Source organism: Lygodium microphyllum, chromosome 6 (genome assembly GCF_053477565.2).
Source record: "Lygodium microphyllum isolate KBCC chromosome 6, Lygodium_microphyllum_v1.1.10, whole genome shotgun sequence".
Lineage (NCBI taxonomy): Eukaryota > Viridiplantae > Streptophyta > Polypodiopsida > Schizaeales > Lygodiaceae > Lygodium > Lygodium microphyllum.
The window spans coordinates 114,653,501-114,941,858 of record NC_141140.1 but is presented as its reverse complement, the minus strand read 5'-3'; positions in this window follow the sequence as shown (position 1 = coordinate 114,941,858).

The following is a 288,358-nucleotide window of genomic DNA, read 5'->3' as shown; positions in this document are numbered from 1 at the left end:
GCATGATTAAATTAAAACCGATATAAAACCAAGAAGGAAAAACCTGGTTTTGGGGTCAGATATCCACATGGATACCGGGAGATGACCCTCCCGCAGCTACTCCTTGGACTTTCTTAGGCGGCATCGCAGTTGTAATCCTTCGAACGTGAAGGCAGCTTTTACCCTCCCTTTCGGATTTCCACGGTCTCACTTTCGAGGCAAGGAGCCGTTTAAAGGATTGACCACGAGAAGTGTAATAAGACCTTTAAGGTCTTAGCTTCTTCGGAGAGCGAAAGGTTTATAAAGCCTCAGAAGGCCCTATATGGTATATACACAGCAAAAAGGTTATGGATGAGTGTGGCTTCACAACCATATGAACCTTGGGAGAACTTTGGGCTTGGGGTAAAAGTTATAGGAAGGGGGATTTTTAGAGGGGTTTTAGGACACGGAGTAGTAAAGGCTTTAGGGATTAAAACCGGGATGAAAGGGAAAGGTGAAGGGTGAAGGCTTATAGTACTGGGGAGGGAAAAGAGTATGTAAGGAAAAGGGGACACGGGGGGGGGGGGGGGTGGGGGGGTAAGGGCTTAGGGGGGGAGTGTTTAAAAAAAAGGAATATGAGGGGGGGTGCAACACGGTTTCAAAGAAACACAAGAAGGGACTTTACAAATTTAGGCACGGGAAAGGGATTTATGGGTTATGAGGCCAAGTGTTGTGGGGGTTTAACGGCCCCTCGGAAAGGGGTTAAGGCCTTAAGACCGGGGCGGGGTAAAAGGATTTCCAAGGGGGTAAAAACCGGGAGGGGGTGAAAGGGTAAAAGTATAGGAAGGGGGGCTTGAGGGTTTTAAAAACCGGGGGGGGGGATGAAAGAGAAGAAGGGATATGAGGGGGTGAAAGGGGGCTTAATTAGCCCCCCCCCTTAGGAAGCTTCTTCAAGGAAGCTTCCATATCCCATGTGGTAGGAGGGGGGGTAACCAACCATCTGACGGCGGCAGTAACTTGGAGATGGCGACGACGGGGGGGTGTAGTCTGCAGGCGGCGGCGGCTCGGCTCTATCCTTCTCTCCACACGACGTCAGGCGGCAGCATTTGAAGGCAGGGCGGCAGCATTATTTCCTTTCGTCCTTCCTCCGTCTCCCCTAGTACCTGCGGCCCTCCCTCTTTTATATAGGGGAGGGGAGGGAATCCTCCCCTCCTCGACATGTCGCTGGGCATGCTCGTGGAGCCGAGCAAGCTCCAGCGAGGAGCTTGCTGGCTCCTCTATCCCCCCCTCCAGCACGATGCGCCGCCGCGCGAGAAGGAGAAAAATCAAAATATATATTTGATATATATTACATCCTCTCCCCCTTAGAGAAATCGAGATGTCCTCATCTCGAGATAAACTGGGGAAATTGATGGTTGAGAGTGCCTTCATCTACCCAAGTGGCATCCTCTTCGGGATAATCTTTCCACTGGATGAGGCATTCTCTCAAGGTTCTGGATCTTAACTGTCTCTCCCTAACATCTAAGATCCTATCCGGCCTTAGTTCAAGGAGTCCTTGACTAGGCATTACAATTTGTTGGTCATCAAGTACATGGTTAGGGTTGGGTACATATTTTTTCAATAGGCTGATATGGAATACATTGTGAACCTTTAGGTTCTCAGGGAGTTGCAATCTATAAGCATTGGGTCCTAGGCATTTGAGGATTTTGTACGGCCTACAATACCTTGGACTTAGCTTCTTGCAATCTCCTAGGGTTAGAGAACTCTTTTACGCGAATGAAGACCATGTCTCCTTCTTCGAAGACTCTTTCTTGACGTTTCAAATCCGCGTATGCCTTCTGTCTATCCTTGGCCGCTTGGATGTCCTGTCTTATTGACTTTATTTGGTCATCCATCTCTTCCAACATCTGCCTTGACGCTTCAACCCTTAGGGTTGGATCAGAAAAGTTTAGGGGACTTCGACAGTCATGACTATATAAGGCTTGGAAAGGGGTCATTTGAATGCTTTGCTGGTAAGAAGCATTGTAGGCAAATTCTACTAAAGGCAAGTATTGAATCCACTTCTTTGGTTCTCGAGAGCAGTATGCCCTAAGCATATCCTCGATAACTTGATTTACTTGCTCTGTTTGGCCATCTGTTTGGGGATGGTAGGCGGTGCTAAAACAGAGATGAGTCCCAATAGCTTCAAAGATAGCTCTCCAGAAGTGTGATGTGAAGAGAGAATCTCGATCACTAATGATTCTTCTGGGTAAACCATGTAGCTTGAATATCTCCTTGATAAAAAATCTTGCAATGTCGGAGGCTTTATAGTTTGTCTTTACTGGAATAAGGTGTGCAACCTTGGTAAGCATGTCAACCACAACCATGATGGAGTTGTATCCTCCCTGGACTTGGGGTAAGCCTACAACAAAATCCATACTGATGAATTCCCATTTCATTTGGGGGATGTCAAGCGGTTGCAGTTTCCCTAGCATCATGAGATGTTCGGCTTTGATATGTTGGCAAGACAAACACTTAGTGACATATTTGAGAACGTCACCTTTGAGCCTCTCCTAATGGTAGCTCTTCCTAACTGCATTAAGAGTCTTAGCATAGCCAGGATGTCCTGCGAAAGGAGAATCATGAGCTTCCCACATTATCTTCTACTTAAGTGACTGGCTTGCTAGTATACATAGCCTTGTTCTGTAGTAGACAAGTCCATTATCAATGGAAAATTCCTGATACTTAGCTTGCAACTTTTGATTCTGCTCCTTGGTAGAGGTTCCCTTTAGCATTGTTTGGTAAGCCAAATCACGGCATGCTTCCTCTCTAGCTAACTCAAGTATAGGGTTGTTTGGCATAGATACTTTTGTAGCTAGAGACCTAGCTGTTGATGGATTCTGCAAGATCAGGGAATTTAGGAATGCCTTGCGACTAAGTGCATCGGCAACTACATTCTCTTTCCCTGGTCGATACTTGATTTTAAAGTCATATTCCTCCAATACTTCAATCCACCGACGTTGCCTCATGTTGAGATCGTTCTGGGTAAAGATCCATTTGAGACTCTTATGATCGGTTACTAGAGTAAACTTGTTACCCAACAGGTAGTGTCTCCAAAGCTTTAGAGCATGGATGACAGCTAGTAATTCCAGATCATGCGTAGCATAATTCTTTTCATGGCTCTTTAATTTCCTTGAAGAGTATGCTACTGGATGACCTTCCTGCATAAGTACACACCCCAAGGCAAGAATGCTAGCATCAGTTACTACCTCGAACTCCTTATTGAGTTCTGGAAGTTTTAAAATAGGTGCTGATACCAAACTTTGCTTCAATCTGTCGAAGCTATTTTGTTCGGGAGTTGACCATGCAATAGAAGTCTGCTTCTTCAGTAAATCCGTCAGAGGTGCTGCAATCAAAGCATAGTTTTTGATGAAGACCCTATACCATCCTGTCAATCCAAGAAAGCTACGTATCTCTTTGACGGATAGTGGTATTGGCCATTCAAGCACATCTCTGACCTTGGCTGGGTCTAGTGATATTCCTTCTGATGATACTATGAATCCCAAATATTCAATCTGACGCTTGAAGAATGCACACTTTTTCATTTTTGCATACAGCTTATGTGATCTTATTGTCTCAAGGACAATCTGCAGTTGAGGTTCATGATCTTCTTCTTGTTTAGAATAGACTAAAGTGTCATCGAAGAAGACAAGCACGAAACCATCAAGATATGGCCTAAAGATATCCTGCATTAATCTATTGAAGGTGGTAGGTGCATTCGTAAGCCCGAATGACATAACCAGGAACTCAAAGTGCCCATATCTTGTATTGAAGGCCATTTTTGAGATATCTTCTTCCTTGATCCTTATCTGATAGTAACCTGACCTGAGATCAATCTTGGAAAAGATCTTTGCACCTTGAAGACGATCAAGAAGCTCATCTATTGTAGGAATAGGATACTTGTTCTTGACTATTGATTGATTCAACCCTCGGTAATCAATACATAGTCAAAGTGTCCCATCTTTCTTTTTCTGGAATAGTACTGGAGCTCCCCACGGTGAATTGCTAGGCCGGATATAGCCCTGATCTAAGAGTTGCTTGAGTTGTTCCTTTAACTCAATTGCTTCTGGTATGGACATTCTATAAGGTCTCTTGGCAATTGGCGCAGCTCCAGGTACTAACCTAATCTCATGATCTACTTCTCTTTGAGGCGGAAGTTCGGTCAACTCTTCAGGGAATACGTCCGCGTATTCCTTTAGCCAAGAAGGTCCTTCATGAGACTCTTGCTTTTGATCTAACTTGTTGAGTTTGATCAAGTAAACAGGTAATCCTTTTTTGACTCCTTTTATGATCCGAGATACTTTGGCCAACTGGATTCTTGGCACTCCTGCCTCACCTTGAGTTGTGACAAATTCCCTTTCAGAGTTTCGAAAGGAAACTTCACCCTTTCCACAGTGAACGTGGGTGTCGTTGGGCTTAAGCCAATCCATTCCGAGTAGACACTCATGGATACCTAAATTCATGACTCTGAATTTAACTGAAGTCATCTTTCCTCCCAGAAAGAATTTCACCTTAGCAGTTTACCTGGTACAAGTTACCTCACGACCATTTGCCAATTCTACAAGCAGGGTAGGTGCTTCTACTGTGGCTATTCCTAATCTTTTTGCACATGCTGGTGAGATAAAGGAATGTGTACTGCCACAATCAATCAAGGTTTTGAAACCTTTACCTTGATAGTCCGACGGTGTCTGAATCACCGAGAACTGGCGATTCGGCCATAATCCTGTATAGATTTGCTCTTCCTCTCCATGTTGTTGAACTTTTGCTTCAACTGTATCTTCCTGGCACTTGTGATTGTGCCATAATACTTGACCAAAATGTCCCATGCATTCTTAGGAGAGCTGCAGTTCATTATCTGCATTACCATGGCATCCATCTGAATATCCAAATCAGCCATAATCTTGAGTAGCCATGAAATCTCACATGCTGCCAATGCAACACCCCTGTACTCTGCCTCAGTACTGGACAATGCAACCGTCGGTTGCTTCTTGATGCTCTAGCTGATCATGCCACTTCCAAAGCCAAAAGCATAACCACTCGTAGATCTGGGATCATATGAGCATCCTGCCCAATCCGCATCTGTTTATCCAACCAGTTTCAAGGGCTTATCTTTCATATAGAACAGTCCATGATCTACAATGGACTTAACATATCTCATAATCCGCCTAACAGCATCCAAATGTGGCTTCCTGGGCTTCTGCATAAACTGACTTATGAGCCCAACTGCATAACTCAAATCTAGCCTAGTGATGATCAAGTAGATTAGACTTCCAACCATCTGCCTATACATAGTCACATCCTAAATTTCAGCTCCAGTGCTAATGTCCAACTTGACATTCTGATCAAGGGGTGTATCCAATAGTTTGCATTCAGCCATGCCATACTTTTTCAGCATTTCCATGGCATAATGTTTCTGCATCAGCCATAAACCATTTTCAGCCTTGATTACCTCAATACCCAAAAAATACTTCAATTCACCTAGATCTTTCATGTTGAATTCAGATTTCAGCATCTTCATTACATGCTGTATGCCCAAGTCATCATTACCAGTGATTATCAAATCATCAACATATATGACTAGCACTACCAAGCCACTGTCAGTCTTCTTTGTAAATAGGCTATGATCAGCCCTACTAACAGTAAATCCCAACCTCTGCAAGTAGTTACTGATCCTAGCATGGCAAGCTCTTGGAGCCTGCTTCAACCCGTACAGTGCCTTTTTCAGCTTGCATACATGATGCTGAAAATCAAGGTGAAGATACCCTTCTGGCTGAACCATATAGACATCCTCTGCTAAGTCACCATTAAGAAATGCATTCTTAACGTCCATCTGTTGTAATTTCCAGCCTCTAGTAGTAGTCAAAGCAATCACAGTGCGTATAGTTGCCATCTTGGCAACAGGGCTGAATGTTTCCTCATAATCAAGTCCATACTATTGGGCATACCCCTTAGCAACCAACCTGGCTTTATACCTTTCCACACTGCCATCCGACTTGCATTTGATTTTGTAGACCCATTTGCAGCCAATGGTCTTTTTTCCTTCAGACAGTGGCACAAGATCCCATGTCTTATTTTCAGCCAAGGCATTCATTTCTTCATCCATGGATGCACACCAGTTCTCATCTTCCACTGCTTCAGCATATGTACCTGGTTCTTTGATCTCCATCATTTTTGTCATGTAAGCATAATGCTTTGCAGTGTAGCCACTATATGTCAACCTGTCAATAGGGTATCTGACCCTTTGTGAGCGTCTAAGCTGTGGTGCACTGCTCGATTCCCCCTCTCTCATGAGGCAGAATGTACCTGCTCTGCCTTGCGCCAGGTGTATAGACAGTCGGAATACCAAGTTCACTATCTAAAGTGTCAACAGACTCATATCCAGAAGTCATTCTACCAGGTGTCATCATCCCAGATACATCCTCAATAACTTTCTCTTTTCCTTTGCTGTCCACGACATCATATCTTATCCTCACTGACATACTGGTGTCACTGGACGGTGAGCTCCTCAATCTCCCTGTCCATGGGGATACTGTCTGACTAGTAGGTCCTGTCATAGCAGTGCTCTGCTGCATATCAATTGTAGATACATGAGTAGAAGTCATATCTGATGGCACTGTAGCCAGTGATACATACCAAGAACCCATCTCATAAAAAATAACATCCCTGCTCACCAAGGCCTCCCTGATAGAGGGATCATAGCATTTGTATGCCTTCTTCTCCTGCAAATATCCAATGTAAACACACTTATGCGCTTTTAGATCTAGCTTCTTTCTTCTTTCATCTGGAATATGCACATAAGCAAGACAGCCAAATACTTTCATGTGACTTACATCCGGCTTATAGCCATACAACTTCTCAAATGGTGTCATCTCATGAATACCTGCAATGGGAGTCTGATTCAAGATATACATGGTTGTCATAATAGCCTCAGCCCAATAATAGAGCGGCATCTTCTTCTCATTCATCATGGCACGAGTAGCTTCCATCAAGACCCTGTTCTTTCTTTCAGCTACCCCATTCTGTTGAGGAGTGTAGCTACAGGTAAGCTGCCTACGTATGCCATTTTTAGCCAGAAAGTTGTCAAACTCATTTGATACATACTCCCCACCGCTATCTAATCTCAAGCAAGAGATATAGCACTCAAATTCCTTTTCAACCTGCTTTTTAAATTGCTGAAAAATAGCAAACACCTCATCCTTTGTCTTTAGAATGTAAACCCAAGTATACCAACTGTAATCATCAATGAATGTCACATAATTCGGAGCACTTGTTCGGAATAAGTTAAATTCCAAGAAACACCTATACCTTAAATAGTTGCCCACATTCACTGAATGTAGGGAAAGTGAAATGTAATCGTAAAATGAGCTAGGGTTTGTCCCTAAGAACCTTACAATATGAAACTTGGAAACCCTAGGTCTAAAGACGTCAGCCTATTAACCTGAAGCAGATTGTTCGTAACTCCATAGACTCATAGTTCGATGCAGCACTTGCGCAACAAGTGCGGAGTCATATGATCTTGTGATTGGATCACAAGGGGATGGCCAAGTTCTCGCAATGAAGTTGGCATGTCCTTACGCAAGTTATCTTGCAAGAGGATGAATAATCATCCTAATTTAGTGTTCTTTCTTGAGTAAAGAAGATTGATTGGAAACTAAAGACCAGCCGATAAACTGAAGTACCCAATGAACTTAAGGTTTGACCAAGTTGGGTTAATAGGGTACGCCCTAACCCAGGATATAGGGGATCTTGCAAGGTTGCAAGTCATCTTGGATCGAGTGCTGGATGCATTCGAAAGGAAGGATTCATTCCTTAGCAGTTTGCCAACAAAAACGATCAATGGAAATGTTTGTGCTTGCTACAGATTTTAGAGCACTGTTTGGCTTTGTTTGATCAATGAATTAAAAGATAAATGGATATCTATACTTTAGGTTGAAGGCCTGAAGGGAGAGGCAGCTTGAGTTACCCCTGACTGCCTGCCTGACCCTAACCAAGGGGGTTGTTAACCGCGCCGGGCATGTGGACCGAACCCGCCGCGAGAGGTCTCTCCGTTGAGTGCTACTTGGAGCAGGAGGACGCTTGGGTGCCAAGGGGCTCTGGCCATAAATCCCTTGCCTTTCGGGCCCTGCACAAGAGGCTAACGTGACTCGGGATTGGATCTCGAGGCCTGCATACTAGTCTATGTGCGGAAACTTGGATTAGTGATCCTTGTGGATTGCTGGATAGCCTTCGGGCGGATTGTGGATAAGGCTACGGGCTGGACTCTTTGTATTTCAAAGATAAATATGATAACCTCTTAATAAGGAACTTATTTGATCTTGTTTTTCTATGTCAAGTGATAAGATTACATGAAGGAACCAGTGCCTAACGGATTAATTAAAGAAGCTGGTTGTTACATGTCCAACTAATGTATTAGGTAATTAAATAACTAAAATAACCTGAGGAAAGTGCGGAGAATGGGCCATAGGTCCGTCCTACGGATGGGTGGTCTTGATTGGCCGGGAACTTTTCTCAAATCACGATGGACAACAGGAAGATCGTCAAAGAACACGAACAACAAAAGCGTTGACCTAGAGTTATGATTGAACGTGATTTACGTTGTTTTAGGGGAACGGAATGGGACTATGCCTTATGGCAGAGAGGTTGAGCTTTGCATCCCTCTCGTTTCCCATTCTCCTTGAACCAAGTGCAGCGTGATTCTGCTTCGGACCTGACGTTTCTGCGTAAAGTAGTTCGCTTGGGTCTGACGCTAGTTGCTGTTAGGAAATGACCAATCAGGAAAACCCTAATTCAGGTCGATCCTAAGTGGGAACAGCCGGAATACTTCCCTACGTGGCAGACGCGGAAAGCCCTAGATTGCAAACCCCGTATAACATTCCATGGGAGTGCCGGGTGGAGCTTTCTAGACATCCTTTTCGATGGACTGCTAAGACGTGTCCTAGTGGACACGTTACAGTTGGTATCAGAGCGAACCAACAACGGAATTGTTTTATGAAATCTTAATAAGAAGAAGTAAAGCAAATGTTGATGTTCAGAACATTTCCTTACCTTCAATGTTGTCTTGCAGAATTACGAAGCGTGGAACAAGTTCTTAGTATTTCGAATCATGTTTATGGCTGCAATGCATTCTCCGCATTATCGACAAAGGGTTGGGATGATGAACATCCTAGAGCAGATCTATAGTCCATCACATTTTTACATGGAACGAAAATGGACAGGTGCTTCAGGAATCTACTATATAGCCGCCCACCGGTTTGCTTATCTATAAACCAACCTAAAGAGGATCAAGTGGTTGGAAGACGTGAAAGTCATGAAGCTGTTCATTTTTGTGGAAGCTCACGTAAACTCAACTTTACATATTCGAGGTCGGAGGGTTGAGATGAACTCATATGTATATGAGGAAGTAACCCGTGTAATCCCCGCTGACAGGATTAAAGTGTTGGGCCGCCATGAGAAGTATGGATTCCAACAGAAAGGATATCCTAAACTTCCAATGACCTATCGATTTCTAAAGATCCATGACCTGAAACCATATTATTATACAGTTCCTATAGATAAATGTAATACAATGTTGTTCTCCCCAAACTAAATGTAACAGTTGGCTTATCATCGCAAGAAATGTTGTATTCGAAAGGGCTATGGCCATATAAATACAAATAAAGACTTCTTTCTATCAATGTCTGATTGTGCATAAGAGTTGATAAAAAGTTAAGTAGCTACATTGTTTACGTGATAGCTGAATTAAAGACGTAATATAAATCAATAATGATTATCGCATAATAACGTTAAGAAACCTTTATCCAGGCACAACCCCAGGTACAGGTTTCTATTTCGCCTCCTACATCAAGTACTGTTGTAATCTAGGAGAAGAAGTTCATTCTCAAGCAGATTAAGCCACCCGAGTTTGACGGGAGAGGCAGATTCGTCCAAGCTGATGCTGAAATTTGAATTGAATCCATGGAGGATTACTTCGAAGCAGCCGGTACTACACCCGCCAATCAGGCTATGCTCGCCAAGCTAAAGCTCATTAGCGAAGCCAGGCTTTGGTGGAAGCAATGGTGCAGGGATCAAGGGATCGCGGAGGGATCCGTTACTTGGGAGAAGCTGAAGAAAGCCGTGCAGGGAAGTTACTTGCCACCTGCATATCGCACGCAGAAAATGAATGAGTTCTACAAGCTAAAACAACTGGGGCTCACTCTTGACGCATACTATTCCAAATTTCTCTCACTTCTTAAGTATGCGCCACAGATGGACATGACACAGCAGGTGTCCAAATTCTGTGCTGGTTTAAATCCACCAGTAAATACCCATCTCGAATCTATGCGTCCATCAGATCTTCAAGACGCACTCATTCGAGCTGCACCTATAATTCAGGAGGTGCAAGCTAGACCAAGGGGTAACAAAACCTGGTCTTATAATGACCCGAACAGAGGTGCATTCAGACCTCAGATAAAGAGAGTTCAAGGTCATAATCAGGGACAAAGAAAGAAAGCAAGGACTAACAACATCAACAACTTTGTTCCTACTCAAAGTAATGGCCGTAACCTCCAATGTTTCCACTGCAACGATCCCGGCCATTTCAAGAGGCAATGTCCCAAGCTTGGTGGAGGACATCACCAAGCACCTTTCCAAGGAATGGGCCGTGGTCAAGGAGTCGCTACCCGAGGCAGAGGAAGAACTGCCTGCATTGCCAATAGGCAAATGTGCAAAGAAGAAGAAGAAGAAGAAGATCCGACCATGGAAGCAGAATTTGAAAGGGTGAGAGTCCATGCCGCCCTACACAAGAAAGGCCCGAATTGCCAGTTCTCGATGATTCAGACACCGTCGCGAACTATCAAGGTAAAAGTTTCAAGACCTTGATTGATTGTGGCAGTACACATTCCTTTATCTCACCAACTTGTGTAAAAAGATTAGGAATAGCCACAGTAGAAGCACCTACCCTGCTTGTGGAATTGGGAAATGGTCGTGAGGTTACTTGTACCAGGCAAACTGCTAAGGTGGAATTCTTTCTGGAAGGAAAGAAGACTTCGGTCAAATTCAGAGTCATGAATTTAGGTATCCATGAGTGTCTACTTGGAATGGATTGGCTTAAGCCTAACGATGCCCACATTCATTGTGGGAAGGGTCAAGTTTCCTTTCGAAACTCTGAAAGGGAATTAGTCACAACCCAAGGTGAGGCTGGAGTGCCAATAATCCAATTGGCCAAAGTATCTCGGATCATAAAAGGAGTCAGAAAAGGATTATCTGTCTACTTAATTAAGCTCAACAAGTTAGATCAGAAGCAAGAGTCTAATGAAGGACCTTCTTGGCTAAAGGAATACGCAGACGTATTCCCTGAAGAGTTGACTGAACTTCCGCCTCAAAGAGAAGTGGATCATGAGATTAGGTTAGTACGAGGAGCTGCGCCAATTGCAAAGAGACCTTATAGAATGTCCATACCAGAAGCAATTGAGCTGAAGGAACAACTCAAGCAACTACTAGATCAGGGCTACATCCGGCCTAGCAGTTCACCGTGGGGAGCTCCAGTACTATTCTAGAAAAAGAAAGATGGGACACTTCGACTATGTATTGATTATCGAGGATTGAATCAATCAACGGTCAAGAACAAGTACCCTATTCCTAGAATAGATGAGCTTCTTGATCATCTTCAGGGTGCAAAGATCTTCTCCAAGATTGATCTCAGGTCAGGTTACTATCAGATAAGGATCAAGGAAGAAGATATCCCCAAGACGGCCTTCAATACAAGATATGGGCACTTTGAGTTCCTAGTTATGTCATTCGGGCTTACGAATGCACCTGCCACCTTCAACAGGTTAATGCAGGATATCTTTAGGCCATATCTTGATGATTTCATGCTTGTCTTCTTTGACGACACTTTAGTCTATTCCAAATAAGAAGAAGATCATGAACCCCAACTTTGGATTGTCCTTGAGACAATGAGATCGCATAAGCTGTATACTAAGATGAAGAAGTGTGCATTCTTCAAATGCCAGATAGAATATCTGGGATTCATAGTATTAGCGGAAGGAATCTCAGTGGACCCAGCCAAGGTCAAAGATGTGCTTGAATGGCCAATACCAACATTTGTCAAAGAGATACGCAACTTTCTTGGATTAACAGGATGGTATAGGGTCTTCATAAAAAACTATGCTTTGATTGCAGCACCTCTGACGGATTTACTAAAAAAGCAAACAGCCATTGCATGGTCAACTCCCGAACAAAATAGCTTCGATAGATTGAAGCAAAGTTTTGCCGATGCGCCTAGTCGCAAGGCATTCCTTAATTCCCTAATCTTGCAAAATCCATCAAAAGCCAGATCTCTAGCTACAAAAGTATCTATGCCAAACAACCCTATACTTGACCTAGCTAGAGAGGATGCATGCCATGATCCGGCCTACCAAACAATGCTAAGAGAGATCTCTATCAAGGATCAGAATCAAAAGTTGCAGGCTAAGTATCATGAATTTTCTATCAATAGTGGGCTTGTCTACTATAGAACTGTAACATGTCCACAAGCATCATCCAGGACACGTCTTAGCAGTCCATCGGGAAGAATGTCTAGAAAGCTCCACCCGACACTCCCATGGAATGTTATGGGATTTGCAATCTAGGGCTTCCCGCGTCTGCCACGTAGCGAAAGTATTCTGGCCATTCCCACTTAGGATCGATCGGAATTAGGGTTTTTCTGATTGGTCATTACCTAACAACAACTAGCGTTGGACCCAAGCGAACTACTTTACGCAGAAACGCCAAGTCTGAAGCGGATTCACGCTGCACTTGGTTCAAGGAGAATGGGAAACGAGAGGGATGCAAAGCTCAACCTCTCTGCCATAAGGCATAGTCCCATTCCGTTCCCCTAAAACAGCGTAAATCGGTTAAGACATAACTCTAGGTCAACGCTTTTGTTGTTCGTGTCCTTTGACGATCATCCCGCTATTCTTCAAGATTTGAGAAAAGTTCCCGGCTGACCGGGACCACCCAACCGTAGGATGGACCCATGGCCCATCCTCCGCACTTTCCTCGATTTGTTTTAGTTATGTAATTATCTAACACATTAATTTGACATGTAACAATCAGCTTCTTTAATTAAACCGTTAAGCATTGGTTCCTTCATGTAATCTTATCACGTGACATAGAAAAACAATATCAAACAAGTTCTTTATTAACATATCATCATATTTATCTTTGAAATACAAGGAGTTCTGCCCATAGTCTTGTCCATAATCCGCCCGAAGGCTATCCAGTAATCCACAGGGATCACTAATCCAAGCTTCTGCCCGTAGACTAGTATGCGGGCCTCGAGATCCAATCCCGAGTCACGTTAGCCTCTTGTGCAGGACCCAGAAGGCGAGGGATTTACGGCCAGAGCCCCCCTGGCACCCAAGCGTCCTCCTGCTCCGAGTACATCTCAACGGAGAGACCTCTCACGGTGGGTTCGGTCCACGTTCCCGGTGCGGTCAACAACCCCCTTGGTTAGGGTCAGGCAGGCATTCGGGGGTAACTGAAGCTGCCTCTCCTTTCAGGCCTTCAACCTGAAGTATAGATATTCATTTAATTTTGAAATTCATAAATCAAACAGTGCTCTAAAATCTCTAGCAAGCACAAACATTTCCATTAATCGACATGATTTTTTTCCAGGTTGCTAAAGTATCATATATTACCATGCAGAAACACGATGCCTGAGTCTCGTGATGATGCATGCATGGCTGGTATTACGAAAGCTTGGCATGGACTATAATAGCATCCATGCATGTGTCAACGATTGTGTGCTATTTCTAGGAGACTATGGGACTATGGAGACATCTCCAAAGTGTGGCACTCACAAGTATTGACAAGACTTGTAAGGAAAAACCATGCCTCAAAAATTTCTTAAATACTTTTCAATTTTACCGCATATACGTCACATGTTTCGTATGTCGGGCATGGGGAGCTTGACAATGTGGCATGCACAGAATAGATCCACAGATGGAGTCCAATGAATATCAATAGATTCACATGCATGGAGCCACATTGACTCCACCTTTCCAAGCTTTGTATGAGAGCCAAGGAATCTTTATCTCAGTCTTGCTATGGATGGCATGAATCTCAGGGAAGTTACTATATATATATCCTCTACATCACGTGAGTTCAAGGCCTATTTATAAATATCCTTATCTATGAAATTTTCCTAAATAAAACATAACCCTTTTCTATTCAATCTATAAATAAGCCTCTATATTATACCCTTATGTATACTAAAAATTATAAAAATTGTATTTTAAAAAATACATTATTTTGAGCTTATGTGATGCATACATATATTCATGAGTAACTTACCCAATGCGTGAATCCATTTGGTCTCTGCTCAACTTCTTGCAATGTGTGGCCTATAGTCCTTGTTAACTAAAACATCTTGCCATGGCTTTCTACTATGAAGAAAGGACCCCTGATCCTTAGCTTGCTCATTCTTGAGCACTAAAAAGTCAAGAATATGGATGTCTATGAGGGGGTTGTTGTGGAAGACATGAGCAAGCGTGATGGTCGATGGTCCGCCAATATATGAGCCATTCTCATGTGAACCATGCATGAATTTTTGGGATTCGGGGAGTGCTCAGGTAAGTAGGCTTCTGTTATTGTTAGTGATATCTAACATAGCTCGTTCAAGTTTGTGTTGACTAAATAGGGGTGTTGAGACATGCTTGGTTACCTTAGTTATCATGCATATCCATTGCGGGGGTCACAATTAGACTCCCAAAGGTCACGAACCATAAAGAAGATGGTGTATCAAGGACATGCTGCTTTCTTGCTGGTGGAGGGTCATGAATTGAGGGAAGGTTTTCTTGGATGATCTTCAACACGAATGAACGCCTAAAGCTAGTACGAGTTGAAAATGGTCCACATAGAGTCACATCCGAATGGAATGCGACGGTTCTGTGTTTTCTACAAGTTTTCATATTCAACCCACTTACAGATCAACCATTTGTTGGATCCCATGCATATTTTCAAGAATGTGAGTAGTTTATTATGGGACCATATCAGAAAAGATAGACACTGTAGGGGCACGAATGGATTTGAAGAAGGTAGGCAAGATGGAGACACTTTGGCCATAGTTGAGCACTGACGATCGCTTGCAACTACCTCGCACTCCTTGGGTCTTGTCCACTAAAGAAGAGCGCATTGTGAAGAAAATTGTCAAGTCTATCAGCACCCAATGGGTATGATACTGTCCCTCATATCCACTTTCTCTAAGGAAAACTAACTATCAGGGCTAGAATCCCATGATTGGCATAAGATATGTCAAGTTTGTATTGGCCTCGATTGCAAGTAGCCTGTGTATTTTGCTATTTAGTTTCTTGTTAGTGTTCATAATGCTTCTTCATTTGTGGCAGTTTGTACTACCAATCATGATCACAGGATGTCTCACTCGAGAGATACGTGAGGCAATTTATAAGTTGTCAAATTTAGTGCAATGGATCTCACAGTAGGAGATCAAGATATCCTCTATTGAATCTACAAGGTGGGGAGAGGTGGAGACGGCCGGTCGTCTCTTTGAGAAGTAGAGATTGTAGGATCTCCGTCCATACGTGATGGATGTTCTTCCTAGAGCACTTCATAAAAAAAGTAAAGGCCTTTTTTCAATAGCGAGCTTGATCATAAGATAGCATGACTGAAGGTTGGCTAGTGTTGGAGGCATTAGTGCATATTTCATAATGGCTACCAATGGTGGATTCAGAAAACAATATGCTATGGTCACTAAAGGATAATGATAGACTGATCGAAGATGTGGTGGTTGGAAATGGGATAGAAAAAAGGATGGATGCTACAATGGAGAAGAAAGTGAATCGTTTTTTTATGTTGCATCATGCATCCATGGAAAAGTGGCTCGCTAGGTATGAGCAAGCTAGGAAAGATCGAAAAGAAGCACGATTAAAATTTTGACGCAATACATGTCATCGACCAATTTGATATCTTAAGGACATGGAGGAGATGTCGTGGTTTATGCCTATGCGATGGTTACATGGAGCTTTGATCATAGCTTCTTGCGAAGGGGTAGAGGTCTCTACTGAGGAGTTGAAATCCTTGAGGGGATGTAGTTTGAAGGTGACTGTGTATTTTATAATCTATCGTATTTAGATTTTATATGCGACAAATAATCTAATCATTTCAATGTACAGTATAAAATCTACAATGTGGCATAGTTGCGCGGGTGATGTTTTTGCATTGAGCACATCGACAAAATGCACTCCACAACAAATTGTGGTGTCATGGAAAAGTTTGAGCAAGAGAGTCGATGGCGAGCCACGGATCCAAACATCGTTATAGATGAGATGGTATATTTTGGAAACTTGCAAAGTGTTATCTTGATAGATTACTGTGTTGAGAAATGACAAATGATGTATGCTCCAAGAAGAGATCTCCTAAATCCCATATGCATAGTGAGGAGAATGGAACAACCCAACTACCATAAAGCATTGTACTTGACTATCACTTTCAATGTGAGTAATGCAATATCATGATGCTTTGTACTTTCATTTAGTGTCATTGTTATTGTTAGTCTCTTACACAAGATTGTGTTTATGAGTCCAACCTTCCATCTTGGAACCTAATTCACTTGTGTAACAGTTGGTCTATTCATTGTCCATGCACTATGAATGTCACTATGAATCTAGTCTTCATCTTCCAACCTCCATAGCTACCATGCTCTAGATCCATGATCTTTAATAGTGTATTAGAGCTCAGTTCAGCATGAATCAACTCTCATCTCACTCCTCTCAACTCTGCTTAACCTCAGGTCAACTCAATTTGAATGCATGACTTCAGTCCTTACTTGAATCTCACACTCATTGTTCAGCAACCATAGCTAGACTAGACCTCCAGCACTTGGATCCTTCATAACTCTCTCCATATGCCATATCTCAACTCGATTTCTTCTAGATACTTTCTCTACAGTTCAAGACACTTTATCCCATCACAAAATTTGAGCCGGATTGATGCACGGAGCAGCCAACATTGCATGGTTTTGTCATCGTTGTAATTCTACACCAGATTCGTGTCATACGGCCTAATCTACCTCTGCGCACCATGATTCACCTTGCGCATATAGGGATTTTCAAGGCCTATACATAAGATATCTCCCACATAAATATTATAGCAAATGTTTCACTGTAGCTTGTGCTATAAGCAAAAAATCAGATTTGCAAGAAACCCTAAAACAAAGACTCCATAGCCTTGAACTTCAAACTCAAAAATCTCTTCAATTTATCATCCTTCTCAATCAATTGGAGTTCTTGTCATTTAGATTTGATGAATTCTAGTAGATGAAACTTCAAGAAGAAGATTTGAAGCAACTCACCTGAATTCAAGCAGTCCACCTGAAGATCAAGAAGACCACTTGAAATCAGGAAACATCAAGCCTGAAATCAAGCTAGTATCTCTTGATACTAACCTAGTGTTTCTTGGCACCTTTGTTTCTTGACACATCCAAGAACAATTCATTTGCTAGTTTTACTTCAATTCTTGCAATGAAAAACATGAATATTTTTAATATGGAATGCCCAAGTGATTAAATCTCTTATAAGCTTCAATCTCATTATAAAAGAATTGAAAGTGCCTAAGTACACTCGTGGTAAGGCCTCCAAAATTTTTGAAATTGAGCAAATAGTCAAGTTCAATGGAGAAGGATATCATACCTGGAAGGAGAAGACCATGTACCACCTTATGCAAAAGGACTTGTGGGACCTGTTTGAGGATGATACAGCTAGCAAGAAGGAAGATGATGAGAATGGGTTTGTTGAAAAAGACCAACTCAAGACAAAGGAGTGAAAAAAGATGAACAACAAGGCTCTAGGCCTCATTGCCTGGGGACTAAATGATGATGTGCTACATCATATCTCTGGCATTAGAGATGCTAGAACTAATTGGGAGGAACTTGACATGATGTTTGGTACCCAAGCAAAGAATTCAAAGGTAAAATTACTCATGCAGTGTTATAAACGCGATATAAAAGGCGGTGCTTCCATGACCATACACATTAACAAGTTCAAGAGCCTAAAAACCCACCTTGCAACTCTTCAGAATAATATTGATAAAGATGAAGCAATAGTCGTATTGCTTGCAAGTGTAAATAAGGATCCATATGAGAATCTTGTATCCACCCTAAGTAATGTTTCAAGTCTCTCACTTAAAGATATTGAGCACTCTCTTCTTGATGAAGAGAATAAACAGAAGAACGAGAGTGCAAAAGATGGTGTCCCATCATTTAGGGAAAATCTCTTATACAACAAAGGAGCTGCTAGATCCAAAGGAAGAGGCCAAGGATTCAACTCCGACAAAGATAAAATGACATGTCATTATTATGGTAAGATTGGCCATGTAGCCAATGAATTCTTCCACCATAAAAGAGCACAACAAATGCAGAATGGTAACCACCAGAATCAGTTCATGAATAAAAGAGAAGAAGAAGAACAAGATGCTTTCGCCATCAACAACAAATCTGACATATTGTTTTGAAGAAACTATCTTTCCCATAGTGCATTTTTTTTTCCTTAGTGGATTTTCTTTGTGAAACAAAACCCTTACCAAAGATGTAAAGTTTCAAGCTTTAACTTGACTAGGCTGCCTATGAGGTAGTCTCTTGGGCCATGTTATCATGTAAGGGGGGAAAAAGCCAGCAAGTGTAGGAACTCATCATTTGAGGGGGGGTGTTGAGAATGAAAAATTATGTATTCTCCAGGAAGAGATCTCCTAAATCCCATATGCACAGTGAGGAGAATGAAATAACCCAACTACTATAAAGGATTGTACTTGACTATCCCATTCAGTGTAAGTAATGTAATATCATGATGCTTTGTACTTTCAGTTAGTGTCATTGTTATTGTCAATCTCTTACAGAAGATTGTGTTTGTTAACCCTCAAACAAACAAGGTGAAAAACCCAAAAAATCAAAAGCATAAGACAAAGCCAAGGAAAAAGTGGAATGGAAAACGAAGGCACGCCAAGAAAAATTGGAAAACACAAGAAGTGTGAAAAATTCCTAAATCTAAGAGAGGTGCCCAAGAAAAAGCACAAGTCAATACTTTTGTAGAAGAGTGCAAGGCGCACCGTGATTTATTTTAAAAAGCGTTGGGCCTTGACCTATGTGCAAGTGGTAAATGTAGATGGGCGGTAGGAGGGAAACTAGGAAGATAGGAGGACAATGAAAAAAGAGCCTAGGCTATGGCCCGCCATGTGAAAAGGGGATGACTGCCCGAATGAAATTTAGGGCTTTGTGTATAAAGTTTAAAAAGTGAATGGGAGCTCATTCTTTGGTGTGTGGCAAAGTATACTCTTTTTCTTCTCTCCTCCTTTTCTCTTTGGTTGCTTATGATTTCTTGAGGGAGGGAGTGTGAGAGTGTGAGGGAGTGAGTGTGTGAGGATGAGGGATCAAGGAGGTGAAGCTCTCCACCATCCTCTCTCTTCTCTTCTTCTCTCTTCTCTTCTCTTGTTTTGCATATGGCTATGGAGGATGGAGCTTGGAGGCTTGAGGATGCTTGAGTGTGGAGCTATCAGAGTGTTTGAGAGGGGAAGGAACTCAATGGGGCATCAAGGTAAGCTCACTACGCTCATAGAGAGGGATAGCGCATGGGCTATGTGAGAGGTAGCCATTAGTGCTCGCTTGAAATGCTTGAACAATAAGCGGTCTGTGGGTCTTGGTGGTAGAGCTTGCGCTCTCCACCACATTTTGGTTCTGTTGGGTGGCTGAGACCAACGAATTCAAGCTTGAGCGCTTGTGCTCAAATCGAGCATCGAAGTAAGGGTTTCATCCCGGAACCAAAGCTTGAGGTAGATAGGAGGTTTTGGGTCTTTAATCCTTACTACAAGTAAGTATTTTTTATCTTTGATGGTTAGTTTAGTAGGAGAAATTATTTCATTATCTTGCTTTCAATTCTTTTTTCATTTAGAGTAGGTTAAGGTTAAGAAATCAATTGGAAAAGGGTAGGGTTTGCTGCTGTAAAATAGGCCAAACATAGCACAAATCTGTGGAAAATGGGAGGAAGGAACTAAAGGGGGTTGAGACCAACAAGCAAGGGGACAAGAGTGGCAAGAGCTTAGTAGGGGAAGGGGTTTAACAATTGGGAGACAAAGGGGAGGCTCATTTGGAACCCTGATTGCTTGAGAGGAGTGAGAGAGAGCTTCATCGTGTGGACTCGATTCAATCTCATCGCCGACAAGTTTATTGGCCACTATAGGTATTCCCACACCTTCTGCTACATGTGTAGTTAGGATCTGGAGGTGCTTGAGCAATACAAAAGCTTTGATCATTCGGCATGACGAATTTTGTGTTCACTCGGCGAAAATCGCATCGCTTTCAGCCTATCCAAGTGATGGCCATTCTGGAAGGGCCAAGTCCCAGAATCTGCCCTCAGCCCACCCTTTACTTGGCCCTTGGTCGTTTGGAACACTTGACTCGGACCAACTGACCACTTGGCCCACTTAACTCGGCCCCCTCGGCCGTTTGGCCCACCTAACTCGAACAATCATCGCTCGACTCGGCCCACCAACCCCACTCAGACAAGCTCACATTCGGCCCGGCCCAGTTCACCATTTCGACCAATTTTGCACTTGACCCACCCGACTCGACTCTCAGACAGCTACACTCGGACTATCCAAGTTCGACACTCGAACCAATTGCATGTGGCCCTCGGCCATTTGGACGGGCCAAATCGAGCACTCGGCCCTTGCAGCTTGGACCTATTGGGCCAAGTTTGATTTTTTAGAATTTTTGAACATTGGACTAGACTACTTAAGCACCAACTGTCTTGACATGTGAAGGCCATACAGACACTAGAGAAGCCCTTCTGGCATGAGGAACAAGGGGATTAGCGAGACAAGCATAGAGGCTACACTAACCTGCCATCTAGTGATTTTACCCGATAGCAGCATCGAGTGGAGTCTTAGAGCACTGTCAAGTCATGACAAGGTAGAGAGAGCAGCAGAGAACCCTATAAATAGACAGGGACATCCAAAAACCAAGCATACAATCCTATCAAGCTAAACCCACGACAAGAGTGATAGAGTCGTTTAAGCACTGGTCTTCTCACTCACTCTGAATTTGAGCCCTCAAAGCATGAGGGAGAAAAGCTAAAAGCCTAATTTCACACAATGCACAGAAAAAAAACACACACACGCACACACACACACAGAGTGAGGGTAAGTTGAGGACTGGTTGTAATTAATAAGGAACTCACCAAATGTAAGAACTTGAAGGAATCCACCAATAAGAGAAGACCCAAGGATATAGAAGGGAGATGGAATGCCCAAAAGTAGGACCAAGCAAAGGACGCATCCAAAATCCCAAATGCAACAAGGACAGACAATATCGCAAAAGTGGACATGCCTAGCCTTATCACCTTGATCGACAACTTGGCAGAACAAGAAGTCCTAGATATGGAAGGGGGTAGCTCAGGCCGTAGAAGCAAGGAGGAACTTAGCCTAAGAGACTTCCCTGAGGTTGTTCAACATTTAGTGAACCAACACGACGCTCAAACCCAACTAGAACGCCACGGTAGGCCAGTAGAGAACATCATAGCAGACCTAGAGGAAGAGAGAAAACTAGCCCGTAGACTCTGCTAGGCCTGGTTGCGTACAACTAGGATTAGCAAACTAGGAACTTACACTAGAGCTTAGAAATGCGAGAGATCTAGAGAGTAATAGTCCTAACAGGCAGAAATCAGCCAGAGAGTGAGAGAGCACTAGAAGGAGATCTCACACCGAGCGAGCTCCTAACCAAGCGACTACTAGATAACATGATTGCATAACAAAGAGTTGTAGCATTGGCAACATCGATAGCAGTTCAAAACTTGGCTACGAACGGTCTTTCGAATCGCGTATGATATTTAGTGTAATGGCCCTGCAAGTCGGGGGGGGACTGCGCCTCCCCCCCCCAGAGCCCCGCAGAAGGGGCTCTGCCCCCTCTGCACCTCCCCCAAGTAGATTGGAGAGAAAACGTGCACTGCGATAGGTCCTCCAAACTAGATCCTGGTGTAGTAATGGCTTTGCACAAGCATAGAATCTCACTTGCAAAACAACAACCAAAAGCCCATACTCAAACAAAGACAAAGAGAGACCCTAGAACCTCAATGGGAAATTTTCATGAAAAATTAATGATAATAATACCATCAAACTCGGGTGGCTAAAGCTATTTAAAAAGAAAATTCTTTTCTTGAAGATAATGCTAGTGGTAGGTGTGATACCATGACATACATTATAAAGAACTAGTTTCATGCAAGTTATTGAGATTTCATGTAAATCCTTCCACATTTAACACAAGACTTAAATAAACATTGACTCTTTATACAAATGAAAAATAAATAAATCTTTTATTCAAATGACCAATAGCCAAATAGGCATTGCATCATGATAGGGATCCTTTTACAAAAGTTCTTCCATAAAAGTTGGATATATTAATAGTTTTGTAGTTTGGAGGCTTGACAAAAATATTAGGGTTTGGTACTTAGAAGGAAGGTTTGGATATCCTTCTTTGCAGTAGTTGTGGCAATGAGAGCATGCTAGAATAACAACTCATTTAGCTCGAGATAAGGTGAACCACTTGTGTATAGATATAACAATTTTGTTGAATCCACTACTCACCTTTCTAGAGAGTAGAGTTTCATCTAGATTCTTCAAGAATAAATAGTTTGATAACTTTGAGGTTTCCCAACCACTAGATTTTCTTTAGGTTTATTTGAATATAAGCAAGGTGATTGATGTTAATGAAACAATATATGCAGTCATGTGCCCAATGTCTTTCACAATATAGTGGATATTGTTAATAGATTTGATCTAAGAAAAATATGAACCGATCCCTTTAATCAAAATCCTAAGAATGCATGGCTAAAGTGAACATAGCTTGAAATACTAGGAATTGCTACCAAGCTTCATCACTCTAGAAAAAATCCATTATTCATCAGTGGCAAAAATGTTTCATAAGGGAGTCATCAACATATAAACCATAACCTAAGTCTATAGCTACAATTTCTCTTGTAGTCTGATACCATGTATAACATGCTTAGCTAGATAGAATGATTTTGGTAGTCCACTAGGGAATATATCTAGACATCTTCATTCACAACTCTAAGGTAATATGTGAACTTCATGGCCTAAGATTCTTGCGTCTACCCTCACAAGGGAAGCTTTACCTCATCCCCAAAAGGATCAACTTGAAAATGTGGACTTGAAAGACTTATGGGGCCTCTTAATAAAAGTTCTAGTGTCGATTTCAAGTTGCTACTTATATAATACACTCCAAACCCAAGTGGAATATTGCACTTGGTTCAAAGAGAGAGAAACAGGAGAAAGTTGGCCTCATCAACCTCCCTACTTGTAGGATAAAGTCCCACTGAGTCTCCTAAAATGACACTAAGTTGGGTTCTTGGATGATACTCTAGATAGTCAAACCACCCTTCTATAGGATGAACCTGTAAGGGGTTCATCCACTTGCTTCCCTCAAAGGAGTAAGGTAGGGAGAAGAGGGGTGTTAAGGGTTGAAAATACGTTGAATTTTAATTTTTTTTCTAATGCATGGCATACAGGACATGTGGGTTTTAAAATTAAAAGGATCCATTAGTATGAGCATGCTCAGTGTTGGCACTATGCAACGAAGCAACTATGCTTAGATTAAAGGTATGAAAAACAATGTTTTTACACCTTCACAATGCTGATTGTTGATGAAAGAAATATTTAAGAACCATGAATCATACACAATTGCATTGCATGCTATTGAGATGGCAAGCTTAATATGTGCGAACGTTGATAATGGATTGCCTGGCTAGAAGGGTCCACACGTCTACACTTAGCATGTCGGTGATCATTATGATTCTCACATGACCACTAACTTATCACTTATTGTATTTATTTTGTTACACCTACCTACAACAGGCATAGATATAGCACCAATTGACTAGTATGTCCCCAAGGTGTAGGAGAGCCATAGTGGAGCCGCAACAATCAGTCAAGGGGCACTCCCTTCGTCTGTGCTTATGTGGTGTATTACACCAATATGTGTAGGGACTCCCTCTAAGGAGTGCAAGAAGGGTTATCCGTTGGATTACAATCCATACAAATGCAAAGATCTACATTAGAGATCAGGGTAGTGTACCATTTAGTAGACACTCCTGGCTGCAAGGCCAAGGGGTAGTTTGGGTGCATAGTAGAGGCTCGTAGTAGGGGCCCAACTAGTGCCATAGAGGTGTTGGGGCTAGTTTTTGGTGCATCGATCGAACACCGTATGCGCGCGTAGTGAGCGTCAGAAGGTCCCCAAGAACAAAAGAACTCTATTTTTGCACAAAAAACAAGGAAGAAAGCTTGCACGACATGAAGCAAGAGACTAATTGGGTACAATTTCCCCCCATGCCTTGTGTGAGTGCTTCACAAAGCATGTATTTTATATATTATTGATCTTCAAGCTAAAAAAATAGCCCAATTTAGAATTAGCACGCTTTAGCTTTTGTGTTTGCGTTTGTGCCTCTAAAGAATTAAAGCTACTGGGCGCCCAAGGAGTCAGGCGGAACCCAAATACAATGTCCAATACAAATATTTAAATTGTGCACCCATGCGCATACAAAAGTAATAAATAAATATCAAGCACTTTAATAAATAAGTGCGTCAAAATATAGGCGCCATGCCTAAGATACGCGCCCATCAAAAATTGATGATAATTTGAATACACGCTATCCTCCAATGCTTCCCAATGCCACCGCTGCTTGCTCTACACATCAACTGAAGCATTCACAATTGTTAGAAAAATAATACAATTAAACCGACAAAAGTGAATACCTAGCAGTCTTCAGCTACAAAATAAATAAATTGGTTAGAACTCAATCCCAACCTTAATTTATTACGAGTGCGCACTCTAAACTCATAAACATTTATTAATTTAAATATGTATTTTGCAGAATCACCTGCTATGGAATCACCCACTTACACATGAAATTAACAAGACGCCCGAAAAGGATAGGCGTCCCCATCGAATTTTCGCACAAAGAATCCACCTTGTGTATGAGCCCCGGTAATAAAATTTTACGGAATCCATCGCAAAAAACCTCACAGAATCCACCGTGGAATATGCCTCCTGGCATCAGTTTTAGGTCCCAACATTGCTCCTTATTGAAAGAGACTTTTACACCATTTGACCCCACATGGTGTGTACTACCAAAACGAGACCATAGGTCAAATGTATGATTTTAGGGATATAATTTCACATCCTATTATTCTTGTTGCTTTGTCCTTAATTTTTGCTAAACAAAAGTAAGGTTCACATATCTTAGTGAAGGGATGATGTGAGCTTACTTACTTTAATAGGTAGGTGTGATCATGGGGTTGCACTCATAGCTATGACCACATTCTCCACTCCAAGTAAGAATCTTTCCAAATCTACTGCACTCATATTGTACTTGGGTGTTATTGTTATTGATGTAAAATTTCTCGCACGATCTTGCTTCCTTTCTTCAACTAGTTGTAGGTGTTACAATTGCTTTACGTACAAGATTCCAATTAATCCCATGATTTTTTGAAGCATGTGTTGATGTAAATCAATGAATTTTTTCACTTAAATCCTTACTAGATTTTTATAAGCTTACTTCTAAACAAGTTTGGGAATTTTGTTTATAACAGGGAAATAGGGGTTGGCAAAATAATCAAATAGTACTTGATAGTGCTATCAATAGGGATTTAGGAGCTACTTTGGGACTTCTTGAAGAAGTATTTAAAGAAAATATTACCTCTATAAATTGAGCTAAATAAGAACCAAAATCATGCCAATTTTGGGGCAATGCACTTCTCTATACTCTAGGTAGGTGGGGGTTATAGTAGCTTAATGGGGTCCTAGTTTTGAGTTAGGAATGCACTACTAAGGTTAATTTAGGGCTTTTAGGGAAGTGTAAGTTGACTACAACAACATGCATGATCTCTCCACAACTAATATGGAACCATGGGAGTTTTTTAGTCATATATGGAGGTTGTTAGACTTGCCCTGGATATTGTAAATCAATTTGGAAGTCATTTTAAAGTTTCAACATGGTCAACATTTACGAAAATATTTTATTCGGTGAGTTCATGTATGGGCACCTTATAAATTATTTTCAAGCAATTTAAATATACTATGAATCCCTAGTCAAGTAGGATAAAACTAATGTAATGGAGTAGTAATTTAAATATACTATGAATCCCTAGTCAAGTAGGATAAAACTAATGTGATTGAGTAGCATATAGGAGGTAAATTAACTTATAAATTCAATTTAACTTGTCAAGGTGGATTTTTAATAACTTAGGCTCATTAAATGAAGTAGGCTCTGAATGGGTACACTACATTTTCATAATGTTTTAAGGTGAGCACCAACTAAAAAGGAGAAAATTGTGTTACAATCTTTACTATAGTCCAATATGCCCATAGTGCATTACATAATTCCAAATCTTACACCCTGTTTTCCAGAGTCATCTTGGTCAGCATGGACATTTACTCTAAAAAGGAGAAAATTGTGTTACAATCTTTACTATAGTCCAATATGCCCATAGTGCATTACATAATTCCAAATCTTACACCCTGTTTTCCAGAGTCATCTTGGTCAGCATGGACATTTACTCCCCATTAAATCTTTTGTTTAAACCATTGCATTGTGGGTAATTGGAGCACTCCACCAATGTTTGATCTTGAGCTTGTCACATTAAAAAACCACTAAATCTCCCTTGAATTAGTCCCATGTCTAATTATATATCCAAAGGTACATTGAAATTGCAACATATATCTTTGTATATGAAATTTCCTACATCTTTCTTTGTAATTATAGTGGTAGCCCTTGTCTTTGCCCACCTATAAAGATAGTTTGCTACTCTAAATATATATACATTTTTCCTTTCTTTGAGGAGTAATGGACCAATAGCATCAATGCCCCATTTCTCAAAGACCCCATAAGCCTAAATGGAATCTGTCAACTCATGCTTAAGAATTGTCTATCCCAACTTTTGGCATGATAAAAAAGCCATGTACCAATATAGTAAATTGGTCTCATATGGTGTGTTCCCTTACCCTTTTCAAGAAGCATAACCCCAATAGCATGTGATCTTATTGAATCATTGCTTTGTCTCTACTTGGGGATATTTTTTAGTGAGCTTGCTTGTGCAAGACTATTGAGGCTTGAATTACACACTTTAGAACCTAAGTACTTATGATTATGTATGGTCTATGTAAAGTATTCCTTTTCTTCTAGCAGAAAGGTGTCACTCATCATGATTTATATCTTTTGGGTTCTCAATGTAATAGAGTATTCAAGATACCATCTTCTTTTGGCATATGGATTTTGTGACCTAAAATTATGTGCCAATTTCTTGAAGGTTTGTTTTTGTTATTTGTTGCTTTCTAATTTAAGAAGTGTGTCCTCAAATATAGATTTTTATGTGTCTTCAAGTATGAATCTATTTTGCTCTTCCTGATTAAAGATGTTTCATAAGCTAGGCCATTACACTTTGGCAATCTTGCCTTATTCATGTTGCGACACGCTGTCGTGCCGCTACGTGCATATCGTGTGAAAAACTCTAGAGTGCAACTTCCTTATAGATCTAGAGAGCCAATGCCACTTTAGGCATTAGTGTTAGTGTCCATGGTTCAAAAATATTAGATTTTTGGACAAGTTTTAGCCAATTTTTGATATTTTAGATATTATCTCTTGTAAAAATCTATAAAACTATAGACAAATTCTAGATTAGGATAACATGTAAAAGAAAGCATGTAGCTTTCAACTATTTTGAAAGGATTTTATGTAAAAAGAAAGATTAGCGAAATTGTGCAATGCGCGATTGCTATTTTCAGGCAGTGAATATCACTTTGAACTGGGAGATAAAGAGGGAGTGATCTGGTAGAATTATGGCCAGGTGTGTTGGTATTTTACCCCCCTTTTGGAGCTAATGGAAACATCAGATTGGTGATCTAAGCAGCATAGAGGAAGGTATTATTTTATACATGTTTTTGTCTACAAGAGTTTTATCTTCTCATAATGCAGAAATAAACTGACAGGCTTCATCGCTGTTAGTATTCTTCTATGTTTTCCATTTCCTTCTATGAGTATTCTTCTACGTCTTCTATTTCTTCGAACCCCTTCTCTTCTACCTAATCCTCTCCTTGAATCTCCCTTCACCCTGCTGTCTGTTACCCCCGTGGTAGACTTTCGACACCAAACGCACCAACACCATGTTAGAGGAAGTTTATGCTATCATCAGAAGTGACTTCTGAAAGATATTTGGACTAATATCTTTAGCCATATTCAGAGAATTAGCTACATCATTGTTCTTTTTAATTAATTTCTTACTCTACATAAGACATCTTGTCAAAATATGCAAGTATTATGTGCCCCTATGGCAAGGCAGTGTTTGTAGATCATTCATAGATGCTTTGGTTGAATTAAGAGGAGCTTTTTCTCTTATTTCTTGGCTGTCGTAACTTAACCTTATTAAGAACTCAATTTGAAGCTCTCTTGAAGCAAGTATCTTTACCCTTTTAGCCTTGTAATTGACTCATAAGCTTTTGTCCCTAACAGTCTACATTTAATGCAATCATGCAAAGTTGATTCATGCTATGGCATCATGTATGGATGATGGGATGTAGACTTGTTTATAATACATGACAGCATATTGTACTTGATTTTATAATTTGTGATCGCTCTTATAGTCAAGAAAACAAGCTTGATTTGAGTTAGAACTTATGATATAATACTCCTGTGATCTTTGCTAAGAACATGTAGTTGGAAGCTCTATTAACATCTTCAAGAACTTGGATTGAAACGTTCAACGAAGTACCTCTTGAATCTTTAAACACTCAATGTAATCTACTTATCTCTTGAAGACACATCTCTATCTATCTTGTCCAATTTTCTTGCCAAACCCCTATGGTGACCTTCAACCCTACGCGTTGCGACATTGGTGAGCCCGACATGAAGGTCAGTGTAAGAGAACTCCAAGATGGGGGATTCTACAACAGTTGGTGTGCATACTGCAACAGACTTAGCAACAACAAATCCAAATGTTACAACAACAACAACAAAGGAAAGACGAAGAGAAAATTGATTCCACAGCTGTCAAGGCCCTAGAGGAAGTTGGGCGGGAATTAAAACAATGTAATGGTCAAAATATCTTTGTTTCCATTTGCTTGTGTGTTGAGACATTTCTCTTGTTTGATGTACCGCAACATGCATGGAGTCGCTATTTTGCCAGACTAGCCAAGCATGGTCTTCAAGAAAGAATCCATAGTCTTTTTTAGCGAGATGTGGATTGGGCTGCATTCAAAAAAGCCCTACGCGAAGAATTATTCCTAGAAGACTCTGGGCCTAATGACGAAGAAAAGTTTCATTGATTGGGTTGAGAAACCCATAGCTGCAACAGCTTTATACCATGAGTTTGAAAGTAAATTTGGACAATTGATGCTGAAGACCAACAAAGTATGGAAGGTCAGAAGATTGAATTATTCCTGAAGGCTGCAGATCCCATTCTGCAAGAGAAGCTTGCTAATCACCTAGAAGATGCTACCTTCGAATTAGGAGTCAGGGCTGCATGGAGAGATGTTACTGATGTAGTTAAGATGATTGCTCAAAGAGAGTGGATGTGACTAAAATTGGGCTCTACTTCAACTTCAACAACTCCATTGATGGACCTTGTTCCACCTTCAAAATCCCCTATTCCTTTGACTAATCAACCAACTCTTTCTTCTTTTGTTTCTTCTAAAAATGATGTCATGGATGAACTCATTAAAAGCATGTGTGACCTTCATCTGAATCTTAAAAAAATTAGTTCTAAGGTGGAGAAGCTAGATGCCAAAGTTGAAGAATGAGGATGATTATCAACTCAAAGACCCATGAGACAAGGCTATAAGAGGCGTTGTATTTGGTGTGACAGCCAACAACATGACAAGACAGAGTGTTCCACCTTTTGTGAGGCTGAAGCGCAAAAGCTCGTCTTCTGGAAAGACAAAAAAATTCATGCAACTGAAACTTGTCTTTCACCGGGGAGCCAAATTTTGGCAATGGTAGAATGAATAAAAGATTGGAAGATTTAGTTGTAAAGAATGCCTATGCAACAATTGATGCAGCTACCTATGGGCTGCAAATTGAGCCAACTAAATCAAATTTGAAAGCATGTAAAGCTAATGTGCAATCTAAAGTATGGATGCAAACATTAGATCAAATGGAATGTGGCAAAGTAGCCAAAGATGATCTGACTAACACTAGTCAGTGTATTCAAGGAATAACTGGTTGGAAAGAACCGGTAGATTCTTTTTCTACCTTTCCACATTTGATTGATGTCAATCATAAAGAAGTCTTGATTGAAGAAAAGAGAAGAAGAGAAGATGAATCAGGGCCTTCCTCTTCTGGCCCTCCGAAATGGGTAACTAGAAGAACGCTTGAATAACCAAAGCTTGCTGAAAATATAACCCCAGATCAAGAGATGGAAGATATGCCACAAACAAAGAAGACCAAAGGAAAGAAGAAAGGCAAGTAGCCATGCTACAAATTGCAGTTTGACATAGAATCTGCAACCAATCTCAAATGAGTTCTAGAAGAATGAATTCTAGGAAGTAAAATTGAGTTCACCTTAGGTGAAATTCTTGAAATTGCCAAATATGAATTTTATGATGTAATTATTAATGTAATCAAAAGAAAAAGACAATATGTTGGTGATGATACTGAAGAAACAGTGCATGCTTTTTTGTAAGCTCTTCGAGTCTTTGTGCAGGATGATGAAGAGAAGCTGACTACACAAGGAATTCAGCTTGAAGTAGTTAAAGAGTTAATTGCAACAATTGAAGCTAAAAATAGAGAAAGCATGGATGCAAAAATTAAAGAAGTGAAGGCTGAAAATGTAATGGTTGGCTAGTCCAAACCTGTTGCGTAGCCCACCTCTTAAAAAGAAGGCTATCTACATCACATGCATGATGAGGAAGAAGCTCGATTCATTCCAAGCAGTCACTACTCCCATACACATTGGGCAAGAGCAACAACGGAGACAGTCATCAAAATTGGAGAAAAAGAAACACCATGGATTGCACTCTTAGACCATGGTTCTGATATAAACGTCATGGCAAGGAGTCTTTATGAAAGCGGCGGATGGCCCATAGATGTTGATCCAAGTTGGCGAATGAGAGCTGCAAACAACTTTTTTGGAGAGTTATATACTGCATGTCTTAATGTGCAGGTAACTATTGGAGACATAAAAGAAAATTTTCACTTTTTTGTTCAAGACTCTTGTAGTTACCCTATCATTCTTTGGCAACCTTACATTTCTGAAGCCCGCTCGGAAACAAAAGCTCTTGATAATGGTTATTCCTACGCTCAAATCCAAAGCAAGGATAATGAATGAGTTGTCCAATTTCTTACTTTGTGTGTTAACCATCATCAAAATAGAGATCGACTGTGTGATTATCATGTGCCTCCTAATACCCAAGAATTTAAGGGTTTGTGGGATGCACTGCTGTAAAAGGAGGCTATGGCAGTGCATCATGTAAAAATATTCAACCTCATTATGCTATAGAAACTGTGTCTCTAGCAAATCTGTATGTATGTATAGCCAATAGTATGGCCTGTTATAAGTCTCTTCTAGCCATGACTAAAGTTGAAAGAAAATATTTATGTCATGTAAAAAGGGTGTTGAAAACTTATGACATGATGGTTGAAAATGAAGATATTTTGACGGATATTTTTTTTGGACTGATTACTACTGACACATTGGCTAAAATATATTAGGCTATTCATGTAGAAAATCATGCTAAAAATCAGTCCATAGAAGTATGTACGTTGGATCTTTATCAAACAATTCAAGAATTTGTTGAGGAGGAAGGCATTGGTTTACTCAACAAGGCTGAAGCGCAAGTGGAGACAAAATACAAGATGATGGATAAGAAAGTCAAGCCTATGGCAATCCGCCCATTGCCTCTTGAAAGTGAAAGGCTAAGTGATAGGGTAGCAAATTAGCCAAGTCTTCGTGATCCTTCCAACATTGGTCACAAGTTCACATCTGAAACTATAAAAGAGATCAAAATAGGTGAAAATTCTTTCCTTTCGTCGGCTAAAAAACTCTCTTTTATGCAAATGGTAATGAAACATGGAAAAGCTTTTCTATTTTAGCCAAGTGAAATAGGTTGTGTGGATCCAAATATTGTGGCTCCTATGGTTGTTTTTACTGTCCAAGGGAACATTTTCCCAAATTATTGGAACTTCTAAATGAGAAGATCAGAATGAAGATTTTAGAACCTTCTTCAACACCTTACTCAAATTAATAGTTTATTGTGCCAAAGAAAAATGGATCCTTATGATTCATTCAAGATCTATAGCATGTTAATCGTGTCACAATCCGAAATGTTGGTTCAGGTGACGGGTTTGCTGAAGCTTTTGCAAGTAGAGAAATTTTTTCTATGGGTGACCTATATTCAGGATATGACCAATGTCAGCTTTCATTAGAAAGCCGAGACATTACCACAATGAAGACACCTCTTGGATTGGTCTGCATGTGCACTCTACCACAAGGTGCAACAAACTCCATAGCCCATATGATGAATGCCATGCACAAAGTCTTAAGGGATTTTATTCCAAAACTTACTCTTCCATTTCTTGATGATGTACCTATCAAGGGATGTGAAGTCAATGAAAAGAATGAGGAGCTTGACGAAGATGGCTATAGGACATTTGTAGTTAACCATATTCATGATTGTGACAGGATTTTGACAAGGCTAGAAGAGGTACATCTTACCCTTTCTGGAGCTAAGTCGATTTTTGGAGTAGAAGAAGTCCTAGTGGTTGGACATCTCTGTGGCCCCTACGCACGTAAACCTTCACCAAATCAAGATAGATGCCATCAACAGAATGCAAGAAAAATGCACAAATATTTCAGAGGTGAGAAGATTTCTTGGCACAGGTGTATTCTATCTCATATAGATACCACATTTTGCTCATGTAGCCAAAATATCTATCAATTATTAAGAAAAGGCCAAAGATTCTCTAAGAGCATACTCTCATTGTAGGAAAACTAAAGAAGTTGTTAATTTTAGCCCCCACTCTCAGAAGGGCTGATTATTCAAATGGTCAATCCATCATCCTTACTATGGATACAAGTCCCATTGGGATAGAATGGGTTGTTGGCGAAGAAGACCTTGAAGGTAATAGATATGCAATTCGTTTTGGAGCAAAGGTTCTCAATGAACATCAAAGAAGGTATGCACAAGTAAAACAAGAATTGTGGGGAGTTGAAACAGCATTAAAGTGTGATCGTGAATATTTTATAGGTGCTTTCGTGGTGGTAGAAACTGATTGTCTTCCACTCTTGGGCATGATTGCCAACTGCTCTACACCCGACATTGCTATGCTAAGATGGATTGCATATATGAAATCTCTCAACCTTGAATTAAAGCACATTGCAGGAAAGGCAAATCCAGTTATTGACATGCTGTCACGTGCAAGATATGACAATGAATAAGAGGTGATGGAAGAAGATGAAACTGAAGAATCTATACTTGCTAAATTTCATTCCATGGCTACTGAAAGTAGCTTTTCAGTTGATGCAAATACAAACCAAAGCTGAATCTTGTAGGTGAAGCTGATCTTTTTAATGGTATAGCATTAAGTACAGTAAGAAAAGGAAAAGGTATTACTGTAAATCAGCATACATCAACAAAGATCAAAGTTTTATCTATGGAAGAAGGGTGGTCAACTAGAAGCTAGCATTGCTCAAGTTCTAGTTCATTTCCTTGAAGAAGATTATGAAGAAGATTCGGCCAATATTTGAGCACAATGAAGAAGAAAGAGACTTGGACTAATAAAGAGTTCAAACATATTAAGAGGAAAGATTATGGCTGGGCATCTATGGAAGCACGCAAAGAAGAAGAAAGGAGCGCATGTCCAAGTTTTAGGTAATAAAATGTTGCAACTACATGTAATGAGGGAATTTCATGAAAGCTTGTGTGCTAGCCATAGAGGTATATGGGGAACCTTTATTAAAGTCAAAGAAAAATACTGGTGGTAGAAAATGTATCAAAATATAGAGCATTTTGTTGAAACCTATTATGTGTGTCAGATGTATTCTATGGTCAAGCATCGAGATGGGTTACAACTGACTTATTCCTTATCTATACATTATAGATGGGTTATTGATCTTGCAATCATGCCTACAAGGATATGGAATATGCGGTATTTAGTGCTTGCGAGAGCAGATCTAACCAATCAAGTTGAAGGTAAAGCTTTAACAACCAAGACCACTCAAGCTGTTTGTCACATTTTGCTTGAAGAAGTATTTTGCAGATATGGCTGTGTTGGCAAGGTAATCACAGATAGAGGAGAATTGGATGCAGAGGAGGCATGCAACTTCTTTGCTCAATTGGATATCAAGTTGGCTTTGACATCAGCCTACAATCTTGAAGGCAATGGAAACAGTGAGAGATGACATCAACCTATTCTCAAAGCTCTAGCAAAGTCTTGTAGAGGAAAGATCAAAGAATGGCCTAAAATGCTACCTTTTGCATTATGGGTTGACTAGACTACTCACACTACAGTGACTGGCTATATGCAAATTGAACTTATGCATGGACAACAACCAATTATGTCAATTGAAGAATCTATTCTCACATGGATTTTTCTACCTTGGGAGGAAGGCATCAGTAGAGAAGAGCTACTGACTTTGTGTATATGGTAGCTAGAAAGAAGGCCTGAAGATGTTCAAGTAGCTATTAAGAAGCTAAAAATAGCAAGAATAAAAAACAAAAGAAGATTTGATAGGCAACATTGACTTCAGCCAAGAGCTATCCAAGAAAATGACTGGGTGCTTGTTTATGACAGCAGCCTAGATAATCAATACAGTGCTTTTAGGAAGATAGTAAAGCATTGGTTTTGGCCCGTATGTGGTAAAGGTTGTTCATGACAATGCCACATATTCGTTGGCTGAATTGGATGGGATAATCATGAAGATACCCGTAGTAGCTAGAAAAAGAATCAATGCCACATATTCGTTGGCTGAATTGGATGGGACAATCATGAAGATACCCGTAGTAGCTAGAAAAAGAATCAAGCTCTTCAAACAAAGAGAAAGCTCAACATATGAGATAGAAGACTTGGATATAATTCAAAAGCATGAAGACATAGAGGAAGAAGAAGAGGCAGAAGATAAAGACATTGACATGGTAGAAGATACTTCTTCTGACACTCCAGATCCGTAAGACTTTGGCACATGCTAGAGGATATGCAGGTTAGAAGGGGGTGGATGTTGTGCCGCTATGGACACATCATATGAAAAACTCTAGAGTGTGGCTTCCTTATAGATCTAGAGAGCCAATGCCACTTTAGGCATTAGTGTTAGTGTCCATGGTTCAAAAAATTTAGATTTTTGGACAAGTTTTAGCTAATTTTTAATATTTTAGATATTATCTCTTGTAAAAATCCATAAAACTGTAAACAACTTCTAGATTAGGATAACATGTAAAAGAAAGCATGTAGGTTTCAACTATTTTGAGAGGAATTTATGTAAAAAGAAAGATTAACGAAATCGTGCACGATCCCTGTTTTCAAGCAGTGAACAGTACTTTGAAGTGGGAGATGAAGAGGGAGTGATCTGGCAGAATTCTAACTAGGTGTGCTGGTATTTTACCCCCCTTTTGGAGCCAATGGAAGCATGAGATTGGCGATTTGAGAAGCATAGAGGAAGGTATTATTTTATACACTTTTTTATCTACAAGATTTTTTATCTTCTCATAATGCAAAAATATACTGATACGCTTCATCTCTGTTAGTATTCTTCTACATTTTATATTTCTTTCTATGAGTATTATTCTACATCCTCTATTTCTTCCAACCCCTTCTCTTCCATCCACTTCTCTCCCTGAATCTCCCTTCACCCTGCTGTCTCTTACCCCTGTGGTAGACTTTCGACACCAAACACACCAACATCATGTTAAGGGAAGTTTATTCTATCATCAAAGGTGACTTTTGGAAGATATTTGGACTGATATCTTCAACCATATTTAGAGAATTAGCTACATCATTGTTCTTTTTAATTCATTTCTTACTCTACAAAAGACATCTTGTAAAAATATGCAAGTATTATGTTCCCCTATGGCAAGGCAATGTTTGTAGATCATTCATAGATGTTTTGGTTGAATTAAGAGGAGTTTTTTCTCTTATTTCTTGGCTATGGTAACTTAACCTTATCAGGAATTCAATTTGAAGCTCTCTTAAAGCAAGTCTCTTTGCCCTATAAGCCTTGTAATTGACTCATAAGCTTTTGTACCTAACAGTCTACATTGAATGTAATCATGCAAAGTTGATTCATGCTATGGCATCATGTATGAATGATGGGATGCAGAGTTGTTTATGATACATTACAACATATTGTATTTGATTTTATAATTTGTGATTGCTCTTACAGCCAAGAAAACAAGCTTGATTTGAGTTAGACCTTATGAGATAATACTCTTGTGATCTTTGCTAAGAACATGCAGCTGGAAGCTCTATTAACATATTCAAGAACTTGGCTTGAAACGTTCAATCCTTCTCTTATCTCTACCATCTCGGGAGTGTAAGCTCTTGAACCCCCCATACATTCTTCTCTCTCAAACCCCTATGATTGACCGTGAAGTACCTCTTGAACCTTTAAACACTCATTGTAATCTATTTATCTCTTGAAGACACATCTCTATCTATCTTGTCCAGTTTTCTTGACAAGCCCCTGTGGTGACCTTCAACCCTATGCACTGTGACAACGCTCATGATTTAGGCATCAAGCCTAGAAGGAAGGAATTTGTTTGAATAGCTTGTGGAGGTGTAGGAAAATAATGGAAATTATGATGTCTAACATACCTTGGATGGGTAGCATTTATGTAAGTGTGACACCCTTAGTAGAAGGATCAAATTTCTTACAAGAGCCCATCGAGTATGGGAATTGAGAGAATATTTAAGAAGGGAGGCCATCTTGTGTTTAAAGTAGAATATAGCTTAATGAAGAAGTGCAAGATCAAGAAGAACTACTGATAACACTCAAAAGAAGCATAAAAACAAGGCACAAAAGAATCCAAGCATGCATCATATGTTAATGTTTTGTCAAGAGAATAATACTAAATTTTTACAAAATCACTAAAATAATATCCCACATAAAGGGGAGGGGGGCCACATCTATTAAAGTCAATGGTATGCTTTCAAGTGTTACGTGCATGCATTTTTAAAGGGTAGGAATACTCAAAATTAAAGGTCAAAGGTCTTATAACATCAGATGTATCAAAGTTTCAAAGAAATAATAAAATACGAAGGGGTGTGCTTTTTGGGGAAGAGGTGTGGTGGAGTGAACGAGTGGTTATGTGCCTCTTTCCCTTCCCTCTCTCTTCTCCAATCACATATTCTCCCTTTTAACATCAGATGTATCAAAGTTTCAAAGAAATAATAAAATACGAAGGGGTGTGCCTTTTGGGGAAGAGGTGGGGTGGAGTGCACGAGTGGTTATGTGCCTCTTTCCCTTCCCTCTCTCTTCTCCAATCACATATTTTCCCTTATAACATCAGATGTATCAAAGTTTCAAAGAAATAATAAAATACGAAGGGGTGTGCTTTTTGGGGAAGAGGTGGGGTGGAGTGCACGAGTGGTTATGTGCCTCTTTCCCTTCCCTCTCTCTTCTCCAATCACATATTCTCCCTTTTTGGTAGTGCCAAAAATTTGTTTTCTCTCCTCTCTCCTTTGTCTTTTGTGCAGAAATTCCTCTTTTCCCTTTTGTTCTTGCATAATTCTTGAAGCTATGGATGAAGATGATAAATTGATTCATTATTTTAAAAAATATTTATGATTTCTTTTCAGTTTTTGAGATTAATGGCAGATCCATACACATAGATTTTGTGTGCTTTGTCCCTGGTTTTGTGGTTGATTATGTTCGTGGGAGAGTTGCTGTCATTTTGGTGCGTAGCTAGGGACTCGGGGGGGTTGGTCAACAATATGTACCTCTAACACGTGAGTTCAAAATAAGGGTATTTAATATCCCTAGAATCTACATATTTACAAATACAAAAGGGTGAAAATTAAGGCCTAAAAGTTAACCTACAAAAGGGGTTTTTATATTAATAAAATTTCAGAAGTTCCTATTGCAACTTGGGCATGTGGGTATCATTGTTTACTTGGAACAAGGGAGTTTTTGCATACTGTTAAAGGTTCAATTCCCAAAGATGGCATCCTATAATTTTAAAAGCATGTGAGAGTTTTAGTTTATTAGCATTGCTTGTTAGGGTATATGCTTATACAATGGTGCGGTGGCAAGGTCGTTCAAGCCCCAAAAAAAATTACCCGGGGTTAATTGGAGTTAAGTAACCCATTTTTTTGAGTTAAAATTTGTGGATTTGGTAGTTGAAAATATGCTACTTTTTTAATAGCACCTTCCCACGATCCCTTTGTGCAACTCACACTAGGCAATTATGGCAAACGTCAGGCTCTTTGTGTGAGTTTTATAACTTTTGCATATTTGCAAAAGGTATGAAACATCACTGATCGTTTCAAACTTTAACAGCTGATAGCCAGTTAAGGAGCCATGGTAGTGTGTAACGGCTGCAACAAAATCAGATATGACCTTCAACACCCCGTCAATTGATTGCATGAGAAAGTGAAGTTGAAAATCATAACATTCATTATCCTGTTCTGAGAAGGGGCCGTTAAAAGGTGCTCTTAGAGCCTCTTCCCACCCAATTTTAGTGGGGGTTTTGAGGTCCCACTATTACCACTATTCAAGTGTCCCACCATAGTGATAGTGGGGGCCCTAAAAAATAGCGTCACCAAAAATTTTCCAATGATGGAAAAAGAAGGTGCAAACATAATGGAGCTATTCACGTAGGGTTTTTTTTGGGGGGGGTTTCAAATGGTTTTTAGATAAAATCGAAAACCACTCCAAGCCACATGGGGAGGGTTTTCAAGATCGGGCATTCCCCCCAGAAACACTCCCACATGGGTGACCCTCCCAAAACCCTTTCCAAGTTTTGACTTGACCACGTGTAAAGGGTATCCAATGCCAAGAATAGGGTTTGGCACTCTTATGGTCTTCCTCCCTGGCTCCCACCATCGACCACCATCTTCATTTCTGAGTGCCTACACTGGTGAGGCTTGGCACACCGCCTTCTTCATCACGTTCACGAGGCTTTCTACCCCCTTCCCTTTATTGCCTCCTTTGCTTGCATGCTCCGGTCTTCCTTGTACCAATCAAGAAGGATCGTTGTTGTGTACCGATCAAGAAGGATCGTTGTTGTGTAGCCTCCCTCACTTCTCTATCACATAGTTTGCTGCTCGCATTCGAAGAACACCTGCTACTGTGCCGCCATTCTAAAACCTTCAGCTTTTGAGTGATCTGAGAGACATCAAGCTTTCTGGGTAACGTGAGCGAGGAGATAAGATGTGCAAGTTCCACATGTATTTACTCTACTCATTTGTTTGTTCTGAGTTCACACCTTTCTGTTCGCTTTGAGAGAGAGAGAGAGAGAGAGAGAGAGAGAGAGAGAGAGAGAGAGAGAGAGTAGGCACCATTTGCTACCAAGCAGGTAGGTCTGAGGTTAGGTTCAAAGATTTGAGACTTTAGAAGGAAAATGCTTGTGTGCAAGGCCATCAAGATTGAGGAGGTGAGAGACAATGGCAACTTTGTGGAGTAGGTGGTGAACCTTAAGAAGCAAGTCTTCAACATCATGCTTCATCCTATGAGTTGAGCTATTCTGACAGGTATGCTTTCTTCTAATTTCTCTACACTGTTTGATCCTAATAGAGGTCAATTTAATTTTTAAATTGGGTGTGCTTATGGCTGTGAGAAATTCTTGTAGAAGGAAAAAGCTGCATGGTAAGCTATTTCCTTGAGGATTAGGTTTGTTCAAACAACAGTAAGAAACACAATTTTTCCATTGTGAAATTTGTATTGAGTAGCAGTAGAGTAGCACCATCATCAGTTTCCCTCTCATGTCTCTGTGGATCAACAGCAAGAGAACCATCATTAGTAAGCATGTCTTCAATTATATCTTCTTAGAAAAATTTGTAATTCCAAATGCACACACACACACACACACACACACACACACATCTGTCTCTCTCTATTATGAATTTAGCATTTCACCCCGCCCAATTATGCAAGAACTTCATTTACAGGATGCATTGCTAAAATAGGGATCAATGATGAGCCCAACCAATGTCCTAGTTCAAGAGCATTATCAATGTCTATTTATTACTAGATTCTTGTTTGCATGTTGCTATATAAACTTGTCTGTGATGCTTAAGGCATGGTATTTGGAAGCTAAAATTGGACAACTTGAAATGAAGGTAATTGAGTTGAGTGTCTAGCAGGAGCCGCAATTTCCTTGATTTTGGACAAGGTTCTCAATGCTATTGTCACACAAATCTTTTTGAAAAAAAAGAGGAGTAATCCATTGAATTCTGTATGTTCAACCAATTAAACTTGTAAGAAAAGCATAGAATTAGATAGCAAATAGGCTCAATAAAAATATTATCATCATATGGATGAGTTGTTTATCTACTTTCAGTGCCTCGAATCCATCACCCTGAAGTACTGTAAAATACCGAACACTACACGCATGAACCCCTTTTTTTAAAGTAGTAGGGATAATTCCTTTTAATAAAATAAAGGCAAAATTTTTTATTCCCTCCTTCCCCCAGCTGACTGTCGAGTTGGGGGAGAGGGAGGGAAGCATAGGACACTAAGCTCCTTGCTGGAGCTTGAAGCAAGGGGGATCATGCAGCTCGACGCGTGGGGGAGGGAGAATCTTATCCCCTCCCCTATAAATATTTGAGGGGCGCGGTCTGGAAGGAACAGGCATAGATCGGGGAAGACGAGGAAGTGCTACCGCCTATCATAAAGAAGGAGGAGGGGCTGCCATTATTAGTGTTGCTGCTGTTGTTGCAAGAGGGGAGAGGAGGCGCCGAGTATCGCCAGGCCATCATCGATCTCCGCTGCCACAGTCAGCGCCCACTTCGTCAGCACGCCATCAAATTTCATTTGTATTTTCCCCCCTCCATCATGGCGTTGAAGCCTCAGAAGCTTCCAAGGGGCCTCATAAGCCCCCTTTTCCCCCTTAGCCCTTCCTTTGGGACTACCCCCCAAAACCCCCCCCCCCCCCCTCGTGTTTAAATTTCCTTAAGCCCCCTTTCCCATGGCTTAGGACTACCCCCACAAACTCCCTTCTAAGGGGCCTCATAAGCCCCTTTTTCCCCCCTTAGCCCCTTCCCATGTCTTTTTTAGAACTACCCCCCTCCCCCATGTTTTAAACCTTCCTTAGCCCCCTTCCCTTGTGGCATATTGAAACCCCCTTAAAATTCCTCTTTAAGGCTTCCTTAGGGTTTTTCCCCCCCTCAAAAAGCTTGACCTTAAGGGTCCTTTGCCTCCCCCCGATTATAAATCCCGCCTAAGGGACCCCTTAGCCCTTTTCTTTCCCATGCAAAATACCCTTGGAGCTTTGTTTTTTTTCCCCCACTCGTAAAAGAAAAGAGAGTGATTGAGGGTCTTTTGACACCTCCCTTTCCCACTCAAAAGCCCTCGTAAGGGATTCCACACCTTTTTCCCCGTTCGTGCGAGTCTTTACAAAGGCCATTAAGCCTTCCCCATGGCTTGATGGGTCTTAGTCATGAAAGATTCTGAAACACCCCTTTCGAATTCCGTACTCCAAGGAGGAAGCCTTCTAAAACTGCTTTCGACGGACGGTGCAAGTTATTGCAAAAGGGAGCCATGGTGGAATTTCAAAAAGGAGTTGTAAAGCTGCTTCCACGTCCGAAAGACTACAATTGCGATGCCTCCTAAGAAAGTCCAAGGTGCAGCCGCCCGCGGGACGATCGTCTCCCAGCATCCATGCGGAAATCTCACCCCAAGCCCAGGTTTTCCTTCCTAATTTTTATTTGATATTGTTGTAATTCAATCATGCAAGGTTAATTGTTATAAAGAGGATATATTTTTGTCCTAAATGCTAACGACGAAGGAACTTAGTCATTAATACTTTCAATAAAACATGCAAAATAAAGGAAGCATAAATGCATTTCTAGCAAATAGCTTTATGCATTGAAATGAATTAAAATTAGATTAATGTCCATAAAAATAGTATACTTCATTTAAAGCCTAGATGTATGAACTGCATATCGCACTATTAACCCATATCCTCTTCGCAATGAATCATCATGGAAAGTGCAAAGCATGAAATGATTCTTACGATGCATGACTCTAGGAAATTATCGTTTGTCAAATTATCAAGTAAAAGGTTGCTTGTTTAGCATGAATCTTTGTTCACAAAGCTATAGGAAGATTAGTTGGAATTTAACTTACCCTATGCCTGACCTCAAATCCATAAGTTAGGGTTGAAAAATCAATTTACACATAAACAACGAGTCATGTGAAAAATGATCACGTAATTATCTTCTAGAGTTAAACAAATTGGCATAAACCTAAAACACCTAAGCCGCGGAGTACTCGTTGGAATGAGTTAAATTCCAAGAAACACCTATACCTTAAATACTTGCCCACATTCACTGAATGTAGGGACAGTGAAATGTAATTGGAAAGTGAACTAGGGTTTGTCCCTAAGAATCTTACGAGATGGAACTTGGAACTCTAGGACTGACGACGTCAGCGTAACGTAATCAGGAACAGATTGTTTCGTGACTCCGTTCAATGAGTAGAATAAGTCTCATAGTTCAATGCGACATTTGCACAGCAAGTGTGGAGTCATATGATCTTGTGATTGGATCACAAGGGAATGGCCAAATTCTTGCAACGAGGTTGGCAAGTCCTTACGCAAGTTATCTTGCAAGAGGATGAATAATCATCCTAACTTAGTATCTTTCGTGAGTAAAGAAGATTGATTGGAAACTAAAGACTAGTCAATAAACTGAAATAATCGATGAACTTAAGGTTTGACCAAGTCAGGTTAATAGGTACGCCCTAACCCAGGATATAGGGGATCTTGCCAAGTTGCAACTCATCCCGGATCGAGTGCTGGACGCATTCGAAAGGAAGGATTCATTCCTTAGCAGTTTTCCAACAGAAACGATCAATGGAAATGTTTGTGCTTGCTACAGATTTTAGAGCACTGTTTGGCTTTGTTTGATCAATGAATTAAAAGATAAATGGATATCTATACTTCAGATTGAAGGCCTAAAGGGAGAGGCAGCTTCAGTTACCCCCGACTGCCTGCCTAACCCTAACCAAGGGGGTTGTTAACCATGCCAGGCAAGTGGACCGAACCCGCCGCAAGAGGTCTCTCCATTGAGCACTACTTGGAGCAGGAGGACGCTTGGGTACCAGAGGGGGATCTGGCCATAAATCCCTCACCTTCCGAGCCCTATACAAGAGGCTAACATGACTCGAGATTGGATCTCGAGGCCCGCATACTAGTGTACGGGCGGAAACTTGGATTAGTGATCCTTGTGGATTGCTGGATAGCATTTGAGCAGATTGTGGATAAGCCTACGGGCTGGACTCTTTGCATTTCAAAGATAAATATGATAACCTGTTAATAAGGAACTTGTCTGATATTGTTTTTCTATGTCAAGTGATAAGATTACGTGAAAGAACCAGTGCCTAACGGGTTAATGAAAGAAGCTAATTGTTACATGTCCAACTAATGTGTTAGGTAATTAAATAACTAAAACAACCTAAGGAAAGTGCGGAGGATGGGCCATAGGTCCGTCCTACGGATGGGTGCCGGGAACTTTTCTCAAATTCACGATGGACAGCAAGAAGATCGTCAAAGAACACGAACAACAAAAGCGTTGACCTAGAGTTATGATTGAACCCGATTTACGCTGTTTTAGGGGAACGGAATGGGACTATGCCCTATGGCAGAGAGGTTGAGCTTTGCATCCCTCTCGTTTCCCATTCTCCTTGAACAAAGTGCAGTGTGAATCCGCTTCGGGCCTAGCGTTTCTGCGTAAAGTAGTTCGCTTGGGTCCGACGCTAGTTGCCGTTAGGAAATGACCAATAAGAAAAACCCTAATTTTGGTCGATCCTAAGTGGAAACGGTCGGAATACTTCCTCTACGTGGTAGACGCGGAAAGCCCTAGACCGCAAACCCCGTAACATTCTATGGGAGTGTCGGGCAGAGCTTTCTAGACCTCCTTTCCAATGGACTGCTAAGACGTGTCCTGAAGATACAAATGGACACATTACAGTTGGTATCAGAGCCAACCAACAACGGAATTGTTTTTATGAAATATTAATAAGAAGAAGTAAAGAAAATGTTGATGTTCCAAACATTTCCTTACCTTCAATGCTGTCTTGTAGAATTACGAAGCGTGGAACAAGTTCTTAGTATTTCGAATCATGTTTGTGACTGCAATGCATTCTCTGCATTATCGACAAAGGGTTGAGATGATGAACATCCTGGAGCAAATCTATAATCCATCACCCTTGTACATGGAACAAAGATGGACAGGTGCCTTAGGAATCTACTACATAGCCGCCCACCGGTTTGCTTATCTACAAACCAACCTAAAGAGGATCAAGTGGTTGGAAGATCTGAAAGTAGTGAAGCTGTTCATTTTTGTGGAAGCTCACGTAAACTCAAATTTACATATTTGAGGTCGAAAGGTTGAAATGAACTCATATCTATATGAGGAAGTAACCCGTGTACTTCCGCCGATAGGATTAAAGTGTTAGGGCGCCATGAAAAGAATGGGTTCCAAAGGAAAGGATACCCTGAACTTCCAATGATTTACCGATTTCCTGAAGATCCATGACCCGAAACCATACTATTATACAGTTCCTATAGATAAATGTAATACAACGTTGTTCTCCCCAAACTAAATGTAACAGTTGGCTTATCGTCGCAAGAAATGTTGTATTCTGAAAGGGCTATGCCCATATAAATACAAATAAGACTTCTTTTTATCAATGTCTGATTGTGCATGAGAATTGATAAAAAGTTAAGTAGCTACATTGCTTATGTGATAGCAGAATTGAAGATGTAATATAAATCAATAATGATTATTGTATAATAACATTAAGAAACCTTTATCCAGGCACAACCCCAGGTATAAGTTCCTAGTTCGCCTCCTACATCAAGTACTGCTGTAATCCAAGAGAAGAAGTTTCTTCTCAAGCAGATCAAGCTGCCCGAGTTTGACAGGAGAGGCAGGTCCATCCAAGCTGACGCTAAAATTTGGATTGAATCCATGGAGGATTACTTCGAAGCAGCCGATACTGCACCCGCCAATCAGGCTATGCTCGCCAAGCTGAAGCTCACCGGCGAAGCCACGCTTTGGTGGAAGCAATGGTGCAGGGATCAAGGGATTGCAGAGGGATCCGTTACCTGGGAGAAGCTGAAGAAAGCCGTGCAGGGAAGATACTTACCACCTGCATATCGCACGCAGAAAATGAATGAGTTCTATGAGCTAAAATAGCTGGGACTCACTCTTGATGCATACTATTCTAAATTTGTCTCACTTTTAAAGTATGCGCCGCAGATGGACATGGCACAGCAGGTGTCCAAATTTTGTGCTGGTTTAAATCCACCTGTAAATACCCATCTCGAATCTATGCGTCCATCAGATCTTCAGGACGCACTCATTCGAGCGGCGCCCATAATTTAGAAAGTGCTGTCTAGACCAAGGGGTAACAAAGCTTGGTCTTATAATGACCCGAACAGAGGAGCATTCAAACATCAAATGAAGGGAGTTCAAGGTCATAATTAGGGACAAAGAAAGAAAGCAAAGACTAACAATGTCAACAACTTTGTTCCTACTCAAAGCAATGGCCCAAACCTCCGTTGTTTCCACTACAACGAACCCGGTCACTTCAAGAGGCAATGTCCCAAGCTTGGTGGAGGACATCGCCAAGCACATTTCCAAGGAATGGGCCATGGTCAAGGAGTCGCTACCCAGGGCAGAGGAAGAACTGCCTGCGTTGCCAATAGGCAATTGTGCGAAGAAGAAGAGGAAGAAGATCCGACCATGGAAGCAGAGTTCAAAAGGCCGACAATCCATGCCGCTCTACACAAGAAAGGGCCAAATTGCCAGTTCTCGATGATTCAAACACCGTCGGACTATCAAGGTAAAAGTTTCAAGACCTTGATTGATTATGGCAGTACACATTCCTTTATCTCACCAGCATGTGCAAAAAGATTAGGAATAGCCACAGTAGAAGCACCTACCTTGCTTGTGGATTTGGCAAATGGTCGTGAGGTTACTTGTACCAGGCAAACTGCTAAGGTGGAATTCTTTCTGGGAGGAAAGAAGACTTTGGTCAAATTCAGAGTCATGAATTTAGATATCCATGAGTGTCTACTCGGAATGGATTGGCTTAAGCCTAATGACGCCCACATTCATTGTGGAAAGGGTCAAGTTTCCTTTTGAAACTCTGAAAGCGAATTAGTCACAACTCAAGGTGAGGCTGGAGTGCCAAGAATCCAATTGACCAAAGTATCTCGGATCATAAAAGGAGTCAAAAAAGGATTACCTGTCTACTTGATCAAACTCAACAAGTTAGATCAGAAGCAAGAGTGTAAGGAAGGACCTTCTTGGCTAAAGGAATACGCGGACGTATTCCCTGAAGAGTTGACAGAACTCCCGCCTCAAAGAGAGGTGGATCATGAGATTAAATTAGTACTAGGAGCTACGCCAATTGCAAAGAGACCTTATAGAATGTCCATACCAGAAGTAATTGAGCTGAAGAAACAACTCAAGCAACTACTAGATCAAGGCTACATCCGGCCTAGCAGTTCACCATGGGGAGCTCCAATACTGTTCCAGAAAAAGAAAGATGGAACACTTCGACTATGTATTGATTACTGAGGGTTGAATCAATCAACAGTCAAGAACAAGTACCCTATTCCTAGAATAGATGAGCTTCTTGATCTTCTTAAAGGTGCAAAGATCTTCTCCAAGATTGATCTCCGGTTGGATTACTATCAGATAAGGATCAAGGAAGAAGATATCCCAAAGACAGCCTTCAATACAAGATATGGGCACTTTGAGTTCCTAGTTATGTCATTCGGACTTATGAATGCACCCACCACCTTCAACAGGTTAATGCAGGATATCTTTAGGCCATATCTTGATGATTTTGTGCTTGTCTTCTTCGACGACACTTTAGTCTATTCTAAACAGGAAGAAGATCATGAACCCCAACTTCGGATTGTCCTTGAGACAATGAGGGCTCATAAGCTGTATGCTAAGATGAAGAAGTGTGCATTCTTCAAACGTCAAATTGAATATCTGGGATTCATAGTATCAGTAGAAGGAATCTCACTGGACCCAGCCAAGGTCAGAGACGTGCTAGAATGGCCAATACCAACATCTATCAAAGAGATACGTAGCTTTCTTGGATTCACAGGATGGTGTAGGGTCTTCATAAAAAACTATGCTTTGATTGCAGCACCTCTGACAGACTTACTGAAGAAGCAAACTTCCATTTCATGGTCTACTCCCGAACAAAATAGCTTCGATAAATTGAAGCAAAGTTTGGTATCAACACCTATCTTAAGACTTCCCAACCTTAATAAAGAGTTTGAGGTAGTAACTGATGCTAACATACTTGCCTTGGGATATGTGCTCATGCAGGAAGGTCATCCAGTAGCATACTCTTCAAGGAAATTAAAGAGTTGTAAGAAGAATTATGCTACACATGATCTGGAATTGCTAGTTGTCATCCATGCTCTAAAGCTTTGGAGACACTACCTGTTGGGTAACAAGTTTACTCTAGTAACTGACCATAAGAGTCTCAAATGGATCTTTACCTAGAATGAGCCCAACATGAGGCAACGTCGGTGGATTGAAGTGTTGGAGGAGTATGACTTTGAAATCAAGTACCGATCAGGAAAAGAGAATGTAGTTGCCGATGCACTCAGTCGCAAGGCATTCCTTAATTCTCTAATCTTGCAGAATCCATCAACAACTAGATCTCTAGCTACTAAAGTATCTATGCCAAACAATCCAATACTTGAGTTAGCTAGAGAGGAAGCGTGCCATGATCCAGCTTATCAAAATATGATAAGGGAAATCTCTACCAAAGATCAAGATCAAAAGCTGCATGCTAAGTATTATGAACTTTCAATCAATAGTGGACTTGTCTACTATAGAACAAGGCTATTGTACCAGCAAGTCAGTCACTTAAGCAGAAGATATTATGGGAAGCTCATGATTCCCCTTTCTCAGGACATCCTGGCTATGCCAAGACTCTTAATGCAGTTAGGAAGAGCTACCATTGGGAGAGGCTTAAAGGTGACGTTCTCAAATATGTCACCAAGTGTTTGTCTTGTCAACTATCAAAGCCGAACATGTCAAGATGCCAGGGAAACTGCAACCACTTGACATTCCCCAAATGAAATGGGAATTCATCAGTATGGATTTTGTTGCAGGCCTACCCCAAGTTCAGGGAGGATACAACTCCATCATGGTTGTGGTTGACATACTTACTAAGGTCGCACACCTTATTCCAGTAAAGACAAACTATAAAGCCTCAGACATTGCAAGATTATTTATCAAGGAGATATTCAAGATACATGGGTTACCCAGAAGAATCATTAGTGATCGTGATTCTCTCTTCACGTCACACTTTTGGAGAGCTATCTTTGAAGCTATTGGGACTCAACTCTGTTTTAGCACCGCTTATCATCCCCAAACAGATGGTCAAATAGAGTGGGTAAATCAAGTCATCAAGGACATGCTAAGGGCATTTTTTTGTCGGGAGATGAAGAGGTGGATTCAATACTTACCTTTGGTTGAATTTTCCTACAATGCTTCTTACCAACAAAGAATTCAGATGACCCCCTTCCAAGCATTGTATGGTCATGACTGTCGAAGTCCCCTAAACTTCTCAGATCCAACCTTAAGGGTTGAAGCTTCAAGGTAGATGTTGGAAGAGATGGATGACCAAATAAAGTCAATAAGACAGGATATCCAAGCTACCAAGGATAGACAGAAGGCATACGCGGATTTGAAATGTCAAGATAGAGTCTTCGAAGAAGGAGACATGGTCTTCATTCGCGTACGCCCTAAGAAGAGTCCCCTATCCTTAGAAGATTGCAAGAAGCTAAGTCCAAGGTATTGTGGACTATACAAAATCCTCAAATGCCTAGAACCTAATGCTTATAAACTGCAACTCCCTGAGAACCTAAAGGTTTATAATGTATTCCATATCAGCCTATTGAAAAAGTATGTACCTAATCCTAACCATGTACTTGATGACCAACAAATTGTAATGCCTAGACAAGGAGTCCTTGAACTAAGGCCTGACAGGATCTTGGATGTTAGGGAGAGACAACTGAGATCCAGAACCTTGAGAGAATGCCTCATCCAGTGGAAAGATTATCTCGAAGAGGATGCCACTTGGATAGATGAAGGCACTCTCAACCATCAATATCCCCAGTTTATCTTGAGATGAGGACATCTCGATTCCTCTAAGAGGGAGAGAATGTAAAATACCGAACACTACATGCGTGAACCCCTTTTTTTAAAAGTAGTAGGGATAATTTCTTTTAATAAAATAAAGGCAAATTTTTTTTATTCCCTCCTTCCCCCAGCCGACTGTCGAGCTGGGGGAGAGGGAGGGAAGCATAGGACACTAAGCTCCTTGCTGGATCTTGAAGCAAGGGGGATCATGTAGCTCGACTTGTGGGGGAGGGAGAATCTTATCCCCTCCCCTATAAATATTTGAGGGGCGCGGTCTGGAAGGAACAGGCAAAGATTAGGGAAGAAGAGGAAGTGCTACCGCCTATCACAAAGAAGGAGGAGGGGCTGCCATTATCAGTGTTGCCACGGCTGTTGCAAGAGGGGAGAGGAGGCACCGAGTATCGCCAGGCCATCATCGACCTCTGCCGTCATAGTCTGTGCCCACTTCGTCAGCACGCCGTCAAATTTCGTCTGTCTTTTCCCCCCTCCCACGTGGCGTTGAAGCCTCAGAAGCTTCCTAGGGGGAAGCTTCCAAGGGGCTTCAAAAGCCCCCTTTTCCCCCTTAGCCCTTCCTTTGGGACTACCCCCTCCCCCCCTGGCGGTGTTTAAATTCCCTTAAGCCCCCTTTCCCGTGGCTTAGGACTACCCCCACAAACTCCCTTCTAAGGGGCCTCATAAGCCCCTTTTTCCCCCCTTAGCCCCTTCCCATGTCTTTTTTAGAACTACCCCCCTCCCCCGTGTTTTAAACCTTCCTTAGCCCCCTTTCCCTTGTGGCATATTGAAACCCCCTTAAAATTCCTCTTTAAGGCTTCCTTAGGGTTTTTTTTTTTCCCTCTCAAAAAGCTTGACCTTAAGGGTCCTTTTCCTCCCCCCAATGATAAATCCCCCCTAAGGGCCCCCTTAGCCCTTTTCTTTCCCATGCAAAATACCCTTGGAGCTTTGTTTTTTTTTCCCGACTCGTAAAAGAAAAGAGAGTGATTGAGGGTCTTTTGACACCTCCCTTTCCCACTCAAAAGCCCTCGTAAGGGATTCCACACCTTTTTCCCCGTTCATGTGAGTCTTTACAAAGGCCATTAAGCCTTCCCCATGGCTTAATGGGTCTTAGTCATGAAAGATTCTGAAACACCCCTTTCGAATTCCCTATTGCAGGGAGGAAGCCTTCTAAAACTGCTTCCAACGGACGGTGCAAGTTATTGCAAAAGGGAGCCACGGTGGAATTTCAAAAAGGAGTTGTAAAGCTGCTTCCACGTCCGAAAGACTACAATTGGGATACCTCCTAAGAAAGTCCAAGGTCACGGGAGGGTCGTCTCCCAGCATCCATGCGGATATCTCACCCCAAGCCCAGGTTTTCCTTCCTAATTTTTATTTGATATTGTTGTAATTCAATCATGCAAGGTTAATTGTTAGAAAAAGGATATATTTTTGTCCTAAATGCTCACGACGAAGGAACTTAGTCATTAATATTTTCAATAAAACATGCAAAATAAAGGAAGCATAAATGCATTTCTAGCAAATAGCTTTATGGATTGAAATGAATTAAAAATTAGATGAACGTCCATAAAAATAGTATAATTCGTTTAAAACCTAGATGCATAAACTGCATATCGCACTATTAACCCATATCCTCTTCGCAATGAATCATCATGGAAAGTGCAAAGCATGAAATGATTCTTACGATGCATGACTCTAGGAAATTATCGTTTGTCAAATTATCAAGTAAAAGGTTGCTTGTTTAGCATGAATTTTTGTTTGCAAAGCTATAGGAAGATTAGTTGGAATTTAACCTAACCTATGCCTGACCTCAAATCGATAAGTTAGGGTTGAAAAATCAATTTACACATAGACAACGAGTCATGTGAAAAATGATCACGTAATTATCTTCTAGAGTTAAACAAATTGGCATAAACCTAAAACACCTAAGCCGCGGAGTACTCGTTGGAATGAGTTAAATTCCAAGAAACACCTATACCTTAAATACTTGCCCACATTCACTGAACGTAGGGACAATGAAATGTAATTGGAAAGTGAACTAGGGTTTGTCCCATAAGTCTCATAGTTCGATGCGACACTTATGCAGCAAGTGTGGAGTCATATGATCTTGTGATTGGATCACAAAGGAATGGCCAAATTCTCGCAACGAGGTTGGCAAGTCCTTACACAAGTTATCTTGCAAGAGGATGAATAATCATCCTAACTTAGTATCTTTCCTGAGTAAAGAAGATTGTTTGGAAACTAAAGACCAGTCGATAAACTAAAATTACCGATGAACTTAAGGTTTGACCAAGTCGGGTTAATAGGTACGCCCTAACCCAGGATATAGGGGATCTTGCCAAGTTGCAAGTCATCCCGGATCGAGTGCTAGACACATTCAAAAGGAAGGATTCATTCCTTAGTAGTTTGCCAACAAAAACGATCAATGGAAATGTTTGTGCTTGCTACAGATTTTAGAGCACTGTTTGGCTTTGTTTGATCAATGAATTAAAAGATAAATGGATATCTATACTTCAGGTTGAAGGCCTGAAGGGAGAGGCAGCTTCAGTTACCCCCGATTGCCTGCCTGACCCTAACCAAGGGGGTCGTTAACCGCGCCGGGCAAGTGGACCGAACCCGTCGTGAGAGGTCTCTTCGTTGAGTGCTACTTGGAGCAGGAGGACGCTTGGGTGCCAGAGGGGGATCTGGCCATAAATCCCTCACCTTTCGGGCCCTGCACAAGAGGCTAATGAGACTCGAGATTGGATCTCGAGGCCCGCATACTAGTCTACGGGCGAAAACTTGGATTAGTGATCCTTGTGGATTGCTGGATAGCCTTTGGGAAGATTGTGGATAAGTCTACAGGTTGGACTCTTTGTATTTCAAAGATAAATATGATAACCTGTTAATAAGGAACTTGTCTGATATTGTTTTTCTATGTCAAGTGATAAGATTACGTGAAAGAACCAATGCCTAACGGGTTAATTAAAGAAGCTGATTGTTACATGTCCAACTAATGTGTTAGGTAATTAAATAACTAAAACAACCTAAGGAAAGTGCGGAGGATGGGCCATAGGTCCGTCCTATGCATGGGTAGTCCCGGTTGGCTGGGAACTTTTCTCAAATTCATGATGGACAACAAGAAGATCGTCAAAGAACACGAACAACAAAAGCGTTGACCTAGAGTTATGATTGAACCCGATTTACACTGTTTTAGGGGAACGGAATGGGACTATGCCTTATGGCAGAGAGGTTGAGCTTTGCATCCCTCTTGTTTCCCATTCTCCTTGAACCAAGTGCAACGTGAATCCGCTTCAGGCCTGGCGTTTCTGCGTAAAGTAGTTCGCTTGGGTCCAACGCTAGTTGCCATTAGGAAATGACCAATAAGGAAAACCCTAATTTTGGTCGATCCTAAGTGGGAACGGCAGGAATACTTTCGCTACGTGGCAGATGTGGAAAGCCCTAGACCACAAACCCTGTAACATTCCATAGGAGTGAAGGGCGGAGCTTTCTAGACATCCTTTCCGATGGACTGCTAAGACGTGTCCTGAAGATACAAGTGGACAAGTTACAAGTACATAAGGTTTGCAACATGCTTTGTAATAAATCAAGTATCCATTGAAGACTTTGGGTGGTGGGTGGTGCCAAGCATGTTGGTTGCTACTGCAATGCGACAAGACATGACCTATTTGTTCACTGCTATTGTGTTGCATACAATGTGCGGTTGTGAACTCCAAGCCAAGTGGTTGTCGCTACTATTGGTGGTGCATTTTGGGCTATAGATCATTGCAAAGCATTTACAAATAGATTGGCTATTGGAAACTCAAAGAGAGTGGACTGTTTTAGAGAGAGAGAGAGAGAGAGCAAGAGAGAGAGAGAGAGAGAGAGAGAGAGAGAGAGAGAGAGAGAGAGAGAGAGAGAGAGCCCTAAACTAGGGTGACATGCTAATGGAGGTCATTGATGCCTAAAATTTGCACGAAAGTGTTGATATGACACTTGTTAAAAAGTCCAAAGTTGTTGTCAAATTGTAATAACATCACATTGTAACCCGCCTTCATTTATCATTGGGCTTAAATACGTCTACAGACCGCTTCTCAAACTAAACAGTTAGTTTGTTGGAAATCTCATACAATCATGGAATGTTACTGTAATTTTTCATTCGTTCTCTAAGTTATTGTTGTAATATGCTGCACGTAGGTAGGTGTGAATTTATATATACACATTTGTGTGATGTACACTGTTGTGTTATATGTAGTCAACATTGAATAGCATCACGACGAGAATTTCCATGCACTACCCTTGCGTTGACAGGTATAGTAGCTTGTCCAAGAATCGACTAACAAAAAAATCTGGTAAGTCTCTTTCTCTTTCTCTCTCTCTCTCTTTGTGTCTCTCACATATTTATGGATATTTTGTTTCTATGCAAGTAGATTGTACGAGTTTATTTTATGGTTTTTTTTGCATAGGAGTCTTGGCACCATGACATCCTTTTTTAGGATTCAAGTGGTCGATGATGAGAGCAAGTAGGAAATAGGCCTTGTTAGAGTCAAAAGAGACATAGGCCAACCCACATTCTCTCATGTTCGAGAATAGATTGAAGGGGATGAGATTCTCTTGGAGCCTTTTGGGTTTCTTGATGAAGAAGGGTATGCATTGACTAAGAGACAAGAGGGACGATGGACAATCAATCATCAGCTCCTAGTTCGCATCAAATGAAGCTTATGCAATGTAGAGGAATCTCTACCTCCCCCTCCAAATAAAATACATTGCTCTCAATCGGTTGATGATGCAAATTGTGAGGCTGAACCAAATATGACTACAAAGCTGAGTAGTAACTATTGAGTCCAGATATTCTTGAAGTTTGGCAACAAGAATGTGAGAGAGTTAGATCAAAGCTCAAAGAAATGGCAATACCGAGGGATGATAGGTTTGAGCTGCATTCCAAAGAATTTGATGGGGCTCCTCGTGTGCAAATTTGGTGTCATGAATGTAATGAGCTTTATGGTAAAGGCTCAATAGAAGGAAAGATAACAGCTTACAATTGCTTCTCTAACTTCATGAGGTTCCACGTCTTGGAGAGTAAGAAGCATGAGCTCAAGTATATGGTTGCTTGAGGATTGAAAAAATAAAATATGCTTAAAGGAGTACCTCAGCTGGCAAAGGATGACAAGACACAAATAGAAGAAGCAATAGAGAAGTTGCATTCTTATAGGGCATCAAATGAAGGTACTATACCTTTCTTTCCTCTCCTATCTCTTTTTAAAAGTTTTATTATCTTTTTGAATTGATTCTTACTCAACCCTTTCATGTTAAAATTTTTGTAGATTGGGATTTTGAGTTGATTGAAGCTACATTACACGGTTTTAAAGACAAAAATCGCGTGAATGTGAGATGCAAGATTGATGATGCATGGATGCGATTATGTCCCTCAAGGTCAAATCTCTACACAATCCTCAACGAGCACACAAAGTCAAATTCTCACATAAAGTCACTCATGAAGAGAAAGGAAGGTTCAAAGGCAATACTCACAGGCTTGCGAGGACATCCTCAAAAAGATACAGAGCACAATCCAAAGCAAAGACCTCTCACAAACTTCTTAGTCTCAACGAAACCAGGAGATACAAGTATGAGTGCTTTCAGCCCCACTTCTAGTCATGATATAGAGACTAGCAATTGGCTAGTAAATTTGAACTTGCTTTGTTGGGGTCTCTAGAGCCATGAAGTTAAGGTAAACAACAAGGATATTAAGATAAATCCCTTCTTAGATGATCAATGTGATGGAAATAATTGGTTTGCTAAGCCACACACCAAGGTAACCTTACAAGATGGAGGCATAAACTTTCATGTGAATGGATGCTTTCGTCACATTAACTAACTACACATTTCATAGGATGGGCATCCATTTGAAGGATTCACATGCCACCACTGCAAAGGGATAGTTAAGTCATCTGACTTTAGAATGAGATTTTATAGAGATGCAAAGGTTAAGACCAAAAGAGGATACAGGGGGACTGGGTGTGGAAGAAGACTAGATTATCTCACAAAGAATGAGCTTAGAATGGCATCAGTTTCTGCTAAAAAGCAAGTAAGGGAACTTAGCATGCTGCTATGGTGGAAAAAATCTCAAGTTGCCATTCTTTCTGTGAGAGTCCGAACTTTAAGAGAACCCAACATAGAGTCTCTTAATCATAAGGATGTAAAAAGGTTCTGCAACAACATAATTGAAGCCCATAGGTTGGGCAAGTTTTGTGGTAAAGGTGCCTTGTGGGACTTTCTACAAGACATTTCCACAAACATGATTAGGTCAAGTGTGGGACGAAGATATAGTGAAAGCACAAAGGAGATATTTGAAGTTGCGAGGATGTGAGGGGGACCAAGGCTACTTGATTTCCTAAGTTCTGACCTTAATGAGCCCTCTTTATCAACAACAAAGAGAGGGCAAAGACATGCCACTCAATTTGTACAAGGCATACATCGGTGCATTTTTTATGCAAGTGCTTAAATCTATCAAGAGGAGAAAGAGAAGCATGGCATCATGTCGAAGGTTCATTTCATTTTAGTGGAAGACAAAACTACCATAAAGAAGCGGGTCAGGTAACAATATCATGGTCTTTCCAATAAAAATGGATTCATACCTTGTTTGAATTAAGAAAGTATTGTAAAAGAGTTTGTGCTTTTCCCACTGATGCTTGCAGGTGGCACCCAAAGGATGATACGCTTGTGGGGTTTGATGGATATAAATTAGACGATCATGAGTGCTTGACAGCGTGCATGATCAAAGTGGGAGAAGGACAAGAAGGGTATGAGAAGATTGTTGGTGCATTTCAAAAATGTGTTATTGGTGGGCATGCAAGAGTTTTCCTTGCAAACCCTTTGCATGATGCTCTCCCTCGCTTGGTCCTAGTTCTTCATTGTACTTGCAATTAGTTTGATGAAAGATTTTTTTGCAAGCAATAGGCAGTCATTTTAAGCTTGTGGGATGAGAAGCTAGGGCCCACAATTGGCCCAATCATTGGACATGCATCCGACAGTGATAGTTAGCGACGAAAGTTGATGCTTTCAGATTATGTAGAATAGTTTGGCAGTCGATTTAGACTCAAGTGGGATGGATGGCCACTCTCAGCAAAACTTTCAAAAAATGAAGTTTATGGGCTTCATGACCAAGACTTTGTGCACAATGGGAAAAAGCTAGTCAATGTTCTTGACAAGTCTAAGTGTTAGTTGGCTATTGATGATGTTTGGATCACCTTAAATCATGTTCTCATCATGTATGATGCTTTCTCTGTTGACAAGCATATGCTAAGAGAGGGAGACATTAGGCGAGATGATTGTCAAAACTGGGTAGGAGCTCAAAGAATATGTAGTAGGCAAGTGCAATGGTGTTTGGGAGAACTAGGAAATAATGGAGTACGCAGAATAGAGCAGGGTATATTCAGAATGCAAGTGTATCTTGAAATAGCTGGAGACTACATTGACATCTTTTTGTCTCCACACTTGAGCTTGGTGGATCGAGTCTATCTTGTAGGAAAATTCTCTTTCTTTTTTCAAATTTGGAGGTTGTGGATTATGCACCATACCACTTATACGCTGAGTGTAAACTTCATAAGCAAGGAGGCATTTTTGGATGTGCAGCTCTCATGCCATTTTGTTTCCTTGTTAATCAAGTATTTTAGAGACTTCTTTCCAAGTCTCAAATGCCCTTTACATCTTACAGGATCAGATGCAATTGAAATCTTCTTTAGCAAGATTGGGAGCATGGTGGGTCAAGAACGCTCATATGACATGATGGATATGTTGCATACTACTAGGAGTTTGAATAGGCTTGCCTACTTGGAGTGTAAAGAGAATGGTCCTTTGTTTGCAAGAGCGCACAAGAAGCAAGAGCATGTTTGGAGGGAGTTGAATCTCAAAGACAACATGCCGAAAGTTAATCTAGGAGACTATGATTGCGTATCAAGTGATGATAAAATTATTGATGCTTTGAAGAAGGGACTGAAAAGTGCTCATGAAATGTGTGAACGATTACATGTAAAACCGAAGGGCAAGAATGAAATGAAATGGTGGCTTGAGCATTGGTCAATTAGCTTTACAGATGCATATGCACAAGAATCTGACTCAGAAGAAGAAGATCAACCAGCTAGTCAGGAGTCAATAAATAGTGAGGATAGCGACAATGATGCATGCTTAAGTGAGATTAGACATGTAGTGGATTCTCTACTAGACGAACAAGAAGCTGTGAACCCAGTTGTTTCTACTGAGGGTAAATCTTTCTTCAAGTCTACATTAGTGAGTCAGCTCAATGGAAATCCCACACTCTCAAAAGATAAAGTTAGTAGGGTTCGCCAAGGAGTATACTATAACAAGGAAGAGAAGCCTTTTGCTATGTCAAATGAGAATCTATTTGGGATAGGATGAGATTGTGTTGTATACTTTCAAGAGGACACAACAAGGAAGAGCACAAGAAAATGCAAACTAAGCTCTTTGCAAAGTAAGAAAAGGACACACATTGTATGGTATCTTGGAAGAGTGCAAAAGATGAGGAGAAAGGTTAGAGGGGGCTATGTGGAGTATAGGAGAGGGTTCAACCTTTTAGATAGGCCTTCAAGAGTGGAAGTCCAACTTGAATGGTACCAAAATACAAAAGGCTCACGATGCTTTACATATGACCTTACGGATCTTGCAATAATAGACATTGATAGTATCATTGCCTTGGCAAATCTGACCTACGATTGCAATACAAACAAGTACAAACTAGATGAGAATGATTGGAATGTTTTCAATGACTTTGTGAAGGGGCATTAAAAACATTTGGTAGGTTTTTCTTCTTTGTATTTTTATTAATCTTTTATTACGCTTTATTTCTTCTTTTTTCTCATACAAGAAGCACAACTTTGTGGTTTTGCTTGGAATAGAGTTGGCATGATGGAGTTCTTTGTTTTATCACTTTTGTAGGACCTTGAATCAAACAAGTTTTTGGATACACATTTTTGAGATGGGATTTATACTTGATGTGATAGTGCAAATCTCACAACATTACTACATCTTTGCATGCGAAAAATAAAGCATCGAGTACTATACCTTTGGGGTTATTGTAACAAAGTTTTGCACCAAGGTGGAGAAGGATTTTAAATTAGTACTTCACGTATGTTTTAGTGTGCATTATCGTAAGCTTTTGAATGCAAGCGAGAAAGTGGGTTCTAACTCTATTCTTTGTCATGTGTTGCAGCAAGGTTTCCATGAACATCTGGACATGTTGTATATTCTTGTGTTGTTTTGGCAGATTTTGGACTCATTCTTGTGTTACTTGACGGAAGACCCATTTTCCATGCTAGCTTTCTTTTGTTGTTAAATGCAGGTTATGCCACATAATTTTAATATCAAGAACATCTTCAGGTAATTTCTCCAGTCACTTGTACACGTGTATGTTGTCAATATTAGTGGCTTATAGAAATAGATGCAGTGTAGCAAAATTCTAAACTGCATTGTACTTATTTTCAGATGGGATTTAGACTTGATGTGATAGTTCATGCTCTCACATGATTACTATATCTTAGCGTGCTGCAAATAAAGCATCGAGTATTATACCTCCAGAGTTATTACAACAAGGTTTTGCACCAAGGTGGATAAAGTGGGTTTAAATTAGTACTTCAGGTATGTTTTAGTGTGCTTTATCGTAAGGTTTTGAATGCAAGCAAGAAAATGGGTTCTAACTCTATTCTTTGTCATGTATTGTAGCAAGGTTTTACAATAATATCTGGCCATGTTGTATATTCTTGTCTTGTTTTGGTAGGTTTTTGGACTCGTTCTTGTGTTATCAGGAACATCGCCAACTAAGTACAATAGGCGTCTTGTACATGTGTATGTTGTCAATGTCAATGGCTCAAAGAAATAGATGGGATATTGTTGTCAATGTCAGTGGCTCATAGAAATAGAAATGATGGCATCCTTTGTTTTGTTGCTTTTGCAACACCTTGAATCAAACAGGTATTCGGATACACATTTTTGAGATGGGGAGGGGCCCTTCTAGATTTGGTACAATTTCAGCAGAGCCACGAATCTATCAACGTGGTGGAAGGTAGTACAATGGAGATTCTTATATTTTAGTTTTATAGCCAAAGTGTGCTTGGTCTTAGGTGCTTGGGCAATGCCCATAATTCCCATGGGTTTCTCTTCACACATTGTGGTGCTTGGGCAATTGTCATTGCTGAGATTTATTAGCTTTATTGAGATAGGCTATCAGAGTAACTTGGGCTCTTGTGTATCCAGGAACCTCATAATGATCTTTGTAAGAAGGCTCTAGAGATGTGAGGAAAGGTATTTGGCATGGATATATCAATATAGTGTTATGGTTTATCTAGACTTGAGAGGTAATAAAGTACATGTGTAACGTGTCCCCTAGAATCATCCCGGACACGTCTTAGCAGTCCATCGGAAAGGATGTCTAGAAAGCTCCGCCCGGCACTCCCATGGAATGTTACGGGACTTGCGATCTAGGTCTTTCCGCGTCTGCCACGTAGCGGAAGTATCCTGGCCGTTCCCACTTAGGATCGACCTGAATTTGGGTTTTCCTGATTGGTCATTAGCTAGCAGCAACTAGCGTCAGACCCGAGCGAACTACTTTACGCAGAAACGCCAGGTCCGAAGCGGAATCACGCTGCACTTGGTTCAAGGAGAATGGGAACGAGAGGGATGCAAAACTCAACCTCTCTGCCATAAGGCATAGTCCCATTCCGTTCCCCCAAAACAGCGTAAATTAGGTAAAACATAATTCTCGGTCATTGCTTTCGATGAACCTCCCGCTGCTCTTCGAGATTTTTGAGAAAAGTTCCCGGCTAACCGGGACCACCCATCCGTAGGACGGACCCATGGTCCATCCTCCGCACTTTCCTCGGTTTGTTTTAGTTATGTAATTACCTAACACATTAATTTGACATATAACAAACAGCTTCTTTGATTACCCCTGTTAAACACTGGTTCGTTCACGTAATCTTATCACGTGACATAGAAAAACAATGTCAAACAACTTCTTTATTATCATTTTATCCTTTTATCTTTGAAATACAAGGAGTTCCGCCCGTAGGCTTGTTCATAATCTGCCCGAAGGCTATCCAGTAATCCACCAGGGATCACTATTCCAAGCTTCTGCCCGTAGACTAGTATGCGGGCCTCGAGATCCAATCCCGAGTCACGTTAGCCTCTTGTGCAGGACCCGGAAGGCGAGGGATTTACGGCCAGAGCCCCCCTGGCACCCAAGCGTCCTCCTGCTCCAAGTAGAGCTCAACGGAAAGACCTCTCGTGGCGGGTTCGGTCCACGTTCCCGGCGCGGTCAACAACCCCCTTGGTTAGGGTCAGGCAGGCAGTCGGGGGTAACTGAAGCTGCCTCTCCCTTCAGGCCTTCAACCTGAAGCATTTATATATCTTTTCATCCTTTAGTTCCTTGAGCAAACAATGCAAACATTGCTTTCTAAACTGTTACAAGCACAATCAATTCCAGTGGTTGTTTATTTGGCCATCTGTTAAAAAGTGAATCTTTCTCTCCGAATGCATCCAGCATTCGATCTGGGATCAAATTGCGACTTGGCAAGATCCCCAAGGGTTTGTTTGTTCCCCCTTTTATCCTTGGGTTAGGGCCATATCCTGTTAACCCAACTTAACCAATACCTTAGGTAATAGTAAATCCTGGCGACCATGTCGCTTCAATTTATTGATTGGTCATTTGCTTCCAGGCAAATACCTAACTCTCCTTTTACTTGGCAATTATTCCCCAAGAAAGGTGATGTAACAGGATGATTATTCATCCTCTTGTAAGTTAAATTTGCGCAATAACTTGCCAACCTCATTTCAAGAAATGACAAAACTCTCTTGTGGACAAGTCACAAGTCTATGCGATGTTGCAACTTTTTGCACATGTGTTGCATCTATTTCACGGGATCATTTCACCCATTGAATGGTGTTTTCTGGTCACGGAATTACCTCCAGCCGAGTAGCAGGGTTTAGGGTGTCTTCTTACCCAACCCATTCCTAATTATATTGGGCCACGGTCTTAGGAATTTCCAACTCAGTCGGAGTTTCATCATTTGAACGAGTGATCCTTAGGATAGAAACCTTAGATCGTTTTATGCATGAGCATCCAATTGACTCAACATTTCGTGAATGTGGGTATGATCTTTGGGTTTGAGGGTTTTGACTTGGCAACAAGTGTAAAACTAGGTCGAATCCTTATCGCGCTAAACCCTAGTTAGCACTTGGGATAATTATCATATCGACTGAACCATGCCTATATGAATCCCTTGTGGGTTAGGTGATTTAGACAACTCAATATACTTGTCTTGCGACAAGGATGAACCTTTCCTAGAGATAATAAACTAGATCTAAAGGAGGAAAAATAGTTACAACTACACCAATACATGTAAACATGCGATTCATTGCTTCTACGCGTCACATGGTTCACAATAACCCTATCTTTCCTTGGTAAGTAAAAATGCCTGATAATCTGGACACTAACTTTCCTAGGTCCTACTAGGACTTACATCAAATAATCATGCCTACAACCTTGTTGTCTACACTTTAGAATCTTATGCTTTGACAAACCATGCAACCTTTCCTAAATGCGGCTCCTGATGAATGACATTTCTGCATGACGACTATGCAATACGCAACTTTCTCCTAGCCCAATGTAGTCAATGAAGCTCATACAAAACTAAAACTAGTGTTAACTTATTCCATTTTACATGCCACTTGCAAGTCCCTAGGTCATTTTCGTGCTCTTCTATTTCTTTTCGAATAACATCCTATGGGTGTTAACTTTTCCTCATGAATCGTTACAAGGAAGATTTATCTAAAAATGTGACATGCCATTAATCTTTCCATGCCTAGTAAAAAGGTGTACCTCAATAGTTTCAACCTTGTAATGAGGTAACAGTTGTCCTAGGCTCGTCACTTTTGAGTGCACAAAAGGAAACTTACTAATAAGGTCCTACAAATGCATAGACACCTTATGCTCTTTTCATTCATTCCATTGAACGTACCAATGACCAATTTTCATATCTTGAGCTAATTCTAGTAAATGTTCAAATAGCCAATTCATTTTCCAATTGCTTTTAACTTGACTAGGTGAATTTGAACATGCATGGGTGCTTCCTAATCCATGAAGTTATCGTGATTAATTCAATACTTTTGTGTGGAATCCAAATAGATAAAACCTGGACTTGTGGACTCCGGGAAATATCCACGTAACTACTAGGAGAAGATCCTTCCGCAGGCGCGTCTTGTGACTTTTTAGGGTCCCATCGTGAATTCGATCTTCGGTTAGCCTTCATGGATTTCGAACTTCTTGCCTTGGCTTGCAGTCTTATGATCTTGGCCCGTCTCCCTCTTACGCGAAAATCCCCCTTTGAAGTACAGATCCTTGAAGAAGTACCGGCTTGCAAGATTTGACTTACGGAAAGCCTGAGGGTTTGGAGCTTGGACCTTTTTTTTGTGGGAGAGGAGGGAATTCGCAAAAAGGGCTCCTGTGAATGGCCTTGGGGCAATGGAGACTTTGAGAGTTCTTCCTCTTCTTCTCTAAAAATCCCAAGGCTAGGGATGGGGTTGTGGGTGATTAGTGGGAAGAGCTTTATACTTATTTTCTTCAAATCCCGGGGGTAAAGATCTTGTGGACAGGGGGTTTAAGGAAATCCTCCTATTCTCTACAAGACCCCGGGGAAAGAAATAGGGATGGCTTATGGGGGGTTTAGTGGGAAGGGTTTAGAGAACCCCTCTTCTTCTTTACAAAGAACCGGACCTAGGCCTTGTGGGAGATTTGGTGGGAAGGCTCGTAGGCTTCCCCTTCTTCTCTTCAAAGTCCGGGCTAGGGGCTTGTGGGTGTTGCAAAGGAAAAGGGGTTTAAAAGGAACCCATGGGGTAATATGGACTTGTGTGGGGAAATCCATGGGAAAAGGCCTTAAAAATCGGGGCTAACATGGACTTGCGGTGGTTCCAATAGGAAGGGGGGCTTGAGAGGCCTTAGAAGCTTCAAGAAGCTTCTTGAAGCTTCTGGAAGAAACGTGGTACACCCACGTGGAGGAAGAAGACGACTTCTTCTGGCGGTGTGTTGGCGAGCAGCGGCGTCTCCCTCTCCTCCACGGCGCAGCTCCTTCTCCCTCCACGCCGGACTCCGCAGCTCTCCCCTCTTCCACGGCCGCCTTCCTTCACGCCGCCCTCCCCTTCACGGCAGTCTCTTCCTCAAACTCACCCTCCTTTGTTTTCCCCCCCCCCTCCACAAAGGGGGTTCTTATACTCCAAGGGGGGGAGAGGGGACCTCCCCACGTGGCCCGTTGCATGGCTCTCTCTCCCCACCTCCTCATGCTGCCCTTACTAGCCCATCCCTTTCCCCCAGCCACACATCGGCTGGGGAAGATAAATTGAAAAATTTTGCAATAATTCCACCCTTATCCCCTTAACCTCCTCCCAAGAGGGAGTTTTCCCGCGGCTATGCAGGTTTGAATCCCCGGCCTTATTTTCCTAAGGTGGAGTGTCTCCATTTCTCGCGTGTGGTTATAGATTAGCTGCTGGCACTGGTGATAATCTTTGCACGAGTTTACGATGAGAGCGGGAGGTCGGTTTAGTAATATTCTCAAATGGGAATATTACATTCTCTCCCCCTTGGAGGAATCGAGATGTCCTCATCTCGAGATGAACTGGGGATATTGTTGGTTGAGAGTGCTTTCGTCCATCCAAGTGGCATCCTCCTTGGGATAATCTTTCCACTGGACGAGGCATTCTCTCAAGGTTCTGGATCTCAGTTGTCTCTCCCCAACATCTAAGATCCTGTTAGGCCGTAGCTCAAGGACTCCTTGGCTAGGCATTACAACTTGTTGGTCATCAAGTACATGGCTAGGATTAGGTACATACTTGTTCAATAGGCTGATATGGAATACATTATGAACCTTTAGGTTCTCAGGGAGTTTCAGTCTATAAGCATTGGGTCCTAGGTATTTGAGGATCTTGTATGGTCCACAATACCTTGGACTTAGCTTCTTGCAATCCCCTAAGGATAGGGAACTCTTCTTTGGGCATACGTGAATGAAGACCATGTCTCCTTCCTCAAATATTCTATCTTGACACTTCAAATCCGTGTATGCCTTCTGTCTATCCTTCGCAGCTTTGATGTCCCGAGAAAGTGAAATCATGAGCTTCGCACAATCTCTCCTGTTTAAGTAACTGGCTTGCCGGTATACATGCTCTCATTCTATAGTAGACATGTCCATTATTGACAGAGAATTCATGACCTTTGGCCTATAGCTTTTTGTTCCTGGTCCTTGATAGAGATTTCCCTTAGCATCCTTTGATAGGCTAGATCATGGCATGCTTCCTCTCTAGCTAGTTCGAAAATAGGATTGCTTGGCATAGATACCTTTGTAGCCAGAGATCTAGCTATTGATGGATTTTTAGAGAATTAAGGAATGCCTTGTGACTGAGTGCATTAGCAACTACATGCTCCTTTCCAGTTCGGTACTTGATCTTAAGGTCATACTCCTCCAGCACTTCAATCAACTGACATTGCCTCATGTTGAGCTTGTTCTAGGTAAAGTTCCACTTGAGACTTTTCTTTTTTTTTAAAATGATCAGTCATTAGTGTAAACTTGTTACCCCGCAGGTAGTGTCTCCGAAGCTTGACAACTAAAAGTTCAAGATCATGGGTAGCATAATTCTTTTCATGGCTCTTCAGTTTCTTGAAGATTAGGCTATAGGATGACTTTTCTACATAAGCATGCTAGTATCAGTTACTACCTCTACTCCTTACTGTGGTCTAGAAGTTTTAGGATCGGTACTAATACCAAACTTTGCTTCAACCTATCAAAGCTAGTTTGTTCGGTAGTTGACCATGCAATGGACGTTTGCTTCTTCAATAATTCTGTCAAAGGTGCTGCAATCAAAGCATAGTTTTTTGATGAAGACCCCATACAATCTTGTCAATCCAAGAAAGCTGAGTATTTCTTTGACAGTTGTTGGTATTTGGCCATCCTAGAACATTTCTAACTTAGGCTGGCTCCACTGAGATTCCTTCTACCGATATGATGAATCCCGGATAACCAATTTGATGTTTGGGGAATGCACATTTCGTCATCTTAGCATACAGCTTGTATGACCTCCTTGTCTCAAGGAAAATCCGAAGTTGGGGTTCATGATCTCCTTCCTGTTTGGAATAGTCTAGAGTGTCATCAAAGAAGACGAGCACAAAGTTTATCAAGATATGGTCTAAGATATCCTTCATTAACCTATTAAATGTGGCAGGCACATTCGTAAGCCCTAATCCAGTAGTTGCTTGAGTTGTTCCTTCAACTCAATTGCTTCCGATGTAGACATTCTATAGGGTCTCTTCGCAATTGGCGCAGCCCCTATTACTAGCTTGATCTCATGATCTACTTCTCTTTGAAGTGGACGTTTTGTTAACTCTTCAGAAACTACGTCCACGTATTCCTTCAGCCAAGTGGCCAAATCACTTTACTTCTTTATCAATATTCATAGTCAAGACAATCGGAAGAAAAAGTTTTATTCCACTCATATCAACATAGCCCTTTCGAGGTACAATTATTTCTTGGGGCGATGGAACAAGTTAATACATTAATTCGAAGAGAATAAGATATTATTGCATTCAGCTACAGGAACTGAGTAGTAGTACGGATTGGGGTCATCGATTTTCAGGAATCGATAGTTCATTGGAAGATTAGGGTATCTTTTCCTTTGATATCCATTCTTCTCATGACGTCCCAAAACCTTGATTCGGTCGGCAAGGATTCTTTGAATCACTTCCCCGTACACATACTTATTCTGGTTAACCCTTCGACCTCCGACCTGTAGGGTCGCGTTTGCATGAGCCTCAACAAAGACGAACAGCTTTACGATCTTCAAATCCTCCATCCACTTGATTCTCTTCAAGTTAATTTGAAGGTACGCAGGTTGATAGGCAGTTATGTAATAGATCCCTGTAACACCCATCCATCTCCATTCCACGTACACAGGCGGTGGATTGTAAATGCGGTCTAGGATGTTCATCATCTCAACCCTTTGTCGATAATCCGTGGAATGCATCGCGGTCATAAACATGACTCGGAACACTAAGAACTTGTTCCATGCTTCATAATTCTGCAAGACAGCATTGACGATGAGGAAATGTTTGGACAACAACAATTTCTTTACCTCATTTTATTGAGATCTCACGAAAACAATTCCGTTGTTAGTCGGCTCTGATACCAACTGTAACGTGTCCCCTAGAATCATCCCGGACACGTCTTAGCAGTCCATCGGAAAGGATGTCTAGAAAGCTCCGCCCGGCACTCCCATGGAATGTTACGGGACTTGCGATCTAGGTCTTTCCGCGTCTGCCACGTAGCGGAAGTATCCTGGCCGTTCCCACTTAGGATCGACCTGAATTTGGGTTTTCCTGATTGGTCATTAGCTAGCAGCAACTAGCGTCAGACCCGAGCGAACTACTTTACGCAGAAACGCCAGGTCCGAAGCGGAATCACGCTGCACTTGGTTCAAGGAGAATGGGAACGAGAGGGATGCAAAACTCAACCTCTCTGCCATAAGGCATAGTCCCATTCCGTTCCCCCAAAACAGCGTAAATTAGGTAAAACATAATTCTCGGTCATTGCTTTCGATGAACCTCCCGCTGCTCTTCGAGATTTTTGAGAAAAGTTCCCGGCTAACCGGGACCACCCATCCGTAGGACGGACCCATGGTCCATCCTCTGCACTTTCCTCGGTTTGTTTTAGTTATGTAATTACCTAACACATTAATTTGACATATAACAAACAGCTTCTTTGATTACCCCTGTTAAACACTGGTTCCTTCACGTAATCTTATCACGTGACATAGAAAAACAATGTCAAACAACTTCTTTATTATCATTTTATCCTTTTATCTTTGAAATACAAGGAGTTCCGCCCGTAGGCTTGTTCATAATCCGCCCGAAGGGTATCCAGTAATCCACCAGGGATCACTATTCCAAGCTTCTGCCCGTAGACTAGTATGCGGGCCTCGAGATCCAATCCCGAGTCACGTTAGCCTCTTATGCAGGACCCGGAAGGCGAGGGATTTACGGCCAGAGCCCCCCCTGGCACCCAAGCGTCCTCCTGCTCCAAGTAGAGCTCAACGGAAAGACCTCTCGCGGCGGGTTCGGTCCACGTTCCCGGCGCGGTCAACAACCCCCTTGGTTAGGGTCAGGCAGGCAGTCGGGGGTAACTGAAGCTGCCTCTCCCTTCAGGCCTTCAACCTGAAGCATTTATATATCTTTTCATCCTTTAGTTCCTTGAGCAAACAATGCAAACAGTGCTTTCTAAACTGTTACAAGCACAATCAATTCCAGTGGTTGTTTATTTGGCCATCTGTTAAAAAGTGAATCTTTCTCTCCGAATGCATCCAGCATTCGATCTGGGATCAAATTACGACTTGGCAAGATCCCCAAGGGTTTGTTTGTTCCCCCTTTTATCCTTGGGTTAGGGCCATACCCTGTTAACCCAACTTAACCAATACCTTAGGTAATAGTAAATCCTGGCGACCATGTCGCTTCAATTTATTGATTGGTCATTTGCTTCCAGGCAAATACCTAACTCTCCTTTTGCTTGGCAATTATTCCCCAAGAAAGGTGATGTAACAGGATGATTATTCATCCTCTTGTAAGTTAAATTTGCGCAATAACTTGCCAACCTCATTTCAAGAAATGACAAAACTCTCTTGTGGACAAGTCACAAGTCTATGCGATGTTGCAACTTTTTGCACATGTGTTGCATCTATTTCACGGGATCATTTCACCCATTGAATGGCGTTTTCTGGTCACGGAATTACCTCCAGCCGAGTAGTAGGGTTTAGGGTGTCTTCTTACCCAACCCATTCCTAATTATATTGGGCCACGGTCTTAGGAATTTCCAACTCAGTCGGAGTTTCATCATTTGAACGAGTGATCCTTAGGATAGAAACCTTAGATCGTTTTATGCATGAGCATCCAATTGACTCAACATTTCGTGAATGTGGGTATGATCTTTGGGTTTGAGGGTTTTGACTTGGCAACAAGTGTAAAACTAGGTCGAATCCTTATCGCGCTAAACCCTAGTTAGCACTTGGGATAATTATCATATCGACTGAACCATGCCTATATGAATCCCTTGTGGGTTAGGTGATTTAGACAACTCAATATACTTGTCTTGCGACAAGGATGAACCTTTCCTAGAGATAATAAACTAGATCTAAAGGAGGAAAAATAGTTACAACTACACCAATACATGTAAACATGCGATTCATTGCTTCTACGCGTCACATGGTTCACAATAACCCTATCTTTCCTTGGTAAGTAAAAATGCCTGATAATCTGGACACTAACTTTCCTAGGTCCTACTAGGACTTACATCAAATAATCATGCCTACAACCTTGTTGTCTACACTTTAGAATCTTATGCTTTGACAAACCATGCAACCTTTCCTAAATGCGGCTCCTGATGAATGACATTTCTGCATGACGACTATGCAATACGCAACTTTCTCCTAGCCCAATGTAGTCAATGAAGCTCATACAAAACTAAAACTAGTGTTAACTTATTCCATTTTACATGCCACTTGCAAGTCCCTAGGTCATTTTCGTGCTCTTCTATTTCTTTTCGAATAACATCCTATGGGTGTTAACTTTTCCTCATGAATCGTTACAAGGAAGATTTATCTAAAAATGTGACATGCCATTAATCTTTCCATGCCTAGTAAAAAGGTGTACCTCAATAGTTTCAACCTTGTAATGAGGTAACAGTTGTCCTAGGCTCGTCACTTTTGAGTGTACAAAAGGAAACTTACTAATAAGGTCCTACAAATGCATAGACACCTTATGCTCTTTTCATTCATTCCATTGAACGTACCAATGACCAATTTTCATATCTTGAGCTAATTCTAGTAAATGTTCAAATAGCCAATTCATTTTCCAATTGCTTTTAACTTGACTAGGTGAATTTGAACATGCATGGGTGCTTCCTAATCCATGAAGTTATCGTGATTAATTCAATACTTTTGTGTGGAATCCAAATAGATAAAACCTGGACTTGTGGACTCCGGGAAATATCCACGTAACTACTAGGAGAAGATCCTTCCGCAGGCGCGTCTTGTGACTTTTTAGGGTCCCATCGTGAATTCGATCTTCGGTTAGCCTTCATGGATTTCGAACTTCTTGCCTTGGCTTGCAGTCTTATGATCTTGGCCCGTCTCCCTCTTACGCGAAAATCCCCCTTTGAAGTACAGATCCTTGAAGAAGTACCGGCTTGCAAGATTTGACTTACGGAAAGCCTGAGGGTTTGGAGCTTGGACCTTTTTTTTGTGGGAGAGGAGGGAATTCGCAAAAAGGGCTCCTGTGAATGGCCTTGGGGCAATGGAGACTTTGAGAGTTCTTCCTCTTCTTCTCTAAAAATCCCAAGGCTAGGGATGGGGTTGTGGGTGATTAGTGGGAAGAGCTTTATACTTATTTTCTTCAAATCCTGGGGGTAAAGATCTTGTGGACAGGGGGTTTAAGGAAATCCACCTATTCTCTACAAGACCCCGGGGAAAGAAATAGGGATGGCTTATGGGGGGTTTAGTGGGAAGGGTTTAGAGAACCCCTCTTCTTCTTTACAAAGAACCGGACCTAGGCCTTGTGGGAGATTTGGTGGGAAGGCTCGTAGGCTTCCCCTTCTTCTCTTCAAAGTCCGGGCTAGGGGCTTGTGGGTGTTGCAAAGGAAAAGGGGTTTAAAAGGAACCCATGGGGTAATATGGACTTGTGTGGGGAAATCCATGGGAAAAGGCCTTAAAAATCGGGGCTAACATGGACTTGCGGTGGTTCCAATAGGAAGGGGGGCTTGAGAGGCCTTAGAAGCTTCAAGAAGCTTCTTGAAGCTTCTGGAAGAAACGTGGTACACCCACGTGGAGGAAGAAGACGACTTCTTCTGGCGGCGTGTTGGCGAGCAGCGGTGTCTCCCTCTCCTCCACGGCGCAGCTCCTTCTCCCTCCACGCCGGACTCCGCAGCTCTCCCCTCTTCCACGGCCGCCTTCCTTCACGCCGCCCTCCCCTTCACGGAAGTCTCTTCCTCAAACTCACCCTCCTTTGTTTTCCCCCCCCCCTCCACAAAGGGGGTTCTTATACTCCAAGGGGGGGAGAGGGGACCTCCCCACGTGGCCCGTTGCATGGCTCTCTCCCCCCACCTCCTCATGCTGCCCTTACTAGCCCATCCCTTTCCCCCAGCCACACATCGGCTGGGGAAGATAAATTCAAAAATTTTGCAATAATTCCACCCTTATCCCCTTAACCTCCTCCCAAGAGGGAGTTTTCCCGCGGCTATGCAGGTTTGAATCCCCGGCCTTATTTTCCTAAGGTGGAGTGTCTCCATTTCTCGCGTGTGGTTATAGATTAGCTGCTGGCACTGGTGATAATCTTTGCACGAGTTTACGATGAGAGCGGGAGGTCGGTTTAGTAATATTCTCAAATGGGAATATTACAACATGACAGTTTGTATGCTCTTGAGAGAGGTACTTGAGATAGTTGGCATGCTCGTGAGACAATAATAAAGTACATGATAGTAATAAAGTACATGGATTTCTCTTAACAAAGTCTAAGAAGGCCAAAAAGGCCTCCAACTGCTTTTAGCAAGCTTTAGATGATGTATTGTCAGCCTAATTGTCATTGTTGAGATTTATTAGCTTTATTGAGATAGGCTGTCACAATAACTTGGGTTCTTGTGTATCTAGGAACCTCGTAATGATCTTTACAAGAAGGCTCTAGAGATGTCAGGACAAGTATTTGGCATGGATATCCAAATACTTTATTAGAGACAATAATAAAGTACATGACAGCTGGTATGCTCTTGAGAGAGGTACTTGGTGATGGAAAACTTTTAGCTTATTCTCTGATCATGCTTGATGGGACACATGAAAGGACGTTACATACTAATGTGTTGTTTGGGCTATTAAAAGGGTTGGTTAGGACTTGCATCTAATTTTTCTTGTGTGATGCATGCTCTCAAGGGACTACGAAGGAAAAGAATAGTCTCAATTTGTTGTGATGTAATATTTTCTACTATCAATACTATATATTCAAGGGTCTAGCTTCACCTTTTTGTTTCCATGATAAATACTTAACCTTTCTGTTTCCTTGATAAATAGGATGCAAGCTCGGGAGGGACTTCTCAAATGCAAGGCATTGAATCTTTCACCAGATGAAATGCAGAAACTTTTACCAATAGTTGACACAAGCTCATCAGATTCAGGTTTTCATGAATTTGAACTTGAATTTTTACTTATGGACTCTATTTAGATGTAGAGCAATGGTGGAATACTGTTTCTTGGAAAGAGTTTTGTATGTGTAGATTGATCTTTGATGATGAATGTTGTAGGTGCCTTTGATGGTGTACTAGAATTGCTGGTATGTAGTGGTCGAAGCCTCCCTGAAGCTGTAATGATGATGATTCTGGAGGCATGGCAAAATGACCCAAACATGGAGCCTTATTGAAAGGCTTTGTACGAGTACTTCTCTACATTGATGGAGCCATGGGATGGGCCAGCTCTTATAGCTTGTATGGAATAGCTGAGTTTATCTAATTGTATGCTATGTTAAAGGTTTTGAGATGCCTCTAATGTTCTTTTGCATGGTACAGTTACAGATGTTTGGTATCTTGGTGATTTTCCATGAAAAATCGCTCTTTGATACCTCCTAACCACTTTGCTACTTCAAAAACGGCTTCAAATTCTTCAAGGAGGACACAAAGTCGACTCCTTAAATGTATCTCTCACTGCTCATCATTTCACAATTTTTGATATGTCTCTTCTTGTTAGGGCCCAATTTTACATCAAGTTTAAATCGTGCACCTTGGACCACTGCCATTCAAGCTCATCTAAGAGATCTTGGAGTGGCTTGAGATTCATTGCTAGATTGCCAGCCAACTTATCATTGGTCAAATATCCTAGGATCTCCAAGAGCTCTCATCTATTGTTCGATCGGCCTAGCAGAATGTCATAGTCCACTCCCTTCATGACTATAAATTCAACAGTGAATTGGACTCCTGCGATCTTCACTGGCCAATTTTTTAACATGCCGAATGGTTTCATCCTCATTTTATTAGCCCACGTGACGTTGAACCTAGCAGTCTTGACCGGCAGGTTACCCCAAGTTTGGAGTAGTGCATGTCTTAGCACGTTAACTCCCACTCCCATATCTATGATTCCCTTCATTGTGACATCTCCAAGAGCTAAGAGTGGCAGGATTGTATGCATCTCTCTGCCTTTCCAAAAGGCATTGACATGTAAGGACTAAAGCACTGAGTGCAGCATCAAGCTTGACAGCACGTCGGGGAGAGAGAGAGGGAGTGAAGTGTTAGTTTAGGGGGGGCAACCCCCCAGGTGGGAGGGGTGGCGGCCATGCCACCCTCCTCCCCTCCTATAAAAGGAGCTTCCACCCCCTCCCTCGGCTACAGATAGCGCCCCCCCTCCCTTCTTCGTCACCTTCCCCCTCCGTTGCAGCAACAAGGACCCCCTCCAGCTCCTCACGGCGGCCAGCAGCGCCCCCCTGGGGCTTGTGACAGAAACTCTTCCCCCCCGGGCTTCCATCTGAGTAACCTCCCCCCCTCCTTGATTGCCAGTCGGTTGCGCCCCTAGAGAGAGAGAGAGTAGGAGAAGAAGAGAAAAGAAGAAGAAGAAGAAGAAGAGAGAGAGAGAGAAGAAGAGAAGGAGAGGGAGAGAGAGTAGGAGAAGAAGAAGAGAAGAAGAAGAAGAAGAGGAAGAGAGAGAGTAGGAGAAGAAGAGAAGAAAAGAAGAAGAAGAGGGAGAGAGAGAGAAGGAGAGAGAGAGAGAGTTGGTGAGAGGTGAAGGTTCAAGGAGCCACACTCAAGCCAACCCCTCATCAGCAAAGGACCACTTCCCATGACCTTTCCCTCCCGAACCGGTCATCTTGAAGGCCGTTAAGGCTCGGACTATCCAAACTCTGAGTAGAAATGTCTCCCAAGAAGAAAATCGCGAGAAGCGTAAGTGCCAATTGGTACCGGTAATGCGGGAGAGGCGAGTGGAGCAACCAACGCAACCAATTCCCCTACAATCACGAATCAAACCCAGGTTCTTTTTGAATATCCTAGGATTTATAATAGATGTTGATTAAGCATCTTTTGTATTATTTTTGGAAGAAGAAATAAAGGGGCACATAAATGCATGGAAGAAAAACAAGCCTTAGGACTTTTTGGTTACTCTAAGTACTAGGTTGCATGCATGAAATGGTAGAGTATGGAGTCGCATATATGCATGGAATGATAGCTTTTACACACATAAAATGAAAAGGTTTTCACATTATTTCACATAAAATAATAGCCTTTAAACCAGTTTAGTGCATGAATAGTCATTTGGAATTCATGCTTCGCAATCGTGAGTAAAAGAAACACATGAAATGTAAGTTTCCATTCGCAAGATGCATTTGCACCGAATGGATAGAAACCTAGACTTTCATATACGCAAGTCACATGTGATTCAGGGCATTAGGAATAAGTATTCATTGACATGTATGAAGAGAGTTTAAGGTCGTTTAGGATGTACAAATATACTAAATGCACCATGTGCAAGATAGGTAAGGATGATTGGAAAACTCTGCATAGTACCACACTAAGGGAGATGGAAGGGACGCATGCATCTAGACTGTATCCTGCGAAGTGTGTTAAATGAGCTTGGTTAGAACTGAAAGAACAAAAGATCCTTGGTTGGGTTGCGAATAAGGCATGTCCGTTGCCTTGTTTGACCAGTTAATGCTTTGGGTTAGGGTTAAGATACCAAAAGGTAAAACCCAAGGGAAAGAGCAAGTCAAAATAAGTTAACTTACCAAGAACATTTGCTTGCATAATCTTGTTTGAGATTATTGGGATCTTGGCAAGTTGCGAACGGCATCTGGGAAAAAGACCTAGGATCGGATGCTGGGAGCATCAGGATAAAAGGAGTCACACCTTAGCAGTTGGTCATACAAACGACCTCCGAAATGTTTGTGATTGTACACTTAGGTACATTATTTGATCTCCTTTTCTCAAGGAACTAATTCAAGGGAAAAAACTTAATGCTTCAGGTTAAATGCCTGGAGGGAGAGGCAAGAACAGTTACCTCTGACTGTCTACATGGCCCTATCCAAGGGGGTTGTTAGCCGCACCGGGTATATGGACCTAACCCACCGCGAGAGGTCTCTCCGTGGGTGTTGCTTGGAGCGGGAGGATGCTTGGGTGCCAGGGGAGGCTCTGGCCGTAAATTCCTTGCCTCCGAATCCCGCACAAGAGGCCGATGTGACTCGAGATGGGATCTTGAGGCTCGTGTACTAGTCAACGGGCGGAACTTGGAGCAGTAATCCTGTAGATTGCTGGGATAGCCTTCGGGCATGATATTGGATGTACTCTAGGATTATGATAAATAAAGAACAGATATTGGAGAAAAAGGAACTTGCTTGACATTATTTTTGTGTTAGTGCCTAAGTTACGTGAAGGAACTAGTGGTTAAGTTGATTAATTAAGGAAGCTGCTTTTTCATGTTAGAACGTAATGTGGTAGGTAATTAGATGAGTAAAGAAAATTGAGGAAAGTGCGGTGGACGTGACTTAGGTCCGTCCTACAGAAGGGTGGTCCTGGTTAGCTCGGAACTTTTCTCAAAAGATGAGATAATGAGACTATGAAGACCTAGCATCAGTAGGGTTAGAGTCCTTGATTCATACCATTTTAGGGGACCAAAATGGGACTATGCCCTACAGGCAGAGAGGTCGAGCGATGCATCCCTCTCATTTCCCATTCTCTTGAACCAAGTGCGGTATGAGTCACGCAAAGTGGAGCGGCTGTCGACCGATGCTAGAAGGTTGTTAGGAAGACTTGAGTGCTAGGAACTTACACTTCAGGTCGATCCAAGTGGGAATGGACGGTTAAGTTCCGTTGCGAGGTAGACTCGAGAGACCCTAGTTGGCAAACCCCGTGTCATTCCTTGGGAGTGCCAGGCGGCGTCTTCTAGATTGATCTCTCGATGGGCTGCTAAAATGTGCCCCGCAATTTGAGGGGTGGCACGTTACAAGGCCACATGGCGTACCACCCCCCCAGGCCACCTCTCTAGTCCATAAGCCAAATCAGGCTCCTCGCCGCCATGCAAAGAAGGTTAGGCCAATTTGGCTACCCAGATGGAGCGCAAGGAGAGGGGCCTCGTGTCACGCTCCCCCCAATAATACCACCCCTCTCTCCCTATTAAATCCCCCTCTCCCATGAAAAAAGAATATACTACTTCCTTTCCACTCCCCCTTGCTGCCGAGAGAGAGAGAGAGAGAGAGAGAGAGAGAGAGAGAGAGAGAGAGAGAGAGAGAGAGAGAGAGAGAGAGAGAGAGAGAGAAGAGTAGAGTAGTTTCTTATCATCCATGGAAGGCCAAATTATGACCCATGGGACCTTTCCAAATATACAATGATTCTCCTCCCCCATGGTAGGAAAGGGTTAGCTACAGTGAAAGAACAATCTTTGCAGTGTGGTTCTCCCAAAAGTGTAACATGCGAGTGATGAGAGCCCCTAGGTTTGATATAGGAGTAGTGGTCAAAAAATGGTGAAGTGGCCCTTGTAAAGGGATATCAAAGTCATCCCGTATGTGTGCATATGTTGGCATGTCATAATCATGTGCTCCTCTGATTCTACAGTCTACAGTCCACACAACTTGCATCACCTCATCTCTCTTGCCTGTCCTCTCCATGCACCTGTCTTGATCAATAAAGTGTGTGATCTAGTTTGAAGTCATGTAATAGTCCATCTAAATACCACCGAGAGCGGGCTGGCTATGTTTGGCTGCATATGTGCCTCTGCCTACATGTAGGATTCCCAACATGACGAATAGATATGCATACTGTAATAAGCAAGGTTTTCATTTTCTCCCTTGCTTTGATGTTTTTCTTGATATTCTCGTAAGAGGTTTGATTGAAATGTGTCCATGCATATATCTTTGGATGCCACATCTAGATATCTATCCACTCCCTACCCTTTAAACCATTTTCACATATGCACCCATCCTGTTGAAAGCACTTTACTTTTCCACATTTCCTATAAAGAGAGAGAGTGTGTGTGATAGAGACTGAGAGAGAGAGAGAGAGAGAGAGAGAGAGAGAGAGAGAGAGAGAGAACCCTCCAGAAGGTTCTCCTTCTCTTTCCCTCCTTACAGTGTGTCCACATGCACCTTCTTTCTTTCCCCTTTTCCCACGAGATTATCCTCCACCTACAAGCTTAATTCTCTCCCCAATTCGCCCTCGCTAATTGAGTAAAAGGTGCTAAAGTCTTGTGTGAGTTGTGTTTAGAAGTAAAGAAGGCCAAGAATGGCCCCCAAGCAGAGAATCTCATGCGCGGATGTCAATCCTACAACGAAAGCCTCGAGGGAGGGCATCATTGCCAATCCAACTATGGTACTGGTCGTAACTAATGTATTTCCAAATTGATAGATGTTTGCTTTAATTCCCACATGAGATGCATGAGACCCAAACTATACCAGGTGAGAATGTTTTATTCAAAAATATAAACTTCATCTCGATTATTCGAAGAATTGATTTTTCAAATGCATGTATCAGGAGAAGTTAGTTGCATTTAGATGCCATGCAATGAACTCATAAACAACATATAAGGCTTCAAGCCTTGCCGTCTTCCTATCCTCGCAATAGTACATGTGTTTCCACCATACCAAAGGTGTGTTGTAGCTTTCACGCTTGATGGATGGCATGGTAAGTGATTTAGCCTAAGGAAACTCATTTTCAAAGCTCTAGACCTTTGCCCAAGCTCTTGCTAATAATAGGAGCTGATAACTCATATTTAACTGATTGGGATCTTGATGATGTGCATAATTAGTGTAAACAACGATCATAAGGATTAAAACTAAGAAGCCTTGAGATCTGTCTGATAGCTATTATGTTTATCAATCCTATAATTCAGGGTTGGGCTAGATGCAAACAACAACTCAAGGCCTCAAAGGCAAGCAAGAGAGCTCAAGGAATAGAAAACCTTAAGCCAAAGGAAAGACTGATACTATTATACTTGTTGAAAAGAATGTTGGGTTTTTTATCAATGTAAGAGATCAATAGGACTTAGATTTTTGCACAACCGTATGAGCCCTTAACCTATGCCTTAGCGGAGGGAAGGAAGTGTTAAGAAACATTTTGCATAGTATCACTCTTAGATCCCAAGGGGAGAGTGAATATACGATGGAATTGTTATCGCATCTATTCTTGCATTTGTGTGGAAAAATACAATTGGTTTTGTTGGATTGATCAAACAATATCCTAAATGCTTTTACAGTCAACTAATTATTTGCTTGTTGTCTGGATGATTATTCCAAGTGCTTATGATTGATGGTAAATTCTTGGCAAGGGTCTGTGATGACAAGTTGCCATGGGGATAAAGGAATGTTTTCTTGGAAGATGATATTAGGCTAATTGTCTTGATTGTACTTGATTCTTAAGTGGATTAATTAAGGAAAGGATATTTTGTGTAGGTGGATCATCTCCAAGGTCACACCATGCGAGAGGGTACTACTCGATTCACAGGCCAAAGGTGGAGTAGTGATTGAAAAGGCCAACCATGGAAATGGTATCTCACTCCTAGGCCGCTTGTGGGTCAGGTGGAGCTGTGGACACCCTTTTCCTAGTCTGGAAGAATGGAATTGAAGAGTGTCATGAGCCCAACATCTGTGGCTGAGAGCGGAATTTAGGTGACGGGAAGTGCTTAAAAATAGCTAAAAATTATGAATATCAAGGGAAAAATATTCACAGTCAAAGGCGGCGGCTCGATCTAGGACGATTTTAAGCGCCAAAGTGCTTTAAAGGCGCCCGAGCGACACTTGTTGATTTTTCATAATTTTTCAGACAGTCGTGCGGGTTGACACGAGCTACTGGCCAATGCGGGATGCTAAGCCGGACGCCCAGGATTTTTCAGAGCTCGATTCGGAGTCCGGACGGGGAAATGGCCAAGAAACCGGTCAAGATACGAAGGGGTGGACAAAATTTGGCCAAAATGGGCAAGTGACCCTTGGGAGCCCAAATTTAAATGTAGCATGAAACTTTTCATGCAATTGAAGATGAAGGAATCGTGGAGAGGAGCACGCAGACAGGCGCCGATTTTTTCGCCCCAATGTTGATCATGCCATCTCCAGCCTCAATGCAACCCCCCCCAATGATCATTGCCACTCATTCCCCTCTGGATGCAGACTCTATCGCCACCCTTCGCCCGTCGAATGATGCCCTCTTTGGAGAAATCTGATTTCAGTCTTTCTCTCTCCTCCCTCTCTCTCTTCTAAAGGCAAGTTCATGTGGGGAGAAGAAGGAAGAAGAAAGAATGGTGGAGGCTTGTCCGGCATGGATCGGATTGCTCCACGGGCTGGAAATGGTGATTGGTGATTGTGCTGGACATGAAGTGCTGCTGGTTTCCAAATCTACAGCCATGGACATGAAACCCGAAACACGCAAATAAGCGGTAATTTAAAATTTTCAAATGAAATTTGAGCTTTTATGGCTTTTGTTTGATGAAATGCTGTTCATGTGGGATAAAAATTGTTCATGTTACTGTTTTCTATGAGTTCTTGCTGGTCATAATCAAAAAATCAGAAAAAATATGCATTTCGTGGTTCAAAATAATATGCTAAAACACGTAAAACATGAAAAAACAAGGGAAAATGAGGGTTTTTGGCATAAAAAGGGGGAGGTAAATAGGAACATCAACTAAACTTTCATTTTTCTGCAAGAAGGAACTAAGGGCCACAGCCCATAACCTGTTCTTAATTTTCAGCAATTAAATAATGCATAAAAATAAGGAAAAATACAAGAAAATGGTGGAAAAACCCTAAAAAATAGGGGAAAAATACATTTTGGGTTCCGAAAAATAAGGATAAATAAGAGCAATATTTGTGAATGTTTGTGGGGACTGAAGCATGAGGATTTGCCTCAGTTCAACCCCACCTTCTTGTTCTAGTGTGTCTTTTTCTGTTTTTTCCACATAAAATGATGGTGAAATACCCTATAAATCTATCCAATGATGCAATATTTAAACGGGGAAGGGTAGAGTAGTTGAAATATGTCTAAATGCCATGTGAGATGATGGGAAAGTTGCTGATTTCTATGCATAGAATTTAGGACGGATGATAATTAAAATTAAGAGCTTAGTAGCACGAGGATCACCTCGGTGCTAGGCCCATGCAACGAAGCACGAACGGTAGTTGGAAACCATTAAAAGAATGATTTGCACTTGTGCACGATACTGTTTTGCTAAATGTTTGAGCACTAGGCATCCACCAAATGCATAGAGCATGAAAAGAATTTAAGAGTATCGGTGATCAGCTCCTGGACATGCATTGCAATTGTTTTTGGAACACGACCTACGATGAGAGGCAGTGAGATACCCATGCTGTAGGCTAGTCGTGGGATCCTAAAGGGGAAATTAAGTAAGGACAATCAGCCTATGCTTCTCGCGGCAATTCGAATATGGGTTTAGTATTGGGAAACAATGTGGCAATGACCAATGACAGTAGTGGTCAAGGGATAGCGATGGCTAATCCTAATGGGAGAGGGAACATGATGCAGAATGTCCCTTTATTACCAGCTCCCCCTAGCATGTCGAAGCCTACGGGCAGTCAAATGGCTCCAAGTAGTGGAGGCCAGGCGGTCAATTCTAACACCATGCCTGTAGCTCAACAGCCTGTGCCTAATCGAATTGTTAGGCCGATTGAATGACATGGTAATGACCAAGGCTATGAGTCGAGTTCTTCCAATGTTCTTGGCGAGGTTAAGGACATGATGAAGCATTATACCGACATGATTACGGAGCAGTATCGACAAATAGCTGTTGATGTCAACTTCCTTAAAAAACAACAAAATTTGATAGGAAGTAGATACCCGGAGGAGGGTGCACCGTCGAGGTTTAGTTGCAAGTGGTGTGGTGGGCAGCACTATCCAAGAAATTGCCCAAATGTTAAGTGTGACATTTGTGGAAAATCCGGCCATTTAGCAGCTACTTGCTGGAGTAAGATCAGTTCCCTCCAGCGAGGAAGTAGGCAACCAGGGCCTGTTAATCATCGTGCCCAAGGAAATGATTCCCAGCGAGAGGACGGGCCTAAACAAATACTTCAACGACCAAAGACTACAGTGGAGGAGCTACCTAGTGGTAGTGGGGTTAGTTTGATTGAGGATGTACGCGTTAATGATGCTGAAACCTATAATCTGCGAGCTGTTCTTACAAGAGGTCAAAAGGGTAGAGGAGCCGACAGGGATAAGCCTGTCGACGGAAACCCTAAACAAGGCGACAAAGGAACGCAAGTTTTGGATCCTGCCATGGAAGGGGGACCTTTGAAGCCCGTGGAAAGTAAAGCCGATAAGGAACCACCAAAGAAGAAGGTGAAAGTTAAGAAAGAGGCAATAAAGCCGGTTCAGCGACCTAAAGAGCAGATGGTTTGGCGTGAAAAGCGAGCTCTATCGAACTATCATGAATTCGATTTGGCAAGCTCTCTTTGCGAAGTCAAGCCGGATGTGAATCTTTTACAGCTTATTAAGCTTTCCCCAGGAGTACGTAAGGAATTTAGAAAGATCCTACGTACCGGGTATATTGTAGAACCTTTGGGTATTGCGCGAGTTGGTGATGACTGGTTTAAGCATGCTGAGAAGCATTGCCCAAGGGTTGCAGCCTATGTCGATGGGATATTAGTAGATTATGCCATTGTCGACACGGGATCATCTGTTAACATTATGAGTTCTGAACTGATGGAAAGGTTGGGTCTTGCGATTCAGAAAGATACCTCCACAATTCTCAGAATGGCAGATGACAGTTTGAGACAGCCGGAAGGCTGCATTACTAAGGTCCATGTCACTGTTGCAAATGTAGAATGCATGTTGGACTTTAGGGTGATTCGTTTTGCAGGGCGGCCAAGTTACCAAGTATTACTTGGACGACCTTGGATCTTGCAAGCGGACTGCCAAGTAGATATACCTGCCGGTCGACTGATATTCGGCAGAGGTGCCCAGCGTGTGGTGGTTGATGCTTATCCTGAGTCCCCGCAGAGTGAGAGAGCTCCTCTATCTTCTACAGAATTGGAGACATTAGAAGATTTATCTGGCAGTGAGACATCATCGAGTGATGAGTCCAAAGAGGGATCCACCACGGAGGACATCTATCAGATCACTTTGAATGAGCCAATAGAGGGCCAAGAGCGTATAAGAGATGCAGATGTCATCGAGCTAGACCTTGGTACGCTTGGTGATTCGCGGCCAATCAAATTAGGTTCTATGCTCAGCACAGCAGAAAGGGAGGACTATGTGGCCTTGATCCAGGAATTCCGTGATATTTTTGCCTGGAGTTATGATGAGTTGAGAGGCATTCCTCCTAGCCTTGCTGTTCATACAATTCCGTTGAAAGAGGGCAGTCGTCCTGTACGGCAGAAAGTAAAGCGTATGCCTTTCGGATTGAGGGACGGCCTGTTTGAAGAGTTACAGAAGCTTCGAAAAGCGGGTTTGATTTTTCCTGTGCAACACACGGAATGGTGTTCGCCAGTTGTGATTAGAAAGAAGAAGAATAACCAGATCCGTTTATGTGTAGACTTTAGGGAGCTGAATAAGCACACAGTTAAGGACTATTACCCGTTGCCATTTATTGACCAGATTTTGGATCAATTAGCGGGTAGGGAGATATATTCGTTTATGGATTGCTTTGCAGGATATAACCAAATGGCAATTGCAGAAGAGGATAAGTTGAAAACAACTTTCATTACTGTATTTGGTACTTTTGCGTACCATGTGATGGCCTTTGGTTTATGCAATGCGCCTGGTTCGTGGCAACGAACAGCAGATAAGACATTCGGTGACATATCCCCTGAAGAGTTGAAGGTGTTTATTGATGACTTAGGGGCTGCCACCGTGAGAGAAAGGCAGTTGATCATTTTAAGAAAATGCTTTGAGCGCTGTAGACAATTTTGCATCGCCCTAAACCCACGGAAGTGTGTTTTTGGAGTACCTTATGGGCTATTGCTGGGTCATGTGGTCAGTTCGGTAGGAATTGCGACAGACCCCAAGAAGGTCAAAGTTATAGTTGCCATGGGTCCACCATGCACTCCGAAAGAGGTTCATAGCTTTCTGTCTTCGGTTGGTTACTACCGTAGATTCATCAACGCCTTAGCAGAAAGAACGTTGCCACTTACAAATTTATTGTCCTTTAGCTGTTCGTTTGTATGGGGTGACCCTTGTAAGGTAGCATTCGAGGATGTGAAACAAGAGCTAGCAAGAGCGCCCGTTTTAAAAGCACCTAAAAGAGGTGAGGTGTTTTATGTATTTTCGGCAGGCACCATGTATAGTATCAGCTGCTGTTTAGCCCAAATTTGGGAAGAGAAGTGGTACCACCCGATTGCTTTTGCCAGCCGGAAGCTGGGGGTATCCGAAATCAATTATACTTACATAGAGAAATTATGCCTAGCGATGGTCTTTGGGACCAAGAAGTTCAGGCATTATATTCTCTATGAGAAAGTCGTGCTTTATACGAAGGCGGAGGGACTTCGACTATTGATGAATAAGTTACAGCCGCCTGATCGTTTAGCGAAGTGGTTAATCACTTTGCAGGAATTTGATTATGAAATCAAGAGTAAGCCACCAAGGTTGCAAGGCATCGTGGAATGTCTTGTGGACTTTGGGGAGCCGGAAAGAATCTGTGGCTGAAGGTAGTGATATGGAGTGGTTATTTAAAATAGATACGACATCTATTCCCTCCTGGTATGCTGCAATAACGCATTATTTATCAACGGGAGAGGCGGGATCCGAATTATCTAAGGCTGAGAAAAGAAAAATTAAGCAGCAAGCGTTAAAGTTTGCATTGATCGCAGGTACATTATATCGGCAAGGGGTTGATGACATCTATCGCCGGTGTGTGATGCCTGACGAGGTGCCATTCATTTTGGAAGAGTGCCATGATTCTGCTTGCGGTGGCCATTTTGCTGGACGGCTTACAGCACAGAAGGCTTTAAGAGCAGGTTATTGGTGGCCTGCCATCTTCCAGGATGCGTTTGCGTATGTTAAGAGATGCGATATTTGCCAACGACATGATAGTCGAGAGAATAGGAAACGACCACTCACCCCTATTATGGCGATACTTCCATTTGAGAAGTGGGGAATAGACTTTGTGGGTCCTATTACTCCGTCATCGACTACGCAAAAGCGGTACATCATTGTAGCAACTGACTACTTCACAAAGTGGTCAGAAGCACGTGCAACAAGGAAAGATGATGCTAAAGAAACTGCTAGTTTCCTTTTAGAGCAGATAATATGCCGGTTTGGTCCGCCAAAAGAATTAGTGTCGGACCGCGAAACCCATTTCCTGAATAAGGTGATCAAAGGTTTGACAGAGCTGTGGCAAATCAAGCATAACAAGACAACCCCATATAATCCGCAAGCCAATGGGCAAGTCAAAAGCACCAACAAGCAGCTTGTGGGCATCCTGTCCAAAATTGTTTCAGAAAAGAAACGGGATTGGGATAAAAAGTTATACGTGGCAGTGTGGGCTTATAATACGACCTTCAAACGAGCCACTGGCCATACCCCGTTCAAGTTAGTATATGGGGAGGAGTGTGTCTTGCCTTTAGAAATTGAACTGCCGACTATTCGGTTTGCCATCAATCATTCTTTGAGCGATGAAGATGCACTTTTTGAGCGCTTGACGACACTGGCACATTTAGATGAGCTTAAGTTGCAGAGCTTATTGCACCAAGAAGTGGCGAAGCGCCGAATGAAGAAGCTACACGACCTCAAAGCCAAGAAATACACCTTCAAGAAAGGACAGCTTGACGTGAATTATTCCCAGGCAAGCTAGAACCCAAATGGGATGGGCCCTATAAGATCGTTAGGATAGGAAAGAATAAATCTACAGTGTTGTTAGCTGACCTTGAGGGGATAGAATTTAAAAATAAGGTTAATCTTAATAAGATTAAACCTTATTACTTCTGATTGCACTAATGCTATGACTGCCTTGCAGGTCTAGGCAAGATCGATCAAACATCTGCAAGGAAATCGTGATAGAGGTTGATGGGTCGTCTGATCCCTTATTTAGAACATCCATATTTAGAACAGAGGTATCATCAGGGGAAGCTCATTTGGTGGAGCAAAGGATACAAGGTGATTGAGCAAGAAGGCGGGACATTTATTTGGGAAATCAAGGTCTTTTGCCATCATTGCCTACAAATTTTGACGAGCATCCCTGTTGAATTCAATGATGATGGAGGGATGGAGCCTACAGTCCACCCGTTGAATATGCTGAATTTTGATTACCATAATTACGAGTAGAGTCCGGGATGGCGGGATATGTAAACCCTTTATGGACGTACACCTTGTACTTTGATGGGGCGTCCAGGGGTGCATGTAAAAAAGGAAGTGTAGGAGTTGTCATCCGAGACCCCCGACGACGCATTGTCATGAAGTTAGCTGCTTATCTCGGGGCGAATTTTACTAATAATATGGCCGAATACAAAGCCCTGATCATGGGTTTGAATATTGCAAAGAAGGGTGGTATCCGCCAGTTGTTGGTAAAAGGAGACTCTCAGTTGGTTTTAAATCAACTCAATGGGACGTACATGGTACGAAACCCCATCCTTTGTATGTACCATCATACTGCCATAGCCCTGCTAGACGAATTCGATAGAGTGTCTTTTCAGCTGATTCCACGGAATTGGAATCAGTTTGCCGATTCATTGGCTAATTTTGCGTATGAAGAAGACCTCTTCTTTAATTGTGGCCCTTGTCCCGATATATCTATTGACGATGAGACAGGACCTGGTTGCTTGTGGGGTATGCTTTCTGAACATGCCCTCTTTGGCAGACGATGGTTGATCTGGGTGATGCAGAGGGTAAGCGAGACTCATCTGCCTTTATTATCTTGGACCCACAGACTGGTTAGACGACATGTGATGCGAACACCTCTTGCGATATATGCAGGAGGGATAGGTCATAATTTAATGCACTTAGTATAGGGCTACGAGCCTCTATTCCCCTGGGAATAGTATGCTTTGATGTCTATCATGGTTGTTCCCAGGTGGATGTTCTACATAGCATTGTTTTATTTCATTAGGCCAAGAGGGCCGATTCAGTTTTGTAGTGAAGTGTTTCATTTCATTAGGCCAAGAGGGCCATTTTCCTGTCTAGTGCAGGTACGTTTAATTGGGTTTTTGTTTTAGTGTTGTGCTGGACAGATTTCGTGTTAGTGGAATTTGGTGGAGCCTGGAGGAGCCTTTGCTGCGATGGAAGCTTCTTGTGGTCAATCCAGGTGATATTTCTCCTTTACGACTACCTTTCCTTCCTGTTATATGTGTATTTGTACTTGTCGAGGGGACACATTTTTGTTGGGGACCGGCAACCAAGGCATGAAGTCCCAGGTTTAGGCTAAGTATGTTTGAGGGAGGTCGGAGTAGTCATTGCCTCCTGTAAAGACATTGTTAGACATTGAAAGACCTGTTTGAGAAGGAAGTCCTAGTGGCCCTATTCTGCCAGCCTGCTAGGCAGCCGTTCTAGGAGTTCTTGTTAGTAGTGAGGCAGTTAGAGAAGCCTGCTAGAAGATAATAATAATGATGCCAAGAAATCCTAAATATCCTAAAAGATGAATATCAATATGAAGGTGTGTAAAAAGGGGTTCTAACCCCTATCAAAGAAAAGAAAAGAAATGAAAATATATAAGCCGTTGCTCATTGCCTTGCGAAGGCCTGGTAGGTTCCTGGGGACGAGTCAGACCCGGGGCCGATACCTTGTCTTCCTAGGGGTGGCTTCTTGCTGGATAAATAATACTAAAACAAGGAAGGGTGGAGCGAAAATAAAAGTGAGCGTTAGAAAAGGATTAAGTGTCGCCTTGCGAGGGCTTGGTAGGTTCTGGGGTGCCGAGACAGGTCCTGAGACCGATGCCCTGTTCTCCTTGGGTCACTACGCTCAGCTCCCTCCTTTTTACATGCCCAAGTATGTTCATCCAATACAAACCCCAAAAGAAGACATGTACTGGAAGAAAGTACACTTTGATCAGGCTATAGGAGTCCTCGCCTTGTAGGAGCTCCTAGTTGTGTTGTCTTTAGTTGGTCAGTAGTTCAGACTACCACTTAGGGCAACCTCTTTGACAGTTCTTTTTAGTTTGGCTGTGTTGGAGCAGTTGGTTAGTGACTCGCTTCGGATCTTCTATTAAATGATGCTAGGCCTATTCCTTGGGGATGTCATGCCTTAGTTCTGTCCAGGGGTAGGGGGAGCATTGTGCTGAGTTTCATGATGATAATTGTTTTGTATCAGTTTGATGCTTCTTTGGTTGTTTATATGCAGATATGTTCGTGGATTCGACGGGCTGTGTCGCCCTATCCCGTGGTCGCCAATGAGAGCAGAATTTAGGTGACAGGAAGTGCTTAAAAATAGCTAAAAATTATGAATATCAAGGGAAAAATATTCACAGTCAAAGGCGGCGGCTCGATCTAGGACGATTTTAAGCGCCAAAGTGCTTTAAAGGCGCCCGAGTGACACTTGTTGATTTTTCATAATTTTTCAGACAGTCGTGCGGGTTGACACGAGCTACTGGCCAATGCGGGATGCTAAGCCGGACGCCCAGGATTTTTCAGAGCTCGATTCCGAGTCCGGACGGGGAAATGGCCAAGAAACCGGTCAAGATACGAAGGGGTGGACAAAATTTGGCCAAAATGGGCAAGTGACCCTTGGGAGCCCAAATTTAAATGTAGCATGAAACTTTTCATGCAATTGAAGATGAAGGAATCGTGGAGAGGAGCACGCAGACAGGCGCCGATTTTTTCGCCCCAATGTTGATCATGCCATCTCCAGCCTCAATGCAACCCCCCCCAATGATCATTGCCACTCATTCCCCTCTGGATGCAGACTCTATCGCCGCCCTTCGCCCGTCGAATGATCCCCTCTTTGGAGAATTCTGATTTCATTCTTTCTCTCTCCTCCCTCTCTCTCTTCTAAAGGCAAGTTCATGTGGGGAGAAGAAGGAAGAAGAAAGAATGGTGGAGGCTTGTCTGGCATGGATCGGATTGCTCCACGGGCTGGAAATGGTGATTGGTGATTGTGTTAGACATGAAGTGCTACTGGTTTCCAAATCTACAGCCATGGACATGAAACCCGAAACACGCAAATAAGCGGTAATTTAAAATTTTCAAAGGAAATTTGAGCTTTTATGGCTTTTGTTTGATGAAATGCTGTTCATGTGGGATAAAAATTGTTCATGTTACTGTTTTCTATGAGTTCTTTCTGGTCATAATAAAAAAATCAGAAAAAATATGCATTTCGTGGTTCAAAATAATATGCTAAAACACGTAAAACATGAAAAAACAAGGGAAAATGAGGGTTTTTGGCATAAAAAGGGGAGGTAAATAGGAACATCAACTAAACTTTCATTTTTCTGCAAGAAGGAACTAAGGGCCACAGCCCATAACCTGTTCTTAATTTTCAGCAATTAAATAATGCATAAAAATAAGGGAAAATACAAGAAAATGGTGGAAAAACCCTAAAAAATAGGGGAAAAATACATTTTGGGTTCCGAAAAATAAGGATAAATAAGAGCAATGTTTGTGAATGTTTGTGGGGACTGAAGCATGAGGATTTGCCTCAGTTCAACCCCACCTTCTTGTTCTAGTGTGTCTTTTTCTGTTTTTTCCACATAAAATGATGGTGAAATACCCTATAAATCTATCCAATGATGCAATATTTAAACGGGGAAGGGTAGAGTAGTTGAAATATGTCTAAATGCCGTGTGAGATGATGGGAAAGTTGCTGATTTCTATGCATAGAATTTAGGACGGATGATAATTAAAATTAAGAGCTTAGTAGCACGAGGATCACCTCGGTGCTAGGCCCATGCAACGAAGCACGAACGGTAGTTGGAAACCATTTAAAGAATGATTTGCACTTGTGCACGATACTGTTTTGCTAAATGTTTGAGCACTAGGCATCCACCAAATGCATAGAGCATGAAAAGAATTTAAGAGTATCGGTGATCAGCTCCTGGACATGCATTGCAATTGTTTTTGGAACACGACCTACGATGAGAGGCAGTGAGATACCCATGCTGTAGGCTAGTCGTGGGATCCTAAAGGGGAAATTAAGTAAGGACAATGGTACATTCCTGGACACGCTTATTGGGTACCTTGAGCGACGTTTGTGCGAAATGTCTAAATGTTGAGCGACGCATCGAGGGGCCAATCCCCAAGGTGTAGGAGAGTCGCAGAGGGTTGACGGCATTCAGCCGTAGGAGGAACCCCATGTGTATGTGATTCGAGCCTTTTTGGCTATGTGAAAGGGACTCCCTCTGAGGAGTAATATTGGGTTAGGATCAGTTGGACTACAACGTATTACAAACGCAATGTGCAGGAAGGTAGAGATTTTGATAGACGCTCCTGGCCGCGAGGCCGAGGGATTGTCTTGTGTGTAGTGACGAGGCCCGGCTAGTGCATGAGCCAGTGCCGGCCCGTTTTTAGGTCCATCAGTGGCATTGGAAGATACTATTCTAGATAAAGGATAGAAATTATGGTGCCATGTGATTTGGATTGAGTACTTCTGCAGGGCAGAAGGGATATATAATTTCTCTTGTATAGGCAAGAGACAAAGATTACTTGAAGATAAGTTAAGGAATTTGTTTGAACTTGTTTGTCAAAATGACTACTTGCTCTATTTTAGTGTTTGTGTCGTCGTAACTTACGTGAACAAACCATGTTCCCTAAAAAGCTTAGTTAAGGAAGCTGATTTTAAATGTCACACATCATTGTGGTAGAACCTAATTAGAAAACTAAATCTATAAAGGAAAGTGGGTGGATGGAACCTCGATGGGTCTGCCCTTCAGCAGGGTGGTTCCATAGAACTGGGAGGCTTCTCACAAGGTTTTACCGATGACCAACCCTTAGGAATTATTAGGTTAGAAACCCGATTCATGCCATTTTAGGGGACCAGAATGGGACTATGCCGCCCTACGGTAGAGAGGTTGAGTGGCGCATCCCTCTCATTTTCCATTCTCTTTGAAACAAGTGTGACATGGATCTGCTTCAGCTTGGGTATCTTTGCATAAATTAGGATGTTCGGGACCCCCTGACGCTAGAATGCTGTCAAGAGACCTTGACCGTTAGGAACCCGGATTTTAGGTCAATCCCAATGGGTACGGCCGTGAATGTTCTGTTGCAAGGTGGACTCAGGAAACCCTAGGCGACAAACCCAGTAATATTCCATGGGAGTGTCGGCCCGGGGGGTCCACTAGGGTTTACAATAGGGTACCACGTAGTGTAAGGGAGGGGGGTTATTTAAGGGAAGGAAGATACATTTTATAAGGTAAGGTCCCATAAATAGGGGATAGATAAGGGGTATTTTCATATATTTCTTGCATGCAAGTGGCGTCTCCTTATTACTACTAGTGAATCCCCCGTGAGTGTTGGGCAATGTCGCTTCGGTTCATCGTCTCTCGATGGACCGCTAAAAAAACATACTTGGACAGGTAGGCATGTTATAGTTGGTATCAGAGAAAAACCTCGTAATGATATGTGATTCCTTAATAAATGGTCCATAGACATATCCTTAATAGAATAATTGAAGGGGTATGGCTGGATTGCCAAGCACCCTCTGCACCTATGAATACAGACATGCAGGAGAAGAATTTCCTTCTCAAACAAATTAAGGCACCCAAGTTTGGTGGAAAAGGATTAGACATCATAGCAAAGGTAGAGATATGGATTGAGTTGATGAATGACTATTTGTCTATTGTAAGAACTACTTCTACCAATCAAGCAATGATAGGCAAACTTAAGTTACTTGGCCAAGCTTGGATATATCAAATACAATAAGTTGTTATTTCAAAAGACCATATGCTTATGAGTGATCAAAGTATCTCAATGAATGCGTGATGGGTCCTACCCCACATATTCCAAAATGAAATCCCTAGTTCTTCCGAGATGAGGACATCTTGAGTTCTCTAAGGGGGAGAGGATGTAATGTCCCTGTCAGCCATAGAAACCCCCCTTTTTATTAAGGCTAATTCCAATTCTTTTAACCTTCCCCCTATTGTCTCCAAATAGGTGGCGGGGGGGGAAAGGAGGAAAATGACACCAATGAGGAAGGGGGAGTGATGATGACAATAACGAGAGGGAAGAAGACATCAAGAAGGAGGAAGAGGATGATGTGGAAGAGGAAAAAGGTGAGGATGACAAGGAAGAAGGAGGCGACATGGATGATGTTGAAAAAATAGGAGAAGAAGGCAATGTCAATGATTGTGAGAGGGAGGCCACATGGCCTACCACCCCCCTAGGCCATATGTCTAGCCCACGGCCCAAATTCGCTCCTCCCCACCATGCAAAGAAGGGCACGCCAATCTCACCGCCTAGATGGAGGGCAAGGAGAGGGGCCCTATGTCATGTCCCCCCTCCCCAATAATACCACCCCTCCCCCTTTAAAATCACCTTATGAAAAAAGAATATACTACTTCCTTTCCCCTTCCCCTTGCTGTCGAGAGCAATAGTGAGAGAGAGACACATAGAGAGACAAAGAGAGAGAGAGAGAGAGAGAGAGAGAGAGAGAGAACCCTTCAAAAGGTTCTCCTTCTCTTCCCCTCCTTAGAGGGTGTCCACACACGTTCTTTCTTTCCCTTTTCCCATGAACCTATACCTTTTCCCACGAGATTATGCTCCACCCGCAAGCTTAATTGTCTCCCCAGTTGGCCCCAGCTAATCAAGTAAAAGGCGTTGAAGTCTTGTGCGAGTTCTGCCTAGAAGCAAAGAAGGTCAAGAATGGCCCCCAAGCGGAGAATGTCATGTGTGGATAGCAATCTTGCAACGAAAGCCTTGAGCCAGGGCATCATTGCCAATCCAACTATGGTACTGGTCGTAAGTAATGTATTTCCAAATTGATAGATGCTTTCTTTGGTTCCTACATGAGATGCGTTAGACCCAAACTATACCGCGTGAGAATAGTTGCTCGAAAAGATAAACTTTGTCTCAATTATTCAAAGAATTGAGTTCTCAAATGCATGTATCAAGAGAAGTTTATTGCATTTAGATGCCATGCCATAAACTCATAAACAACATATAAGGCTTCAAGCCTTGCCGTCTTCTCGTCCTCGCAATAGTAGGTGTGTTTCCACCACACCGAAGGTATGTTGTAGTTTTCACGCTTAATAGATGGCATGGTAAGTGATTTAGCCTAAGGAAATTCATTTTTGAAGCTCTAGACCTTTTCCCAAGCTCTTGATAATAACATGAAATGATAACTCATATTTAATGGATTGAGATCTTGATGATGTGCATATTTAGTGCAAACAACGATCATAAGGATTAAAACTAAGAAAACTTGAGATCCATCCGATAGCTACTATGTTTATCAATCCTATTTGGGGTTGGACTAGATGCAAACAAAAACTTCAGAACTCAAAGGCAAGTAAGAGAGCTCAAGGAATAGGAAACTCTAAGCCAAAGGAAAGGACGATACTATTATACTTGTTGGAAAGAATGTTGGTTTGTCGATCAATGTAAGAGATCAATATGAATTACATTTTTTCACAACTGTATGAGCCCTTAACCTATGCCTTAGCCGAGGGAAGGAAGTGTTAAGAAACATTTTGCATACTATTGCTCTTAGATCCCAAGGGGGAGAGTGAATATACGATGGAATTGTTATCACGTCTATTCTTGCATTGTGTGGAAAATATAATTGGTTTTGTTGGATTGATCAAACAATGTCCTAAATGCTTTTACATTCAACTAATAGTTGGATTGTTGTTTGAATGATTATTCCAAGTGTTTGTGATTGATGGTAAATTCATGGCGGCACAGGTCTATGATGACAAGTTGCCATGGGGATAAAGGCTCGTGTTTTCTTGCAAGATGATATTAGGCTGATTGTCTTAATTATGCTTGATTCTTAAATGGATTAATTAAGGAAATGATATTTTTCATGGGTGGATCATCTCGAAGGTCACACTGTGCTTCAACCCAAGAGGGCCCTGCTCGATTCACAGGTCGAAGATTGAGTGGTGAAAAGGCCTACCATGGAAATGGTATCTCACTCGTACGCCACTTGTGGGTCAAGTGGAGCTTTGGACATCCCTTGCCTAGTTCGGAATGGAGTTGAAGACTGCTGTGAGCCCAACGTCTATAGCATTGAAAGATCATATTCTAGATAAAGGATGGAAATTATGGGGCCATGTGATTTGGACTGGGTACTTCTGCAGGGCACAAGGGATATATAATTTCTATTGTATGGATAGGAGACAAAGATTAACTTGAAGATAAGTTAGGGAATTTTTTTGAACTTGTTTGTCAAAAGGACCAATTGCTCTGTTTTCGTGTCTGTGCTATAAATTACATGAACGAACCTTGTTGCCTAAAAGACTTAATTAAGGAAGCTAATTTTAAATGTCACACATAATTGTGGTAGGACCTAATTAGAAAACTAAAGCTATCAAGGGAAGTGGGTGGGTAGAATCCCGATGGGTCTGCCCTATGGCAGGGTTGTCCTTGAGAACTAGGAGGCTTCTCACAAGGTTTTACCAATGACCAACCCTTAGGAATTGTTAGGTTAGAACCCCGATTCACGTGGTTTTAGGGGACCGGAATGGGACTATTTTCTATGGTAGAGAGGTTGAGCGGTGCATCCCTCTCATTTCCCATTCTCTTTGAACTAAGTGCGGCATGGATTTGCTTTGGCTTGGGTATGTCTATGTAAAGTAGGATGTCTAGAACCCGACGCTAGAATGCTGTCAAGAGATCTTGACCAGTAGGAACCCAAATTTCAAGTCGATCCTAGTGGGTACAGCCATGAACGTTCCGTTACGAGATGGACTCGAGAAACCCTAGGAGACAAACCCCGTAGCATTCCATGGGAGTGCCGAGAAATGTCGCTTAGATTCGTCTCTCCATGGACCGCTAAAAAAACGTGACAACATGAGAAAATGTTCCCTGTTAGGACAAAACACATTGAGATGCATTACCATTTTTGAGAGAAAATATACTTATAGGAGAGATTGACTATTGGGTAGCACACATGATCAAATAGATGACATTTCTACAAAGATTCTGGGTGTAGAGAAGCTTTGAAAAATTTGAAGCTTACTTGAAGTTGTAGAGATGCAACTCAACTTGAGGGGGAGTGTTAAGATGGCAAGCTAAACATGTGCAGATATTGATGATGGACCACTTGATTAGAAGGATCCACACATTTACACTTAGTATGCCTACATTGCATATGTTAAGACTCTAATATATCCATAGAATTGGTTGCCATGTGCAATCCACTTACACGTCATGAACACAACCAAAACCTAGACCTGATTATAGATGGCAATGACACTGATTTTTTCTCATGTATAGGTCTACATATACACATGCTCTTAGGGTTTTCCAAAGGATATCCAATCTGTGTTTTCACGGTAGCCTAGGCATAAGCAAGAGTGTCTAATTCTATCCCCAAGGATACTTCATTCCTTAATGATGATGACTTCCTATCAGAGTAGTCTGCTCCATAGCTCCACAAACAATGCTCACACTCTATTCCAAGACCTTGGGATGCATTTTCTAGTTTGTTAGTTGCTCATGTGATACCTCTAAACCTAGCAGAGTGGCTCTTTGTATCAATTAAACTCATCGTAGTTTTACCAATTCTACCTCATGGTACTCCAATTCATCCCCAGATGACTGCCCAAGCATAGGTTCTATTTCCAAAGATTTTGAGCTCATCACTTGAGGACTTTGATGCCTTCCTTAGGCAATTAAATGTGGCATATATGGTAAATTAGCCCACCCAAGTGGATCCCACCTATAAGATGGCCATATTCTTGTCAAAATGTGGAAAAAGGTAGCAAATTTTGACTTGCAGTAAAAAACAACAAAGAAATGTTTGACAATGCCAAGGAAGCATTCTGCTCATAGTTCTAACCAGATAGGATTGATACCTTATCGGGACCTAAAACAAGCTGAATATTGGTTCTAAGGTACTAATTGGGTCTCTACTACACACCTCCAACCACCCCACATGGGCTCATGGTAAAGAACGTCTAAGGGATATGCTACCCTGACCTCGAATATAGAACTTTGCATTTGTACGGTTTTGTAATCCAACAGATGTCCTTCCCCACACTCCTTAGAGGGAGTCCCTACACATATTGGTACGACTCTCCTACACCTCAGGGATTGACCCCAAGAGGTGACATGAACACATAGAACACATTTGAAACAAGCTCCACTCTTTTTATTGATCGATCCAAGAGATAATAGATAGTCCTCACTGACTATCGCCCAAGGAACGAAATATCGAACCCTATAGCTTTTTGAGATGTAGAAAGAGAAGATATGTAGAGATGCGATAGGGAGAGAAGAGACACACCATATACACTCCCAAAGACTACATCATATTGATCACAATCTATATATATATATATATATATATATATATATATATATATATATATAGGTGAGACCTAGGAGAGTAGGGAACCATATATTCATGATGAATGCCTTGGTTATTACAATAATCATCAAAATCATTTGAACTATATTCTCCACCATTATCACTGTGAAGTTTCTTGATGCGACGACCAGTATGAAGTTCTATAGCTTTTTGATATTTCTTAAAAGATAATAAAACTTTTTATTTTTGTCACAAGAGAAAAACAGTGGTGTATCTTGAGAAGTCACAATAAAAGTCATGCAATACCAATATTGAGATTTTGATCTAGAAAATGACCCACAAATATCATTGTTAATAAGATCAAGCAAATCTCTAGAATGAGTTGTGGTGGAAATGGAAAAGGGTTTGCAAAAATGCTTTCCAAGTGCACAATATTTGTAAATACCCATATGAGAACAAGCTTTGAATTGCATACCTTGAACAAGGTCAAGCCAATAAAGATTGACAAGCTTTGAAAAATCAGAGTGAACAAAGCGATGATGCCATATTTTGATGTTAAGATTGCCATGAGTTGTAACAATATTTGCAACATGTTCATTTAAAGATCACTCAAAAATATTACCATTTTGAGGAGCAGCAACTATGGTTTGGCCATCTTTCTCAATGCGGCACACTTAGTATGATCAAAACTGACAAATAGACCAAGATCCACAAGTCTTGCAATTGAAAGAAGATTCCTTTGTAGATCTGGGATATGTAAAACTTCAAATAGAATTTGTTTTGAAGAAAGAGTACTGACATATAAATCACCTATACCTTTGACTTGGTAGGTTGTGTCATCAGCTAGATAAACCAATTTCTTGACAGGAATAAAATTATAATTATGTAACCGTTGGGACTGATATGTCATGTTTCATGTAGCACCCAAATCAATAATAAAAAAAGATCCATCATGAACATGAAGTATCCTTTTGAGAGAGATAGAATAACTCACACAATTTGCCTCTTTAGTAGTGTTGTCATGTGTAGTGTAGTAGCATATGCTCTATTACGATATGAATCAAAATGCCTCTTGAAACATAGATGGGTTGGATGATCCCTCTTTTTGTCACAAGGAGAATAATCTCTGGATAAATGCGGTTGTTTTTTTGTAATACCATGTCCTTCATCATATTATTTTGCCCATCAATCATATCTAGTGTGACAATTTCTATTGCAATAAGAACAATATCTATTAGGAAACTTGAGAGAAGAGAGGCTACCACCACGATGACTCCTACGTATAGAGCATGGAAAGGGATGACTCTTCGAGCAAGTTAAGATTGGTCGATTTGTTCCGATTGTGTGTCCTCTTGTGAGATCATAATTGTTTCTTGATTTGTGTATCATCGTTCATATAATTGTGAATATTCAATCAAAGATATAGAAGCCTGATCAAAATTGATCCCATCTTATGGTAACAATATTATCATAAGAAAGATCCTTTACAGTATCAAGAAGCTGTGTTACGAATTGCTTTCGTGAAATAGCATAACTAGTGTAGCAAGCTAATTTTAATGTTCTTGAATGATTTGGTATATGTTGTCATAGAAGTTCTATAATGGATTTCTTCTCAAAATTGGCTATCAAATACTCCCATATAACTTGTGAGGTTGAAAGATTACATACATCAAGCATAGCTTGATTCTTGAAGAGAAAAAATAATATATCGAGAAGCTCCTTTGTCACATCTAACCCACTCATTATAAAGAGTTTGCCATTCTTCAAAGATAGGTCCTTCAATTACAAGGGTGTTATCATGAGCTTGAACAATTGGCTGAGGCAGACATTCATAATTACCAAGAACAATATCATACAAGTCATCGCCTTCAGCATCTTTACTTTTCACTCAAGGAATCCTTGTCATTGTTGAAAGTGAGGAGCCGAACATCGTCCAGAAGGAAATCCATTGACGATTATTGGATTCAACATAGTTCACTGAGAGAATACGTACAATATAAGATCACAGAATCTGTATACCATGTATGAAGCGACGAGACAAAAGTGCATCAAAACAAATCGTACACAAAAGCTATGTTGTAAGGAAACAGGTTTAGTTCAAAAAACATACTTCAAAAGAAATAGGTCCAAGATAGATGAAACGTGGGCAAGAATAATGTAACGTGTCCACTAGTATCATCCAGGACACGTCTTAGCAGTCCATCGGAAAGGATGTCTAGAAAGCTCCGCCCATGGAATGTTACCGGGTTTGCGATCTAGGGCTTTCCGTGTTTGCCATGTAGCGGAAGTATTCTGGCCGTTCCCACTTAGGATCGACCGAAATTTGGGTTTTCCTGATTGGTCAGTTTCTAACAGCAACTAGCGTCAGACCCAAGCGAACTACTTTACGCAGAAACACCAGGTCCGAAGAAGATTCATGCCGCACTTGGTTCAAAGAGAATGGGAAACGAGAGGGATGCAAAGCTCAACCTCTCTGCCCATAAGGCATAGTCCCATTCCGTTCCCCTAAAACCGCGTAAATCGGTTAAGACATAGCTCTAGGTCAACGCTTTTGTTGTTCGTGTCCTTTGACGATCATCCCGCTGTTCTTCGAGATTTGAGAAAAGTTCCCAGCCAACCGGGACCACCCAACTGTAGGACGGACCCATGGCCCATCCTCCGCACTTTCCTCGGTTTGTTTTAGTTAGGTAATTATCTAACACGTTAGTTGGACATGTAGCAATCAGCTTCTTTAATTAAACCGTTAAGCACTAGTTCCTTCACGTAATCTTATCACATGACATTAAAAAAACAATATCAAACAAGTTCTTTATTAACATATCATCATATTTATCTTTGAAATACAAGGAGTTCCGCTCGTAGGCTTGTCCATAATTCGCCCGAAGGCTATCCAGTAATCCACAGGGATCACTATTCCAAGTTTTCGCCCATAGACTAGTATGCGGGCCTCGGGATCCAATCCCGAGTCACGTTAGCCTCTTGTGCAGGACCCGGAAGGCAAGGGATTTATGGCCAGAGCCCCCCAGCACCCAAGCGTCCTCCTGCTCCGAGTAGAGCTCAACAGAGAGACCTCTTGCGACGGTTTCGGTCCACGTTCCCGGCGCGGTCAACAACCCCCTTGGTTAGGGTTAGGCAGGCAGTCAGGGGTAACTGAAGCTGCCTCTCCCTTCAGGCCTTCAACCTGAAGTATAGATATTCATTTAATTTGTAATTCATAAATCAAACAGTGCTCTTAAATCTCTAGCAAGCACAAACATTTCCATTAATTGATCTTTGTTGTTGGCAAACTGCTAAGGAATGATTCTTTCCTTTTGAATGCATCAGCACTCGATCCAGGGTGTCTTGCAACTTGGCAAGATCCCTTATATTCTGGGTTAGGGCGTACCCTATTAACCCAACTTGGCCAGCCCTAAAGTTCATTGGATACTTTAGTTTCCGGTTTTTAACCTTCCTTACTTAGAATGATATCAAAGAATACATCCTTTTGCAAGATAACTTGCGTAAGGATCCAGCATCCTTGTTGAGGGTATTTAACCTTTCTTCTTGTGAATCAATCACAAGACTATATGACTTCGTACCTACTGTGCAAGTTCTGCATCATAATATACGATGAAACAATCCATTTCAGTTTCTTTAAGCTGACGTTTGTCAGACTTAGGGTCTCCTTTTATTATTTTCTTTAGGAACCTCAGGGACAAACCCTAGTTCTTTTACGTTTACAATTTATTGACCCTACAATAAGGGAAGGTGGGCAAGTATTTTTAAGGTATAACATTTCTTGGATTTAAAAATCATTCCCAATGCATATTTTGCAGCATAGGTATTTCTAAGTTTATATTAATTCGATTAATTTTAGTAGGTAATATCGAGATCACCTCGGCACGATTTGTTATCTATGTGACAATTGATTTTTCTATCCTAAACTTTATTGCTTTGAGGTTAGGTAAATTCAATTAATCTTCCTTTTTCCTTGCGAACAAAATTCATGCCAAATAAACAATCTTTTCCTTGCTAAGATATGCAGTTAGCAATGATAACTTCCTAGAGTTTAAGCAACGTAAGAAACCTTTCATGAATTTCACCTTCTATGATGATTGTTGTAAAAAGAATAGGGGTTAATGGTGCAAGATGCAGTTTTTATACCTTCAAGCTTTAACTGAAATATACTACTATAGTGGGTAGATAATCTTGCTCGTAATTCGTTTCAATACATAATGCTATTTGAAGGAAACTATGTTTATACATTATCCATTTTGCATGTTCAATTAAACTAAATTTCTTCATCCTAAATAACTAGGACAAAATATATGTTGTCCCTAACACTTCATCTTGCATGATTGAATTAAAACCGATATAAAACCAAGAAGGAAAAACCTGGTTTTGGGGTGAGATATCCACATGGATACCGGGAGATGACCCTCCCGCAGCTACTCCTTGGACTTTCTTAGGCGACATTGCAGTTGTAATTCTTCGAACATGAAAGTAGCTTTACACTCATTTTCGGAATTCACCGTCGCTTCAATATTCCTCTTCTCTCTTTCGAGTCAAGGAATCGTTAAGGGATTGACCACGAGAAAGGGGTAACAAGACCTTTAAGGTCTTAGCTTCTTCGGAGAGGGAAAGGTTTATAAAGCCTAAAAGAAAAAGGCCCTATAGGGTTATATACACGGTGCAAGGGTGTGTGTGAGTGTGGTTTCAAAATCATATGAGCCTTAGGAGATCTTTGGGCACGGGAGTGAAAGGACTTAAGGGTTTCACACCCAGGGGGGAATTTGAAGGGTAACACAAGGGTTTATAGCACGGGGGAAAAAGGTGTGTAAAAAGGGGACACGAGGGAGGATGGAAGGCTCTTAAAAAAAGTTGAAACCGGGAGGGGGAAAATTTGAAGGCCAACACAAGGGGGTAGAAGGCTTTAAGGGCCTCCACGGGAAAGGGGGCTTAAGGGTTTAAAAAATGGGGGGGGGGGGGGGGGGGAGAAAAGGGTGTGTAAAAAGGGATATGAGGGGGGTGAAAGGGGGCTTAATTAGCCCCCCTTAAGAAGCTTCTTCAAGGAAGCTTCCATGCTCCACATGGCAGGAGGGGGGCGTTTTAAGCCGCGTTGGCGACGACAGCCAGTGACGGCATATGCGGTGGTAGTCCCATCAAGCTTCCTCCTCTCCTCAGCAAACTCCCTCCTCGTCCGCCTCTAGCAGCGTCCTCCTTCTACTTCTTTTTTTTTCCTCCCTCACGATAGTTAGGCGTTGGCATCTACCTCACGGCGAGCAGGCGACAGTATTTCTTTGTCTTCTGTCCCTCTCCCTCCTTCGTACCCCCCAGCAGCAGGCCCCCCCTTCTGGTTAAATAGGGGAGGGGAGGGAGATGATTACTCCCCTTCGTGTCAGTGTGCATGGAGGTATCCCCTTGCGAGCTCCACCGAGGAGCTTCAGCGTCCATTCTATTCCTCCCCCTCCAACACGACTGTCGGCTGGGGGGGGAATAAGGAAAAAAATTTGTGTTTATCGAAAAGAAATTTAATAAAATTTGCATTATCATTATCCCCCTTTCCTATAAGGGGTAGTTCACACAAGAAAGGAGATTAAGAACTTTACATTCTCTCCCCCTTAGAGGAATTGAGATGTCCTCATCTCAAGATAAACTGGGGGTATTGATGGTTGAGAGTGCCTTCTTCTATCCAAGTGGCATCCTCTTCCGTATAATCTTTCCACTGGATGACGCATTCTCTCAAGGTTCTGGATCTTAATTGTCTCTCTCTAACATCCAAGATCCTATCAGGCCTTAGCTCAAGGACTCCTCATATGATGTAGTCTTTGGGAGTGTATATGGTGTGTCTCTTCTCCCCCTATTGCGTCTCTACATATCTTCTCTCTCTACATCATCTCAACATAGCTTAGGGTACCTCACACTCTCAACGTAGGTCATCGCTTATAAAAAACAATTGCTATGCATCTAGGATGCTACCATATGGTGCGTACAATGCAATTGTGTATGACTACCATGCTCAAACAAGTTTATTCATTAACAATTAGCATTGTGAAAGTGCAAAAATAGTTATTTTCATGTCTTTCTTTTAAATTTCAATCGTTGCCTTACTTAGAGCTAGTACCAAGCATTCTCGTGCTTCTAGACCCTTTTAATTTTAGACAACAATGTATCCTACATGCCATGCATCATAAAACATTAGAATTCAATGTATTTTAAACACTCAACAACCCCCTTCTCCCTACCATTCAAAGTTATCATTCAATGGTAGGTTTAAGGTATATTTTTAATGTATTTTTCTTTCAATAAAGCAATAAAAACCCACTTTAACATAGAGATAGGTCTAAACTCAGCCTAATCCTCATGCTTTAGGTCTATCATACATTCACAAACATAAATCTTATTTTTTCTTATTTTTCGAATGTGAAAAATCTATTTTTTCTATTTTTCTTACTTTTTGCTATTTATCTATAGATAATTACTTATATTTCCTGATTTATTGGTTTAGATTGATTGATCTTATTGAGAATGATTTTCTTATCTTATTTCAACCCATAGAAAGACTATATGCACCACAAAAGCCCAAGAACTTCTTAATTTTCCTTAAAACGCAATATTGTGAGTTTTGTGTGTTTAGAATAAATTTATTATATGACTAATTTTTCTTGACTACTTTAACATTGTTGATAAATTGAAGCATTGGTAGCCAAATACAATCATTTTCAACCACTTTCAACAAAAATTTATCATCATAAAACAATAAAATCTATGACTTACTCATGAAATCATGCATCTTAAAATGTAGTATTTCATGATCGCATGGTTCAAAATGTACCCTTGCTGCCAGCTCCTCCCAGTGTGACTATGCCTATGGCTAGGCAGTTGTCCCCACCAAATGTTGGAGGCCAAGTTTCCAACCCTAATTTTGTTCCTATGAGTCAACAACCAATGCCCAATCAAATTATTAGGCCAATGGAACGACAGATAGACGATCAAGGCTATGAATCGAGTGCCTCTAATGTCCTTGGCGAAGTTAAGGATATGATGAAGCAGTACACCGACATGATTTCTGAATAATATCGGCAAATAGCTGTTGACGTCAATTTTTTGAAGAAGTAGAAGAATCTGATAGGGAGTCGACGCCCTAAAGAGGGTGGTCCCTCGAGATTTAGCTGTAAGTGGTGTGGCAGACAACATTTCCCTAGAAACTATCCAAATGTTAAATGTGATATTTGTGGGAAGTCGGGCCATTTAGCCGCTACCTGTTGGAGTAAGATTAGTTCTCTCCAATAAGGGAGTAAATAGCCAGGTCCAGTTAATCATAGAGCGCAAGGTAATAACCTCCAGCAAAATGATGGACCAAGACAAATACTGCAAAGGGGAAAGACCACTATAGAGGAGTTTCCACAAGGCAATGGAGTTAGCCTTATTGAGGCTGTAGGCGTCAATGCCGCTGAAACCTCTAACCTAAGAGCCGTGACAAGAGGCCAAAAGGCTAAAGAGGGTGATAAAGATAATGCAAAACCAGTTGAGGGAAACCCTAAGCAAGGGGATAAGGGGACGCAAGTCCTGAATCCTGGCGTGGAAGGTGGACCTCTAAGGCCTGTTGACAAAAAAGTAGATCCTAAGAAGGATGAGAAAGTGCCAAGAAAGAATGCAAGAGCTAAAAAAGAAGCACCAAAACCGACCCTGAGACCAAAAGAAAGAATGGTTTGGCGAGAAAAGAGAGCTTTGGCTACCTATCATGATTTTGATTTAGCAAGTTCTCTTTGCGAAGTCCAATCGGATGTAAACCTCTTACAGTTGATTAAATTATCTCCAGGAGTACGCAAGGAATTCAATAAGATCCTGCGTATTGGGTATATTGTAGAAGCTTTGGGCATAGCACGAGTAGGGGAAGATTGGTTTGATCATGCTAAAAAGAATTGCCCTAGGGTTCCAGCATACGTGGATGGAATATTAGTACAGCATGCTATCGTAGACACTGGGTCCTCCATCAATATCATGAGTTCAGAGTTGATGGAGAGGTTGGGTCTAGGCATCCAAAAAGATAGCTCCACCCTTCTTAGAATGGCTCATGATAGTCTAAGGCAACCAGAAGGTTGCGTTACTAAAGTCCATGTTACAGTTGCAAGTGTAGAATGCTTCTTGGAATTTAGGGTAATAAGATTTGCAAGGTGTCCTAGCTATCGAGTCTTGCTAGGTAGGCATTGGATTTTACGAAGAGATTGTCAAGTCGATATACCCACCGGTCGAGTGGTTCTAGGTAGAGGTGCTAATCAAGTAATAGTCGATGCTTACCCTGAGTCTCCTCAGAGTGAGAGAGCTCCTTTATCCTCTACTGAATTAGAAACAGCAGATGATCCATCTAGTAGTGAGACATCATCCAACAATGAATCTAAAGAGGGGTCCACTATAGAGGATATTTATCAGATAAGCTTAAATGAGCCGATAGAGCCGCAAGATAGGATAAGAGACACGGATGTGATTGAGTTGGACCTTGGCACGCCGAATGATTTGCGGCCAATTAAATTAGGTTCCATGCTCAGTTCAATAGAAAGGGAGGACTATGTGTCCTTGATTCAAGAATTCCGCGATATCTTTGCTTAGAGTTATGACGAGCTGAGAGCCATTCCTCCCAGCCTGGATGTTCATACTATTCTTGTAAAAGAAGGCAATTGTCATGTACGTCAGAAAGTAAGGCGTATGCCTTTTGAATTAAGGGACGGGCTGTTTGAGGAGTTACAGAAGTTACAGAAAGCTGGTCTAACTTTCCTTGTACAACACACAAAATGGTGTTCACCAGTTGTCATCAGGAAGAAGAAAAACAACCAAATCTGACTATGGGTAGATTTTAGAGAGTTGAATAAGCAGACGGTTAAGGATTACTACCCGTTGCCATTTATTGACCAAATTTTGGATCAATTAGCAGGTAGGGAAATATATTCGTTTATGGATTACTTTGCAGGATATAACCAGATGGCAATTGCAGAAGAGGACAAGTTGAAAACAACTTTTATTACTGTCTTTGGTACTTTTGCGTACCATGTGATGGCCTTTGGTTTGTGCAATGCACCTAGATCATGGCAACGAACAGCAGACAAGATCTTTGGTGACATCTCCCCAGATGAGTTGAAAGTATTTATCGATGACCTGGGGGCAGCCATTGTAAGGGAAAGGATGTTGATTATCTTAAGAAAGTGCTTTGAGCGCTGCAGACAATTTTGTATCGCTCTTAATCCATGGAAGTGTGTCTTTGGAGTGCCTTATGGGCTATTGCTAGGCCATGTGGTTAGTTCAGTAGGGATCGCAACTGACCCTGAAAAGATCAAGGTTATAATTGCTATGAGTCCATCACGCACTCCGAAAGAGGTACATAGCTTTCTGTCATCGATAGGGTACTATCGGAGGTTTATAAATGCCTTGGCAGAAAGGACGTTGCCACTAATGAACTTATTATCCTTTAGCTGTCTATTTGTATGGAGCGACCCTTGTAAGGTAGCTTTCGAGGATGTGAAACAGGATCTAGTAAAAGCACCAGTTTTAAAACCACCCAAAAGAGGTGCAATATTTTACATATTTTTAGCAGCCACCATGCATAGTATCAGCTGTTGTTTAGCCCAAATCTGGGAGGAAAAGTGCTATCATCTGATAGCTTTTCCTAGTCGAAAATTGGGCATATAAAAAATTAACTACACCTACATGGAGAAGTTGTGCCTTGCGATGGTCTTTGCGACTAAAAAATTCAGGCACTACATCCTCTATGAGAAGGTAGTTTTCTATACGAAGGCAGAAGGGCTTAGATTGCTTATGAACAAGCTACAACCGCCTGATTGTTTGGCAAAGTGGTTAATCACTTTGCAGGAGTTCGATTATGAGATTAAGGGTAAGCCACCAAGGTTGCAGGTATTGTGGAATGCCTTTTGGATTTCGGGGAGCCAAAAGAGACTTTGGCTAAAGGAAGTGATATTGAAGAAATGTTTAAAATTGATACAGCTTCTATTCCATCTTGGTATACTGCTATCACGCGTTATGGGAAAGAGTGTGTGTTACCCCTCGAATCGAGTTGCCAACCATACGGTTTGCAATTAACCACTCTTTGGGAGATGAGGATTCACTCTTTGAGCGTTTCACAACCATAGCCCACCTGGATGAGTTGAAGATGCAGAGCTTATTACACCAGGAGGTAGCTAAACGTCGGATGAAGCAGTTGCATGACCTTAAAGCAAAGAAATATACCTTTAAAAAAGGACAATTAGTTTTGTATTACGATGCGCGTAGGGAGCTGTTTTCAGGGAAGCTGGAACCTAGATGGGATGGCCCCTACAAGATTGTCAGGATAGAAAAAATAGGACTACGACTCTACTAGCTGATCTGCAGGGAGTAGAATTTAAAAATAAGGTTAATCTTAATAAGATTAAACCTTTTTATTTCTAAGTATGATAACATGGAAAAATGCATTGCAGGTCCATATGTTGGGGCTGATTTGAGACCTGCAAAAGACCTTAAAGCTGGTTGATGGGGCGGCTAATTCCTTATTTGGAGCACCCATATCTGGAGCAGAGATACCATCAAGGAAAAATTATCTGGTGGAGCAAAGGATACAAAGTGATTGAGCAAGAAGATGGAACCTTTGTGTGGGAGATCAAAGTCTTCTGCCATCACTGCTTACAAATGTTGACAAGTATCCCTGTTGAGTTCAATGAAGAAGGTGGGATGGAGCCGTCAGTTCATCCTCTAAACATGCTAAATTTTGACTATCATAATTACGAATAGAGGAGTTCTGATGGCAGGCTGTGTAAACCCATTGCGGACGTACAAATTATATTTTGACGGGGTGTCCAGGGGCCCTAATAAAAAAGGGAGTGTTGGAGTAGTAATCCGAGATCCCCGATGTAGAGTTATGATGAAGTTAGCTGCTTATCTCGGGGTAGGATTCACTAACAATATGGCAGAGTATAAAGCTTTGATTATGGGACTCCATATTGCCAAGCAAGGTGGTATTCGACGGTTGTTAGTAAAAGGGGATTCCCAGTTGATCTTGAATTAACTAGATGGGACATATACAGTGCGAAATCCCATCCTTTGTATGTATCATCGAACTGCCATGACCCTACTTGAGGAGTTTGAGAGAGTGTCTTTTCAGCTGATTCCACGTTACTAGAACCAGTTTGCGGATTCATTGGCAAACCTTGCTTATGAAGAAGACCTTTTCTTCAGCTGTGGTCCTAGTTTGGATATTGCTATCAATAATGAGACAGGACCCAGTTTCTTGTGGGGAATGTTATCAGAGCATGCAATACATGGCCGGCGATGGTTGATATGGGTGATGCAAAGAGTAGCCGAGACCAATCTACCGTTGTTATCTTGGACCCATAGGCTGATTAGACAACATGTTATGCGTACGCCTCTTGCTACATATGCAGGAGGGATGGGTCATAATCTTATGCATTTAGCTTAGGGCTGCGAGCCCTATTTTTCCTCCTTGGAAAGGAGCATATTATTGTATATCTGCACTATTTCGGGGAGGGATGTGTAGGTGCTATTCTGTTTTATTTCGTTAGGCCAAGAGGGCCAGTTTTGCGAGATTTTAAATGGTTTATTTCATTAGGCCAAGAGGGCTAGTTGTCTGTTTAGTACAGGTGCGGTTAATGGTTTCTTGTTTTAGTCCTGTGCTAGACAGGTTTAAAGAAGAGCTTGGAAGGAGCCTATGTCAGCGGAGACTTCTTGTGGCCCTATCCAGGTGATATCTCTCCTTTACGAGTAACGTGTTTTTGATGCTATATGTGTCAATGTACTTGTAGGGGATTTTCTTTTCTTATTGGGGACCGATGTCCAAGGCATGAAGTCCAAGGTTTAGGTTAGGTATGTCAAAGGGAGGTCTGAGTAGTTGTTGCCTCCTGTAAAGACATTGTTAGGCATTGAAAGACCTGTTTCAGAAAGTAGTCCTAGTGACCCTGTTCTGCTAGCCTGTTAGGCAGCCGTTCTAGGAGTTCATGCTTAGTTGTGAGGCAGTTAGAGAAGCTTGCCGAAGGAAAAATGATGATGATAGAGAGAAAAAAAAACCCTGAATATCTTAAAGAAAATAAATATATACAAAGGTGTGTAAAAAGGGGTTCTAATCCCTATAAAAGTAGAAAAGAAAAGAAAGGAAAATTTGTAAGCAGTTGATTATCACCTTGTGAAGGCCTGGTAGGTTCTTGGGGACGAGTTAGACCTGGGGCCGATGCCTTGTCTTCCTAGGGGTGGTGTCTCACTGGAAAAAAAAAAGTAAGGAAGGTTGGAGTGAAAATAAAAGTGAGCATCAGAAAAGGATTAAGTGTTGCCTTGCGAGGGCTTGGTAGGTTATTGGGTATACCGAGACAGGACTTGAGGCCGATGCCCTGTTCTCCTTGGGTCACTACGCTCAGCTCCCTCCTTTTTACATGCCCGAGTATGGGAAAGTAAAAACCTAAAAGAAGAAATGTGCTAAAAGAAAATACTTCTTGATCAGGCTATAGGAGTCCTCGCCTAGTCGGAGCTCCTGGTTGTGTTGTCCTTAGTTAGGTAGGTAGTTTAGACCACCACTTAGGGCTACCTCTTGGATAGTTCTTTTTAGTTTGGCCGTGTTGGAGCAGTCGGTTATAGTGACTAGCTTCGGACCTTCTGTCAGATTATGGTAGGCCTACTCCTTGTGGATTTCATGTCTTTGTTTTGTGAGGGGGTAGGGTGAGCATTGTGATGTGCTTTAATATGTATCTATTTTGTATCAGCTTGATGTTTCCTTTGGTTGTTTTGTATAGATATGTTGTGGGATTTGACGGGCTGAGTCACCCTATCCCGTGGTCGCCAATGAGAGCGGAGTTTTGAGTCCAGAATGTGCCTAAAATTTGCCTAAAAATCCGGAATTTAGGGGGAAAATATTTAACATCGAAGGCGGCAGCTGCTGCAGCTAGGATGATTTTAAGCACCAAGTGAAAGACAGCTTTTAAAAGGCGCCCGAGCGACACTTGTGGATTTTTGATAATTTTTTCGACTGCCATACAATTTGCCAGGAGCTTCCAATCAGTGCGGGATGTGAGGCTGGACGCGCAAGATTTTTCAGAGCTCGAAACGGAGTCCAGACGAGGAAGTAGCCACAAATTGGTCAAGATACGAAAAGGTGGATAAATTTAAGGACCAAAGGGGGTGCCCTTTGGGGATTTTAACCCCCCTTCCTCTTTTTCATCAAAATATGGAAGCAGCACATCGTGGAGATGCAGGCGGCTCAAATTTCTCCATCTCCCCCTCAAATCGAATTCGGAGGCTGAATGCAACCTATGCAACCGACATTGGGCATCAACTTCTCCTTCTTGGCTGATCATATCGCCGGTCTTCGCGCGAGGAATGGCTGTCTGGATGAAGAGATCAAAATCTAGTCTTTCTCTCTCCTCCCTCTCTCTCTTCTCTATGGGTTGTTCATGTGTACTCTCTTGAAGAAGGAACCGGGAAGGAGAATGAAGGAAATGGTGATGGAGATTGGTGGAGATGCTGAAGATTAAAGTACAGCATTGGATTGAGAGCAATGGAGGCTCCGTTTGACTACATAAAGAAATGGTGATGGAGATTGGTGGAGATGTTGAAGATTGAAGTACACCATTGGATTGAGAGCAATGGAGGCTCCGTCTGCTAGTTATGTAGTCATTCAAGGCGTCTCAAGTTACGTAAAAACACGGTATGACCATTTTTATGAAGAAAATGAAGGATTTTTTATAGTTTATGATGATAATTATGTTCTTATTAGATGAAAATTTATTTGTGTGCTGTTTGCATAATGAGTAATTGTTGTTTATTAGAAAATATTGATTTTGCAATGATTTACATGCTCTATTTAATTTCCGTAAGCCCGAAATGCGGTTTTTAAGTGGTAAAATGGTAGTTTTTCCGTTTCGGGTGGACAAAATGTGTCTCCATGGGGGGAATATGGAAGATAAATTGAATGTTAGTATGTTGAAGTGATTGGAACAGGAAAAATAAAAAAATATCATATTTTATTGCCAACTAAATCAAGAAAATGGAAAAAATAAGGGAAAAAATAGAAATACATCTTGGAAAAATAAGAAAAAATATAATGATTGTTTGTGGATGTATGGTAGTGGCAAAGCATGAGGTTTAGCCTCGGTTTTCCCTATCTCCTTGCCAAAGTTTGTGATTTATCGATTTTTATACATCAAAACATGACAAAATGAACCTCTACACCTATGCAACGAAAGCAATACCTAAACGTAGGGGGTTGGGATGTTTGAATGGTGTGATTTGCGTGCTGATTGTTGTAGATTTTCTGATGCACATCATGTCATAGAGTTCGTGGTATGTTAATTAAGAGGATAGTAGCACGAGTGTGGTCTCGGTGCTATCCTTGCATCACCGCAACGAGTTAGTAAATGCATTGGAAAAGCCTGGTTGTGCACCACGTGTTTCTGATTTAAAATGATGTTTGAGCACTTTAGAATCATTCACTTTGCATGTGCATGTCGATCATGGTATCGGAAAAAAACTGGATACATAGTACCTGTTTTCAATGACAATGACCCACGCTTGAGTGTGGAAAGGCACCCTAAGCCATAGGATAGACGTTCGTTTCTTGTGGGATTATTTGGTAAGGAAACATGGTATCTCCTGGATTACTTTTAAGATGAAATAGTGGAGTTTGTTCGTTTGTTTTATATGTTGAGCAACGCATCAAGGGGCTAATCCGTGCGATATAGGAGAGCTACAGTAAGGCCACGATGATTCCACCCAGAGGTTGCCTCCCATGTATGTGATTATCGTGGCATTTATTGCCAATGTGTAAGGGTTCTCCCTCTGTGGAGTCTATAGAAAGGGAGACGTTGGACTACAAAGCTATAAACGCATAGATTAGGCTTTAGGATAGTTCGCCCTTTAGCATAAATAGACGCTCCTGGCCCGCGAGGCCATGTGGGTGTGTTTGTCTGTCATGAGCATGAGGTCCGGCTAGTGCCATAGGCAGTGCCGGCCCATTTGACGTCCCATCACGTAGTGAACCAGTGAGAAAAGGGCATCTGTCTCAATACCTAACTCGATACCCAAGAACTTATCAAGATCTCACGAGGCTGCACTTAATCCTTTTTTTTCCATGCTCACTTTTATTTTTGCTCTAACCTTCCTTATTTCTTTTCTAGCTAGATGTCATCCCTAGGAAGACAAGGCATTGGCCCTAGGTCTTTGACTCATCCCCAAGAACCTACCAGGCCTTCTCATGGCAATAATCAACTGATCATAAGATTTTTATTTCCTTTTTTTTGTATTTTAGGGGTAAGAACCCATTTTTTCACACCTCTGTATTTTTTTATATTTCAGATATATTTGGAAAAAAAATTAGGCCATGCTTCTCTAACTACCTCACACTAGCAGGGACTCCTAGAACAACTACCTAGCAAGCCAACAGAACAAGGTCACTAGTAGTGCCTTCTAAAACGGAGCTTCAATGCGTAACAATGTCATTACAGGAGGTAGACAACTACTTGAGCCTCCCTCAGATATACCCAACCTAACCCTAGGACTTCATGCCTTGATTGCCAGTCCCCTAGACAAATGAAAATAAAAATAATCCCCACAAACACATATAACACAATGAGCTTTAGGAGAAAAACTCGAAAAGGCAATGACACCACCTAGAATGGTCACCACAAGAAGCTCCCATAGCAAAGGCTCCCTTGAGGCACTTCGTTAAACCTATGTGATGCAGTTACTAAAACAAAAAACCATTAAACGTGTCCGCACCAAACAAACACATGGCCTTGTTGGTCTAACAAGATGAATGATATCGTGACATGAAAATTGGCCCTCTTGACCTAACAAAACATAAATCATTTTTTACTAACCAAATATGGTCTATTTGGCATGTAAATTGCATCGCATAAGACTAACCAAGCTAAACCAAAGTGACATAAGGTGCGAGGGCTAGCCTCATACTGCATATAAATGGTAACTCACTATAATTCCATCATTTAGTTTTAAACTTAGACTTTTTCTATATCCACAAGTCCAAGCCTTCCTATTGATATAACCTTAGTATGAGCTATTCTTGTTTGTGTTATTAGCTAAACAAATGACCTCTTTGGGAGTGTCTTATCATTCAAATAGACTGGTTGTTCCATTCCTATAGAGAGATCTGCAGATTTTGGCTCATTTGAGGCTTCCCTATTTGGACTTTTCAATGTGTAGTTGTTACTAGCCAACTAGGTAGGGCTTTAATCCTAGGCCTATCACATCAATGCATCCTAGAGCGGTGCATATTGTTAGATGTATCATTATGGCCTCTAGTCTCATTCACTTACGAATTGACCATGGTATATCCACTTGGAACTCTTTGCTTTTCATCTGACACACCAACCATAATTTTAGAGGTTTTGGGCCTCCAAACCCATCTCCTTTTAATTATTTCATGGCTCGAATTGGCTACCTCCACTCCTATTTTTATATTATTTCATGTTGACCGATCTATCTTAGATCTCTTTGCTACCTATCACTTTCTCTAAATCACATCCTTTTGCTAGATTCAACTCTAGGTGGATGTTGACCATTATAAACCCTAGGTTCCCTATCACTTTGGCTCTCAATAGTTGAGACCATGTCCACATGATGGTATCATATATCAATTGTGTTTTGGAAGGCCATCTCATGATTTTGTTTCAAACGTAGACCAGTGTGGGGTTGCTTAACCACTCTACTTTTCCTATTAGGTCTACACCAATTTCTAGCTCATGGATTTGGAATTTGAGATTTGACTGCATTAGGATGCCATGGTTCCTGGGCTAGGATCATTATAGTTAATGCCATGCTCCCTAGTGTACCTATCATTTGCACCTCCACCATGACTAACATTTCGTACATGTTGCCAATCTTTATGGATTTCAAGGGTCCAAGAAAAACTCTAATAGCTCTCCCAACATCTCTAAACATATCTCTCATAATTATATGCATAAACCTTTGTCTCCTTCAGTGATTTCGGGTTTCTCATCCTAACTTGGAACTACATATTTATTTCCAAACCACTGACAAAGAGTTCACCAAGCACATCTTCTTGTATTCAATTGACTTTCCTTGGCCAAAGCTTCAAAATGTCATCAAAGGCACTCGTATACTCTTTGATGGAGGTATATAACTCTTGTTGAATCTGTATAATTTGTCCCAAGACCTGAGTCATGGAAACCTTCTTTTCATATTCATCCAAAAATCTATCACATAATTCTTCAAATGATTTAATTGACCCTTTTGGGAGGCTCCAATACCATTTTCTAGCCTCTCCCTAAGGTACTCACTCATTAACACAAGCATCCAATGTAGATAATTAAAACCACTTGCAAGGCAAGTTAGGCCATATTCTTTCAAGTGTATCATCATATCCACATCCAACAGCCCATAGCACACTAGGAGATCCCTATAAAGAGGAGGGCATTTAGTCCTCTTCTCTGGGATCAACACTGGATCATCAAGGTCTTCATATTTATATTGACTTGGTTCGAGCATCTTGGGTCCCCTAATCTCTTCCATTTCCATCTTTATCAATGTGGAAAGGTTACTTTCTCCATGGAATTCTCGTTATCCCAGCTCATAGAGTATTCTAGGGAGTCCTATGACTTTTAGCATATCATTCCAATCTTTCCTCAGAGGATATTCCATACCTTGCCCATTCAATGGCCATTCCATAATGGATCTGTGTAGGATATTTTTCCCTTCATCAAAAGCAAATATATCAACATTATTTAGAGCTTGAGGGTCGGGTCTTTTAAGCAATGGCTTTTCCTTAAAAACTAAGACTTCCAACATCCTTGTGAGGTTTAATATTTTAGGATGGTGACCAACCACATGGGATATTTTTCGAGACCTAAAACGGGCGTGACACTAGCTATAGGTACTAGCTGGGCCTCTAACACTCACAACCCAACCCTAGAGGGCCTTGTGGCGGCCAAGAGCATCCAAGGGACACACTGCCCTAATTGCTAATGTAGACATTGTGTTTGTAATAGAACATAGTCCAACAGTTGTCCTCCTTACTCCTTAGAGGAGATCCCACACATCTTGGTGTAGTACACCAATGTAATATAAACATAAAGGAGACACCCCTCGAGTTGAATGCCATGGCCTCACTGTAGCTCTCCTACACCAAGAGGATTGATCCCCCAATGTGCTGCTCTAACATAAAGAACACATGAACAATCTTCACTCTTATATATTTTGAATAATCTATGAGATTTGATATTTCCTTCCTAATCTTACCCCAAGAAACTCTTCATCTACCCTACAGCTCAAATTTTCAATCACACTCCATGTAGGTCATGTAATTGGCAATCAATTGCTATATGCATTTAGGAGTTACCATGTTATATGCATAATGCAATTGTGGATGACCATTGTGCTCAAGCATTTTTATTATTAGAGACCAACTAGGTGAAGTGAGAAAACAACCCTTCAATGATTTTTCAACTAATTGTATGTGCCACGTTGATAGGAGACTAGCACCAAATTTCTTCCTGCTACTAGTCTTCTTAATTCAAACAATAATCCATCCTATATGTTGTGCATAGACAAATAAATCAAAATTTGAAACATTTTCAGCAACTTACCACTTTCACAAACCCTCTTCTCCTCCTATCAGTTAGGTTTTGCATTCGTTGGGTAGGTGTAAGGTTCACTTTTATGTACTTTTCCATATGAAAGTACACATGTGCCGCGTTGATAGGAGATTAGCACCAAATTTCTTCATGCTACTAGTCTTCTTAATTCAAACAATAATCCATCCTATATGTTTTGCATAGAAAAATAAATCAAAATTTGAAACATTTTCAACAACTTACCACTTTCACAAACCCTCTTTCCTCCTATCGGTTAGGTTTTGCATTCGTTGGGTAGGTGTAGGGTTCATTTTTATGTACTTTTCCATATACAAATTAAAAAAAAACACTATAACATAGAAAGAAGGCTTGAATGAGGCTTCATCCTCATTCTTCAGCCATTTTATGTGCTCATGAACATAAAATGTATTTTTTCCTAAATTTTTAGGCCTAAAAATTAAAATTTTCCTTATTTTCTCTATTTTTTCTATTTATTTCTTCATAAAAATGAGATATTTCAAAATATGAGTTTTTACTAATCAAGGACACTCAACATGATTTTTGTATCAATTTTTGTCCCATATAACCCCAAAATACTCAATGAAAACCACAAAGTCCATTATTTTTATAAAAACCGCAACTTATGAGTTTTGCATGTTTTGCAAAAAATTATTATATCATTGTATTTTTTGGTTTACTTTCATCTTTTTACTAAGCCTAAGATTAAAACCTTTAAAATAACCGGTTCATCTCTTTGTGTTCACACTATCCCACAAGTGGATATTTCAATTTCGGGTGGGCAAATGGACTCGAATTCCATATCCGTCTTGACCAGTGGCTTCATGATATCGAAATCTATAAACCTGGGACTTGCCACACACTTATTGGCTCCCGTATCTAGTCGCTACTTTATAACCCCAAACCTTGCAAGGATTAAATGGGGGGATCAAATGACCTTCGATCGACGAACCAAAACTTGTATTGGATTCTTAATGTCAAAATGCAACTAGGAAAACTCCAACTTGGCCATCTGCCACCGTTTGATTTTTCATAAAAATTTGGTCTTTGGTGCTCTCAAAAAATGGCATCAAATGCTTCAAGCAGGGCTCAAAATCGGCTCCTAAAATCCTGCTCTCATTGGCGACAACAAGATAGGGTGACTCACCCCGTCGAATCCCACCAATAGATCTGCACATGCATAACCATAAAGAGCATCAAGCTAAGACAAAAAATACACAACAAAACATTCCTTAGCTCTCACCCAACCCCTTGACAAAATCAAGGCATGAAAATCTACAAGGGATAAGCCCAACATGATCGAACAAAAAAAAAACAGAGCGAGTCTCTAACCAATTGCTCGAGCACGAACTCGCTAAAAAGCCTATAAAAGAGGTCATCCTAGTGGTGGTCTAAATTACCTTCCCAACTTAGGAAAATTGGACTAGGACCTTCTTGTGTGCGCTTGAGTGTTAGAGTGCGCTTGTGTGAGATTGAGTGTTAGAGTGAGGGAGTGTGAGAGAGTGAGGGAGTGAGTTTGTGAGAGTGAGGGATCAAGGAGAAGAAGCTCCCCATCTCCTCTCTTCATCTTCTTCTCTTCTCTTCTCTTCTCTTATCCCGTGCGGATATAGAGGATGGAGCTTGATGGAGAGGGATTGAGGTCGCTCGAGCTTGCATCGAGGATCATGGAACTACTGGTGTGCAAGTAAGAGGAGGGTACTTGATCGAGTATCAAGGTAAGCTCACTACACCCCATGGGTAGGGAGAGCGTGCCAACTATGTGAGAGGTATTCATGGCACACAGTAGGTAGGATAGGATAAAAACAATGTGAGCACACAGTAGGGTTTTTGCTGCTATATCACAGGTTGAAACAGGGAGAAGAAGGGCAAAAAATAATATTTTTGGTTAAATGCTGGTAAGAGGAGCAAGATTTAGGTGAATGCAGACTTGGGCAAGGCAATAAGAGGCCATGAGTGGCAAGGGAGACCTCATTTTGCATTTGAGAGATTAAGGAGAGCTTGAGCGAGAGAGAGAGAGAGAGAGAGAGAGAGAGAGAGAGAGAGAGAGAGAGAGAGAGAGAGAGAGAGAGAGAGAGAGAGAGAGAGAGAGAGAGAGAGAGAGAGAGAGAGAGAGAGAGCTACAGACTAAAGGAGATCGTGGCACTTTATTTTGGAGCTTTTCCTTTGATCTAGGTATGCGAAACCCTTCCTTGCTTGGCATAGATGTGATCTGGAAAGCCTTGCATGCAATCGTGAACCAAGCGTGAAGAAATCTTCAAGAATCGTCATGTTGCATCCCATTAGTCGCACTCGGACCACTATATCCTAGTATGACTCCCAAAATCAGGCAGTCAAACCATTTGACTGGGAGAGTCAGACCATTTTTTTGCGAGAGTCAGACCATATCCCTTGCTCCAATCGGATGGGCTGTCTAGTCGGACACCCAATTGCCAGTCGAATCAACCTCAGGGATCGAACCAGAGCACAACTCAGACCAATTGTCCAATTGGACACCCATTCTAGTCCGACGCGCATAGTCAACAATTAAATCATCTGAAGAATCAAACCACCATTTGGAATCGGACCAAGCCGTCTGATGATCGGCAGACCAACTTTTAGAGTCGGACCAACCCAATCGGACTCTTAGACTCTGAAAGTCAAACCCCCAGAGTGCATTCTAGGAATTGGACCAACAGACTAGAGCAAAAAACATTGATCCAGGACCACATCCACAACTCACAGCCAGCTAGCTTGGATCTAAAAAACCCCAAGAAGCTGACCCTATCATGCCAAAGCCAAAAACTAGCAAAAATTGCAATTGAATGGCCTAAAGGCAACCTCTAACACCTTGGTCACATAACCGACTAGACTTGTAGCCCAAAGTTGGAATCTAGACTATAACCCAACCTTGATAGAGCATAGAGGGAGCAGTGAGACCCCAAAAAATCCTTAGGAGCGTAGTATAGAGCTAAAAGCACATCATAGATCTATCACTGGGCTGAGATCTAGAGCAAGTAGTTCAAAACTTGGTGTCCTTTGAATCATGCATGGTATTTAGCATAACGGCCTTGCAGGCTGGGGGGGACTACTCCTCCTTGACCTTCATAGAGGGGGCTCTGCCCCCTCGGCACCTCCCCAAAGTAGGCTAGAGAGAAAATGCGCACCATGATAGGGCCTCCAAATTAGATCCTAGTGTAGTAATGGCTCTACACAAGCATAGATTATCACTTGCAAAACAACAACCAAAAGCCCATACCCAAAAAATACAAACAGAGACCATAAAATCTCAATGGGCCAATGTAGCCAACAAGGGAAAAAAGGCCACACCACAAAAACATGTATATGTTGCATTCGAACTGCATCTAGTCAAAGTAGAATGCAGCAACATCAAGCTACAACTGCAAGGATGACTACACATGATAGTCTTGACGATAGATACACTTAAATGGCACTGCACAGATGACCCAAGACATCATAGAGAATCCACAACTGGTTGTGCAGTTGGGGACTCAAAGGCATGTATCAGAAGGCTTGAATTTCTAAGCCAAGACCCAGAAGATGAAGACATAGTACCGTTTGCTTATCTTAGGGTCAAATTCACCACAAAAACAGAGCATAGTATCGATGGTCTCATCGATGAAGGAGCAAATTTCAATATCTTGACCTATGAAGCATGGACGCGACTAGAGGACCAGAGATCACACCAAATAATGCAACTCTTAATCCTTATTGGGGACACCCACAAGCACTTTTAGGGAAGTGCAAAATCCTTGAAACTATTGAAACTGAAAGCTTGCCTATCCTATTCCATGTTCCTCCAAATAGTGCTAATTATGAAAAGGAAACCCTCCTAAGAAGACCCTTCAAAAGGGCGAGAAAGTGTCAAGCCGATTATGCAGCATAGAGAATACAGTTGACACTACTGGGGATGGGGTTAATCACAACCTTTAGTAAGGGTGACCTCATTAAATCTGAAGGGAAAGATAAGGAACATTCTGACATACCAGGAAATCCTAGTAACGAGAGCGAGGACTTGTTGAAAGAGTTGATACAAGTTCATGTTGAACAGAGAGAACCACTGAGCAAGGCCATGCTTGAAACAAGAATGTCATAAGACAATGCCAAGGATAGGCTTTGGAATTACAAATATCATAGAAGGCCACAAAAGATGCCCAAACCTTATAGATGAAGGTATCAATGGAGAGTCAGCATATTGCCGCGATGGATATCCAAAGTGTGACTACTACATGCTCAAGGGTATTACGTAGGTAACCAATGGATTTGGGTACCAAAACCCCCTACTAAACCACCTCTGTCAACTGAAGACCAGGTCCTATCAAAAGCGAAGAAGCGCAGGAGGAACAAAAATCCGTCTCTACTCAATAACATTGGAGTGACTGAACCCCTCACAATTGAAATTAAGAAACCAAACATGCTCGTTCAAAAGATAGATCCTCAGCCTAACATGCTTAGCAAGTGAATATCATATGTAATCGTCAAGTGTGCACAAAGAACACTAGTGCCCAAGGATCCTTTGACTTCCCAAGAGGATAAGGAGCACCACATACACAATGTTGCTCATGATAAGGCTGATTGCTTAAAAAAGCAAAAGGCAGAATCGTCTAGCAGCCACAAGCAAATTTTCTAGCCAGTGTCAAGCCCGCCTAGGAGTCCCAAATCTTCTATGCCTTTTTTCCCTAAACAAACATAGGAAGCGAGACATGACAATCTCTATCTCCATCTTAGCTTTCTTGAGCTCCAATTTTTATCTCCCTAAACAAATCCCAATCTCTATCTCCATCTTAGCTTCCAAATGTCTAAGATGCGAGACGTGACACCACCCTTAGCTCTCAACCTAAGGATATGCCTGTGCAATCCACTATGACTAGCTCAACTGATGCTCAATTTGCACAAGTGAATGTGCAAAGGGAAACAAAAGACATGAACACTTTTGATCTGCTTAAGGACTTGACACCACAATCTACCAATAGTAGCCAGGCCATGAACTAGCCACTACTACTTCCAATCACCAAGAATCACAGTAGTCACAACCTTTGGCCGTTGACGATGCCCCTTGTTGAATGTGTCCTTAGCAATTCACATGTAGAAGAGATGTTGTAACCAATGTCTTTGACACCTCTAGCACTTCCAAAGCAGCTAAAGCCTAGGCTTGAGGAGAAATCTCTCAAAGATTTGGCCAAGGAGATGCCGCATCTAACCAATGAACGAGAGATAAAGTGCCTGATGAAGCTTGATCACAAGCTGATAGCCATCACATGTGCATACATCCATGTAGAAATTGGAAGGCCAACACCAAAGTACACAAAGCTCATAGTCGAACCCCTAACTTGGGATGAGCAACAACATGTTTGCTCCCGCTATGTAGCTATCACTAAAGAAGTCATAAAGGACATCATAAAAGCCACAGCTAGAGAATTGCCCTTGATACCCTCACTCTATACTACTCAATGTATGACAAACAAGGAAAAGCTCGAAGCAATCAAACAAAAAGGGAAAGGATAAGGTGACTTTGTGCAGAAATGGTACTCCAACTTAAGTTTGGCAGCCAAAATTGGCCACCAACTAATGATACTTACTGAGCAAAGGAAAGCCCTTTGGACATCAATACATGATCCCACATATATTGCCTCGACCTCATTAAGAGTATTGGCAATGGTCCATGAGGTCCAGCTTTCTATCACTGTCCAAAACCATCCCTTATACGATAAACTACTTCTAGAAGAAGATCTACACATGGCTAGCAAGCTAGGAGTAGGGAGCATGGTTCTTGATGTTAGTGCATATCTCTTTTGCCTCACTCAAGACCCTACAATCCTAGATCTCTATGCTTCCCATCAATACAACCCTAGCTTCTTCAACTGGTTTCATCCAAGCCTACATGATAAGAACCCTAAATTGTCCGTTAGTTTTACACTAGAGTCACCTTAACCTCTTGAGTAAGAGGAAAATATCTCTAAACACAACACTACTCTAATAAGAAGCAATGGAGGCATGTTTCAATGGGTAAGGACAAGAGTGTAGAGCAAATTTCTGAGCTAACCAGGAGCAACTACGAGTGCAATCAGATGAGCAACTAAATGGAGGGGAATTAGTTGAAGAGCTAGACTCTCCAAGAAGAGAGGCCATTATACCATGACAACCTCGCAAGGTTGTCCAATAGGCCATGGCTATGTCCCATAAGGACATGCAAGAAAAAGAGAATGTTGAGGCCAACCAAGCACATCAATGGTGCTAACCTAGTTCAAGGTCCTAAATCTTTAAAGGATACACCTCAATTGCCCAAGAAAAAGAGGAGAAAACACCAAAAACAATGAATATTGCAAGAGGTTGTAGACACCCATAAGATTGAGACCAACATCAATGAAGAGCTGAGGAATAAATCATTGAGTCCATGAACCCATTGCCATCTCTCCTAACAACAGTGAAACCTTAGACACATCCGTGTGTTCTGATAAGTCAAAGCAACCATTACCATCAATGGTTTCTTGCAACACTTAATCCACAGACAACAGAACTTACATCGACCAATCAAGAGTGGATATAACAATGTCACAATAGGTTAACAAAACTATACTAGTCACATCCAAGGAGAACCATAACACAATAGAAGCAAAGCCTCTGGAGAAACATGAAAATCCCAAGGAAAAAATCATTCCTAGCATTTACCAATCTTTCTCATCTGGGCCTCAGCCCCCACAACTATGCTAAAGCCTAGGGAAACTCCTAGAACCTTGCATGAGATAGCAACTGAGCAAGCCCTCATCAAACATAGAAGTGTCACATAGTTCTTGATGGAGTTGGATGCTAAAATCAAATTATTTGCACGTGCTTATGTCCTTACAAACATGGGCACATTCCCTAGGGAGCAGCTTGAAAAATATTTTCATATCTGCTATCCTGGGAAGAGCAAGAATATCTTAATGAGCACTATGAAAAACTCCTATATGAATGCATGCAACTCATCTATAACAAGGAAGTGGACAAACTACGCTTGATTGTGACATTCAATGAAGTGCTTTGCCAACCAAATCTCTTTGAGATAGAGAAACCAAAGCAACAAAAGGATCGAAGTCATTTGAAAAATGTTGGTTTGAAAACCATGCTACAATGGCCAAACTTAGAGCCTAGATTATGACAATCTTAGAGGAGTGATTGGCCAAATGGCGGTCTCAAAGAGACCCAACCTATGTGGCGCCAACTTCATTTTGAGTGTACTGACTACCATTTGGGGTATAGAATTATCTGAAACTAACCCAGATAATTCTCTAATTGACAAAATTCTCACTAAGGAGGAGCTACATATTGCCAGTAGACTCGAACAAAGTACCATGCTACTCGATGCTGCAAAATAACTGTTGTTATTGAGTAGGCTACCACGATTACTAGATATATGTATCACATTCCAATATAATCCAAAGTTCTACAATTGGTTTTTATCCTCACAAAGTGACATGGTTTCATAAACTTGTACATAAATAAACAATGTGTTTTATGACTGTGTATAGATAATACCAAAGAAGAAAATCCAGCACATACACAAGCAATGATAATCAAGCACACGTGATATACATTGAAGTCAACACTATGTGATTCAGACAAGTGATGTCTCTTTGAGCTGCACCTATTCATTATGATTGAAGCATATGACTTGCATGTACTCTCATGAGTTGCCAAGTGAATGTAGTACGGCATAGGTCTTTGTACGAAAGCTTTCAATGTCCAAGTCACCACAAGAACACCAACCCCACAAAGAACCATTATGGAGAAAGCGGTAGAAATGCCAAGAACAAAGAGCCATGATGGAATCCCCGTAGGAAGAGAAAATCACTCTTGCAGAAAGCACACAATGCATTTGAGGATGGCCTAAAGCACAGTCATCTACTACTCTCTCTTTCTTGGCCAAACTCTACATCAGGGTAGGAGCCACGCTTTGAGCAATGACAAACGTTTCTTCATCAACCATTATTCAATTCGCCAGATGCTCTGTTCCTTGTCCATGCACATCTCATTCTAGTATCTACCTCAGTTGTACCAATGTCTCACATGTTAGAAAGAGGTTTGCAAAATCTCCAATGTATCTCTCCATCCAATTGTTCCTCTAGCATTGAGGCTAGTAACAGAATCATCTTTGTAATATCCATCATTCACAACCTTTGGATCTTGACATTTCTCAATCCAAATGAAATACTAATAGCCTCAATATATTGCATTGATTGTATTCATTTTATCCCAAAAAAGGAAAAAAAAAGAGAAAAGAAAAGAAAAGAAAGCACTCACAATCATAGCACAACACCCAGGGGTTCTCAAATTAGGTATGTCTAGTGGCCTTGGTCGACTGGCTCCGCTGCTCCGTCCATCCCTAGTCCCCTAGCCCTTTAAACATCCCCCACAATTATTCAGGGCACATCAAGAGCAGAACATACCTAGGGAGCTTGTCTTGCTTGACTTGTCACCTTGACCCATTTGCACGATTTTTTTTTGCACTCCATCTCAGTACCATTGCAATCAATAGTGGTGAGCAAGGCACGAAAGACCATGGAAAGTACACCGTTCTCTTCAGACAATACACATAGCCACCAGCTACCAAAAGCTCTGGCATCAATGAGCTTAATTATGCTACATCGTGTTGTCAAAATCACAAATGATGTCTCAAGAAGCCTTCATGTGTATTTCTTCTCAGCATGACAATTTTTCCCACCCCATTAAACCCTTGCTTCATCCATACATTGCTATGAGGAACCAGACCAGTAGTCTTCTAACTATGTAGTATCTAAGTATGCACGTGCACTCACATAATATCTACACCACAGTCTATACGAAGTTTGGGTCCTCAAATGTAGGAAAATACTCTCAACTTGCTTAGAGTTTGAACTATCTCCCAAACTAATAAGACTATGTCTTGTGCACAATAAAAAAACTAGCACTACACCCAGGGAGAGATCACATAGGAGAGGTTTCTCAATTTCAAGTATTGAAGACTCCAACAAAAGTACCATCAACTCTTCATCAACACTCAACTTTGAATTCTTATCCTTTATTATCCTACAAGCCCACCAAAGAATCGTCGCCCGCAAAATTCCCAAATCATCAACACCTATGCCAACCCATGAGTGCAACTCCCAACAAAAACCAGCACTATCACCAATATCAACAACCCTATCACCAACCAATCAGTCCAACAAAGTGGCACCAACCACCTTCATCTGCACCACCATCAAAACTCCTCCAAGCCAAATCACAACAGTCCCTCCCAACCACATCTCTTCAGTGCATGCCAAAGCCTGCTACCTATGATGGTGATTTCCATGGGACTAGCACTCATCTAAGAGGGGGTAATGTTAACCCTCAGACAAACAAGGTGGAAAATTTGGAAAATCTAAAGCAGAAGACAAGGCCAAGGCAAAAGTTAAACTGAAGATGAAGGTGCAATAGAAAAATATGGAAACGCAAGAAGTGCAAAAAAGTCTTAAATCAAGGAGAAAAACGCACAAGAAAAAGTGTAAGTCAATACTTTTGTAAAAGAGCACATGGTGCATTATGATTTATTTTAAGAGCGTCAGCCCTTTCACACGTGCAAATTATAAAGGTAGATGGGCGGTAGGAAGGAAGCTAGGAAGATAGGAGGATAATGGGAAAAAGGGTCTAGGCCACGATTGCCCATGTAAAAAAGGGGATAAGGGAATGATCGCCCAAAAGGGATTTAGGGTTTTGTATATAAAGTTGAAAAGTGAATGAGAAGCTCATTCTTGGTGTGAAGCAAAAAGCTTCTTTTTCTTCTTCACTTCTTCTTGTCTTCTTGTGTGTGCTTGAGTGTGAGAGTGAGGAAGTGTGAGAGAGTGAGAGAGTGAGAGAGTGAGAGTAAGGGATCGAGGAGAAGAAGCTCCCCATCTCCTCTCTTCATATTCTTCTCTTCTCTTCTCTTTTCTTATCTCACGCGGCTATGGAGGATAGAGATTGACGGAGAGGGATTGAGGTTGCTCGAACTTGCATCGAGAATCGTGGAGCTACCACTGTGCAAGAAAGAGGAGGGTACTCAATCCAGCTATGTGAGAGGTAGCCATGGCCACTCAACTTGAAATGCTTGACAAATAAGTGGTCCGTAGGTCTCAAGGGTTGAGCGGAGAGCTCCCTTCAATAATACATATAAAGAATGGGATTTTGTACTATGTAGGTTGCATTTAATTGGTTCAATACCAATTGGGAATCCCCCTTTACTAACAAACTGATGGATATCACCCTTCTTAGCAATGTTCAGGCCCATGATTAATGCTTTTTATTCCACCATGTTATTGGTAAATCCAACCCCAAGATAAATACCAAATTTCATCAGGGCTCTACATCAAGGGTCTTTAATAACTACCCCTATACTCCCTTTCTTGTTGGGACCCTTGGACGCTCCATCAAAGTACATTGTGTACGTCTACAATGGGTTAACACAACCTTCCATCGTCACCTCTACTCCTAATTATGATAATAAAAATTTAGCATATTCAGAGGATGTACTGAAGGCTCCATCCCACCTTCTTCATTGAATACAACAAGGATGTTTGTCAAGATTTGCAAGCAGTGATGATGACTCAAGACTTTGATTTCCTAGACAAATGATCCATCCTCTTGCTTAGTCACTTTATGTCCTTTACTCCACCAGCTAAGCTTTCCATGATGATATCATTGCTCCAAGTGTGAATGTTCCAAGTAAGGAATAAGCCACCCCATCAACCAATATTTTCTCTTTTAGGTTTCTAATCAGCCTTGCTGTCCTAAAGCTGCACATCCACCATTGCAAATTTGAGGGTGGAGTTTTTCGCCAAGAATTTGAAAACATTAGTCAGTGTCATTAGGGGTTTATTTTCCGTTGTGTATATATTTTGTGTTTGCATTTGCATGATGCACGAAGCACTTGTAGTTAGGCTAGACACAATTTCTTCAATGCATTCATATTTTTTTTGTAACCATCGCTCGATTGATTGCATAGCATGGATTCTAATTTGCAAATTGCATGAGTGATTGGGCATGAAGTTCTTTTTCAAAACATATTCTTGATAGGGCACATTGCATGGAAAAACAAGTAACTCTTTTGAAGGCTCAAGGATCCAAGGAAAAGACCATCTTGGTTTTGGACTTTGCTTGTGCATCAATGCTTTGGAGAGGTTGAACTCATGGTACTCAAAGAGCTTGCAAGATACTTTGATTGGCTTCACCAATGGGGAAATACTTTCTAGAAGAAAACAAACAATAAGTTTTGAAGATGGAATTCATGAAATAGAGGAAATTGGTTTACTCCTTGGAATGGAGGATTTGCAAAAAATTAAGCAAACAGAGTTCTTGTTAGCTCTTCTCGTGCCACTATGTAACCAAGAGGATTCACTGCTACTCAACCCTTCCATTTGATTGATTGACAACTGATTTTGGTGCTTATATAACATATGGTGAAGAGACCGTGGACCATAAATTGATCAAATTTAACCGTCAAGAAAACAATGTGCTTGAAAATGTTGATTTTTTGTAAAATACATCAGAAGAGCTTTTTTTTAGAACTTTGGAAGTGGAGAAACATCGTGTTGTCTATCAGATTGGGGCAACATATGCAACAAGAGATTTATTTGCCTCTCAAATTGTATGTCATAATGTGGCCGCTATTGATGTGAACATGGGATGCCCAAAATCCTTTTCATTAAGACAACCAGAGACATTAATAAGAGAGCTTTGTTTTCAAAAGATTGGTGCCAGTATTATCAACGGCGCTTTCATCGATGACTTTTTTGAAGTTTTTTTGAGGTGCTGGACAGTTATAAAAGTGACATGGGAAGGGAGAGAAGACGGAAGGTGACGAAGGACAGGACGTAGCCTACGATGTAGCTGAGGGGGAAGTGAAGTCAACAATAGCAAAATAGAAGAGAAGGACGAAAAGACGAAGACAGAGAAGAGGTGACATCGGAGGAAAAGTCTGAAGATGATCAAAGGAAGAGACGTGGAATGACGAAGACCTACAACAAAAGAGACGACCGAAGGTGATAACGAAATGTAGCAGAAGAACCTGACGAAGACGGTGATGAGGTCTTGTACAAAGGGAGAGACAGCACATAAGCTGCGGCAGAGAAGAAGGACGAGGACGAGATGAAGCAATTAGATATGGAGCTGACAAAGAAAAAGCTGAGTTGTTGCAAAGCCGACAAAAAGTAGGACTGGAGGCAAAAAGAAGACAAATGCGGGGTGACAAAGCGAAGGGATGAAGAAGACTGCAATGACGATGAACATGAGGAAGGAGCCGAAGTCGAAGGAAACCTGCAGTAAAAGCCGGAAGGCCATCAAGAAATGATCAAACGCAATTATTCATCGGAAGGAGAAGTCATCTGCAGTTGAAGCTTTTACTTACGATGGACCCAAAGCCTTCGATTAAGCAACTTCCATGTTTCCAAGCTATTTCTCTCAACTGGACTTTCACCTTAAGATTCACTGGAAGGATCTCTTACTGATGAATTCCAGACATGTTGTGATTAAAAGCTTGATCAACTCTATCATATTGAAGTTATCGAAGAGTAAAAGGAAGACTGCGAGGGTTAGTTTTTGTCTGTACATCTTTTCTTGGTTCAAAGGGCAACCCACTTACTGATGAGTTTATTCTATGGGTTTATTGAACTTGCAAATACATGAGATTTGTCATGGTGATATTCAATTCAGTTCTGTCCGAATCAAAACAAACCTGGATCTTGAGAAAAATGTTGCAGATATTTATGACTCCTCCAACCTTTGAAACCTTAAAACTTGAAAAGTCCATTTTATTATTGCTAAATATACTTCTATTGCTTCTCTTTCATGCATATTCATAGCTTGAAAATCCAAACTTTGAATATATTGTGAGAAACGATACATTGAGCTTATCTTTCAAGTGCATCAATTCATCAAAGCGGTATTTTAAAAATCATCAAGTCCGTATTTTAGATCTCATATTATGTTGAATTGTGAAGATTGAAATCCATTATTTCCATCTCAAAAAGTGTCCCTGTGGCGAGTGACATTTATGAAACCCCCTCCCTCCCTCCCCCCTCCCCCCCACCATGCAAATCGCGTGCGACACCGCATTGACCTACAAAGTATTTATTTCGTTAGTGCATTTAGAGATAATAAGGTTTAATATTATTAAGATTAACCTTATTTTTAAATTCTACTCCCTCAAGTTTTACGAGTAAAGCCATGGACTTATTTTTCCCTATTCTTATGATCTTGTAGGGACTATCCCATTTGGACTCAAGTCTTCTTGGAAACAGTTCTCTGCGTGCATCAAAATATAGAACTAAATGTCCCTTCTTAAAGGTATATTTCTTCGCTTTTAAATCATGCCACTGCTTCATCCGATGCTTAGCCACTTCCTGGTGCAACAGACTTTGCAATTTGAGCTCATCCAAGTGGGCCAGAGTCGTAAAGCACTCGGAAAGGGCATCCTTGTCACCCAAAGAGTGATTGATTGCAAATCTTATAGTTTGCAACTCATTCTCTAAGGGAAAAACACACTCCTTCCCACAGTCTAGCTCAAAGGAGGTGTGGCCAGTGGATCATTTAAACATCGTGTTATACACCCATACTACCACACATAATTTTGTATCTCAGTCTCGCTTCTTTTTAGACACTATTTTTGATAGAATACACACAAGCTGCTTATTTGTGCTTTTGACTTACCCATTTGCCTGGGTGTTATAAGGAGTTGTCTTATTGTGCTTAAATTTCCATGCTTTAGTCAAGCTTTCAATCACCTTGTTTAGGAAATGGGTTTCATGGTCCGATACTAATTTTTTTGGTGGACCAAATTAGCATATAATTTGCTATAGTAGGAAACTGGTAGCCTCTTTTGCGTGGTCCTTCACCGTTGCTCGTGCTTTTGACCACCTTGTAAAATAGTCAGTTGCCATTATGATATATCTCTTCTGCGTAGAAGACGAGGGGGTAATAGGACCCACAAAGTCGATGTCCAACTTCTCAAATGGAAGTTTAGCCATAATCGCAGTAAGTGGTCGCTTCCTATTCTCCCTACTGTCATGCCATTGACAAGTATCAGATCTCTTCACGTACTTGAATGCGTCCTAAAAATAGATGGCAACCAATATCAACCAATATCTACAAGTGAAGTCATGGTACTCTTTCAAAACAAATGGAACCTTGTCAGGTATCACACATCAGCAAGATAGATATCATCAACCCCCTACCGATATAGTGTTTCTGCGACGATCAAAGAAAATTTCAATGCATGCTATCTAATTTTTCTCTTTTCCAATTTCAATAAACTGGTTCTAGTCTCTCCTATGGATAGGTAATGTGTGATAGCAATTACCAAGAGGGGATCCCAGCTGTATCAATTTTACACATTTTCTCAATATCACTTCCTTCAACTAAAGTCTCTTTCAGCTCCCAAAAATCCACCAAGCATTCCACAATACCCTTTAACCTTAGCGGCTTACTCCTAATCTCATAATTAAATTCCTGCAAAGTGATTTATCACTTTGCTAAATGATCGAGCGGCTGCAACTTGTTCATCAACAATCTAAGCTCCTCCACCTTTGTATAGAAAACTACCTTCTCATAGAGGATATAGTACTTGAATTTTTTAGTCGCAAATACCATTGCAAGGCAGAACTTCTCCATATAGGTATAGTTGATCTCTGATATGCCCAACTTTCAACTAGCAAAGGCTATCAAATGATACCACTTTTCCTCCCACATTTGGGATAAACAACAGCTAATACTATGCATGGTGGCTATTGAAAATATATATAATATTTTGGTCCTTTTAGGTGCTTTTAAAATTGGTGCTTTTACTAGCTCCTATTTCATATAATCAAAATCTACCTTACAAGGGTCGCTCCATTCAAATAAATAGCTAAAGGATAATAGATTCATTAGTGGCAACGTTCTTTTTGCCAGGGCATTTATGAACCTCCGATAGTACCCTAGAGATGACAGAAAGCTGTCTACTTCTTTCAGAGTGCCTGAGGACTCATGGAGACTATGACCTTGATCTTTTCAGGGTCAATTGCAATCCCTACTAACTAACCATATATCCTAGCAATAGCCCAGAAGGCACCCCAAATACGCACTTTTGTGGGTTAAGAGCTATCACGCAAAATTGCCTACATCCCTCAAAACATTTCCTTAAAATAATCAACTGCCTTTCTCTTATGGTGGCTATCTCCAAGTCATTGATAAACACTTTCAACTCTTTTGGGGAGATGTCAACAAAGATTTTATTTGATGTTCATTGTCGTGAACCACGTGCATTGCATAAACCAAAGGCCACCACATGTACACAAAGGTACCGAAGATAGTAATGAATGTTGGTTTCAGCTTATCTGCTTCTGCAATTTTTATTTGGTTATATCTTGTGAAGCAATCCATAAATGAATATATCTCCCTACTCGCTATCAGGTTAATAAAGGACAACGGGTAGTAGTCCTTAACTATCTGCTTATTCAGCTCTCTAAAGTCTATGCAAAGCCGGATTTGATTATTTTTCTTCTTCCTGATAACAATAGGTAAAGACCATTTTGTGTCCTAAACAAGGAAGATCAAACCACCTTGTCACAATTTATGTAACTCCTTGAATAGCCCATCCCTTGGTTCAAAAGGCATATGCCTTACTTTTTGACGCACAACATGGCTACCTTCCTTTAGAGGAATGGTATGAACAACCAAGCTGGGAGGAATACCTCTCAGTTTATCATAACTCAATGTAAAAATATCACGGAACTCTTGGAAAAGGGACACATAGTCCTCTCTTTCTTCCAAACTGAGCATGGACTCTAATTTAATTGGCCACGGATCATTTGGCATACCAAGATCCAACTCAATCACATTTGTGTCTCTTATTCAATCTTGAGCTTCTATTGGCTCATTTAGAGTTATTTGATAGATGTCCTCTATAATGGACCCTTCTTTGGATTTTTCACTTGATGATGTCTCACTAGCACATACATCTTCTAATGTCTCTAATTTCATAGAGGATAGAGGAGCTCTCTCACTTTGAGGAGACTCAAGGTAAGCATCTACTACCACACGATTGGCACCTCTACCAAAAATCAAAGGACCATCAGGTATATAAACTTGACAATAAGATCGTAAGATCTATGGCCTTCCTAAAAATACTTGATAGCTTGGCCGTCATGCGAACCTAATAACCCTAAAGTCCACAATGCATTCCACACTAGCAATGGTCACAAGGACTTTGGTAATACAACCTTCAGTTATCTTAAACTATCATCAGCAGAGCCGTTCACAAAATTGTGGAGGCATCTTTTTGGATTGCTAGACCTAGCCTCTCAATCAGTTCTAAATTCATGATGTTAATACATGATCTTGTATCTATGATAGCATGATTCACTAGTATTCCATCAATGTAGGGTGCAACCCTTGGGCAATGTTTTTTAGCATGCTCCCACCAATCATCTCCTATTCACACTATGCTTAAAGGTTCTATGATATACCTAGTATATATGATCTTTTTAAATTCCTTGCACACTCCTGGAGACAACTTAATGAGCTGTAAGAGATTCACATCTAGTCTAACTTCACAAAGAGAGCTTGACAAATAGAATTCGTGATAATTTGCTAGAGCTCTCTTCTCTCCCTAGACCATTCTCTCTTTTGGTCATTAAACTAGCTTCAGTGCTTCCTTTTGAGCTTTCACCTATCTCCTTGGTAATTCTTTATCCTTCTTGGCGTCGGCTTTACTCTGTACAGGTTTTAAAGGTCCTTCCATGCTGGGATTAAGGACTTGCGTATCTTTGTCATCTTGCTTAGGGTTTCCATCGATAGATTTTACATTGTCTTTGTTGCCTTCTCTACCCTTTTGACCTCTTGTAATGGTCCGCACATTAGAAGCTTCAGTGCCATTAACCCATACAACCTCAATGAGGCTAACTCCACTGCCACTAGGCAGCTTCTCTATAGAGCATCACCCTCGCCTTACCTCTTTGAAGTATTTTTCCATCATCGTGCTGAAGATTATTCCCTTGCGCACGATGGTTAACAGGACCTAGCTATCTACTATCTTTTTGGAGAGAGCTAATCTTACTCCAACAGGTGGCAACCAAATGGCCAAACTTCCCACAAATATCACATTTAACATTTGGGAAATTTATAGGGTAGTGCTAGCCATTACACCATTTACATCTTGAAGGTGCAGCCTCTTCAAGGAGTCTACTTCCTATCAAATTCTATTGTTTTTTAAGGAAACTTACATCAACGACTATTTGCCAATATTGCTCAAAAATCATGTCAGTGTAGTGCTTCATCATATCCTTAAGTTTGCCAAGGACATTAAATGCACTTGACTCATAGCCATGATCGTCTATCCATTGTTCCATCGGCCTAACAATTTTATTGGGCATTGGTTGTTGACTCATAGGGACAACATTAGGGTTCGATGCTTGGCCTCCAACATTTGGTGGAGCCATCTGACTAGCCATAGGCATAGTCACCGTGGGAGGAGCTAGCAATAAAGACACATTGTGGACCATGCTTCCTCTCATATTAAGATTGGTTCGAGAGGCATACACCAGTTGTAGTTAGGATTCTACTTCTTGTGCTTGTCTAATGGTAGTGTTTACATCCGACAAAGTGACACTACTTAGCTGCACCTGAATATTGAAATCCATACCATGCAAAAAATATTGCAATTGAGCAACTACTGGGATAGGGATAGAGGCTTGCAATTTGCGAAAAACCTCTTTTAACTTCTTAGCGTATGCCTCAAATATCTTGATGTGTCTCTTCAAGAACATAGTCCAAAAACTATCCTCCTTACTTCTCAGAGGGAGATCCCACACATCTTGTTGTAGTACACCAATGTAATACAAACATAAAGGAGGCACCCCTCCGACTGAATGTCGTAGCCCCACTGCAGTAGCTCTCCTACACCGAGAGGATTGGCCACCCGAGATATGCTACTCTGACATAAAGAACACAAGAACAATCTCTACTCTTATATATTTTGAAGGATCTAGGAGATTTGATATTTCCTTACCAAGCTTATCCCACGAAACTATTCGTTTACCCTACAGCTCGGATTTTCTTTCACACTCCACGTAGGTCACATAATTGGCAATCAATTGCTATGCATCCAAGGGTTACCATGTTATAATGCAATTGTGGATGACCATTGTGCTTAAGCATTTTTATTATTAGAAACCAGCTAGGTGAAGTGCAAAAAAAATCCTTCAATGATTTTTCAACAAATCGTATGTGCCTCATTGATAGAGACTAGCACCAAATTTCTTCGTACTACTAGTCCCCTTAATTCAAACGATAATCCATTCTATATGTTGTGCATAGAAAAATAAATCAGAATTTGAAACATTTTCAACAAGTAAGTACACATTTGAGCTTTGATTTAAGCTTAGGACATTTGACATTGGTTGTCACAGATTTGATCAGTCTAATCTCAGATGGGTAGTTTGCATGGGATCTTTGGGAGAAAATCTGTAATCTCTATGATAATTAGCATAGCCCTACTTCTCAGATGTATAGGCTAAAGCAGCTTATGGACCTTTGTATGAAGGAAGATACTAGTGTTTCTCAATATTTAAGCAAGTTTTATGCCATCATTGGCCAGGTGTCATCATAGGATATTGACTTTAAGGACAATCTTCCACCTTTTTACTTGTTGGTCATGAAGCCTAAGTTTTGGGACACATTTTGTACTACTATATGTGTAAATATGCCTAAGAATGGACTCAAATTGTCTGATGTAGAGGGTGCACTCTTGACTAGAGGAGATAAATATGAAGAACGTGGATGCTTCTCATACTTCTCATGCTTTGATTGCTTGGGGTCATCATGATGGCAAGAGAAGGAATGATTGTTGTTGTAGAGACTTGCAAAAGTCTCGTTCTAAGTCTGTGGATAGTCTTGTTGTAAGTCCCATGGACGTAAGTCTGATTCAACATGCCATTATTGTGGGAAAATATGACATATTAGGCCGCACTTTCATAAAATGTACGATGATAAGCACAAGGAAAAGAGCAAAGGGGAACCACTTGATAAGTTTCATGATTGCAACATTGTCCCTACTAAGTCCAATGTTAAGATCGAAGAGATAAATGCCAGCATCCCCTACCAAGTCCTACTCTTCTTGCCCAAGTAGTGCAGCAACTTGACTCTTATGATGATTATATACTTACAGCTTCTTCTTTGGATGAGTCATTGCTTCATTGATGCCTCACCTAGTTTTACTTAGTGTTTGTTGGTTGATGGATTCAAGGGCTCATTTTCATGTAACCCCTCATAGAGAGTGATTCTACTCCTATCACAGTATGAGTGCATCTGTCCATTTGGAAAATGACTTGGTATTGCAGACAGTTGGTATTGGTGATATGTGATTGCAGTTTGGTTTAAGTAGTATGTTTACTTTGCATAATGTTCGATATGTAGCAGTTCTTACAAAAGAGTTTTATCTCTACTAGGACACTGGATCACCCATGGGAACATTCTTTTAGCATGTGGTGCCAAGTTTGGCACTTTATATCCCTTGGTTGTAACTGGATCCACAGATCATGTTTGTATGTAGTTAGTGTCTGTAGTTAGCTGTAGTTTCACATGTATCTCTTTCGCATTGTCCTCTTGGGCACATGTTCTTAAAGGAATGAAAATGCTTACTCATTTGTAGTATCTTCCGTCCCTTGACTATAAGTGTTTTGAGTCATGTGATCATTATTTGTATGCCAGGTAGACATGTAGTATGCATAAGAAGTCTGGCACTCTTTCTGTGCATGAGTGAGTCTCTTGCTCTTGTTCATTCTAATGTTTGCGAACCTACGCCTTGTCATGCATTAGGAGGGGGGAAGTAATTTATCACATTCATTGATGATTACTCACATAAGGTCTAGGCATATTTGATAAAGCTGAAATCTAATGTTTGGCTACCTTTCAGTGTTGGCTTGCATTGGTTGAGAACTAGTCTAGGTATAGGCTAAAATGCCTATAGCCAATTAGTGGGGGTGAGTATATCTCTAAAGCCTTTGAGGATCTTGTGAGATGAGAGAGGTATTAAGCATCAGTTGATTGCCCTATACATCGTATCCTAGAATGGTATGGTTCAGTACACAAACAAGATAATACGGGAAAGGATCCATAATATGCTAAGCCAGGCAAGCTTACCATAGCAATTTTGGGTTGAGGCAATATACACTTGATCAATCGATCTCCTTGAAGTACTATTAATTTTTAGGTTGTAGAGGAGGTGTGGTATAGAAAACCTCCCTTTGTATGCTCATTTGCGTGTCTTTAGTTGTAAGACTTTCTGGCATGTATACAAGGACAAGCGCACAAAGCTGGATCTTAAGTTCGTGAAATTCATGTTTCTTAGTTATGGGGATGGAGGTGAGATGGACTATCGCCTATGGGATCCACATGCAAAGAAAGTCACTCGCAACCATGATGTAGTTTTCCATGATAAGAAGATACATAAGTAGTCTGAGAAAATAGTCAAGATATGTAGGGTTATATTTCAAAGGGAGCCTCCTACTCCCGTACAATGAGCAAGAAATCTTACAATAGTAGGTGGTGCTCTGGTGCCCATGACCATGATGGTAGACAAAATATGCAAGCTCCTCAGTCTTGAGACGCTCTGCTAGAGTTTGAGTTTTTATAGAAAAGTCATACATGGGAGTTGGTTGCTTTGCCTAGTGGAAAGTGTGCATTGCTGTGCAAGTGAGCATACAAGTTGAAGAGAAACTCTAGATAGTAGGTGGTGCTCTGGTGCCCATGACCATGATGGTAGATAGAATATGCAAGCTCCTCAGACTTGAGACGCTCTGCTAGAGTTTGAGTTTTTATAGAAAAGTCATACATGGGAGTTGGATGCTTTGCCTGGTGGAAAGTGTGCATTGCTATGCAAGTGAGCATACAAGTTGAAGAGAACCTCTAGATAGCCCAAGCTTTGCCTATAAGGCGAGATTGGTTACAAAAGGTTTTAAATAGGAGCATGGTATTGAATTCAAGGAAGTCTTTTGTCCTGTAGCCAAGATGACTATCCTACACCTCGTATTAGCCTTGATTGCTCATTTAAATTTTGACCTTTATTAGCTGGATGTTAAGATAGCTTTCTTACATGGGGACTTGCATGAGGAGATTTCTATACAATAGCCTAAGGGCTTTCAGAAAAAAGGCAAGCAATACCTAGTATGCAAATTGAGAAAGAGCCTTTATGGCCTTAAGTAGGCACCTAGGTAAGGGTACTACAAGTTTGATGCTTTTATGCATTCGTAGGACTATACATGTAGTGATATGGATATGTGTTTATACACGAAGAAGGCTAGTGATGGAAGTCTTTTGATTTTGGCACTCTATGTGGATGAGATATTGTTGGGAGAGCTCCTAATGAGTTGGATGTTTGAAAAGTGTGCTCAAGAAGTGTTTCGAGATGAAAGGCATGGGACAGACCTCACATATTCTTGGGATGTGCATTATGCATGATCATTCTCAGGGGTGCCTTTACTTGTCATAGAAGGAGTATATCCAAAAGGTCCTTAAGTGGTTTCATATGAAGGACGTTAAACCAATTGGTTGTCCTTTGCCTTCTCATGTGAAGGTGAGCCAAGCAAATTGTTAGTAGTCTGATGAACAGAAGGTCAAGATGGCCAAGATCCCTTATGCATCTACCATGGGCATTTTTATATATGCCATGATAGCCACTCATCCTAACAAAGCTTTTGTAGTGGAAGTTATGGCGGCACGCTTTATGGCTATACTTGGCAGATGACATTAGGATGCTATTCCAGGTAGCATGAGATACCTAAAGGGCACAAAAAATATGTGTATATGTCATGGTGGCTAGGATGCAAGATTCGTGGGGTATACTGACTCTAATTATGTAGGGCATATAGATAGTAGGAAATCCATCTCTAGCTATGCGTTTACATTTGATGGGAGTCTTTTTTCTTGGATGTGTAGGATGAAAAGATACGTGTCCCTCTCTTCCACAGAAGCCAAGTATATTGTAGCCATTGAGGCTTCCAAGGATGCTCACTAGTTAGGCTGTCTGGTGGCATACCTTGGTATGACTGACATGGTCCCTACATTGCATTTGGATTCTATGAGTGCTATCTGATTAGCCAAGAATCTGGCCTTCCATACGAAGATGGAGCACATTGCGGTGGGGTATTACTTTATTAGATATGTCATTGTGGACAAGTATGTTGACCTTGTCAAGATCTCAACTAACCAAAATCTTGTAGATCTGCTCACACAAAAATTCTCTCACTAGGGCATTTTGCCTTCCTTAGGGAGTTGATGGCCGTTGGATGAGATGACCTCTATTCCTTATCCTATTGTACTCTTTGTAAACGTTGCACTTTGTCTTTTTTTTTTCTTTTTCCCTTCTCACTCAAGGCACACTCACCTTTAAGTGGGAGGTTGTTGGGGGTAAAGGCACATGTGCATAGCGACTGTGTATTACTATACTAATATTACCCGCACCTACACATTGCAGGTGTGGCCGGCGGTACCCAATCTGTCACTATCACTTCATTCTTTATTCTTTCAACATCATTTGAATAAAGGGAAGGATGGTCACACATTGTGACTGTTGGAGTTTCCACATCTTGAATCTCTCTCTCGTGCTCTCTTGCTCCATCCACTACCATAGCTCACACCTCTCTTGCTTCCGCTTGTTCGTCCTTTTACTTGGGCTTCTCCCTTCAGTCTACTACAACGTCTAAATTTTGAGCCTAGTTTCTTTTTTTGGCGAGTGGAGGGAGAGAGAGAGAGAGAGAGAGAGAGAGAGAGAAAGTACGCTATGAGCACTGATGACGAGGCCATGCATGCCAGCTTACTTGTGGGTAAGGGTAGAGGAAGAGAGAGAGAGAGAGAGAGAGAGAGAGAGAGTGTGTGTGTGTGTGTAGTTTATGGTGATTTCTATTATGGCAGTGAGGAGAGAGAGAGAGAGAAGAGATGCAAAGTTGTGACCTTGACCCCTCCCAATCAGTTGCGCTAAATCCACAATTAGTTGCAATGGTCATTAGTAGTTTAATCCTTAAGTTTAAATGTTTTAATCCTTCTATTTCTTTTTTTTTAAAAAAACCTCTTCTAGACAATGGGGTCGTGGCATAGTGGTTGGTGTGTGGGTTGAGTTTCACCAAAGGTGCAATCATCGAGAGACTAAAAATTGGTTTATTCTACAACAATTCACCGAAAGCATGTGGTTTTGTGCCACCAAACCGTTCTTTTGGCTTGGTACTTTCATTGTCTCTCATTCTTGTATGAATCACCTTCAATGCTTTGCCATCACATAGAGACCGCCCTTTGATCTAGAAGAAGAGTATGAATCCATTTGCAAGAGCAACTAGGTGTTTGTCACAATAGACGAAGTGTGCTAGAGGCAATGAGATTAGAGGTGGAAATAATATCAATCTATGGACTAATGGCAGGTTGTATCCTGTGGATCTCACAACAAGAAGCACCCATCCATTCACGTCATGTTCCTCATTAGTAAGGTTTGTTGGGGACAATAGGCAAGTGCTTCTAGCTTATACATGGAATCTGGTAGGACATTCTAAAATAATGAAGCTGCAAAACCAATGGTTACTCTAGGAAAGAGCTACAATGTGATGAAACAATTGGAGGAGAGCTAAGAAAAAGCTAGCTACATGTAGCAAGGCAAAAGAAAATGAAACTCTAGAGGTGTGAGAGGTAGAGAAATCTGAAGAATATTGAGACTTTCCAGCCTAGAAGTGGAGGTTTCAAGAGAAGAATAGCAGCAATACGATAATAGTTGGTCACTCACCTTGAAATACTTGTATTATTCCTCACTATGACATTGTTGTTGTAACCATTAAGGCCATTCTCCATCCAGAAAAAGCAATAAGGAACATGGAGAAAGCATCAAAAGATTACAGCAACATCATTTCTTCTAAAGATGTAAGGAGGATGTTGATTGAGAAGAGGTTTAAGAAGGCCAACAAGCAGTGCATTGAAAAGTTTCTACAAGGGTCTCACCTAGACAAAGAGGACATCCAAAGCACTCTAGAGAGGGTCAGGATTAGTAGGCAAAGCTATAATCAGCTCTTAAAAGCTATGCAAGAGACATTGAAGAAGAAAAGGGTCAAGGGATCTTTGCTTTCAAAGCCATCTTCAGTTCAACAGACAAGACACAATGTCAACCAGTGAGTCTTAAAAGTCCTTGGTGAGGCCTTTCACATCATAAATAGCTATCCAGAAAAGAAGAGAGTGCTAAACTATGACAACTGTAATAACATATTCTTTCATCATTATAGGATATGAGCATTTCATTAGAGCATGTGAAGAGGTTATTAGATATGCTCAATGCCCCACCCTTGTTAGGTGCTGCCAATGATCCATGGTGCTTTAAGTTGTGAGGGCTCCATTGTGAGGAGAAGCCATGTGTGAGCATTGAACATTGGTTGGGTCATCCTAATTTGTATGTTAGATGCGATCTATGTGATTAGATGGCAAAAAACTGATCTTTTGTGGATCTGACCTTTGGATTAGATAGATAGTTATGATGATAGCAAGGCAAGACACAATGCATTGAGCTAGGGGGTGTGGGAGTTATCAAGCACCCCTATTTTGGGGTCAATAGGCAACAGAAGTGTGGCCCGTGGCTACAGGGGTCTTAGGATGCCAGCGGCCACCCTAAGATAGTGCCCCTAGCCTTGATGATAAAGAAAATATTCATTGGTTGACCACGGAAGGTTCATAATGTGGTTGGACAATATGACTTGATGCCAAGAGGCATAGTCATGGTGGATTTCGTGAGACTTTACGGTGGATTCTATAAATTTTATTGGTTTATCGGGGCTCGTATACAAGGTGGATTCCTTGTGCGAGAAGTTGATGGGGACACATGTCCTTTTTGGGCGTCAGATTGATTTAATGTGAACGTGAGTGATTCCACAGTGATTCCGCAAAATACATGTAATGAGCGGGGATTATGGGAACATGGTATGGGAACATACCAGTCACACTGACGGTATATAAGGTGTAAGAGGGTATTTTGAGGCATGACAAAAATTATCAAGAAACTCTATTTTCACCTTCTCAAGCTTCCATGGATTCTTCTTCCTCTTCTCCTTCTTCTTCCCTTTCCTCTATTTCTCTCTCTTCTTCATGTCTTTCTCTCTCCTCTCCCTCTTCTCATGCAGTCCTTCTCTCTCTTCTCTCCCTTAGTTAGGACATTTAGGTCTCTTTCATTACAAGTGTTATCAGAGCCTTGTCCTTGATCCTTCTCTTTTCCCATAGATTTAGGGCTCTCACAGTTTTCCCGCAGTTAGAAAACCCCAATTACATCTCTCTCACAGGTACACAAGAGTACTCAAGCAGGCTGTCAGCCCTCTTGAAGACTATGGCAGCCTTGCTTGGAGCTTTCCCAAGAACCATGGATACATTTGGATGTGGGCAGACAAATTTGACAGGTCTCACTAATTTTCATGTAAGTTTCTTGAGGGTTTTGGGCAAAAAGGAGTGTAGCACAGTTAGAGAAGACCAAAAGCATAGTTACTTTTCAAGAGGACCTTCTCTCTCCTTCTTCCTTCAAGGTGCCATGGAACCTTCAGCCCAAGAACATCAGAGATCTTGCTCCCTCCTCTTCCTCAGCAGGAATGGTTGGTCCTAGTGCTTTCCCTTCATCTTGCTCAACATCTAGAGCAGCATTGAGCCTTGCCTACCTTGTCTGGAACCTCCAAGGAGTAGCTCGAAAAATGCGACACATTTTGCGTTGGTCTTCCTGTCCTACTCCCTCTGCTCTAGCTCAGTCCCAGTCCTCCCTTGCTTCACTTCTTAGCTTTGGCACACCCTTGGGCAAGCTTAAGCATGGGTATTGACCCCCCCAATCAGTTCTTGGCAGCACCTCAAACCCTATTGTGGCCAGCAGCCATGGCAGCCATGGAACCTTCAGCCTAGCTTATAACACACTAAATCCCCTTCAATTTACTCTTCCCGGGAGCCTTGGGAGCAGCCACAAGCTTCAATAAGTGAAGATATATGACATTGAAGACCCCCCATACAACCACGAGCAGCAAGAAGACGGGCAACCACAAAGGTCTTGAAGGAGGCAGCCAATAACTCTTCCCCAGGCTTGAACAAGGTACATCAATCAGTTCTTCCTCTCTCTTTTACATCCAATTGTTGAGCTCAGCCACTTGATGAGAGAGATGGAAGAAATGCTTGGGTTGAGATTGCCAATTGGATTCCCACCCTCAGCCCACACCCTGGGAATGCATGCATAGCTGGATAATCTTCAATTTCTTGCCCATTGATCAAGATTTTACTCTAATCCTTAACAGTGCTCTTGTATGATTCCTATTGATAAAAAAATTTGTAAGAAGAGTAAGTCATGCAATCAGTGAGTCACTGAATTGCAGAGGTAACCCCTTCCCCCCCATCCCATTTCCTTATTGATCATGCATATCATGAAAGGCCCAATCCTCAATTTGTAAATGCATATCATGCTAGTTGCTTAATAATAAATGCCTGCAATGTATATTCTAGGTGAGGAAAAGACCGATGCCAGGCGAGGTGGCAAGACAAAAGAGGGGTGACCCCCCTTGCCATCAAAGACCCTGAAGGGGTGCACAACCTGGCCCGGGGGGAACTTTGCCCACCTCCTGATGATCCGGAGCCCAAAGATTATTGCAGGTACAGGTACAATTGATGGAATAGCCCGAGCCTTGACCTTTTGAGTCTATAGCCCTCTACATGCATTGGTAATGTCATGTATCACTTGGAAATGTATGGTGGATGCATGCAAGAAGGGCAGGGTATGCAGTCATGGAAATGATCTCAGCAATAAAACTACGGATACAAAGGATGTATGGCTCTATGTGGCATTGAGAACCACCATTGAGGCCCTAGATGTCTTGGAATAAGCTTCTCATCATTAGGATAAGGTATGCTCCTTGAGGGAGTCTTTGCAAGGTATTGCTGCAGACAATCGGCCCCACACAGTCAGCCCGCAAAAGTTGATTACAGCAAAGCCTTTTTGTGTGATTGAGTGCATGATCTATAGCTTGGAGGACATCCCCCCTTTAGATCTGAACTAAAAATCTCCCCATTCTGCCCTACGGTTTGGGAGATACGCTCAGTTTTGTGCTCAGAGGTACTGTGGGACAGGGGCAGCAGTCCTACACAGTCAGCCCACAAAAGTCTATTACAACAAAGCCTTCTTGTGTGACCGAGTGTGGGCCCCATAGCTCGATTCGAACAGGCATCCCTCCCTTCGATGTGAACCAAAAATCTCCCCATTACGCCCTACGATTTGGGAGATAAGATCAATTTTGTGCTCAGAGGTATTGTGGGACAGAGGCAGCAGTCCCACACAGTCAGCCCACAAAAAGTGATTACAGCAAAGCCCTGATCATTTACTGTGAGATATATTTTTACATAGCCTCATAGAGGGGATTGAGAGCTTTAATTTAAATCAAAAATTTTGGCAATCAGAGCTTCCTAGCTCAATATATTGTCATTTCTGTAACAAGGGGTCTGGTGGACTGCACTTGGGATGGCAGACCACAAGAGTAAAGCAAAGGCCCAGGAGGACTTCGAGCGTGAAATAAGGGACTCCCATACCTCAATGAATGATCCTAGCTTAGCCTAGGAGGATCGTGAAGACATGTTTGAAGAGGGTGTCCCCGAGATGGACCTCTTATCTATGCTCAACCAAACCCTATGCCAACATGAGACCCGTCATGCTGAATGACATCGAGAGATGGAACAACGCCATAGGGAGATGGAAATCCACCAAGATCATCATCATTCTGAGATGATGGCCAAGATGGACTTACTCATAGAGTGCATGGGCGCCCTCATCCCCGCCATTGCCCCCCCTCAGATCGACCCAAGGAGTATGTCCCTCCCCATGAGGCTAACCGCCCTCCCCCCTTGGAGACCGGGTGTAGCCCACAAGGCCTTGGTGGTACCCATGGCATTCCCCATAGCACTTATGAGACGGGTGAGCCTTCCACCCGACATGATGAACCCCTCCTTCCCTCCCCCATTACGAATCCTTCAAGCCCATCCTTGGCACCACAACTCCCCCATAACGGAAGCTATATGCACACTCATGGGAATGGCTCCAATGCAAATCTTGGGCAGCATGGAATGCAAGGAGTACATGGGCAGCATGCACATGGCAATGGGCATCATGCATATGGCAATGGGCAGCATGCACATGGCAATGGGCAGCATGCACATGGCAGTTTTGGGCAACATGGCCATTTTGGACAGCAAGGTCCTAATGTGCAATTTGGTCCTCATGTAATGCATGGACAACATGGCCCCCATGGAAATTTTAGGCAGCCAGGGATTGGACAGCAAGGCATGTATGGGCAGCATGTAGCACATGGCATTCATGGATAGCAATGTCCAAATGAGCTGTGTGACAAGATTGTGTTTACTAAATTTAATGGGCAGTCCTCATCCCCAGCTGAATTAGAGGAATGGACCTCTAAATTGGAAGCCTATTTTCTCATCTACCCCGATACAATGCAAGATAAACCTTAAAAGAGCTCAAGAGCACATGAAACTCCATGCTGATGCAAAAGAAGACCCCTTGACTTTCAAGAGGGTGAATTGGTACTCCTCAAGGTCCCCAAATCCCGTTATGCTACATTAAAGGGCGGTTCTTGCAACAAGTTGGCACACCGTTACTATGGGCCCTACACAATCATTAAGAAGGTCAGGGACTTAGCTTACTATCTTCAACTCCCTCCCACTACTAAGATCCATAATGTCTTCCATGTGAGCCAATTGAAACCTTTCATTGGTACTCCCAAAGATCATGTAGAGGAGCTACACCCCATAGATGAGGAGGGCCTTATCCAGTATACTCCTGAAGCAGTCATTGGGCAGCATGAAAAGCAACTCTGCACCCGTTCCATCCATGAATACCTAATCAAATGGCAAGGCCTACCAACAGAGGAAGCTTCTTGGTGCCCAGCATCTATCTTGGATGAATTTCCACACCTCAAGGAGGCCATATTGGCTGGAACTTAACCATGACACCTATTTTGGGCTGTAGTCTGCGTCTGGACAGCCACCTGTTTTGCACCAGTTTTGGTCCTGATCCATCTTCAGCCCCATCCGCCATACATGGGCTGAAAGTACACCTCAAGGGCTCTGCAGCAACACCTCATTTTTCCCGATCGGAGTTTCCTAAAGGAAGTAATGGTTGTTTTTCTCCAACCATACCATCTGGGACAGCACACTAGTAACTCCTGGATAGCCCTCTATTTTGCAATAGTTTTGGTCCTAACCTAATTGCAGCCCTGCCCCACCCACATGGGCTAAAAGTACATCTCATGAGCTCCGTAACGACACCTCAATTGTCCCATTTGGAGTTTCTCACACAAAGTTATGGTTGATTTTCTACAACACACCCTTATAGGATAGGACAACGTCCCTTGTTTTTTAGGAAAAAAACTTTATGAGACGGGATGGTTTATAATGAGCAGGGATTATGGGAACATGGCATGGGAACATACCAGTCACACTGACAGTATATAAGGTGTAAGAGGGTATTTTGAGGCATGACAGAAATTATCAAGAAACTCTCTTTTCACCTTCTCAAGGTTCCATGGCTTCTTGTTCCTCTTCTTCTTCTTCTTCCCTTTCCTCTATTTCTCTCTCTTCTTCCTATTTTTCTCTCTCCTCTCCCTCTTCTCCTGCAGTCCTTCTCTCTCTTCTCTCCCTTAGTTAGGACAGTTAGGTCTCTTTCAGTACAATACAAATCAAATGAATAGACGTTTATGAGTTTAGAGTGTGCACTCGAATTATATTCAGGTTAGGATAGTGTTCCAACCTATTTTAATTATTTGTAGCTGAAGACAACTAGGTATTCACTGTTGTTTGTTTATTTTATTTATAAACAATTGTGAATGCTTCAGTTGATGTGTAGAGTAGGTAGCGGTGGCTTTGGGTAGCACTGGGTGTTAGTGTAAGTCCAAGCATGAATTTCATAATTATGATTAGTTATCTTAAGTATAATCCAAGTGTAAATTTCATAAATATGATTAGTTATCTTAATTATAATATATAATATTATGTATTTATATGATATTGTATTATTAAAATTATTACTCTATTTGTAAGCTATAAGTTTAAACTTCTTTAGTAATAATTAGATCATTGTCCTTACTACTAATAATTTATTTGTTTTTAATATACATTATTTTAGAATATGAGATTTAATATATGTTGTTATTGAAATAATATCTCTTTATAATATGTTGCTATTTTCTTAATGTGGTTAAGTATAGAAGGCTTTTCTAGCTTTCTTTATAAAAGCAACAGGATTGCGTGCAAAACAAGAGAACAGGGTGAAAATTGAGTTTTTTCGTTTGTCCCTCACCTCGAATCAAAACTCAGAGCTTCAAGAATTGTTTTGGGGATTTTGGCACGCTCTGGACGTGATGATGATGTCAAAACGTCAAGGTTCAGAGCACAAAAATTTCTGCAGAACTACATCATATTACAGGATACCTCTTGACTCTTAAAACTATGCATATGAATTGATATTAGTACTTTATTTGTAATTATATGTAAGATATAAATGTAGATATCTATGTAAAACTATAATATATAATTAAGGATGGCAAATCATGGCTTTTGCCATGGGGGAGATTAGGCCCAATCCTACATTTTTATCTTGTCTTTCTCAATCTATTGAGTTAATCAAACCCTCTTATGTATTATAATGTTTGTATTTAATAGTTGAGATGTTTGATTTGCTAGATTTTCCATGTGTTCCGCTTCATAACATTGGTATCACAGCCAGGCTACGCTCTGAGTTTTTAATTGTATGATATCAGTGCATAAAGGCGAACGTTGTGGAACAATCGCAATCTACAAGACAAATCACTACATATGAATATTACAGCTGCATTTTCTCGTGTTTTGGATAGCATGATATCCATAGCTATATAGAAGAGGCACTTGAAAGTAGTCTAGCTATTGCATATACTTTACCATAAAAATCCTCTCTGATAACTATTTTTCAAGTAATGTAAATTTTACTGGTTCATATTTTGAGGATGGTGTAAAAAACAAAAGCTTTAGCCCTTAGAAAGATCTAAAATTGTTATTAGACACATATTTTACAAATTATAAATATTTAGCGAGATATTTGAGTCCTAAAGTGACTCTGAAATCCAAATTTCACAGCAGTATGCAAAAAACTGTGTAGTAGCCAACTTTGAGCCCTATTTTTTATGACCTTATCTTCAGATTTGGTAATCCATCATAAGGACATGAATTGTAGATCTTTTTGTTGTCTACAACTCTCTAATTACCATCATGACCTGATTCTATCTATAAAGAAAGTTATTTATCTTGAAAGTAGGTCTTGTAGTTAACCCAAACTTACTAAAATTTGTAAATTTCAACCTATACAGACATCTGATTTCCTAGTAGGATAGTTTTTCATCCATTTGGAATTTGAGTATACTCCCAAAAGAAAAAAATTTACCTTGCATAAAGATCTAAAACTTATATTAGACATGGTTTTGCCTAAATATGCATATATTAAAAGATAATCATATTTAAATATGCCATAAAACTTGAATATTACTATTTTTTACCAAGAGATTATTATTTTATCCAACTTTAGCCTTATCTTTAATATGTTTCTTTTTAAGTTTAGTCTTGGTCATAAGTATATGTTTCCTAAAATTCCTTATAAGTTCCAACTCTCTAGCTATAGACTAACTTGATTCACAAGAAGATATAAGTTGTTTTAATTCAAAGTAGGCCTTCAATATGATTCTCACTCTAATTTTTGACGATTATAGTATGCCTTTAATGTTATTATCATTTGATTTGATAAACATTGAGACTAACAAATTTTTCTTAAAAGTACTTTGAAAAATTCTTCAACTTCTTAATTATGTTGCAGATTCACGCTTTCTAGTAAAGATAGAGATCTCCAATCAAGGTAAGATAGGTAAGTCTTTTACTATTTTTTTTCTAAAATTCTTAGTTAAAGTTTTACTTACTACTAAACTAAAATAAAAATTTTATTTATTATTGTCGATGCATTGAGTATGAGACCTAGCATTCATAATATTTCTATCTTATCTTTTGACTCTTTTACTTCCATGAAAGTCTATGGCACTAACACTAGTTTTTAATCATATTAGAATCAATTGCTTGCTAATAATTAGACTCCGATTGATTCATTGTCCTATACTAGATACTTGGTAAAATTAAAAAAAAAATCATTCAGTTGAAGACGTGCAACGGATGATCGCCCACGCCCTTAGTGCTTGCCCTACACTGCTAGCTCCACATTGAGCAACTAATAGCAATTGTTGATAACAGCTATCCCACCCCAGGGGTATGATGCCAGGAGGCATAGTCACAGTGGATTCCGTGAAATTTTACAATGGATTTTATAAAATTTATTTGTTGACCGGGGCTCGTACACAAGGTGGATTCCTTTTGTGAGAAGTTGATGGGGACACTTGTCCTTTTCGGGCCCCAGATTAATTTAATGTGCACATGGGTGATTCCACAGTGGGTGATCCCGCAAAATACATATCAAATTAATAGACGTTTATGAGTTTAGAGTGCACACTCGAGTTAAATTAAGGTTAGAACAGTATTCCAACCTATTTTAATTATTTGTAGCTGAAGACTGCTAGGAATTCACTATTATTTGTTTATTTTATTTATGAACAATTGTGAATGCTTCAATTGATGTGTAGAGCAGGTAGCGGTAGCTTTGGGTAGCACTGGGTGTTAGTTTAAGTCCAAGCGTAAATTTTATAATTATGATTAGTTATCTTAAGTATAATATATAATATTATGTATTTATATGATATTGTATTATTAAAATTATTACTCTATTTGTAAGTTATGAGTTTAAACTTCTTTAGTAATAATTAGATCATTGTACTTACTACTATTAATTTATTTGCTTTTAATATATATTATTTTAGAATATGAGATTTAAGATAGGCTTTTATTGAAATAAGCTTTCTTTATGAAATACATTGCTATTTTCTTAATGTGGTTAAGTATAGAAGGCTTTTCTAGCTTTCTTTATAAAAGCAACAAGATCACGCACAAAATAGGAGAACATGGTGAAAACTAAGTTTATTCATTTCTCCCTCATCTAGAATCGGAATTTAGAGCCTCAAGAGTTGTTTTGGGAGTTTTGGCATGTTGTGGATGCAATGGTGATGTCAAAATGTCAAGATTCAAAGCACAAAATTTTCTGCAGCAACTGAAGCATATTACAGGATACATTTTGACTCTTAAAACTCTATATTTCAATTGATATTTGTACTTTCTTTGTAATTATATGTAAGATATAAGTGCAAATATGCATGTAAAACTATAATATATAATTAAGGATGGTAAACCATGGCTTTTTCCATGGGGGAGGTTGGGCCCAATCATGTGTTTTTCTCTTGTCTTTGTCAATCTATTGAGTTAATCAAATCCTCTTATGTATTATAATGTTGTTTGTATTTAAGAGTTGATATGTTTGATTAGTTAGATTTGTCCATGTGTTCCGCTTCGTAACATGACTAGAATACCTTTTAGGGCTATAATAGAAAGACCCCTCCAAAAACATCATCAATCTATCACTTCTAGGGAAATATCTACTTCATCTATGGAAACAACACATGCACAGGCACTACACTACAAGGGAATGGGGCAATAGCGACGCCGATTAGCAACGGCGGATATCGGCGTCGCTATAGGTGTCGCTATTGGCGTCGCAATTGGCGTCGCAATTGGCGTCGCTATATGCGACGCAAATACGCATATAGCGACGCCAATTGCGACGCCGCAGGGAAAAAAAGCGCGGCCGAAACCAGAGCGCCGTTTTCATTTTCTTTTCTTCACCTTTTGAGAGCGAGAGCGAGGGAGATAGCGAGGGAGAGAGCCAAGGCTTTGTGAGAGAAGAGGAGGAAGAGACTTGCTGCCGCCGCCGCCACCGCCACCGCCACCGTCGTTGTTCGCGAAGGAGAGGAGGAGCCCTCGTTGCAAAGAGAAGCCGCCCACGCTCGCCATATCTCATTGGTGAGTCTCCCTCTCTTTTTCTTTTACTTGTTGAAGGTTTAAATCGTTCTCTTTTGTTTATTTAGGAGAGGAAATGAAAGAGAAGGAGAGGGAGAGGGAGAGAAAGAGAGGGAGAGGGAGAGGGAGAGGGAAGGGAGAGAAAGAGAGGAAGAGTGCATTCTCTCTCTCTCTCTCCCTTTTGCTTGTTTAATGTTTAAATTACTTTCTTTTTGCTTGTTTAGGAGAGGAAACGAGAGAGTAAGAGAGAAAGAGAGGGAGAGGGAGAGGGAGAGGGAAAGAAAGAGAAAGAGAAATAGAGGGAGAGGGAGAGGGAGGGGGAGGAAATAGGAGAGGGAGAGAAAGAGAAAGAGAGGGAGAAGGAGGGAGAGTGCATTCTATCTCTCCCTCCCTCTCCCTTTTGCTTGTTTAATGTTTGAATCACTTTATTTTTTGCTTGTTTAGGAGAGGAAATGAGAGAGAAAGAGAGCGAGAGGGAGAGGGAGGGGAAGGAAATGAGAGAGGGATAGAAAGAGAAAGAGAGGGAGAGTGCATTGTATCTCTCCCTCTCCCTTTTGCTTGGAGGATGTTTAAATCACTTTATTTTTTGCTTGTTTAGGAAATGAGAGAGAAAGAGAGATAGAGAGGGAGAGGGAGAAAAAGAGAAAGAGAGGGAGAGGGAGAGGGAGAGGGAGAGGGAGAGGGAGGGGGAGGGGAAGGAAATGAGAGAGGGAGAGAAAGAGGGAGGGGGAGGGAGAGGGAGCGAGGGAGAGGGAGAGGGAGAAAGAGGGAGGGAGAGGGAGAGGGAGGGGGAGGGAGGAAATGAGATCGAGAGGGAGAGAAAGAGAACGAGAGGGAGAGGGAGAGGGTGAGAGAAAGAGAGGAAGAGAGGGAGAGGGAGAGAAAGAGAGGGAGAGGGAAGGGAAGGAAATTTAAGATAATATACGTATTGATAATGGTATGCAATGTGCTTTGCATACGGCCACGTACTTCATCAAAATGAACCCAAAATTATTGTTATAGAAGAAGAAACCCTTAAATTGAGTATAGGATAATTTCTCTCAGGTCTTATGACTATGAGTAGAATTGATTGAAATAAATTTTATTACTATAGTTATAAAATTTCATAGATGGCGCGCATTAATTTTAAAATGGATTACTTATACTCAAAGCCGAGATATAACAAAAAATTATCTACCGGGACAAACAAATCGTTGAGCGTGATACAAGGCCGAGATATAACATCGGAAAATCTCTCGACTACTATATACAATGCAAGGTTTATGGTCAACTTGCAACTTGACGTACATCTCCATAAAGCTATCCATTTAAGCCTCGTTTGCTCTAATGTAGATAAGATGGCAAACGAAGAAGGTCCTATTGTTCAAGACCGCGAGTCGTATCTTAATCAGCGTGTCCCATGTCCTTGCTCTCAATGCAAGTTGGCAATTAGACGAAAACGCCGATTGTCTATAGAACAGGTACGACGATTTGGCGAGTTTCAATCTGAGATCATTGATCAGGCGATTGTAGATTTTCAGCAAACGGTAATTTGAAGTTAGCATTTTTCATGCATTGTACTCTCAAGCTAATTGAAAACCATACACAATAAGATTGGGTCTTGTTGGCAAATTTTGTATCCAGGGGAGTGATGTCTCGACCCAAGGGGGAGTGCACCCTTTGCGGCCAATTAGAAGAGTTCGTGGACGTGCGATGGATGGATTGCAGGAGCCAATCGACCACTCGCAAGGCCCATCTATACCGTCAATGCCAGAGGAGACAGACAACCTTCCCGACTTGCCTACAATCTTGGAGCCTGAGATGGAGGCAATGATCGATGCATTGATTCCCATGGATGTTGAGATATCTGACCCGCTTAGAGAGGAAGCATCCATACCATTATATGATGGGTGCCGAGTATCTCGGTTGAAGACATTGCTTGCACTCTTAAGTATGCAAGCAAAATACGGTTGGAGCGATACAAGTGTGACTGAGTTATTCAGGTACCTTGCACACAGACTTCATTGTTTTTTTTTAAAACAGTATTATTGCAAACATGGATGGATTTTTCAAGGTGTTTTATGATTTTTTCAGGTTTTTGAAATATCATATATTGCCACCTGCAAACACCATGCCTGAGTCTCGTGATGATGCGCGACATGTTTTACGGAAGCTTGGCATGGACTACAATAACATCCATGCATGTATCAACGACTTTGAGATGAATACGAGACTATGGAGACATGTCCAAAGTGTGGTGCTCACAGGTATCGACAGGACTTGCAAGGGCAGACCATCCCTCAAAAAGTCCTCAGACACTTTCCGCTCATCCCCCGCATAAACCACATGTTTCGCTCGTCTGCCATGGCAAGCTTGACAACGTGGCATGTGCAGAATAGGTCCACGGATGGAGTGCAACGAATATCAGCAGATTCGCGCGCATGGAGCCACATTGACTCTACCTTCCCAGGCTTTGCGCGAGAGCCAAGGAATCTTCGGCTCGGTCTCGCCATGGATGGTGTGAACCCATTCGGTCTGCGCTCGACTTCTTACAGTGTGTGGCCTATAGTGCTTGTCAACTACAACATTCCTCCATGGCTTTCTACGAATAAAGGACATCTCATCCTTAGCTTGCTCGTCCCGGGCCGCTACAAAGTAAAAAATATGGACGTGTATCTTCGTCCATTAGTCGATGAGCTTAAGATTTTGTGGGAGGAGGGGGTCACGGTGCAAGATATGAGCAGGCGCGATGATCGGCGGTCAGCCAACATTCGAGCCATTCTCATATGGACGATGCATGACTTTCCGGGATTGGGAGAGTGCTCAAATGAGCAGACCTTTGTTCTCGCCGGTAATATCTATGTTTTATTTCATTCAATCAAGTATTCACTAGGTCGTGGATCGCCTTGCAAGTCTCGTTACCTCAGGTTATCATGCATGTCCATTGTGTGGGCCACAGTTAGACTCCCGAAGGTCACAAACCATGAAGAAGATGGTATATCAAGGACACGCCGCTTTCTTGCCGGAGGATCATGAACTCAAGGAAGGTTTTCTTGGACGACCTCCAGCATGTATGAACGCTGCAAGCTGGTACGAGCTGAAAATGGTAAACTCGAAATCACATCCAAATGGAATGCGACGGCTCTCAGTTTTCTACGAGTTGCCATATTGGACCCACTTACAGGTCAACCACTTGTTGGATCCCATGCATATTTTCAAAAATGTGGGCAGCTTGCTATGGGACCACATCACAGGAAAGAGAGACAATATAGGGTCACGAATGGATTTAAAGGAGGTAGGTAAGATGGAGGCGTTTTGGCCGCAGTCGAGAGCTGAAGGGGGAGTGCAGCTTCCTCGCGCTCCCTGGGTTTTGTCTACCAAAGAAGAGCGCATTGTGAAGCAAGTAATCAAGTCTATCCGCACTCCGACGGGTATGATGCATTCTCTTAGGTCCGCATTTTCTAAAGATGACCAAATGTCTGGGCTAAAATCCCATGATTGGCATAAGATATGTCAGGTTTGTGAACAGAATGGATTTTAATTAGCGTGGGCATTTTGAAATTTGAAAAGTGACCATTATTCTTAATGCTTTCTCATTTGTGGCAGTTTGTCCTACCGATCGCGATCGCGGGATGCCTAACTCTAGAAATTCGCGGGGCCATTTACAAGCTGTCGACTTTGGTGCAATGGATCTCACAGAAAGAGATTAAGACGTCCTCTATTGAATCCGCAAGGCGGGGAGCAGTTGACACGGTCTGTCTCTTTGAGAAATACCTGCCCACTAGCATGCTCACGATACAAGTTCACCTTCTTGTGCATCTTGTGGAGGAAGTGGAGATTGCTGGACTTGTCCATACGCGATGGATGTTCTTCCTGGAGCGCTTCATGAAAACCCTGAAAGGCTTTGTGCAACAACGAGATCGTCTGGAAGGTAGCATGGCGGAAGGTTGGTTGGTGTCAGAGGCGTTAGTGCATATCTCACAATGGCTACCAACGGTGGAACCAGACAATGAAATGCTATGGACGCTGAAGGACGATGACAGGCTGACTGGAGATGTGGTGGTTGGAAATGGGGTAGAAAAAAGAATGGATGCCTCAATGGAAGAGAAGGTGAATCGCTTTTGTATGTTGCACCATGCCTCCATGGAGACGTGGCTCGCCAAGTACCAGATTGCAAGGCAAGATTGAGAGGAAGCGCGAGCTGAATTCCGACGTAGTACGCGTCACCGACCGATTCGATATCCCGAAGGCATGGAGGAGATGCCACGGTTTATGTCAACACGATGGTTGCATGGAGCCTTGACCGAGGAAAGTGCGGGATAGCCTTCGGGCGGATTATGAATGCGCCTACGGGCGGGAACTCCTTGTATTTCAAAGATAAAAGGTTATAATGATAATAAAGGAGTTGTTTGGCATTGTTTTCTTTATGTCCTGTGATAAGATTACGTGAAGGAACCAGTGCATAACAGGGTTAATCAAAGAAGCTGTTTGTATATGTCAAACTAATGTGGTAGGTAATTACATAACTAAAACAAACCGAGGAAAGTGCGGAGGATGGACCATGGGTCTGTCCTATGGATGGGTGGTCCCGGTTAGCCGAGAACTTTTCTCAAAGTCTTCAACGAACAGAGGGTGATCGTCATCACCGAAACAAGTACTGAGAACGATGACTTAGAATTAACTATTACCCGATTCGCGCTGTTTTAGGGGAACGGAATGGGACTATGCCTTGTGGCAGAAAGGTCGAGCCTTGCATCCCTCTCGTTTCCCATTCTCCTTGAACCAAGTGCAGCTTGAATCCGCTTCGGACCTGGCGTTTCTGCGTAAAGTAGTTCACTCGGGTCTGACGCTAGTTGTTGCTAGCTAATGACCAAACAGGGAAACCCAAATTCAGGTCGATCCTAAGTGGGAACGGCCAGGATACTTCCGCTACGTGGCAGACTCGGGAAGACCTAGATTGCAAAACCCGTAACATTCCATGGGAGTGCCGGGCAGAGTTTTCTAGACATCCTTTCCGATGGACTGCTAAGACGTGTCCTAAATGGTTCTAGTGGACACGTTACAGTTGGTATCAGAGCAAACCAACAAAGGACTTGTTTTTAGGAAATTTTAATAAGAGGAAGTAAAGCAAATGTTGTGTCCCAAACATTTCCTTACTTTGAATACTGTCTTGCAGAATTATGAAGCATGGAACAGGTTCTTAGTGTTCCGAGTCATGTTTATGACCGCGATGCATTCCACAAATTATCGACAAAGGGTTGAGATGATGAACATCCTAGACCGCATTTACAATCCATCACCTGTGTACGTGGAATGGAGATGGATGGGTGTTACAGGGATCTATTACATAACTGCCTATCAACCTGCGTACCTTCAAATTAACTTGAAGAGAATCAAGTGGATGGAGGATTTGAAGATCGTAAAGCTGTTCGTCTTTATTGAGGCTCACGCAAACGCGACCCTACAGGTTGGAGGTCGAAGGGTTAACCAGAATAAGTATGTGTACGGAGAAGTAATTCAAAGAATCCCTGCCGACCGAATCAAGGTTTTGGGGCGTCGTGAGAAGAATGGATATCGAAGGAAGAGATACCCTAATCTTCCAATGAACTATCGATTCCTGAAAATCAATGACCCCAATCCGTACTACTACTCAGTTCCTGTAGCTGAATGCAATAATATCTTATTCTCCTCGAATTAATGTATTAACTTGTTCCATCGGCCCAAGAAATAATTGTACCCCAAAAGGGCTATGCTGATATGAATGGAACAAAACTTCTTCCCGATTGTCCTGACTATGAATATTGATAAAGAAGTAAAGTGAATTGGCCACTTGGCTGAAGGAATACGGGGACGTAGTTCTGAAGAGTTAACAAAAACGCCCACTTCAAAGAAAAGTAGATCATGAGATCAAGCCAGTAATAGGAGCTGTGCCAATTGTGAAGAGAACCTATAGAATGTCTATATCGGAAGCAATTGAGTTGAAGGACAACTCAAGCAGCTGTTAAACCAAGGCTACAGCAGGCTTAGCGATTCACCATGGGGGAGCTCCAGTCCTATTCCAGAAAAAAGAAAGATGAGACACTTCGATTATGTATTGATTACCGTGGGTTGAATCAATCAACAGTCAAGAACAAGTACCCTATTCCTAGAATAGATGAGATTCTTGATCGCCTTCAAGGTGCAAAGATCTTCTCCAAAAAAAAATTGATCTCAGGTCAGGCTACTAGCAAATCAGGATCAAGGATGAGGATATTCCAAAAACGGCCTTCAATACAAGATATGGGCACTTTGAATTCTTGGTTATGTCATTCGGCCTTACAAATGCACCTGCCACTTTCAATAGGTTAATGCAGGATATTTTTAGGCCATATCTTGATGATTTCGTGCTTGTCTTCTTCGATGACATTTTAGTCTATTCTAAACAGGAAGAAGATCATGAGGCCCAACTACGGATTGTGTTAGAGACAATGAGGACTCATAAGCTGTATGCAAAAATGAAGAAGTGTGCATTCTTCAAACGTCAGATTGAATATCTAAGACTCATAGTATCATCAAAAGGAATATCAGTGGATCCAGCCAAAGTCAGAGTTGTCTTGAATGGCCAATACCAGTATCTGTCAAAGAGATACGTAGTTTTCTTGGCTTGACAGGATGGTATAGGATCTTTATCAAAAACGATGCTTTGATTGCAGCACCTTTGACAGAATTATTAAGGAAGCAAACGTCCATTGCATGGTCAACTTCCGAACAAACTAGCTTTGATAGGTTGAAGCAAAGTTTGGTATCAGCACCTATTCTAAAACTTCCTGAATAAGGAGTTCGAGGTAGTAACTGATGCTAGCATTCTTGCCTTGGGGTGTGTACTCATGCAGGAAGGTCATCCAGTAGCATATTCTTCAAGGAAATTGAAGAGTCACGAAAAGAATTATGCCACTCATGATCTGGAGTTATTAGCTGTCATCCATGCTCTAAAGCTTTGGAGACACTATCTGTTGGGAAATAAGTTCACTCTAGTGACCGATCATAAGAGTCTCAAATGGATTTTACCCAGAATGAGCTCAACATGAGGCAACGTCGATGGATTAAAGTATTGGAGGAATATGATTTTAAGATCAAGTACCGACCTGGAAAGAAGAATGTAGTTGTTGATGCACTCAATCGCAAGGCATTCCTTAATTCACTAATCTTGCAAAATCTATCAATAGCTAGATCTCTAGCTACAAAGGTGTCCATGCCAAACGATCTAATACTTGAGCTAGCTAGAGAGGAAGGATGCCATGATCTAGCCTATCAAAGGATGCTAAGGGAAGTCTCTACCAAGGATCAGAATTTGAAGTTACAGGCCAAGTATCATGAATTTTCTGTTGACAATGGACTTATTTACTATAGAACAAGGGTATGTATACGAGCAAGCCAGCTATTTAAGATATTGTGCGAAGCTTATGATTTCACTCTATCGGGACATCAAAGCTGCGAAGGATAGACAGAAGGCATACACGAAATTGAAGTGTCAAGATAGAATATTTGAGGAAGGAGACATGGTCTTCATTCACGTATGCCCAAAGATGAGTTCTCTATCCTTAGGGGATTGCAGGAAGCTAAGTCCAAGGTATTGTGGACCATACAAGATCCTCAAGTGCTTAAGACCTAATGTTTATAGACTACAACTCCTTGAAAACCTAAAGGTTCATAAAGTATTCCATAACAGTCTATTGAAGAATGAAGTATGTACCTAACCCTAATCATGTACTTGATGACCAACAAATTGTAATGCCTAGTCAAGGAGTCTTTGAACTAAGGCCGGACAAGATTTTAGATGCTAGGGTGAGACAACTGAGATCCAAAACCTTGAGAGAATGCCTCGTCCAGTGGGAAGATTATCCTAAGGAGGATGCTACCTGGATGGATGAAAGCTTTCTCAATCTTCGATATCCCCAGTTTATCTCGAGATGAGGACATCTCGATTCTTCTAAGGGGGAGAGAATGTAATATTTCCGCACACTGCGTGCCGCAAATATTGACTTCCCGCATGTCGTGTAAATCTCGTGCAAAGATTATCACCAGTGCCAGCAGCCATACGCGGGAAATGGAGACACTCCACCTTGCAAAAATAGGGTCGGGGATTCAAACCGGCATGGCCGTGGGAAAACAGCCTCTTGGGAAGAGGTCAAGAGGATAAAGGTAGAATTATTGCAAATTTTTTTATTTTCCCCAGCCGATGTGTGGCTGGGGGAAAGGGATGGGCTAGGGGAGCATGAGGAGGTGAAGGGAGAGCCATGCAACTGACACGTGGGGCAGTCCCCTCTCCCCTCCTTGGCCTATAAGAACCCCCCCTCTTGGGGAGAAGGGGGACAGACGGCCGTGGGCTGGAGATGGCTGTGAGAGGGAGGACAGACGACCGTGCTGTGTACGGGAGCTGGCCGTGCTGCAGGAAGGGGTAGAAGATCGTATGGAAGGGCCGTGGAGAGGAGGGTGCCGGACATGTGAGGGAGATGGCCGTGAGGGAGGTGGCCGTATGGAGGAGAGAGGAGCTGTGAGAGAGGCTGGAGGAAGGGCCGTGCAGAGACGAGGCAACGTGGGAGGTGGAGATCGTCGCCATGTCGCCGTGCAGGAGGAACCGCTGCCGCCAGCTGCCGTCTGCCATAACTGCCGCCCAGACCGCCTCGGCCGCCTTGCGGACGCTGTCCGCCGCCGCCTGGGTCACGACCATTTTCCCCCCACGTGCTGAGAGAAGCTTCTTAGAAGCTTCTCTAAAGAAGCTTCTAAGGGGGCTTCTTAAGCCCCCCTTCCCACTACCTTTTCCCCCCATGAGTCTATCCACACCCCCCGGGGACTTTGAAGAGAAGGAGGCGACACGGGAAGCCTTCATAAGCCCATCTTATCCCGGAATGCAATTCCCCTTTCCTTTTTGATCTCACACAAGCCATGCTCTAGGCGGGTTTTAAAGGCCCTCCCACTACATTGCCCATCGGTCTATCCACACACACCCTCGGAACTTGAAGAAAAAAGAAAGAGGCGACGAACCTTCTTCACGATTTTCCATAAGCCTCTTGGCCAAGATCTTGTAGAGAAGAAGAGGGGTCCTTAAAAGCCTTTCCCCAATATCTTTAATCCTCGGGATTTTGAAGAATAAAGAGAGGAAGCCCATAAAGGCCTTCCCACTAATCACTTACAAGGCGGGTCCTTGGATTTTTGGAAGAAGAAGAAGAACTCTAAAGTCCTATTCTTGCAAGGCCCATTCGCAAGAGCCCTTTTCCGTGGACATCATCGTAAGGCCCACATAATCCTTCCTAAAACCGGATTTTCAAGGTGGATTACAGCTCTCAAATCTCCATTGTCAAGGGGATCTCATAAGAACCCTAAGGCCTTCCCAAGGCAAATTCCGCAAGTCGGAACTTCGGACAAGGAAGCCATATATCAAAGAGAGTTGCGCATACAAGGGAGGCGGGCCAAGGTCATAAGATTGCAAGCCAAGGCCAAAAGTTGAAATCCACAAAGGCTAACTGGAGATCGAATTCGCGATGGTCTCTAAAAAGATCACAAGGTGCGATGCGGGAGGTTCACCCCGAGCATACGTGGATATTTCCCGGAGTCCGCAAGTCCAGGTTTTATCTATTTGGATTCCACACAAAAGTATTGAATTATTCACGATAACTTCACGGATTAGAGGCACTCATGCATGTCAAATGCAACTAGTCAAGTTAAATGCAATTAGGACATGAATTGGCTATTTGAACATTATTAGAAATAGCTTAAGATATGGAAATTGATCATTGGTACGTTCAAAGGAATGAATGAAAAGAGCATAAGGTGTCTATGCATTTGTAGGACCTTATTAGCAGGTTTCCTTTTGTGCATTCAAAAGTGACGAGCCAAGGACAACTGTTGCCTCATCACAAGGTTGAAATTATTGAGGTACACCTTTTTACTAGGCATGGAAAGATTAATGGCATGTCCCATTTTTAGATAGATCTTCCTTGTAATGATTCATGAGGAAAAGTTAACACCCATGAGATGTTATTCGAAGAGGAATAGAAGGGCACAAACATGATCTATGGACTTGCAAGAGGCTTGATTATTTGAGGTAAGTCCTAATAGGACCTAGGAAGGTTAGTGTCCGGATTATCAGGCATTTTTGCTTTGCCAAGGAAAGATGGGGTTATTGTGAACCATGTGATGCGTAGAAGCGGTGACTCGCATGTTTACACGTATTGGTGTAGTTGTAACTATTGATCTAGTTTATTACCTTTGGGAAAGGTTCATCCTCGTCGCAAGATAGGTATAATTGAAGTGACTAAGTAATCTAAACCACAAGGATTCGTATGGACATGATTGAGTCAATATGATAGGAATCCTAAGTGTTAACTAGGGTTTAGTACAATAATAATTCGACCTAGCTTTAGACAAGAACCGTGAATCTAAAGATCTTACACACATTCACTAAATGTTGAGTCAATTGGATGTTCATGTATGAAATGATCTAAGGTTTTATCCTAAGGATCATGATGAAACTCCGATGAAGTTGCATATTTCTAGAACCACGGGCCACCCTAATTAGGAATGATTTGGAGGATACCCAATAAAACCCTGTTACTCGATGGAGGTAAACTCCGTGATCGGGAAACGCTAAGCAATGGATAGAAGGATTCCGTGGGATAGATGCAATACCTGTGCACAAAGCCGCAACATTGTATAGTCTTGAGATTTGTCCACAAGAGAGTTTTTGTCATCTCTCGGAAATGAGGTTGGCAAGTGATTGGAAGAATTTAACTTACAAGAGGATGACTAATCATCCTGTTACTCCTTTTCTTGGGGATAATTTGCCAAGGAGAAGGAAAGTTAGGTATTTGAAAATGACCAGACAATAAACTGAAGCGACATGGTCGCTGGAACCTACCACAACTAAACCTAAAGTATGGATAGGGTATGACCCTGACCCTAAGAATGATAGGAATCTTGCCAAGTTGCAATTGATTCCGGATCAAATGCGGGTTGCATTCGGAGGAAAAGGAGTTACTCCTTGACAGTTTGCCAGCCAAAACGACCATTGGAATTTGTTTGTGCTTGTAACCGTTAGAAAAGCACTGTTTGCATTGTTTGCTCAATGAACTAAAGGAGGAAAACATATCTAAATACTTCAGGTTGAAGCCTGAAGGGAGAGGCAGCTTCAGTTACCCCCGACTGCCTGCCTAACCCTAACCAAGGGGGTTGTTAACCACGCCGGGAACGTGGACCGAACCCACCGTGAGAGGTCTCTCCGTTGAGTTCTGCTTGGAGCAGGAGGACGCTTGGGTGCCAGAGGGGGCTCTGGCCGTAAATCCCTCGCCTTCCGGGTCCTGCACAAGAGACTAACGTGACTCGGGATTGGATCTCGAGGCCCGCATACTAGTCTACGGGCGGAAACTTGGGATAGTAATCACTGAAGGATTACTGGATAGCCTTCGGGCGGATTATGAATGCGCCTACGGGCGGGAACTCCTTGTATTTCAAAGATAAAAGGTTATAATGATAATAAAGGAGTTGTTTGGCATTGTTTTCTTTATGTCCTGTGATAAGATTACGTGAAGGAACCAGTGCATAACAGGGTTAATCAAAGAAGCTGTTTGTATATGTCAAACTAATGTGGTAGGTAATTACATAACTAAAACAAACCGAGGAAAGTGCGGAGGATGGACCATGGGTCTGTCCTATGGATGGGTGGTCCCGGTTAGCCGGGAACTTTTCTCAAAGTCTTCAACGAACAGAGGGTGATCGTCATCACCGAAACAAGTACCGAGAACGATGACTTAGAATTAACTATTACCCGATTCGCGCTGTTTTAGGGGAACGGAATGGGACTATGCCTTGTGGCAGAAAGGTCGAGCCTTGCATCCCTCTCGTTTCCCATTCTCCTTGAACCAAGTGCAGCTTGAATCCGCTTCGGACCTGGCGTTTCTGCGTAAAGTAGTTCACTCGGGTCTGATGCTAGTTGTTGCTAGCTAATGACCAAACAGGGAAACCCAAATTCAGGTCGATCCTAAGTGGGAACGGCCAGGATACTTCCGCTACGTGGCAGACTCGGGAAGACCTAGATTGCAAAACCCGTAACATTCCACGGGAGTGCCGGGCGGAGTTTTCTAGACATCCTTTCCGATGGACTGCTAAGACGTGTCCTGAATGGTTCTAGTGGACACGTTACACCATCGTCTCTGTAGTTGCCCTAGCCCAATGGCTCCGCGAAAAGTGACTACGCGGTATCATGACAGGCTCATCAATTTCAGCATAATGCATAGGTTGAACCCTCTTCTCTACGTGCGGAAAAATAGAAGCATTATCAACCATAACCTCATCCTCATCCTCATCCAACTCCCCAATCAAAGCTCCCTGTGTATCAGTGGTAGACAATGCATGTCTTTTCCTCTTCAAAACCTCTTGAAACTGATCCTGAAACTCTCTTTTTGAGATGCCCAAAATCTCAGAAATAGTGAAAGTCACCTCACTGCCAAGTATCTTATCATTAAAGATTTTCTTCATATCTGTAGATGTCTCAATATCGGACATCAATCTGAATCCTGGCTGCTTTCTCTCTCTAGGCTCTTGCCTCTTTTCTCTCTTTTGAACATCCTCCATCTGTCGATCTGGCCCTGGTCTTGAAGACGGTCCTGCAGTAGGTGGAGTAACAAACTCACCCCCTCTAGTCTTCTTAGCTGTACTTGGATTTTCTTCATCCCTCTTACGCTTCTTCTCAACAAATACATCTGCACCATGAGATTTAGCCAAATAAGCATAAATAGAGTACCTGTCAACAGGCGAGTCCCAACCTGTCTCTGATCTGATGCTAGAGCCTGCACTAGTCAAAATAGTTTGTTGAATTTTCCCCTTGTTTGCAGTCTCCATAGCATAAGTCCATAGCGCTGACTGAGTCTCTGATCCCTTCTCAATCTGGACCCCATATGCAGAAGCATCACCTCTAGCTGTCACATAAGAAGTACACGCAGCCATGTCCTCCACTAACTTTTTTCATTTCACCTTTACCAAAGTTGGTAGCAAGTGGAGCTCTTGTCTCAGTCAACCAAATCTTACCATCTTGCCCCCAATATACCAAATTCTGCCTCCTTGCATCCTGGAAAGAGTCACAATCCCTGCAATGCTGATGGTTCATACTATCACACCAAATACATCTCCGATCTCTCCTAGGTGCACTAGGAGCACTCCTAGGCGCAGTAGGAGCGCTAGAAGAAGCAGTAGGCGCAGTCGAAGCAAACTGCTCCTTCAACTTTCCCACCAACTCCGCTTTGACTGACTCCAGTGTCAAATCTGTGATGCCTTTGATTATGTCATCAAGAGAAGTAGGCACCGATGGAGCGGATGGTTTTGGAGCAGAAGGTGTAGGCATCGGTCGTGGAACAGGAGGAATAGGTGGAGTGGAAATAGTAGGCACTGGCATAGGCCAAGAAACTGGCTGAGAAGGAGAAGAAATAACAGGGATAGAAGTAGGCATAGGAGCTGATGATGGTGTAGGTGTCATGGAACCATTCTGTAGGCGAGTATTCCATATCCTACTCTTGGTCAAAGTTGAGACTGCATCCTGAGCATCCTGCCAATCCGTTTTAAGACCCATAGGCTTCGTGCGATCTTCAAGAAGCTCACCCAATTCTTCTTGAAGAGCAGGATCAACAGCTTGCAAGAAAAGCTCAACTTTTTCAACATCCAATGCTCTTTGTTCAATGGCATCAAGCTGACTATACCTCTCTTCGAATTCTTGAATCAACTCCGAAGCAGCTAGACCTTTATTTGGCATGTAGACCCACTCTCGGAATGATCGCCGAGTAGCCATACCAAAGTCCTCAAGGAAGTATTCTTCTTTCAAGGCCTTCTTAAAATCTTGCCAATGTGTATTTTGAATAAAAAGATCAGTCACTTTTGTCCTCAAAGCGGGTGTGACAAGACGAAGGAAGTACTTACTCATAAGTCCAGCTCGAACTCCAAAAAACCCCATCTTGATCTCATATGTCTTCAAATATGCTGAAACATTACGCCCATCAAATAGCTTCTTCTCATTTTCAACTGCTTCAATAGCCTTAGTCGCGCTGTTTGCATTCTCCTGCTCCGAATAGAGTTGCCTTTGCTGACACAACTGCTGTTGATGCAATTGTTGTTGCTGCTGCATATACAATTGTGTTTGCTGATTTTGGAGTTGCATATACATGGACATATTCTGCAAAATCTGCTTTAGATCCTCTGTTGAAGTACTTGACGCAGCAGTCATTGATGGAGCTGAAGTAGACGCAGCTGGAACTGTAGAAGAAGCTGAAATAGAGGCTGAAGTATCTCCCATCCTGAAATTTCTACGACGCTTTCACGTCGGGTTCACCAAAGATGTCGAAGGGTTTGTGAAAGCAAAGTCGCGTCTTCAGAAGACCTTGATAAATTTCAGGATAAAAGATCGAACAGATGAATAAACAAGATGAGAAAATAATGTCAGGACTTTGTTTTATTTCTGTCAATAAGAGTTTCAAGATTCAAGATGAAGAAATCCGAACAGCCTCTGGAATGCATAGATCATCTATACATTTCAAAGAAAATTTCCAAGAGTATGGTCTTCATCGATGATTAAGAAAATGAATGAACATGGATAATTTTCTGATTCAAGTTCCATCATGATGACTTTTTACTGATATTGAGACGGTTTACAGTTCCTGGATTGTCATCTGTTGCCTTTCAGTTCTTTCAGCTATTAAAGGTCACAATCCATGTCCCAGTGCTGTCATCAAAGATTCTCAGCTATTCAATACCTTATAGATGAATAATCGAGCTATGAACATAAGCTTCAGAATTTCCCTTCTCCCATAAATGGAACAGGGAAATGAAGCCCATAAATTGACCTTTAATATACCAAAGATGCATGTATCCAACAGCTACTGCAAGGATTCAAACATTGTTTTACCATCAAATTCCTTTTGTGCTGGGCATACGCTTTTTCTGCAGAACATATATATAACAGGGATACCATTTTCAGCATCATTACAATTACTCCAAACAGGTAATATGTAGGTTTTGGTGGTTCAATTTTCAAACAGAAATTGTCTTGTAATTGAAGATCATAAAGAGACAAGGTATGAGGGAATTCAAGTCATCATTCTCAGAGACAGTTTCCTGAACTCTTCTCTGTGCCAGCTGTGGACATGGCTAGCCAAAACCACATTTATCTTGCATGAAACCTTGGATGTTTTACACATGAGCCATACATTGTACATCAGTGTTGATTCCCTAAAAAATTTAATAAATACAGGGTGCTGTCAAGCCCCCCCTATCAATATGGATGACCTGACTCTGCACGAAGCCTCCTGAGGATTAGCTGGCGTACCCGCAATGGGAAAGGGGCCTCACGTACAAGCTCAGCCAGAACTCTGGCTAAGAGCAATACATAGTTTTCCAAAACTTGGCCAGAAATTGCAAGCAGAATCATGATTGGGAGGCCCTCACAACGTGGCTTGATGGTCCTTTTGGAGGAAGAAACAAGGTGGTCTCCATTACCGACAGCGAGCCAAAACGATGATATATAACAGCAATTCTGTGAGGCGGGTCGGGTTGAAGCACTTGTGTGTGTCAGAATCTGCCGCAGCCGCCCGTGTCAGAGAAGCCTCCATGTCCCAGCGGCTCTTCTTCGTCTCGAATTCTCTTCCCCCACAGCATCCTCATTCAACCAGCTCCTCTTCCATAGCACCGTCCACGTCATCCAATCTCCTCTCCCACAGCAGCATTCGCGTAGCGCTTTCTACTTTATCGCCTCTGTTATCCCCCCCCCGTTGCAATCATCACCTTCAGTAGTCTTCTTTGCTACATGTCTTCGTCTTCATCTGCATCTTTGTCATCTTCTGGAATACCGTTTCGTTGTTATCTTCTGCCGTATTTGCCATCGCTCTAGGCACTGTCCGAGAAGATGATCAATCACCGAAACGCCCTCCAGCATTGAAACGTCCTTCCATATGAAACAGAAGTCGTATTTTTGTTTTGTAGAGCTTCTCGGCTACCCTTAATCAATCCTCCCTCCTTCCAGTCAAAGCCTACTGCTCCTCGAAGTCGCCCAGAAAACCAGCCCCCTGTTGAGCCGCAGAGTCCCATCTATTTCCCTCCCTTCCGATTCAAAAAAAGCTCCTCTTTTTTTTCCCCAAAAAAAACCTCTTTTCCCTTCCTTTTCGTTCCACACCAAATTAGCGTCCCTCAGATTTGGCCTCATATTTAGCAGGTTCCCAGTATGCGACCCTTGAATAAGTCTGGTCTCATATTTAGCACAGCACCAATCAACAGACCACCTGCACTTCTCCCATGGATACATAACTTGTCCTTAGCACCAAAATTGTGTGCCAATAGGTGTTCTGCTGAGGCAATAAAGTCAGTAAACGTGTTCTTCCTTTTTCAATAGCTTTCCATCTTCATACCATTTTCTTCCCATCTCTCCCCCTCCGCATATGTGTGCAACAGGATACACAAATCCTCTATCAACCAGCGCTAATCTATTTGATCAAATTCTGGCTCAATTGGATACTCATATGATCCATATCCATACAACAGCATGGTATCTGTACCATCTAGTTTCATAAGATCCTTCCTGTAGAGAATAGAAATCGGTAGTTTTGTTATATCAACTGCCGTTGCCCAATCACGAGTTGTCACATATTTCGTACATGTCCACAAGCAGGTCACCAACAATAGAGTCTCTTTCTAGGCCCTTAGGATGATCTCAGCATGTATCTCTTGGCCCATTGGAAATGCTCCTATGCTGCCACAGCTTTCACACGAACCCTTGGTCACAATCAAAGTGGTCCATGAGATTGCATCTCAAGTTACCAGTCTACCAAAATTCCTTATTCTTCTCCGTCTTCGGCATAGAATGAAAGAGCAAACATAACAACTAAGTATGTACAAAGTATCAAATCACACACACGACTTTTGGGTGGTTTACACACCTCGAATGCGCAGCAATACAACATCCACCCCCTCTAATCCTGCGCATCCTCCGGATGGGCCAACTACCCATGATCATTATCATCAAGATCCACAAACAGATCAATCTCTGCATTATGCATTTCCGGTAGATCAACAAGATTATCTCTCATATCATCTGTTTCTTCCATTGGAGTTTCTTCTCGTTGCTCTTCTCTTGAAAATTCTTCCAATGCATATTCCTCATCATCTCTTTTCTTGAAAATCTTGATTCTTTTTCCAGCAATAGGCACTCTAAGCACTGTCCCATCCAATTCAATCAGCTCATATGTTGCATTATCAAAGACATGTCTGGCCCAAACCATCTTTTCACCATCTTCCGAAGTGCAGTATGCTGATTTTCAAGGCTGCTATCAAACACCAATACCCAATCTCCCTCTTCTATTGCTCTTGGCCGCAAGCGATGCCTGCTATCAAACCTGTCCTTATTTCTTAGTCTAGCAACCTTCAACCGGTCAATAGCTAGCTGAATATCCTCAGGTCTCCTCTCCAACTGTCGAATCCGAAGAGCTAAGAGCTCCTCTCTCGTCAAATCCTCCTGCCAAGGTAAAACTGACCAAGTCAAAGCACAAGTTTCAGTCGGCATAACCGGTTTCTGACCATACATCAACTCTGCAGGCATATATCTAGTGGTAACACTATGAGTCGTACGATCAGCCCATAAAGCAAATGGAAGAAGTCTCAGCCATTCTCCAATCCGTCCTCTGCATGCTTTGGCTAATGCTTTCACTATCGGCGGATGCCCTCTTTCACTCTTCCCATTTCCCTCTGGATTGTATGCTGTGGTTAAAGCCAATTTGATTCCTAGCTGAGAGAAAAACTCCCTAGCTTCATCTGCATCCAATCCACCACGATCCGCAGTGATCTTACCCACACAACCATACCTGCAGAAAATTTCCTCCAATAAGAACTTACACACTGCACTAGTGGTCTTCGTTCTCAAAGATCTGCCCTCAACATGATTGGTAAGATCCTCTCTAGCCAAAACAATGTATCTCATCTGCCATAGACCCATAGGCATGGTAACCAAATCAACTACCCACTTATAATGAATGCATAGCGGATAGGTTGGATGAAGCTCATCTCGATGACGCACTACTGAATACATCTGGCAGTCTCTGCAAGTCTCAACAAAGTGAGAAACATCTCTATACATGCCTTTCCACCAATATTTCTCCTTGATTTTCTCATAAGTAGCCCACACTCCTCTATGACCAGCCCAAGGACTCTCATGAAACTCCCTCATCACCTGTAACTGTGTCTCTCTATCGCAAACAACCCGCAAAGGTAATCCGCCTCTTTTCTTCGGATGCTTCCAAAGAAATCCATCCTTGAGAAAATAACCATAGGCTTTCCTTCTGATCTTCTTGAACTCTTCATCTGTCCATTCATCTCTTTTGCTTAGTGTACTAAGGTACCTGCCAATCTGCAACCAATCTCCAACATAGAGTTCTTCTATGAAAGCCACAATATCATAGACATGACAAACATGATCAACCATAGTGGCTGAAATTTTTGCATCATCCTCTTCTGCAAGTAGAGTCTCCTCATCATCATATCTGGCTCTAGACAACATATTTGCCACTGGATTATCCTTCCCTGATATGTGTTTAAATTCCGGATTTAATGACTTGATGTATGCAATCCATCTCAACATGGCTATATTCGGAGTAGAGAAACTCGTAATCATACCAATCAATGGCAAGCAATCTGTCTCTACCACAACTGAAGCTCCAATAAAGTACTCCTTGTCACATTTGAGAGCCGTGACAATCCCCAATAACTCCCTCTTGATTTGCGGATATCTCCTCTGTCTCTCGTTTAGGACTTTTGCCCCAAACCGAATAGCATACCTATTTCCATCTGCATCATCTTGACCCACAGCCCAACCTATGCCAATTGGACTAGTGTCAACTGTCAATACAATAGGCTTTTCACAATTATAATCCGCTTTCCTGAGAGTAGGAGCATTCTGCAATAACTTCTTCAATTTCCGCATGGCTCTAGTGTGGCTCTCATCCCAATAGAATTTCTGCCCCTTTCGAAGCAGCTGATACAAACAATCTGCTATGTGTGCAAAATGAGGTATCCAAATCATATAAAACACACAAGCACCAATAAATCTCCGTACCTCTGAAGTGGTAGAACAATACTCTGCAATCTTGCCTATAGCATTCACCTTATCAGGTGAGGGTTTCCTGCCATAATATCCACACATATGTCCAACAATGACAACCTCATTCACTCCAAAAACAGATTTTTGCCCTGAAAGTGTCAAGTTCACTTCTTCTAACCTGGCCAAAATCTTCTCACATGCTGAAATATGATCAGCTACAAAGTATCTGCATCCCTGCTCATTTAGACTCTCATTCTTCTCTTCTTCTGCACACCCCTTAATGGGCACATCATCCAAGAAAGGCATAGTAAGCTGAGGTATGTAATCACGAAGGACCTTATGCATGGCATTCATCATATGCGCAACAGAATTAATGGCACCTTGAGGCAAGGTACACATCCTGACAAGCCCAATAGGAGTTCTCATGGTGGTTATGTCCCTGCTTTCCAAAGCCAGCTGAAACTGATCATATCCTGAATACAAATCACCCAAAGAATAGATGGCACATCCAGCAAATGCATCTGCAAACTCATCCACAATTGGACCTATACCAACATTCCTGATAGTAACTCTGTTCACTGGCTGCATGTCCTGAATAAATCGGAGAGTACCATTCTTCTTTGGAACTGTAAACCACCTGTTTGAGTATGGTGCAGATGAAGGCTCAAGGATTCCCATCCTGATTTTCTCATTCAATAAATCAATCAGCTTTGGCAAGTGTGCTTTAGGCACTGGAATAGGTCGGAGATTCCATGGGATATGAGGAATAGTAAAAATGACCATAGGAGCAACAATATCAGGATTCACCTATCCAATCTCACGTGGGAAAAAAGCAAATCCCCTTCCATGACGCTCAAGCATCTCCTGAAAGCATTGCTTCTCTATGGGTAGCAAGAAATCACCATTTCCAATTTTCAATTCAGCAAGAGTCTCTGCTGAAAACTTATGACCAATATGCTCTGAATTCCTCAAAATTTGCTGTTTAACAGCCCTCTCTATTTGCTGATCACTGTCAGGTGGAAGCGGTACAGCAATCGGCTTCACCTTCTTATCCACAGTTTTGTATTTCGTGTCAACCTTGGCTTCATTATGCTCTTCTGCATTACATAAATCTTGCTGTACAGCAATTCTGCACTCCAATGGCTGAATATTCTCAGCCCTCTGCTCTATGGACTGCATAGAAACAGCCCCAAACTCTGAATGCTGAAATATTTCAGCAGTAAACTCTGTTGGCTGAAAGTTTTTAGCCTTCTGTCTCTCTGAAAGCTGATCATAACCAGCTGGAAACTCTGTTTGCTGAATTTCTTCAGCACTCAACACTCTTTGTTGAGTTACTTTAGCCTCTGACTCAATCTGTGACACAAAATCTGCAATTTCATGAAACATGTCCAGGGACTGCACTAATACATTACTGTGACAATTCAGCATATCAGTTTTCAGCATATCACCCATCTCTGTCATCGTATCTGCACAAATCACACTGTCATACATCCCATCTATGTGCTCATCATCCTTCAAAATTCCTGCATTTTTCAAATTTTCCTCCTTCCTGCATATATACTGCCTGGCAGCTCTAGGCAACCTAGAAGCTTTCTGATAACTCATCGAACTGTTTGCTGAAATCCCAACAAAATCGGAGGAGAAAACACTGCTGCCAGGAGGCGAGAACTCCAATCTCCTCTGCTCTGTACCACCGTCGTCTCGCGAAACGGTGGTACCTAATGAAAACCCGAATCCCTCACAGTGGGCAAAGGTGCATCTCTGAGAGTATCTCTGTTTCTAACATGGTTCACGCATACAGTCATAAACTGAACTGCTCTCATACCATCTTTACTGCGAATCCGTGCATAAGCAGATCCATCATCCATGACCTTTGTTTCCATGTGCATCTCTGTAATGAATGGCTGACCAAGAATTATGGGATAAGAGCATGAATCCTGCACAAAGAAATGAAAATCCTCCTCTACATCACCAATAGAAACCCTGACACTAGGACAGGCAGCATACAAATCACCTGCAGTGTTATTGGCGGCTCTCATACGCCACCCATGCTCTACATCCATAGGCCATCTGTTACTCTCATAAACTCCACGAACTATGAGATTAATCTCTGAACCATGATCCACCAATGCAACATAAAACACCTGTTTCTCTCCAATCTTAACCATCGTCTCTGTAGTTGCCCTAGCCCAATGGCTCCGCGAAAAGTGACTACGCGGTATCATGACAGGCTCATCAATTTCAGAATAATGCATAGGTTGAACCCTCTTCTCTACGTGCGGAAAAATAGAAGCATTATCAACCATAACCTCATCCTCATCCTCATCCAACTCCCTAATCAAAACTCCCTGTGTATCAGTGGTAGACAATGCATGTCTTTTCCTCTTCAAAACCTCTTGAAATTGATTCTGAAACTCTCTTTTTGAGATGCCCAAAATCTCAGAAATAGTGAAAGTCACCTCACTGCCAAGTATCTTATCATTAAAGATTTTCTTCATATCTGTAGATGTCTCAATATCGGACATCAATCTGAATCCTGGCTGCTTTCTCTCTCTAGGCTCTTGCCTCTTTTCTCTCTTTTGAACATCCTCCATCTGTCGATCTGGCCCTGGTCTTGAAGACGGTCCTGCAGTAGGTGGAGTAACAAACTCACCCCCTCTAGTCTTCTTAGCTGCACTTGGATTTTCTTCATCCCTCTTACGCTTCTCCTCAACAAATACATCTGCACCATGAGATTTAGCCAAATAAGCATAAATAGAGTACCTGTCAACAGGCGAGTCCCAACGTGTCTCTGATCTGATGCTAGAGCCTGCACTAGTCAAAATAGTTTGTTGAATTTTCCCCTTGTTTGCAGTCTCCATAGCATAAGTCCATAGCGTTGACTGAGTCTCTGATCCCTTCTCAATCTGGACCCCATATGCAGAAGCATCATCTCTAGCTGTCACATAAGAAGTACACGCAGCCATGTCCTCCACTAACTTCTTCATTCCACCTTTACCAAAGTTGGTAGCAAGTGGAGCTCCTGTCTCAGTCAACCAAATCTTACCATCTTGCCCCCAATATACCAAATTCTGCCTCCTTGCATCCTGGAAAGAGTCACAATCCCTGCAATGCTGATGGTCCGTACTATCACACCAAATACATCTCTGATCTCTCCTAGGTGCACTAGGAGCACTCCTAGGTGCAGAAGGAGCGCTAGAAGAAGCAGTAGGCGCAGTCGAAGCAAACTGCTCCTTCAACTTTCCCACCAACTCCGCTTTGACTGACTCCAATGTCAAATCTGTGATGCCTTTGATTATGTCATCAAGAGAAGTAGGCACCGATGGAGCGGATGGTTTTGGAGCAGAAGGTGTAGGCATCGGTCGTGGAACAGGAGGAATAGGTGGAGTGGAAATAGTAGGCACTGGCATAGGCCAAGAAACTGGCTGAGAAGGAGAAGAAATAACAGGGATAGAAGTAGGCATAGGAGCTGATGATGGTGTAGGTGTCATGGAACCATTCTGTAGGCGAGTATTCCATATCCTACTCTTGGTCAAAGTTGAGACTGCATCCTGAGCATCCTGCCAATCCGTTTTAAGACCCATAGGCTTCGTGCGATCTTCAAGAAGCTCACCCAATTCTTCTTGAAGAGCAGGATCAACAGCTTGCAAGAAAAGCTCAACTTTTTCAACATCCAATGCTCTTTGTTCAATGGCATCAAGCTGACTATACCTCTCTTCGAATTCTTGAATCAACTCCGAAGCAGCTAGACCTTTATTTGGCATGTAGACCCACTCTCGGAATGATCGCCGAGTAGCCATACCAAAGTCCTCAAGGAAGTATTCTTCTTTCAAGGCCTTCTTAAAATCTTGCCAATGTGTATTTTGAATAAAAAGATCAGTCACTTTTGTCCTCAAAGCGGGTGTGACAAGACGAAGGAAGTACTTACTCATAAGTCCAGCTCGAACTCCAAAAAACCCCATCTTGATCTCATATGTCTTCAAATATGCTGAAACATTACGCCCATCAAATAGCTTCTTCTCATTTTCAACTGCTTCAATAGCCTTAGTCGCGCTGTTTGCATTCTCCTGCTCCGAATAGAGTTGCCTTTGCTGACACAACTGCTGTTGATGCAATTGTTGTTGCTGCTGCATATACAATTGTGTTTGCTGATTTTGGAGCTGCATATACATGGACATATTCTGCAAAATCTGCTTTAGATCCTCTGTTGAAGTACTTGACGCAGTAGTCATTGATGGAGCTGAAGTAGACGCAGCTGGAACTGTAGAAGAAGCTGAAATAGAGGCTGAAGTATCTCCCATCCTGAAATTTCTGCGACGCTTTCACGTCGGGTTCACCAAAGATGTCGAAGGGTTTGTGAAAGCAAAGTCGCGTCTTCAGAAGACCTTGATAAATTTCAGGATAAAAGATCGAACAGATGAATAAACAAGATGAGAAAATAATGTCAGGACTTTGTTTTATTTCTGTCAATAAGAGTTTCAAGATTCAAGATGAAGAAATCCGAACAGCCTCTGGAATGCATAGATCATCTATACATTTCAAAGAAAATTTCCAAGAGTATGGTCTTCATCGATGATTAAGAAAATGAATGAACATGGATAATTTTCTGATTCAAGTTCCATCATGATGACTTTTTACTGATATTGAGACGGTTTACGGTTCCTGGATTGTCATCTGTTGCCTTTTAGTTCTTTCAGCTATTAAAGGTCACAATCCATGTCCCAGTGCTGTCATCAAAGATTCTCAGCTATTCAATACCTTATAGATGAATAATCAAGCTATGAACATAAGCTTCAGAATTTCCCTTCTCCCATAAATGGAACAGGGAATATGAAGCCCATAAATTGACCTTTAATATACCAAAGATGCATGTATCCAACAGCTACTGCAAGGATTCAAACATTGTTTTACCATCAAATTCCTTTTGTGCTGGGCATACGCTTTTTCTGCAGAACATATATATAACAGGGATACCATTTTCAGCATCATTACAATTACTCCAAACAGGTAATATGTAGGTTTTGGTGGTTCAATTTTCAAACAGAAATTGTCTTGTAATTGAAGATCATAAAGAGACAAGGTATGAGGGAATTCAAGTCATCATTCTCAGAGACAGTTTCCTGAACTCTTCTCTGTGCCAGCTGTGGACATGGCTAGCCAAAACCACATTTATCTTGCATGAAACCTTGGATGTTTTACACATGAGCCATACATTGTACATCAGTGTTGATTCCCTAAAAAATTTAATAAATACAGGGTGCTGTCAAGCCCCCCTATCAATATGGATGACCTGACTCTGCACGAAGCCTCCTCAGGATTAGCTGTCGTACCCGCAATGGGAAAGGGGCCTCACGTACAAGCTCAGCCAGAACTCTGGCTAAGAGCAATACATAGTTTTCCAAAACTTGGGTAGAAATTGCAAGCAGAATCATGATTGGGAGGCCCTCACAACGTGGCTTAATGGTCCTTTTGGAGGAAGAAACAAGGTGGTCTCCATTACCGACAGCGAGCCAAAACGATGATATATAACAGCAATTCTGTGAGGCGGGTCGGGTTGAAGCGCTTGTGTGTGTTAGAATCTGCCGCAGCCGCCCGTGTCAGAGAAGCCCCCATGTCCCAGCGGCTCTTCTTCGTCTCGAATTCTCTTCCCCCACAACATCCTCATTCAACCAGCTCCTCTTCCATAGCACCGTCCACGTCATCCAATCTCCTCTCCCACAGCAGCATTCGCGTAGCGCTTTCTACTTTATCGCCTATGTTATCCCCCCCCGTTGCAATCATCACCTTCAGTAGTCTTCTTTGCTACATGTCTTCGTCTTCATCTACATCTTTGTCATCTTCTGGAATGCCGTTTCATTGTTATCTTCTGCCGTATTTGCCATCGCTCTAGGCACTGTCTGAGAAGATGATCAATCACCGAAATGCCCTCCAGCGTTGAAACATCCTTCCATATGAAACAGAAGTCGTATTTTTGTTCTGCAGAGCTTCTCGGCTACCCTTAATCGATCCTCCCTCCTTCCAGTCAAAGCCTACTGCTCCTCGAAGTCGCCCAGAAAACGAGTCCCCTGTTGAGCCGCAGAGTCCCATCTATTTCCCTCCCTTCCGATTCAAAAAAAGCTCCTCTTTTTTTTCCCCAAAAAAAACCTTTTTTCCCTTCCTTTTCGTTCCACACCAAATTAGCGTCCCTCAGATTTGGCCTCATATTTAGCAGGTTCCCAGTATGCGACCCTTGAATAAGTGTGGTCTCATATTTAGCACAGCACCAATCAACAGACCACCTGCACTTCTCCCATGGATACATAACTTGTCCTTAGCACCAAAATTGTGTGCCAATAGGTGTTCTGCTGAGGCAATAAAGTCAGTAAACGTGTTCTTCCTTTTTCAATAGCTTTCCATCTTCATACCATTTTCTTCCCATCTCTCCCCCTCCGCGTATGTGTGCAACAGCATACACAAATCCTCTATCAACCAGCGCTAATCTATTTGATCAAATTCTGGCTCAATTGGATACTCATATGATCCATATCCATACAACAGCATGGTATCTGTACCATCTAGTTTCATAAGGTCCTTCCTGTAGAGAATAGAAATCGGTAGTTTTGTTATATCAACTGCCATTGCCCAATCACGAGTTGTCACATATTTCGTACATGTCCACAAGCATGTCACCAACAATAGAGTCTCTTTCTAGGCCCTTAGGATGATCTCAGCATGTATCTCTTGGCCCATTGGAAATGCTCCTATGCTGCCACAGCTTTCACACGAACCCTTGGTCACAATCAAAGTGGTCCATGAGATTGCATCTCAAGTTACCAGTCTACCAAAATTCCTTATTCTTCTCCGTCTTCGGCATAGAATGAAAGAGCAAACATAACAACTAAGTATGTACAAAGTATCAAATCACACACACGACTTTTGGGTGGTTTACACACCTCGAATGCGCAGCAATACGACATCATCCTCCTTGCTCTAAGTAGCGCTCAACGGAGAAACCTCTCGCATCGGGTTCGGTCCACCTTCCCGACGCGGTTAACAACCCCCTTAGTTAGGGTTAGGCAGGTAGTCGGGGGTAACTGAAGTTGCCTCTCCCTTCACGCCTTCAACTTGGAGCATTAGATATCTTTTCATCCTTTAATTCTTTGAGCAAACAAAGCAAAACAGTGCTCTTAAAACTGTTACAAGCACAATCATTTCCATTGGTCGTTATTTGGCCAACTGCTAAGGAGTGAATCCTTCTCTCCAAATGCATTCAGCACTCGATCCGGGAGATCAATTGTGACTTGGCAAGATCCCCAAGGTTTGTTTATTAACCCTTATACACTTGGATTAGGGTCATACCCTATTAACCCAACTTAACCAATATCTTAAGTCCTATTTAGCAATAAATATGTTATTTCAATTTACTGATTGGTCCTTTGCTTCCAAGCAAATATCTAATCCCCGTATCTTGGTCACTTTACCCAAGAAAGGTAATATATCAGGACGATTATTCATCCTCTTGCAAGATAACTTGCGTAAGAATCTGCTAATCTCATTCCGAGGAATTGGCCATTCCCTTGTGATCAAATCACAAGATCATGCGACTCTGCAACTTGCTACCAAGTGTCGCATCAAAACTATGGGACTATTTACCCATCGAATGGAGTCTTATAATCACGAAATCATGATCAGATATAACAATCCGTTCCTAATTGCATTAGGCTGACATTGTCAGTCCTCGTGTTCCAAGTTCAAACCGAGTTTCATCTTTTTAGCGAAAGATCCTTAGGGTAAAAACCCTAGATCATTTCTCACAAGTATGTCCTATTGTCCCTACATTCCGTGAATGTGGGCAAGTCTTTAGGGTATAGGAGTTTCAGCTTTGGCAATAAGAGCGACTAGGTCACGTCCTCAATGTATTAAATCCTATTTTAGCTCTTTGGCATATGTTGCATTGAATTAACCCTTCCTAAACGAGTCCCTCACGGTTTTTAGGTGTTTAGGTTTAAACTAATTTATTTGTCTTTTCTTGAAGATATTTACGATACCATTTTCGTAACCACATGCTGTATTGTCTATGTATGAGTAGTTTTACAATCCCTAACTTTTCCGACTAAGATCAAAGCGTAAGTTAAGTTATGGCATAATTCCAATTGATCCTTTTATAACATGCATTTAAGATTCATGCATAGAGCTTTTTTATCTTCATTTCTAAATGAGATATTCGTATGCTCAATGAGCATTGCACAACCTTTCGTAACTATTTACGTAGTTGATTGAGGTTTAAGCTAATTGACTAGAGTTTAATCTACTTCATGCAGTTCAAGAATCATTTCCATGCCTTGCAAATTCCTATGGATTATTGGCAACCTTCTTTAAAGAATCATTTCGAAGAAAATATGTTTAATAATGTGACATGCGATTTATTCCTTCCATGCATAATCGAAGTATACTATCATTATTTTGACTTGTAAAGATGGCCATTAGTTAGTCTAAGGTCGTTACTTTGCAATGCTTAAAAACCACTTGCTCGGAATGCATAGAGATCTTATGCTCTTCTTTTTCATTCGTTGAATACAAATAATGATTCCTTGATCGAAGTTTATTTACTTTAATTTAGCCAAAGTATTTCAATCGAAAAAAGTGCATCCTAATTTCATAAATGATCCATGCACAATCGAAATATTATGACGTTAATCAAATTTAAGAAGAAAAACCTGGACTTGTGGTGAAATTTCCACATGGATGTTAGGAGATGATCCTCCTGCATTTGTGCCTTGTCCCTTCTGAGGAGCCATCTCGAATTCGACCTTTTTGCCTTGGATGTAGATTCATGATCTTGGCCATCTTCTTTGCACGCAAAACTCCCTTTGTGACCATTTTCATCGTCTTTCGGAATCGCTTTAGAAGGCTTTATAAGTTTCCTCTCAATTCTCGAGAATGCAAGGTGAAAGGATGCTTCAGGCCCTGGTTTGTAAAACTCGCTTGTAGGGGTAAAGGAAAAAAAAAGGTCCACAGAAAGGGGGTTTAAAACCCGGCTAATGGAATGAAAAGGGGAAAAAAGGGGCTTACTTCTCCGGGGGGTTATATATAAAGAAAAACACAAGGAAAGGGCCTTATGAAAGCCTCATAGAAAGGGGGCTTTAAAGTCTTTTAAGGAATTTTATGGGGGGGGGAAAAAGGGGTATAAAATAAGCTTGGAAAGGCTTTAATCCTGGGGGTTTTGGGGTTATAAAAACCTACCTAAGAGGCAATAGGAAAGGGGTTTAAAGGTGGCAAGGACTTATATATCAAAGGGAAAAAAGAAGGTGTAAAGGACCGCCTGTGAGGGGTTAAATCCCAGGGGGTAGAAAAGGAATTAAAAAACCTTCAAGAGGAAGGCTTAAAAGAAACCCACAGGAAGGGGGGCTTAGCGCCTCCCCTTAGAAGCTTCCAAGAAGCTTCTTGGAAGCTTCTGTGGTTAATAGAAACCACGTGTAGGGAAGGGAATGACTTAACGTTGGCATGTTGGCGGCAAATGGCGATCTTCAGCGGCTTCTTCCCTCCGTCACAATGCACTTAAGCCTTCAGGTGGTGGTCTTTCTCCTTCTTAACTCCCCTCAGACTGGCAATGTCCCATCCTATCTCAGAGCCTTCCTTCTCCTCTATGGCAGCGTCAGCAGTGTGACGACTTCCCTCATTTCCTACTCCCCTCCCACAAGCTTTTATAGCTGAGGGGAGGGGATCCTCCCTCCCCCACACGGCGTTACACATGGAATTTTCCCTTCTGCGAGCTCCAGCAACAAGGAGCTTAGTCACCTTTGCTATTCCCCTCTCCTCCAGCATGACTGTCGGCTAGGGGAAAGAAGGGATAATAAGAAAATTTGTCATATTTCTAAAAATTATCCCTTTTGGCCTCCTAAGTGGAGGTTCATATGAAGAGCACGGGTTTTCATTAACTCATAGTCCTATGTCTCAATTGGCCCGTGGAGACCGTACTGTCCGTGACCACAATGCCGGTATTCCCTTGCATGAGTATCATGGGGTTTAGAAATATTATCACGGAAATATTACAATTGCAGGAATTCCAGCATTTAACGTGAACATTCGGCCAACTCTACTTCCTTTTGTGACCAACCTGCACTTATCATTAAAGTCTTCTACAAAACAACCTTTTGTATTGAATTGGACATGCAACCCTTATTCTACCATTTGGCCAATAGATACTAGATTCTTTGTAATTGATGGCTCATGTAATACATCTGTCAGACTCTTTGTCTAGCCAGCATACAAGGACAAGGCAACCTTTCCAATGTGTGAAATTGGGTGGCATGAATCATCACCTATTTACACATAACCTAGGTTTTGTAAGTCCTGCATCTCTCCAAACCATTCAACATGACTGGTCATATGATTAGATGCACCTGAATTGACATACCATACATCATCATGTGTCCCCTTTCGTGTAACTGCATTCATCATATGCTGCATAATAAAGAGATGCTTTTTGTCTTCATTCTGTCGTGAGGACGATGTATAGTTTCCTTACTGCAATTTACCACTACGAATATCATCCTTCTTTGCATAGCGCTGCAATATAGCCTGTTTTGCCACAATAATGACAAACAATAGCAGATTTTCAAGAACCTCTATTCTGCCATCCACCTCTTCCTCTAGAGCTCCCTTGCCTCTAAAGTTTCCTCTGCCTCCAGAAACCTGAATTTCACCAACTTGTTGATTGAACCTGTTTTGCTAGTTATCGCTAGTACGTCTCATACCACAGCCTCTCGAAGAGAATCTACCATGTCCCCTTCCTAAACTTGAGTAAAATGCTTGGACTTGTTCACCATTTCTTTCAGATGAATCACCCTACATATTGATCTCTTCAGTAATCATGAGAGAGATCAGCTCATCAAAATCTGGAAATGGCTTCCATACATATACTGAAGTAACAAATGATTTCCATGCCTTCTCATTGTTAAGGCCACTCAGAGTGGATGAAGCCAAATCATCATCATTCGGCATTGCATCAATCGCTGCTAAAGCATCTGCAATGCTCCTCACCTTCAACACATACTCATTGACAAACATTTTTCCTTTCTTCAAGGCATTCAACTCTTGCTTAAGTTGAATCTTTCGTGCCTTTGTATTTACTGAAAACATGCTCTCAAAAATTGTCCAAGCTACATGTGAAGTTTCTACATTCCTGATATGTCCCAGCATAGTATTATCAATTACTGCAGATAGCTAGTACATCACCTTTTTGTCTTTCGCATTCCACTCTTTCCATGCTTTGAACTCATCTGTAGTTGGAGGGATACCCAGTCCAAGCTCCTTTTCTTCACATGTGACAAACTCATAAAGGCTCTTTCCAATAAGGAAGTTCATCTCACGGAACTTCCATGAAGGGTAGTTGTTCTTATCAAGCTTCTCAATAATGGGATTTCCACTGTTCTCTACCATTATCACAAGCAAGGATATAACATAGCAAGCTAGTCTTTTGCAATCTTCCACAATAGGTGCACATTAATATACCAATCAACCTTTTTCACTGATTGCTCAACAGTACATGTAATCTGCAACCTGTTTGCAGATAAACTTTATGTTTGCTTCTTGCAAACACCTCAAAAATTATAGATTTGCAATCTGTAACTTGTGCACCCACTTTCGGTCAATACAGCCGAAATCACAGTGTACCTTGAAACTGTTGTCCGCAACCTTGTGGCTCTAAAACGGGGCCTGAAATGACCTCAGACGCCCAAAATAACTGTGGAAAAGTCCTAAAGTGCTTATCTACAGAATATACAATGGTCTACTCACACACCAAATCTCACAGCAATTTGAGATTTTTGCTTGACCCTGCTTTTGGTGCCTCCACAGGCACTATGCAAGAGAGAGAGTGGAAGAATGAGAGACCTTCTTACCCGTTACTTGCTTGCTCAAACCTTGCTTCTTCTCCTTCACTTCAGCCTTCAAAATTAGCCTCTCTTAGTGGCGTGGCTCTGATACCATGTCAAGAATCAAGTGGTGGGGGGACTTGCTTGAGCTGTTGTGCCAAACACACACTGTATACATAAGAGGAAGCTCACTCAAGAACACAAGAAGAGAGATGGAGGCCAAAACGTTTTCTTGCTGATTTTTTCTTCTTCTTTCACACACTATACAATGTACACAAAGTATAGATAAGATACAACATAAAAGAAAGTGGCCTACTAAGTCAAATAGTGCATAACCAACTACACTAATCGACTGGCGCTATGTCTTTGCCAGCTGCAGGTAGGTGTAACAAATTAAATATAATAAGTGATAAGTCAGTGGTCATGTGAGTATCATAATGACCACCAACATGCTAAGTGTAGACATGCAGACCCATCTAGCGATGCGGTACATCATCAATGTTCGGACGTGTTGAGCTTGCCATCTCAACATAATCAGCATCTTCAACTCAAGTGGTTTCTCTATTGAAGCCTTCTTCATCAAATTTTGGTTCCAATGGTTAATGGGAGCACTTTTCATGAAGATTCTTAATCAAGAAGCTGGATATTATTAGCATTGGAAAGCTAAAATGGGGATTTCTTGGATTAATAGAAGCTGAAGTCAAGCTCTTTTTGTTGAAGTCAAGTTGTATTTGGGGAGATTCCTTCATCAACAACAACACTCTTCTTCTGCCATCTTAAGAGGTACTCTAATCAATTTTAATCTCTCTTTAAATTCTCTTGCTGAGCTAAGTCCAATTGATGAAAGAGGGATTAAAATGATAAGGAATCCCATCCATTCTATTAAATGCACTTCATGAGAAAATCCATAGAGCTATATTAGTGATTGATCATTGCATAATCAATCTCATTCACTGAAATAATAATTTCCAAGTGCCTCAAATTCTCATCTCATTTACTGGTTCACAAATCAGATGCCGTAAGTGCGCGTAGTGAGCGTCAGAATGTCCCCAAGAACAAAAGAACTCTACTTTTTGCACAAAACTCAATGTAGAAAGCATGCACGACATGAACAAGAGACCAATTGGGTACAATCTCCCCCTATGCCTTGTGTGAGCGCTCCACAAAGCATGTATTTTTATGTATTAATCATCTTCAAGATCAAACAGTAGCCCAAATTACAAAATAGCATGCTTTTGGCTTTTGAGTTTGCTTTAGTGCCAAATAGAAATAAAGCTAATGGACGGGTGCCCAAGAATTTAGGCATACCCAATACAATGTCCAAATACAAATCTCATAATCGTGCGCCCATGCGCATACAAAAATAATAAATAAATATTCAACGCCTTAAAAAATACGCATGACAAAATATAGGCGCCATGCCTAAGATATGCGCCCATCAAAATATAGATGATAACTCGAATACACACTATCCTCCAATGCTTTCCTTCGCCACTACTGCTATCTCTACACATCAATTGAAGCATTCACAATCGTTAGTAAAATAATACAATTAAACCGACAAAAGTGAATACCTAGCAGTCTTCAGCTACAAAAATAAATCAATTGGTTAGAAATCAATCCAAATCTTAATTTATCACGATTGCACACTCTAAACTCATAAACGTTTATTAATTTAATATGTATTTTGCAGAATCACCCGCTATGGAATCACCCATGTATACACTAAATTAACGAAATCCCTGAAAAGGATAAGCATCCCCATCAACTTCTCGCACAAAGAATCCACTTTGTGTATGAGCCCTAGTAATAAAAATTTACAGAATGCACCGTAAAACCTCACGGAATCCACCGTGGCACAGAATCCACCGTGAAATATGCCTCTTGGCATCATACCCCCGGGGTGGGATAGCAATTGTCCTCAATTGCTATTAGCTCAATGTGGAGCTAATAGAGTGGAGACCCTATCGTCGTGATGGAATATATAAAGGCATTAGTAAACCATACTGTTTACCATGATGTCTCTTAACTCTTTGACAAACTAAACATTCAGAAACAAAGTTAGATACATCAGTATCCATACGTGGCCAATAAAAATCTTCAGTCAATGTATACAAAGTAGATATAATACCTCTATGACCTTGATATGGAGGACAATGAATCTCATTCTAAACAAATGATCTAAATGGAACTGTAACACATAATCTCTTTTCACAAAACATGAATCCATCATTGTAAGATAGTGAATCAATAGGAATCCAGTTATTTGCAACTAATTTATTCCAATCATCATGAAAAGTAATATCCTGATGATAAGTATCTTTCATAGGGATAAGGGAATCAAATGATATGAGAGAAATATTATGAATGGTCAGTCTTCTACTTAAAGCATCAGCTACTATATTCTCTTTTCCTAGTTGATATTGGATAAGGGGATGAAAAATCTGAATGAAAACTGCCCATTTGATATGTCGCGGTCAGAGATTTGGGGTTGACTAAGGAGATGTCTAATACTTTGTTTGTCAATCTTAATTATAAACTCAGAACCCATTAAGTAATGTTTCCATTGTCGTAAGTCTTGTACTATAGCTAACAATTCTTTATCATATGTAGAATATTTAATTTCAGATGGTTTCAATTTACAGCTAGAATAGGCTATGGGATGATTATCTTGCATAAGTACAGCTCCTATTCTAGATCCGCTAGCATCAGTAACTACTAAAAAGAATGGTCTATTGAAATCAGGTAGTTGTAACACAGGAGCATGGGTTAATGCATGTTTCAATAAATCAAAAGATTTTTGTTGATTATCAGTCCAGTTATAAACAATACCCTTCTTTAAAAGTTTAGTCAAAGGCAAGGCAAGTAATGAAAAATTTCGCACAAACTTTCTGTAAAAACTAGCAAAACCTAGAAAAGAAGGTAACTCATGCACATTTTTAGGTATGGGCCAATTTAATATTGCTTCTATATTCTTAGGGTCAACCTTAATACCTTCTGATGACACAATATGACCTAGATATTCAATTTCTGTTTGAAAGAATTCACTCTTTTCTGGATTAGCATACAATTGATTATCTTTCAACAACTTGAAAACTAAAGAGAGATGTTCATAATGTTCTTACTCATTTTTACTGAATACTAAGATATCATCAAAGAATACTATAACACAATGCTGATATTTCAAAAATATGTGATTCATCATTCGACTAAATGTAGCAGGTGCATTAGTTAATCCAAAAGGCATCACTAGAAATTCATAGTGTCCAAATTGTGTTCTAAATGCAGTTTTGAATATATCAGATTTATCTAATCTCACTTGATGGGATCTATTGTAATATTTCCACTCGTGAATATTGATTTCCCCCACACTGCGTAAACCTCGTGCAAAGGTTATCTTTCATATTGGAATTACCGGCAGTATAATGTGTAACCTGCACGCGAGAAATCGAGACCATCCGCATTGGCAAAGCAAGCCCGAGGGTTCAAATCCGAAATTCACACGTAAACACCCTCTTGGGAGGGGCAAAATGGATATTATTAAAGCAATTTTTATTTTTTATATTTATCCCTTTTCCCCCAGCCGATGCACGGCTGGAGGAGAGGGAGTGTGGGGGGATGGGCTTGGTTGAGTCGTGCGCTGCATGAGGAGGGGGGAACCCATGCAGGGGCCACGTGGTGGAGCTCTCCTCTCCCCCCCCCTTGTCCTATAAATACACCTCTAAGGTGTGAAGGGAGAGGGGAGGACGAATGCTGCACCCATCGCCGTGCTGAGGGGAGGAGCTGTCAAAAAGCGGCTGTGCTGTGAAGGTGGAGGCTACTGCGCTGATGAAGGGAGGCTCAGATGTTCTACCCTGCCGTCATCATCTCACATGAGACCCCCCTTGTGGTCAAGTGGAGTAAGAGAGAGGAGAGTGGGAGGCTGCCGTGCTGAGGGGAGGATCAGACGAAAAGGAGAACGCTGCCGTGCTGTGGGAAGAAGGCCGCCGCCTGCTGTGAGACCACCAGGCCGCCGCCCATCCCCGCCATCGTCATCAAAGTCCCTCCCCTTGTCTTCGACGCCTTCTCCTTCCCAATCATTGGCCCTCCCACGACGTCTTTGCTGATCTTCAGAAGCTTCTTTAAGAAGCTTCTAAGGATAAGCCCATAAGCCTTGTTCCTACGTGCCCTTCCCGGTTTTAAAACCGGGTTTGTAAAGCTCCAAATCCCACAAGCTTGCTCGTAAAACCCCAAATTCCCGCATGCCCTCGCAAAGCTTCATTCTCGCAAGTTCCCGTAAAGCCCAAATCCCATAAGTTTTTTTTCACAAGGCCTTCCATAAGCCCAAATCCCGCAAGCCGGTATTCTCAAGGATCCGTACTTTGGAAGGGATCTCCCGCGTACGAGGGAAAAGGGGAAAGATCTTGAAGCTGCTTACAACGGTTGGAGAAGACTCACCGATCGCGTAAGGGTAAAGGCAAACCGGAAGTCCGTAAACACGCTAACGATGGCTCCCAAGAAGTCGCAAGGCGCGCCTGCGGGAGGTTCTTCTCCTAGCATTCACGTGGACATCTCCCCGAGCCCACAGACCCAGGTTTTTACTATTGTGATTTCATACTAAAGTAATGCATTAAGCATGAAAACTCCATGGATTAGGAAGCACCCGTGCATGTTCAAATTCACCTAGCCTAGTTAAATGCAATTGGGAAAAATTGGTATTTTCAATATAAACGCAAATTGTCCATCCATCTTACGACCTTAATAGTAAATTGCCTTGTCGTGCATTTTCAAAGGAAAGCCACATATTGCCTAGGGTTAAAGAGGAAATTGTTAAGTGCATTGGTCATGAAGGAAAGGAGTATTTTTGCAATAACTCCCTTCGTTATGATTCGCATGAGGGAATTGTTAACTTCTGTTGCACGGCATGAAAAAGAACCCCGATCTTATAAGTTGCATGGGAAAAGATGCTTGGAAATGGATTAAATCGACACTTGCCTTAGTATTGCATGAACTTCATTCACGATGTTGTTGTATCTAAGGGTCGCATTTATACTTTCGCAAATTTCATTTCATCAAGTTGCATTTAGGAATGATTGCATGGCTTATAAAAGCATGAAATTCAAATACTTAGACAAAAGGTTGTAGGCGTTATTCCTTGATGTAAATCCTAGTAGGCCCTATGTAAGTTATTCTTCAAATTATCATGCCTTTTGACTTTAGCAAAAAGGGATAGGGCTATTGCGGATCTTATGGTGCGTAGAAGTAATGAATTACATGTTTACATGTATTGTAACATTTTGCAACTATTTTTCTACTTTAGATCACGTTTATCATCTCTAGGAAAGAATTGTCCTTGTCATAAGACAAGTAGGTCAATTTACCCAAGTCATTTGTGGTATCATGACTGTTAGGATTTCGTATAGGCATAACTAGCCGATTCAATAAAAACCTCAAGTACTAGCTAGGGCTTGGCACGTTAGAAATGCAGCCAAGTATCGTACTTGGACGCCAAGTCGAAGCCCTCAAACCCAAAGGTCCTACCCACCTTCCCGGAATGTTGAGTCAATTGGATGCTCACGCAAATAATGATCTAGGGTTTCTACCCTAAGGATCATTCGACCTAATGCTAGAACTTGGATTGAGTTGGAATCCTTAGGACCGAACGTTGTCGGCCTAGTGCAATTAGGATTGGGTTGAGTAAGAAGACACCCTATACCCTACTTCTAGTCTAATCATAATTCCTTGACCAGAAAACACCGTTCAATGGGTGAAATGATCCCTTGGAATAGAGGCGACACTTGTGCAACAAGTTGCAACGTCGCATAGCCTTGTGGTTTGATCACAAGAAAGTTTTGCCATTCCTTGGAATGAGGTTGGCAGGTTCTTGCGCAAGTTTAACTTGCAAGAGGATGAGTAGTCATCCTGTTACATCACCCTTATTGGGAAAATTTGCCAAGTTAAGGGAAGTTAGGTATTTGCTTGGAAGCAAATGATCAATCAATAAATTAAAGCGACATGGTCGCCAGGGTTTATTGTTAATAAAACCTAAGGTATTGGTTAAGTTGGGTTAACAGGGTATGACCGTAACCCAAGGACAAAAGGGTGAACAAATAAATCCTTGGGGGATCTTGCCAAGTCGAAATTAATCCCAGATCGAATGCTGGATGCATTCGGAGAGAAGGATTCACTCCTTAATAGTTGGCCAAATAAACGACCACTGAAATTGATTGTGCTTGTAATAGTTTAGAAAGCACTGTTTGCCTTGTTTGCTCAAGGAACTAAAGGATGAAAAGATATCTAAATGCTTCAGGTTGAAGGCCTGAAGGGAGAGGCAGCTTCAGTTACCCCGGACTGCCTGCCTGACCCTAACCAAGGGGGTTGTTGACCGCGCCGGGAACGTGGACCGAACCCGCCGCGAGAGGTCTTTCCGTTGAGCTCTACTTGGAGCAGGAGGACGCTTGGGTGCCAGGGGGGGCTCTGGCCGTAAATCCCTCGCCTTCCGGGTCCTGCACAAGAGGCTAACATGACTCGGGATTGGATCTCGAGGCCCGCATACTAGTCTACGGGCAGAAGCTTGGAATAGTGATCCCTAGCGGATTACTGGATAAGCCTTCGGGCGGATTATGGACAAGCCTACGGGCGGAACTCCTTGTATTTCAAAGATAAAATGATGAAATGATAATAAAGAAGTTGTTTGATATTGTTTTTCTATGTCACGTGATAAGATTACGTGAAGGAACCAGTGCCTAACAGGGTTAATTAAAGAAGCTGATTGTTATATGTCAAATTAATGTGTTAGATAATTACATAACTAAAACAAACCGAGGAAAGTGCGGAGGATGGACCATGGGTCCGTCCTACGGATGGGTGGTCCCGGTTAGCCGGGAACTTTTCTCAAAAATCTCGAAGATCAGCGGGATGATCATCATTATCAAAACGAATAATGAGAGCAATGACCTAGACCCGATTTACGGAATAGGACTATGCCTATTGGTAGAGAGGTTGAGTTTTGCATCCCTCTCATTTCCCATTCTCCTTGAACCAAGTGCAGCGTGAATCCGCTTCGGACCTGGCAGTTCGCTTGGGTCTGACGCTAGTTGCTGTTAGTTAATAACCAAACAGGAAAACCAAATTCCGGTCGATCCTAAGTGGGAACGGCCAGGATACTTCCGCTACGTGGCAGACACGGGAATACCTAGATTGCAAAACCCGTAACATTCCAAGGGAGTGCCGGGCGGAGTTTTCTAGACATCCTTTCCGATGGACTGTAAGACGTGTCCTGGATGATTCTGGTGGACACGTTACAGTTGGTATTAGAGCCGACCAACAACGGAATCGTTTTTATGAGATCTCAATAAAATGAAGTAAAGAAATTGTTGCTATCCAAGCATTTCCTCATCTTCAATACTGTCTTGCAGAACTATGAAGCGTGGAACAAGTTTTTGGTGTTCCGGATCATGTTTATGACTGCAATGCATTCTCCGCATTATAGACAAAGAGTTGAAATGATGAACATCCTGGAGCAGATTTATAATCCATCACCTTTATATATAGAATGAAGATGGACTGGGTCTTCAGGAATCTACTACATAGCTGCCCACCGGTTCGCTTATCTACAAACCAACCTAAAGAGGATCAAGTGGTTGGAAGACTTGAAAGTCGTGAAGCTGTTCATTTTTGTGGAAGCTCACGTAAATTCGACTTTGCATATTCAAGGTCGGAGGGTTGAATTGAACTCATATGTATATGAGGAAGTAACCCGTGTAATCCCAGCCGACAAGATTAAGGTGTTGGGCCGCCATGAGAAGTATGGATTCCAGCGGAAAGGATATCCTGAACTTCCAATGAATTATCGATTCCTAAAGATCCATGACCCAAAACCTTACTATTACACAGTTCCTGTAGACAAATGCAATACAACGTTGTTCTCCCCAAACTAAATGTAATGATTGGATTATAATCACACAAGATGTTGTATAAGGCTACGCCCATGTAAATATAAATAAGGACTTCTTTTATCAATATCCGACTGTGCATCAGGGTTGTTAAAAAAAGTTAAGTAGCTTCATGATTTACGAGATAGCTGAACTAAAGATAAGCTAATGTCAATTATCATACAATAACATTAAGAAAACTTTTACCCAGGCACAACCCCAGGTACAGGTTCCAAATTCGCCCCCTACATCAAGTACTGCTGTGATCCAAGAGAAGAAGTTCCTCCTCAAGCAGATAAAGCCACCCGAGTTTGACGGGAGAGGCAGATTCGTCCAGTCTGATGCTGAAATTTGGATTGAATCTATGGAGGACTACTTTGAAGCAGCTGGTATTGCGCCTACCAATCAGGCCATGCTCGCCAAATTAAAACTCACCGGCGAAGCTAGACTATGGTGGAAACAATGGTGCAGGGATCAAGGGACTTCAGAGGGGTCCGTCACCTGGGAGAAGTTAAAGAAAGCCATGCAGGGGAGATATTTGCCACCTGCATATCGTACACAAAAAATGAATGAATTCTACGAGCTAAAACAGCTAGGACTCACCCTTGACGCATACTACTCTAAATTTGTCTCACTCTTAAAGTATGCACCACAGATGGACACGACGCAGCAGGTGTCCAAATTTTGCGCGGGCTTAAATCCACTTGTAAATACCCATCTCGAATCTATGCGACCGTCAGATCTTCAGGATGCACTCATTCGAGCGGCACCTATAATTCAGGAAGTGCAAGCTAGACCAAGGGGTAACAAGAATTGGTCTTATAGCGACCCGAACAGAGGAGCATTCAGACCCCAAGTGAAGAGAGTTCAAGGTCACAATCAGGGACAAAGGAAGAAAGCAAGGACAAATAACGTCAACAACTTTGTTCCTACTCACAGTAATGGCCGAAACCTCCGATGTTTCCACTGCAACGAACTCGGTCACTTCAAAAGGCAATGTCCCAAGCTCAGCGAGGGACATCGTCAAGGTGCAGGCCGCGGTCAAGGAGCCGCCACCCGTGGAAGAGGAAGAACTGCCTGCATTACCAATAGGCAAAGATGTGAAGCAGAAGAAGAGGAAGATCCGACTATGGAAGCAGAATTCGAAAGAGCGACAGTCCATGCCGCTTTACACAAGAAGGGGCCGAATCGCCAGTTCTCGGTGATTCAAACACCGTCGGACTATCAAGGTAAAGGTTTCAAAACCTTGATTGATTGTGGCAGTACACATTCCTTTATCTCACCAGCGTGTGCTAAAAGATTAGGAATAGCCACAGTAGAAGCACCTACCCTACTTGTGGAATTGGCAAACGGTCGTGAGGTAACTTGTACCAGGCAAATTGCTAAGGAAGAGTTCTTTCTGGGAGGAAAGAAAACCTCAGTCAAATTCATAGTCATGAATTTAGGTATCCATGAGTGTCTACTCGGGATGGATTGGCTTAAGCCTAATGACGCCCATATCCACTGTGGAAAGGGTCAAGTTTCCTTTCGAAACTCTGAAAGAGAGTTTGTTACAACTCAAGGTGAGGCAAGAGTGCCAAGAATCCAGTTAGCCAAAGTATCGCGGATCATAAAAGGGGTTAGAAAAGGATTACCTGTTTACCTGATCAAACTCAACAAGTTAGATCAAAAGCAAGAGTCTCATGAGGGACCCTCTTGACTAAAGGAATACGCTGACGTATTCCCTGAGGAATTGACTGAACTTCCACCTCCAAGAGAAGTTGATCATGAAATAAGGCTAATGCCTGGAGCTGCGCCAATTGCAAAGAGACCTTATAAAATGTCCATACCAGAAGCTATTGAGTTGAAGGAACAACTCAAGCAACTGTTAGATCAGGGTTACATCCGGCCTAGCAACTCACCATGGGGAGCTCCAGTACTATTCCAGAAAAAGAAAGATGGGACACTTCGACTATATATTGATTACCGTGGGTTGAATCAATCAACAGTCAAGAACAAGTATCCTATTCCTAGAATAGATGAGCTTCTTGATCGCCTTCAAGGTGCAAAGATCTTCTCCAAAATTGATCTCAGGTCAGGTTACTATCAAATAAGGATCAAGGATGAAGATATTCCAAAAACGGCCTTCAATACAAGATATGGGCACTTTGAGTTCTTGGTTATGTCATTCGGGCTTACAAATGCACCTGCCACCTTCAATAGATTAATGCAGGATATTTTTAGACCATATCTTGATGATTTCGTGCTTGTCTTCTTCGATGACACTTTAGTTTATTCTAAACAGGAAGAAGATAATGAACCTCAACTTCGGATTGTCCTTGAGACAATGAGGTCTCATAAGCTGTATGCAAAAATGAAGAAGTGTGCATTCTTCAAGTGTCAGATTGAATATCTAGGATTCATAGTATCATCAGAAGGAATATCAGTAGACCCAGCCAAAGTCAGAGATGTGCTTGAATGGCCAATACCAGTATCAGTCAAAGAAATACGTAGCTTTCTTGGCTTGACAGGATGGTATAGGGTCTTTATCAAAAACTATGCTTTGATTGCAGCACCTCTTACCGACTTACTAAAGAAGTAGACTTCTATTACATGGTCAACTCCCGAACAAAATAGCTTCGACCAATTGAAGCAATGTTTGGTATCAGCACCTATTCTAAAACTTCCTGACCTCAATAAGGAGTTCGAGATAGTAACTGATGCCAGCATTCTTGCCTTGGGGTGTGTACTTATGCAGGAAGGTCATCCAGTAGCATATTCTTCAAGGAAATTGAAGAGTCATGAAAAGAATTATGCCACGCATGATCTGGAATTATTAGCTGTCATCCATGCTCTAAAGCTTTGGAGACACTACCTGTTGGGCAACAAGTTTACTCTAGTAACCGATCATAAGAGTCTCAAATGGATTTTTTCCCAGAACGATCTCAACATGAGGCAACGTTGGTGGATTGAAGTATTGGAGGAGTATGATTTTGAAATCAAGTACCGACCAGGGAAAGAGAATGTAGTTGCCAATGCACTCAGTCGCAAGGCATTCCTAAATTCCCTAATCTTGCAGAATCCATCAACGGCCAGATCTCTGGCTACAAAGGTATCTATGCCAAGCAACCCTATACTCGAACTAGCTAGAGAGGAAGCATGCCATGATCTGGCCTACCAAACAATGATAAAAGAAATATCTACCAAGGAGCAGAATCTGAAGTCACAAGCTAAGTATCAGGAATTTTCCATTGATAATGGACTTGTCTACTACAGAACAAGGCTGTGTATACCAACAAGCCAGTCACTTAAGCAGAAGATATTATGGGAAGCTCATGATTCCCCTTTCGCAGGACATCCTGGCTATGCAAAAACTCTTAATGCAGTTAGGAAGAGCTACCATTGGGAGAGGCTCAAAGGTGACGTTCTCAAATATGTCACTAAATGTTTGTCTTGCCAACGTATCAAGGCTGAACATGTCATGATGCCAGGAAAATTGCAACCACTTGACATTCCCCAAATGAAATGGGAATTCATCAGTATGGATTTTGTGGTGGGCTTACCCCAAGTCCAAGGAGGATACAATTCCATTATGGTTGTAGTTGACATGCTTACTAAGGTTGCACACCTGATTCCAGTAAAGACAAACTATAAAGCCTCCGACATTGCAAGATTGTTTATCAAGGAGATATTCAAGCTACATGGGTTACCTAGAAGGATCATTAGTGATCGAGATTCTCTCTTCACTTCACACTTCTGGAGAGCTATCTTTGAAGCTATTGGGACTCAACTCTGTTTTAGCACCGCCTACCATCCCCAAACGGATGGACAAACAGAGCGAGTGAATCAAATCATTGAGGATATGCTTAGGGCATACTGCTGTCGAGAGCCGAAGAGGTGGATTCAGTACTTGCCCTTAGTAGAATTTGCCTACAATGCTTCTTACCAGCAGAGCATTCAAATGACCCCTTTCCAGGCATTGTATGGTCATGATTGTCGAAGTCCCCTAAACATTTCTGATCCAACCCTAAGAGTTGAAGCTTCAAGACAAATGTTGGAGGACATGGATGACCAAATAAGGTCAATAAGACAAGACATACAAGCAGCCAAAGATAGACAAAAGGCATATGCGGATTTGAAACGCCAAGAGAGGGTCTTCGGAGAAGGAGACATGGTCTTCATTCGTGTACGCCCTAAAAGGAGTTCTCTATCTCTAGGAGAATGCAAGAAGCTAAGTCCAAGGTATTGTGGGCCGTATAAAATCCTCAAATGCCTGGGACCTAATGCTTATAAATTGCAACTTCCTGATAACCTAAAAGTTCACAATGTATTCCATATTAGTCTCTTAAAAAAATATATACCCAACCCTAATCATGTACTTGATGACCAACAAATTGTAATGCCTAGTCAAGGAGTCCTTGAACTAAGACCTGATAAGATTTTAGATGTTAGGGAGAGACAGTTAAGATCTAGAACCTTGAAAGAATGCCTCATCCAGTGGAAAGATTATCCCGAAGAGGATGCCACCTGGATAGATGAAAGCTCTCTCAACCTTCAATATCCCCAGTTTATCTCGAGATGAGGACATCTCGATTCTTCTAAGGGGGAGAGAATGTAATATTTCCACTCGTGAATATTGATTTCCCCCACACTGCGTAAACCTCGTGCAAAGGTTATCTTTCATATTGGAATTACCGGCAGTATAATGTGTAACCTGCATGCGAGAAATCGAGACCATCCGCATTGGCAAAGCAAGCCCGAGGGTTCAAATCCGAAATTCACACGTAAACACCCTCTTGGGAGGGGCAAAATGGATATTATTAAAGCAATTTTTTTTATATTTATCCCTTTTCCCCCAGCCGATGCACGGCTGGAGGAGAGGGAGTGTGGGGGGATGGGCTTGGTTGAGTCGTGGGCTGCATGAGGAGGGGGGAACCCATGCAGGGGCCACGTGGTGGAGCTCTCCTCTCCCCCCCCCCTTGTCCTATAAATACACCTCTAAGGTGTGAAGGGAGAGGGGAGGACGAATGCTGCAGCCATCGCCGTGGTGAGGGGAGGAGCTGTCAAAAAGCGTCCGTGCTGTGAAGGTGGAGGCTACTGCGCTGATGAAGGGAGGCTCAGACGTTCTACCCTGCCGTCATCATCTCACACGAGACCCCCCTTGTGGTCAAGTGGAGGAAGAGAGAGGAGAGTGGGAGGCTGCCGTGCTGAGGGGAGGATCAGACGAAAAGGAGAACGCTGCCGTGCTGTGGGAAGAAGGCCGCCGCCTGCTGTTAGACCACCAGGCCGCCGCCCATCCCCGCCATCGTCATCAAAGTCCCTCCCCTTGTCTTCGACGCCTTCTCCTTCCCAATCATTGGCCCTCCCACGACGTCTTTGCTGATCTTCAGAAGCTTCTTAGAAGCTTCTTTAAGAAGCTTCTAAGGATAAGCCCATAAGCCTTGTTCCTACGTGCCCTTCCCGGTTTTAAAACCGGGTTTGTAAAGCTCCAAATCCCACAAGCTTGCTCGTAAAACCCCAAATTCCCGCATGCCCTCGCAAAGCTTCATTCTCGCAAGTTCCCGTAAAGCCCAAATCCCATAAGTTTTTTTTCACAAGGCCTTCCATAAGCCCAAATCCCGCAAGCCGGTATTCTCAAGGATCCGCACTTTGGAAGGGATCTCCCGCGTACGAGGGAAAAGGGGAAAGATCTTGAAGCTGCTTACAACGGTTGGAGAAGACTCACTGATCGCGTAAGGGTAAAGGCAAACCGGAAGTCCGTAAACACGCTAACGATGGCTCCCAAGAAGTCGCAAGGCACGCCTGCGGGAGGTTCTTCTCCTAGCATTCACGTGGACATCTCCCCGAGCCCACAGACCCAGGTTTTTACTATTGTGATTTCATACTAAAGTAATGCATTAAGCATGACAACTCCATGGATTAGGAAGCACCCGTGCATGTTCAAATTCACCTAGCCTAGTTAAATGCAATTGGGAAAAATTGGTATTTTCAATATAAACGCAAATTGTCCATCCATCTTACGACATTAATAGTAAATTGCCTTGTCGTGCATTTTCAAAGGAAAGCCACATATTGCCTAGGGTTAAAGAGGAAATTGTTAAGTGCATTGGTCATGAAGGAAAGGAGTATTTTTGCAATAACTCCCTTCGTTATGATTCGCATGAGGGAATTGTTAACTTCTGTTGCACGGCATGAAAAAGAACCCCGATCTTATAAGTTGCATGGGAAAAGATGCTTGGAAATGGATTAAATCGACACTTGCCTTAGTATTGCATGAACTTCATTCACGATGTTGTTGTATCTAAGGGTCGCGTTTATACTTTCGCAAATTTCATTTCATCAAGTTGCATTTAGGAATGATTGCATGGCTTATAAAAGCATGAAATTCAAATACTTAGACAAAAGGTTGTAGGCGTTATTCCTTGATGTAAATCCTAGTAGGCCCTATGTAAGTTATTCTTCAAATTATCATGCCTTTTGACTTTAGCAAAAAGGGATAGGGCTATTGCGGATCTTATGGTGCGTAGAAGTAATGAATTACATGTTTACATGTATTGTAACATTTTGCAACTATTTTTCTACTTTAGATCAAGTTTATCATCTCTAGGAAAGAATTGTCCTTGTCATAAGACAAGTAGGTCAATTTACCCAAGTCATTTGTGGTATCATGACTGTTAGGATTTCGTATAGGCATAACTAGCCGATTCAATAAAAACCTCAAGTACTAGCTAGGGCTTGGCACGTTAGAAATGCAGCCAAGTATCGTACTTGGACGCCAAGTCGAAGCCCTCAAACCCAAAGGTCCTACCCACCTTCCCGGAATGTTGAGTCAATTGGATGCTCACGCAAATAATGATCTAGGGTTTCTACCCTAAGGATCATTCGACCTAATGCTAGAACTTGGATTGAGTTGGAATCCCTAGGACCGAACGTTGTCGGCCTAGTGCAATTAGGATTGGGTTGAGTAAGAAGACACCCTAAACCCTACTTCTAGTCTAATCATAATTCCTTGACCAGAAAACACCGTTCAATGGGTGAAATGATCCCTTGGAATAGAGGCGACACTTGTGCAACAAGTTGCAACGTCGCATAGCCTTGTGGTTTGATCACAAGAAAGTTTTGCCATTCCTTGGAATGAGGTTGGCAGGTTCTTGCGCAAGTTTAACTTGCAAGAGGATGAGTAGTCATCCTGTTACATCACCCTTATTGGGAAAATTTGCCAAGTTAAGGGAAGTTAGGTATTTGCTTGGAAGCAAATGATCAATCAATAAATTAAAGCGACATGGTCGCCAGGGTTTACTGTTAATAAAACCTAAGGTATTGGTTAAGTTGGGTTAACAGGGTATGACCCTAACCCAAGGACAAAAGGGTGAACAAATAAATCCTTGGGGGATCTTGCCAAGTCGAAATTAATCCCATATCGAATGCTGGATGCATTCGGAGAGAAGGATTCACTCCTTAATAGTTGGCCAAATAAACGACCACTGAAATTGATTGTGCTTGTAATAGTTTAGAAAGCACTGTTTGCCTTGTTTGCTCAAGGAACTAAAGGATGAAAAGATATCTAAATGCTTCAGGTTGAAGGCCTGAAGGGAGAGGCAGCTTCAGTTACCCCCGACTGCCTGCCTGACCCTAACCAAGGGGGTTGTTGACCGCGCCGGGAACGTGGACCGAACCCACCGCGAGAGGTCTTTCCGTTGAGCTCTACTTGGAGCAGGAGGACGCTTGGGTGCCAGGGGGGCTCTGGCCGTAAATCCCTCGCCTTCCGGGTCCTGCACAAGAGGCTAACGTGACTCGGGATTGGATCTCGAGGCCCGCATACTAGTCTACGGGCAGAAGCTTGGAATAGTGATCCCTAGCAGATTACTGGATAAGCCTTCGGGCAGATTATGGACAAGCCTACGGGCGGAACTCCTTGTATTTCAAAGATAAAATGATGAAATGATAATAAAGAAGTTGTTTGATATTGTTTTTCTATGTCACGTGATAAGATTACGTGAAGGAACCAGTGCCTAACAGGGTTAATTAAAGAAGCTGATTGTTATATGTCAAATTAATGTGTTAGATAATTACATAACTAAAACAAACCGAGGAAAGTGCGGAGGATGGACCATGGGTCCGTCCTACGGATGGGTGGTCCCGGTTAGCCGGGAACTTTTCTCAAAAATCTCGAAGAGCAGCGGGATGATCATCATTATCAAAACGAATAATGAGAGCAATGACCTAGACCCGATTTACGGAATAGGACTATGCCTATTGGTAGAGAGGTTGAGTTTTGCATCCCTCTCATTTCCCATTCTCCTTGAACCAAGTGCAGCGTGAATCCGCTTCGGACCTGGCAGTTCGCTTGGGTCTGACGCTAGTTGCTGTTAGTTAATAACCAAATAGGAAAACCAAATTCCGGTCGATCCTAAGTGGGAACGGCCAGGATACTTCCGCTACGTGGCAGACATGGGAAGACCTAGATTGCAAAACCCGTAACATTCCAAGGGAGTGCCAGGCGGAGTTTTCTAGACATCCTTTCCGATGGACTGCTAAGACGTGTCCTGGATGATTCTGGTGGACACGTTACATCTATCTTACTAAATATGGTAGAACCTTGTAGTTTATCCATAAGATCATCTACCCTAAGAATTAGATATCTATTCTTTACAGTAATCTTATTCAGGGCACGATAATCAATGCACATGTGATAAGTATTATTCTTCTTCTTTACCAATAAAACACGTGCGCCAAATGGAGAACTATTAGGTCTAATTAATCCTCTCTTTAGCAAATTTTCTACTTGATTTTGAATTTCTTTCTGTTCAATTTGATTATGCCTATATGGTGCTTTACATGGTGGTTGTGTACCAGGAATTAAATCTATTTTGTGATCTTCAGGACGTGAAGGAGATAGTCCAGGTGGTAAATTATCAGCAAAACAATCTTTAAATTGAGCAAGAAATTTTGTATGCCTAGGATGCATATGTTTTTCTTTAGCTTGAAGTTCATTCACCCAAATTAAATAAGATTTACTACTTTTATGCAATGCACGTTTAGCTTGAGTATGAGTAAGCAGTGGAAAATTATTAGAAGCGTGCATACCATACAATGTAATTTGTTTTCCTTGAGAATAAATTTTAATTGAATGCGCGGAATAATCTATGTCAGGATTATATTGATGACGCCAAGGCATACCTAGGATAATATCACTAGACTCCAAAGGTACAACTAGGAAATTCCTTCGTTCAGTGTATTCACCAATTTTAATTTCTAAGTCATGCACCTCTTGTTTTTATTGGTATTTGATGGCAAAGCAAGTGGTTTTGTCCAAGACTTACAAAAATATGATGAAGGAAAATGACTTTGATTGAATCTTCTAAAATTTGAATTGAATTGCTTGGAACCATATTTGCTTGAAATTGTTGTGGATGCTTGTCTCTTCCGCGAATCTTGTCTTCAATGTCATGAGCCAAAGAAATTGCATCTTCAAGGGTTGTAGGCTTGAACATATTGACTTCAGCATAGTAATGTGCAAGTAATCTAGACATAAACTTGCGTTTGTGAGTCGCTTTAGGTACATCTTCGAGCATTTGGAGTTGCAATAGGACATTCCAAAAACGTTCAGTGTATTGGGAAATAGGCTCATGATCTCTTTGCTATAGAAGATCCCATTGCTTTATGGCTTTTTCATGGAATTGAGGAGGAAGAAAATTCTGCAGAAACTTCTTTTTGAAACTCTCCTAGGTAGTGGGACAACTAGTGCTCTTGCAAACCACGGTCCACCAGAGAGATGCTCGATCGACTAAATGATTAGTGACACATTTAATTTTGTCTTTTTCAGCGTATGTCTCTTCATGAAAGTAGTCATCAAACTGACTGATAAATGCAAGTACAGCCTTTCCATCTCGAGTTCCATTGAAAGTACGAAATTTGAAATTTCTTTTACTTATCTTTGTTTCTTTGCGAATGGATTGAGCTTTGAGTGTCGCATCAATGGTACGTCGGATAAGATCTTCGGGTTGTGGTCCATCTTTGTCAGTGGTAGATCGTTGCAAATTGGCCAGTTGACCTTGCAAAGCTTGTCAGGCTCTTTGTTCTTCATCAAGCTACATCATAATCAAATCCAATTTTTGTTCCATCGTAGGTTCAGGAAGATCACCTTCAGCCATTAAATCATCCATATTTTGTTCTGTCATCCCGTAATAATCCAAAAGACCTCACACTCTCGAAATCCAATTAGCGGGATGAGCGTAGCTCAAAGTCGGGTATACAAGGCTTATAGATTTTTGTTTGGCTTTTCCGGTCTTCGTCCTTTGCGGTTGTGGGATTTGTAGTCTTCGTAAAAACTGCGTATGACCTTCTGCGTGTGCTAAAATTGGTTAAGCAAGTCTGCGTATGTGAACAGAGTCTTCTTGGGAACAATTTTGTAGTTCTGTGCTTCTGCGCAGGAACAGTCCTTATGGGAGTAATTGGAATTAGTCTGTAATGACTTCTGTGACTTGTTTGACCTTTGTGACTTGCAGTAATCACAAGACTTGGAGAACTTTAGTGATTAAGCTTTTGTAAAGCTTATCTGACTTAATCTTATGAAGTAAAACTGCCTGTCGTCGATTTTTGAGGGGGGGTCCATTTTTTATGCCGTTTACTACATCAGCATGCCCCTGCTACCCAATCGCCGATTTTTGGAGCTCTAAGCTTTATAATAAGCTTATCAAGCTTTTAAGATTAAGCTTTTAGACTTTGAAGATATGGAACTTATCTATTGACTGTGAAATAAACGACTTGGAGAGAGAAATGTAGGAGTGGTCCTCCACCTCCTAAGGCCCGGTCCTTCACGATCAGAGGTTGTAGACAGAGGTTCTTGACCGCCAGGAATCCACCCGTATCAACCATTTGCAATGAAACTCACTGTAGAGCTCGATCGTTCCAGGAGTTCCGCCTTCGCACAAGATGGGTAACGATTGGAAGCTCTCGATCTCAGCTTCGCTCTGATACCACTGATGCACAGATCGGATGCCGTAAGCGTGCGTAGTGAGCGTCAGAAGGTCCCCAAGAACAAAAGAACTCTACTTTTTGCACAAAACTCAATGTAGAAAGCATGCATGACATGAAAACGAGACCAATTGGGTGCAATCTCCCCCCATGCCTTGTGTGAGCGCTCCACAAAGCATGTATTTTTATGTATTAATCATCTTCAAGCTCAAATAATAGCCCAAATTACCAAATAGCACGCTTTTAGCTTTTGAGTTTGCTTTAGTGCCAAATAGAAATAAAGCTAATGGGTGGGCACCCAAGAAGTCAGGCATACCCAATACAATGTCCAAATACAAATATCATAATCGTGCATCCATGCGCATACAAGAATAATAAATAAATATCCAACGCCTTAATAAATAGGAGCGACAAAATATAGGCTCCATGCCTAAGGTATGCGCCCATAAAAATATAGATGATAACTTGAATACACGCTATCCTCCAATGCTTTCCTCTGCCATTGCTACTATCTCTACACATCAAGTGAAGCATTCACAATCGTTAGTAAAATAATACAATTAAATCGACAAAAGTGAATACCTAGCAGTCTTCAGCTACAAAAATAAATCAATTGGTTAGAAATCAATCCTAACCTTAATTTATCACGAGTGCGTACTCTAAACTCATAAATGTTTATTAATTTAATATATATTTTGCAGAATCACCTGCTATGGAATCACCCATGTACACACTAAATTAATGAAACACCCGAAAAGGATAGGCATCCCCATCAACTTCTCGCACAAAGAATCCACTTTGTGTATAAGCCCGGGTAATAAAAATTTACGGAATCCACCGTAAAACCTCACAGAATCCACCGTGGCATAGAATCTACCGTGAAATAGAGCATTCACAGGTTGTAGGAATTTCCAGACAGCTATAGTAAATTGTCTACATAATTTTTCATATTCAACTACTTTCAACACTTGATAGTTTGTTAGAAAGGGGACTTCTCAAGCTTCAAGTAGAGCCAAAGAGCTTATTATTCGGAGCACTAGAACTCAAGATATTTGAGTTTTTCCTCTGATATATATACAGGACATGAAGTTACTCATGGCAAGGAATAAGAAAAAGGATCCTATTTTGGAGACCATCAATGAAGAGCTGAGAGAATACCAACATGAACATGAACATGAAACCCCTCAAGAAGATATATACCATAGGCATTATGAGAATGAAGAGGTTGATGTAAGTTCCACTCATTCTCCTACCAATCAAACAATGAATGGAGTTGAGATATCCCATGCTTCCATGAACTGTAATAGCCTACAAAAACTCTCAATTGATATTAAAGAGATGAAATCAGGTTTTGATGGTATGAGGATAGATATTGACAAGTTAGTGGCTATCTTTAGTGAAAATATGTTGCTTATAGTTGGTCTAATGTTCCAAACCCTCCTTTGGATGAAGACCAACACAAACCCTCTACTCCAAAGGTGGTAGGACAATTTGAGATTGGGGAATTGTCAAAGGCTAAAGATTTTATACAGCCCACTTCACTTCAGCCTCAGCCCCATCAATCAAATGCCTATTCTCAGCCACATGGGCAAGATCCACACTATAGGGTTCAAGAAATCTCTAGGCATGAAGAGGACATCCATGGTTGCATTCAATTTTATAAACAATTCTATCCTCAACTAAATATTGGTAGGCATGAACAAGGGCATGTGAATTCAGCCCCAAACTCCTATGGACAGCAACAACACGATCCTCATACTCAAGTTTAGCCTAATAGGCCAAGTCCTTTATCCAATCATGGTTGGCCTTAACAAAACAGTGGGCAGCACCCGCCATTTAATACTCCAATTCATGGACAACATCAAGGGTACCATGGACAACCTTTCAATATGGGTAACACTCATTTTCAGCCTCAAGGACATTATTTCCAGCCACAAGGTCATGGTATGCAGTATGGATAGAAAACCCCATTTGCACAAGGAACTTGGAATAATAAATTCTCTAGGCAAGGCTAATTTGGTAACTCTTTTGGACAGCAACACCACCCTCTACTTCTACCAATGACATAGATCCATGTCTTTGCAAGTTGCTGAAGGATTATGATGATATTTGTCAACCACCTACTTCTCTTTCTCCCAAAAGAGAAGTGGATCATCCTATAGACTTGCTACCCAACACCAAGCCTATTAACAAACCACCATATTGCCTCTCCAAGGTGGAAAGGGAAGAGGTAGAGCGCCAAGTGAAAGAGCTATTAGAAATGGGTACCATCAAGGCAAGCCAATCGCCTTTTGCCTCTCTGGTCCTTCTTGTAAAGAAGAAAGATGGCTCTTTTTGCATGTGTATCGACTAGCGCTATCTTAACAAGGTCAATATCAAGAATAGGTATCCAATACCTAGAATAGATGACCTCCTAGATGAATTGAAGGATGCTAAGGTGTTCTCCAAGATTGACTTGTCATCGGGGTATCATCAAACATGCAAAGGAAGGGGATGAGTTCAAAATAGCCTTTAGGACGGAAAGAGGCCTCTATCAATTCATGGTTATGCCTTTTGGTTTATCCAATGCTCCAGCCACATTCCAATCTCTTATGAATAAGATACTTCAGCCCTTGCTATTTCAGATAGTTTTGGTGTTCTTTGATAACATTTTAATCTATAGCAAGAGAAAAGTGGACCATTTATAGCATGTAAAAGAAGTCTTCGATATATTGAGGAAGCACAAACTATTTGCCAAGACAACTAAGTGTTCATTCATGACAAAGGAAGTTGAATACTTGGGTCATATAGTGGGAGAAGATGGAATCAAAGTGGATCCTAAGAAGGTGCAATGCATCAAAGAATGGCCTACCCCAACTAATGCTACTTCTTTAAGAGGATTTCTTGGATTATCATATTTTTACCATAGGTTTATGAAGAAATATGCTCATGTTGCAGCTCCTCTTACCGATCGGTTAAAAAAAGAGGCCTTCTTTTGGGACGAAATTTCCGACAAGAGCTTTAATGAGCTGAAGCAATTGCTTGTTTCAGTACCAATACTAGTTTGCCCTGATTTTTCCAAGACTTTTACCATCTACGCGGATGCTAGTGGTAGAGGTTTAGGGGCTGTTTTGGTTCAAGAGCATGGTGTCATTGCATTTGAGAGTAGAAAATTCGATGATAAAGAGAGAGAGATGCATGTATACGAGCAAGAGATGCTTGCTATTCTACATGCAATCAAGAAATGGTATCATTATCTCTATGGAACACATTTTAAAGTAAAAAGAGATCATAGGGTGTTGAGGTATTTTCTCTCAGAGCCTAACCTTTCTCCCAAGAAAAAGAGATGGCTGGCTACCTTGCAGTTATATGATTTTGAAATAGCATATATGGCTAGAAAGAATAACATTGTGACTGATGTGTTATCTAGAATGTGGGCATGCAGTTTATCTACAGTGTCTACAATTTATAAGGATTGGATAAACGACATCCAAGAAGAATATGTGCTGGATGAGCATGCTGTCTAGATTTCACAGAAATTACAGCAAGGACATGATGAAGAATTTTCAAATTTCAAAGTGCATAATGGACTCTTATGGTTCAAGGATAAAGTGTACTTGGTTCCTAACAGTAAATTCAAGCTAAAAGTGCTCCATGAGATGCACTCATCACCAATGGCTGGACATTTGGGTCTTTTTAAGACCTTTGACAAGGTCCATAAAAGTTTGTATTAGAAGGGTTTATGGAAGGACGTCAAGGAGCATGTATCCAACTGTTTAGAGTGCCAACAAAATAAGGACTCCACTTTATTACCAGCCAGACTCCTTCAGCCTTTACCTATTCCTACAGGAAAATGGACCGACATTTCCATGGACTTTATAATGGGATTATCTACTACTAGTCATGGATGGAATAGTATCTATGTGGTTGTTGATAGATTGACTAAATCAGCCCACTTTATTCCAACAAAAATACAATATTCAGCAAGGCAAGTGGCTGAGAAATTTATGGAAGGTGTGTTCAAGCTGCATGGTATGCCAATGAGAATAGTATCGGATAGAGATACAAAATTTATGGGCAACTTTTGGAGAAGTCTATCCTCTTCTATGGGTACTTTTCTCACTCCTAGTACAGCCTATCACCTCCAAACTGATGGGCAAACGGAAAGAGTCAATCACCAGGTGGAAGTGTACATTAGGCATTACTGTCATGACACACAAGCTTTATGGGATCGTTGGATCCACCTTGCTGAATTTTGTTATAACAGCATGCATCACATGAGCATAGGTATGTCTCCATTTGAAGCACTTTATGGGTATAAAGTCCAAATTCCATTAGTTTTGTTTCATGAAGATATCAACTACCAAGCAAAAGAAGAGTTAGAAAGGATGGAAATGCTCATGAGACAATGCAAGGATAGCACAAGGAAAGCACAAGAAGTAATGAAAGCCTATGCAAATGAGAAGAGAAGACATTTGGACTTCAAAGTTGGAGATTGGGTGTTTCTTAAAGTGCCAAAGACACACTACGCTTCATTAAAGGGTGGGAACAATAAGCTTGCTCACAGATTTTATGGACATTATTTGGTAGTGGACAAAGTTGGAGAGCTTGATTATAAGCTTCAACTACCTTCTTCCACTAGAATACATGATGTATTTCATGTTTCGCAGCTTAAGAAGTATGTTGGACCTGAAGTGCAAGTATTGGAAGAGTTGCCACCAATGGATGAAGCGGGACTTGTTATATATGAACCTGAAAGTATTATTGAAAAGAGAGAAAAAGTGCTCAAAAATCGTATTCTTACTGAGTACCTCATCAAGTGGAGAAGCTTACCTATAGAGGAATCTTCTTGGCAACCATCCACTTATGTGAATGATTTTCCTTGGCTATTGCAAGATGATACATGACAGACTCTGTAGGGACAGCTTGCTGTGTGTAATATTCTCGCTCGAAAATATTACTAAACATGACTCCCTACATGCCGCGTAAAACCTGTGCAAGGTTATCTCTCGCATTGTAATTACTGGTAGTTTAATCCGTACCCCGCATGCGCAAAAACGAGGCCTCCGCATTGTGAAATCAAGCTCGAGGCTTCAAGACTGCATAACAGTGGAGAAACACCCTTTTGCAAGGAAGAAAAATGGATAATGATGATAATAAAGAAAGTTTTTTTTACTAATTACCCCAGCCGATGCATAACTGGAGGAAAGGGAATGGGAGAAGGAGGCGATGTGGTGAAGTTGGTGTATGGGGGTAGAGCCATGCACCAGCCACGTGGTGGCTTCCCTCTTCCCCCCCCCCCCCCCAAGCTATAAACCCCCCCCCTTAGCTTTGGGTTGAGGGAAAGAGGAGGAATGCTGCTGTCAACCTGCCGCAATGATGTGGAGAGAGGAGGGACTACTACGCTGCCGGGCTAAGAAACGCCATCCCACAACGCTGCTGCTGCCGCCATTTTCCCCTGCCACGCCATCAGCAATCTTTCCCTTCCTAATCATTGGGTCCTCCATGTCGATTCTGATCAGTCAGAAGCTTCTTAGAAACTTCTCTAAGAAGCTTCTAAAGAATAAGGCCTCTTGGCCTTGTTCTTGTGTACCCTCCCGGTTTTAAAACCGGGCTCATAAAGCTCCTTCCCATAAGCCTTCCCAAAAGCCCCAATCCCACAAGCTCTCGGGTTTTCAAAGATCTTAATTTTGGTGAAGGAATCTCCTATGTACGAGGGAGAAGGCACATCTTGAGGCTGTTCGGAGAACGCGTAGAAGCAAGGGTAATCCGCGGAGTCCGTAATCACACCTATCATTGCCTCCCCAAGAAGACGCAAGGCGCACCTGAGGGAGGTTCTTCCCCTAACATTCACGTGGACATCACCGCGGATCCACAAACCCAGGTTTCACGAATTTATTTTCCACATAAAGAAATGCTTTAAAGCACTTATGCGTGTTTCAAATTCACCTAGCATAGGGATAATGCATTTCTTGCTTATCATTAGTTCAAGTAATAGTGATAAAAGTACATTCGATAAATTATCTCTTTGAAAGATAGATAAGGATTGGTGCATATCATGAAATTGGATCGTTTGCATTTCCAGAGTTGTCCATCTTAGGAGATTAGCTGCATGTTGCTAATTTAGTGCATTTCCAAAGTAATGAGTCTAAACGCCTATTACTTAGGGCAAATGAATGAAATTGTTAAGTGCATTTTTGACTGGACATGGAAGGAATAAGCGTATGTCACATTTTAGGCAATATCTTCCTTGTAATGATTCATGAGGAAAAGTCGTTAACACCTATAGGATGTTATCCGAAAAGAAATAGTTGAGCGCGAAATGATTCTCTGGACTTGCATGTGGCATTTGCTTGTAAAATGGAATAAGTCAACACTAGTCCTACAATATTCACTTTGCATGAACTTCACTAACTACATTGTAGCTAGGAAAGGGTTGCTTGTTGCATATTCATCATGGGAAAAAAATTCATTCATCAAGAGTTGCATTTAGGAAAGGTTGCATGGTTTATCAAAGCATGAAATTCTAAAGCTTAGAAAAAGGGTTGTAGGCATGATTCTTTGATGTAAATCCTAGTAGGTCCTAGGAAAGTTATTCTTCAGATTATCATGCGTTTTAACTTTACTAAGGAAAGATAGGGTTATTGCAAACCTTGCAATGTGTAGAAGCAATGAATCACATGTTTACATGTATTGTGACATTTTGCAACTATTTTTCTCCTTTAGATAAAGTTTATCATCTCTAGGAAAGGCTCGTCCTTGTCGTAAGACAAGTAGATTGAATTATCTAAATCACCTAGCCTGCAAGGGATTCGTATAGGTATGGTTCAGTCGATACGATAAATACCCCAAGTGCTAACTAGGGTTTAGCACGTTAAGGATCGGCCTAGTTTCGCACTTGTTGCCAAGTCAAAACCCTCAAACCCAAAGGTCCTACCCACATTGTTGGAATGTTTGGGTCAATTGGACGCTCATGCAAATAACAATCTAGGGTCTCTACCCTAAGGATCGACCGACTAAATGTTAAAACTCAGTTTGAGTTTGGAATCCCTAGGACCGAACTTTGTCGCCTAGTGCAATTAGGATTGGGTTGGGTAAGAAGACACCCTAAACCCTACTTCTTGTCTAAACATAATTCCTTGACCAGGAAACATCCTTCAATGGGTGAAATGATCCCATGGAATAGATGCGACACTTGCGCAACAAGTTGCAACGTCGCATGGCCTTGTGGTTTGATCACAAGAGAGTTTTGCCATTCCTTGGAATGAGGTTGGCAGGTTCTTGCGCAAGTTTAACTTGCAAGAGGATGAGTAATCATCCTATTACATCACCTTTCTTGGGGACAATTGCCAAGTTAAGGGAAGTTATGTATTTGCTTGGAAGCAAAGGATCAATCAAGTTAGAGCGACATGGTCGCGAGGATTTACTATTGATTTACGAAACCTAAGGTTGGTTAAGTTGGGTTAATAGGGTATAGCCCTAAACCAAGGACAAAAGGGTGGACAAACAAACCCTTGGGGGATCTTGCCAAGTCGCAATTGATCCCGGATCGAATGTTGGATGTAATCGGATAGAAGGATTCACTCCTTAGCAGTTAGCCAAATAAATGACCACTGGATTGATTATGCTTGTAATAGTTTAGGAGCACTGTTTGCATTGTTTGCTCAAAGAACTAAAATATGGAAAGTTAATTAACACTTCAGGTTGAAGGCCTAAAGGGAGAAGCAGCATCAATTACCCCCAACTATCTGCCTAACCCTAACCAAGGGGGTTGATAGCTGCGCCAGGAATGTGGACCGAACCTGCCACCTGACGTCTCTCCGTTGAGCACTACTTGGAGCAGGAGGACGCTTGGGTGCTAGGGGGGGCTCTGGCCATAAATCCCTTGCCTTCCGGGCCCTGCATAAGAGGCCAACGCGACTGCAGATTGGATCTAGAGGCCCGTATATCAGTCTATGGGTGGAATCTTGGATTAGTAACCCTTGTGAATTGCTAGATAGCCTTTGGGCGGATTATGGATTAGCCTATGGGATGGGTTTTATGGATGTATTTCAAAGATAAGTAAGACAACCTGTGAAAAGGAACTTGTTTGGCACTGTTTTTCTATGTCGAGTGCTAAGATTACGTGAAAGAACTAGTGTTTAACTGGATAATTAATGAAGCTTCTTGATGCATATCCAACTAAATGTGGTAGGTAATTAGACAACTAAAACAACCCTGAGGAAAGAGCGGTGGATGTGGCCATGGGTCCGTCCTACGAATGGGTGGTTTGGGTTGGCCGGGAACTTTTCTCAATCGAAATGGACAGCAAGGGGCTCTTCTCGAAGGAAATGAACAACAAGGGCGCTAACCTAGGGTTTAGGTTACTAGAATCCCGATTTATGCTATTTTAGGGGAATGGAATGGGACTATGCCTTATGGGCAGAGAGGTTGAGCCTTGCATCCCTCTCGTTTCCCATTCTCCTTGAACCAAGTGCAGCATGAATCCGCTTCGTCCTTGGCATTTTTGCGTAAAGTAGTTCGCCTGGGGTTCGATGCTAGTTGTCGTTTAGGAAAGTGACCATTAGGGAAAACCCGGTCCTAAGTGGGAATGGTCGGAATACTTCCGCTACGTGGCAGACACAGGAAGTCCTAGATTGCAAACCCCATAACATTGCATGGGAGTGCCGGGCGGAGCTTTCTAGACTCTCTTTCCGATGGACTGCGAAGACGTGTCGTGAAAGGGAACATGTGGACACGTTACAGTTGGTATCAGAGTGAACCAACGAAGGATTTGTCTTTATAAGAAAACTTATTAAGAAGAAGTAAAGCAAATGTTGTTGTTAAGAAAATTTCCTTACTTATCGATGTTGTCTTGCAGAATTATGAAGCATGGAACAGATTCATGGTGTTCCTGGTCATGTTTATGACCGCCATGCATGTCTCAGATTATTGATGAAGGATCGATATGATGAACATCCTAGACCGCATTTACAATCCATTGCCTCTACACGTGGAATGGAGATGGATGGGTGATTCAAGAATCTATTACATAGCTGCCCACCAGTTTGCGTACCTTCGAATCAACCTAAAGAGAATCAAATTGTTGGAGGACCTGAAGATCGTAAAGCTGTTCACTTTTGTTGAGGCTCACGTAAACACAACTTTACATGTCAAAGGTCAGAAGGTTGAGCTGAAAACATATGTGTACGAGGAAGTGACCCACATAATCCCCGCCGACAGGATCAAGGTGTTGGGACACTACAAGAAGAATGGGTACCAAAGGAAAGGATACCCTAATCTTTTGATGACGTATTGATTCCTGAAGATCCATGACCCAAATGCGTACTATTACCTAGTTCCCGTAGCTAAATGTAACACAACATTATTCTCCCCGAATTAATGTATCAACTTGCTCTACCATCCCAATAAATATTGTATGCCCAAAGGGCTATGCCCATATGAATGAAATAAGATTTCTTTTTATCAATGATTGTCTTGTCTATGAGTATTGATAAAAAGTTAAGTGATTAGGTTTCTTGGCTGAAAGTTGAGTTGGGCATAATATGTAATATAAGAGACGTTTAGCAAGTTGTTAACGTTAAGAATCTCAATGCCCAGGCACAACCCTAGGTACAGGTTCCTAGTCCGACCCCTATACCAAGTATGACCGTGATTCAGGAGAAGAAGTTTCTTCTCAAGCAGATCAAGCCGCTAGAATTTGACAGGAAAGGAAGGATTGTCTAAGATGATGTTGAGATTTGGATAGAGTCCATGGAAGATTACTTTGAAGCGGCCGGTACTGCACACGCCAACCAGGCAATGCTCGCCAAGCTGAAGCTCACCGGCGAAGCTAGACTTCGGTGGAAGCAATGATGCAGAGACCAAGGAATCGCGAAAGGGTCTCTTATCTGGGAAAAGCTGAAAATAGTTGTGCAGGGAGGATACTTACCACGTGTGTACCGCATGCAGAAGATGAATGAGTTCTATGAGCTAAAACAAATGGGTCTGACTCTTGACACATACTACTCAAAATTCGTCTCTCTTCTGAAGTATGCGCCACAAATGGATATGACACAACAGGTATCAAAATTTTGTGCCGGATTAAACCCACCTGTAAATACCCATCTCAAATCAATGCGCCCAATAGATCTTCAGGACGCACTCATTTGAGCTGCGCCCATAATTCAAACTTGGTCTTATAATGATCAGAACAAAGGAGTATATAGGTCCCAAGCAAAGAGAGCTCAAGGTCAAAATTGAGGACAAAGGAAGAAAGCGAGGACCAACAATGCCAATAACTTTGTTTCTACCCAAGGTAATGGCCGCAACCTCCGTTGCTTCCATTGCAACGAGCCCCGGTCATTTCAAAAGGCAATGTCCCAAACTTGGCAGAGGACAATATCAAGGACCTTTCCAAGGAACCGCCGGTGGCAAGGAGCCGCCACCCAGGGCAGAGGAAGAATCACATGTGTTGCCAACAGGGAAATGTGCAAAGGAGAAGACCCGACCATGGAAGCAGAGTTTGAGAGGGCAACAGTCCATTCCGCCCTTCACAAGAAATGCCCAAATCGCCAGTTTTCAGTGATTCAGACCCCATCGGACTATCAAGGTAAAGGCTTCAAAACCTTGATTGATTGTGGCAGTATGCATTCCTTCATCTCACCAGCTTGTGCAAGAAGATTAGGAATAGCCTCAATAGAAGCACCTACCTTGCTTGTGGAAATAGCAAATGGTCGTGAGGTCACTTGTACCAGGCAAACTGCTAAGGTGGAATTCTTTCTGGGAGGAAAGTCGGCTTCGGTCAGATTCAGGGTCATGAACCTAGGTATCCATGAGTGTTTGCTCGGAATGGATTGGCTTAAACCTAATGATGCCCACATTCATTGTAGAAAGGGCCAAGTTTCCTTTCGAAACTCTGAAGGGGAATTGGTCACAACTCAAGGAGAGGCTGGAAAGCCGAAAATTCAATTGGCCAAAGCATCTCGGATTATAAAGGGAGTTAGAAAGGGATTACCTGTCTACTTGATTAAGCTTAATAAGCTAGATCAGAGTTAGGAGTCTAGTGAAGAACCTTCATGGCTAAAGGAGTACGCAGACATATGTCCTGAGGAGTTGACAAAACTTCCGCCTCAAAGGGAAGTTGATCATGAAATTAAGCTAGTGCCGGGAGCTGCGCCAATTGCAAAGAGGCCTTATAGAATGTCCATCCCGGAAGCGATTGAGCTGAAGGAGCAACTCAAGAAACTGTTATATCAGGGCTACATCCGTCCCAGCAGTTCACCATGGGGAGCTCCAGTACTCTTCCAGAAGAAGAAAGATGGAATGCTTCGGCTGTGTATTGATTACAGAGGGTTGAATCAGTCAACCATTAAGAACAAGTACCCTATTCCAAGAATAGATGAACTTCTTGACTGTCTTCAGGGTGCGAAGATCTTCTCCAAGATTGATCTCAGGTCTGAATATTATCAGATAAGGATCAAGGAAGAAGATATCCCAAAGACGGCATTCAACACAAGATATGGACACTTTGAGTTCCTAGTCATGTCGTTCCGGCTAACAAATGCACCTGCCACCTTCAATAGGTTAATGCAGGATATCTTTAGGCCATATCTTGATGACTTAATACTCGTCTTCTTCGACGATACCTTAGTCTATTCCAAACAGGAAGAAGATCATGAACCTCAGCTTTGCATTGTCCTTGAGACAATGAGGGCACCGAAGCTTTATGCCAAAATGAAGAAGTGTGCATTCTTCAAGCATCAGATTGGATATCTGGGATTCATCGTATCAGCGGAAGGAATCTCAGTGGATCCGGCCAAAGTCAGAGATGTTCTAGAATGGCCAATACCAACAATTGTCAAAGAAATACGCAATTTTCTTGGATTGACAGTATGGTATAGGGTCTTTATCAAAAACTATGCTTTGATTGCAGCACCTCTGACCAATCTACTGAAGAAGCAAACATCGATTGCATGGTCAACTGCCAAACAATCTAGCTTTGATAGATTAAAGCAAAGTTTGGTATCAGTACCTATCTTGAAACTTCGGGACCTCAGTAAAGAGTTCAAAGTAGTAACTGATGCTAGCACGCTTGCCTTAGGATGTGTGCTTATGCAAGAAGGTCATCCTATAGCATACTCTTCCAAAAAACTGAAGAGCCATGAGAAGAATTATGCTACCCATGATCTAGAACTGTTAGCTGTCATCCATGCTCTAAAGCTTTAGAGACACTACCTGTTGGGTAACAAGTTTACCCTAGTGATGAAAAATCATAAAAGTCTCAAGTGGATCTTTACTCAGAACGAGCTCAACATGAGGCAACGTCGATGGATTGAAGTGCACTTAGTTGCAAGGCATTCCTTAATTCTCTAATCTTGCAAAATCCATCAACAGCTAGATCTCTTGCCACAAAGGTATCCATGCCAAACAATCCAATACTTGAGCTAGCTAGAGAAGAAGCTTGCCATGATCCAACCTATCAAAAGATCCTAAGGGAGATCCCTATCAAGGATGAAGACCCAAAACTACAGGCTAAGTATCATGAATTCTCTATCAATAGTGGACTTGTCTACTATAGAACGAGATTATGTATACCGGCAAGCCAGTCACTCAAGCAGAAAATACTTTGGGAAGCTCATGATTCCCCTTTCTCAGGACATCCTGGCTATGCCAAGACCCTCAATCCAGTCACTTGACAGGACATCTTATCAATGTATTAAGGCCAAACATGTCAGAATGCCAGGAAAGTTGCAACCACTTGACATTCCCCAAAAGAAATGGGAATTCATCAGTATGGACTTTGTTGTTGGCCTACCCCAAGTTCAGGGAGGATACAACTTCATTATGGTTGTGGTTGATATGCTTACTAAGGTTGCATACTTTATTCCTGTTAAGACAAACTATAAAGCCTCAGACATTGCAAGGTTGTTCATCAAGGAGATATTCAAGCTACATGGGTTGCCTAGAAGAATCATTAGTGATCGTGATTCTCTCTTCACATCACACTTCTGGAGAGCTATCTTTGAAGCCATTGGGACTCAACTCTATTTTAGTATATCTTACCATCCCCAAACCAATGGTCAAACGGAGCGAGTCAACGAAGCCATTGAGGATATGCTAAGGGCACACTACTACCGTGAACCAAAAAGGTGGATTCAATACTTGCCACTAGTTGAGTTTGCCTACAATGCTTCTTACCAACAAAGTATTCAGATGACCCCTTTTCAAGCATTGTATGGGCATGACTATCGAAGTCCTTTAAACTTCTCGGATCCAACCCTGAGGGTTGAAGCTTCAAGGCAAATGTTGGAAGATATGGATGACCAAATGAAGTCAATAAGACAGGACATCCAAGCCGCCAAGGATAGACAGAAGGCATACGCGGATTTGAAACGTTAGGATAGAACCCTCGAGGAAGGACATGGTCTTCATTTGCGTACGCCCAAAGAAGAGTTCCCTATCCTTAGGAGATTGCAAGAAGCAAAGTCCAAGGTATTGTGGACCATACAAGATCCTCAAGTGCCTAGGACCCAATGCTTATAGACTGCAACTCCCTGAGAACCTAAAGGTTCATAATTATTCCACATTAGCCTACTGAAGACAAGTTGTAATGCCTAGCCAAGGAGTCCTTGAGCTACAGCCTAATAGGATCTTGGATGTTAGGGAGAGACAATTGAGATCCAGAACCTTGAGATAATGCCTCGTCCAGTGGAAAGATTATCCCGAGGAGGATGCCACTTGGATGGATGAAAACACTCTCAAACAACAATACCCCCAGTTCTTCTCGAGATGAGGACATCTCGATTCCTCCAAGGAGGAGAGAATGTAATATTCCCACTCAAAAATATTACTAAACCTGACTCCCCACACACCACATAAAACCTGTGCAAGGTTATCTCCCGCATTGAAATTACCGGCAGTTTAATCCGTACCCCGCACGCGCAAAAACGAGGCCTCCACATTATGAAATCGAGCCCGAGGATTCAAGGCTGCATAACTACGGGGAAACACCCATTTGAAAGGGGGGAAAGCCGTCCCACAACGCTACTGCTGTCGCCATTTTTCCCTGCCATACCGTCACCAATCTTTCCCTTCCTAATAATTGGGTCCTCCACGTTGATTATGATCAGTTAGAAGCTTCTTAGAAGCTTCTCTAAGAAGCTTCTAAGAATAAGGCCTCTTGGCCTTGTTCTTGTGTGCCCTCCCGGTTTTAAAACCGGGCTCATAAAGCTCCTTTCCACAAGCCTTCCCAAAAGCCGCAATCCCACAAGCTCTCGGGTTTTCAAAGATCTTAATTTTGGTGAAGGAATCTCCTACGTACGAGGGAGAAGGCACATCTTGAGGCTGTTCGGAGAACGCGTAGAAGCAAGGGTAATCCGCGGAGTCCGTAATCACACCTACCATTGCCTCCCCAAGAAGACGCAAGGCGCTCCTCAGGGAGGTTCTTCCCCTAACATTCACGTGGACATCACCGCGGATCCACAAACCCAGGTTTCACGAATTTATTTTCCACATAAAGAAATGCTTTAAAGCACTTATGCATGTTTCAAATTCACCTAGCGTAGGGATAATGCATTTCTCGCTTATCGTTAGTTCAAGTAATAGTGATAAAAATACATTTGATAAATTATCTCTTTGAAAGATAGATAAGGATTGGTGCATATCATGAAATTGGATCGTTTGCATTTCTAGAGTTGTCCGTCTTAGGAGATTAGCTGCATGTTGCTAATTTAGTGCATTTCCAAAGTAATGAGTCTAAACCCCTATTACTTAGGGCAAATGAATGAAATTGTTAAGTGCATTTTTGACTGGACATGGAAGGAATAAGCATATGTTGCATTTTAGGCAATATCTTCCTTGTAATTATTTATGAGGAAAAGTCGTTAACACCCGTAGGATGTTATCCGAAAAGAAATAGCAGAGCACGAAAATGATTCTATGGACTTGCATGTGGGATTTGCTTGTAAAATGGAATAAGTCAACACTAGTCCTACAATATTCACTTCGCATGAACTTCATTAACTACATTATTGTAGCTAGGAAAGGGTTGCTTGTTGCATATTCGTCATGCGGAAAAAATTCATTCATCAAGATTTGCATTTAGAAAAGGTTGCGTGGTTTATCAAAGCATGAAATTATAAAGCTTAGAAAAAGGGTTGTAGGCATGATTCTTTGATGTAAATCCTAGTAGGTCCTAGGAAAGTTATTCTTCAGATTATCATGCATTTTGACTTTATCAAGGAAAGATAGGGTTATTGCGAACCTTGCGATGCGTAGAAGCAATGAATCGCATGTTTACATATATTGTGACATTTTGCAACTATTTTTCTCCTTTAGATCAAGTTTATCATCTCTAGGAAAGGCTCGTCCTTGTCGCAAGACAAGTAGATTGAATTATCTAAATCACCTAACCCGCAAGGGATTCCTATAGGCATGGTTCAGTCATCGATACGATAAATACCCCAAGTGCTAACTAGGGTTTAGCACGTTAAGGATTCGACCTACTTTCGCACTTGTTGCCAAGTCAAAACCCTCAAACCCAAAGGTCCTACCCACATTCACGGAATGTTTGGGTCAATTGGATGCTCATGCAAATAACAATCTAGGGTATCTACCCTAAGGATCGACCGACTTAATGTTAAAACTCGGTTTGAGTTTGGAATCCCTAGGAGTTGTCGGCCTAGTGCAATTAGGATTGGGTTGGGTAAGAAGACACCCTCAGCCCTGCTTCTTGTCTAAACATAATTCCTTGACCAAGAAACATCGTTCAATGTGTGAAATGATCCCATGGAATAGATGCAACACTTGCGCAACAAGTTGCAACGTCGCATGGCCTTGTGGTTTGATCACAAGAGAGTTTTGACATTCCTTGGAATGAGGTTGGCAGGTTCTTGCGCAAGTTTAACTTGCAAGAGGATGAGTAATCATCCTATTACATCACCTTTCTTGCGGACAATTTCCAAGTTAAGGGAAGTTATGTATTTGCTTGGAAGCAAAGGATCAATCAAGTTAGAGTGACATGGTCGTGAGGATTTACTACTGATTTATGAAACCTAAGGTTGGTTAAGTTGGGTTAATAGGGTATTGCCCTAGCCCAAGGACAAAAGGATCGACAAACAAACCCTTGGGGGATCTTGCCAAGTCGTAATTGATCCCGGATCGAATGCGGGATGCATTCGGAGAGAAGGATTCACTCCTTAGCAGTTGGCCAAATATACGACCACTGGATTGATTGTGCTTGTAACAGTTTAGGAGCACTGTTTGCATTGTTTGCTCAAAGAACTAAAAGATGGAAAGTTAAATTAATGCTTCAGGTTGAAGGCCTGAAGGCAGAAGCAACATGAGTTACCCTCGACTCTCTGTCTGACCCTAACCAAGGGGGTTGTTAGCTGCGCCGGGAATGTGGACCGAACCCGCCACGTGAGGTGTCTCCATTTAGCGCTACTTGGAGTAGGAGGACGCTTCGGTGCCAGGGAACACCATATTGGGGAATATGGGAATTTTCCATAAGTTTGGGACACATTGTCAAATATTTGGATTTGTCATAACTTGAACACTATAACTCCAAATCGAGCGCTCTATAGCTCAATAGATTCCATTTTTCAAGCGCTTTCCAATGATAGGTCACGCCATATGATTTTAAAAAACTTATGGGTATGTTATCCGGGTGCCACCTTTTTAGTATTCAAAAAATGGGAATTTGGAGATTCCCAAACTCACTAATATTGTGTTAGGGGGGGCTCTGGCCGTAAATCCCTTGCCTTCCAGGCCCTGCACAAGAGGCCAACGCAACTCGGGATTGGATCTAGAGGCCCGCATACTAGTCTACGGGCGGAATCTTAGATTAGTAATCCTTGTGGATTGCTGGATAGCCTTTGGGCGGATTATGGATTAGCCTATGGACTGGATTTTATGGATGTATTCCAAAGATAAGTAAGATAACCTGTGAAAAGAAACTTGTTTGGCACTCTTTTTCTATGTCAAGTGCTAAGATTACGTAAAAGAATCAGTGTCTAACTGGCTAATTAATGAAGCTGCTTCATGCATGTCCAACTAAATGTGGTAGGTAATTAGACAACTAAAACAACCCTGAGGAAAGTGCGATGGATGTGGCCATGGGTCCGTCCTACGGATGGGTGGTCCCGGTTGGCCGGGAACTTTTCTCAATCAAAATCGACAGCAAGGAGCTCTTCTCGAAGGAAATGAACAGCAAGGGCATTGACCTAGGGTCTAGGTTACTAGAATCCCGATTTATGCTGTTTTAGGGGAACAGAATGGGACTATGCCTTATGGGCAGAGAGGTTGAGCCTTGCATCCCTCTCGTTTCCCATTCTCCTTGAACCAAGTGCAGCATGAATCCACTTCGTCCCTGGTGTTTCTGCATAAAATAGTTCGCCTAGGGTTCGACGCTAGCTGTCGTTTAGGAAAGTGATCATTAGGGAAAACCTTGATTCAGGTCGGTCCTAAGTGGGAACGGCCAGAATACTTTTGCTACATGGCAGACACGAGAAGTCCTAGATTGCAAACCCCGTAACGTTCCAGGGGAGTGCCGGGCGGAGCTTTCTAGACTCTCTTACCGATGGACTACTAAGACGTGTCCTGAAAGGGAATAGGTGGACACGTTACACTGTGAGATATTTCTGTTGGCAATAAAACTATCCTGACGTTATTAAAAATTAATTTTGACATTATGGGGTGATACTAGGGATTGTATACTTCATTTTTGTACTTCATATGTGTCATTCTTTTGAATGGTACCAAATCCCTAGATTTTGGGCTGAATACCCAACTTCCTAGAGGTTCTCTACGAACAGAAAGGTTTCATATTGGTTCCCAGCTACCTATCGGGAGAGTTCTATTTTATTTTGGGGGTTCCATACCTAATACTCATGACCAGTCTATTTTGGGGCAGCAACCCTTTCATGAAGAGAGCTAAAAGATAAGGTAAATTTGGCAAAGTACAATGGTCAATCATCTTCACCATTCGATCTAGTGGAATGGATTTTCAAATTGGAATCTTACTTTGATAGATTCCCTAGAAGTGACTATTTGAGTAGTTTAAATGGTGCTAATTCCCAATCTTTTGGGCCGAATACCCAACTTCCTAGAGGTTCTCTACCAATGAGAAGGTTTCATACTAGTTCTTGGCCACCTATTAGGAGAGTTCCATATTATTTTGGGAGTTCCATACCTAATGAAAGGAGGAATTGGATGGAAGATAGTGAGGTAAGGCAGCTTACCCACTTTGAGATATTTTGCAATGAAAGTAACATCAGATAGAATTCCCTCCACCTTGGAGATTTTTAAAAAATTTCTAGAGGCAATGACTTCGAGGTCAAAACCACCTCACACAATAAGCCCATAACTTAGGTCATCTCAACCAAAAAGTTACTTTCTGACTTGTGTCATTGTTGATCATCTACTTGGGGGAGTTAAAGTGCCAAATATGCATGGCTCTTCGTTTCTTGTACATGGGACAAAATCATTCAAAATGGTGTATTCTTTGCAGAATGTACCTCTTATATTGTGCATAAAGGGTGAGAACATGACATCTCACTCACTCTTATAATCATGATTCACACCCTTATATTTGCCAAGGTTGATGCCTTATTAGCACTTTGATCTTCCTATCACTCACCATTCTCTCTCCCATGATTACTTATTGTTGCTAAACACAATATGCCTACATGCCTACATCATTGAGATTGAATGGTGGCTGTTCATGCCATCCTTAATGATTATAATCCAACCTAAACATTGTGAGGTACAAGGAAGACCAAGACATTATGTGAGTATAGGTTGATAGGGAATTTTAATCCTATAGCACTTGAGCATGCTTATGCACAACCTCTAGGTATCTATGTGATAGTAAAGATAATATCTTTGTAGTGATGTACTTCACACATGTAATGCTTTTTGTACACTTTATGTTTACATTGGAATGGCAAGAGTTTTCTTAAGTGTATTCCTCAATGTAGGAATAAAGATTACTATTTGAACGACACAATAATGTTGCAATTATCTTTCTCTCGATTCATAGTTGTGAGAAAAAGTGTAAACGATGCCTAAGTCTTAGTATTCTACTTTGATAAATGGATCCAGTAAATAGCTTGCTCACAGATTTTATGGCCCCTACTGGATCTGGAAGCCTATTGGAGACCTGGCATATAGATTGTAGCTACCCTCTTCCACTAAGACTCATAATGTATTCCATGTGAGTCAGCTCAAGCTTTTTTATGGTGATCCTATCAATAGAGTTGATGTGCTACCACCTATTAATGAAGAAGCTCTTATTCAGTACATCCTAGAGGAGGCTATCATACGTTAGCATGAGCAGAAGATTTGATCTCATTCTATCATTCAATATTTAATCAAATGGATAGGTTTACCACCTAAAGAAGCTTCTTGGAGGTCTGATTCTATATTAGATGAGTTTCCTTAACTATTACGGGACACATTGGTGGTGGCTGAAGCTTACAGAATATGGAGCTAGTTATGGTGCAAATAGGGACCTGATAGCAAACTGTTTTAGAATAGCATTTATTCTATCTAATTTTTAGAATTACGCCATCTACATAGGGTCAAACTACTCTTCAAGAGCTACGTTTTGACATATAATGGCACGCTTTGTTTGGACACTTGTACGAGAAGTTATGGCAGATTTAGCTGAGGAGGGTCTATTCCTATAACAAGCTGTCTACTTCATTTTGAGCCCATCATTTGAGGACTTAAAGGCTCCAAGTACTTTTGAAGAAATCTTGGTTATGTATATAGTTGAGGCTTGCTTCCATTCTTTCATTTCAGTCCATCTGTCTCTCATCTTTCATTCATTTTTCCATTTGTAAAGCTGAAAATAGAGTAGTACTATGTTCTCTATCCATCCTTTTCTAATCTTGTAAGTTTGTTTTTTAGGGAAAAAAACCTTGGGATGGGATGGATTGTAAGAAGGTAGGAAGAATAGTGGTTTAGTATGAAAATAATAGTAATACGATGTCACACTAACATAGGTATAAAAGGAGGGGACATGTAATTTTTTTTATCTTTTTGGACACATTAATACATTACTGTCCTTCTCCTCACTACCTTGCTCTCAGCTTCAGTGGCTTTTTACCTCTTTCTATCTTTCTCTCTCCTTGTCACTCCCTTTCTCTCACCTCTGCACTCCATCTCTCTCTTCTACAATATTCTCTCTCCTCTTTCTCTCTCTTCATTTCACTTCTTGAAAATGAAGCATAATTGTGCATATACCAATATAAAGAGTAATAGTAATATGCAAGTGTGTAAAAATAAAGCATAAAATATCTAAATTATGTTAAGGTTATGTTTTGTCTTTTGGATTCTTCCATGATACTAAACATTGAAATTGTGTTAAGGGTACATTTTGGCTTTTGGATTCTTCAATGATACAAAGCATGCATGTCCTAGCATTATAATAGGTAATACATGATTAAATTTCTAAAATATGGCTAAAGTAATAAAGCCTAAAAAAGGATTTAATCACATAGTATAACTAAGGAGGGACATAATTATATAACATACGATTGGAAAGAATAATAACTTGCACAAGGAAATATAATATTAAGATCACAAAATCAAAATTGGATAAGTGTTATTTAAAGAGACACTAACTTACCTATCTATTACAATCGATTGATACTTTTAGAACCAATAAAAAAGTTTAAGGTCATTTGGTGTTACATGAGCCCAAGGGTTATTATATCACCAAACATGTGAAACTTTTAGATTTTTTTATGACACCTAAGACATTCAAGATATCCACAAAATCTTGCCTCATTGATCTTCATGCTTGCATTTGTCCCAGGGGGTTACACCTTATAGAAAATGTAAGAGACCACATGAGTTTAAATGAAATGGTATTATATTTAGTAAAATTTACAAGATTTTATTTAGTAAAGGGGTCTTTTAATTATAATTGGAAAATTTTTGTAAGTTAAATAAAGTAAAACTGTCCATTTTATGACATTATATCATGTCAAAAAATAATATTTTTTATACCCTTTGAACACAAGTTATGTAGATAATTGCTTGTAGGTGCATCACTAAGTGCTATATTAGGGAATTTGGGAGTTCTCATATAGTTTAGGTATTCCCAATATAGTTAGTATTTGGCCACATGATCAAATCTTGTCCCTTTTCTTGAAAGTGGATTCTACCCTAATTACTATCTATGTTGTCTTTCCAAGTCCCACTTTCAAGCATGGGTTAAGATTTAGCCACATAGCCAAATCTTTACTGCTTATTTAAAAGTGGGATTTGGGAGATTCCGAAATTCTCTAATATGGTGTTACTTGAGTATTGGGGATTTGTGCACCTTTCGGAGGGAGAGAGGGGGAGGGGGGATTGTAGAGGGGGCAATTGCAAGATGTTAAATTGAAAGGAGGAATTGGATGGAAGATATGTTGAGATATCGAGCTCCACTCGTGATATGCCAGGGTGACCATTGTGCATTTATGTCACCGACTTGTTAGCTGCAGATGCGGTTGGTACACCCCCCATGAATAATAGCTAGATGATAGCTATCCTTATCTACTCTAGTTTGTGGCTTAGTTAGTATGACACCTTAGTTAGTTGAGTTTGGTTTAAGACCCATATATAGGGCTCTTCTATTTCTCTGTACTAGAGTTCTTTTTGGCTTACATAACTAAGAAGAGGAAAATTGTTTTCAGCCTCCACCTTTGTGTGTATTCCCTCATTGTGTAAGTGAGAAAGCTACAAGTGAGACTCCTTCCTTCTCTCCCACAATCTTGACATGGTATCAGAGCCTGGTTTGTGGTAAGGAGCTCAATAAAGCAAACCAAGTTCACGGTGTTCTAGTAAGAGGACCAGTGTTGCTTTCATTTTTCGAGTTTGGGAGCAAGTCTCTGCAGCAGGTAGCACAGCCAAAAAGTGCAAGAGTGCATTGTCTCAGATTGAGACGCCCTTCGCGGTGTAGTAAGAGGGCAGTATATGCTGGAAGAGGTAGAGGCAGAGGTAGAGGAGGCCGATCTGGATAGAAATCAGAATATGCAGTAAACTCAAGAAAACCAATCCTATGGAGGAGGACGTTGTAACTCTAGAGGCAAGGGGAGCCAAAGAGGTCGTGGTGGATGGCAAAGAGGCCAAAATGCAAACATCAATGTTGAATGCTACTACTGTGGTAAAATGGGTCATATAGCTAAAGACTGCTGTAAAAAGCAGAATGACATCATGAATGGAAAATTGCAACAAGGGAATTATGCATCTTCTAGTAGACATGGTGAAGATAGAAATGAGCATTTTTTTAATGGTGCAACGCATGAACAATTCTGTGACAAGTGCAGAAGAAAGCAACGAAGTGTGGTATGTTGACTCAGTGCGTCAAACCACATGACAGGTCATGCAGAATGGATGCAAGATGCAAGGAAAATGAAAAAACTAGGATTTGTGGAGACTGGTGATGATACTGCACATCCTATTGTGCAGATTGGAAAAATTCCTTTTGGAGAGGTATCTCGTGCCATGCTCAATGAAAAAGACCTGCCAGATTTTTACTGGGCTGAGGCAGTTGCTACAGCAGTCTACATAATGAGCAGGATTTCCACTGCAGCAATACATGGCATGACTCCAGAGGAGAGGTATGCTGGTAGGAAACCAGATATTTCTCATGTACAAATTTTTGGTTGCATTGCCTATGTTCATGTGCCAGATGAGTTGAGATCCAAGTTGGATCCAAAAGCTGAGAAGTGTATCTTTATTGGTTACTCTCTACAGCAGAAAGGGTATAGATGCTATAACCCTTCTACTCATAAGTTTACAGTGAGCAGAGATGTTGTTTTTGATGAGATGAGTAGCTGGTATAAACTACTAAATGTGATTGATAATGTAGATGCACAGAATTCATAGCAGCAGTCACAAGATATTAGTGGACCTGGAGTGTCCTCTAGCAGTGGTTCACATTCTTCGCCATGGACAGGCAGATTGAGATCAGGAGAATCTTCTCAAAGCAATGCAGATAGTGGTATGCAGGTATCACAAAAAGGAAAAGAGAAGGTAGATCAACCCATGTTTGATGTGAATGCAGGTCACTCTTATGTGGATGATGAATCCAGTGGCTCAGAACAGAGCATTGATGATGAGTTGGGTATTCCTTCTGTTGTTACACCTGGACTAAGGAAGACCAGGGATGTTTTGAGAGCATCTGGAAGTGAGCCTACTTTGCGCAGGTCTACCAGAGCTAGGTATCCTGTGGATAGGCTGAAATATGATGGATTTATAGCCATTCACTATGCCTATATAGTAAAAGTGATACAGGAACCAGAACCCACTTCTTTTGAGCAAGCCATGAGAAAAAAAAATGGGAGAAAGCCATGGATGAAGAAATGGATGCCTTGGAAGCAAATGCTACATGGGAATTTGTACCTTTGCCTAAAGATAAGAATGCAATTGGTTCTGTGAATAGATACAAGGCAAGATTAGTAGTCAAGGGGTATGCACAAACATATGGCATTGATTATGAAGAAACATTGAGTCTGGTTGCAAGGATGGCAATTGTAAGAGTAGTCATTGCTATGGTTGCATCAAAGGTATGGTCTTTACATCAGATGGATGTAAAGAATGCCTTCTTGCATGGTGATTTGCAAGAAGAGTTCTATATGGAGCAGCCTCCAGGTTATGTGCATGCTGTTCATTCTGAGTTTGTTTGCAGGTTGAAGAAAGCCTTGTATGGCCTGAAGCAAGCACCTAGAGCATGGTCTGACAAGATAGGACAGTATCTTGTCACTATTGGCTTTCAGATTTTCAAGGCAGATTTCTCACTTTATGTGAGAAAAACAGAGAAAGATATTATGCTACTTGTCATTTATGTTGATGATTTAATTTTACAGGTGATAGTGATGAAGATATTCTTCATGTGAAAATGATATTGAAGGAGAAGTTTGAGATGAAGGATTTGGGAGAGCTGTGTTATTTCTTGGGCATTGAGGTGATTAGATCACCAAGTGGGATACGGCTCTTCAGAGGCAGTATGGATTGGACATGCTGTCCAAATATGGGATGACAGGCTGTAAGCCTATTTCAATTCCTTTGGAGCAGAATGTGAAGCTGAGCGTAGATGCAAGTGAGCTTCTGGAAGACCCTACTATATACAGAGGCATAGTACAAAGTTTGATTTATATGACTATTACCAGGCCAGATTTGAGCTATGCTCTTGGATTGGTAAGTGAGTTTATGCAGGCTCCAAGGAAACCGCATTTGGATGCGGCTAGACGCATACTCAGGTATGTGAAGTCCACATTACAATATGGACTATTTTATGAGACTGGGTTCAGATACAGTTGCATGGATACACTGATGCTGATTGGGCTGGTAGTATTTTTGATAGATGATCTACCAGTGGATATGTGTTCTCTTTTAGGAGTGCTGCAGTCACTTGGAGCAGCAAGAAACAGCCTACAGTTGCCTTATCGAGCACAGAGGCTGAGTACAGGGGTGCAGCAATGGCTGCATGTGAGGTAGCTTGGTTGCATAGGCTACTTTATGATATGCATCAGCCTACAGATGGGGCAGTTCTCATTTATTGTGACAACATGAGTAGTATACACTTGGAAAATAACCCAGTCTACTATGCTAGAACAAAGCACATTGAGGTGCATTATCAATATGTACGGGAGAGGGTTTTACTAGGTCTTATTGATCTAGTTTATATCAGCACAGAGGATCAGGTAGCTCACATATTTACGAAGGCATTAGGCGCAGAGAAATTGCGCAAGTTCAAAGACCTGCTTGGTGTGTAGGAATTGGGATTGAGCTCGAGGGGGAGTGTTGAGATATCGAGCTCCACTCGTGATATGTCAGGGTGACCGTTGTGCATTTATGTCACCGACTTGTTAGCTGCAGATGCGGTTGATACACCGCCCATGAATAATAGCTAGATGATAGCTATCCTTATCTACTCTAGTTCGTGGCTCAGTTAGTATGCCACCTTAGTTAGTTGAGTTTGGTTTAAGACCCATATATAGGGCTCTTCTATTTCTCTATACTAGAGTTCTTTTTGGCTTACACAACTAAGAAGAGGAAAATTGTTTTCAGCCTCCACCTTTGTGTGTATTCCCCCATTGTGTAAGTGAGAAAGCTACAAGTGAGACTCCTTCCTTCTCTCCCACAATCTTGACAAGATAGTGAGGTAAGGCACCTTACCCTATGTTGAAGATATTTTACAATGAAAGTAACATTAGATAGGCTTTCCTCCACCACTACAAGATATAGGCCTTATACCGACGTTTAAAGCGATGAAAATACAAACAACAAATTTTGCCCCCGTCGTCGCAAAAAGCGTCGTTATTAACGACGCCATACAAAATGTCGGTATTGGCATCGCTATTGGCGTCGCTATCAGCGTCGCATTTTGCGACCCCAATAGCGATGCCAATACCGACGTTTTGCGACACGCATAGCGACAGTAATATTAGCGACGCGAGCAGTAAAATTTGCGATGCTAATGTTGACGGTAACAGGGATAAAAAAAAATTTGTGGTAGGGCAGCAAGTTGCCCTGCCACATATAGCACTGTGTACTTTATGAGAGCCATACAAAATAGTTTTTGCACTACTGTGTACAAAGCGCTTGCAAACAAAAAGAAATTAAACACAAGACCATATATTTTATTTGCAGCTAACTTTTTGGGATAATATCTTTCTTCCCCTTCACTATTCATTGGAGTGCTGTAAAACATATTCTTAAGTACCTCAAGGGTACTAAGGAATTTGGTCTTATTTATCGTCGTCGAGAGGATTCTTCTTTATCTTCTTCAACTTCTCTTGTCCTTATTGGATATACAGATGTTGATTGGGCAAGTTCACACTTATCCATGCGATCTACAAGTGGAAATTGTTTCTTTGTAAATGGATGTTTGGTTTCTTGGTCCAGCAAGAAACAACGATGTGTTGCAGTTTCTACAACTGAGGCCGAATATGTTGCTGCATCATTAGCAGCTCACGAGCTAGTTTGGCTTCGACAACTACTTGCAGATTTGGGACATCCTTCATCATCTAGTATACCTCTTTGATGCGATAACCAAAGTGCTATTAATCTTACCAAAGACTATACACAATATAGTAAATCAAAGCATATTGCTATTCATTATCATTATGTTCGACATGAAGTCAAGAAAGGTTCCATTATGGTGGAGCATTGTCCCAGTGATCAAATGGTTGCAGACATCTTCACAAAATTTCTTAGTGAAGCTCACTTTAGTTTATTAAGACATGCACTTGGTATTTTTCCAAGTTCTTGTCTCACTGATTGAGGTATGTATCATTGTATTCAAGAAAACTTTATAGTAAATCATTTTTGTATCGTAGGTATGTGTAGGGGCTCGGGTTTTTCCCTTGTTCTCCCCAAGGGTTTTTTCACTCGCAGCTAGAGACCTTTGTTTGAGTGGGAATGTTACAACTATATATATCATCTCTCACTTGACTTGGGTCTCACCTATATATACTAACTCTACATCAATATGAATCATTCTTTGGGAGCATGTCTTGTGTATCTCTCTCCTACTCTCTCTCTCTCTCAACACAACATACTTGTTCCATGCTCTCTAGGTTGATGGATGGTTATACATGATTTCTCTTGGGCAGAGACCACACTAAGGCAAACCTTGGCCCATGCCATCACATTAGAGGATGCGGTAACCACTAACTGGTTACTCTTCTCATCACCTAAATTATCTTCTGTAGAGGCCTCATGCTCTACATAACTAACTAAGTCCATTAGTAAGTTTTGTATAGGGAAAGCCAAGGTTTTCCATCCTTGAACAAACCCCATTTTATGGTTAGCTTAGCATACTCCTAATGGAAACTATAAAGTGAGGTCCCTTTACAACCTAGATTCGGAGACTGCCACTTATAGGGAGCTCGCGGCAGACGCACCACTGATGGGACCTAAAATGGGCCGGCATTGGCTATGGCACTAACCGGACCTCATGCAAATGACAGACAACCCCACCACCACACGGCCTTGCGGGCTAGGAGCGTCTAAAGCTCACTTTGCACTAAATATTTATGACTCTTTTGCATTTGTATCCAATATGTAGTCCAACGTTCACCTTCCCTTCTCCTTAGAGGGAGATTCCATAACATATAGGGATAATGCCTCGTAATACACACATAGGGAAGCCCCTCTTAGCTGATTGCCGCAACTCCACTGCGACTCTCCTACATCTCGGGGATTAGCCCCCAAGATGCGTCGCTCCAACATATAAAACATAACTCACAAACTCCACTCTTTCATGATTCAGTGTTCCAGGAGATTTTTATTTGCCTCACAAAACTTTCCCCAACGGAAGCACCCGTCTAAACCTTCAGCTTAGGTTTCCTGTCCTCTCAACGTTGGTCAAAGTCCATCAAACAAGTGCAATACATTCCAGGAGATACCACGTGGCATGCTTCATATAAGGTGTATGACAATTGTGCACAACCATTTTATGATTAAAAAACCAGCCATGTGAGGTGCGAAAAAAAACCCTTTCATGAATTTTACCTAAGCATTACGTGCTACGCTGCTTTAGGGACTAGCATCGGAACTTCCGTGCTACTAGTTGCTTGTATTTAATTATGGAATGATCCCTAACTGCTATGCACAAAGAGGGAAATCAGAATTTGTATCTTTTTAGCAATTAGATCGTCACACAAACTTCCTCCCTCCCCTCATCATTTAGGTGTTGCTGCGGTGCATAGGTGTAAATGGTTGTTTTATATCATTTTTGTATGTAAAAAATAATAAACACGTACTATAACACAAAGAAAAAGACCAAACTGAGACTTAACCTCATGCTTTAATCTTGCCAAACATTCATGCACATAAATCTTATTTTTTCATATTTTTTTAGCGTGAAAATCCTAATTTTCCCTATTTTTGGCTATTTTTTCTATTTATTATTCATGGAAAATAGGAGTTTTTTTATTTATTTGTATTGGCTTATCATTTTGACTGAAACTTAACATTTTCTCTGATTTTATCCCATTTCCACCCCCTTTTCTCCAACTTAAAATCGAAAAAAAACCACTAATTTCCATTAAAAGTGACATTTTACGGGTTTTAAAGAATTAATAACGGCTCTAAATCATTACGGGTCCTATATTTCTATAGTTACAGCCCTCAATCATGATGTAAACAAGGTTCAAACAAAATTTCATTGCATATAAACAACATTTGGACCATGAAACAACAAAAACAATCAAATTTCTTTGTAAAATTGAAGCATACCGCGTGTCTTGCATGTTGTGGGTTTTTTAATAATTATTTTGGGCAGCCCATAGACCGACCAGTAACCATTCTTTAGTTCTGAACCTATTTCCTCAGCCTCCTCTTCATCTTGAAGCAATCCGATCACAGCCGGACAAGCATTCTTCAGTCCCTCTTCTTCTTGATTTCTTGCACACGAATTGCCTCTATGCAAGAGAGAGAGGGAGGAGAGAGAAAGACTGGTTTTTGATCTCTTCACTCAGTGCATCATTCCTCAATCCATTTGTGGCGATGGAGGGCGAAGGATAGAAGCATTCTAGGCCCAAGAGCATTCCTCTCCAATCCTCAGATCAAAAAATCATCATGAGGGGGGGGGGGGAAATGGGGGGCCAAAAAACTGATGCCCCCCCCAATCATTTCATTTCGTGGCTTTTGGTTGGCTAAGCTCTTTGTTAAGAGCTTCCAAACTCTTCATCAACTTATTTAGTTCATGACTTTTGCATTCACACTTCCGATAAAGTGGATTTTTCAGATTTGAGGGGGCAAACGACATCGGATTCGAGATCCATTTGGACGCGTGCTTCCGTGGTATCGAAATCTACAAAGTTGGGCCTTGTCACGCTCTTCCTGACTTCTAGATCCAGTAGCTGCTTCACAACCCTGAACCTTGCGGGGATTAAATGGGGGATCAAACGACCTCGGAATGGAGATCCGCTGAGACTTGCGTTGGATTCCTGACGCCATTCTACATCTAGGAAAACTCCAACTCGGCCATCCGTCACCATTTGATTTTCATGAAAATAAGCACTAGCACTTTAGGGGCTTGCCGCTTAAAATCGTAATGATTGCCACGGCTGCCTTCGACGAAGTCTATTTTTACCTTGATACTCGTAACTTTTGGCTATTTTTAAGCACTTCTTGGCATCAAAAATCATTTGTCACATGGATCCTCGAGGAAGTTACTCATGAATATATGTGTGAATATCATGTGGGTTCAAAAGGTATTTTAAAAATACCATGTTTATACAGTTTGTACATACAGAAGGGTGTAATATAAATGGGCCATTTAGAGATTGAATAGAAAAGGGTTATATTTTATTCATGGAAAATTCACATATAAGGATATTTATAAATAGGCCTTGAGCACACACAATGTAGAGGATATACATATACTAACTTCCTCGAGCATGGATCTTAACACGATCACAATGAAGAATAGGTATCCTATACCCAGAATTGATGATTTGCTTGATGAGATTAAGGAGGCTAGATTCTTTACAAAGATTGGCTTGAGGTCAAGGTATCAGTAGGTCCATATGCGAGAGGGTGATGAAATCAAGAGTCCTTTTAGGACTCATCGAGGGCTCTATTATTTCCTAGTGATGTCATTTGGGCTTACAAATGCTCCAGCTACCTTCTAGAGTCTAATTAACAAGATTTTGCAGCCTTTCCTCTTTCAATTTTTCTTGGTATTCTTTGATGACATTTTGATTTACAGTAAGACCCTTCAAGACCACTTATCACACATGAGGAAGGTTTTTGATATATCGAGGCATCACAAACTCTTTGCTAAGGAGAAGAAATGCTCTTTCATGTAGATTGAAGTTGAATACTTTGGACATATTGTCAATGAAAAAGGGATCCAAGCTGACCCCAAGAGGGTGGAGTGTGTTAAAGATTGGCCAAAACCTACTACCACTACTTGACTTGCATGATTTCTTGGTCTATCTTCATTTTATCGCCGATTCATTGAACATTATGTGGCTATTGCAGCTCCTTTGACTAATAGGTTAAAGAAAGAAGCTTTATTTTGGGATGCTCTTGCTAAAAGTAGCTTTAACCAATTAAAGGAACTCATTTCTTTAGCTCCTATTCTAATATGCCCCGATTTTTTGAAGGAGTTTACCATATAGTGTGATACCAGTGGCCAAGGCATAGGGGTTGTTTTTGTTGGAAACTGCGAGGAAGACAAGAGACGAAAGGAAGAGAGCAGAGAAGAGAGATATGAGACACCGGAAATTGAACCCCAGAAGTGTGTCAACTGAGCACACATGATAGGAATATATAGAGGTGACCTAGGGCGCTATATATAGACAGACTAGATATAGCTAACACCCCCACTCAAATAAAGGTCCCTTACTATGGATGAAAAAACCCTTGGGGCTCAAGGGAAAAAGCCATAGCTCTATATAGGCCTACCGTTATATTAATATTCAAAATATAAAATTACAAAGTTGAACTTACAAGAGCCTATTCATAGGCATCAAAGGAGCTACATCACTTGTGAATTACAACATCAATGGAGAAGGAGCTACATCACTCCTGAATTACAACAGCCTATTCAGAGGCATCAAAAGAGCTTTACCACTCCTAAATGTACAACATGTAAAATAAGGATAAGTGACATCACTGCAAAAGATAAAATCTCCAAGAAATTCCTTCAAGTGAACTTGGGATGTAAGCAGTATATTTGTCACATTAAAACTTAAAGAAAAACGTTACAGTGACATTAGAACAACACAAGGTCTATAGAGACGGTTCGCGACGCCACTCTATAGACAACATAACACATGTGGGGCCCCATGAACAGAATATAAATAAAACAATTTGTCATCAGCTGGAATATAAAACCTCATCAGTAGGAAAGAATATAAACAAAACAATGTATCATCAGCTAGAATATAGACGCTCATCAATGGAATAACGAACTAGGACAGATAAAGGATCCGGATAAAGGATCAACTAAATTGATCATAGTGAGGGCTCCAGTGATGTTAGTGTCAGCACAGGTTCCATTGAAACAAAAAATAAGTTTCTTGATAGAAAGTTGAAGTGCAAACAGGGCTAGACGTTCTAGATTCCACACAACACCACTGCCATCACTCTTGTTTTGGATCATTTTAGAGCTCATTTCAACTTTCTGGTTATTAGCACCTAATGCTAACTCAACTTCTAGATACACAACTGTAAATTCCCCCCTCCTCGGGTTACATGTGTCACAAAGACTATTGGTATAGGGAGGACTTCTTCAAAAAGATAGCACGAACCAAGATCCCAACACAATGGCAGAACTTCAAATGAAGATGGTGGCGTCCCAATTGTTGCTTGCAGGGTTCTTCCAACAGGTGATGCTAAATAGCCCAGCTTGCCTGTTTGCCTTAGCCTTCCATTTAGATAAAGACAGGCAGTGCTGGATTGAAACAAACCAGTCAAAGCATTTGGTTTGTTGTGCACAATGACAATGTGATGCCATACACCCTCCTCAAGGTGCACATGTTTAAAAGAGAGAGAACCAGAACTGCTTGTTGCTAGTGCCAATGTTCCTGAATCTTCCATATAAAGCTCTGCGTAAAAATTGGACTTCTCTTCAGCTGATCCTACAGAAAATATTTGAATTTTGGCATGTTCCTTTCCTGATATGCATGTTCAATACTTTGGCTGGCCACTTTTGGAGCTACAAGAGTGTCATCATCTCCAGCCTGTCTAATGGTAAGATTTTTGTACCTTAACCAACAGGCAAAAGAATATCCTGATGCCGGTGGCCATGCTCGATCACAAGAGACACTCGAATGCAGGCATAACCAGATTTAGCCATGTTCATTTCAACAAAAAGGTACAGGATAGCTGTTCTCAGAGCTTGATGTCTCCATCTGGATCAACCTTTTCATAGATTCAAGAAGCTTCTTACCAGTTTCTTTGACAGATGACTCTCTACTCATCCATACCCACCTTGCTAGTGTTCGTAATTCAATTGAAGACAATCTGTAAGATCCAAGAATTTCAACAATTTTTAGGATGTGCTCCAGAAGCAAAGAGTTTCCACTACTAGAGTTTGCTAGCTCCAGCAACAGGCTAATGCATCCGACAGAAGTAAGACAGTCTTGGTTGTAACCCGCTGCTTTTCCAAGCCTTTTAACAACTTCAAGCACCATCAACTGCAATTTGGATCCTACAACAAGAGCACCGCTGAAAGGCCATTTCCAACTAAACCTGCTGCTTTTTCTGTGTCTGGGGGAGAGTCATAGATGGCTAGTGTAGGTGTATTTCTTGAGGGACCTGTACTTTCTGAATTTGTTTGCTCTTCAACCCCGATCCTTGCAGATACACTTACAGAAGAGTAAGATGTAGCAGAATCAAAAGAGAGAGAGGAATCCTGGCTTAAACCTCCCTGCTTTTCTGGGCTAACAGGCTAGGATGTCTTCACTCCGTTTCAAAAACTCTAAGCCGTTCACTGGCTCAACTGCAACAGTAAAGATACATTGGGGCGGACAACAGTTTTGACATGTAATACTTGTGGGTCCATCTCTCTTCTGAATGGGAGCAGCACTCAATGTCCATCTTGTGGGGTAGATTCTGTGGTCAGTAAGCCTAGAAGAGATAATAGTTTCTCATGAAGAGATTATTTATCGACTCCATCAAGCTTTGATGGATCTGGCAAAGCAGATGCGGGAGGTAGCTTGTCCAACCTGTACGGTCCATCTTTACGTACAGGTGCCAAAATCTGGTACAGAGACTGTGGAGTGTGGAGTCTTTACTGCTTTTGCTCTGATACCATGTTGGAAACTGCGAAGAAGATGAGAGACGAAAGGAAGAGAGGAGAGAAGACAGATATGAGACACCAGAAGTGGAACCCCAAAAGTATGTCAACTGAGCACACATGATAGGAATATATAGAGGGGACCTGGGGCGCTATATATAGACAGACTATATATAGCTAGCAGTTTTGTTACAAGAGCATGGAGTGACTACCTTTGAAAGTTCGAAGCTTACAGATAAAGAAATAGCTATGAATGTTTATGGCCAAGAGATGTTGGCTATCTTGCATGCAATAAAGAAATGGCACCATTATTTGTATGGTATCCGATTCGGAGTTTAAAGTGATCAAAGGGCCTTAACTATTTTCTTGCTTAGTCCAATCTTACTCCTAAGTAGTGTAGGTGGGTAGGTACACTCAAAAATTATGATTTTGACATCAGTCATACGAGGGGCAAAGAAAATGTAGTGGATGATTCTCTTTCTGGTATGTGGGCCTGCAAAGCTCAATGACTAAGCTACATATTGACTAGCTTGAAGAATTACAGGAGGCTTATCTTTTGAATGAAGAGCTCAGTCATATTTTTACAGCAAGGTCTTATGGAAGATAACTAATATTTTTAGCTTCAAAATGGCCTAATTTGGTTAAATGGTAAGATTGTCATTCCCTCTACTTCTTCTTTTACAGGAAAATTATGGAGGAGTTGCATTCTTCACCTTTATAGACTGGACACCTTGGAGTTTTCAAAACCTATGATAGAATCAACAAAAGCTTTTATTAGAAAGGATTGTGGAAAGATATCAAAGATTTTGTCATGAAGTGCATGCCTTATCAGTAGAATAAGGAAAACACCCATAAGCCAGGTGGTTTGTTGCAGCCATTACCCATTTCTATAGGCAAATGGATGCACATTACCATGGACGTCATTACTAGCTTGCCTACTGAGAGCGGAATTTTGGTGCCAGAAAGTGCTTAAAAATAGCTAAAAATTATGAATATCAAGGGAAAAATATTCAACGTCGAAGGCGGTGGCTCGATCTAGGACGATTTTAAGCGCCAAAGTGCTTTAAAGGTGCCCGAGCGACGCTTGTTGATTTTTCATAATTTTTCAGACTGTCCTGCGGGTTGGCAAGAGTTACCAGCCAATGCGGGATGCCAAGCCGGACGCCCAGGATTTTTCGGAGCTCAATTCGGAGTCCGGACGGGGAAATGGCCACAAAATGGTCAAGATATGAAAAGGTGGACACTTGGGAGGCCAAATTTGAGCATGCCTTTTGAGTTTGGACCCCCCCCCCCCCCCCAAAAAAATTTATGCACCTTATGAAGCAAAAAATGTGGAGAGAGAATGAAGAGGGATGAAAAAACGCGGAGGAAGATGGCGCCCGAAAAATGTGCCATGGAGGATGGAGAGGCAACTTGCCTGCTGCAAACAACCCCCCCAATGGATTATGGGGCTTCATTCCCTCCTGAATGCTGACTCTATTGCCGCCCTTCGCCCGTCAATTGATGGCCTGAATGCTGAGATGGAAATCTAGTCTTTCTCTCTCCTCCCTCTCTCTCTTCTAAAGGCAAGTTCATGTGGGAAGAGGAAGGAAGAAGAAAGAATGATGGAGGCTTGTCCGGCATTGATCGGATTGCTCCACGGGCTGGAAATGGTGATTTGTGATCGTCATGAGCATGAAGTGCTGCTGATTCTCAGATTTGCAGCCATGGACATGAAACCCGAAACACGCAAATAAGTGGTAATTCAATTTTTTCAAAGGAAATTTGAGATTTCATGGCTTTTGATTGATAAAATGTTGTTCATGTGGGCTAAAAATTGTTTATGTTGTTGTTTTCCATGAGTACTTGCTGATCATAATCAGAAAATCAGAAAAATATGCATCTTGTGGGTGAAAATAATACACTAAAACACGTAAAATATGGAAAATCAAGGGAAAATGATGTTTTTGGGCATAAAAATGGGAAAATGAATAGGAACACCAACTAAAATTTTCATTTTTACTGCAAGAAGGAACTAAGGGCCACAGCCCATAACCTATTTTGAATTTTCAGTAATTAAATAATGCAAAAAATAAGGAAAAATACAAGAAAAATAGAGAAAAATCACTAAAAATAGGAAAAAAATGTATTTTGGGTGCGGAAAATTAATGAAGATTAAGAATAATGTTTGTGAATGTTTGTGGGGACTGAAGCATGAGGATTTGCCTCAGTTCAAACCCACCTTCTTGTTCTAGTGTGTTTTTCCCGCTTTTTACACATAAAATGATGGCAAAATGCCCTTTAAATCTATACCACAATGCAACATTTGATCGATGGGAGGATAGAGTGGTTAAAATGTGTCTAAATGTGGAGTAACATGATGAAAAGATTTCTGTTTTTGTTTGCATGCCATATAGGTCGGTGAAAAATTATAAAATAAGAGCCTAGTAGCACGAGGGTTTCCTTGGTGCTAGGTTCGTGCAACGCCGCATAAGAATGGTAGTTGAAAATCATTGAAATGATGTTTTCCACATGTGCACAATATTGATTTTATAATTGTTTGAGCACTTGGCATCCACACTATGCATAAATCATGGAAATATTTAAAGGTATCAGAAATCCTGGATGCACAGCAATTGTTTTCATTAGGACATTGACCCACGTTGAGGGAGAGACAGGACACCCTAAGCCATAGGCTAGTCGTGGGGTCTAGGAGAAAGAGAAGTAAGGACAATGGTACATTTCTGTATACGATTAAATGGTACCTTGAGTGGATTTTGTGCGAAATGTTTATATGTTGAGCGACGCACCGAGGGGCCAATCCCCAAGGTGTAGGAGAGTCGCAGAGGGGTGGCGGCACTCAGCCATTGGAGGACCCCCTATGTCTGTGCTTCGTGCCATTAGGCAATTGTAAGGGACTCCCTCTGAGGAGTAGTGGGTGAGAGAATAGTAGACTACAAATGACGTAATACAAACACAAGATGTCTAGGAAGGCAATGTATGTGTCATCAACGCTCCTGGCCGCGATGCCGTGGGGTTGTTGAGTGCGTGAGATAGAGGTCTGGCTAGTGCACGAGCCAGTGCTGGCCCGTTCAAGGTTCCATCAGTGGTGTGTTTGCCGGGAGCCGCTTAAAAGTGGCGGTCCTCGAATCCTGGTTGTCTAGGGACCAACTAGCAGTTTATGCCAAAGGATACTGAGATTGATCCGTTATTTATTGATAAGCATCGTCTAGCAGAAATCCAAAAGCAAGAAAGAGACGAAAGAGCTAGGCGACGTGCTGAAATTTTTAGGAGATATTCCCCTAAGCGTAGCGGTGCTGAACCCTTACGAGGGAGTGGATCTAGTGGTCTTGGGGCCACAAGCAGTAAGTTAGGAGAAGGTGGAAGCTCTAGTGCTCCCCTTTCTTCCATAAGCCAGTCTACATCAAGTGCCGGAGGTGTAACCCCACCGTCCCTTATTCCTAGTGCAAATCCAATCCTCGTCATGGCGCAGCCTATTGCAATTCCAGCAGGAACGACGGATTTGTCGGCGCTAGGTTACCCGCTACCCATTTTTAATAGGCTAGTTGAGGAAGATGCGGAACTCCACATTAGGGAGTTTCAAAAGCTAATGTTTAACTGTCGCATTCAAGAAGAAGGACATTTAATGATGTTCTTCAACATGACTCTCAAAGGAAGAGCCGCTATATGGTATCATGGTTTAGAAGCCGGAACCATATTGAATATTGAGTCATTTTATGGAGATTTTCGAAGGGAGTTTGCCCCTGAAAGGGGTGGGCAATATTGGTTGCATGTACTCAACGTGACCCACCAAGAACCACACGAGGATATTCATGCTTATGCGAAGAAGATAAAAGAGGTTTTTCGTAAGTTGGACACCTCTATTCCTATCCCCGCAACTGCCCAATTGCAATATTTCCTACATGGTTTGGACTTTAACATCCAATTGCAGTTGAGTAGTGTCCCCTTGGGGGATATAGATACTGCCATTACACGAGCACAAGAGGTGGAATCCCGACTACAAGCAGCCTATGCTTCTCAAGGCAATTCGAATATGGGTTTAGTATTGGGAAACAATATGGCAATGGCCAATGGCAGTAGTGGCCAAGGGATAGCAATGGCTAACCCTAATGGGAGAGGGAACATGATGCAGAATGTCCCTTTATTACCAACTCCCCCTAGCATGTCGATGCCTACGGGCAGTCAAATGGCTCCAAATGATGGAGGCCAGGCGGTCAATTCTAATACCATGCCTGTGGCTCAACAACCAGTGCCTAATCGAATTGTTAGGCCGATGGAACGACATGGTAATGACCAAGGCTATGAGTTGAGTGCTTCCAATGTTCTTGGCGAGGTTAAGGACATGATGAAGCATTGTACCGACATGATTACGGAGCAGTATCGGCAAATAGCCGTTGATGTCAACTTTCTTAAAAAACAACAAAATTTGATGGAAAATAGATACCCAGATGAGGGTGCACCTTCGAGGTTCAGCTGCAAATGGTGTGGTGGGCAGCACTATCCAAGAAATTGCCCAAATGTTAAGTATGACATCTGTGGAAAATCCGGCCATTTAGCAGCTACTTGTTGGAGTAAGATCAGTTCCCTCCAGCGAGGTAGTCGGCAGCCAGGGCCTGTTAATCATCGTGTGCAAGGAAATGATTCCCAGCAAGAAGACGGGCCTAAACAAATACTTCAACGACCACAGACTACAGTGGAGGAGCTACCAAGTAGTAATGGGGTTAGTTTGATTGAGGCTGTACGCGTTAATGATGCTGAAACCTCTAATCTGCGAGCTGTTCTTACAAGAGGTCAAAAGGGTAGAGAAGCTGACAAGGATAAGCCTGTCGACGGAAACCCTAAACAAGGCGACAAAGGAACGCAAGTTTTGGATCCTACCATGGAAGGGGGACCTTTGAAGCCCGTGGAAAGTAAAGCCGATAAGGAACCACCAAAGAAGAAGGTGAAAGTTAAGAAAGAGGCAATAAAGCCGATTCAGCGACCTAAAGAGCGGATGGTTTGGCGTGAAAAGCGAACTCTATCGAACTATCATGAATTCGATTTGGCGAGCTCTCTTTGCGAAGTCAAGCCAGATGTGAATCTTTTACAGCTTATTAAGCTTTCCCCAGGAGTACGCAAGGAATTTAGAAAGATCCTACGTACCGGGTATATCGTAGAACCTTTGGGTATTGCACGAGTTGGTGATGATTGGTTCGAGCATGCTGAGAAGCATTGCCCAAGGGTTGCAGCCTATGTCGATGGGATATTAGTAGATTATACCATTGTCGACACGGGATCATCTGTTAACATTATGAGTTCTGAACTGATGGAAAGGTTGGGTCTTGCGATCCAGAAAAATACCTCCACAATTCTCAGAATGACAGATGATAGTTTGAGACAGCCAGAAGGCTGCATTACTAAGGTCCATGTCACGGTTGCAAATGTAGAATGCCTGTTGGACTTTAGGGTGATTTGTTTTGCAGGCCGTCCAAGTTACCAAGTATTACTCGGACGACCTTGGATCTTGCAAGCGGACTGCCAAGTAGATATACCCGCCGGTCGACTAATATTCGGCAGGGGTGCCCAACGTGTGGTGGTTGATGCTTATCCTGAGTCCCCGCAGAGTGAGAGAGCTCCTCTATCCTCTACAGAATTGGAGACATTAGAAGATTTAACTGCCAGTGAGACATCATCGAGTGATGAGTCCAAAGAGGGATCCACCACAGAAGACATTTATCAGATCACTTTGAACGAGCCGATAGAGGGCCAAGATCGTATAAGAGATGCAGATGTTATCGAGCTAGACCTTGGTACGCCTGACGATTCACGGCCAATCAAATTAGGTTCTATGCTCAGCACAACAGAAATGGAGGACTATGTGGCCTTGATTCAGGAATTCCGTGATATCTTTGCCTGGAGTTATGATGAGCTGAGAGGTATTCCTCCTAGTCTTGTTGTTCATACAATTCCGTTGAAAGAGGGCAGTCGTCCTGTACGACAGAAAGTAAGGCGTATGCCTTTCGAACTGAGGGACGGTCTGTTTGAAGAGTTACAGAAGCTTCGAAAAGCGGGTTTGATTTTTCCTGTGCAACACACGGAATGGTGTTCGCCAGTCGTGATCAGAAAGAAGAAGAATAATCAAATTCAATTATGTGTAGACTTTAGGGAGCTGAATAAGCAGACAGTTAAGGACTACTACCCGTTGCCATTTATTGACCAGATTTTGGATCAATTAGCAGGTAGGGAGATATATTCGTTCATGGATTGCTTTGCAGGATATAACCAGATGGCAATTGCAGAAGAGGACAAGTTGAAAACAACTTTTATTACTGTATTTGGTACTTTTGCGTACCATGTGATGGCCTTTGGTTTATGCAATGCGCCTGGTTCGTGGCAACGAACAGCAGATAAGACATTCGGTGACATATCCCCTGAAGAGTTGAAGGTGTTTATTGATGACTTAGGGGCCCCCACCGTGAGAGAAAGGCAGTTGATCATTTTAAGAAAATGTTTTGAGCGCCGTAGACAATTTTGCATCGCTCTAAACCCGTGGAAGTGTGTTTTTGGGGTATCTTATGGGCTATTGTTGGGTCATGTGGTCAGTTCGGTTGGAATTGTGATAGGCCCCAAGAAGGTCAAAGTTATTGTTGCCATGGGTCCACCACGCACTCCGAAAGAAGTTCATAGCTTTCTGTCTTCGGTTGGTTATTACCGTAGATTCATAAACGCCTTGGCAGAAAGAACGTTGCCGCTTATAAATTTATTGTCCTTTAGCTGTTTGTTTGTATGGGGTGACCCTTGTAAGGTAGCATTCGAGGATGTGAAACAAGAGCTAGCAAGAGCGCCCGTTTTAAAAGCACCTAAAAGAGGTGAGGTGTTCTATATATTCTCAGCAGCCACCATGTATAGTATCAGCTGCTGCTGTTTAGCCCAAATTTGGGAAGAGAAGTGGTACCACCCGATTGCTTTTGCTAGCCGGAAGCTGGGGGTATCCGAGATCAATTATACCTACATGGAGAAGTTGTGTCTAGCGATGGTCTTTGGGACCAAGAAATTCAGGCATTATATTCTCTATGAGAAAGTCGTGCTTTATACGAAGGCGGAGGGGCTTCGATTATTGATGAATAAGCTACAGCCGCCTGATCGTCTAGCAAAGTGATTGATCACTTTGCAGGAATTCGATTATGAAATCCGTAGTAAGCCACCAAGGTTGCAAGGCATCGTGGAATGTCTAGTGGACTTTGGGGAGCCGAAGGAATCTGTGGAGCTGAAGGTAGTGATATGGAGTTGTTATTTAAAATAGATACGGCGTTGATTCCCTCCTGGTATGCTGCAATAACGCATTATTTATCGACGGGAGAGGCGGGATCCGAATTATCTAAAGCTGAGAAACGGAAAATTAAGCAGCAAGCGTTAAAGTTTGCCTTGATCACAGGTACATTATATCGACAAGGGGTTGATGACATCTACCGCCGATGTGTGATGCCTGACGAGGTGCCATTCATTTTGGAAGAGTGCCATGATTTTGCTTGCGGTGGCCATTTTGCTGGACGGCTTACAGCACAAAAGGCTTTAAGAGCAGGTTATTGGTGGCCTGCCATCTTCCAGGATGCGTTTGCGTATGTTAAGAGATGCGATATTTGTCAACGACATGATAGTCGAGAGAATAGGAAATGACCACTCACCCCTATTATGGCGATACTTCCATTTGAGAAGTGGGGAATAGACTTTGTGGGTCCTATTACTCCGTTGTCGACTACGCAAAAGAGGTATATCATTGTAGCAATTGACTACTTCACAAAGTGGTTAGAAGCACGTGCAACAAGGAAAGATGACGCTAAAGAAACTGCTAGTTTCCTTCTAGAGCAGATAATATGCCATTTTGGTCCGCCGAAAGAATTAATGTCGGACCGCGGGACCCATTTCCTAAATAAGGTGATCAAAAGTTTGACAGAGATGTGGCAAATCAAGCGTAACAAGACAACCCCATATAACCCGCAAGCCAATGGGCAAGTTGAAAGCACCAACAAGCAGCTTGTGGGCATTCTGTTCAAGATTGTATCGGAAAAGAAACGAGATTGGGATAAAAAGTTATACGTGGCAGTGTGGGCCTATAATACGACCTTCAAACGAGCCACTGGCCATACCCCGTTCAAGTTAGTATATGGGGAGGAGTGTGTCTTGCCTTTAGAGATTGAGCTGCCAACTATTCGGTTTGCCATCAATCATTCTTTGAGTGATGAAGATGTACTTTTTGAGCGCTTGACGACATTAGCACATTTAGATGAGCTTAAGCTACAGAGCTTATTGCACCAAGAAGTGGCGAAGCGCCGAATGAAGCAGTTACACGAACTTAAAGCCAAGAAATACACCTTCAAGAAAGGACAGCTTGTTCTGTATTATGATGCACGACGTGAATTATTTCCAGGCAAGCTAGAGCCCAAATGGGACGGGCCCTATAGGATCGTTAGAATAGGAAAGAATAAATCCACAGTCTTGTTAGCTGACCTTGAGGGGATAGAATTTAAAAATAAGGTTAATCTTAATAAGATTAAACCTTATTATTTCTGATTGCACTAATACTATGACTGCCTTGTAGGTCTGGGAGAGATCGATCAAATATCTGCAAGGAAATCGTGATAGAGGTTGATGGGTCGTCTGATCCCTTATTTAGAACACCCGTATTTAGAACAGAGGTATCATCAGGGAAAGCTCATTTGGTGGAGCCAAGGATACAAGGTGACTGAGCAAGAAGGCGGGACATTTATTTGGGAGATCAAGGTCTTCTGCCATCACTGCCTACAAATGTTGATGAGCATCCCTGTTGAATTCAATGATGATGGAGGGATGGAGCCTACAGTCCACCCGTTGAATATGCTGAATTTCAATTACCATAATTACGAGTAGAGTTTCGGATGGCGGGATATGTAAACGCTTTATGGACGTACACCTTGTACTTTGATGGGGCGTCCAGGGGTGCATGCAAAAAAGGAAGTGTAGGAGTTGTCATCCGAGACCCCCGACGACGCATTGTCATGAAGTTAGCTGCTTATCTCGGGGTGAATTTTACCAATAATATGGCAGAATACAAAGCCCTGATTATGGGTTTGAATATTGCAAAGAAGGGTGGTATCTACTAGTTATTGGTGAAAGGGGACTCTCAGTTGGTTTTAAATCAACTCAATGGGACGTACATGGTACGAAACCCCATCCTTTGCATGTACCATCATACTGCCATAGCCCTGCTAGACGAATTTGATAGGGTGTCTTTTCAACTAATTCCACGAAATTGGAATTAGTTTGCCGATTCATTGGCTAATCTTGCGTATGAAGAAGACTCTTCTTTAATTGTGGTCCTTGTCCCGATATATCTATTGATGGTGGGACAGGACCTGGTCGTTTGTGGGGTATGCTTTCTGAACATGCCCTCTTTGGTAGACGATGGTTGATCTAGGTGATGCAGAGGGTAGGTGAGACTCATCTACCTTTATTATCTTGGACCCACAGACTGGTTAGACGACATGTGATGCGAACACCTCTTGCGATATACGCAGGAGGGATGGGTCATAATTTAATGCACCTAGTTTAGGGCTATGAGCCTCTGTTCCCCTGGGAATAGTATGCTTTGCTGTCTATCATAATTGTTTCCAGGAGGATGTTATGCATAGTCATGTTTTGTTTCATTAGGCCAAGAGGGCCAATTCAGTTTTGTAAGTGAAGTGTTTCATTTCATTAGGCCAAGAGGGCCATTTCCCTGTCTAGTGCGGGTGCATTTAATCGGGTTTTTTTAAAGTATTGTGCTAGACAGGTTTCGTGTTCGTGAATGTTGGTGGAGCCTGGAGGAGCCTTTGCTGCGATGGAAGCTTCTTGTGGCCAATCCAGGTGATACCTCTCCTTTACGAGTACCTTTCTTTCCTGTTGTATATGTATTTGTACTTCTCGAGGGGGTATATTTTTGTTGGGGACCGGCAACTAAGGCATGAAGTCCCAGGTTTAGGCTAAATATGTTTGAGGGAGGTCGGAGTAGTCATTGCCTCCTGTAAAGACATTGTCAAGCATCGAAAGACCTGTTTTAGAAGGAAGTCTTAGTGGCCCTGTTCTGCTAGCCTGCTAGGTAGCCATTCTAGGAGTTCTTGTTAGCAGTGAGGCAGTTAGAGAAGCCTGCTAGAAGATAATAATGATGATGCCAAGAAACCCTGAACATCTAAAAAGATGAATATAAATACAAAGGTGTGTAAAAAGGGGTTCTAACCCCTATCAAAGAAAAGAAAAGAAATGACAATATATAAGCAGTTGATCATTGCCTTGCGAAGGCGTGGTAGGTTCCTGGGGACGAGTCAGACCCGCGGCCGATACCTTGTCTTCCTAGGGGTGGCTTCTTGCTGGGAAAAAAAAAATGATGACAAAACAAGGAAGGTTGGAGCGAAAATAAAAGTGAGCGTTAGAAAAGGATTAAGTGTCGCCTTGCGAGGGCTTGGTAGGTTCTTGGGTGCCGAGACATGTCCTGAGACCGATGCCCTGTTCTCCTTGGGTCACTACGCCCCGCTCCCTCCTTTTTACATGCCCAAGTATGGTACTAAAATAAAAACCCTAAAATAAGAAATGTACTGACAGAAAATACTCCTTGATCAGGCTATAGGAGTCCTCGCCCTGTAGGAGCTCCTAGTTGTGTTGTCTTTAGTTGGTAAGTAGTTCAGACTACCATTTAGGGAAACCTCTTTGATAGGTTTTTTAGTTTGGCTGTGTTGGAGCAGTTGGTTAGCGACTCACTTCGGATCTTCTATTAGATGATGCTAGGCCTACTCCTTGTGGATGTCATGCCTTGGTTCTGTCAGGGGTAGGGGAAGCATTGTGCTGAGTTTTATTATATATTTGTTTTGTATCAGTTTGATGCTTCTTTGGTTGTTTATGTGCAGATATGTTCGTGGATTCGACGGGCTGAGTCGCCCTATCCCGTGGTCGCCAATGAGAGCGGAATTTTGGTGCCAAAAAGTGCTTAAAAATAGCTAAAAATTATGAATATCAAGGGAAAAATATTCAACATCGAAGGCGGCGGCTCGATCTAGGATGATTTTAAGCGCCAAAGTGCTTTAAAGGTGCCCGAGCGACACTTGTTGATTTTTCATAAATTTTCAGACTGTCCTGCGGGTTGGCAAGAGTTACCGGCCAATGCGGGATGCCAAGCCGGATGCCCAGGATTTTTCAGAGCTCAATTCGGAGTCCGGACGGGGAAATGGCCACAAAATGGTCAAGATATGAAAAGGTAGACACTTGGGAGGCCAAATTTGAGCATGCCTTTTGAGTTTGGACGACCCCCCCCCAAAACTTTTATGCACCTTATGAAGCAAAAAACGTGGAGAGAGAATGAAGAGGGATGAAAAAACGTGGAGGAAGATGGCGCCCGAAAAATGCGCCATGGAGGATGGAGAGGCAACTTGCATGCTGCAAACAACCGCCCCAATGGATTATGGGGCTTCATTCCCTCCTGAATGCTGACTCTATCGCTGCCCTTCGCCCGTCAATTGATGGCCTGAATGCTGAGATGGAAAATTAGTCTTTCTCTCTCCTCCCTCTCTCTCTTCTAAAGGCAAGTTCATGTGGGAAGAGGAATGAAGAAGAAAGAATGATGGAGGCTTGTCCGGCATTGATCGGATTGCTCCACGGGCTGGAAATGGTGATTTGTGATCGTCATGAGCATGAAGTGCTGTTGATTCTCAGATTTGCAGCCATGGACATGAAACCCGAAACACGCAAATAAGCGGTAATTCAATTTTTTCAAAGGGAATTTGAGATTTCATGGCTTTTGATTGAAAAAATATTGTTCATGTGGGCTAAAAATTGTTTATGTTGCTGTTTTCCATGAGTACTTGCTGATCATAATTAGAAAATCAGAAAAATATACATCTTGTGGGTGAAAATAATACACTAAAACACGTAAAATATGGAAAATCAAGGGAAAATGATGTTTTTGGGCATAAAAATGGGAAAATGAATAGGAACACCAACTAAATTTTCATTTTTGCTGCAAGAAGGAACTAAGGGCCACATCCCATAACCTATTTTGAATTTTCAATAATTAAATAATGCAAAAAATAAGGAAAAATACAAGAAAAATAGAGAAAAATCACAAAAAATAGGGGGAAAATGCATTTTGGGTGCGGAAAATTAATGAAAATTAAGAATAATGTTTGTGAATGTTTGTGGGGACTGAAGCATGAGGATTTGCCTCAGTTCAAACCCACCTTCTTGTTCTAGTGTGTTTTCCCCGCTTTTTACACATAAAATGATGGCAAAATGCCCTATAAATCTATACCACAATGCAACATTTGATCGATGGGAGGGTAGAGTGGTTAAAATGTGTCTAAATGTGGAGTAACATGATGAAAAGATTGTTGTTTTTTTTTGCATGCCATATAGGTCGGTGAATAATTATAAAATAAGAGCCTAGTAGTAGCACGAGGGTTTCCTTGGTGCTAGGTTCATGCAACGCCGCATAAGAACGGTAGTTGAAAATCATTGAAATGATGTTTTCCACATGTGCACAATATTGATTTTATAATTGTTTAAGCACTTGGCATCCACACTATGCATAAATCATGGAAATATTTAAAGGTATCAGAAATCCTGGATGCACAGCAATTGTTTTCATTAGGACCTTGACCCATGTTGAGGGAGAGATAGGACACCCTGTAACGTTGTCCACTAGAATCCTCTAGGACACGTCTTAGCAGTCCATCGAAAAGGTTGTCTAGAAAACTCCACCCGGCACTCCCATGGAATGTTGCGGGTTTTGCAATCAAGGACTTTCCGCGTCTGCCACGTAACGGAAGTGTCCTGGCCGTTTCCCACTTAGGATCGACCGGAATTGTTTGGTCATTTACTAACAGTGACTAGCGTCAGACCTGATCGATCTACTTTACGCAGAAACGCCTGGTCTGAAGCGGATTCATGCTGCACTTGGTTCAAGGAGAATGGGAAACGAGAGGGATGCAAGGCTCGACCTCTCTGCCAAAAGGCATAGTCCCATTCCGTTCCCCTAAAACAGCGTGAATTGGGTAATCGGTAATTCCAAGTCATCGTTCTCATTACTTGTTTCGGTGATGTTGATCATCCTTCTGTTCGTCGAAGACTTTGAGAAAAGTTCCCGGCTAACCGGGACCACCCATCCATAGGACGGACCCATGGTCCATCCTCCGCACTTTCCTCGGTTTGTTTTAGTTATGTAATTACCTACCACATTAGTTTGACATATACAAACAGCTTCTTTGATTAACCCTCTTATGCACTGGTTCCTTCACGTAATCTTATCACAGGACATAAAGAAAACAATGCCAAACAACTTCTTTATTATCATTTTATCCTTTTATCTTTGAAATACAAGGAGTTCCCGCCCGTAGGCGTATTCATAATCCGCCCGAAGGCTATCCAATAATCCACCAGGGATCACTAATCCAAGCTTCCGCCCGTAGACTAGTATGCGGGCCTCGAGATCCAATCCCGAGTCACGTTAGCCTCTTGTGCAGGACCCGGAAGGCGAGGGATTTACGGCCAGAGCCCCCCCTGGCACCCAAGCGTCCTCCTGCTCCAAGCAGAACTCAACGGAGAGACCTCTCACGGCGGGTTCGGTCCACGTTTCCGGCGCGGTTAACAACCCCCTTGGTTAGGGTCAGGCAGGCAGTCGGGGGTAACTGAAGCTGCCTCTCCCTTCAGGCTTCAACCTGAAGCTTTAGATATATTTTCATCCTTTAGTTCATTGAGCAAACAATGCAAACAGTGATTTCTAAACTGTTACAAGCACAATCAATTTCCAGTGGTCGTTTAGCTGGCAAACTGTTAAGGAGTGACTCCTTTTCTCCGAATGCAACCCGCATTCGATCCGGAATCAATTGCAACTTGGCAAGATTCCTATCATTCTTGGGTTAGGGTCATACCCTACCAATACTTTAGGTTTTGTTGTGGTAGGTTCCAGCGACCATGTCGCTTTAGTTTATTGTCTGGTCATTTGCAAATACCTAACTTTCCTTTTCCTTGGCAATTATTCCCCAAGAAAAGTGAGTAACAGGATGATTACTCATCCTCTTGTAAGTTAAATTCTTTCAATAACTTGCCAACCTCATTTCGAGAGATGACAAAACTCTCTTGTGGACAAATCTCAAGTCTATACAATGTTGCAACCTTTTTGCACATGTGTTGCATCATTCCACGGGATCATTCCACCCATTGAATGGCGTCCTCCGGCCACGGAATTACCTCTAGCCGAGTAGCAGGGTTTAGGGTATCCTCCAACCCATTCCTAATTATGTTGTCCCATGGTCCTAGAAATTTGCAACTCCGTCGGAGTTTCATCATTAGAGCGAATGATCCTTAGGATAAAACCTTAGATCATTTTATGCATGAACATCCAATTGATTCGACATTTCGTGAACGTGTGTAAGATCTTTGGGTTTGCGGGTTTAGACTTGGCAACAAGTGTAAAACTAGGTCGAATTCTTGTTGCACTTGGCACTTGGGATACCTATCATATCGACTGAGCCATGCCCATATGAATCCCTTGTGTTTTAGGTTACTTGGACAACTCAATATACTTGTATTGCGACAAGGATGAACCTTCTAAAGGTAATAAACTAAATCTAATGGAGAACAATAGTTACAACTACACCAATACGCGTAAACATGCGATTTATTGCTTCTACGCATCACATGGTTCACGATAATTTTATCTTTCCTTGGTGTAGCAAAAATGCATGATAATCTGGATACTAACTTTTCCTAAGACCTATTAATCATGCCTACAACCTTGTAGTCTATACTTTCGAATCTTATGCTTTGACGAACCATGCAACCTTTCCTAAATGCGGCTTCTGATGAATGACGTCTTCGCATGATGACTATGCAATACGCAACATTCTCCTAGCTATAATGTAGTTAACGAAGTTTATACCAAACTAAAGCTAGTGTTAACTCATTCCATTTTACATGCTATTTGCAGGTCCATAAGATCATTTTCGTACTCTATTATTTCTTTTCGGATAATATCTTATGGGTGTTAACCTTTCCTCATGAAATCATTACGAGGAGGATGTTACCTAACATGCGGCACACGCTTATTCCTACCATGTCTAGGACGAAAGAGAATGCACTTATAAATTCCATTTCTTTGCCCTAAGTTTAGGCTCATTACTTTGATAATGTACCAAAAAAAAAAACTACATGCAACTAGTCTTCTAAGGTGGATAACTCGTTTCAAATTCATGACATATTTCAATCTTGCCTAATGTTTCAAGAGATACTTTATCAAATGTATTTTTTTTTCCAATTTCCACATGCATTAAAATTAAGCGTAAAAATGCGATTCCCTTTATGAACTAAGCGCGCCTAATCATTTCTTTATGCGAAAATAACTCGAAAGAACCTGGACTTGAGGGCTCGGGGAGATATCCACTTGTATACTCGGAGATGAACCTCCCGCGGTCGCACCTTGTGATCTTTTTGGGGCCATCGTAGGCGTAGATTCGGCTTCTGATTTGCCTTTGTGGTCTACGAATTGACTTGCCTCGGAATGCGGCCTTCCGACTTTTGCCTTTTTCCTCGTATGCGGAAGATTCCTTTGCGGGGTGGCGCTTGCGGAAAAAGGGCTTTAAAGTCTTTTTGCGAAAAGCCTTTTTCGATGGGTCTAGTGGGGGGTCCTTACGGGCTTCACCTTCCCCTCTTCAAAGTCCCAGGGAGGGGTATGAATGGGTCTTTGGGAAATGTGGTGGGAAGGGGGCTTAAGGAAGCCCCCTCCTTAGAAGCTTCTAAGAAGCTTCTGGACTCCTGCAGCCACGTGGGGGGGGAAAGTCGTAATCCAGAGCGGCGGCGGTCTGAGATGGCCTGGCGACTGGCGGACTGGGCTGCTGGCGAACTGGGCGGCTGGCGGACTGGCGGACTGGCGGCAGCGTGGCGCTTCACGACGGCGACCTCCTCCTGCTCACAGCCCGGTTTCCTCCCTCACAACGACCTCCTCCAGCACGTCCGGCACACCCTCCAGCACCCTCTAGCTAGGGGGGTGTTTATATAGGCCTTGGGAGGGGTGGGGAAGAGGGCCTCCACACACGTGGAGGACTCCCCCTCATGCAGTCCGACTTCACTCCTCCTTGGCCATCCCCCCCACACTCCCTCTCCTCCAGCCATGCATCGGCTGGGGGAAGGGATAATAATTAAAAAAAAATTGCCTTGAATTTATCCAATTGCCCCTTCCCAAGCGGTCGTTTCCTTGCGGTTTTTACGGTCCTCAACCCCTGCCTCTAATTTACAATGTGGCGGCCTCGTGAATGGTATGGATTAAGCTACCAATAATACGATGTAGGTGATACCCTTGCACAGGGTTTACACGGCGTGCGGAAAGTTAATATTTACGGTACGCAGTACGCGGAAATATTACATCCTCTCCCCCTTAGAAGAATCGAGATGTCCTCATCTCGAGAAAAACTGGGGATATTGAAGACTGAGAGAGCTTTCATCCATCCAGGTAGCATCCTCTTCGGGATAATCTTTCCACTGGACGAGGCATTCTCTCAAGGTTCTAGATCTCAACTGTCTCTCCCTGACATCTAAAATCTTTTCTGGTCTTAGTTCAAGGACTCCTTGACTAGGCATTACAATTTGTTGGTCATCAAGTACATGATTTGGGTTGGGTACATACTTTTTTAAGAGACTAATATGGAATACATTGTGAACTTTTAGGTTATCAGGAAGTTGCAATTTATAAGCATTGGGTCCTAGGCATTTGAGGATTTTATACGGACCACAATACCTTGGACTTAGCTTCTTGCATTCTCCTAGAGATAAAGAGCTCCTCTTGGGGCGTACACGAATGAAAACCATGTCTCCTTCTCCGAAGACCCTCTCTTGGCGTTTCAAATCCGCATATGCCTTTTGTCTATCTTTGGCTGCTTGTATGTCTTGTCTTATTGACCTTATTTGGTCATCCATGTCCTCCAACATTTGTCTTGAAGCTTCCACTCTCAGGGTAGGATCTGAAAAATTTAGGGGACTTCGACAATCATGACCATACAATGCCTGAAAAGGGGTCATTTGAATGCTCTGCTGGTAAGAAGCATTGTAAGCAAATTCTACTAACGGCAAGTATTGAATCCATCTCTTTGGCTCTCGACAGCAGTAAGCCCTAAGCATATCCTCAATGATTTGATTTACTCGCTCTGTTTGTCCATCTGTTTGGGGATGGTAGGCAGTGCTAAAACAGAGTTGAGTTCCAATAGCTTCAAAGATAGCTTTCCAGAAGTGTGAAGTGAAAAGAGAATCTCGATCGCTAATGATCCTTCTAGGTAACCCATGTAGCTTGAATATTTCTTTGATAAACACTCTTGCAATATCGGAGGCTCTATAGTTTGTCTTTACTGGAATCAGGTGTGCAACCTTCGTAAGCATGTCAACTACAACCATAATGGAGTTGTATCCTCCTTGGACTTGGGGTAAGCCCACCACAAAGTCCATACTGATGAATTCCCATTTCATTTGGGAAATGTCAAGTGGTTGTAACTTTCCTGGCATCATGACATGCTCAGCCTTGATACGTTGGCAAGACAAACATTCGGTGACATATTTGAGGACGTCACCTTTGAGCCTCTCCCAATAATAGCTCTTCCTGACTGCATTAAGAGTTTTTGCATAGCCTGGATGTCCTGCGAAAGGGGAGTCATGAGCTTCCCACAATATCTTCTGCTTAAGTGACTGGCTTGCTGGTATACATAGCCTTGTTCTATAGTAAATAAGTCCATTGTCAACAGAAAATTCATGATACTTGGCCTGTAACTTCAAATTCTGAACCTTGGTAGATATTTCTTTTATCATTGCTTGGTAGGCCAAGTCATGGCATGCTTCCTCTCTAGCCAATTCGAGTATAGGGTTGCTTGGCATAGATACCTTTGTAGCCAGAGATCTGGCCGTTGATGGATTTTGCAAGATTAGGGAGTTTAGGAATGCCTTGCGACTGAGTGCATCGGCAACTACATTCTCTTTCCCTGGTCGATACTTGATTTCAAAATCATATTCCTCTAATACTTCAATCCGTCGACGTTGCCTCATGTTGAGCTCGTTCTGGGTAAAAATCCATTTGAGGCTCTTATGATCTGTTACTAGAGTGAACTTGTTACCCAACAGGTAGTGTCTCCAAAGCTTTAGAGCATGGATGACAGCTAATAATTCCAGATCATGAGTGGCATAATTCTTTTCGTGACTCTTCAATTTCCTTGAAGAATATGCTACTGGATGACCTTCCTGCATAAGAACACACCCCAAGGCAAGAATGCTGGCATCAGTTACTACCTCGAACTCCTTATTGAGATCCGGAAGTTTCAGAATAGGTGCTGATACCAAACATTGCTTCAATTGGTCGAAGCTATTTTGTTCGGGAGTAGACCATGTAATAGAAGTCTGCTTCTTTAATAAGTCGGTAAGAGGTGCTGCAATCAAAGCATAGTTTTTGATAAAGATCCTATACCATCCTGTCAAGCCAAGAAAACTACGTATCTCTTTGACAGATACTGGTATTGGCCATTCAAGCACATCTCTGACTTTGGCTGGGTCTACTGATATTCCTTCTGATGATACTATGAATCCTAGATATTCAATCTGACGTTTGAAGAATGTACACTTCTTCATTTTTGCATACAACTTATGAGACCTCATTGTCTCCAAAACAATCCGTAGTTGAGGTTCATGATCTTCTTCCTGTTTAGAATAGACTAAAATGTCATCGAAGAAGACAAGCACGAAATCATCAAGATATGGTCTAAAAATATCCTGCATTAATCTATTGAAGGTGGCAGGTGCATTTGTAAGCCCGAATGACATAACCAATAATTCAAAGTGCCCATATCTTGTATTGAAGGCCGTTTTTGGAATATCCTCATCCTTGATCCTGATTTGATAGTAACCTGACCTGAGATCAATTTTGGAGAAGATCTTTGCACCTTGAAGGCGATCAAGAAGCCCATCTATTCTAGGAATAGGATACTTATTCTTGACTGTTGATTGATTCAACCCACGGTAATCAATACATAGCCGAAGTGTCCCATCTTTCTTTTTCTGGAATAGGACTGGAGCTCCCCATGGTGAATTTCTAGGCCAGATGTAGCCTTGGTTTAATAATTGTTTGAGTTGTTCCTTCAACTCGATAGCTTCCGGAATGGACATTCTATAAGGTCTCTTTGCAATTGGCGCAGCTCCTATTACTAGCTTGATCTCATGATCTACTTCTCTTTAAAGCGGGAGTTCTGTTAACTCTTCAGAACTACATCCACGTATTCCTTCAGCCAAGTGACCAATTCACTTTACTACTTTTATCAATATTCACAGTCAAGACAATCAGGAAAAAGTTTTATTCCATTCATATCAGCATAGCCCTTTCATGGTATAATTATTTCTTGGGCCGATGGAACAAGTTAATACATTAATTCGAGGAGAATAAGATGTTGTTGCATTCAGCTACAGGAACTGAGTAGTAGTACGGATTGGGGTCATCGATCTTCAGGAATCGGTAGTTCATTGGAAGATTAGGGTATCTTTTCCTTTGATATCCATTCTTCTCATGACGTCCCAAAACCTTGATTCGGTCGGCAGAGATTCTTTGAATCACTTCTCCGTACATATACTTATTCTGGTTAACCCTTCGACCTCCAACCTGTAGGGTCGCGTTTACATGAGCCTCAACAAAGACGAACAGCTTCACGATTTTCAAATCCTCCATCCACTTGATTCTCTTCAAGTTAATTTGAAGGTACGCAGGTCGATAGGCAGTTATGTAATAGATCCCTGAAACACCCATCCATCTCTGTTCCATGTACACAGGCGATGGATTGTAAATGCGGTCTAGGATGTTCATCATCTCAACCCTTTGTCGATAATTCGTGGAATGCATCGCGGTCATAAACATGACTCGGAACACTAAGAACTTGTTCCATGCTTCGTAATTCTGCAAGACAGCATTCAAAGTAAGGAAATGTTTGGGACACAACATTTGCTTTACTTCTTCTTATTAAAATTTCCTAAAAACAAATCCTTTGTTGGTTCGCTCTGATACCAACTGTAACGTGTCCACTAGAATCCTCTAGGACACGTCTTAGCAGTCCATCGGAAAGGTTGTCTAGAAAACTCCACCCGACACTCCCATGGAATGTTGCGGGTTTTGCAATCTAGGACTTTCCGCGTCTGCCACGTAACGGAAGTGTCCTGGCCGTTTCCCACTTAGGATCGACCGGAATTGTTTGGTCATTTACTAACAGTGACTAGCGTCAGACCTGATCGATCTACTTTACGCAGAAACGCCTGGTCTGAAGCGGATTCATGCTGCACTTGGTTCAAGGAGAATGGGAAACGAGAGGGATGCAAGGCTCGACCTCTCTGCCAAAAGGCATAGTCCCATTCCGTTCCCCTAAAACAGCGTGAATCGGGTAATCGGTAATTCCAAGTCATCGTTATCATTACTTGTTTCGGTGATGTTGATCATCCTTCTGTTCGTCGAAGACTTTGAGAAAAGTTCCCGGCTAACCGGGACCACCCATCCATAGGACGGACCCATGGTCCATCCTCCGCACTTTCCTCGGTTTGTTTTAGTTATGTAATTACCTACCACATTAGTTTGACATATACAAACAGCTTCTTTGATTAACCCTCTTATGCACTGGTTCCTTCACGTAATCTTATCACAGGACATAAAGAAAACAATGCCAAACAACTTCTTTATTATCATTTTATCCTTTTATCTTTGAAATACAAGGAGTTCCCGCCCGTAGGCGTATTCATAATCTGCCCGAAGGCTATCCAGTAATCCACCAGGGATCACTAATCCAAGCTTCCGCCCGTAGACTAGTATGCGGGCCTCGAGATCCAATCCCAAGTCACGTTAGCCTCTTGTGCAGGACCCGGAAGGCGAGGGATTTACGGCCAGAGCCCCCCTGGCACCCAAGCGTCCTCCTGCTCCAAGCAGAACTCAACGGAGAGACCTCTCACGGCGGGTTCGGTCCACGTTCCCGGCGCGGTTAACAACCCCCTTGGTTAGGGTCAGGCAGGCAGTCGGGGGTAACTGAAGCTGCCTCTCCCTTCAGGCTTCAACCTGAAGCTTTAGATATATTTTCATCCTTTAGTTCATTGAGCAAACAATGCAAACAGTGCTTTCTAAACTGTTACAAGCACAATCAATTTCCAGTGGTCGTTTAGCTGGCAAACTGTTAAGGAGTGACTCCTTTTCTCCGAATGCAACCCGCATTCGATCCGGAATCAATTGCAACTTGGCAAGATTCCTATCATTCTTGGGTTAGGGTCATACCCTACCAATACTTTAGGTTTTGTTGTGGTAGGTTCCAGCGACCATGTCGCTTTAGTTTATTGTCTGGTCATTTGCAAATACCTAACTTTCCTTTTCCTTGGCAATTATTCCCCAAGAAAAGTGAGTAACAGGATGATTACTCATCCTCTTGTAAGTTAAATTCTTTCAATAACTTGCCAACCTCATTTCGAGAGATGACAAAACTCTCTTGTGGACAAATCTCAAGTCTATACAATGTTGCAACCTTTTTGCACATGTGTTGCATCATTCCACGGGATCATTCCACCCATTGAATGGCGTCCTCCGGCCACGGAATTACCTCTAGCCGAGTAGCAGGGTTTAGGGTATCCTCCAACCCATTCCTAATTATGTTGTCCCATGGTCCTAGAAATTTGCAACTCCGTCGGAGTTTCATCATTAGAGCGAATGATCCTTAGGATAAAACCTTAGATCATTTTATGCATGAACATCCAATTGATTCGACATTTCGTGAACGTGTGTAAGATCTTTGGGTTTGCGGGTTTAGACTTGGCAACAAGTGTAAAACTAGGTCGAATTCTTGTTGCACTTGGCACTTGGGATACCTATCATATCGACTGAGCCATGCCCATATGAATCCCTTGTGTTTTAGGTTACTTGGACAACTCAATATACTTGTATTGCGACAAGGATGAACCTTCTAAAGGTAATAAACTAAATCTAATGGAGAACAATAGTTACAACTACACCAATACGCGTAAACATGCGATTTATTGCTTCTACGCATCACATGGTTCACGATAATTTTATCTTTCCTTGGTGTAGCAAAAATGCATGATAATCTGGATACTAACTTTTCCTAAGACCTATTAATCATGCCTACAACCTTGTAGTCTATACTTTCGAATCTTATGCTTTGACGAACCATGCAACCTTCCCTAAATGCGGCTTCTGATGAATGACGTCTTCGCATGATGACTATGCAATACGCAACATTCTCCTAGCTATAATGTAGTTAACGAAGTTTATACCAAACTAAAGCTAGTGTTAACTCATTCCATTTTACATGCTATTTGCAGGTCCATAAGATCATTTTCGTACTCTATTATTTCTTTTCGGATAATATCTTATGGGTGTTAACCTTTCCTCATGAAATCATTACGAGGAGGATGTTACCTAACATGCGGCACACGCTTATTCCTACCATGTCTAGGACGAAAGAGAATGCACTTATAAATTCCATTTCTTTGCCCTAAGTTTAGGCTCATTACTTTGATAATGTACCAAAAAAAAAAACTACATGCAACTAGTCTTCTAAGGTGGATAACTCGTTTCAAATTCATGACATATTTCAATCTTGCCTAATGTTTCAAGAGATACTTTATCAAATGTATTTTTTTTTCCAATTTCCACATGCATTAAAATTAAGCGTAAAAATGCGATTCCCTTTATGAACTAAGCGCGCCTAATCATTTCTTTATGCGAAAATAACTCGAAAGAACCTGGACTTGAGGGCTCGGGGAGATATCCACTTGTATACTCGGAGATGAACCTCCCGCGGTCGCACCTTGTGATCTTTTTGGGGCCATCGTAGGCGTAGATTCGGCTTCTGATTTGCCTTTGTGGTCTACGAATTGACTTGCCTCGGAATGCGGCCTTCCGACTTTTGCCTTTTTCCTCGTATGCGGAAGATTCCTTTGCGGGGTGGCGCTTGCGGAAAAAGGGCTTTAAAGTCTTTTTGCGAAAAGCCTTTTTCGATGGGTCTAGTGGGGGGTCCTTACGGGCTTCACCTTCCCCTCTTCAAAGTCCCGGGGAGGGGTATGAATGGGTCTTTGGGAAATGTGGTGGGAAGGGGGCTTAAGGAAGCCCCCTCCTTAGAAGCTTCTAAGAAGCTTCTGGACTCCTGCAGCCACGTGGGGGGGAAAGTCGTAATCCAGAGCGGCGGCGGTCTGAGATGGCCTGGCGACTGGCGGACTGGGCTGCTGGCAAACTGGGCGGCTGGCGGACTGGCGGACTGGCGGCAGCGTGGCGCTTCACGACGGCGACCTCCTCCTGCTCACAGCCCGGTTTCCTCCCTCACAACGACCTCCTCCAGCACGTCCGGCACACCCTCCAGCACCCTCTAGCTAGGGGGGTGTTTATATAGGCCTTGGGAGGGGTGGGGAAGAGGGCCTCCACACACGTGGAGGACTCCCCCTCATGCAGTCCGACTTCACTCCTCCTTGGCCATCCCCCCCACACTCCCTCTCCTCCAGCCATGCATCGGCTGGGGGAAGGGATAATAATTAAAAAAAATTTGCCTTGAATTTATCCAATTGCCCCTTCCCAAGCGGTCGTTTCCTTGCGGTTTTTACGGTCCTCAACCCCTGCCTCTAATTTACAATGTGGCGGCCTCGTGAATGGTATGGATTAAGCTACCAATAATACGATGTAGGTGATACCCTTGCACAGGGTTTACACGGCGTGCGGAAAGTTAATATTTACGGTACGCAGTACGCGGAAATATTACACACCCTAAGCCATAGGCTAGTCGTGGGGTCTATGAGAAAGAGAAGTAAGGACAATGGTACATTTCTGTATACGATTAAATGGTACCTTGAGTGGATTTTGTGCGAAATGTTTATATGTTGAGCGACGCACCGAGGGGCCAATCCCCAAGGTGTAGGAGAGTCGCAGAGGGGTGGCGGCACTCAGCCGTTGGAGGACCCCCTATGTCTGTGCTTCGTGCCATTAGGCAATGTGTAAGGGACTCCCTCTGAGGAGTAGTGGGTGAGAGAATAGTGGACTACAAACGACGTAATACAAATGCAAGATGTCTAGGAAGGCAATGTATGTGTCATCAACGCTCTTGGCCGCGATGCCGTGGGGTTGTTGAGCGCGTGAGATAGAGGTCTGGCTAGTGCACGCCCGTTCTAGGTTCCATCACCTACTACCAAAAGGGGATGGAATAGTATATATATAGTGGTAGATAGACTCACAAAGGCAGCGCATTCCATTCCAACCAAGACCCAATTTACTACTTCTCAAGTGGCCAATCAATTTATGGAGAAGATTTTTAGATGATATGGATTAGCGCAAGTGATTGTTCATGACAGAGATTTAAAGTTCATGAATTACTTTTGGCAAGTAGTATTCACATACATGGGCACTAAATTGGCTCCCTCTATGGCCTATCATCCACAAACTGATGGAGAGATAGATGTTGAACAGTGCGCGAGGGAGACAAGGAACGGAGGAAGAGAGACACAAGATACTAGAAGTGGAACCCCAGAAGTGCACAAACTGAGCACCCATGATAGGAATATATAGAGGGGACCTGGGGCGCTATATATAGACAACTATATATAGCTAACACTTTACACCTTCGTAAAAATTTCCATGGATTATGATACCAACGTGGATATAACAAATGAACCATGTCACTTTAACCATAGCACTATCATAGTTTGACTTCATGCATTACAAATGCAACTTACTTCAAAGACAGAGACAATTTCATTTGCATACTCGTCTCTATAAATTTCGTTGCCAGGAGGATGCTTTAGACAGCTTCCCTTTTGCTGCGAATGTGTTAACAATAGAAAGGGTAAACAAATGGTTTGAAACTTACCTTCGTCATTTCTATTATAATGTCCAAATATCATGTGATTCTTGGTTACACTTGGTTGAGTTTGTCTACAATAACTCCACTCATGCTAGTATTGGAGTTTCACCCTTTGAGGCTATATATAGTTATAAGGTACCCTTATCCACAGTCATCTTTAATGAAAGAATCAATGCTCATGGGAAAGAAGAATTGGAAAGAATGCAAACCCTTCTTCAAGAGTGTAAAATTTATCTTAGGAAAGATTAAGACCAAATGAAGATGTAAGCAAATGAGAAGAGGCGGCCTTTAGAGTTCCAAGAAGGAGAATTGGTTTTGTTGAAGATGCCTAAGTCTCAGTATTCTGCTTTGAAAGATAGATCCAGTAACAAGCTTGCTTGTAGATTTTAGGGCCCCTACTAGATCTTGAAGTGTATTGGAGACCTAGCATAAAGATTGGAGCTACCTATTTATGGTGATCCTATTGATACAGTTGATGCACTGCCACCTATTAATGAAGAAGGTCTTATTCAATACATCCCAAAGGAGGCTATCATACGTCAGCATGAGAATAAGCTTTGATCTCTTTCTATCATTGAATCTTTAATCAAATGGAGAGGTTTACTACCTAAAGAAGCTTCTTGGAGGCCTAATTCTATATCAGATGAGTTTTCTTACCTATTACGGGATACATTGGTGGTTGAAGCTTACTAACTATGGAGTCAGTTATGGTGCAAATAGGGACATGATAGTAGACTATTCTAGAATGGTTTTTATTCTATCTAATTTTTAGAATTATGCCACCTACATATCGTCAAACTACTCTTCAAGAGCTACATTTTGACATATGGAACACTTCATTTGGATGCTTGTACTAGAAGTTATGGCAAATTTAGCTCAGCAAGGTCTATTCTTACAACAAGCTGTCTACTTCATTTTGAGCCCATCATTTGAGGACTCAAAGGCTCCATGTACTTTTGAAGCATTATTCCTTATGTATATAGTTGAGGCTTGCTTCCATTCTTTCATTTTAGTCCAAATGTCTCTCATCTTTCATTCATTTTCCCATTTGTGAAGTTGAAAATAGAGTACTCTGTTCTCTATCCATCCTTTTCTAATCTTATAAGTTTGTTTCTAAGGGAAAAAACCCCTGGAGGAGATGGATTGTAAGAAGTAGGAAGAATAGTGGTTTAATATGAAAAAAATAGTAATATGATGTCACACTGACATAGGTATAAAAGGAGGGGACATGTGATTTTTCTCATGTTTTTGGACACATTAATACATTACTATCCTTCTCCTCATACCTTGCTCTTAGCTTCAATGGCTTCTTACTTCTTTCTATCTTTCTCTCTCCTCGTCACTCTCTTTCTCTCACTTCTGCACTCCATCTCTCTCTTTGGCAATATTCTCTCTCTTCAATTCACTTCTTGACAATGAAGGCCACCAACCCCACAAAGAACTATTATGAAGAAAGTGACATAAATACCAAGAAGAAAAATTCCATGAAAGAATCCCCACGAGAAGAGAAAATCACCTCTGCAGAAAGCACACATTGCATTTGAGCATGGCCTAATGCATAGTCATCAGCTACTCTCTCTTTCTTGGCCAAACTCTATGTTGGGGTAGGAGCCATGCTTTGAGCAATGACAAACATTTCTTCATCAACCAGGATTCAATTTGCCAGATGCTTTGTTCGTTGTCCATGCACAACTCACTCCAGTTGCTACCTCAATTGTACTAATGTCTCACATGTTACAAAGAGATTTGCAAAATCTCAAGTGTATCTCTTCATCTCAACAAGTGTTCCTCTAGCATCGAGGCTAGTAACACAATCATCTTTGTAATATCCATCTTTCATAACCTTTGGATATCGATATTTCTCAATCCAAATGAAAGATTGATAGCCTCAATATATTACATTGGTTGTATTCATTTTATCCCAAAAAAAAAAGAAAAGAAAAGAAAAGAAATAAATCACTCACAATCATAGCACAACACCTAGGGGTCCTCAAATTAGGTACGTTGGTCGGTTGGCTCCGCTGCTCCTCCGTCCCTAGTCCCCTAGCCCTTTACACATCCCCCACAATTTTTCAAGGCACATCAAGGGTAGGACATACCTAGGGAGTTTGTCTTGCTTGACATGTGGCCTTGACCCATTTGCATAATTCTTTTTTGCACTCCATCTAAGTACCATTGTAATCAATAGTGGTGAGCAAGGCATGAAAGACCATGGAGAGTACACCGTACTCTTCAAACAATACACATAGCCACTAGCTACCAAAAGCTCTAGCATCAATAAGCTTAATTATGCTACATCATGTTTTTTTTAAAAAAAAGATGTCTTAAGAAGCCTTCGTGTGTACTTCTCCTCAACATCAACAAATTTTTCCACCCCATTGAACCCTTGCTTCATCAACACATTGCTACGAGGAACTAGACCAACAGTCTTCTAACTATGTAATATCTAAGTATGCACGTGTACTCACATAATATCTACACCACAATTGATGGGATCTAAAATGGGCCGGCACTGGCTATGGCACTAGCCGGACCTCATGCATACGACAAACAACCCCACCACACGGCCTCGCGGGCCAGGAGCGTCTAAAACTCACTTTGCACTAGATGCTTATGATGATTTTGTGTTTGTATCCAATATGTAGTCCAACGTTTACCTTCCCTTCTCCTTAAAGAAAGATCCCATAACATATAGGCATAATGCCTCGTAATACCCACATAGGGAAGCACCTCTTGGCTAATTGCTGCGGCTCTACTACTGCGACTCTCCTACACCTCAGGGATTGGCCCCAAGATGCATCGCTAACACATATAACATTCGCACAAACTCTAGTCTTTCATAATTCAGCATTCTAGGATATTTTTGATTTGCCTCACAAAATTTTACCCCACGGAAACATCCGTCTAAACCTACAGCTTGGGTTTCCTGTCCTCTCAGCATTGGTCAAAGTTTATCAAATAAGTGCAATGCATTCCAAGAGATACCACGTGGCATGCTTGATGCAAGGTGTATGATGATTGTGCACAACCATTTTATGATTAAAAAACCAGCCATGTGAAGTGCGAAAAAAAACCCTTTCATGATTTTTAACTAAGCATTACGTGTTGCGTTGCTTTAGGGACTAGCACCGGAACTTCCGTGCTACTAGTCACCTATATTTAATTATGGAACGATCCATAAATTCTATGCACAAAAAGGGAAATTAAAATTTGTATCTTCTCAGCAATTAGATCATCGCACAAACTTCCTTTCCCCCCCACCGTTTAGGTGTTGCTGCGATGCATAGGTGTAAATGGTTGTTTTGTATCATTTTTGTATGTAAAAAATAATAAACACGTACTATAACACAAAGGACAAGGCCAAATTGAGGCTTGACCTCATGCTTTAACCTCACCAAACATTCATGCACATGAATCTTATTTTTCATATTTTTTGAGGGCGAAAACCCAAAATTTCTCTTTTTTTTACTATTTTTTCCTATTTATTATTCATGAAAAATAGGTATTTTTTTATTTACTTGTGTTGGCTTATTATTTTGACTGAAACTTAACATTTTCTCTGATTTTATCCCATTTCCACTCTTTTCTCCGTACTCAAAATAAAAAAAACCACTAATTTCTATTAAAAATGACATTTTGCGGGTTTTAAAGAATTAATAACGGCTCTAAATCATTACAGGTTCTGTGTTTCTATAGTTACAGCCCTCAAACATGATGCAAACAAGGTTCAAACAAAATTTCATCGCATATGAACAACATTTGGACCATGAAACAACAAAAACAATCAAATTTCTTTATAAAATTGAAGCATACCGCGTGTCTTGCGTGTTGCAGGTTTTTTAATAATTATTCTGGGCAGCCCACGGACCCCCCAGCAACCATTCTTCAGTGCTGAACCTCTTTCCTTAGCCTCCTCTTCATCTTGAAGCAATCCGACAAGCATTCTTCAGCCCCTCTTCTTCTTGATTTCTTGCACATGAATTGCCTCTATGTAGGAAAGAGAGGGAGGAGAAAGAAAGACTAGTTTTTTATCTCTTTGCTCAGTGCATCATTCCTTACGTGGTCTGGAGCGATCGGAGGCGCAGAGAATCTTCATCCCATAGCGAGGAGGGTTCCTCTCCATTTGCTCGATCAGAAAATGATGAGATTTGGGGAAAAAATGGAGCACAAAAAAAGTGATGCCCCCCCCTAATGTTTCAAATCGTGACTTATTGGCTCTTTAAGCTCTTTGTTAAGAGTTGTTAAGCTTCTTAATCAACTTATCTAGTTCATGCATTTTGCTTTCACACTTTTGGCAAGTGGTTTTTCTGCTTTTGGAGGGGCAAACAACATCGGATTCGAGATACGTCTGGATGGGTGGCTCCATAACATCGAAATCTACAAAGTTGGGCCCTGTCACGCTCTTCCTAGCTTCCAGATCCAGTAGCTACTTCACAACCCCAAACCTTGCGAGGATTAAATGGGGGATCAAACAACCTGGGAATGGAGATCTGAGACTTGTGTTGGATTCCTGACATCATTTTGCATCTAGTAAAACTCCAACTCGGCCATTCACCACCATTTGATTTCCATGAAAATTAGCATTAGCACTTTATGGACTTGCCGCTTAAAATCCTACTGATTGCAACCGCCGCCTTCGACCAAGTCTATTTTTTCCCTAATATTTGTAAATTTTTGCTATTTTTAAGCACTTCTCGGCATCAAAAATCATCTATCATTGGTGACCACAGGATAGGGCCACTCAGCTCGTCGAATCCCACGAATAGATCTGCACATAAACAAGAAAAAGGAGCATCAAGCTGATATAAAAAATACATATCACAGCTCACACCCTACCCCCTGACAAAACCAAGGCATGAAATCCACGAGAAGTAGGCCCAGCATAATCTGATAGAAGGCCGAAGCTAGTCACTAACCAACTGCTGCAACATAGCCAAGCTAAAAAGAACGATCAAAGAGGTTGCCCTATGTGGTGGTCTGACCTACCTTCCTGACTAAGGACAACTCAACCAGGAGCACCCACTAGGTGAGGACTCCTATAGCCTGATCAAGAAATTTTTTCTTTTAGTGTTTGATTGTCCATACTCGGGCGTCTAAAAAGGAGGGAGCTGAGCGTAGTGACCCAAGGAGAACAGGGCATCGGCCTCGGGTCCTGTCTCGGTATCCAAGAACCGACGAAGCCCTCGTAAGGTGACACTTAATCCTTTTCTAACATTCACTTTTATTTTCGCTCCAATCTTCTTTTATTTTCTTTATTTTTCTGCTAGATGCCACCCCTAGTAAGACAAGGCATCGGCCCCGGAACTTGTCTCATCCCTAGGAACCTACTAGGCCTTCGAACAGGGATGCTTGTTAAGATTTGTAAACAGTGATGGCAGAAAACTTTAATTTCCCACACAAAGGTACCGTCTTCTTCCTCAATCACTTTATATCCCTTGCTCCACCAGATAAGCCTCCCCTAATGATATCTTTGCTTGAGATATGGGTGCTCCAAATAAGGAATTAACTGCCCCATCAACCAATTTAAGCTCTCCTGCAGGTCTCAAATCAACCCCAGCATGGAACTACAATGCATTTAGCGCGTTAGTATATTTAAAAATAATAAGGTTTAATATTATTAAGATTAACCTTATTCTTAAATTCCACCCCTTCTAGATCAACTAATAGAACTGTGGAATTATTTTTACCTATCCGAACTATCTTGTAAGGGCCATCCCATCGAGGTTCCAACTTTCCTAGAAATAGCTCCCTACGGGCATCGTAATATAGAACTAACTACCCTTTTTTAAAAGTATATTTCTTCACTTTCAGATCATGTAACCATTTCATCTGATGTTTAGCTACCTCCTGGTGCAACAAACTCTATAATTTGAGCTCATCCAAGTGGGCTATAGTCGTAAACCACTCCAATAGGGCATCTTCATCACCTAGAGAATGATTGATTGTGAATCTAATGGTCGGCAACTCAATTTCTAAGGGCAATACACACTCCTCCCTGTAAACTAATTTGAATGGGGTGTAGCCCACGGCTCGTTTAAATGTTGTATTATACGCCCAAAATGCCACACATCATTTTGTATCCCAGTCTCGCTTCTTTTCGAAGAGTATCTTGGATAGGATACCCACAAGCTGCACTTTCGACTTGTCCATTTGCTTGCGGATTATAGGGGGTCGTCTTGTTATGAGTAATTTTCCATGCTTCAATCATACTTTTAATCACTTTATTTAAAAAGTGAGTTTCACGGTCTGATACTATTTCCTTTGCAGACCAAATCGACAGATGGTTTGCTCAAGTAGAAAACTAGCAGTCTCTTTTGCATTGTCCTGCCTCGTCACCCATGCTTCTGACCACTTCGTAAAGTAATCAGTTGCTACTATAATATACCTCTTCTGAGTAGTAGATGATGGGGTAATAGGATCCACAAAGTCAATGCCCCACTTCTCAAATGGAAGGATAGCCATGATAGGCGTAAGTGGATGCTTCCTATTCTCTCTGTTGTCATGCCTTTGACAGGTAACACATCTCTTAACATACTCAAAGGAATCTTGGAAGATGGAGGCCACCAATCTCTAGCTCTTAAAGCTTTCTATGCTGTTAATCGCCCAGCAAAGTGTCCTCCACAAGCGGAGTCATTGCACTCTTCCAAAATAAAGGAAACCTCATCAGGCATCACACATCGGCGATAGATATCATCAACACCCTGCCGATATAATGTGCCTGCGATCAAGGAAAATTTCGATGCCTACTATTTAATCTTCCTCTTCTCTGATTTTGATAAAGTAGCTCCACTCTCTCCCATAGAAAGATAGTGTGTTAGAGCACTGTACCAGGAGGGAATAGACGCCGTATCAATGTTGAACAAAGTCTCCATGTCACTTCCTTCAGCAAGACCTCTTTTGGTTCTCCAAAATCCACAAGACACTCTAAAATTCCATGAATCTTTTGCGGCTTACTCTTAATCTCATAATCAAATTCCTACAAAGTGATTAACCACTTTGCTAAACCGTCAGGCGACTGTAACTTATTCAACAACAATCGAAAGCCCTTCCTTCCGCCTTCGTATAAAAAACCACCCTCTCGTAAAGAATGTAGTGCGTGAATTTTTTGGTCGCAAACACCATCGCAAGGCACAACTTCTCCATATAGGTGTAGTTAATTTCCGATATGCCTAACTTTCGATATGCTTGCAAAGTATCAAAAGACACTTTGCAAGCATCAAAAGACACTTTGCAAGCATATCGAAAGTTGGGCATATCGGACGCTTGCAAAGTGTCTTTTCGATATGCTCCTGCTTCACATCATCAAAAGACACTTTGCAAGCATCACTCCATGAAAATTGACAATTAAAGGACAATAGGTTTGTCAGAGGTAATGTTCTTTCTGCCAAGGCATTGATAAACCTCCGATAATACCCTACTGATGACAGAAAGCTATGCACTTCCTTTGGAGTACGTGGTGAACTCATGGTGACTATGACCTTGATCTTTTCAGGATTAGTCACAATCCCTACAGAACTGACCACATGGCCTAACAAGAGCCCATAAGGGACTCCAAAGACACACTTTCGTGGGTTAAGAGCTATGCAAAATTGTCTACAATGCTCAAAACACTGTCACCAAAGGTCTTGTCCTGTTCTTTCCCATGAACCGGGTGCATTACACAGCCCAAATGCCATTTACAAAGAAAATGGCTCTTTTTTCGCATTTGATGAAGTTAGCAATGTTTGTATGAGCTCAAAATTGATGGACATGTTGTTTGCTATTGGTTTCATTCTTTGATAATAAAAAACTCAGAAAATATATACTTAAAATGTGAGAAATAAATGGAAAAAACCCGAAAAGCATGGTTTTTAGAGTAAAATTAGGGTTTTTGGGCTTAAAATGGGAAAAGCATGAAACAAAACACCAATAAAATCTACGTGGTTATTGTTTAAAGACTCAAGAGTCACAGATCTAAAATAATGCTAATTTTATTTTATTTTTAATGATAATAAATAAGGAAAAATAAGAAAAAATAAGGGAAAAATGCTCTTTAAAAAGGGAAAAATAGAAAACGGACAAGGAAAATTATGGATGCATTTGTGAGTGTATAATGAGGATAAAGCATGAGAGTTTGCCTCAAGTTATCCCCATTTATATATTTTTGTGAGTATCTACTGCTTATTTCGTGCGAAATACACATAAAATCACCCCTTTACCTACGCAATGAAGCAAAACTCTAAACGGTAGGGAGAGAGGGGAGTTTGAGCGTTGAAATATGATATAAAATCTAATGTATTTGCTACATTATTCATATAGGATGACATTAAATTAAATAAAGGGGAGTACAACACGAGTGTAAGGCTCAGAGTCTTCTCTCATTGTAGCAATTATGCATTAGTGAATGGAAACATGAAAAGAATGGATTTGCACAATGCACGAGGCTGTTTTTACAGTTGTTTGAGCACTTAATCATATACATATTTGCATCAAGCATCGTTAAATGGTATCAATTACAAGCTCCTAGATGCATAGCACTTGGTTTCTCTAGGACTTGACCCATGTAGAGAGAGTGAGCAACCTGGCTGTAGGTCTAAACGGGAGGTTAAAGGGGATGGATAAGTGAGGATAAGTGCATTCTTTGAATGTTAAATATATTGGCACTAAGAGGGGAGTTTGTTTTGAATGTGTCTATATGTGGAAGCAGCGTATCGAGGGGCCAATTCCCAAGATGTAGAAGAGCTGCAGTAGGGCCATGGAAATCAGACGGTGGAGTGCCCTTGTGTCTGTGATATGTGGCATTTATTGTCGATATATGTATAATATCCCTCTGAAGAGATGGGAAAAGGGAACATCCATTGAATTATAGACTATAAACGTGCAGTGATTAGTGTTTAGGATAGTGTATCCCCTCGACAAACGCTCCTGGCCTGCGAGGCCATGTGGTGTGGTGGGGTTGTTTGTTGAGTGCATGAGATTCGGCTAGTGCCTTAGCTAGTGCCGGCCCATTTTAGGTCCCATCAGTGGTGCATCTGCAGGGAGCTGCCTATAAGTGGCGGTCTCCAAATCTAGGTTGTAAAGGGACCTAAGTTTATAATTTCCATTAGGAGTATGCTAAGCTAACCATAAAATGGGGTTTCTTCAAGGATGGAAAACCTTGGCTTTCCCTATACAAAACTTACTGATGGACTTAGTTAGTTATGTAGAGCATGAGTCCTCTATAGAAGATAATTTAGGTGATGAGAAGAGTAACCAGTTAGTGGTTACCCCATCCTCTAATGCGATGGCATAGGCCGAGGTTTGCCTTGGTGTGGTCTCTATCCAAGAGAAATCATGTATAACCATCCATCAACCTAGAGAGCATGGAATAAGTATGTTGGAAGCTATGTCGGTCATGGTATCAACAAGTGATTATGATAAAGCCGTAGTGCCATGGGAAAAACTCGATACATAGTGGAGTGCAGTTATGGTTGAAACATCCCATGTGGTGGGGCATCGTGCAAAAATTTTAAGTATTGGAAGGATGTTAGAAGCCCTAGATGTAAAGGAAAGACCGTTGCTTAAAAGACATGGTCCCCAGGTCCTAAGTGCTAAGGATAAGTTTACTTTTGATGAGGGGCAGAAGCTCTTAGATAAAGCCATCATGGAACTGCCTAGGAAGGGGCAAGATATGGAAGATCCTCTAAGAAAGGATCGGAATGACATGCTAAGAGCTATAGGTCTCCCTAGACCACTTTATGAGTTGGCAGAAAGGGACATTAAGGATAATATTAACCTCCCTACACCAGTAAAGGTGGAAATGGAAGAGGTTGCAAACCCTAAGAAACTAGGGTTAGGCCATGATTACGAGGATTTTAATGGCCCAGTGTTGATCCCGAAGGAAAGTACTAAATGCCCTCCTCCTTATAGGGATTTCCCAGTGTTTCATGGGCTAGTTAATGAGGATCCGATGGTGCATCTACGAGAATATGGCCTAACTTAGCTTGCAAGTGGGTTCAATGATATTCATTGGATGTTGGTATTCTCAAGTACCCTAAAGGGAGAGGCTAGAAAATGGTACTAGAGCCTCCCAAGGGGGTCTATTAAATCCTTTGAGGAGTTGAGTATACCCCCTCGGGATAAAAAGATTCCAAGACTAGTATGTCCCATCAAGGCTTGCAACACTTCCATGAGAGGTAGTTGTGACGGTGGAATTTATAGAACCATTAGGTCTACAAGCTTAGATGAGCGTTCTATGAGTGGTTCTAGTTGTGCTCCTAGTAAGGCTCTTGAGAGACGTTTCCAATTTATAGATGAATCATGCTTTTGAGTAGATGCTGTTCCTTTTAGTAAAAGCATGGTTCCTATGGCTAAGCAGTTGTTGCAGAGTGAACCAAGGCAAGTAAAGACATCTCATGTAGAGAAGATGCGGAATGTCAAAGGTCCACTTGTACAAGCCATAAGGCTTTGAGGCCATATGGTAATGTGATAAATCCACAATGAGTCCATTGGACCAATGTGGGCAGATGAGGCAATCTAAGAATATGAAAAGGAATATGAGATGGGTTTGGATGCCCAAAACCCGTAAAAATACTGTTAGTGTGTCAAATGAAGGGCCAGGAATTGCCTGTGGACATGCTTTGATGGACTCCCAAGAGGATACGACTAAAGGCCATAATGCGACATCTGGCAATAGGGACCTCCGCCTTGAGATGCATCTATGTGATGGGTTTAGGCTTGAAGCTCTGTCTAGTTTGGATCGTATCATTGACATATGTAATGGTCCAATTGGAGAAGAGTTGAATGATCATAAATCCATGATTCTCCGTGTAGGAGGAGTTACTGGAAAGTTGGGACAAGCGATCCATTTGAATAACGACCAAGGGGATGAGATATATCAACCTAATGATGTCATTCATTCACCTCATAGTACCCAAGAAGAGATGGCCATTATTACTGAGATATCAGTAGAAAGGCTTGGCCTAGTGGATCTACAATGAGCATAAATCAAGCTTTTCGCCGACTCACATGAGTAGCATGATGCTAGTCCTTCTATTTTATGCTATCCTTGGTATCCTGATTAGTTTGATAGGATGTGCTGTATATGCCAAGGAGATCATATATTGCATGGATTAAAATAAAATATCCACTTTAGGCCAACAGGGCCAGCTAGTTTGCAGTGAAATGTGCTATTTATTTAGGCTAAGAAGTCCATTTGTCTATTTGGTGCAGGTACAGTTAATGGGTTTTTTGTTGTAGTGATTGCATCATACAGGTTACCAAAGTCGTCAGAGGGAGCCTTTGTTGCGAAGGAGCTTCTTGTGGCCATTCCAGGTGGTTTCTTCTCCTTTTTGAGTCTTTTCCCTTACACGATAAATGATATATGTGCATGTAAGGATTACATTCTTTTGTTTGTTGGGGACCGGCACTCGAGGCATGAAGTCCCAGGATTAGGCTCCGTATGTTTGGGGGAGGTTTGAGTAGTCATTGCCTCCTACAAGGCATTGTCAGGCATTATAAGACCTGTTTTAGATGGGAATTCTAGTGACCCTGTTCTGCTGACCTGCTAGGCGGCCGTTCTAGGAGTTTTTGTTAGTTGTAAGGCAGTTAGAGAAGCCTGCTAAAAATAACCAAAGGAAAAAAAGACCATGAATGTCTGAAAGATAAAAATATATGGAGGTGTGTAAAAAGGGGTTCTAACCCCTATAAAAATAGAAATGGAAAGAAAGAAAAATCTTTTAGCTGTTGTTTATCGCCTTGCGAAGGCTTGGTAGGTTCTTGGGGACGAGTTAGACCTAGGGCCGATGCCTTGTCTTCCTAGGGGTGGCTTCTAGCAGAAAATTAAGAACAAAAGAAGATTGGAGCAAAAATAAAAGTGAGCGTTAGAAAAGGATTAAGTGTCACCTTGCGCGGGCTTGGTAGGTTCTTGGGTACTGAGATAGGACCTAAGGCCGATGCCTTGCTCTCCTTGGGTCACTACGCTCATCTCCCTCCTTTTTACACACCTGAGTATGGAAAATAAGAGGCTAAAGACCCAATGAACCAAAAGATAATATTTGTTGATCCGGCTATAGGAGTCCTCATCTAGTAGGGGCTCCTAGTTGAGTTGTCCTTAGTTCGGTAGGTAGTTCAGACCACCACTGAGGATGACCTCTTTAATAGTTCTTATTAGCTTGGTTGTGTTCTCGGGGGGGGGGGGGGTCACTCATGACTATATGTATATATAACATGAGTTCAAAATAAGGGGTTTTTAAAACAACATTTTTTACATACAAAAGGGTGTCATATAAAGGGGTTACTTACAGATTGAATAGTAAAGGATTGTGCTTATTCAAGAAAAATTCACATATTAGGTTATTTATAAATAGGCCATGAACGCACATTATATAGAGAATATAGATATAGTGAACCCCCCGAGGTTGTATTGGCGCAGTTGGTTAGTGACTAGCTTTCGACTTTTTATCAAATTATGCTAGGCCTACTCCTTATGGATTTCATACCTTGGTTTTGACTAGGGGGTAGGGTGAGAGCTGTGATGTGTTTTGTTGTGTATCTATTTTGTATCAGCTTGATGCTCTTTGTGGTTGTGTTTATGTGCAGATTCGTTCGTGGGATTCGATGGGTTGAGTCGCCCTATCTCGTGGTCGTCAATGAGAGCTGGATTTTAGGGCCTGATTTGGACCCGTTCTTGAAGCGTTGAGGCTCGTTTTTGAGCCGAAAGTGCTCGAGAGGTGTTAAAGAGCCAATTTTCATGAGAAATCAAACGATGTCGGATGGCCGAGCTAGAGTTTTCCTAGATGTATTTCGACATCCTATCTGCAATAACTACAACAAGCTACGAGAAATCTCCTTAACACACAAAACTTTGTAGTTTGATTTATGTTTTTATTTTCTTTGCAATTAAATATATGATATCAATGTAAATATCTATGTAAATCAATATTTTATAATAGACAAAGACAAAACGTGGCTTTTGTCATGGGAGAGGTTAGAACTTGTATGTATTTTCTCTCTTGTTTTTTTGAGTGTATTAACTTTTTCAATTCTTTTATGTGACATAATATTGTCTATAATTAGTATTTGAGATGTTAGATTCATCATGTGGTCTTTTTTGTAGCATTTGATAGTGTTCAATCGGATGGATGGGAAAGTTAAAGGTCATAGTGGGGAACCACCTTCCAATCATTGGTTGGTGAAGAAACACTATAGTGACTTTAGCCAACTAGATTTGCACCTCTCTTCATGGCAATGCAATGACCAAGGCAAGTAGTTTTGGCCCATTTTTTAAAATTAAAAGCTTAAAAAAAGCCTTAAGTTTATTACTTTTGAGCTTTAAATAAAATCTCTTCACACTTTGGAAGAAATGTTGGCTATTATGTTATATGATTGGAGAATAAAAGGGTTGTTTGAATTAGAGGAAGTGTACAAGCATTAATAAAAGCAACAATCAATATAAGCATTGGTCAATAATGACTCATGAGGGACTATTCTCAACTTAGTAGGTATCATCAATATGTTGAATATCCTTTTATTTTTGAATACTATTAGTGAACAAGACATCAATTTACAGAGATTACGTGTAATATTTTTGCAACGAAATATTAATGACTCTTGATCTCGTGCAAAAGCGGTTCAAAGTAGTCTCCTGCAACGGAAAAACCTTGGGCTAAGTGCTCCTTCCGCGTGCATCAACAAACACCAGCTCCGCGTTGTGTATAGAAAGCCGTGGCTCCAAATCCGTAGTTCACCGTGGGAACACCCTTCATGGGAAAAAAAAGGGATAATTTTTGCAAATTTTTTAATGAATAAACTCCCTCCCCTTTAGCCGTTGCATGGCGGGGAGAGGAAGTATGTGTGGAGCTTGCATGGTGGAGGGGCATGGGGAGGAGGCATGCACCCTGCCACTTGTGTGGCTACCCCCCTCCCCCTTCAACCCTATATGACCCCCCCCCCTTCCCAAAGCTTGAGGGGAGGATTGATTGGCCGTGCTGCTCCTGCCCGTTGTGGGGGTCGTGCTACTTGTCGCCGTTTGCTTGATGCCACTGCGCCGCATGCTGCTGCGCCCCGTCATCATCATCATCATCATCTTCACCTCCATCATCATCATCTCCATCATCATCCTCAATCATCACTCTCTCTCCACGTCATCCCTATATACAGAAGCTTGGAAGCTTCTATTGGAAGCTTCTAACTAAAGCTTCCTTAGCCCTACTTCACCTTGTGCCTCCCGTTTTTCTTGAAACCGTGTCTTGCAAGGCCCAATTTCTATGCAAGGAAGTAATCTTCGGTAGAAGTGACTTCGTAACGTCTAAGAGAGCCAAAGGGAATTTTGCTGAGACGAAATTTACTACATCAATGGCTCCTAAGAAAAAGATGAGAGGAGCACACGTGGGAGCTTCCACCCAAAGTATGAGAATGGAGAACGCCCCAATTTCGAATACCCAGGTTCTGAGAAATATTTCCGCATGGGAAGGATGCATAAAGCATGTTTAATTCTCGTAGGGAAGTTTTAAATGCATTTACTCATTCGATTTACAAAGTTTAGTGCATATCGAGTATTTGCAATTGCTTGCACTTCCGTCGTCAAGGGTAGTTGCATTTTTGAATGTATGTTGCAAAGTTGAAAGATGAAATTGAGCGAAGGTGTCCCTGTTGCATCTCGCAAAGGATAGGGCTTATGTCGCATAATGCACTTATGAAATAAATTCTTGGTTGTGGTTCATGTAGAAGATAATCGTAGACGGTCATTAAATAATATCCGAATAGTCGCAATGCATGGAAAGGATTTATGAACTTTGCAAATTGCATGCGATGATAGTTACATTTTAGGATGGGTTAAGTGATAAAGGAAGGATGGACTCATGGCAATCGCTCATGCATGGGGTTCTCTTATCAAAGTTTGAATGCATCTTCATTAAAAATATTAAAGCTTTGATTTCGTTGCATCAACGTAGGGTTTATAGGAGTTAGTTGTGAATATCAATCATTATAGTATAGAGCAAGGGAAAGAAAGTTCACTGTAGATCCTTTAGTCGCATAAAGGCAAAAAGGTCTTTCATCTTGAAATTGCATGGAATGATACATCTCACTCGTCTTGCAGTTAATTACACCTTTTAGAAAGTATTTGCATCTTTAAAAAGGAAAGATCATCTTAAATCATCGGTTGGTTAGACCAACTAAGTAATTCGCGTATAATTGAGTAGCTTACATGAGAATCATAAAGGTATGATTAGTTAGCATATGACGATCACCTCAATGTGCTAGGTAGGGTTAAGCTATGATAAAATTCTGCCTAGTATCGCACTTCGGATGCCGACTTAATACTTCCAATCTTAAAAGTCCTACCCACATCGATGAGATGTTAGGATTATTTAATCGCCGTGCAAGAATGATCCAGGGTTCCCACCCTCAGTATCAGTTGACCAAATACTAGATCTCCACAAGGAATTTAGGAACCCTAGGGCCAAAACGACTATCAGCCTAGTAGGGTCAAGGTTTTGGATTGGGTCAATAGGACTCCCAAACCCTGCATCTTGATCAAAGGTATTCTTGACCAAGGAATACCATGTGATGAGAAAATAATCCCACAAGTTAGGTGCTGACACCTATCTCGTACAACAAGCTGCAATGTCATATGATCTTGTGTCTAAATCACAAAATAGTATTGCCACTCCTTAGACTAAATTTGGCGAGTTCAAATTACAAGTCTAATTTTCTAAAAGATGAGTAGTCATCTTGCCAGTCACTCTTCCTTGAGACTAATTTGCCAAGCCAAGGAAGTAATGAATTGCTAAGAAAGCAATTGACCAACAAAGTTAGGGCGACAAGGTTGCCCAGGATTTATTGACCTTAATATAAGAAAACTCAAGGTATTGACAATTTGGGTCAACAGGGTATAAACCCTAACCCAAGGAAAGAAGGGTAAACAAGCAACTCAGCTTACGAAACCCTTGGGAACTTGCCAAGTCGGAATTGATCCAAGATCGAATGCTAGAAGCATTCGGGGAGAAGGAATCACACCTTAGCAGTTAGCCGTACAAAAGACCACTAGAATGCTTGTGATTGTACACTTAGGTGCACTATTTGTACTTCTTTTCTCAAGGAACTAATTGAGGAAAAACAACTAATGCTTCAGCTTAAAAGCCTAGAGGGAGAGGTAGTACCAGTTACCTCCGAGTGTTTATCTGACCCTATCCAAGGGGGTTGTTAGCCGCGCCGAGTACATGGACCAAACTTGCCGCGATAGGTCTCTCTGTGGGTGCTACTTGGAGCACGAGGATGCTTGGGTGCCAAGGGAGGCTCTGGCCGTAAATCCCTTGGCTCTGGATCTTGCACAAGAGGCCGACATGACTCGAGATGGGATCTTGAGGCCCGCATACTAGTCAACGGGCGAAACTTGGAATAGCGATCCCTATGGATTGCTGGAATAGCCTTTGGGCATGTTTATTTGATGTATTTCTTAAGACTGATAAATAAAGATCAAATAATGAAAAGAAACTTGCTTGACATTGTTTTTCTGTGTCAGTGCTTAAGTTACATGAAGGAACCAGTGATTAATTTGGTTAATTAAGGAAGCTTTTTTTGCTTGTCAAACTAAATGTGGTAGGTAATTAGATAACTAAAGTATTAGCTATATATAGTCTGTCTATATATAGCGCCCTAGGTCCCCTCTATATATTCCTATCATGTGTGCTCAGTTGACACACTTCTAGGGTTCCACTTGCGATGTCTCATATCTCTCTTCTCTCCTCTCTTCCTTTCATCTCTCGTCTTCCTCGCAGTTTCCTACATAAAGAAACCTGAGGAAAGTGCGATGGATGTGACCTTGGGTCCGTCCTACGGAAGGGTGGTCCCAGTTGGCCGACAACTTTTCTCAAAGGAATTGAGAGCGAGGTAAGAATGACTTAGAATCTATAGAGCTAGAGTCCCGATTTATGGGGTTTTAGGGGAACGGAATGGGACTATGCCTTACGGGTAGAGAGGTCGAGCTTTGCATCCCTCTTATTTCCCATTCTCCTTCAACCAAGTGCAGTATAAATTTGCTTCAACCCTGATGTTCTACGCAAAGTGGTTCATCTGGGGCTCGACGCTAGCTACCTTCTAGGAACTTGACCATTAGGAAAATCCTGATTCAGGTCGGTCCTAAGTGGGAATGGCCGGAATGCTTGCGCTTTGTGGCAGACTCAGAAAGACCTAGATCGCAAACCCCGTGGCATTCCTTGGGAGTGTTGAGCGGCGCTTTCTAGACTCTCTTCTCGATGGGCTGCTAAGATGTGTCCTACAAGTGGACAGGGGGAGACGTTATAGTTGATATCAAAGCGAACCAACAAGATCTAATATTTACAAAGGAACTTAATGAAGGGAAATAGAGAAATGCTGCCATAAAGAACATTTCCTTACCTACTTATGGATGTTGGCCTAGAGAGTCACGAAGCATGGAACAAATTCTTGGTGTTCCAGGTTATGTTTATGATTGCAATGCGTGCTTCGGATTATTGACAGAGACTAGGCATGATGAATATTCTAGACCGTATCTACAATCCTTCACCCCTGTACATAGAACGGAGATAGATAGGTGAATCAGAAAAATATTACATAGCGGGCCACCAACTTGTGTACCTTCGGAAAAACTTGAAGAGAATCAAGTGGATGGAGGATTTAAAGATCATGAAGCTGTACATCTTTGTTGAGGTCTCAGCAAACTTCCCCTTGCTTCACAAATCATTCTTCAAGGTGCGAAGATCTTCTCAAATATAGATCTCAGGTCTGGATATTATCAGATAAGAATCAAGGAAGAAGATATCCCAAAGATGGCATTCAGCACAAGGTATGGACACTTTGAATTCCTAGTCATGTCATTTGGGCTGACAAATGCTCCTGCTATCTTCAACAGGTTAATGCAAGATATTTTTAGGCCCTATCTTCATGACTTCATACTCGTCTTCTTTGACGATACCCTAGTCTACTCTAAGCAGGGAAAAGATCATTAACCCCGGCTTCACATTGTCCTTGAAACAATGAGGGCACACAAGCTTTATGCCAAGAATAAGAAGTGTGCATTTTTCAAGCGACAGATTGAATATCTGGGATTCATTGTATCAATGAAATGAATTTCAATAGATCTGGCCAAGGTCAGAGACGTTTTGGAGTGGCCAACACCTACGTGTGTCGAAGAAATACGTAGTTTTCTTGGATTGACAGGATGGTATAGGGTCTTTATCAAAAACTATGCTTTGATTGTAGCGCCTCTGATGACTGATCTACTAAAGAAGCAAGTATCTATTGCATGGTCACCTGTTGAATAGTCCAACTTCGATAAACTAAAGCAAAGCTTGGTATCATCACCCATCCTGAAACTTCCTGATCTTAGTAAGAAGTTTGAAGTGATAACTGATGCTAGCGCACTTGCCTTAGGATGTGTGCTCATACAAGAAGGTCATCCCGTAGCATACTCTTCAAGGAAACTGAAGAGTCATGAAAGGAACTATGCTATCCACGATCTGGAGCTGTTGGCTATCATCCATGCTCTCAAACTTTGGAGACACTACTTGCTGGGTAACAAATTCACTCTAGTGACGGATCACAAGAGTCTTAAATGGATTTTCACCTAGAATGAGCTCAATATGAGGCAACGTCGATGGATTGAAGTGCTGGAAGAATATGATTTTGAAATCAAATACCGGTCTGGAAAGGAGAATGTAGTTGCCGATGCACTCAGTCGCAAGGCATTTCTGAATTCTCTAATTTTGCAAGATCCATCAACAGCAAGATCTCTAGCCACAAAGGTATCAATGCCAAACAACCCAATTCTTGAGCTAGTTAGAGAAGAGGCATGCCATGACCCAACCTATCAGAAATTGCTAAGGGAGATCCCCATCAAAGATCAAGGCCCGAAGCTACAAATGAAGTATCAAGAATTCTTTATCAATAGTGGACTTGTCTACTATAGGACAAGATTATGTATTCCGACAAGCCAATCACTCAAGCAGAAGATACTTTGGGAAGCCCATGACTCCCCTTTCTCAGGACACCCTGGCTATGCCAAGACCCTTAACGCGGTCAGGAAGAGCTATTATTGAGATAGGCTCAAAGGTGACATTCTCAAATATGTCATGCAATGTTTGTCTTGTCAACACATTAAGGCAGAACATGTCAAAATGCCAAGGAAATTGCAACCACTTGACATTTCCCAAATGAAATGGGAATTCATTAGTATGGACTTTGTTGTTGGCCTGCCCCAAGTTCAGGGAGGATACAACTCCATTATGGTCATGGTAGATATGCTCACCAAGGTTGCACATCTTATCCTTGTTAAGACAAACTATAAAGCCTCAGACATTGCAAGGTTATTCATCAAGGAAATATTCAAACTGCATGGGTTACCCAGAAGAATCATTAGTGATCATGACTCTCTCTTCACCTCACACTTCTGGAGGGCTATCTTCGAAGCCATTGGGACTCAACTCTGTTTCAGTATAGCTTACCATCCCCAAACCGATGGTCAAACAGAACGAGTCAACCAAGTCATTGAAGATATGCTTAGGACACAATGCTGTCAAAACGAACCCAAAAAGTGGATTCAATATTTTCCACTGGTTGAGTTTGCCTACAATGCTTCTTTCCAACAAAGCATTCAGATGACCCCTTTTCAAGCATTGTATGGGCACAATTGTCGTACTCCTTTAAGCTTTTCAGATCCAACCTTGAGGGTTGAAGCTTCAAAGCAGATGCTGGAAGACATGGATGACCAAATCAAATCAAAAAGGCAGGATATACAAGCCGCCAAGGACAGACAAAAGGCTTATGCAGACTTGAAGCATCAAGACAGATCCTTCGTTGAAGGTGATATGGTCTTCATTCGCGTACGTCCAAAGAAGAGTTCCCTATCCTTGGTTGAATGCAAAAAGCTAAGTCCAAGGTATTGTGGATCCTATAAGATTGTCAAGTGCCTAGGGCCTAATGCTTACAGACTGCAACTCCCTGAAAACCTAAAAGTTCATAATGTATTCCATATCAGTCTATTGAAAAAGTATGTGCCTAACCCTAGTCATGTGCTTGATGATCAACAAGTTGTAATGCCGAGCCAAGGAGTCCTTGAGCTACGGCCTGACAAGATCTTAGATGTTAGGGAGAGGCATTACAACAAGTTGTAATGCCAAGCCAACAAGTGGATCCACTGAATACCTCATCCAGTGAAAAGATTATCCCAAAGAGGATGCCACTTGGATGGATGAAAGTACTCTCAACCAACAATACCCCCAGATTTTCTCGAGATGAGGACATCTCGATTCCTCTAAGGGGGAGAGAATGTAATATTTCTGCAACGAAATATTAACAACTCTTGATCTCCTTCCTAAAGCATTTCAAAGTTATCTCCCGCAATGGAAAAATCTTGAGCTAAGTGCTCCTTCCGCGTGCATCAACAAACACCAGCCCCGCGTCGTGTATAGGAAGCCGTGGCTCCAAATCCGTAGTTCACCGCGGGAACAAACTTCACGGAAAAAAAAAGGATAATTTTTGTAAATTTTTTTATAAATAAAATTCCTCCCCTTTAGCCATTGCATGGCGGGGAGAGGGAGTATGTATGGAGCTTGAGTGGTGGAGGGGCATGGGGAGGAGAGCATGCACCCTGCCACTTGTGTGGCTACCCCCCTCCCCCTTCAACCCTATATGAACCCCCCCTTTCCCCAAGCTTGAGGGGGGGATTGATTGGCTGTGCTGCTGCTGCCCGCCGTGGGGATCATGCAGCCCACCGCCGTTCGCTTGCTACCGCCGCGCCGCCTACTGTTGTGCCCCATCATCATCATCATCATCGTCATCTTCACCTCCATCACCATCATCTCCATCATCATCCTCAATCATCACTCTCTCTCCATGTCATCCCTATATACAGAAGCTTGGAATCTTCTATTGGAAGCTTCTAACTAAAGCTTCCTTAGCCCTAGTTCACCCCGTGCCTCCATTTTTCTTAACACCGTCTCTTCCAAGGCCCAATTTTTGCGCAGGGAAGTAATCTCCGGCAGAAGTGACTTCGTAACGCGCAAGAGAGCCAAGGGGAAGTTTGTTGAGATGAAATTTACTGCATCAATGGCTCTTAAGCAAAAGATGAGAGGAGCACACGCGGGAGCTTCCACCCAAAGTACGAGAATAGACAATGCCCTGATTTCCAATACCCAGGTTCCGAGAAATATTTTCGCATGGGAAGGATGCATAAAGCATGTTTAATTCTCGTAGGGAAGTTTTAAATGCATTTACTCATTCGATTTACAAAGTTTAGTGCATATCGAGTATTTGCAATTGCTTGCACTTCTATGGTCAAGGGTAGTTGCAGTTTTGAACATATGTTGCAAAGTTGAAAGATGAAATTGAGCGAAGGTGTCCCTGTTGCATCTCGCAAAGGATAGGGCTTATGTCGCATAATGCACTTATGAAATAAATTCTTGGTTGTGGTTCATGTAGAAGATAATCGTAGATGGTCATTAAATGATATCTGAATAGTCGCAATGAATGGAAAGGATTTATGAACTTTGCAAATTGCATGCGATGATAGTTACATTTTAGGATGGGTTAAGTGCTAAAGGAAGGATTAAATCAACGATGGACTCATGGCAATCGCCCATGCATGGAGTTCTTTTATCAAATTTTGAATGCATGTTCATTAAAAATATTAAAGCTTTGATTTCGTTGCATCAACATAGGGTTTATAGGAGTTAGCTATGAATGTCAATCATTATAGTATAGAGCAAGGGAAAGAAAGTTCACTGTAGATCCTTTAGTCGAATAAAGGCAAAAAGGTCTTTGGTCTTGAAATTGCATGGAATGATACATCTCACTCGTCTTGCAGTTACTTACACCTTTTAGAAAGTATTTGCATCTTTAAAAAGGAACGATCATCTTAAATCATCGGTTGGTTAGACCAACTAATTAATTCACGTATAATTGAGTAGCTTACATGAGAATCATAAAGGTATGATTAGTTAGCATATGACGATCACCTCAATGTGCTAGGTAGGGTTAAGCTATGATAAAATTCTGCCTAGTATCGCACTTGGGATGCCGACTTAATACTTCCAATCTTAAAAGTCCTACCCACATCCACAAGATGTTAGGATTATTTAATCGCCATGCAAGAATGATCCAGGGTTCCCACCTTCAGGATCAGTTGACCAAATACTAGACCTCCATAAGGAATTTAGGAACCCTAGGGCCAAAACAACCATGAGCCTAGTAGAGTCAAGGTTTTGGATTGGGTCAATAGGACTCGCAAACCCTACATCTTGATCAAAGGCATTCTTGACCAAGGAATACCATGTGATGAGAAAATAATCCCACAAGTTAGGTGCTGACACCTATCTCGTACAACAAGCTGCAACGTCGTATGGTCTTGTATCTAAATCACAAAATAGTATTGCCACTCCTTAGACCAAATTTGGCGAGTTCAAATTACAAGTCTAATTTTCTAGAAGATGAGTAGTCATCTTGCCACTCACTCTTCTTTGAGACTAATTTGCCAAGCCAAGGAAGTAATGAATTTCCAAGAAAGCAATTGACCAACTAAGTTAGGGCGACAAGGTTGCCCAGGATTTATTGATCTTAATATAAGGAAACCTAAGGTATTGACAATTTGGGTCAACAGGGTATTAACCCTAGCCCAAGGAAAGAAGGGTAAACAAGAAACTCAGCTTACGAGACCCTTGGGATCTTGCTAAGTCACAATTGATCCAAGATCGAATGTTGGAAGCATTCGGGGAGAAGGAATCACACCTTAGTAGTTGGCCGTACAAATGACCACTGGAATGCTTGTGATTGTACACTTAGGTGCAATGTTTGTACTTCTTTGCTCAAGGAAATAATTGACGAAAAACAACTAATACTTTAGGTTAAAAGCCTGGAGGGAGAGGCAGTACCAGTTACCTCTGACTATCTGCGTGACCCTATCCAAGGGGGTTGTTAGCCGCACTGGGTACATGGACCAAACCCATCGCGAGAGGTCTCTCCGTGGGTGCTACTTGGAGTAGGAGGATGCTTGGGTGCCAGGGGAGGCTCTAGTTGTAGATCCCTTGCCTCCGAATCTTGCATAAGAGGCCGACGGGATTCGAGATGGAATCTCGAGGCCCAGATACTAGTCAATGGGCAGAACTTGGAATAGCGATCCCTGTGGATTGCTGGAATAGCCTTCGGGCATGTTTATTTGATGTATTTTCAAAGACTGATAAATAAATATCAAATGATGAAAAGGAATTTGCTTGACATTGTTTTTCTATATCAGTGCTTAAGTTACGTGAAGGAACCAATGATTAATTTGGTTGATTATGAAAGCTTTTTTTGCTTGTCAAACTAAATGTGGTAGGTAATTAGATAACTAAAGCAACCCGAGGAAAGTGCGATGGATGTAACCCTAGGTCCATCCTATGGAAGGGTGGTCCCGATTGGCCGGGAACTTTTCTCAAAGGAATTGACAACAAGGTAACAATGACTTAGAATCTATAGAGCTAGAGTCCTGATTTATGCGGTTTTAGGGGAAGGGAATGGGACTATGCCTTATGGGCAGAGAGGTCGAGCTTCCCATCCCTCTCGTTTCCCATTCTCCTTGAACTAAGTGCAGTATAAATCCGCTTTGACCCTGATGTTCTACGCAAAGTGGTTCGTCTGGAGCTCGACGCTAGCTACCTTCTAGGAACTTGACCATTAGAAAACCCTTATTCAGGTCGGTCCTAAGTGGGAATGGCCGGAATGCTTGCGCTTTGTGGCAGACTCGAGAAGACCTAGATCGCAAAACCCCGTGACATTCCTTGGGAGTGCCGCGCGGTGCTTTCTAGACTCTCTTCCCGATGGGCTACAAGTTGACAGGGGGACACGTTACATTACCTATTCAATCCGAATTAATGGACCCTATATCAAGGTTGGGGCTAGATACCCACATATTTCATCATCTATGTTGACCATATGATTAGTCTAGAATTTAGTTTATGGAGGCTACGTTGGGTTGAAAGGCTTCAATTAGTTTCTTTGTTCATGTTTCATAGAAGCTATGTTAGTCTTATGGTCCACAAAGAAGGTGAGGCAATGATCGTAAACCAATGGGTTTATTGCTATGTCACGAGGATTATTTGACCAAATCAACTAAATATAACTGGCCAATCTAGTGAAAATAATAACAAGATAAAGGATTTTCCTAATCTATCCAACAAATATCTAGCACTAGATATTTGCAAGGAGACTCCTACTTATTCCACCATACCTCTATATAAGGTCCATAGCTAAGGTTATATAACTATCAAAATATCCTCCAAAAACTCCCTTATGTAAATTTTTTTAGCCTTGTTTGGAAAGCCTCATGTAAAATATGTATAGCATGTGGTGCAAGAATAGTATGTAAATATAAATCTCTTTTTTGGATATGAATATTCTTATGTTAGCAATATATTATCACCTTTGGATCCAATGTTGTCTTCTAAATGTAAACTTAAGCAACAAATGCATTACATCCTAGGATGATATGAAAACATATTGAATATAAGATCTTCTTAGAGTGATGAAACTATTTTTTTTTCTAAACAATAATTTGATAAGTCAAGTTGAAATTTTTATGTTTTGCAAAGTATGGAAAAAAAAATTATTGGTCGAATTAAAAGATCAAATTGTCCTCAAGTTCACTTAACTAGTATAGCTTTCAACTCATACTAATATTGACTTGATTGAAAATGAGAGAGTTTTTTCTCAAGTAAGTTAAGCTACCTAAATTTAATGGATAAGAAATGAAGGTTGAAGTTAATGCCAAAACCTGGATTGAGCAGATGGAAGACTATTTCTCTGTTGTACGAACCAATAGAGAAAATCAAGCAATGATTGTATAATTAAGGTTTATAAAGTGAAGCACAATCAAGGTGAAATTAGTGATAGCATGATAAAGCTATTTTTGAAGCCACAACTCTGGGAGTTGAGTCATAAATATATGTATGTATCATCTGGATTCAAAATAAGGGATTTTAAAAATACCATTTTTACACATTTTTTACATAGAGGAGGACCCCATATAAAGGGGTTACTTATAGATTGAATTGAAAAGGGTTATGTTTTACTAAGGAAAATTTCACATATAAGGATATTTACAAATAAGCCTTGAAGGTATGTGATATAGAGGATATAGATATATTGAATTCCCTAGGAGCTACAATGACTTGGAGTTAAATCAAGGAGGCAGTTCACGACTAATACTTATCACATGCCTATCATACCGTAAGAATGAATGAGTTCTTCTTGAAGTAGCTAGGTTTATTGTGGAGTGATACTATTCTTGTTTTGTGACTTTGAAAAATACTCTCCCCACATATGCATGAGCAAACAAGTGTGTGCTTATGTGAAGGTTTAAATCCTCTCCTCAATGGCTAACTAGAGATGATGAGGTCTATTGATCTAGAAGATGCCTTAATAAGAGTGCAACCACTAGTAGCCATCCTACTAAAAAAAAATAACAACCTCACCCAATATAACAACATGTTTTCCTATGCAAAAAGGGCTCAAGTGAATTATTAGCAAATAAATTATAATCAAGGCCATGCTAATCATACCAGCACTCCTCCAAAACACACTACAAAATTAACAATAATAGGAATAAATTCAATAGACAACATTGTTTTAAATGCAATCAATTATCTTAGTATCCCAATAGGGTAATGAACACTAATCTCAGCATTCGTCATAATCCTCCGAGAGAAAAAAGCTTCAATATTAGAGGATGAGGGTATTAGGCACAGCATGGAGATAGGTGTGGAGTAAGACGTGGAGCTAGTGCCTTTGCATGTGTTGTTTCCATAAATGAAGTGGATCTTTCCCTAGAAGTGATAGATTGATGATGTTTTTGGAGGGTTCTTCCTTTTATAGCCCTAGAAGGTAGTCTAGTCATCTTGTCTGACCACATTATGAACCTTCCCTAGTCAACCAAGGAATATTTTAAGGAATATTTTCTTTATCATGGAGGTCAAGGGAACTATCCAAGGGTGGCCATTGGGCCCCTAAGACCCCTCTAGCGACAGGCCACTTCTGTTTCCTATGGACCTCAAAATAGGGATGCTTGATAATTCCCACACCCCCTAGCTTGCTATCAACATAAATATCTCTCTAATCCAAAGGTTAGATCCACAAAACAAGACATTTTTTCCAGCTAGTCACATAGATCTCATCTGACATACAAATTAGGACCCAACCAATGTTCATGCTCACACATGGCTTCTCCTCATAATGGAGCCCTCACAACTTAAAGCACCTTGGATCATTGGTGGCACCTAACAAGGGTGAGGCATTGAGCATATCTAATAACCTCTTCACATGTCTAATGAAATGCTCATATCCTATAAGGATGGTTGAATTTGAACCTCATGTTACACTAAGTAGCATTTAATGCAACCATTTTCCTTTTCAATCCAACATTCTTTAGCAAAAATATTTCTTCCATCTCCATAAAAGCACCAAGATCCTCATTATAAGTACAAAGATGAGGTAGTGTAAAGGGACTATATTCTTTGGTCTAAGTGGAGCCTATCTCAAAACTCGGGGAAGTTACTATATATATATAATCTGCATCACGTGCGTTCAAGGCCTATTTATAGATCTAATTATCTGTAAATTTTTCTTGAATAAAACATAACCCTTTTCTATTCAACTCCATATTGGGGAATATGGGAATTTCCCATAAGTTTGGGACACGTGGTCAAATCTTTGGATTTGTCATAACTTGAACACCATAACTCCAAATTGAGCGCTCTATAGCTCAATAGATTCCATTTTTCAAGAGCTTTCCAATGATAGGTCACATCATATGGTTTTGAGAAACTTACGGGCATGTTATCCGAGTGCCACCTTTTTAGTATTCAAAAAATGGGAATTGGGAGATTCCCAAACTTACTAATATTGTGTTATTCAATCTATAAATAACCCATTTATATTACATCCTTCTATATGTAAAAAATGTATAAAAATGGTATTTTTAAAATACCTTATTTTGAACCCACGTGATGCACATATATATTCATGAGCAACTTATCGGAGTCTCAAAATAGCCTAACCAACGAAATCATGTCTTTAGTAATTTCCCATACCAATTTTCCAACCAATGAAGCCCATAGTCATTACATGAACGATGAAACCATGTGAGTTACCATGGTTCATTCATTAGGAGTAATGTCATCAGATCAAAGAATATGTTATTACAATTGTCATAGTTTAGCACTCTCTTCTTTTCTGGATAGCTATCTATGATGTGAAAGGCCTCACCAAGGACTTTCAAGACTCGCTGGTTGATGTTGTGTCTTGTCTGTTGAGCTGAAGATGGCTTTGAAAGCAAAGATTCCTTGACCCTTTTCTTCTTCAATGTCTCTTGAATAACTTTAAAGAGTTGGGTGTAGCTTTGCCTACTAATCTCGATCCTCTTTAGGGTGCTTTGGATGTCCTATTTGTCTAGGCAAGACCTTTGTAGGAACTTTTCAATGCATTGCTTGTTGGCCTTCTTAAACCTCTTTTTGATCGAGATACTCCTTATAGCTTTAGAAGAAATGATATTGATGTAAGCTTTTGATTTCTCCATGTTCCTTGTTTCTTTTTTTGGATGGAAAATGGGCCTAATGGCTACAACAACAATGTCCGAGTGAGAAATAATACAAGTAGTTTAGGGTGAGTGACTAATTATGATCGTATTGCTGCTAATCTTCTCTTGAAACCTCAGCTTCTAGGCTTGAGAGTCTCAATATTCTTCAGAATTCTCTATCTCTCACACCTCTAGATCTTCATTTTCTTTTGCCTTGCTACATGTAGCTAGCTTTTCCTTGGCTCTCCTCCAATTTTTTCATCACATTGTAGCTCTTTCTTGGAGTAACCATTGGTTTTGCAGCTTCAATATGTTTGAATGTCCTACTAGATTCTGTGTATAAGCTAGAAGCACTTTCTTGTTGTCCCCAAGAAACCTCAGTAATGAGGAATATGACGAGAATGGATGGGTGCTTCTTGTTGTGTGATTGATATTCTTTCCACCTCTAATCTCATTGTCTCTAGCACAATTGGTCTGTTGTGACAAACACCTAGTTTCTCTTCCAAATGGATTCATACTCTTCTTCTAGATTAAAGGGTAGTTTCTATGTGATGGCAAATCATTGAAAGTGGTTCATGCAATGCCTTCAAAGTTAGTTGTCAATGAATGAGAGACAATGAAAGTGCCAAGCCAAAAGAATGGTTTTGTGGCACAAAATCACATGCCTTTGGTGAATTGTGTGTAGAATAAACCAAGTTTTAGTCTCTCGACGATTGTACTTTTGGTGAAACTCAACCCACACACCAACCACTATGCCACGACCCCATTGTCTAGAAGAGTTTTTTAAAAATAAATAAATAAAGGGATTAAAACATTTAAACTTAAGGATTAAAATATGATGGCCCGCTACAATGACCATCGCAACTAATTGTGGATTTGGCAAAGCTGACTAGGAGGGGTCAAGGTCACAACTTTGCATCTCTTCTCTCTCTCTCTCTCTATCTCTCTCTCTCTCTCTCTCCCCTCACTGCCACAATAGAAATCACCATATCTCTCTCTTTTCGTTTAGCCTTCCCCACAAGTAAGCTGCATGCATGGCTTGGTCATCACTACTCATAGCATACTCTCTCTCTCTCTCTCTCTCTCTCTCTCTCTCTCTCTCCCCCCCCAATCGCAAAAAAAAAACTAGGCTCACAATTTAGACATGTTATTGTAGGTTGAAGGGAGAAGCCCAAGTAGAAGCACGAACAAGCGAAAGCAAGAGAGATATGAGCTATGGTAGTGGATGGAGCAAGAGAGCAAGAGAGAGAGATTCAAGATGTGGTAGCTCCAATAGTCACAATGTGTGTCCATCCTTCCCTTTATTCAAATGTTATCTAAAGAATAAAGAATGAAGTGATAGTGACGGCTTGGATACCGGCCACACCTACAGTGTGCATGTGCAGGTAATATTAGTGTAGTAATACACAGTGACTATGCATAGGTGCCTTTACCCCCAACAACCTCCCACTTAAAATTCAGTGCATCTTGAGTGAGGAGGAAAAAAGAAAAAAAAAGACAAAGTGCAATGTCTACAAAGAGTACAATAGGATGAGAAATAGAGTACATCTCATCCAATGCCCATCAACTCCCTAAGGAAGGCAAAATGCTTTACTGAGAGACTTTTTGTGTGAGCAGATCTACAAGATTTTGGTTAGTTGAGATCTTGACAAGGTCAACAGACTTGTCCTCAATGACCTATCTAATAAAGTAGCACTCCACCTCAATGTGTGTCTGAGAGAGAACTAGAGAGAGAGAAAGAGGAGAGAGAAGACTGCAAAACAGAGAGAAAGATCGCAGGAAGAGACAAAAAGAGAGTGAGGAGGAGAGAGAAATACTAGATTTGGAGAGAGAAAGACACGAAAGAGAGAGAAGCCATGGAAGCTGTGAGCAAGATGGGAGAGAAGAATAGTAATTGTATTAATGTGTCAAAAAGATGTGAAAAACTACATGTCCTCTCCTTTTATACCAATGTCAGTGTGACATGGCATAATATCAATATTATTTTTTACACTAAGTTCTTATTCCTAGCTTCTTACAATCCATATAGATATATCAAAATAGAGCTCTTGAAAAGTACTTTAATCCCATGTAGGTAGCATAATTCTTAAAATTAGGCACGATAAAAACTGTTCTAAAACAAGGTGATGTCCTGATCTTGTCTGCACCATAACTAGCTCCATAATCAATAGGCTTCAACCATTAATGTATCCCTTAATAAAGGAAACTCATCTAATATAGAATCAAGCCTCCAAGAAGCTTCCTCAAGTGGTAAACTCTCCATTTTATCAAATATTCCATGATAGAATGAGATTGAAGCTTCTTCTCATGCACTGACCTATAATAGCCTCTGGAATGTATTGAATAAGACCTTCTTCATCAAAAAGTGGCAACTCATCAATTATATCCACTAGATCACCATAAAAAGGCGTGAGATAACTAACATGGAAGACATTGTGAATCTTTGTGGAAGAGGGAAGCTCTAATCTGTATGCCAAGTCTCCACGATAACAACGTTCCAATGGAAGCAATGACCATTGTAACATCCTGTAGTCAATTTTATTCATGACAAGAGGTTGCCAGATATGCTTCAAGGTTTCTGATCCAAGCTTCAAATATGAATTGCAGGCTATTGAGACTGGGCTTGATGACAAAATTGACTTCTTACTTTGTCCTGATATCGTAAAGTTCAGACCATTTGAGGTTGCTTTTCACTGCCATTACATTCTTGCAATAGCTACAATATGGATTGCCTCTTCAGTGATTGCACATGATTCGACAGGTTGCAAAGGTATTGCCTCAAGTTTTGAAAGGCTCATACGATGATAGTTGTGAAGTCATTCTAGACCAGTATATGCAAAACCTTCCTGAGGAAGACATTTTGGAACTTAAATGTGTGGTTGTTCCTATCATGCGAGATGGCTTTGTATCTGGTATCAAAACTGATTGATTCCATTTTGCAAGCAATCTACTGTTCAAATAGTTGTTCATGAGAGTAAATGCAAGCTGTTGCAAATCTGCACCGCAAGGCTTTTCAATGGATGAAATATGGCAAGAAAAGGTAAGTGAAGCACCTTTCAGTTGTTGACATCTATGTCTATGGAAGAAGCAGTGGTTCGTTTGTCTGGACGAGCTACCTCTCTTGCTGGGATATCACCCTTCTGTAAAGGACATGACCTGTGCGGTGATGTCACTCACAGAGATACAACTATCAATAGTTTGCACTGCTTCTGGTGGTGCTGCCATCAGTATTTGATTTTGGGTAGAAAGATTTATACCCAAAGGTTTAGCAACATTAACAATGTCTTTATTGAATGTGCCATCAGCTAATCTGGTCTTCTTCCCTGTGCCTTGTTTCTTGCCTTTGGACTTCTTTTTGTTGCTACCTATATGACCAAATGTCATCAAAGGAGGTTTATGATCATCAGAATTAGTAGACTCACAAAGCAAGTAAGGAAATGCACTAAGCAAAGACTGTGTATCATTTGAAACATCTGACGACCACATGCCACCCATAGTCTTCTCATCAAATATACCATCACGACTAATGATAACCTTTTGAGTAGAAGGATCATAAAATTTGTAACATTTGGAATGATCTGATCGTCCTCGTTCGTTATTCCATTGATGAGTGTCTATATTCTAGCTTATGATACATTGTTTCGTTTATATTCTTTCCAACTGATGAGGGTCTATATTCCAGCTGATGACACATTATTTCGTTTATATTCTTTCCAGTTGATGAGCGTCTATATTCCACCTCATGACAAATTGTTTTATTTATATTATGTTCATGGGGCCCCACATCTGTTATGTTGTCTATAGAGTGGTGTCGTGAATCGTCTCTATAGACCTTGTGTTGTTCTAAATGTCACTGTAACATTTTTCTTTAAGTTTTGATGTGACAGATATACTGCTTACATCCCAAGTTCAGTTGAAGGAATTTCTTGGAGATTTTATCTTTTGCAGCAATGTCGCTTATCCTTATTTTACGTGTTGTATATTAAGGAGTGATAAAGCTCTTTTGATGCCTCTGAATAGGCTGTTGTAATTCAAGAGTGATGTTGTTGTAATTCCCGAGTGATGTAGCTTATTTGATGCCTATGTTATGGTGTTTTCGATCGTGGTTCCAAGGGCGGAAAATGAAAAGAAGAGGAAATAGCAAAAAGGCGCAGGATAAAAGCAGAAAAACAGAAAAACAGAAAAAGGCGCCTTGACCGGCAACCAATCCATGAAAAATTCAAATGATCAGACACGACCCGCAAGAAGCTTCGGTGTCGGGCCAAGGCAACGAAAGAGGAAAAAGGCACACCATTAAAATGCGGAAGCACCCTTGAATCTGTGTAAAAGAGTGCCAGGCTCGCTCCTGTGCAAAGTGTAGGCATTAGTTGGGAATAGGATAAATTAGAAGGGTGGGAAATGGGAAAAAGGGCCTAGGCTACGGCCGACCATGTAAAAAAGGAATGACCGCCCAAGAAGAATTTAGGGCTTTGTATATAAAGTTGAAAAAAGAGAATGGGAAGCTCATTCTTTGGTGTGTGGCAAAAAGAGTCTTCTTCTTCCTCTCTTTTTCTCTCCTCCTTGCTTGTGTGTGCTCTTGAGAGAGGGAGTGTGAGAGTGTGAGGGAGTGAGTGTGTGTGAGAGTAAGGGATCAAGAGGGTGAAGCTCTTCACCATCTCCTCTCCTCTTCTTCTCTTCTCTTCTCTCTTTTTCTCTTGTGCGCGCGGCTATGGAGGATAGAGCTTGGAGATGGAGGAGGCTTGAGGATGCTTGAGCTAGCATCAAGAGTCGTGGAGCTACCGGAGTGCAAAAGAGAGGAGGGTACTCGATCGGGCATCAAGGTAAACTCAGAACACTCGTAGAATCGACGGCGCGTCGGCTAGGTGAGAGATAGCCATTAGAGCTCGCTTGGAACGCTTGAAACGATAAGCGGTCCATGGGTCTTGGCGGTTGAGTGAAAGCTCCCACATTTTGGTTCCGTTGCCGGGACCAACGGATTCAAGCTTGAGCACTTGCGCGCCTCATATCGAGCATCGAAGTTGGGTATTCATCCCTGAAATGGAGCTTGAGATAGGTAGGAAGTCGGGTGTTTTCGATATTCAGAACATGTAAGTATTTTGGGATATTCTTGTTGTTCGACGATTGGAAAACATGGAGAAATTAGTTCAGTGTTTTGCTTTCGATTTATGTTGTGTTTAGGGTAGGTTAACAGTAGGAAATCACACCCGAGAGGCAGAGGGTTGCTACTGTGAAACAGGGAGAAAATCGGGGAAAACAGGGGGAAAATGGAGGAAATGCGCATGTAAATGTGTAGGAAATGCTAGGAGAGTGATTTGTAGTGTTCAGGGAATGATCAGTAGGGTATAAGTTCTGGAAGGGCAAGAGAATCCTCATTTGCAACCAGCTGAGAGTGAGAGAGAGAGAGAGAAAGAGAGAGAGAGAGCAAGCTTGGGCGACCGTTCAATCGACCAGGGCACGGAGTGACATTGCATTCGGCGATCCCCAGGTACATAGATCTCTCCCTCACCACTCCAACCCCATTACTGGTGAATTTCGTGGTCAATAGTAATAGATATCTGGAGATCTTTGGGCGAATCCGTGCTTGCAAGTTCGTCGACCCGGCAGAATCGGACGCCCAATTTAGTGTCCAAAATGACCGTATCTTGTATTGAAGGCAATTTTAGAAATATCTTCATCCTTGATTCTGATATGATAATATCCTAACCAAAGATCGATCTTAGAAAAGATCCTTGCTCCTTGTAGATGATCAAGAAGCTCATCTATCCTCAAGATCGGGTACTTATTATTCACTATTACCTGGTTACAAAGATGGAGAGTTCCATTTTTCTTCTTCTAGAATAATACTGGGGCTCCCCATGGTGAACTTCTTGGCCGAATATACCCTCAATCTAGCAGTTGTTTGAGTTGCTCTTTCAGTTTTATCTAGAGGTAAATACCTTCATCTTATAGCTTCTTTAAGCAAATCCCAAGTAATGGTATTCTCAGGGACACCTTGATCTCGGCACCACTGCTTCCACTAGAGTCGAGCTTCGCTGATTAATTTTAGCTTAGCTATCATGGCTTGGTTGGCTGGGACAAA